Source organism: Geotrypetes seraphini, chromosome 10 (genome assembly GCF_902459505.1).
Source record: "Geotrypetes seraphini chromosome 10, aGeoSer1.1, whole genome shotgun sequence".
Taxonomy (NCBI): Eukaryota; Metazoa; Chordata; class Amphibia; order Gymnophiona; family Dermophiidae; genus Geotrypetes; species Geotrypetes seraphini.
The window spans coordinates 31,399,117-31,636,703 of NC_047093.1; the positions used below are offsets into that span (position 1 = coordinate 31,399,117).

The window sequence follows — 237,587 nt, forward strand, 5'->3', positions numbered from 1 at the left end:
GATGGATTCCAATTGCTCTGATATCTTTTTGCCATAGTGGCAATGTCCTGGTGAAACCTTTCACCATGTTCGTTGCTGACCGTACCAAGATTTGCGGGGAAGAAGTCCTAAGTGTGAAGGTAGAAAGTGCATCTTCAGTGACATGTTGCACTTCATGGGTTTGTATCCTCTAAGAAATTTGTCAACCAGTTAAATATGGTTTGGTGCTCTGTAACTGCCAAGAAAATTCTCAACAAAATCCTTGAATGCTTTCCAGGCGATTTTCTCTGGCCCGACTAACAGATCTTAAAATCTCTCATCATTGATGATGTGTGTGATCTGTGGACCGACAAAAATGCCCTCCTTAATCTTGGTGTCGGTTATTAATTATTAATTGCATTAGCCTGAAAGTATAACAAGAAATTGTAAAAATGTACTTTTTTATTAAAACAGTATCCGATACGTAATTTTAAACGTGATTTTAAGGATCAGCAGCCAAAAATCTGTAAGATACACCCAGTGGCATAGTAAGGGAAGGGCGGGGTGGAGGGGACTACCCTGGGCGTGGTCTTTCTAAGGGCACGGAACCCCTCTTTCTCTCTGCCCCCACCCCCGCTCCTCTCCTTGCCACGTACATGCGCCCCTTGCCTTCGTCCATATACCTTTTTTACTTCCCCGGCATGAGGTTGCTGCCTGCGTCGGCATCCGCACTCTCTCTGATGTCACTTCTGAGACTCATTGCTATGGTCTAAATGAAGAGTGTTATAATTTTACATATTTTCCTACTTATTCCAGAACTGTGGATTCAGATGTTCTGGAGATAATTTATTAAAACACTGACATATAAAACCATGAAAATTCAATTAAAAAAGTACAATGATAAAAAATACTCTTAGCATTTTTTTGCTACTTCAGCTTGTCTGCGGTGTTAAAGACAATAGACTGTTTTCAGTCCAATTCTTTATATGTGAGGTTGCAAACCATTGGACCCCTGAGGAAGGCGTGTTCGCCGAAACACGGACCGTGTAGGGTCCGGTTGGATTTTTATCATAGTATTTTTTTATCATTGTACTTTTTTAATTGAATTTTCATGGTTTTATATGTCAGTTTTAATAAATTATCTCCAAAACATCTGTATTCACAGTTTTTGTTTTTATCGGTGGATTGTTTTCACTGTGGATCATTGGGTCTCCCCATTTTTCTTTGTTGTCCTACTTATTCCAGACCAGCCCTACTCTAATCTGAGTAAATGTTAATTTATTGTTCTTTTTCCTCAGCCCCCCCCCCCATGCCATGGTCTAATTAAATACCAGCGGTGCTTAAACGGGAGCTGCGAAAAGCGGAAAGATAGTGGAGAAAATATAGGGATAAGGATGATAATGATGATTATATGATTAGATTGATAGAGTATGTCCCTTTGTGAAGATACTCAGAAAAAGTTCTCAGGAATAGATAAAATCTGCAGTTAATAGGCCAAAGGAATTATTTAATATGGTACGATATTTGATAGATGGTGGTGATGATCCTAAAATTAATCATGGACTTGATGTAGAAGCTTATGCAGCATTCCTGGCGAATAATAATAATTTTATTTTATATACCGCCATACCCATAAAGTTCTAGGTGGTTCACAACAATTAATTGTAATACAAACAATGCAAATCATTGAGAACCAACAAGTTATGTGCATACAATATAGGAAAATGCATACATGCCATATAAAAAGGGTATAACAATCTTAAAAAATAATGAAAAAAGTTATAATGAAAAAATATGTTTAGAACCCAGCCTGTTAAATAATTGAGTTTTTATCTGCTTTCTAAAATCAAGATAAGAGGCATCCAGCACAATTTTGGCAAGCCATGAATGGTGGATTAGTTGCTGATGTCTTGTGTTTAGAGATGACAGATCTGTTGGTCAGCCTTGGAGTGTTTTTCGACAAGAGGAGATAGAGGAAGTGGATAGTATTATTATATCGATTACACCTATATGATCTCTACTAGATCTGTGTAATACTAATATCTTGCGCTCAATATCTGGAAAAATATCTCCATCTGTGACTTTGGTTGTTAAATTGCTGTTAGAGGGAAAATTTCCTGAGGCTTGTAAGCAATCAACGGTAACTCCAATACTGAAGAAGAATAGTCTTGATTCAGAGCAGGTATCGAGCTACCAGCTGATTTTGGTGGTCCCATTTTTTGGCAAGGTACTTGAAAAAGTAGTGTTGCAACAAATAGATGAATATATACAGGATGTTAATTGTTTGGATCCTTTTCAGTTTGGCTTCAGGAAAGCTCACAGTGAGTTATTTTTGTTATCTGTTCTTGACACTCTGAGGGAAGGTATGGAGGGCAAACAGCATTTTTGCAAGGTTTCCTTAGATGTTTCCAGAGCATTCAATAATGTGAATTTATCAGTGCTGTTATCCAAACTACACTATATAGGGATTGATGAAGTGGTGTTGGCATGGTTCAATTCCTATCTAATAGGGAGATCGTTTCATGTAAAGGGTGATCAAAGATGATGCAGGTCAAAGATGATGCAGGTACAAAAGGGGTCAGCCCTTTCAGCTCTACTGTTAACATCTATATGGCGAACCTTGGAAAGATCTTTGTATAATTGAGGGTCGAATACAGGATATATGCTGATGATATTCTATTCTTCCCAATTGGAAAAAATAAACAGGATGTTGAGCAAAGATTGAACTATTGCATGGAACAAGTCAATAATCATAAATATCAACATACAGAAGATGGCAGTGTGATTCCTGATGGCATTTTGCTAGCTGCCGCAGTTTGTTACCTTATTGGAAGTTATCTGAAATACCATCTAAACACCATGGCCTTTGTTGACCTCAACTAACCCTATGTTGCAGCAATAGATTAATCAATACATTGGCAAGTCTGGATATGCAACAACATGAATTTTGAAAGAATATGAAATTGAGACTCTTTGGCCTCCATGTTTGATAGACTGGTGCATTGTCTGGAGAGAAAGGGTGGTGAATGTTGGATGATTTTTGGGGGGTATATCATCCACCATTGATCTTTTGCTTTGGCAGCTGCAGTACCTTGGAACTGATTTAGTTGTACTACAGTAGTTTTGATCCTAGCTGACAGGGCCTGAATAGCAGGTGCAAGTGGGCTCTAACACCTTCCCTTGGCATAAATTAAAGTAAGGGCTCTGCTATTTAACTGTAGTCATTGTGCGTTGTAATTTGAGCACACAATGTGTAATATTGCTTCAATATGGATGACATAATGTTGTATGTACCTTTTTTGTTGTAAAGGGTGTGCAGTCATTGGCCACAGTTGACTTGTTTCAATGCTGTACTGCAATGGTTAGCTCTTGAGGGATTATTTATTAGCTATTAAAAGACAGAACATTGTTCATCTCCTATGAGGGGTTTGGATATGTCAGCGAAGTTGGAGGTGCATTATGTTGGTGTGATAATTTAAAATATTGTATACAATTCTGGAGAGCGAACCTTCAAAAAGATATAACAAGATGAAGTCGGTCCAGAGGAAGACAAAATAGTTGATAGTCTATGTCATAAGGTATATAGGGACAGACTCAGGAGAGGGGAGATATGATAGAGAAGTTTAAATACCTGTTGTTGTTGATAGGTTCCTTCGACTTGTGTTTGAGTCCTACCGACTTGATGAATTGCGGATCTAAAAAGAAATCGGTTTTGTGTTAATCCAGAAAGGTCCTCCAGCATCATCCCCATGGTTGTTTTCAACTTGTCCAGCCATCTGATTGCAGGTTACCCTCTTCGCCTAGTTCCTTCAATCTTCCCAAACATCGATCTTCCTTCTCCAGTGATCTCTCTCTTCTGATGGTGTGACCAAAATAAGACAGTCATAACTTCATCATTTGGGCTTCGAGTAACATAGCCAGTTTGATCTCTTCCAGAATTGATTTGTTAGTTCTTCTGGCGGTCCACAGCACACCTAAAATCCTTCTCTAGCACCAAAGCTCAAATGAGTCAATCTTCTTTCTGTCTTGTTTCCGTAGTGTCCAGCTTTCACATCTGTAACTGACCACTGAGAAAATGAGCACATGGCCAAGTCTGATCTTCATTTGGAGTGTTACCTCCTTGCCTCTGAATACTTTGTCAAGAACCTTCATTGAAGAGTGACCAAGTGCTCTTCTATGGAGTATTTCCCCCCTGCTAGTTGCTTCTTTGTTTACAAAAGAGCCCAGGAGATTGAAATCCTTTACAACTTCTATTCTACCTTAGCTTTCAAGCTCAAAATCTTCATCATTTTCCATGTTCATGATCTTCATCTTGTTTGTGCTCAGTTCTAATCCCATGTTATGACTTTCATCTTTGACTTTTCTCAGTAGATACAGCATGTCTTCTTTGCTGCTGGTGATGAGTGTTGTATCATCTGCATAGCGCAGGTTGTTTATATTTCAGCCACCAACTTGGAAACCGACACTCTCTTCTTCCAAATTTGCTTTTCTGAAGATGGTTGAACAGGTAAGGTGACAAGATGCATCCTTGCCTGAAACCACATTTTATTGGAAATCAATCAGTGTTGCCATATTAGGTTCTCACTGCAGCTTCTTGATTTTCATATATGCTCTTTATCAGCTGAGTTATGTGTTTGGGTATTCTCATTTGCACTAGATTTCTCCATAGTTTATTGTGATCCACATAGTCAAAAGCTTTGCTCTAGTCCACATAGTCTAGTCTTTGCTCTTCTCCAATATCCATCTAACATTGGCAATAAAGTATTTTGTTCCTTGACCTATTCTGAAACCAGCTTGAACTTCAGGTAGTTCTTGCTCAACGTATGATTGGAGCCTTCGTTTTATTTTCTGCAATATTTTGCTGGTGTGTGAAATTAATGCAATCGTTCTGTAGTTGTTGCAGGCCTTGGCATCACCTTTCTTCAGTATAGGTATGAACAGTAATCTTCTCCAATCGGTTGGCCATGTTTTTTCCTTCCAAATCTGTTGACACAGTCGAGTGAGGGCCATGATAGCACCTTCTGAGCCTTTTATTAATTAATTTGGAATACCGTCGATACCAGGTGATTTGTTTTTTGATAAAGCTTTAATTGCTGCTATGACTTCTTCTTTTAAAATATCTGGTTCTTTGGCTTCAGTTTCCAGGTCAATTTCCCCAATGTTATCCTCATTATCTTGTTTATATAAATTTTCTGTATATTCTTTCCAACTTTTTTTAATGCTTTCTGGATCATTCAATATCCGCTGATAGTTAAATACCTATGTATCATAAATACGTATGAAGTGAGTCTCTTTCAATTGAAAGGAAACTTCAGAGTGAGAGGGCAAGGGATGAAGTTAAGAAGTGATAGGCTGCGGAGTAATTTAAGTAAATACTTTTTTACCAAAAGGGTTGTAGATACATATACTAGTTTCCCAGTAGAGGTGGTAGAGATATAGACTTTACCTAAATTCAAGAAAGTGTGGGACAGGTACATGGGATCTCTTAGGGAGAGGAGGAGATAGTGGATGCTGTGGATAAGCCATTTGGCCTTTATCTGCCATCATGTTTCTATGTAATAACTGTACAATCCACATAGCCACTGGAAGGGCCTGCTGTGACAACTGCAGACCCTAAAAACAGAGGCAATAGACCATGCTTCCCCAAAGAAACAAGAGACATCCACAAAGCACACCAGGTTGAGCCAGTTCCTGGACACAGGAGTTAAAAGTTCAAATGCTTTATTACAAATTTCAAACTACACCAACAAAACACTGGAGCCTAGACCCAACACAGGCTGTGTTTCGGCAAATTTAGCCTTCCTCAGAGGTACTGTGAAACTGACAGATGAAAAAGCTCTACGTTGGTGATGTTGAAACCGCTGTGAAAACTTCAGTGGTTAAAAAGCGAAAATGAAATTTGACCCCTTCCTGGCTGTGTTTTCAATTGTGCAGTGCTCCTCCTTGCTCTATTGGTTTCTTCTCACTGTTTCATTCTCCTCCAGGGTTGTATTGATTCTGTGGCTAAATTTGCCGAAACACAGCCTGTGTTGGGTCTAGGCTCCAGTGTTTTGTTGGTGTAGTTTGAAATTTGAAATAAAGCATTTGAACTTTTAACTCCTATGTCCTGGAACTGGCTCCACCTGGCGTGCTTTGTGGATGTCTATGTAACAACTGACCTTACAGTACATTCTTATATCAATAGGGTGATACAAAAGATTATAAATTAGGACTTATCCTTTAATATATTCCTTTTGTATAAATGTCTTCTCGTAACGGTATGTCATTGTTACACCCTTTATAAATTATTTTCTATTTTGTTAAACCCAATTTTATAGTAAATCACTTAGATGTGTGTTTTATGATTCATGGTTTATTAAGAAATAAATAAATTGTAATCTTCCTTAAGATGAAGGGCATAGAGGGATGTAACCTGCACAAACAGCAAGGACAAATCCAGCCACCTTACTGGGCAGATGGACCATATTGGCATTTATTGATCATCACATACAAAGTTACTGTATTACTGTGAAAGTTGTCTTGCTTCTGATCATCTCTAGATGATCAGGTGTTCCATACTATGTTTTGCGGGATTAATTAATCCATGCTTAGATTCCCATAATACTGAACCACAAAGAGCAGAGATGACCAATCACAGCCCAAACACTGATTGCAGGTGGCAAACAATGTTTATTAAAAGCCTTGACGTGTTAAAAAAGGACCCAACACATGCCATGTTTCAGCGCTTCTGCCTGCATCAGGCGTCCACAGTATCTTAGAATGGTAGCACCAGAAACATAGAGTAATCCGAGCATTGCAAAGCATGTAACAGGCACCAAAGATACGGTGCACCTCTGGGTGAAAAAACGTATCTATGGTGACTGTTAACACAGACACAATGGCCCCGAGAGGGGCATGGGTGGGTCGGGGTGTTCACTGAAGATGTGTGCAGTATTATAAAATTCAGGGGATTCACTGCCTAACTTATTTGTGAGGGTTTACACCAGGTTTTATTTGGTGTAAATCCGTGTGTCCAAAGTTGGGTGCGAATCCCAAAGCTACGTACGATTCTCTAAATGGCGCCCATCTAAGAGCAGAAGAAACAGAAGAACAAAATCTCTTCATCAACAAGAAACCGGCAATAGAAGAGATGGAATAGACAGGAAACCAGCAGAAACAATCACCAGTCAGGCTTTGTATGCCCACTACATTTTCTCACTCACAGGTCTTATATACATTTTTATTGAGTAGATTCTCCATAGTCCTCATTTTATTGGATACTTCCTTTGTTTTATAGCATCAATTGTTATTATATGCATTCATTAGCATGTATATATTTATGGATGGATGTAGTTTTTAAATGTTTTTATTTTGTTCGTTTTATTTAGTTTGACTCCTGATGCAGGCCTTTGGGCCGAAACACGACTCGTATCGAGTCATTTGAACTTTTATTATACCAATGAAGCCTGACTGGTGATTGTTTCCGTTGGTTTGCTGTCTCTCCATCTCTTCTGTTGCCCAACTCCGAGCACCATTTAAAGAATAATACTCGACACACATTTTTTTCAGCACTCAATTGTGAGCACCATTTAATAAATCTAATCCTTAATAGATTTGTGACTCACCTTGTCACCACAGTTCAAAGGGACACAAAGTAAACATTCGCATTGGAATCATACAAGACAAGCAACAAGGACAGCAATATACATTCCATTAACATGCATAAAATTAAGCAAACAAAAAAATAAAGTGGGACTTATCTGAGTAGGGACAGTGGCATAGCGAGGGGGGTGCCATCGTGGCAGAGGCTCCAGCACCTCTCTTCCTCCCCGCCCACCCACCTACCTCTTCAAATGATCGCCAGCCACAAGCAGCATCTCTTACCTGCTGCTTGCGCCAGCCTCAGCTCTCCCTTTGACATAACTTCCTGGTCATGGGATCAGGAAGTGATGTCAGAAGGAGAGCTGAGGCTGGCGTGAGCAGCAAGTTAGAGATGCTGCTTGCTACCGATGATCATCTGAAGAGGTATGGTGTGAGTGGCGGGGAGGGGGTGCATGGCACTTTGATGCCGGGTGCCACCGCCCCAAGTACCCTCTTCCCTTGCCATGCCACTGGGATCAGATCCTATCCAGATTAATCCCACTCTTTGGGTCCATACCTGGGTTTCCTGTGGCATAAAGTGCATAATGCCACTGAAAGCCTGGTGGTCATGGCATGGAGCCTGGGCAGGGTTTGCATTTATTCTGTTAGTGGTATATTCAGTCCACTAACCCAGTAATTGCCTGGAAAAATGAGGACAGCAAAAAGGATTTCCTAACATTATTGATTCTCTGTGCCCCACTCTGCATATCACTGGTACTTGGATAAGCAGCAGTGGCCAAGTTATACCTGGATATTTGGATATTTAAAAAACCTATGGCCACTGGCATTTAGAAGAAAACTGACCACCACAAACTGGATACTGGTGAGAACGTTAACATGTTCCTCTAAACACCCCTCTTTTAAAGTCATAGGCCTGACTGAACAGGTTTCTCTTGAGGTTCTTCTGAAATGTCCAGATGTTTCTCATGGTATGTACAGTGTCATAGGAAACATATTCCATAATCTAAGTACATAGACTGAGAATACCCTCATCTGAGTCATTTGTTCCTACTTGCAATAATCACAGAATACTATATGTGCTTTATGAACATGAGTTTATTGGGCAAACAGAGGTATATGGGAGCAATAATGAGAGCAGAAAATCTGAAGATAAGGATGCACACCTCTGACTTAGAGACTGAAGGCTCTGTTGGTCCAGCTATTGACCTTTGAGCGAGAGCAATTACCCCAGGATCACCTCCAGCCCTCTAGTAATCCACTCCTACCAACTAACTCCCTTCATTCATTTACCAATCCAATTAGTGAACAGACTGGGGAGTCAGTAGGTGGGTGGAGAAGTCTGGGGCAGAGTTTTTTTTAGAGTCAGAGGCTGTGACCTGGCTATTCCAGTGCTTAGATGGAGGTTTAGGCTTCAAAAATTTAACTCCTGGGCTAGTGTTAGTCTATAGCAGCCCTACACAACATGCGGCCCGATACGGCTCTCACTGCGGCCTGCAGGCAGCTGCCGCATCAATGAGCAAGCCTGCCCCAGAGCACTTCATTCTACTTCCAGGGCAAGCCTGCACTGCGCAGTAGCTGCCTGAAGACTCCTGCTACCATCGCGTGCCGGGACTCCTGTCTTGTTGCCATGGTGTGCCGGGACTCTGCCTACCTCCTCTTTTCTCTGCACCCCCAGACCAGCAGCGGCAGCTCTGTGTGCTTTTAACTTCGCCACAGAGCTGCCGCTAGCAATAGTTTAGATGTGGTTTTGTGAGGTAGCCTCGGGGCCTTTGCTATGCCTGCCCGCTTCGATGATGCAAGGCAGGCCAGCCTAGCAAAGGCCCCGAGGCTGCCTGATGAAACCATATCTAAACTAATGCTAGCGGCAGCTGTGTGGTGAAGTTAAAAGCACACAGAGCTGCCATTAGGCTAGACTCGAGAAAGGAGAGGTATTGCTGGACAGGGAAAGGGAAGGGAGGAGAGTTACTGCTGGACAGGGGGAAGGAGTACTGCTGGACAGGGGGGGAGGGAAAGGGAGAAGAGGTGCTGCTGGCCTGGCAGAAGGGGATGGAAATGAAAGGTGCTACACATTGGAGGGGAGGGTGAGATGGTGCATGGGGAGAGAGCCAGAAAGGAGGAAGGGAAGGGAGATGGACATCAGGGGGCGAAAAAGAGGAAGGGAGAGAGAAATGTTACACTGGGGGGGGGGGGGAGAGAGAGAGATGACTAAAGGAAGGAGAGGAGTCTGGTAATGCTATAGAAATAATAATAGTAGTGGTAGTAGAGAGAAATGCCAGATTATGGGAAGGAGAGGAAAGAAATGCCAGACGGGGAAGGGGGGGGAAAGGAAGGAGAGAGAAGTCAGACCACTGGGAGGAGGGAGGGAAGGAGAGAGACATCAGACCACTGGGAGGAGGGAGAGAAAGAGAGAGATGTCGGACTACTGGGGGGAAGGAGGGAAGGAGAGAGATGTCAGACCATGAAAAGAGAGATGGGAAAGTAAGACATGGAAAAGTAGATTTTGAGAAGAAAGCTGAAAATTGAATGTTAAGTTAATGCCGAAGATGGATGCAAGGCAGAAAGTGAAGAAGGAGAGAAAAACAGTCAATGGATAAGAAGGTCCTGGAAACATAGTTAAAAGCACAGAAAAATAAAGTCACCAGACAACAAAGGTAGGGAAAATGATTTTATTTTCAATATAGTAACTGAAATGTGTCAGTTTTGAGAATTTATATCTGCCGTGTGTATTGTGTGTATATGAAAAATGAAAGGAAAAAAATTGCATTACAATTAGTAAAGGGGCAGGATCTGGGACAGAGCTTGGGTGGGTTTAGGGCAGAACTTGGGAGGTTTGTGTTTGGGGGTGTTTAGCTTGAAGTAGTTGAGAAGCACTGCTGTAGGCAGCCGACGCCAGTGTCTCTCCTTCTCTCCTGTCCTCTTCCCTGCTAGCACCCCCTCAGGGCCCGTCTGGAAGGCCTCTGCGCTTGCACGGATGTCAACGTGATGCCACGCATGCGCATGATGTCATCACGGCAACGTCTGTGCACTTCCGGGTGCCTCGAGCCGTGGCCACTATCTGCAGCCCTCGCTACATTTTCCGACTTCGTTTCGGCCCCGGATCATTTTTGAGTTGTGCATGCCCGGTCTATAGTACTGTGCCAGTGTAATTACTGAACCTGGGAGACTCAAGTTCAGGACCCTTGAATCCAAGAATTCCAAGTCCAGGACCATGCTCCAATAAAGCTCCACTTTTGACCCTTCAGTTTGATTTCTAGCATTGAGCCATCCCTGGTATCAGCTAATCCCTTCATTTAAATGGGATTTGCATGGATGTGTGCTAATTTTAAGCTCATATTTTCACTCACCTTTTAATGCACATTTTTTGTAAGTTATAACCCTCATTAAATCATAAAGTTTAACTGACCATAGGGTACACTAAATGCGAGTGCTTTGCACCCCTACTTCCATCAGCCTATTTCTAAGCCTTTCAGCCTCGCTGTCCCTCCATCTGTCTCTCTTGTCACATATCTCTCCTTTCCCCTTTTCTTCTCTCTATCTCCATATCTGAGTCTCTCCTCAGCTTTTCTCAGTCTTAGGGTCATGTTAGGTAAAGAAGCTGTTTCTATGGTGACCACCCTGTGAACTTGCTCTTTGGTGTATGAGGCTCTGAGAACCTCCCTTGCCTCTCCTGCCCTGCATCCTCTGGTTAGAAATGCATGTGTTCAGGTAAGTGCTTCTTCTCTCAGTCACAGGAGTCAGCAAGCAAACTGAGATGCAAAGGCGGGAAGGGGTAAAACACGGACCTGACGGACCTCGCGGATCTAAACCCACACGTCCTTAAAAATCTGAGGTCCGTGTCCTTGCCACTTGTAGTTTCAGTCTGACAGACCTCGATGAGATTTTAGCGCTGACGGATCCGTCTCAGCATAGGGAGGGAAAAGTATTAGGATCCGTCAGCGCTAAAATCTCATCGAGGTCTGTCAGAGTCAGAGACTAGTGCTGGAGCAGCAGAGTAGAAGCCAAGAGAGCAGGGACATAGGTTTGGGATGTGCGTTATGGAAAAGAAGTCTCCAAACGTTGCTGGGTGCTGCCGGGGTTCATTCTGAGGATCGTAGGCATGAGGCAGAGCCTCGGCTGCTTTCCTTCTTCTGAATTGCTCAATGTACCCCTCTGCTCTGCCTTTCTTGGGGAAGGGGTAAATCGCTGGTCTCAGTCTCTGACAGACCTCTATGACATTGTAGCGCTGACAGATCCTAATACTTTTCCCTCCCTATGCTGAGACGGATCCAACAGCGCTAAAATCTCATAGAGGTTTGTCAGAGACTGAAACTACAAGTGGCACGGACACGGACCTCAGATTTTTAAGGACGTGTGGGTTTAGATCCGCAAGGTCCGTGAGGTCCGCATTTTACCCCTTCCCTGCAAAGGCAGCAAATTAGTGCATCACTCTGTTGGACTTATGCTATAAATATTTCAGCCCAAAATTCAAAAGTGCTTATCCAAGTAGCAGAACTTACGACCCAGATAAATGCCACTGACCAGGGCCGTCCATCAATTTTTATTCAGATAAAGCCACTGCAAATTATTAAAGACAGGAAATAGTCAGGCTTAACATAAGATGATCTTTGCAAAAGCACTAGAAATGCAAGAAGAAAGCGTGAACGTTATTTCAAAGTTTTTTTTTATTGTAAATAAACTTTCAATGTAAAAGTTAAATTGCACACTTTTTTTTTTTTTTTGCAGTTTTCAGCCTCGATATGACACATGAAGAAGCATTGTGCTGCCCCCCTCCCATTTCACCTTCCCTTCAAACCGAAAATAAATCACCAAATAAATTTTCCAAGATAACAGACCTACATACAAGTTGTAGATTGGCCTTTGTAGGATGGAGGGTACAAGGAACATGGTCTGTGCAACAGATGAGTCATTTCGACCATATCTGAGGCCCTTTAGGGCACCTACACTTCAACAAGAAAAAAAAAAAATACAACCCCCAACTTTGGGGGTTACTAAATGAGATCTCTCAACAGCACAGGGACTCATAAATTCTCTCCCACCACCTCCCTTAGCTGTGACACATTATAAAAGGTTCACAACCCCTCTAGGTCCTGCAGTCACTTGTTGTCTTCCAACAACTCGTGAAGAGAAGACCTGGTTCTTAGTGACAGTCATTCAAACTTCTTCCGCAAGCCACAAATAGTCTGTGCATTATAAAATCCCAAATCAACCATTTTCATCTCTTTGTTTTCCAAAGACAGTTATCAAATTACAAGGTTATATTTTCCGAGTGTAAAATACAATTCTACGGCTACAGATCGGCAAAGTTAGTCTATGTATTCCCCAAGACTAAAGGCTTCCATGATCAAATACATTTTCTAACGTAAAATTCATATTATCACTAAACCTTTCAAATGAAATCTGTATGCATATACATTACATTAATTCATTTACATGCCAGGAGCAGCGTAGGAAGATCTGAATTTGTTTTACCAAAATATTGGGGTTTTATCAACAATATTTCTCTGCTGTTGTGCAATCCTTTTCCCTAGTTATCAAAACAAACTTCTGATAAACTTTCAGAAGTGGGTCAGAATGCCTCAGCCGTGTTCCATTCCAGCCATTCCTAAGACTCCATGACATCCTGATCCAATTAAAATGAAGAATGAAGGAGATGAAGGATGCAGGGAAACAGAGGCACCATTTTTATTAGCAAGGGTACAGAGAGTCCTTCTGTTACCATCACAACTCTCAGATATGAATTCATACTCTCTGGATGCATCTTAATAGTTCAGCATATATGAACATCAGTTTCAAAATGCAGTGGTCCATGGATCATTTTTCAGCTGTTACCAGCTGCTCAGCATGTTTGTGCAATGCAAGGAACACCTTATTTTTAAGTTTTCCAGCAGAAACAAAGACATCAGTACTTTATCTGTTTTGTTTCAAAGGTAAAAGGGTTAATAGTCCAGTATTCTGGAAAATTTGGGAAACCTTCCTAAAATCCATTGCTTCAAAGCAAAGGTCTTATGTATATGTTTAATTTACACGTGTGGTCCCCTTGTAATATCATGTTTTAGACAGCAAATATCTCCACAGAAAAACATTTAAATGATTGTGCACCAATTCTAAAAATATAGGGTTTCTGTACAATGTTCTATGCACTTTGTATATACATCATCTATAAAGCCATTCTGCTGCTTGTCACAGGAGTTGGACCAGATTTCACCTTTCCTCTCCTCCGCCTGGGTCTGGAGGGAGTTATAAGCACCTTGGGGCCTGGAGGGACCTTGTTTGCTTTACTTTCTAATTATGTTAGGTTACACACTACCTGGGAAGTAGTCAAGCCATAGGAAGACAAGCGAGGGAGAAGTATAAAGAAAGAGGCATAGAGATATGGAAAAAGGCAAAAAAAAAAAAAAAGGACAGACAGATAGACAAAAAGGGAGAGAGAGAGAGAAACAAAGACAATGAAAAAAGGTGAGGAATAGATGAAAAGAGACAAAGGAAAACCTGAATGCAGTGCAGATAAGAACATGATTGAGAAAGGAGAACAAAATAAAGAGAGGATGTGAAGGAGGAAGAAAGGAAAAAAAAAAAAAAAAAAAGACAAAAAGGGAAAGAGAGAGAAACAAAGACATGGAAAAAAGTTGAGGAACAGATGAAAAGAGACAAAGGAAAACCTGAATGCAGTGCAGATAAGAACATGATTGAGAAAGGAGAACAAAATAAAGAGAGGATGTGAAGAAGGGAGAGAAAGGAAGGTTATCTGATTTGGCAATCACTGTATTTGATTTCACAGCTAAACAAATCATACCTTCTACTAAAACAACAAAAGCGACAAGATGCATAAGACTGAACAAGTATAAAATTTAAGTATGCCGTTTTTCTCTGTGTATGAAACTTTGATGCTGAGGCTTCCCCAGATACTCTGCTCTCATCCCTGTGGCATGCAGCCTAGCAGTGGTCTAAGATGTGAGCACAGTTTCATTTACATAATTTGTTTTAGCAGAGTCCTCTTTTCCGTCCTTTGTAAACTCCAGCAGCATTCAGACTCTCCATTCCACTAATGGACAAATGTCTATACCTGGGTTATTTGTTCATTTGGTCCTATCATTTTAAATAAAAGACACCACTGGGGCCCATTCATTCAAGTCTGTGGAGAACGCATCATTTAGTTCAAACAACTGGTCCAAGCTGACCGAGTTGGAGAGGCAATCATTTCTTCCCTCTTCCCATGGATGCTGGAGGAAAGAGGTGGCCAGGAATGTTTCATCAATATCCAAGTTGTTTTGGTTTGTTTCAGTTAGAACTTGATCTTGCCCAACTGGGTACCATTCTTGAGGACGATCAATGTGTTTTCCGTGCACAGTCAAATCCATTGTTCTTGTGATTGGGCTCATAGGAGGTGTCATCTCTAGGGCATCAAATGTGGACAAGCTCTCACTCAAGGTGGTGTCAAAAATAGCTTCCCAATCAAAATCGCCTTTCAAAGGCCCAAGTTCTGTCTGCTCCTCTTGAGTGAGCATTGGGGAACTGGAGAGACGAGGGGCCTTACATACTCGTTTGGGTAATGGTTGTTTGCGCTTGTGTGCAGCCTTTCCTTCTACTGGGTTCCAGTTCTGGTCATTAGTAGCTTCCTCAAACTCCCTCAGCAGTTCTTGGGACTCCATGCTGATGTTCAGGACTCCTCCATTTATCCAAGGGGACGTGCCCTGTTCCGAAGCAGCCGCATTGGTGGATGCTAACCCGATCCCATTTGTGAAAGCTGGATGGATCTGCACAGGAGGTAAACGTCGCTTCTTTATCGCTCCATTCATGAGCCTGTCGGCATACTGAGGGTCGATCTTCCAGAAGCCCCCTTTCCCAGGCTCGTCTTTCTCCCGTGGGACTTTAATAAAGCACTTGTTCAAAGATAAATTGTGTCTGATGGAATTCTAAACCCCCCACCAAAAAAAGAAGAAAAATAAAACAAATCACAAGGTGAGAAGAAACCCATGCCATAAAATTAGCGGAATATACTGGCTGCCACCACCCAAAGTACAAGAATCTGTGTTAATTGCCAAATAACTGTTCGGAAAGAGCTTTGCTCCTATTATAGAAAATCAACACCAAATAATAATAATAATAATCATTGGTAGTACATATACAACTTTGAAAATCCATTTCATTAAAATTTTGCTTGTTTCTCTTACATTTGGACTGTTATAAGATTAAGAGGTGGATTTTAGAAAATATGAACCAATCAGAATTAAGACATCCACGTATTTCAGAGCAGGATCTGCCAACTTAGAGCCAGTTCTAAAATACAGCATGGGTGTCGGAACGGGGCAGGCCACAGGGGCCATGGCCTCCTCAAGGATTGGTGGTCGCCGGTTGGTTCCCACTCACCCACCCCCTCCCGGCGCTGTACTGTAAAATCTTTGGGCAGCCGCTGCATGGCGCCCACGAGTAGGCCTGCCCCGGAACCCTTCATTCTATTTCTGGGGGCAGGCCTGCTCGTGGACGCCGTGTGGCGGCTGCCCAAAGATTTAAAAGTACAGGAGGAGGTGGGTGGGTGAGTTGGGAGCTGGTGAGAGGCTGTGTCGCAGGATTCTGCTGGCAAGGGCAAAGCCCTTGGACTTCCTCCCCCCCCCTCAAACAAAATAGTGTTCTGCTGCCTATGCATGGATGAATGGACTTTTACGTGTCGACTACATGTGGCAGGAGCATTCATTTTAAAATCATAGTCATCTATAATAGTTGTGAATCAACATGGGCCCATAAACGATTTATGTTATGAAATGGCAACACAAACATTTTACCGACTGGAATATAACACCCCCCCCCCTTTTTTTTTTTTTTACAAAACCACACAAGAGGTTTGTTAACATTGGCCGGGGTGCTGAATGCTCTGCACTGTGCCAACGGTCATAGATTTCCTTTGAGCGTCGTAGCAGCACAGGGCATTCAGCGTGCCAGCTGGCGCTAAAAACCTCTTGCCCGGTTTTGTATAAAGGGGGTGGGAATAAATGTTTATGTCGGCCATTTTGGAAACATAAGTGTTTAATTTTCTTCCTGAAGCTGTCACCGAGCCTGCTATCCCTTGTCACTTTTGCTTTGGGGGTGGGGCAGGATACAGTTACCAGATTTTCCCGAAGAAAAATCCGGATCCGTGGCCCACCCAGTTCCACCTGTGTCGTGCCCCGTAATACATCCCAGCCCCACCCCCCCAGACGGCATCCGCGCATGCATGGACACAATGCAATGATGTCACACGCGCAGGCACGTGTCATCACCACGCCAGGTTTTGAAAAGCCGCCCAGACATGTCCTCGAAAAGGAGGACATGTCTGGAGAATCTGGACGTCTGGTAACCCTAGGGGAGGACATCAGTCACTGAGGGATCAAGGGAAAGACCTTCCCTAATCTCTCCAGTGAAGCACTGCTCAGTATGAGTACTTTTTTGAAACACAGATATCCTGGGTAGTAGGTGTCAATGCCAATATTGATCTTTTTAAATATAGATTTGCATCTCCCTTTACAAATGGGAAATAAGGTGACGGGACTAAATTGCGCGAGACAATGGCGCGCAAACAACTGAGCGCAAGGTTGACGGCGCACTGAAGAAAAGCACTATTTTAAAGGGCTCCGACGGGGTGTGTGGGGGGAACCCCCCCACTTTACTTAACAGACATTGCGCTGGCGTTATGGGGGGGTTTGGGGGGTTGTAACCCCCCACATTATACTTAAAACTGAACTTTTTCCCTAAAAAACAGGCAAAAAGTTTGGTTTCAAGTATAATGAGGGGGGTTACAACCCCCAAACCCCCCACAACGCCAGCGCGATGTCTGTTAAGTAAAATGGGGGGGTTCCCCACCAACACCCCCCGTCGGAACCCTTTAAAATAGTGCTTTTCTTCGGCGCGCCATCAACCTTGCGCTCAGTTGTCGGCGCGCCGTTGTCTCGCGCGATTTTGTCTATGAACCGGGAAATAAACATGTATTTCTAAGCCTATCCTAGACCCACCTAAAACAAGCCCAAACTATACCTCCATACCTTATGCATGTTTTAGATCAGTGGTTCCCAACCCTATCCTGGAGGACCCCCCCAGGCCAATAGGGTTTTCAGGATAGTCCTAATGCATATGCATGAGAGAGATCTGCATATAATGGAGGTGCCAGGCATGCAAATCTGCTCCATGCATATTCATTAGGGCTATCCTGAAAACCCGACTGGCCTGGGGGGGTCCTCCAGGACACAGTTGGCAACCACTGTTTTAGAGCCTTAGATGTATAAAGCACTTCTAAAATAAGATCACAAGGCAATGGCGGAATAGAAATCGCTAATGTAATGTAATGTAATTATAGAGGAAAGGGACAAGAAACCTGAACTTGTCACGCTTAAAACTACTACTTGCTGAGATAGCAGTCAAAATACAACCAAGTTGATTACTAGCAGACAAAGAGGATGCCAAGGGGATTCAGAATGGAGAGATATTTTAAAGGTTGCCTAGATATTGTCCTGTCTAGTCATCCATAATCCTTGTTGTGGGAGCAGCAAAGGCAAATCCGAGTGCCTGGAACTTTGAATAAAATCTCCTCAAGGTTGCTGCTCACTGGCTGAGAGTCCTGGCATCTCTCCAAAGCACACAGCTCCTGCAGGCCTCGCTCTATCTCTTTCTATTATGGTGGTATGACCTTTAAAGATGGTCGGAGCTTACAGGAACCAGGATGGGGGTATGCTCAAAAAGGACTGTAGCTAGGGAGAGGGCAGGAGAAAGAAGGAGCGGTGGGAGAATGCACTAGCACAGCATATTAAAAAAAAAAAGGTTTTATTTTGCAAGCATTTGGGACTACAGCGGCTGAGAATTTACTGTTTAATGAAATTTAACAAGGGTCATAGAACTGCAGGCCCAGTCCTCCTACCCCCAGACCCCCTCCTTTTTCATTCAGCCAGCCTGGTCTGAAGTTGATGATTAGCCAACCGGTGAGCATATTTATCATTCTTGCCTGGTGCAATCAATCAAATACCACCTACATCTTTGGAAAGGGGGCTTGCAAAAAAGTTTTGTTTTGTTTTGTTTTTTTTAACATTTTAATTAAAACGCAGAGCTCATTCTTAGAGAGGAGTGGTCCAGAGAATGTCAGCTCTGGTACTACAGCACTTTCACAGCTATTCAAATGCTTACACATTTCTGAATCTTTACAAGCAGTGCTCTTAGCTAGTAAAAAAACTCAGAATTCTTACCCTGTCTGGCTTGGTGTTTGTAGTTCTCTGCTCTCTTAAAGATACAGCTCAACTAAGTTTTCTCCCACCCCCTCGAGATTTTCCATCTTTTCTCAGTTTTTGCTCACAGTTAAAGATCTACCTATTCAAAGTGACTATATTTACTTCAGTTTTTCCAATTTCTTAGCTGTGACTTGCCTTACTATAATCCTATAATTTGCTGTCGTCTTTACTTCACTTGCTTAATATTTTTCATATGCCTCAAGATGTCTTGGGTAGCAGCAAATAAACATTTTATTACTTACATGTTCTTAAATTTGAAGAAAAATGTCAACAAAAGCATCTTAGCGAGGGAAGAACCTCCTTTCTCCTCATATTTATGAGATTTAAGAGGGATTTAGCTATTGGTGAGCCTGAAGCCCAATGGAAATTGATGAATATTTTTGCACCAGTCTTTGGAAAAGGGACTTGACTATCTAGTTTATTTGTAGATAATTGGTAGTGTAGGGAGCTTGAGATTAAAGCTACTTGCTCTCTAACAAGCTTGTCCATCCATAACTACACAAAGAATAAGCTCTTTCACCCAAAGATTTTCCCAAAAACTAATGCTTCAGGGTTATCAAACCCCCGGACTGGTGTTTAGCCTATTGCATGCCTGGAACTCTTGTTCTAATTTCCATATGAAAGGTATAACAAGTTCAGGCTTGCAGTGGGGTAAAGTGTAGTTACTTACCTGTAACGTAGGTTCTCCGTGGACAGCAGGATAGTCAGCCACATATGGGTGTTGTCCCAACACCTCCCAATTTGCGGATAAGCTCTCCAATAGCTCAGAGAGATTTTTTTTTTTTTTTTTTTTCTGAGCACGTGCAGTGCCAGGGCCCCACTGGGCATGCCCGAGCCCTACCCATTTCCCCCTGCTTCCCCCTAATCCCCAGGATGTTCCTAGCTGTGGCCGGGTCGGCCGTATGGGGAGGCGGGTGGGTTGTGTGGCTGACTATCCTGCTGTCCACGGAGAACCTACGTTACAGGTAAGTAACTACACTTTCTCCTAGAACAAGCAGGATGAGTCAGCCACATATGGGTGACTCCCTAGCCGAGGGATGTACCGACTGGACCTGCGCCTTAGCGCTTTGTGCATCCCTCGCCTGGCTGTGGAGGCCGAGCCGGGCAGGGTAATCAGGCAAAGCAGGTAAAGTTGTGGAAACAAGGTTTTAGATAAAGTGCTGTGTTAACTGAGCAATAATACTCACAGAACAGTGAACTGGTCAATGACAATCAATGAACAGTGAGAAACCAACTGGTCAAAAGTGACAATTCGTACTTGCATGTGAGAATTCATACTTGCCTATTCCACATTCAGTCTAGACAGGAGACTTATTTAACTCACAGAACAGCGAAACTGGTCAATGACAATCAATGAACAGTGAGAAAGCCAACTGGTCAACAGTGACAATTCTTAACTGGTCAACAGTGACAATTCGTACTTGCATATGAGAATTCATACTTGCCTATTCCACATTCAGACTAGACAGGAGTGCTGGAAGACCTACTTAACTCACAGAACGGCGAAAACTGGTCAATGACAATCAATGAACAGTGAGAAAACCAACTGGTCAACGGTGACAATTCATAACTGGTCAATAGTGACAATTCGTACTTGCATATGAGAATTCATACTTGCCTATTCCACATTCAGACTAGACAGGATTGCTGGAAGACCTACTTAACTCACAGAACAGTGAAATTGGTCAATGACAATCAATGAACAGTGAGAAACCAACTGGTCAACAGTGACAAATCATACTTGCATGTGAGAATTCATACTTGCCTATTCCACATTCAGTCTAGGAAGAAGTGTTGGAAGACTTACTTAATCAATATCTATAACACCCTACTTGAACAGTGTTTGTCGATATTTATAACACCCTAATTGATCAGTGTTTGTCAAGGCTGTGCTAGTGGTTGCTGTCCCTCCCGGGAGGGAGCCTGTGCTTGGTGAAGGTGTGCATGGAGGACCAAGTGGCTGCATCGCAGATGTCCCCTATTGGTGTGTGGTGCAGATGTGCCGTTGTGTTGGCTATGGTTCTGCGCTGGTGGGCGTTGGCTCCCACCTGCGGTTGATGCTGCGCTTTTCTATAGGTAAAGGGGATGCACTCTTATATCCAGCGCGCGCCTGCATTTGGTGGCCGGAAGTCCTGGTCTGTTTTGGTCGTAGGAGACGAACAATTGAGGCTTGTCTAATCTGCTGCATAGTCAGGGCCCACACACAGTCCAGGAGGTGTTGCTGAGGTGGCAGTGTGCCTCCCTGTGGGGAGATGTAGAGTGCCGGGAGGCACGCTGAAGCCGCCTTCGGCAAGAATCGGGGGTGGGTTCTGGGTACCACCCTGTTCTCATGAGGGAGTGTGTCGGTAGACACGATGGTCAGAGTTTTCCCAGCCAGGAATACGGGATCTGCCTCCCCCAAAGGTTTGAAGGGGTCGAGGTGAGATGATGCGGCACCAAGTTGAGGTCCCATCCGGGCGGTGGTGGTCTGACTGGTGGGTGCAGATTGGACAGTCCCTTCATGAAATTTTGTGATTACTGGATGCCTCGACACTGGTTTGCTGTCTAGGCCAGCGTGGTATGCCGTGATTGCACTTAGGTCGACCTTGATGGAAGTGGGTTTTAGGTCCCCCTGAGATAAGCTCAGTATGTACTGCAGGATGTCCGGTATGGGGCAGTTGTAGGGGTCTCGCTGCGTGTCTGTGCACTGGTAGCGGAACCTTCTCCCTTTCAACCCATAGCGTTTTCTGGTAGAAGGTCTTCTGGCTGCCATAAGAGTATGCTCCACGTCTTGTGGTAGGTTCATCCTCTCATCATCCATGCGGTCAGGGCTAAGGAACGCAGGTCGTGGTGGAGGGGGTAATGAGAACTGCACTGATCTGGAGCGGGGAGAGGTGGGTGAACCGCTATCCCTTGCCGGAACGGGAACCATGGTTGCAGGAGCCCGATCAGGGCAATCATGATCACCGTTGCTCTGTCCTGAAGAATCTTCTGCAGGACTTAGGGTGTTCCAACTCACAGACAGACCGTCGGGGCTGAGATGGCGATGGGTTGATCTCTTTGCGCAGAAGGTCGAGTATTTTGAGTTCGGTTCGGTTGCAAATAGGTCGATGCTCGGTGTGCCCCAGGTGCTGAAGATCTTCTTCATCGCCGCTGGGTTGAGACACCACTCATCGGGATCCAGCTGGTGGCTGAGTCTTTCTGCCAGGTCGTTCTGCTCCCACAGGAGGTAAGTTGCCTGGATGGTGCATTGAATGGAGTTGGAGAACTCCCACATGTGGCAAGCTTCCTTGCATAGTGAGGTTGACCCTGTCCCTCCCTGTTTGCTGATATAGTGCGAAGCCACCTGGTTTTCTGTTTGGGTGAGGACTGCCCTGCCTGTTTGAAGGTTTCGAGGGCATTCCCTAAGGCCCTGAGCTCCAGTGGGTGGGTGGTCAGAGGTTGGGTACACTGGTCCCAGTGACGTCTGAGGTGCCCTTTCAGGGATCACATGAGTAGTCTGGTGTGCTGCACAACAAAGACCGGAGCGTGCTGATGATGAGCTGCTGGCAGGGATGCACTGGGCCAGGGATGTCATGGCGTCGATCTGGTAGTCCCGTAGGACGGCCTTGGTCTGCGTGGTGTCGATGACTGCCCAGATGAACGATATCCCCTGGGTGGGTATCAGGTGGGGTTTCATGTAGTTGATGAGGAACCCCAGTTCTTGGAGGAGGGTTATGGTGGTTGACGGGGCTGCCAGCTGTCGAGATAAGATAGGACGCGCACCCCTTGAAGGCGAGGATGTGCCACTGCCACGCACTTTGTGAACGCTCTTGGAGCCGTTGAGAGTCCAAGGGGAGTCCTTGTACTGGAGGCATCTGTTTTGGCTTTAGAAGCGACAATGCCTCCTGTGGGCTGGGTGCATGGGATACTAGCCAATACTCGGGCTGTAACAGGGCCAAGACTGTACCCAGAGAGTGCATCTGGACCTTGTGTATGCATCTGTTGAGCTTACAGAGATCCAGGGACGAGCGTTGTCCTTGTCCATGGTGACGCGGGGGTTCCTGGAGTAGAAACCCCTTGGTGATCTCCTCTGTTCATCACCGCCTCTATTGATTCTGCCGAAGCAGGTCCTCTCCTTGCTGCAGGAAAGTTGGGTCATCAGATGGAGGGTCCCCCGCCCACTCGGGGGGGGGGGGGCGGGAGTGGAGACGAATTCGGAATCCCTGCTTGATGATGCTGAGGGCCCACTGGTCGATGGTGATCCTGGGCCAAGCCTTCGCAGACAATCTGATCCTGTTGGGCCGGAGGGTGGTCAAGGTTCTGTTTTTGTCTTGGGGAGAGGGTTGCCCTTGGATGCCCCTGCCCCTCGGGCGGTGCTTGTTTGCATAGCAGTTATGTTACTGTTGCGAGCGCTGGGGCACAGACTGCTGCCAGTGTGGACTGGCTCAGTTGTGAGCTGGAGTCTCTATTTTATTTTATTTATTTATTTCCTCTCACTGGCCTCCTGATAAAGCCGCATCTGGAACTGGAGCGCAGCAATTCGTGCGCTCAGCATTGCGCCCTCGAAGGTCTTTTTCCCCGTGGAAACCAGGGTTTTTCAGGTCCTTCCCTGATGGGGGATGGAGGGGGGGGTCGTGCTGCCCTGTTTCTCTTAAGCTACCGCAATGTCCATGTATGGCTGCTGCGGGTTGTCGAATCCCTGGGCTGGAAAGATCTGGTACTTCAATCCCAGTCTCCTTGATGTTGGTTGCCCTGAGGAGGGAGTCAGCCAAATCTCGTCTCTGCAGTCTAGGAGGTTCTTGTGGACTGGAATCGCCACTGCCTGCGTGAAGTACTGGTACTGGTAGTTCAGGCCTTGTAATACTCTGTCTTGGGTACTTGTTGTCCACCCACGTGGATCTTGAGAAAGGCTGTGAGTTTCTGGAGGGACTTGGGGTGAGTCCTCGTTTGTGGGTTTTTTGTTTTTGTTTTTTTTTAGTAAATATTTATTTATTTTTGTGGGTGGTGATTCGGGGCGTGGCTGGAGGCTGGTGTGTAGCTTGTTCCTCCGTTGCTTGGGTGCATGGCATGCCGCTGAACCGCGCCATGTTGTTGTGCGTGGCTCCCTCTAAAGGGGGACATAGTGGGGAGTGTAGCCCGCTGAGAGAGGAGTGGGTCAGCAGGAGGATTAACTGTGGCTGCTGGTCCCACCCCTGGTGGTTCGCAGGTTCATGTGCTGCTCCACTTGACTGGTTGGGTGGCTCCATGTACCCCACCGCCCTTCCCTGTCCTTCTTGAGAGGGGGGGAGAGCCTGCAGAGAAGGGGCAGGATGCACCCCTTCATCTGTGCCAGTGCACCTGGCTGCGTTTCCCACTGTGCCTGGAGGCAGAGAAAGAGGAGTGATAATGCCTCTTGAGTGGGCTTCTGCTGCTGTACTGCCTATTGTATATTAAACTGTACAGCGCTGCATATGCCTTTCAGTGCTATAGAAATCATGAATAGTACAGAGTCCCTCATGCTAGCTGGAAAAGCACTCTGCCTAGGTTTTATGAAGAGCAAACAGCTTTTTAGACTGAGGAGTTTCAAACCCCCACCCTTGGAGAGGCATGGTCTGACATGCCGCATCTCTGAAGATATCAGCACCCTGCTGAGAAAGGCAGACTCCTCGTTCCCAACCTGAGAGGGGGAGGGGGGCGGGGTGGGAAAGGTGTGAATTGTAGACTCTGCAGGACCCCAAGAGGGAAAGAAACATCAAGTTGGTTTTTTTTTTTGTTTTTTTTTCAGCATGTCCTTTATAAGCTGAACTTTGGGGCAGCATGTCTCCTACTGGGGGGAGAGGTCTGCAGGTCCCCTCCAAGGGAAAGAAGCATGGGAGATTCTTTCTCCTTAAATTCAGATTGGGAGGAGGGTGGGGCAGAGCCCTCGGGGCTGCAACAGATTATCAGAGGTTTTCCCAAAAACAAGCAGATAGGACTTACCTTTGAACCCCGATCGGCTCCCTTCAGAGGCTGGCTGTAAGAGGCAGCATGCCGTCTGGAGGGTGAAAGCCCCGATCTGTTGCTTGCAGAGGCTGTGGATTTACGCAGCAGCATGCAAGACTCCTATCGGCTGCCCTGCAGAGGATGGCTGCATGGCAACATGCAGGGATTCCTGGAGAGATCTCTCGGTCTGGCGAGACTCCTATCGGCTGCCCTGCAGAGGCTGGTTCTAAGCGGCAACATGCAGGGACTCCGGGAGATATTTCTCTACCGGGCCAAGTGCAGGTGGGGGGATTAGCTGAGCCAGGGCATCCTGGAGGCTCCTTGCCACTGTAGCATGTGGATCCCCCGCTGCTGCATTCTGATGAGGATGGCTGCTGGAGGAAGATTCTTGGGCCTCACTTCTCTTCATGCCCTGCGGAGGCTGGCTGTAAGCAGCAACATGCAGGAACTCCTGGAGAGATCTCTCGGTCTGGTGAGACTCCTATCGGCTTCCTGCAGGGGCTGGCAGCTAGCGACAGCATGCAGGACTTCCGGGAGAGATTTCTCGACCGGGCAAGTTGCAGTCGGGGGGGTTGACTGAGCCAGGATGTCCTGGAGGCTCCTCACTGGATTCGTCTGTGGATCCCCCGCTGCTACGCTCCGATGAGGATGGCTGCTGGAGGAAGATTCTCGGGCCTCACTTCTCTTCATGAAGTCTCTCATTGCCCTCTTCCTTAGCTTGCGTGCACGTGGTGACATGTGCGCACAATGCAAGCCACACGGAAACCTCGAGCGCCGGATCCAATCAGTGGGCGCACAATTCATGAGGATCCAGTGTGTTCATCCTCCTCCTGCATCCCAGTTGTTTCTTTAGATGATTCAGGCATCTTCAAGTTGAGTAGAAAAGTTGTAATGGAGAGCTGTAGAAAAATCCGACCGATGGGAATGGGCGGAAACTAAAGACTGGGGATTAGGGGGAAGCAGGGGGAAATGGGTAGGGCTCGGGCATGCCCAGTGGGGCCCGGGCACTGCACGTGCTCAGAAAAAAAAAAAAAAAAAAATCTCTCTGAGCTATTGGAGAGCTTATCCGCAAATTGGGAGGTGTTGGGACAACACCCATATGTGGCTGACTCATCCTGCTTGTCCTAGGAGAAACCCAGGTTAGGCTGAAACTGCCCTGTAAAGGCGTCCCTTGGTAACCTTATCTTCTGTATCACTGGGTGACTCACTTTAGCACTTGTCATAGACTAAGTCCATTTTTGAGTGTCCAATTGTAAAATTATTTGGTGCCCAAAATCCACATGGCTCTTAGGCTCAGCCAAATCAATGCTAATAGCTCTTTCTTCTAGTGTTAGATTTTGTGGAAAAAATATTAATCTTAATATACCACTTATAATCTAAGTGGTTTACATTCAGGTACGTAAACATTTTTCCCTGTCCGTCCTGGGGGGCTCACAATCTATCTAATGTACCTAGGGCAATGGGGGGATTAAGTGACTTGCCCAGGGTCACAAGGAGCAGTGTGGGTTTGAACCCACAACCTCAGGGGACTGAGGCTGTAGCTCTAACCACTGCACCACACACTCCTCTTAATAGGACCATGCACTCTCCTTGTCATCCATTCTGATAAAATAAAATTGCAAATGAAGACTATATAAATTGATATAAAAAGTAGAGAATGAAAGGGTGACAGAATATGTCACCATCCCCGTTCCTGCGGATAACTGCAGGAAACCATCCCCGTGTCATTCTTTAAGGAGAGAGGGAAGAATCAGAGTATGAATGGGCCCAGCCACTGACCCTCAAGCCTTGCATTGAAGAATGCTGGTGTAGAAGGACTGAGGTTGAGAAAGACAATAAAGCATGAGATGGGATGGTTTTCCGCGGTTATCCACAGAGAAGGGGACAAAGCAAAAATAAGTTACTAACTTTCCAGGGAAGGTGAGTTGTGAGCCCACCGGGACAGACAGGGAAAAATGCTTGAGTACCTGAATAAATTAAGCAAGGCAACCCCATGACCTTTTCCTGGCACTTTTGACTTTCTTTTCTGTAGCCATACTACCTGGTTGGACCTGCCCCTGTTCAGCTTCTAAAAAATCTGGTGAAGACAAAAATGTGGAGAAGATGATGTTCAAGATACAGAACTTCTCATCCGTGCAGAGTTGTTTCTTGGTTTGTTTTTAGTCTCTAATCCATGAGCTTCTGTATCATTCAGGACCTCCAGGGACCCCTGAGGAAGACTGTATCGTTGAAACACAGACCGTGTTGGGTCCATAGTCCCCAATGCTTTGGGTTCTAGATATTTTTTTATATGGATTATTAAACTGGTTTTTGGTTTTTTTTTTAATAAAGCCTGCATCTTGAACATCACCTTCTCCACAGAGTTTTTTGTCTTCGCCAGATTTTCATTTTGTCAACCTTTTGTTTGCAGCGTCTAAAAAATACTAGTTTCAGGATCCTCCAGATCAACACTTCTGTGTAAATAGGTATAAGCTACAAACTAATTTTCATAAGGTATTGAAATCAATTCTATTATGCACTTATAAAAGAGAGGAGTAGGATAGGGAGCAAGGTGCGTGATTACCTGCCAGGTGGGATCCGCATGTCTAAAATAACAGAAATTATCAGTGATCCATTTGTAGATAGCTGAAAGAGTAATTTTGATCTTCTTGCTGGCCTGCATGGCCATGCAAATCAGAGTGGCATAAGAGTATGGAGGTTTAATGTGGGGATTCGTCTTGTAGTCTATGTCCTCCATGGGTTGGGCTTGGATGCCCATACCAAGGTGGGCAGTCCTAGATGTGGAAGAAGAAATGGGCTTGCCTGGCGTATGGGGCATGCCCATGCAAGCTGGATCAGCAGCCAAGGGAGAACACGGGGCGGCAGAGCCTGGGATCTTGCTGTAGCCATGAGGGTCTGAAGCACTGGCAGAGGACGAAGACTTGTTCACATTTGCGTTGATGATGGAGAATTCTTGCAACCACTGCAAGCTGGTTAGACTGTCATCCAGGTTCACCGAGTCCCCCATGATGGTCTCCTGTACGCCTTCCCCCTCCACCTGAAGGCTTTGCCAGCACTCAGCCATGTCTGGGGTGGCCACAATGGGCAGGTCCAACATCCAGGAAGCTTGGGAGGAAGTTTGTAGGAGAGGTGGGGCTCAGATCACTCCAGTCACCTGCAATTATGGTCATAGATCAACGTATAAGCCAAAGTAAACTTGTGCTTAAAATAATGGAAACTGCTGATACTATAAACTAAAGTAAAACAATCCCTCAGTTTCTGATTCTGAACTTCTGAAAATATCTGTACAGTCTTTACTTTGCATTTAACAGCATCGTTCTCCTACTATACTTCTGCAAAATGAAATCAAATTGGAAATACACTATGCTATATTTTTCTTTCTAATATTTGACTATCAATTTGAAGCCAGTGAGCACTTCACAAGTAGAATGCATCCTTACAGTGTCACTGAAGCTCAGAATTTTATACCTTACTTAAGGACGAAGCTTGGTGATACTCCAGCTCCCTTGGGATTATACCCCCTCCAGAGGCAACAAGAAGGTGCACAAGAGCCATCTAAAATCCCAAAGCTGACAACATGGACTTACACAACTTCGTAAGGAAATCTGTGGCTCAGATTCCAAAGTGCACAAGGAGGAAATAGGGAGAATGCTGCAACACCTGATCTAACTCGCTCCAAGGCTCTCTCTAGTTCTCCCTGCTTTCTGCAGACCCCAGACTGCACCATTATTACCAGAATGGAGGAACACCAGGGCATTCTAGAAAGGTCTGTCTCCTCCTATTTGTCTGAGTTATTGCTCTACTTATCAGGAAACTAGGTACAATTTATAGTAAGTCATTAGTATGGTGCAAGACTGGCCTTTAGAAATAGCAGCCTGCATCTATTCATGAATCACATTTTACAAACAGACCCCCCTACAATGTACAAGCACAGTAAAGAAATAAGACAAAATGATCACCCTATGTCCACTCTTGTATGTCACTCTACCCCCACAATAATGGGTCCCAAACCTGTCCTACTGACCTCACAGCCAATCAAGTTTCAGGTACATTAGAAAGAGTGGGAGCCAGCCGGGACAGATAGGGAAAAAATGCTTGAGTACCTGAATAATTTGTAATCCGCATAGAATTGTAGGATAATTGGAATATAAATTATTAAAATTAACATACATGAGAAATATGCATCCCATGCACTGGAGACCCACCCTGTACAAACATCTCTCATCCGTGTCCATGGTGGAGACCAGCTGTGGAAGTCACCAGGACACGTTTGGGAAGTCACTAATGTAGCAACATCGCAATTTTTATCTTTCCAAACTTATACTTCATTTTCCAAAGCTCTTTCTGAAATCTGACAGCCGCAGTAGAACCAAGCCCAGTTATCTGCTAATGTGATGTACCAGCCAAGGGAAAGATTTGGGGACAGGAGGCATTCTGTAGAAAATATGATGGGTCGTTCCTTTTTTTTCCCACCTTAAACTAATATTGGGTTTGTTCAAATAACAAAAGACAGCCATATTAATTTACTTTGAAAACACAAATATCGAATGGGCAATAAATGCAAAGGGTGAATTAAACATACTTAAATGCATTAATTATCATTGGCTAACCCAGCTACAGGAGTTTCGACTATATTTTTGGGGACACAGTGGGAAAAGGAGATGAGATAAACGTCAAAAAATATGATCCTCCAAACCTGAAGGCATTCCTATTTGTTTACTCTTTGATTAGTTTGTTGGGATTTTTTTTGGGGGGGGGGCAGGGAGGTGACAGAAAAAGTGAAATAAAAAATAGATTTTTTTTTTTTTAAATAGATAGCAATTGTCTCTTCCCTTGTGTCCATTTCTGGCACAGAATGCAAACCTAGCAACTTGTTACTTAAATTTTAATTCTTATAGTGTTTTTGTATTATCTGAGCAGGAGTTTTAAGTGACTTCCAACGTTTTTATATTTTAACTTTGACTGTTCCTGTTCGAAGAATACACCTGATTTATGATGCCTCTGCTGGTGATGATGTGCAGTTTGGTTGCATTATAATTTGGCTGAAAAAAAATATCTTGCAAAAATTATTATTCTTTTTAATTTTCAAACGAAACAATGTACCACTGAAGTTAATAACTCCAGGAATAACAGATTCCGGGCACATATGTTTTTGTTTTTAATGAAGGAAAGCACAGGTTACAAAGAGTATGAAAACCGAACATATTCCGACAGTTACAGGTATAGAATCCAAAATCCTAATGCTACACTAGAAGTTCTAGAAACTGTTTCGTAAACATCAATGCGAACAGAATAACTGGTTTTCGTTTCATAACTGCCAGATCTCTAGAAGTAAAACGGTGCAAGTCTAGTGCCTGGATACGGGTCTTTTCTCGTTCTCCCCCTTAAATTTAAGAAGTATCTGCGATTGCTTACCTGATTTAGAGCGAGTCTCTCTGCTTCCAACTAAGCAGGAAGGTTCTGGAAAGAGGAATATCTACTTTTCCCCCCCGTAGATAAATTATTGCATACAGAGCCTGCCAAGTCCCTTTTTTTTTTTTTTTTTGCAAGCCTCCCAGTGATTTGTAAGCAGCTCAATGACTTGTCATTAAGTAGCTGCTCCAAAAGGCTTCACGGGATACTATAGCAACGCCCCGCCCCCATAAACAGCTTCCGCCGCTGCCATTGGCCCGCCCGTCGCCATGGAGAAAGCTCTAGCCCTTCTTGCCCGTTTAGCCTTACAACTTGGCAGAACTTTTTTTTTTTTTAATTTTCTCTCGTTCGTGACTTTTAATTTATTACTCATGAAATTAAAAGTGCACAAACTTGTTGCAACGCAGAATCTTCTTTTCTTCCCTCTCTGCGAGGTTCAGCGTGTGTGTGTTTTGTTTATACTGGTGCAAAGTTATGGAAATAGGTGTTTTTTTTTCTGTTTGTTTGTTTTACTGCAGGAATGGGGCCGTTAAGACTGTGTCTGAGTTTCATTAAGACAAATTAAAGCCCTTTTCAAATAGCTCAAAGATCTCTATTATGCTACCAAAGACGTTGCTGCCACAACTCAAGCCTGGAAAGCGGACGGGGTTAAAGACCTGCTCTCCGGCTGATAGATTGTGTCTAAGGGTCATCCTCTCGTAGCAATGCGAAACCTCTGTCTTAGTCGTTCTCTGCCTCTGGCCTGGCACAGGCTTTTCGTCATTTAAGCCATAAGCAGATGGTTTTCTTCTTTGCTCCACTATATTGATGAACTGTACCTGCTCAGAAGAGCTTACAATCTAATCAGCAGACAAACATGTCAAGTAGGGGTTGGGAAGGTCATCAGGCATAAATGCCCTACTGCAAGTGGGGGGTTAGGAGTTAAAAGCAACCTGGAAAAAGTAGGCCTTGAGCCTGGTTTTGAATACAGCCAGGGTTGGAGCCTGATGTAGTGATTCAGGAAGTCTGTTCCAGGCTATGGCACAGTTAGAGAGAAGGGGCAGAGTCTGGAGTTGGCATTCCTGGAGAAGGGTGCTTATATAGGACAGACTTGTCTGATGAACAGAGTCCCGGCTATAGAGAGAGAGGAAAGTGAATGCATTTGTAAGAGGAGTTTCAATTATATGTGGCAATGGATAGGGAGCCAATGGACTGATCTGAGGAGAGGGGTAATATGAGTATAGCAACTTTGGCAGATTTTAAGCCATATTCCCAATACCCTTTCCCTCTTTCTTCCCTAACCAAAAGTTATGCTTATGGCTACAGAGAGAGTGCTGGGTGTAAGGGCTCCATTTATCCTGGCCTCACCCTTCATTGATTCTGGTATATAATTATTTTTCTTTTTAATCAGGAGGACATATTGCAAAGCTGTTCTTCAGAATAATGAAGCATTTGTCTGGTATCCTGCTCCGGAATTGCTAATGCTGGAAAACTATGTTAAATTATGAGAGGCGCTGAAAAGTTCTCAGCCCAACCAAGAAGGGAATGATGTGGAGCCATGAAACTTGCAAGTTATTCCACATATTCACCCCTGAGTTCAACACACTTGGAGCATTGCTTCTGAAGGTTCTAAAACCCTTCCAAAAATATATGTATTCTGATACCTGGTCACTGAAGTACTGTTCCACTGCCGCAATCACCTCTACACCACTCAAAAATGGTCAGATTTCCAAACTCTTTTTAAGGTTTGGAAACAGAAATTAGTCAGAGGGGAGATATGACGGAAGTCTACAAAATCCTGAGTGGAGTAGAACGGGTACAAGTGGATCGATTTTTCACTCCATCAAAAATTACAGAGACTGGGGGACACTCGATGAAGTACTTTTAAAACCAATAGGAGGGAAAAAAAATTTTTTCACTCAGACAATAGTTAAGCTCTGGAACGCTTTGCCAGAGGATGTGGTAAGAGTGGATAGCATAGCTGGTTTTAAGAAAAGTTTGGACAAGTTCTTGGAGGAAAAGTCCATAGTCTCTTATTGAGAAAGACATGGGGGGGGGAAGCATGGAATGTTGCTACTCCTTGGGATTCTAGAATCTTGCTACTCTTTGTGGATTCTGCATGGAATGTTGCTACTCCTTGAGCTTTGACCAGGTACTAGTGACCTGGATTGGCCACCTTGAGAATGGGCTATTGGGCTTGATGGACCATTGGTCTGACCCAGTAAGACGATACATGGTCTGTGCACTGAAACCTCAACTGCAAAACATCCATTGTTTTGCCAGCCTTGTGATCAGGTGCATGGTCTTGCAAAAAAAGAGCTCCTTTTGCTTCGCTCTCCTTTTCTCTTTCAATCCCTTAGCTCCTTAGAACAGTGTTTGTTCTTCAACCTTTTTACACCTAAGGACCGGCAGAAATAAAATAATTATTTTGTGGACCGGCATCGGTCTGCAGACCGGCGGTTGAAGAACGCTGGGCTAAGTCATGGGCCAGACCCTGCCCATCTCTACCCAGTCTCCACCACAGACCGGGAAGGGGTAAAACGCGGACTTCACGGACCTGACGGACCTCGCGGATCTAAACCCGTATGGCCTTAAGAATCTGAGGTCCGTGTCCCTGCCGCTTGTAGTTTCTGTCGCTGACAGACCTTGATGAGATTTTAGCACTGACGGATCCGTCTCAGCACAGGGAGGGAAAAGTGTTAGGATCCGTCAGCGCTAAAAATCTCTTCGAGGTCTGTCAGAGCCAGAGACTCGTGCTGGAGTTTGGAGACTTCTTTTCCATAACCCACGTCCAAAACCTATGTCCCCGCTCTCTTGGCTTCTGCTCTGCCGCTCCAGCAGTAGTCTCTGGCTCTGACAGACCTTGAAGAGATTTTTAGCGCTGACGGATCCTAACACTTTTCCCTCCCTGTGCTGAGACGGATCCGTCAGCGCTCAAATCTCAATCAAGGTCTGTCAGCGACAGAAACTACAAGCGGCAGGGACACGGACCGACACGGACCTCAGATTTTTAAGGCCATACGGGTTTAGATCCGCGAGGTCTGTCAGGTTTGTGAGGTCCGCGTTTTACCCCTTCCCCCCCAGACCCTGTCCCCATAGTCCTAATTGTAACACTATTTTTTCCATTCATTTTTCCTATATACACATAATATAATCTTATTAACAACGCATCGATCGCTCCGCAGACCGGCAGTTGAAGTACACAGTTTTGGGCCTGATGCACATGCCGGCCCTGTGGACCGGCAGGAAATTTCTGTGGACCAGCACCGGTCCATGGACTGGTGGTTGAAGAACACTGCCTTAGAAGATAGACAGTCATTACAACAACCTTCCTGATCCCCAAACACTATGGCTATGACCTTCCCTGCTGACTTTTGGGTCTTGAATTTCCTTGGCCTTAGAGATCCAGCGTGCCACCATTGCATGGACTGTGGTTGTCTCAGGATCATAGTAGTGCGACCATGTTTCATCAACAGTAACTAGTCGTTTCAAAAAGTTAGCATCGGTTCGCTGAAAATGCTGCAAAATCAACTTGGAAATGTCCATAAGAACATAAGAATAGCCTTACTGGGTCAGACCAATGGTCCATCAGGCCCAGTAGCCCATTCTCAAGGTGGCCAATCCAGGTCATTAGTACCTGGTCAAAGCTCAAGGAGTAGCAACATTCCATGCAGAATCCACAAAGAGTAGCAAGATTCTAGAATCCCAAGGAGTAGCAACATTCCATGCAGAATCCACAAAGAGTAGCAAGATTCTAGAATCCCAAGGAGTAGCAACATTCCATGCAGAATCCACAAAGAGTAGCAAGATTCTAGAATCCCAAGGAGTAGCAACATTCCATGCTTCCCCCCCATGTCTTTCTCAATAAGAGACTATGGACTTTTCCTCCAAGAACTTGTCCAAACTTTTCTTAAAACCAGCTATGCTATCCACTCTTACCACATCCTCTGGCAAAGCGTTCCAGAGCTTAACTATTGTCTGAGTAAAAAAAAATTTTTTTCCTCCTATTGGTTTTAAAAGTACTTCATCGAGTGTCCCCCAGTCTTTGTAATTTTTGATGGAGTGAAAAATCAATCCACTTGTACCCGTTCTACTCCACTCAGGATTTTGTAGACTTCCGTCATATCTCCCCTCAGCCGTCTCGTTTCCAAGCTGAAGAGCCCTAACCGTTTTAGTCTTTCCTCATACGAGAGGAGTTCCATCCCCTTTACCATCTTGGTCGCTCTTCTTTGATCCACTCAATGTTGTTTCTCAACAGCGTCCAAACATTGGGACACCCACTTGGCTAACAGCTTCTGCATACCCAGCTGCTCATGGATGTACTGTACCACTTATATCTTAGAACGTTCAAGACACTGTCCCCGCTAAGAAAAGCTTACAACATGTTCCCTGGATATCTGTAGTGTGTTAGTAATTGTTTTAGTCAATATTCACCGATCTGCCAAAATCAGGTCATGGACATGGTCTAGACAAATCATGGGCTATATCCGTAGAAGTTTCATCAGCCGTAAGCCCGAGGTCATAATACCGTTGTACAGATCCATGGTGAGACCCCATCTGGAATACTGTGTATAATTCTGGAGGCCGCATTATCAAAAAGATGTGCAGAGAGTTGAGTCGGTTCAGCGAATGGCCACCAGGATGGTCTCAGGACTCAAGGATCTCCTGTATGAGGAACGACTGGGTAAGTTGCAGCTGTACTCACTCGAACGCAGAGAAAGGGGAGATATGATCGAGACATTCAAATATGTCACGGGCCGTATCGAGGTGGAAGAGGATCTTTTTTTCCTTAAAGGACCCACGGCAACAAGAGGGCATCCGTTGAAAATCAGGGGTGGGAAATTTCATGGCGACACCAGAAAATATTTCTTCACCGAAAGGGTGGTTGACCGTAGGAATAATCTTCCACAACAGGTAATTGAGGCCAGCAGCGTGCCAGATTTTAAGAAAAGATAGGATTGGCATGTGAGATCTCTTCATGGAGGTAGTTAGGGGGGTGGGCCATTAGTGTGGGCAGACTAGATGGGCCGTGGCCCTTTTCTGCCATCATGTTCTATGTTTCTATGGTCAACAATTTCAGGAGCTGACACCGTTTGAGGCCTCCCACACCTTGATGCATCTTCAGCCTCAAAATCTCCACATTGAAAGTTCGAATGCCACTTCTTCACCATGGAATATAATGGGCATTTGTCACTCAGTGTTTGTATCCAGTGGCATGGTAAGGGGTGGGGGATGGTCTGCCAGCACCCCTCCTCCTCTCCACCCCTTCCCACTCCTTCCCTCACCACCCACGTACCCCCCGTTCCTCTAGTTGCTCACCACCGCAAACAACAACTTCATCGTGTTCCTCGCAACCACGTCCGCTCTGCCACTGATGTTACTTCCAGGTGCCTCGCATAGGAAGTGGCATCAGAGGGAGAGCCGCTGGAGTGGAGTGAAGTTGTTTCTTGCGGCGGTGAACAACTAGAGGCAGGGGCATCGGGGAAGGAGCAGAAGGTGGTGGAGATGATGGTGGAGGTGGGGCACCTCCGCCCCAGGCGCCTCTCACCCTCACTATGCCCAGGGCCAGATTTAGATGAAAAGAGGCCCTAGGCTATTCCACTTATGAGGCCCTTTCACCTTCCATTTTTAAGTTTGTTAATTACATGAGAGATAATAAAATACATCATTACTGTGATATATATCAATATGTTAAATGAAACATGTTGTTATTGGTACTAACCTTTATAAAAAATGTGACACGGATAATAAATAAAAAAAAGTTGAGAACACTTGTTTGGACATTTATTCTCAGCACCATATATAGTACTTGTAACAATAACTAATCAAACATAACACACAACATTGCCCCTTCCTATGTCCATAGTGCCCCCAGTGTGTCCTTCCTCACCTCACCCCCCCCCCTCTGATGCCCCCTTCCATTGAACACCCCCCATGCCATCCTGCCTGCCTTCCATTAACCCACCCCACCGCCCCCTCCGATGCCAGCCTGCCTACCTCCCATCCCCTTTCTACTGAAACCCCTCACCCCACCCCCACCCCCGATGCTAGTCTGGGCCGCCCTGTCCTGACGGATCCACGTTTTGCCTCTCTCCCCGCGAGGCTGGGCTTTGCCCAGCTGTTTCCAGACTGATGTCTTTCCCTCCCCGATCCTCCTCCCAGGGCGAGAAAAAGAAAGGGAGAAGCCGAGTCGGTGGCTGGAGCCGGTTCCGATCCCGAAGCGTAGAATTTCTCCTTATTTTCAGTTCAGTGTTTTAGTGTTCACTGTTTTTAGAATAGTGTAATTTTAATTTTGCTAACAATTTGAATGTAGGCCCCTCTTGATCTTGAGGCCCTAGGCTGAAGCCTAGTTAGCCTATAGGAAAATCCGGCCCTGACTACGCCACTGTTTGCATCATACATTCATCGATTTCCTTTGGAGTTTTCTTCTGCAGGAATAGGAACTTCAATGACCTCGGAGTTTCACGGTTGAAAATTCCACACTTTGTGTTGACATGGTTCAATCAAAGATCGGAAACAATATCAAAACATAGCCTTACACGGCTGCAAATTGGCACTTTGCAAAATAAAATAAACACTCTATTCAGCACACTGGGCCCTAGGTTTTGGACTTGCCCATGTATTACTCAGTTTTGGAATTGTTTGGTACACTACCTCCCTATGGGGTAGGCGGTGGTCGCCTACTCCCAGCGCATTTTTTGGATTTTACCAGATAGCATCTCCTAAACCCAAAGGATTGTGGGGATTTGTGGCTAGAGTGATGCTACTGGGCAAAAAGGCCATTTTGACCAATTGGCTGTCTACTGACCTATAGTCAATGGAGATTGTTGACGATCATTCAAGCCTCTTTGGAACGTAGGCACTTTGCAGACCTTGACAAGGGTCCAGGCCGCCGCTTCTGTGTGATTTGGGAACACTTCTGGATGGATCTCACTCCTCAAGCTTGGAGTCGACTTTTGAATGTGTGACATTGAGTCTTGGCTATTTAAAGTGCTCTCGAACTGGGTTTGAATTCAGGGATATGGTGGAAGGGTGGGTTGGGGGGGTGGGGAGTATAATAGAAACATAGAACATAGAAAGATGACGGCAGAAAAGGGCCACAGCCCATCAAGTCTGTCCACTCTACGGACCCACCCCATTAGGTCTGAGTGCTAATGACCTAGTACCTTAACTCGACCCTCGTAGGGACCCCACGTGGATGTCCCATTTATTCTTAAAGTCGAGAATGCTGGTGGCCTTGACCACCTGCACCGGAAGTTTGTTCCAGTGATCTACCACCCTTTCTGTGAAGAAATACTTCCTGGTGTCACCATTAAATTTCCCTCCTCTGAGTTTGAGCGGGTGCCCCCTTGTGATCGAGGGTCCCTTGGGAAAGAATATGTCGTTTCCCACCTCGACACGACCTGTGATGTACTTAAACGTCTCAATCATGTCTCCCCTTTCCCTGTGCTCCTCTAGAGTGTAGAGCTGTAATTTGCCCAGTCTTTCTTCGTATGAGAGACCCTTGAGTCCGGAGACCATCCTAGTGGCCATCCGCTGGACCGACTATAATGTGCGTATAAAAAAGAAAAATGTTCTGTTTTGTCCACTATGTTTGTGTGCACTTTGACATTTAATAAAAATATTTAAATATTTTTTTTAAACCCACTCCATTCAGCTACACTGGCAAAATAACACTCAGAATTTAGGAAGTTGGTTGGGCTTAGAACTTTTCAGCACCCCCTTCTTATATATGGGTTGTTTTGGAAAGTTCTGTGAAGAATGACATACCTTAACCTTCCACAAAATAAATAACACAAATAGATATTTTGTATATATGGAAGCACACTGTCCAGGCTTAAGAAGCAGACAGTTGCCCTATTCCAGGAATCTCAAAGTCCCTCCTTGAGGGCCGCAATCCAGTCGGGTTTTCAGGATTTCCCCAATGAATATGCATTGAAAGCAGTGCATGCACATAGATCTCATGCATATTCATTGGGGAAATCCTAAAAACCCGACTGGATTGCGGCCCTCAAGGAGGGACTTTGAGACCCCTGCGGGCCTATTCTGTTTCGGGAGGTGGGGGGGGGGGGTCTGGAGGAGGACTACTACTGTCTGAGATTATTTATGATGTTAACCATCTTCTTGCTCTGTCCAACCATACTACCTGCAGTCAACAGAGAGAACAATTAAAATTAAAATCTAAACTTTGTAATAAATATTGCAATTAAACTCTATTGACAGGAGGCGTGGGGGAGCGGGTAGCCAAGAAGAAGGTTATGATTGAATTCTCTTACCATTAGATTCAATATTCTCTGGCTAGGGTTAAAAGTAAATGTAAATTTCAGTGCGATGCATCAGGGTGTTTATTTTCAGCTCTGAAAGTTGGAGAAGCTCAAAGGTGCACCCATAGTCAACCAGTGGCAGCCAATGGGTATAAGTGAATATGAACACAGACCTCTAGGTCATTATACATAGGTAATTATAGCATGAGAGAAGCAAGGTAAAATGTAAAAAAAAATAACATAATAATTAAAAAACCCTTACTTGTCAACCCTTACACCTGTCTTTGGTTAGTAGGGCTGAGCACAGGCTAAAGTGTTAAGCACCCCCTACTGGCGGCTCAGCGGTAAGACGGCATTCCCAGGCAATTCCACCGGTTCACCGGTTCATTCTCGAGGCCTTTGCATGCACCCGAGATGAGGCCAGTCAGCCTGCAATACTGAAAATAAAACATTTATATCTGCTCATCCCCCCCTAGAAGCATTAAACGATAGATTCAGTTCATGGTAAAATCTTTTTTTTTTTTCTTCACTCAGATAATAAAGCACACAAACAAATCTGTATGCACAGGAATGAGGGGCTGGGGAGGAGGAGTTGTAAGAGGCTGGTTCCCTCTGCCCCAGAAACTCGTATGCATTATAATGGACCGTGCCCGATGTTATCTTTGCAGATTGCTCTGCTGATGGCGGGGAAAAAAATCTAATGAAATGCAAAATTCCAACAGCGCCTCTGCTCGGGAATCTCCCGCCATGCCGGGAGCCTTGTGCTGCCCAGGACTGCGGATGGATACATTGTCCCAGCCCCGCCCCTTTTCGAGCTAGTCTAGAGAAGGGGTCTGTGGCTCCCGCCAAATCTGCCGCTTTTTCTTCTCAACAAAGTTGCAGATATACGAAATCTGAGGCCTTAGGGGCTACCTTTTTTATTTCCCCTCCCCCCCCCCCCGAATTTTAATCAACTAGTTCTGGTAATGATTGATCAATAACATCACTCGGCCTGACTGGGGACTCAAACTTTTCATATACTATAATTCATATATGAAAAGTTTGAGTCCCCAGTCAGGCCGAGTGATGTTATTGATTAATCATTGCCAGAACTAGCTGATTAAACTGGAAGTTTTAGCTAGAGTTTTAATGCACATGCTCTAGCAAGGGCCCTTAGATCATCTTGTCCCCAGCTGGCAGCAGGGTATTTTCTTCCTTATACTAGGCAGGTTTCCAGTCTCAGCCAGAAGGAACCCTCCTTAGTTGGGATTCCAGCCAAAAAGAGGCCCAGAGCTTCAGTGCAGTTTAGCCGTCTGACGATAGGTTGGAAGGAGACTGAAATCCCAGGGTTTGTATCTTGGCAAGTAGCCCAGTGCCAAAAGTTAAAGTAGGGCTTATAATTTTGTACTTCCTGAGAAACTGATAGCACCAGGTTACTGAACAAGAAGATGATAAAAAGTGTCTACAGTACCTTGACATCTTCAAATCATGTACTCTAGTCTGACTGACCTCAATTTATTCCTTTACAATTATAATCTCATGCATAAATTTACCAATTAAAAAAAACCAACAACAAACAACCCAAAACCCAGAGGTCGTTCAATCCAAGTCTAGCAGTCCATAGTTCATTTTGGCAGACTTAATTTCGTTGGTTTTGTCTGCATAAAAACTTGCACAGAATATAACAAAATTGTGTTATCAAGCATGCAAGGTTTTCCCAGTACTTATAAATTCAGTTTGAACAGTTTCAGACACACATTTTTAGAAGGATAGCCTGAATAAAGACACTGACCATATAATAACAATGAACTTGCCATTTATGCTCGGGTGGAGGGAGTTTGTGTAAGGAGGAGGTCTTCATTCTGCATTTAGGGCTCCTTTTATGAAGGTGCACTAGCATTTTTAGCGCATGCACCGGATTAGCGCACGCTATTTCCCGCGTTAAGGCCCTAACGCGCCTTCGTAAAAGGAGCCCTACTGTACTTATTTTCCTATGTGAACACGATTGTTTAAAATTGGGGCTTCTGTTGGTTAAGGAACAGCATTTTCAGCCACCATTATTGATCAATTTATATAGTACTGAAAATACACAATATACAAAACAATGTGCCAGCACCAATGAGATTATGTCCCCCCACCCCCACCCCCTTCTATCAAGCTGCTTTAGGATTTATTTTATTTTAAATTTTTTAATCACAGGGCGCTGTGGTAAAGGCTCTCACGCTCATAGAAATTCCATGAGCGTCGGAACTTTTACCTCAGTGTTCTGCAATTTTTTTTTAAAAACAACCCTGCTTGATAAAAGGAGGACTATTATGTTCCTTCTCCATGGAGTTTACAATCTTGTCAAGAGAAGCAGACAAGATATATGAGTTTTGTTACCTAGAAAAATCATTAAAGACAAAAGGCTCTGATCAGGGAAAAATCTAATTCAAGGCTTTAAAGCAACCTCAAAAGGTCCAATAGAGAGATCCCCCTCAGTAGCCCCGAGGAACAGCCCTGGTCCCCCAACACTATTGAGCCCCTACCCAGAGTTTAAGCATCAGACTCCAAATTTATCTTTGCTAAACACTACAGTGCAGGTGTGCAGTATTGCTTCCAGTTTATGCCACCCTTCTCATGTAGCACAAGAAAGAGGGTTTTCCCCCCAACATTTTCTTTTTGGTCCAATTTCCTCCTGCTTCTTTGGGGTTCCAGACTCTACTACCAACATAGGACTCATACAAAATTATGCAGTTTCACCCTTGATTCATATCCCCCCTACCACGTCAACTCAGTCATTGCAGCGGTAATCCTTTGCCAGGAGCCATGGGCTGTGGCTCTTTTGGGAATCAAGATAATGTGAACAAAGTCTAGCCAAAGGGTTGCTCTGTTGAGCAGTGGTTTTGCAGACTGGCAGATGACCCCCCTGTGGTAGTAACACAAGACTACCACTAGGGGATCAAAGCCACTGTTTTGAACCTGGGATTGCTCCTGCCCAGCACATTAGACTAGGGATTACTTGGGTAAGTGACAAGGGATTGGGGAGAGAGTCAGGGTTTCATGTTTGTTTGGGGGGAGCGGTAATTGCTTTGCTCCAGGAGGGATGTCAAGGGGTTTCTCAGCAGGGAAGAACTGATCTTGGGGGAAAGCCTGATTGAGGATTTGGGATATTTTTTTTTTTTTGGGGGGGGCAGCTACCACATTACTGGACTGTTGGTAATGCAATTGCACGTAATGCTATATTTCACATCATTCTACATGGCAGCGGCAGTCATAACTCATTCTTCACGCATAGCCCACCATGATCCATGCTAACACCTGTGCTAGGTACTTAGCAGAATAGGAAGCAGATTCCATTGTGTTTTTTTGATGATTCAGGTTCTTGTCTCATTAGATTTCCTTATACTGGTCTTATTCAGAGGGTCTTTTTCTTACTTATTCTGATCTTTATTTTTAAAAATGATTTTTATTGATGACTTTTTATCTTTTTATCTAGTTTATTTTCAGTGGTTATGCCTATTGCTTGATGTTCTCCATTTCTTTTGTTGTACAGTATATTCAAATCTGAGTGGGATAGGTTCAAATAGCATTTTCCACTCAAGCACTTTGTTCTTCTTTTATAAATAATGGCAATTGAAAAAAAAATGGGAGCAGACTTAGGTATAGGCAACTGCCTAGGGCACCAGATGTAAAAAAAAAAAAAAAAATGCCAATTACAAACCCAAAAGGAGCCTTCTACTTAGGTCGGGGCTATTGAGTGCTGCCACTTCAAAAAGGCACCCTTGAGGCACTCTAAGCCAACCTCCACTTGGGCTCCTGCTGCTTTCTGGTCTTCAGGAGATCTGCTTGGCTCTCCAGCCTTCAAGGGAGGAGGTATGGGCTCAGCCTCAGGTCCTATTTATAGAAGCCACAATCTTAAATCCAGCCTCATGAGCAAAATTGAACATTTTCAAGTAAATTTAAAGTATAATTCTCTCTCTCTTTATATATATATATATACATACCTAGAATTCAGCCAGCAGCATTTCGTTGACTGCTGCCAGCAACAAATCCAGAAATTCAGTTCTGACCCATGTCCTTGCACCAGCACTGAAGGTCTGGGGATCCGGAGCAGGCTAAAACATAGCTAGGTAAGCACTTAAGCAGCTCTGGGTTACCACATAAAGATGGGACTGACTTTTCAGTACTTAAGTGCTAAATATCAGCACTTAAGCAGCCAAGTGCCAACTCTGCCACCAAAACAGATTTTTCAGTTCAGCACTAACCAGTTATTTTCAGCAGCATGTACCAGTTACAACAGTTATGTGTCACTGAAAATTAGTGGATAGCACCAAAAGTGCTTTAATCGACCAGGAACCATTTCTGGCCAATTGAATTGCTTTGAATAGCAATCCTATAAATAAATAAAGTATATCTCTCTATATATATCTATATAAGAAAATGACATGGGGACAGAATTTATCCATCCTGTGTCATTCTTTAGTGTCTATCTTAACCTCAGTCCATCTACACCAGCATTCTTCAATGCACAGCTTGAGGGTCAGTGGCTGTGAGCCAAGTATAGGATAATTAAGCTATTGTGATATCGCTGATGAGGTTGTCTTATAGGCATTGGTGGAATGAGGCATTATGACATCACAATCTTAGCTCTGTAATGTTGCTACTATTTGGGTTTCTGCCAGGTACTTGAAATCTGGGTTGGCCACAGCTGGAAACAGGGCTTGATGGACATTCAGTCTGTCCCAGTATGGCAGTGCTTATGGTCTTATGTTCCAACCATCCGGTGTCATTCTTTAGTGTCTATTTCAACCTCAGTCCTTCTACACCAGCATTCTTCAATGCAAGGCTTGAGGGTCAGTGGTTGTGCCCATACTCTGATGCTTCCCTCTCTCTTTAAAGAATAGCACGGGGATGGTTTCCCACGGTTAACCACAGGGGTGGGGACAAATTCTGATATCTGCTGTATAGCAACTTGGGAGAAACTCCTCATAAAGGTAAAATAAATCCCAATAAATAAATTATAAATCAGTCAATAGTTAGATATAGATATGTCAGCTGCTTTATTGATTGGCTCTTCCTTTAAGCAACTCCTCTTCTTCAAATAGCAACAAGACAGCTGGATTTATTCCTGGAGGTTTGGGCTTTTATTTCTCTCTTTTAGAGAATAATGAAATAAAATGTAAGTTACTATACATCATTTGAGTACACAGAGCCTGTTCAGCCATGATTCAGTTCAGTTTGGGTTTTATTTTTCATTAATGAAACCTGTGCAGCAGTAAATGCAGATAAACTTCTGGAACTTGGAGGCGAGGAGGATGGCAGTTTGAGTGCAGAGCTCCTCTCCCTGGACAATCTGCCTGCTTTTAAATATCAGCAGCAGTGGGAGATCAATTACTTTTACACCTAAGCAGCAACGGGACCAACCCACCAAAAACCCACAGTCCCGGTCCTGCAAAAATATGAGCTCCACCCTCCCTGCAGTTCGCTAGGAAAATCAACTGCTTTTACACCTAAGCAGCAGCAGGACCGATCCAGCCAGGCATGTGAGCTCCTCCCTCTGCAGTCCATTGGAGAGATCAATCTACCTGCTTTTAAATATCAGCAACAGTGGGAAATCAACTGCTTTTACACCTCAGCAGCAGCGGAACTATCCGCAACTACCAAGAGCACACAGACCCGATCCAGCCAAGAGTGTGAGCTCCACCTCCCCCTGCAGTCCACTAGGAAGATCAACTGTTTTTTACACCTAAGCAGCAACAGGACCAGCCACCACTACCGAGAGCCCTTTGCCCTGATCCAGCCAAACAAGTAAGCTCTTCCCCCAGCATTCCGTTGGAAAAATCAATATGCTTGCTTTTAAATATTATCAGAAGTAGGAGATCAACTGCTTTTACACCTAAGCAGCCTATAATAGGAGCCCTTGCCCAGATCCAACCAGGCATGTGAGCTCCTCCCCCTATATCCCGTTTAAGAGATCAATCTACCTGCTTTAAATATCAGCAGCAGTAGAAAAACAACTGCTTTTACATACAAGCAGCAGCGAGACCTACCACAACCACCAAGAGCCCACAGACCCGATCCTGCCAGGAGTGTGAACTCCTCCCCCTGCAGTCCATTGGAGAGATCAATCTGCCTGCTTTTAAATATCAGCAGCAGTGGAGATCAACTGCTTTTACACCTAAGCAGCAACGAGACCAGCCACAACCACCGAGAGCACACAGACCCGATCCTACCAAGAGTGTGAACTCTTCCCCCCATGCAATCCGCTAAGAAGATCGACTGTCGGCTCCGGGCGGCTTTCCCGCAGAGGAGAGAATCCTGCATTCACCGTGGGCCTCATCTGGGGCAGCCTCCTTGGAGCGGCTGGGGCACGGGCAGTGTGTCTGGGAGGGAATGCATGGATGGGAGAACATCGCAGGGGAGGAGACATAGGCATCCTGGGACTGTCTGCCAAGTCTCTTCCCTGAAGAAGCCCTTTCTGGAAACGTCAATCGCTCCTCCTAAACTTACTTGCTCCACTTCATCACTGACGCTGAAACCGTGGATTGAAAACAAAGTTTTATTTTATTTTTCTTTCCAGCTTATGATTTATCTTTAATCTTATCTATTGTTTTGCCTTTTGTCTTTGTTTTGTTCTATTTCTATCATTTAAATTTCTCCAGAATTCTACTGTTCAACGGCTCCCCCTTCTGCTTCTATTCCTTTCTCTCCTCTCTTCTACCTTCCAAAGTATTTAGATCAATGCTGTCTTGTTAAAATGTTTATTTTATTTTTATTTTTCCTCTAACTCTACTTTTCACTTCTCTATTACCCTCCAGGTACTTTAGTTAGATTGTGAGCCTTCGGGACAGTAAGGGAATTTTTCAAGTACCTTTCTTATTTCTAATCTTAATGTATATTTTCTGTAAACCGCTTAGAACCTAACGGATGTAGCGGTATATAAGAAATAAATTACATTACATTACATTACATTACATAAAGAAGATGCATCTGTTGTATAATAGCAGAATCAGTTTTGGCCAAGGCTGCCATCTACTGAACACTACTAATTAATGCACCCATATTCTAACTTACAGTACATGTGACCATATCCCAAACCCATTAGCGCCTTTCTAATTTTCACAAGATTTCACAAAATTCAGCAACTATCAAATTGAACAGAGTACCGCAAAAGGAAGGGAACCGAGACTGATATTCACAATTTCTAACCAGATGATAGCTTTGCACCGGCTTCCAGGAAAAATCTCAGAGGCTAATGCTCACAGGTTTGCAGGAGATGGAAACTCTACTGTAAATCTCGCATAGAAGCAGCATAATGGCATGCTCAAATAATGAGCATGAAAACTCATATCATGCTAAAAAAAGGCACAGCAAATCTGCAGCACAGCAGAGCACCAGAAGTGTAAGAGGTGAGACATAATGCAAATATATAACTTACGAGAGAGGGAATATATTAGAAGGTATAAAAACACCCACGAGGCAACATTTTTCAGCAGAGAGGAAGTTCAAGAATGCAGTATCATGCAATAAGTCTGCAAAAGTAACATAAGGAACTATTTCTTTATCGAATGGGTGATGGGAGGATAGAATTACTTCATGGCTGAGATGGCAAAGTGCTGGTCTTGAAGAAAGCATGCAAAAAGCACAGAGAATCCTTAGTTTTAAGGACTCAAGTGGAAAACTAGAGATTAAGGGCTCCTTTTACTAAGGTGTGCTAGGGCTTTAATGCACGGAATAGTGTGCGCTAGACCTTAACGCCAGCATTGAGCTGGCGTTAGTTCTAGAAGCGTAGTGCGCGGTGTAGCACGTGGTAATTTCCTGCATGTGCTAAAAACGCTAGCACACCTTAGTAAAAGGAGCCCTAAGTAGTGCAAATGGAATTACAAAAAGGGCAAAGCAGACTAGCTGTTAGAATTTGTGGAGTCCAGAAAGGTAATAGCGTCCGTAACTAAAGATATGTAGCTTGCAATAAATATCGGCTGTAGAAAAGCAGGTATTGCTGGGTTTTTTTGATTTATTATATAGATTTCTTTTATATTTTGTTATTTCTTGTTGACTTCTCTTTAGTATTGTGGTCTAAATAATTGAATGGTATTTCTTTTTTTATTATTTCCATTGGAAATTATGGATCTGTTTCAATTTGTCATTTTGTAATATACATTACTATATGGTAGATGTTGCTACAATGGACACATAAGACCTTAGTGCCATAAATAAAGCTACCAGGAGGCACAAAAAGTGAGGTATAGAACAGTATGACCTCCAGTCAGTAATAAATTTATTGACTCAAGTCTTTATTCAGGAGGACAAACTGGTAGGAGGAATCGACATGGCCGTGTTTCAGCAAGGAAGCCTGAGTCAGGAGACTTGTTCATGGCTGGTTCTAGGGGCCATTACTCGATCCTCATCCTTCTTGACCTGTCTGCTGCCTTTGATACTGTTAATCACAGCTTACTCCTTGATACACTGTCCTCCTCGCTTGGATTCTGTCCTCTCCTGGTTTGCCTCCTATCTTCCTTTAGTGTATATATTGGTGGGTCCTCTTCTGCTGCTACCCTACTAAGCGGTTGGTGTACCCCAGGGTTCTGTCTTAGGACCTCTTCTCTTCACCTCTTCCCTCAATGCCCTGATCTCCTCTCATGGCTTCCAGCATCATCTCTATGCTGATGACTCCCCAAATCTACCTCTCTACACCTGAAATTTCACCGAAAGTCCAAGAAAAATTCTCTGCCTGGATTCCTGCCATCATCTGACACTAAATACAGTAAAGCCTTGGATTGCAAGTAACTTGGTAGGCAAGTGTTTTGCAAAACATTTTATTAAATTTTGACTTGATATACAAGAAAGGTCTTACAATACGAGTACATACAGTATACACACGTCACATTGTCACAACTGAGCCGATGGGTCTTCTCTCTCTGTCGCTGCAAGAGTGTAGTGACTGTTCTAAATAAGGAAAGTCTTGCAATAAGAGTACATACAGTATACACACATCACAACTGAGCCGATAGTGCTTCTCTCTTTGACGCTGCAGGAGTGTAGTGACTGTTCTAAATGAGTGAGGTCTTGCAGTACAAGTATGTATAGTATTTTGTATTAAAGTTTTTGGGTTGTGGAACAAATCGCCTGAATTTCCATTATTTCTTATGGGGAAATTTGCTTTGATATAAGAGTGTTTTGGATTACAAGCATGTTTTCAGAATGAATTATGCTCGTAAACCATGGTTTTACTGTATGTCCAAGACTGAGCTGCTTCTCTTTCCTCCTAAACCCTCTGCTCCTCCGCCTCCTTTCTCCATCTCAGTAAATAATACTGTCATTGTTCCAGTCTCCTCTGCTCGCAACCTTGGAATCATCTTCGATTCCAAACTCTCATTTTCTACGCACATCCAACTAGCTGCTAAGACCCGTCACCTCCAATATCATCAAAATTCACCCCTCTCTGAGCCCACCACCCAGACCCTTGTCCACATTCTCGTAACCTCACAGATTCCTGCAATCACCCACAGTGTCGCCTCGCCCCCCCCCTTGCAATCTGTGCAAAAGTCTACTGCGTGACTCATCTACCAACCTCACTATGCTCATGTCACCCCTCTCCTTAAGTCACTTCACTGGCTCCCTATCTGCCTTCGCATACAGCTCAAGATCTTATTGCTGACCTACAAGTGTGTTCATTCTACTGCCCCTCAATATCTCTCCTCGCTTCTCTCTCCTTATGCACCTCCCAGAGAACTCCGTTCCTCAGATAAGGCACTCTTAGCTTTACCCTTCTCCTCCACTGCCAGTTCCAGATTTCATTCATCTAGCTGCCCCCTATGCCTGGAATAAATTTCCTGAGTTCGTCCATCAAGCCCCTTCCCTTGTTTAAATGTAGACTGAAAACCCACCTTTTTGATATAGCCTTCAGTCCTTAACCCTACTCCTCTGCCCTCCAATCCAGCCAGCTGATTAACTGTCCCCTTAACTGTATCCATGACAACTTGTTTGTCTTGGCTGTTTAGATTGTAAGCTCTTTCAAGCAGGGACTATTTTCTTTTTTGTGACTCTACAGTGCTGTGTATGTCTGGTAGCACTATAGAAATAATTAATAGTAGCAGAGTCACAAAGAACCCTAATACACAGATAAAAACAAAAAAGAACAATCTGCAGTCAACTTCAAACAATGAGAACACAGGTGGGAAGAGTAAGGTGCAGGGGTTGTGGATTTAAACCCACTTAACCCCACCCCCACCCCATTACCCCAGGTACATTAGATTGTGAACCCACAAGGATAGACAGGGAAAAACTGAGCTCTCTTAGAACAGTATAGAAAAATTGAATAATAAAAAAATAAAACAGATGATATAAAAAAAATAAAACTATAGCTAATATGAATGGAATGAGTAAAAATAAATATACAGTGGTACCTTGGATTACAAGCATAATCCGTTCCAGGAGCATGCTCGTAATCCAAAATGCTCGTTTATAATAAGAACATAAGCATTGCCTCTGCCGGGTCAGACCAGGGGTCCATCGCGCCCGGCAGTCCGCTTCCGCGGCGGCCCTCCAGGTCCATGACCTGAAAATGTTCCCTACCTAACCTAAAAAGTCCATACCCTATTTGCTCAGTGTCCTGTGAGGTAAACCTCTATCTGTACCCCGTTATTCCCTTCGCTTCCAGGAAGTCATCCAGTCCCTTTTTGAACCCCAGAATTGTACTCTGGCTTATCACCTCTCCGGGAAGCGCGTTCCAGGTGTCTACCACCCGTTGAGTGAAGAACTTTCTTGCATTCATTTTGAATCTGTCTCCTCTCAGTTTTTCTGAGTGACCTCTTGTTTTAGTTGCCCCTGCTAGTTTAAAGAATCTGTCCCTCTCCACCTTCTCTATGCTTTTCATGATTTTATAAGTCTGTATCATGTCCCCTCTCAATCTCCGCTTTTCCAGGGTAAAGAGCCCCAGCCTGTCTAACCGTTCGGCATATGAGAGGTTCTCCATACCCTTTATCATCCTCGTTGCTCTCCTCTGGACCCTCTCGAGTATTGCCATGTCCTTCATGAGGTATGGTGACCAGTATTGGACGCAGTATTCCAGATGTGGGCGCACCATTGCTCGATACAGTGGCAGGATAACTTCCTTCGTTCTGGTAGTGATACCCTTTTTGATAATGCCCAGCATTCTGCTCGCTTTTTTTGAGGCCGCTGCACATTGCGCCTCCGGCTTCATTGTGTTATTCACCAATACCCCCAGGTCTTTTTCTTGGCTGCCTTCCCCGAGTACCCTCCCTCCCATCGTATAGCTGTACCTGGAGTTCCCCTTCCCTATGTGCAAGACCTTACATTTCTCCACATTGAAGCTCATCTGCCATTTTTTTGCCCACTCACTCAGTTTGTTCAGGTCGCTCTGCAGGTCTTTGCATTCCTCAACAGTTCTGACCATTCTGGAGAGTTTTGTGTCATCCGCGAACTTGATAACTTCGCACTTTGTCCCCGTTTCTAGATCATTAATAAATATATTGAACAACAGTGGTCCCAGCACTGACCCCTGCGGAACACCACTTGTGACCCTTATCCAGTCAGAGTAGTGCCCCTTTACTCCTACCCTCTGCTTCCTGTCCGCCAGCCAATTTTTGATCCATCTGTGCACGTCCCCTTCCACCCCGTGACTCCACAGTTTCTTCAGTAGGCGTTCATGGGGCACCTTGTCGAAGGCTTTTTGGAAATCTAGATATACGATATCTACGGGGTCACCTTGGTCCAATTGTTTACTTATCCCCTCAAAGAAATGCAGTAGATTCGTCTGGCATGATCGGCCTTTACAGAAACCATGCTGGCTTGATCTCATCAGATTATTTTTTTCTATATGCTCATTGATACCTTCCCTGATCAGTGATTCGGCCATCTTCCCCGGAACAGAGGTTAAGCTCACCGGTCTGTAGTTTCCCGGGTCGCCTCTCGATCCTTTCTTGAAGATCGGTGTAACATTCGCTATCTTCCAGTCCTCCGGGATTACCCCTGTTCTCAAGGACAGGTTGCAAATATGCCGCAGTTTATCAAAGCGAGTTTCCCCATAGGAAATAATGGAAACTCGCTTTGATAGGTTCCCACCCTCCACCCACCCCCCACCCCCGAGGTCAACAACGCTGCTCCCCCCCCCCCGAGAATTGGCATTGCTCCCCCCCCCCCCGCCACCATCGGGCACCCCCCGCCGCAACCTGAGGTCCCCCCAACCTACCTGAACCCTCTTTTTACTTTGATGTAGTCTCCGCACTGGCACCAGCATGTCCTGTGCTGTGCCGGTGCCCGAAGATCTGCCTCCGGTGCTGGGCCTTGAGCATGTGCGCATGCTCAAGGCCTGAGAGTTCACGTTGGATGTTCGACGTAAACTCTCAGGCCTTGAGCATGTGCACATGCTCAAGGCCCAGCACCGGAGGCAGATCTTCGGGCACCGGCACAGCACAGCACAGGACATGCTGGTGCCGGTGCGGAGGCTACATCAAAGTAAGAAGAGGGTTCGGGTGGGTTGGGGGAACCTAAGGTCGCGGCGGGGGGGGGGGGTGCCGGATTGCTGGGGGGGGAGGGTGCCGGTTCGCAGGGGGGTCCTCGCAAATTGAGGCACGCTCGGTTTACGAGGCACCAAGTTTGCAAATGTTTTGCTCGTCTTGCAAAACACTCGCAAACCGGTGCACTCGTAAACCGAGGTACCACTGTACAAGTGTTGATTCATAAGTCATGGCAACTATTTTTTTCTCTTGAAAATGCGCCAGTGCATTTCTTGATTTGTTTATGTTTAAATTCATTGTATTGCACCATTTATATTTTAAAATTAATAAAGATTTACAAAAAAAAAATGCGCCAGTACTGGACATTTAATACATATGTTTGAAAGCGTGATATGTACTTCTTAACGTTGCCACCGGAGATGAGTTCAGCAAGCTCTGGTAGGGGAGAAGCAAAATACATAACATTTGAAATCATCACTTTATTAATAAACAAATAATAAACATTAGCTGTTTCACTGGTTCATAGACAACGGCGCGAAAGACAAAAGCGCGTGCCGACAATTGAGCGCAGCGCGCGCCACTGCGCCGCTCTAAATTCGTTTTTAGGGGCTCCGACGGGGGGTTTTGTTGGGGAACCCCCCCAGTTTACTTAATAGACATCGTGCCGGCGTTATGGGGGGGTTTGTAACCCTCCACATTTTACTGTAAACTTAACTTTTTCCCTAAAAACAGTGAAAAAGTGAAGTTTTCAGTAAAATGTGGGGGGTTATAACCCCCTACACCCCCCCCACAACGCGGCGCGATGTGTATTAAGTGGGGGGGTTCCCCCCACACCCCTGTCGGAGCGCTAAAAACAGTAATTTAGAGCAGCATGGCGGCACGCGCTGCGCTCAATTGTCTGGGCGCGCCTTTGTCCCAGCGCGCTTTTGACCTGACACCGTGTCACTGAACCAAGCACACAATCAACTTGAAAGTATGTTTAACTATTAGCATCCTTCAAAGTCGTCTTCCACCCCCCAGTGCTGTAGACTGTCTGCTGCATGAGCTGTCATGTTGTCATGTAGGCTTATGGCATTTACATTTCTGCGGAGCTTAGAAGCTATGCACAATCTTGGAGTCACAATTTCTCCTCCTATTGACCAAGGGGGGCAAAATCAAAACTTTTAAAACGTCCAAAAACCTGCCTAAGTTGGCACTTGGATGTCCTAATAGCAGGGACATCCAGTGGCATAGGTAAGGGGGGTGAGCAGGATGGTCTGTCTCAGGCGCTATGTTGGTGGAGGTGTCAACCCCCTTCCCCCATACCTCGAGTTGTTCACCGTTGCAACAACTTCAATGTGCTCCTGACTGCGTCAGCTCTCCCGCTGACATCATTTCTGGGTGCCATGCACAGGAAGTGACATCAGAGGGAGAGCCGCTGGGGTCACGAGGAGCCCATTGAAATTGTTACTCATGGCAAACTAGAGGTACGGGGGAAGGGGGAGGGCAGAGACAAGGGTTCATAGACATCAGCGCGAAAGACAAAGGCACGCCCGGACAATTGAGCGCAGTGCGGAGGTACGCGCCGCTCAAAATTACTGTTTTTAGGGGCTTCGACGGGGGGTTTTGTTGGGGAACCCCCACACTTTACTTAATAGACATCGCGCCGGCGTTATGGGGGGTTGTAACCAGTGCTCCCTCTAAGCGGGCGGGTGTTGTGGGCAAAATTTTTTTCGCTGTGCGCTACAAATATCGGGCGCCAGCGCCAACTCACCCGATTCTCCTCTCGCCGCCCTGCCATCTCCGTACGCCGTGCGCTGTGACGTAAACTTGTGCGCTGCGATGCAATATTTTGTGCGCCAGCGCACGCCAGCGCAGCTTAGAGGGAACACTGGTTGTAACCCTCCACATTTTACTGTAAACTTAACTTTTCCCCTAAAAACAGGGAAAAAGTGAAGTTTTCAGTAAAATGTGGGGGGTTACAACCCTCCAAACCCCCCACAACGCGGCGCGATGTCTATTAAGTAAACGCCCCTCCCCCGTCGGAGCCCTAAAAACAGTAATTTTGAGTGGCGTGCGCCTCCGCGCTGCGCTCAATTGTCTGGGTGCGCCTTTGTCCCAGCGCGCTTTTGACCTGACACCGAGACAAGGGCAGGGACTCGCTACAGTAGTGGGGATGTCCAAGTGTCAATAATCACAACCAACTTTCTGGATATGCAGCAGCATATATCCAAAAACACATGAGAATAGTTAAACTCTGGAATGCTTTGCCAGAGGATGCGGTAAGGGTGGTTAATGTAGCTGGTTTTTAAAAAAGGTTTGGACAAGTTCCTTGAGGAAAAGTCCTTACACTGCTGTTGAGACAGAAGCCACTGCTTGCCCTGGATCAGTGGCATGGAATGTTGCTACTCTTCAGGGTTCTGGAATCTTGCTATTCTTAGGATTCTGGAATGCTGCTACTATTTGGATATTCGCCAGGTACTTGTGACTTGGATTGGCCTCCATGAAGGCGGGACACAAGGCTAGATGGACCAATGGTCTGACCCAGTGAAACTATTCTTGTGTAGTATATACTAATTTTATGATGTTGTTTCACAACATTGTGTGCTATGTGTTTGATTGTAGTTCTTTAAAAAAAAAAAAGTTTAATAAAAACTAAAGTTAAAAAAAAAAAAATCAAGTCTTTCTCACCAGTGATTTAAATCGTGATTCAAATCCACCCTGGAAACAATCAATTCAAACCACCAACAATAAAAATACCATCATCACAATAAAACTACAGCATACACACAGACATTATCAGATTCTTCCCTTGTAAACAATTTTATTCCTTTGCAGAATCATGCAGCAACAAATACATAAAATATTGCATTTTATTTGGTTTTCTTTGTTCTGTGTATCTAGTGTTTTTGTTATTTATGTACATAAATGTTTACATATATAAATATGGGAATATGTATTATATCCCAAAATACATGTGCAGTAGTTATCCAAGGGATTACGCATCCTGGGGAAATCATGCTACTTTTGGCCTCCCCTAGTCAGGAAGAGAAGACAAGATGGGAGCCCATTTTTGGGTGGTAAAAAATTAGCTGTCCAATCACTTCCACCTCTTGGTCTCATATAAAATCAAGAGCAGAGTAAGTAAGGAGGAGGCAGTGATTTCCTTGGACATATATAAGGTAGTGAACAAAAGCTTTGAGCCCTAAAGGAAATGTTAATTCTTCTCCCCTGCACAGTTCCACTTTAGAATTTGGTTTGGCCTTGTCCAAACCTCCAGCATGTGGGTCATTGTTTTTCATATTCAGTCTCTGCTTTTCAAGCTTTCCTGCCGTGCAGGGTGCCACATTTCTTTTCTGTGTCTTCATAGGCCTTTCATGGTTTTCTTTTTAATGTATTTTTATGTTTGATTTCAGTCGTTCACACAATCCTCTAAAGAAATAGACACCAGATTTCAGCATGTCCAAAATGAATTTTCTTTCCTAGGGCAGGAAATTTTTTTTTCTGACAGCGCATGCCTGTCTTTCTTAATTTTTTTTAAAGACAAGACCCATTTCTTCTGCCAGTCTTTCACTGTGTCATTAGGTGCTGGTATACAAGGAAGAACAAACAGATCCCTGTGGGATGGAGAAAAGGAAAGCGGCTTTAATTGAACAGGGTGATAAGCACAATTAGCTGTCTCTGCAACAACTGCCCCTCCATCAAAAGATTAAAATAAGGAAAGAGCGAGACCCTGTGGTGATCCTGGAGGGGGCTTTGAGACTGCTAAAATCTCTCACTCCAGACATGCATTTTCAAGTTCAGTAGCCAACTGGAAGACTCGTATGTTTTCACGGGAATTCACCGCACTTATCCTATCAACAGGGACTCAAGCTTGGGGTAGGGTCTCTTGTTAAGACGATCAGTTGAACTTTCATGCTAAGAACTACAGGATTGATGGAAAGCAGGTCGTAGATAGATACATACATTCTCTGCTAGATAGCAATGAGAGATGTCTCTCTGCCTTGTCCATGAGATAGATGTAGCCTGGACTCTTCTGAGGGTAGCTTATTGCTTAGCGGCACAATGCTCTAGTTTTCAGTATAGAAAATGGGGAAAGTCTCACAGAAGAAGCTTATAGTGAACACATATGGAAACAAGTGAAACATTCATGGTCCAGGGCAGGTCATTACAAACATGTCCCTTACAGACAGGCTGGATAAGCATATGGGCACACTTGAAGAGTACAAATAATTCAGATTTAGAGGCTGTACTATGTTTGAGGGTTGCTGTGGATTTGCATAGCTGTAAGTTAAAGGCCATATGTATAGTGTGAGCATGTACAAGACATGGTAAATGAATGAGAAAGAGTAGCGTATGGACCTTCACTCAAAATCAAACCCTTTAGCTGGGCCCATGTATCCCTTCCCAAAAAACTAGGAACAGCATGCATATACAAATTCTTATTTTACTTTTTCCTCTCCTCCCCACCTAACATCCATGCCTTTTTAAAAATGCACCCAATACTGCAGCGAGCATCGTTCATAAAGTCACATGGCAAGTACTGAACCCACTATATGACACTTCAGCTATGTAATCCTGCAGCTGCCCTCCTGAACTCCCAACCTCAATGCAAGGCACGTCACCATCACAGCCTGTATAAAATAAACAGGGAGCTCATCCATTGGTACATATAGGATACATTATTGATGACATCACAGTCAAAATGGACCAATAGGAGCAAGCATTTGGGATGCACTTTGTAGCTCCCGGGTTTTAACAAAGGTATCCGGGAGAAGAATTTAAAAGTCTTTTTGCAATCATAAAAAAAAGACAAGATGAGTCTCAGATGCAGATCTTGATGGCATTTATCAACTTTGAAAGCCCAAGTGGAGATTTGAACATGGGGCTGGCCATACCAAACATTTCTTCATTTTTACTCTGTTGCAACTTTTATTCTTGGCCTCTTTTTTACCCCGTAGTTAAAATAGCTGAAGCAGACATGTAAGGATCTCTGTAACGCTGAGTCTTTAGCAGATTTGCCTCTTCATGGAACCTAATAGTTGGTCAGAAAAAAAGGGCAAATGGGTGCAGCAGCTGTCACTTTTTCTGCTAACCTGTGGTCATCTACTCTCCAGTATTTTCCCATTACTTCTGTAAGAATCATGTTCATATGACATTATTTTGATGCATTTTCTGCTATACTAGGGGCCAGAACAGCAGCAGCTATGACCTTGAAGTTGGGGGAAAAGGGTATATGACACACATGTACAATGTTGACAACCCACAAGCAATGCACTGTGTGGGATAAACTAGCTCCAGCTCACTTCCTGATTATCCAGCCCAGGGGATCTGTTTTCTGAGGTAACTTTAGATGAGGCTCATCCTTGGACTTCAACAATGTTTTTTTTTAAAGCAACTGCACAGTGACAGAAGAAAGAGTTACAGCCTTCCTGTGAACAATAAAGCTTACAGTTAATTTGCTGTAGCATGTACATTGAATTTTAACGATAGGAGGATATACTTCCCAGTATGTAAAAAGGAAGGGTTCCCAAGTCACAAAATTGATTCCAGTATATCCCAGATGGCGGAGGAGAAAACCTGTCCATTCACCAACTTATCAGCATGGCAGTAAGAAAAAAGCCACAGATGATGGGGGGGAAGTTGCAGTTTACAAGTCTTCAGACAGCCAGAGACCTTATTGTGCAGTGTGGCAGCTCGATTTCCTCCATGGTAATGCTGGTCACAGACAGGTGCTGGTAGTGTTGTGTGTTCCTGTGGTCTGTGGCATTGTCGTCCAATGGCTGGAATCCTGCAGGATTTTTTAAAAAACCCAACATGACAGGTTTACGGCATTACAAACAACCAATGCCTAGACTTTTATTTTTAAAAGTGAAAGCCTAAGAAAAAGTACAAAACCATAAGAAAAAGCATCCATTTGCATACAATATTTTTACACTATTCCCTTTTTTTAGCACAAAACGACAACTTGTTCCAGCAACAGGACAAGGTATAATTGCAAAAATCTATTTACTGGTGTCATCTGGCTTTTGGGAGTTGCTGAAACAACATTCCTGAAATTACTAGAACATAAAAATAATCTCCTTGCTGTTGTATCCTCTTCCCTCCCAAGAGGTGACAAGGATCTTGTCTGTTCCAGGAAGCAACTTCTGAATAGGGAAGAGTTGCATTCTTTAATAATGTTATCTACATGTTATCTAGATTTTAGGAATCTTTTGGAAACTTACTTGTTTAGGAAGGTTTTAGAATAATGATATTGATATTATTTTGACACTGTTACTAATGACTAATCTTGGCATTGTAATTCACTGTATACAGTTCTCTTTGCTATGTTACCCAGACTGAACTGAAAAGGTAATGCAGGATAGAAAAAAAGTTTTATGTTATAAGTTTAAAAATCACAGGCACTGTGTGTTTGCACTAAGGTTTAAACTGGAAAATATTGATACCCAACCCCTGCTGTTCCAAGCCACTGTCCTCACATTTTTGCCTAGGATCACGCAGTGTTCACATTTTCCTTTTAATTCTCTCTCATGTGACAAGTTGTCCAACAGATCATATCCATAATCAACAAAAATAAGCAGATATTTATTCTCCAAGTATGCACGTTGCAAAGGCATGCAAATACGGGTGAAGGCAGTCAGGTACCTGCCACAAACAGCCAAAGGTTTTCCAATAGGTTATAGCTTATTTATACTTTCTACTGGATGAGGCAAAAAAAAAAAAAAAAAGTAACCCACCTAGAGTTCTCTTGCCATTTTCTCAGCAACCGCTTGGAATTTCAACATGAATTTTTACAGCTTTATTTGTGGTTAATCTCATTCCACTTGGCACATAAACATGGTGAAGTTATAGACTTTTCAGCGTGACCACCCAGAGAGTTTTGCGCGGTCAAAAATGTTTGCACTGTAAAACTAAATCCAGAGCAAAAGCAAGGAAATAAACCCCATGGGAAACTGACCAAAAAGTACAACAGTGGGGCTGGAACAGTGCTCATCAGCCAGAGATAAAACAAATGAATATTTATTAAGAACCAATAGAACAGTCTCATATCATACATTAAATTCAATTCGTGTTGTAAACCCGACACAGTCCGTGGTTCGGCATTGGTGCCTGCCTCAGCGATACATGAGGTATCTGCAGAACAAACATTGATAAATATTGATAATGTAAATCCAGAAAAATATTATATACATATATATAGTGACATGCTATGTATGAACTAAAATATTGAATGGAATCTGTGAATACATAAACATATACATTGAAATAAACAAAAAATAAATTATACAAAAGAATATAAATCAATATTTAAATGAAAATAAAATATGAGCGTATATGTGTGTGTATTTATGAAATGAATTTGTATGAGTGCATGGAGATACCATTCAATATTTTAGTTCATATATAGCATGTCACTATATATATATAATATGTGTATAATTTATACGTATTGTAAAATGTAGTTAATAGCAGAGGCTCATTCAAACTGCATCCGACAGAAGCTTTGACGTCACTAAGAACATATAGAAAATCATAACAATAATAAGATCAGGATCAGGGGATCAGGAGCAGATAGTCTCCCTGGAATTTTTCACCTCTTCAGATGAGTGTTTTTTTCCCTTAAGTGTGGTTTTGTTACATTTTGTGCCTCTGAAAATTCTTGCACTAATGAAATTGAGCTGTAGCCTTCATTACTAATCTAGTTAAGTTTGGGGTTCTTATCAGTAAATTTTGACACTCGGACAGTTGCTTCATCTATATTGAATTTCAAAAAATAATTTGAAAAAAAGTGATTTTGAATGAATGAAAATTTTGTCTATATAATCGTAAACGGAGTTTTTTTATAAACCTGTGATGATGTGTTGAGGGCTGGGTACTTGTGTAGTCCCAACCTCTCACAATTGAGGTTTATTTTTCTCCGTATTCTTATTATTGTTATGATTTTCTATATGTTCTTAGTGACGTCAAAGCTTCTGTCGGATGCAGTTTGAATGAGCCTCTGCTATTAACTACATTTTACAATACGTATAAATTATACACATATTGATTATTACGATTGTATTCCAGAAAAATTGCTAGTTGTACAACTATATATATATATACACAGTGGTACCTCGGTTTACGAGTGCACCGTTTTGCGAGTGTTTTGCAAGACGAGCAAAACATTTGCAAAATCGTGCCTCAGAAACCGAGCATGGCTTGCACCCCCCCCCCCCGACGCGATCGGGCATCCCCCTGTCTCGAACCGGCACTCCCCCCCGCCACGATCCGACCCCCCCGACATGATTGGGCACCCCCCAACACAATCCGACATCCCCCTCAACAAATTGGGCACCCCCCCCCGCCGGATCTTACCCTCATCTGGGCACACTTGAAGATTGGCCTCCTCGTCTGCTGGGCCTTGAGCATCTGAGCATGCTCAAGGCCTGCAAGTTCACGTTCTGAACGTGAACTCGCAGGCCTTGAGCATGCTCAGATGCTCAAGGCCCAGCAGACGAGGAGGCCGATCTTGAGTGCCCAGATGAGGGTAAGAAGCGGCGGGGTGTGCCCAATCGTGGCGAGGGGGTGCCCAATCGCGTCAGGGGGTGCCGGTTCGAGGCGGGGGGATGCCCGATCGCAAGGGGGGGGCCTTCGAGGGGAGCAATGCCGGTTCCCGGGGGGGGGGGGGGAACGCATCAAAGCGAGTTTCCTTTATTTCCTATGGGGAAACTCGCTTTGATAAACGAGCATTTTGGATTACGAGAATGCTCCTGGAACGGATTATACTCGTAATCCAAGCTACTACTGTATAGTTATTTTTTATATATTTTTCTGGTTATACATTATCAATATTTATTCTTCAGATGTCTCCTGTACCCCTGAGGCAGGCACTAATCCCGAAACACAGACCATGTCGGATCTAGAACATGAATTGAATTTAATACAATGGAACCTTGGTTTACAAGCATAATTCGTTCCAGAAGCATGCTCGTAAAACAAAATACTCGTAAATCAAAGCGAGTTTCCCCGTATGAAATATTGGAAACTCGCTTGATACATTCCCCCCCCACCCCCCCCCAGGCCAGCGGTGCTGCTCTCCCCCCCCCCCCCCCCGAAGAACTTGAAACTTACCCCCGCCATCTGGCACTGGCACGCAGTCCACAGGACGTGCCGGTGCCGCTTGAAGAACTTTCTGCCTCTCGGTGAGAGGGAGAATTAGAAGGCCTTGAGCATACGTAGATGCATGCTCAAGGCCCAGTAGAGGCAGGAAGTTCTTCAAGTGGCACTGGCACGTCCTGTGGGCTGCGTGGGGAGGGGGTAAGTTTCAAGTTGTTCGGGGAAGGGGGGGTGCTCACAAATCGAGTCAACACTCGGTTTGCGAGACAAGTTTTGCGAGAATGTTTTGCTCGTTTTGCAAAACACTCGCAAACTGGGTTACTCGCAAACCGAAATTTGATTGTATATGATAGACTGTTTTATTGGTTCTTAATAAATATTTATTCATTTGTTTTATCTCTGGTTGATGTGTACTGTTCCATCCCCACTGTTGCACTTTTTTGTACTGTAAAACTACCATTATTTGAATTTTTTTTTTTTTTTTAATAAAAACCCCAGGATGTCTGGGGAGCAACGTTGGAGGCTTATCACAAGCACCACCCAAAGCCACAAACTCGCTGAACTCAAGCACTACAGATGATCTGAGACAACCTGTAACAGGGACCTATTGCAAAGAAAATGGCAAAAAAAACCTCTAGGGAACTATTGGCCTCTTTTACAAGGCTGCGCTGCGCTAACGGCCCCGAAGCTCATAGAGATTTAAAGGGCTTCGGGGGCTGTTGCCGCGCGGCTTTGTAAAAGAGGCCGTATGTTTTTTTTGCCTCATCCTGTTATGCTGCCTTCTCCGACAGGGCTTTCCATATTGGGCTAGATCAGGGGTGTCAAAGTCCCTCCTTGAGGGCCGTAATCCAGTCGGGTTTTCAGGATTTTCCCAATGAATATGCATGAGATCTATGTGCATGCACTGCTTTCAATACATATTCATTGGGGGAAATCCTGAAAACCCGACTGGATTGCGGCCCTCAAGGAGGGACTTTGAGATCCATGGGCTAGATGGACCATTGGCTTGACCCAGTAAGGCTATTCTTATGTTCTTACCAAGATGCAGAATTATGTAGAATGCAGGCCAAGTCGATGTTGCAGTGGAGATTTCATCTATATCATATACTGTACCTATTCTCTTTGCACAGTAAGCAGATATCCACATGCAGGCATACAAACACACACTCCTATGTATTTTATCTATTTGAAATTCTGTTGCTATGTGGTTCAAGCTTCATTTTCAAACCATCTCCAGGGTAATCAAGGAGAAAGTAAAACATTTTTTAAAAATCCAAATAGTCATGTTCCTTTATAGGGTTTTGCCTTTCCTACCTATTCCTCAATTTTTATTGGACAGGACTCCGGGGCTGTGGCTTTTTGGTAGAAGAGACAAAAAAAAAAAAAAAAAAAAAAAGCACAACAGTGAAAACAAGTGAGAAGACAATAGAACAGAGCATAAGCACAGCAGTTGAAAAAAAACAACAACAAAGTTCAACTCTCACATGTCTGCATATATAAACCCTTTTCTATGATGTTCTTTCCATTCTTGGATCAACATTCCTCAGGTATAGTCCCTGACACAAGGAAAGAATAAGCCCTGCCCTCCACCCCCCCCCCCCCCCAATACATCCTTTCTTTCACACGTGACCTGAAGAAAATGGGATGGGTTTCATGAACTTGTCCCCAATGCCACTATTTCTGCAACAGACATCACCTCATTCTGTGCCACTGAATCAAACCGCCTACTTGTGCGATGATGATTCATCCTGTTTGCTGATGGAAAAATTATTGATATGAACAGAAAAACACCATCAGGCTATAGTTTTGCACGTGGTCACTTTCTGGACACTTCTAGGTTCCTGTTGGGCCTTTTGTTTCACTTACAAGGCAAAGATGATTTAAAACTCATCAAAGGCACTAGTCAGCTTCTGATAATATAGTTTATATAACAATAATTTTAGCAGCAGTTACACAAGATGGTGGCTCTGGATTTTGGCATCTTGAATGTTATGGTACAGTCTAAAATCAGAAGCCCTAAATTTATAATTAAATAGGCTCCATTAGTGCTGTATGGGGGCCTACCCAGGGCTTTTGTATCTGTAAGGCGAGTACATGTTGAGCCTGTGGAAAGAGCCTTACAGAGACAGGGAAGGGAAAAGAGATTCTGGAATCAAGAAATATATCAACAATTCATTAGACACTTTAGAACAGGGTAACAGTGAGAGGAACATAAGATTTGAGCATGCAATGACTTAACAGTTTATCTGCCTGCAGGAGGAGGAGGGGAAAGCATGAAAATTCCTGAGTCCACGTGTACCTGCAGACAGACAAGATTTCCAGACCCTGCAAAGATTAAGTCCAGGAGAATCCTTTGCCACCAAATACAAGTGAGCGATACCAACATTCAAAATGGGTCAATGCACAAACAATAGTGGGACAGAGGGGATAAGATGGTCCCTTATTTCACAGAGGGAGAATGCACAAATACCACACAAGCTGCAAATAAATGAAGTTTGGGAGGGTGGGGGTGGAGACCAAAGAAGCTACCATTCCCTCTAGTCCAGGGATTCTCAACCCAGTCCTTGGATACATCCAGCCAGTCAGGTTTTCAGCATATCAACCATTGATTTAAATTTGCTTGTACTACCCTCCATGCATATTTATGGATATTCTAAAAACCTGACTGGGTTGAGAACCCCTGCTCTAGTCATATGATATAAATGCATATTGTATGGTTTAGAATGATATGCAGTATTTATTCCACCAGGGATCTAATTCCTCTTGAGATTCATTTGGCCAATATACAAATTACACCTTAGCAAATGGGATGGGGTCAGTTCGCTGATTAACCTGCAGACAGTAAAAATCTGCTGCAACCTTGCCCACAAGATATACAGGACAACATTTAATACAAGTTAGACAAGTTATAGGTTCACAGACTGCCAGTGAATAGCTATCTGTGGATTTTTAGATCAGATGGCTAGTAAATATTGAAAACCCATCTAGATGGCCATGTACCACCCATAGAAGAAGGGTAGCACAAGGGTGGCTGTGACATTATCTGGCCAAACGTGGTATTCAGCCACTGTACAGATATGTTACATGTAGCCTAAATTAAAATGTACAGTGCTGGCATGGTGACTGCATAACAAGTATATATTTAAATGCCACTGCTATAGTAATTAAAGAAGAAAAATTAAAAATCACTTTTCTTTTTAATTCATTTTTCCCCAGAGCAGTAGCGTTCCGTTTCAGTAACCTTCACCTGGGGGCATCGACAGACAATTTTTTAAAATGACTTACCACAGGAGCAGATGCAAATTTGCTTGAATACTAGGAAATCTAAGAACTTAACCAAAAGCAAGCTTCACCTCTGTATCTGTTACTGTGATTTTCCAAAAAGTCCCCCCCAAAGTTTTAATGGTACAGGAGACGGTTTATACCCCCTTTATTCTAGAGGTTGGGACCGAGAGCAAGAAAGAGCTCAAGTTTCATTAGATCTGCCCCTACAAGTCTGATAGAAAACGCAGAAGGGTGCATAGTTCATATCAATTAGCTGTCACTGAATGACAGATGCTTCTAGTGCTCCTTTAAAAAAAAAAAAAAAAAAAAAAGAAGGTGATCATATATGAGGGAGTGCTGAAAAGTTATCAGCCCAACCAACTTCCCAAACTTCTGAGCGTCATTTGCCACTGTACCTGAAAAGAACGTTATCGTATTTCATTAAACGCCAATTTTCAGAAATTACATTGATTGAACCATATCGTCATTCTCTTCTTGTTTGGGCTGAGAACTTTACAGCATCCCCTCATAGAGTGAAGAGTTTCAGTCTTTGGTAAACAAGAGCTGAGATTGTGATGTCATAATGCCTCATTCCATCAATAAGAGCCAACCTCATCAGTGATGTCACAATGAATCGATTGTCCTATACTTGACCCGCTTTTATTACATATGAGGGGGCGCTGAAACGATCTCAGCCCAACCAACTTTCCAAACTTCTGAGTGTTATTTTGCTACCGTAGCCATAAAGAGTGTTATCTTATTTCGTTAAGTGTCAATTTGTAAAAACGAAATTCTATGTTTCGGCATAGTTTCAGATCATTGCTTGAACCATATCCACGTTCTCTTCTTGGTTGGGCCGAGAATTTTTCAGCACCCCCTCGTACACACACACACACAATGGAAAACACCTGTAGCAACGGCTTATACTAGGGCTTTGTGATAGCAAAATACAGTGGTACCTTGGATTACGAGCATAATCCGTTCCAGAAGCATGCTTGTAGTCTAAAATGCTTGTTTATCAAAGTGAGTTTCCCCATAGGAAATAATGGAAACTCGCTTTGATACGTTCCCACCCCCCAACCGAGGCCAGCAGCGCTGCTCCCCCCCCCATGAAAACCAGCATTGCTCCTCCCGAAGGCCCTGCGATCCGACACCCTCCCTCCCCCCGCCACCCCCCCCCCCCCGGCTGCCATCGGGAAACCCCCCCCCCCCCCGCCGCAACCTGAAGTCCCCCAGAGCCCTCTTCTTACTTTAATGTAGCACCAGCATGTCGGCTTCCTCTTCTGTGCTGGCCTTGAGCATGTGCGCATGCTCAAGGCCTGCGAGTTCACGTTCTCTCCGAGATTCTTGGAGAGAACGTGAACTCGCAGGCCTTGAGCATGCGCACATGCTCAAGGCCAGCACAGAAGAGGAGGCCGACATGCCGGTGCTACATTAAAGTAAGAAGAGGGCTCTGGGGGACTTCAGGTTGCGGCAGGGGGTGCCCGATGGCAGCAGGGGGGGTGCCCAATGGCGGTGGGGGGGTCCAGATGGCAGCGTGGGGGGTTGCCCGATGGTGGCGAGGGGTGCCGGATCGTGGGGGTGAGGGTGCCAGTTTGCGGGGGGGGGGCTCACAAATCGAGGCGTGCTCGGTTTCCGAGGCGCTGATTTTGCGAATGTTTTGCTCGTCTTGCAAAACACTCGCAAACCGAGGTACCACTGTAAGTCTCCTCCTGCTAGTATAGTGTTTCAGGTCCCTCAGCTGGACTTTTTCCTGGGGCTGTGTGCTTGAAGGAGTTATTCTATGCACACTGATAACAGATCTGAGCCACCCGGTCTCTTCTCAACCCCTCTCCAGGTGGTGATCAGAGCACCAAATTACTAAAACGGTTTCATCCATATTGATTTAAAAAAAGAGGCCCATAATAGACTCAGCCTAAAGTGCATTTGTCCTATTGTGGTTGGATATCAACAGCTTTCAAAACTAAAATTACAGGCTCCAGTTATCTGTTGTCATAATCTGTAACCTTTTGTCACAATCACACCTTTTGCCGCTTTGCCAGTTTCCTCACCAGTGGAATAAATATTTTAACGCATGCAGTTTTGGAGCAGAATGGAGTGAGAATGACATGAGTACGACAGTGTCACACAGGTCTGCCCAACAGCCTTGACTGAGATTACAGCGCAAGCACACAAAAGGGAAAATGCAGAACACAAGCAGGGAGGACTTCAAGGGCTCTGCCGTTTTTCAACATGTGAAGGCAGAGTCCCCTTGTGGCAGGAAATGAGCACTATTTCAGACTCAGGATGGGAAAAAGTTACAGGGCTGCCGCCGTTCTGTCCATAAACCTCCTTAAGGTCCAAAGGTTCGCCTCAAACTGAGCCTAATCCAAAGAAATACAGTCAAGGACACCATCCCCCGCCTTTCTTCGAATTGTGTGCTTGTCACACCAGGATAAAAAATGGTTACTGCTCAGAATGAAAGTGAAAGGGCAGAGAATGCACCTTGTTGTTAATTAGTAAGGTTACTCGGAAGTCATTTTTTTTTTTTTTTTTTTTTTAAATAAAGATCTTTCCCTCCGTGAAACGGTTCTTAACCAGTGGCCCGCATCCCTAACTAGTACAAGAGATCAAATGGGATGCGGAGAAATTGAAGTAACTTTGGGAAACTTTCTAGACAGAGTGAAGGCAGTCTCCTACTGTAATTTTAGGGACATGTTAGCACTGTTAATGGCAAACTGGTATCGACGTACTCAGCTATTAATAGTCGCATGTGGTTTAGGAAGAGGCATGGACATTTCACTGAGAAAACCAAAAAGGTTTAAGAACCCCCGAGTTAGATTTACTTGTGCTGCTGTACAAATAGTTTTTCTATGTGAGGCTTAAATATGAAAATACTTTATAGAAGAATGTATGCACCACCGTTGGGGGTATGGTGTGATATAAACCTCCCCTGAATGTCTTCTATACCAAAGATGTTTATACAATAATTCTCCAGGCCCTCAGAGGTGCCACCAGAAGCTCAATAAACTTTCATGGCAACTGGCTTTATGCCCCCTATCGTCATCGGGTCACTGGTGTTATTTGTACAAGATGTGCTATACTTATCTTTTTTTATATATGTTTTCAATAAATAGTTATAAATAGTTGTAAATAAAGTGCTTAACTTAACTTGGGTGGTTTAGCCAAGAGGGACAGAGTACGCCAACATGTTTCACCCTGTTCAGGTTTCCTCAGGGCACAATCCCTCAGTACTATATGCTCTTCACGACGTGGCCACCCGAAATGTGATCTAAGATCACATTTGCCGTACAAATAGTAGCACTTTATACACAGATAAGATATCCATGAAAAGGTACATGTATACTGTATATTCCACAAAAGCAATTATGCTTAGTCAGCACTAGTACAGTAGAATCTGTTATCCAGTATTCACAAGGATTGGTGGATTCCAGATAACCATTTTCCCAGTTGATTGAGAATGCTGTGTTAGAACATAGATCTCAGTTCCCCCCTCCCTCCCGCTCGAAAGCGCCAGTGCGGCAGCAGTCCTGAGCCTCAAAGCCCTCCTCCCTCCCTCAAGCCCTGAAGTGGCAGACGCAGGCGGTGGTCCTACGCTGTGAACCCCCCTCCCTCCCTCCCTTTCTTACCTGAAGTGCAGCCGGTCAAGCAGGAGGCAGCCTCAAAACAGGCTGCTTGCGGCCAGCCTTGGCAGGGCCTTTCCTCTGATGCATCTCAGCTGCTTCGGGGCTTGAGAGGGAGGGATTTGCAGCTCCGAATGCTGTTGCACTGGTGCTTTGGGTCAGAAGGGAGGTGGGGTTCGCAGCTCAGGACTGCCGCCACTTCTAGTTTTTTGGGGCTTGAGAGGGAGGGGAGTGGGGGGGGGGGGCTCAGGGGACATTTTTTTTTTTCACCAGTGATTTTTTTTGCCAGTTGGGCGAGTGTGCCGGTTAACTGAGATTCTACTGTATTTGTACAACTTCATCCAGATAGCCTATCTGTATAAGGAATTTCAATAGATCTATACTGACTATTTGCATCACAGTGTCTGTTCTAAAACCACAAATCACAAGTTTTTACCATCAGAGGAGCTGTGAAACATGCCCACGCTCATGTAGAATGGTGGATGTCAAGACTGTGCAGTGTTTGAAAAGGGGAATGAGGTTTTTACCATTCTGCCGGGCACCTGGAAATATTATGAAATAACCTAATTTACTCAGGCTTAACAAAAGACAGGTCAGAGTCGAGCGCTGGTAACTAGACCCTAGCACTGTGCTCCAGCTTGCAGCACCAGCCTTGCCCTTCAGATCCACAATGCCTTTCTTTGTCAACCTAGAAACCTCTGCCGACTTAAGAGGGCAAAGTAGTTTGTGCTTCCAGCAACCTCTCGCCTTAAAAGCTATTGTGATGTCACAAAGCTAACCCTGGAGGTTATGTAAAATTTCAGGAAAGAAAGATCTTTAAAAAAAAAAAAAAAAAAAAAAAGTTGGGGGGGGAGAGCCAAATGGAATTTAATGGTCTTCCATGCCATGAAATGCATGATAAAATAACTCCAAGAAATAAGTCTCCCAGGGAAAGGCTTTCACCACATCATGCAATATGAGAATGCTCTCTATTTTTAACTTAAAAGTTTTAATGAAATTTTTATAAGTTTTAAAAGGATGACTAACATTCATACACAGGCTGGCAAACCCTGATAACCAAGAAAATAGTGTTGGCACACAGTGAACATGAACTTTTCACAGTAATGACAATCACAATAGTAACAAGAACAGAAACATAAAAAGGCAGGGGCAGATTTGGCCAATGATGAAAACCAGACGTGAAGACTTGATACGGCTGGAGGCAATTCTGAGGATTCAAGTGATAAACTTAAAACCAGCACTGGAGGCTGAGGGAACATCTGTTTCTTTCTTCACTTTTACTTCCTAGAGCTGTAGCAGTAAAGTATATTTTCGGGATCATTCTCTCTCTCTCTCTCTCCTTTTTTTTTTTTTTTACTTTTTTATTACATGTAAAAAGGGAATAGACTGTTTCAGCCTCAACTTAGTTTTGAACTTTCTTCTGCCAAATTCTGATTCCTTTAAGCTGGGCTCCCTCTTTGGTGCCATAACCAACAAGTGGGTAGAAGGATTCAAGGGGATATTCCTTTTCCTGAGAGACAATAGCCGGGTAAATAACAGGAGCTGTCATCACATCCAGAGATCCCCAAGACCTCAGCTCAATTAGGCTTTGCACCCTCTTGCAATACCTCATTTTGAAAAGACACTAGAAAGAGTTCCTAGGACATGAATGGGTAACGAGGTTTGGTAGGGGCTGGCACTGCCATGCAGAAGATCTGGCTTCAATTCCCACTTTTTGGTGGGAATCTTTATGCCATATTTTTAAAATGGAACATATGTTGGCTGTACAGCAGGGACACTATAAGAAATTTTTGAATGTATGGGAGTCATTGATAAAATATTGTAAGGAGTGATAACTGAACTGATTTTATTTTTGCCCTTTCATTATACACATCCAGGGGAGAGGGTGGGAGGGATTTATAGGGTTATTTTAAATTGGATAAAATTATTAATAGGTTTTATGTAATCTTTTCTTGATTATTACTTAAGGGGGTGGGAGGGTTGCATGATTGTTTAAGTATATCTATAAATTCAATGTGCTTTCTTGTATTATTATATGTATAATTGGTTTGCACGATGGCGGTCTGAAAATCAATAAAGAATTTACAATTCCCAAGCCCATTTTCTGACATGGAGGATCATTCATAGCTCCTCTGGGGAAGGAGACTAGTTAAATAAACGTCCTGGTCAGGATAATTTTTTTTTTTTTAACTGTAAATTTAGGTAGAAGTTTCCGGCTGAATTTATTAAGATTTATTTACCACCTTATTGAAGAAATTCAGCCAAACATACTTGTAAGCATTATAAAATATTCAAACAGTAGATTGTAAGAAGCATAATATGCCATATTATGTCAACACAATGATAGTTATATTATCTGTTGTTTGTTTAAATTTTATGTATTGAAGGGAGGGATGGGGGAGGGGTGAACTTGCACTGTTATTTTTTGGATTTGTATGCAACTTCTATTTGTATGTTCTGGTTGAAATAATAAAAATCATTTGAACATAAATTTTATGTATTAAGTGATTTTGTATTTATATTGTTCCCCACCTAGAATTTTAAAAATTTTAAATTAAAGGTGGCCTCTGAATATTGGCATAAAGGGCACTTTTTCGTGTAGTGGTTGCACTATCTGCAAAAGCTTTTGAATATCTGGCCCTGTTCATTTTGAAAAAAGGCAGGACAGTCATAACCTCCATGGTGTCACCTAATGACATCATTCAGCATTACACTTAACAGCACCTAAAAACAGCTGAAGGCTGCATAGCTCTGATCAAAGAAATCTCACTACAATGGCTGGGCTAAGCTGGAAGAACATACAACAGAGAATTTCCCAACACAGTGCAAGTCCAAAAATCTGGATGCTAGAAGTTGACCCCCCTCCCCCCAAGAAACTGGACCCTTTAAAATTGTGATATCCAGACCACCCGAGAATCAAGACTCTTCAACTCAAACCTTTGCCTGTATATGCAGACACATCTTTTTGTGTGGCTTCCTCCCCCTCCCAATCCACTGTATTATCTCCCTCTCACTTAACCTCTTTCTGATGCTGTCCTTGGTTTCCTAAACCCGGCTGCAAAGACACTCATGTGGGACCATGTTCCTACTCCCTCCGATGCAGAAAGTCTACGTCATAGAGGATGGAACCGGCAAGCTTAGCAGTGATGTGCGCAGGGACATGGTCCCCACGCCATCGTCTTTACAGCTGTGTTTAGGAAAGTCGAGGACAGCAGCAAAAAGAAGGCGAGAGGGAGGGAACAGAGATGGTTTGATGCTAGATGAGGGTGGGGAAGGAGACAGATGGGGCGAATTTTAAAAGTACTGCCTGAGAATCGGAAAAGTCCAGACTGACCCAATTCTTCAGTCCAGATTTTTGTACTGTAGGTGGATGTAAGAGAAGGTTCATGGCACCAACGAGTCAGCTAAAAGTTCAAAAGAAGCAGAAGGAAACTGCCTATTCCCTCTCCCAACTCCCCCTCCAAAAAAAAGGCACAAAACAGATTAGGGGACAAAAATACAGCTAGGAATAAGATCGTGAGCTGGCAAAATAGAGCCGTGAAATAAGAAAGCTGTTACAAAAGTTTAGTTTTGCTGCTCTAAAAAACCATATTATATGCCATTCTAGAGAGTTTTCATAGGGACTTCACTTCACAGCTGTAGGACCGAGAGAGTGAGGCCTTCACCAACCATTTTCCTGTAAGCTATGGTCGATGCCATCACCTAAACTGATCACACCCCTTCAGGTCATCTGTGTTTCACTATTCTCTAACATTTTCCATAACCAAACTGCATTTTGTTGGAGATGCCAACAATTTCAATTCTTGAGTGTATCTTGAAAAATAGGAAGCTCTCCTGTACAACAATTCTCAGTCTGGTCCTTAGTATGTATGCATTAGGTAGATTTGCATACAAAAATGGAAACAGTGCATGCATAAGAACATACTGGGTCAGACTGAAGGTCCATCAAGCCCAGTATCCTGTTTCCAACAGTGGCCAATTTAGGTCACAAGAACCTGGCAAGATCCCAGGGAGAAAAACAGATTTAATGCTGCTTATCCTAGGAATAAGAAGAATTTTCCCAAGTCTATCTTAATTATGGCTTATGGACTTTTAAAGAAATTATCCAAACCATTTTTTTTAAACCCTGCTAAGCTAACTGCTTCCACCACATTCTCTAGCAATGAATTCCAGCAAATCTAGCTCATGCATATTCACTGTGACTATCCCACAAAGCAGACTGACTGCGTTGAGAGCTATTGCAAATCTCCCAGAGCCATCATAGAGTGCATTAGTGTAAAGAATTCTTAACACCCACTCCAGCAGCCCGCAAAAGTGAGTAACCTATTCTCAGTTGCAAAGCATATGTACCTGCTCTCTTATTAAAATGCTTCCCAGTAGCTTCCTGCATCCATCTACATTACACACCTTAGTTAGAGCCAGTTTGTAACACTTTCCACTGCACTTTCCACTGCAAGTGGTTCAATCCAAACAGCAAAGGCTTTATTTTTTATAGCACAGGAGTTAAACTCTGTACACTTGGCAACAGTTTCCTTCTCTCTCCTAGTCTCACATTTTAACCTCAAGAGGGAATGTGAAGAATAAGAAGGAACAATAATCCACTCCTGCCAAGGCCCCATCACTTACAACCATCCCAGTTTGGGGAAGAGGGAGGTGTTGCATCTTGATCGTATATGAACAGAGGAAACAAAAACCAGGCAACACGCTACCATCAGTTTTTGCTTTTAGGGGATGGAGGAGAGGTAAAGATAAGATCCCTTTCCCTCTAACATTAATGATGAAAGAGAACTGCTTTTAAGAAGTGATTTCCCCTCCTTTACTTTCATGCCCTTCCCACCTCCCTTTTTAATTTTATTTTAACTTCGATGTAATTTTAACTTTTACCCTTACCCCAGCCCTTCTTGCATCAAATTTGTCTATTTCTCATCTAATACCTATGTTATTTATATACAGTCCCCTTTTGGGGTTTTTTTTTTCTTTTTTTAATCTTAATTTTTAGAATTGTAAACCGATCAGATACTAATCGATGGTCGGCATATCAAATAGTGAATAAACTTGGTAAAGAACAGCAGCTTTAATTTTGGTGTTATGCGCTTTTTGGGAGCGAGAAGGGGAGGAGCTAGGCATAACATTTTTATCGCCTCCCGTTACGCTGGAAAAAAAAAAAAAGAAAAGATTCAATTCGACCCCTTTTTCCTTACAGCACTGGCCTCTAGCTCTCAGAGAGCATAACACTGTGCCCAGTAGGTTCACCAGCCTAACTCTGGGATGGGAGTCTGGTGGCACAGTGGGAAAGCAGGAACATAGGAGAGGCGAGGTAAAGGGGTCGGGAGAGGTGAAGTTTCAAGTTCATGTTCAGCAGACTGCCACTCACCAGCTAAGCAGACCTGAGTGCTCAGTTTATTATCCAGTGCTTTGCCGGGGCCGATGTCATTGTTATTACCACACTCCATACCTAGGAATTCACCTGTCCTCTGTCCTGTAATGGAGTTAACGCAGTTAGAGAGGCTTAGCTTTGGGCTTCACTGTTACCACCAATTCTTTTGTGTTATATTACTTACAATAATAAAGACAGATAAAACAAATTAAATAAATACAGGCGCACAAAACACAGTGTGGGTAGAGAGTGTGAGCAATAAGAGAACTCTTAAGCGCATATCAAGCTGTTTGTCCAATCCATCTGTATCTGGAGTGGAGGGGGGGGGAAATGCATTTCGACACTTTGTGCATTGGAAGGTCTACGAGAACAGAAGCTATTCTGGTATTATGAAATTGAAACTACAGGTGGGGGAGGCAGGGAAAGGGTGTCCAGGAAAGAAAACTTTGCAAATACTAAGAGGGATCGTTAAAATGTCTAAATTTATAAAATAAAAATGAGAAAACACAGTCGGTCAATCATATGCTCCAGTGAACTGGGGTGGGATTCTTTCCCAAGAAAAATAAAGTTGAGGTGAAATTTAGCAGGGGGGGAAAAAAAAAGCAGCCGTACTGTATTCTAAAGGAGAACACAGATTTTACAGGAAGTGATTTGTTTTGGTTTTATTTTTCATCGCTTAATGATCCCCTGGATCATATCAACGTTTGAGTTTCAAGCACAAGTACACACGTTACAATTACAGGAAAGGAGGAGGGGGGACAAGTTGCTCCAATCTGCCCACACCTGCAGCTCTGATGCTGGTTAAGAGCTGGTCAAACTCATCACCCCTAGGACTGCTAAAGGTGCATCCAACAGCCCAACGGGTTGGAAGGCCACAAAGAGGATGAGTGAAAGGGATTTGGCTTTGGTTTCCACTCCACCTGCAAACACTGGAGTGATCAGTCCAGTATAAAAACAAAAAATAAAGAACTGCCCTTGGGGGGGGGGAGGGGGTTTACAAAACTTGATCAGAACGCTGCATACACATCCGCAATGTATATTGTTGAGACACATATGCACACAACTTGTCCCAAAATAGGTTAAATTCACAAATTTTAGTTACCCTGAAAAACTGGGATCAGGGAGGGATTTTTGAGAGCCAAACCTGGGGAATCGGCTATCCTGGACACTCCTTTTGTTTCGGAGCTGTCTGCCCAGACCTACCAACATCTAAGGAAAACTGGGGTGCACTGTGGAGAAGTGACTTCTCTCCCTGAATCCTGCTTAAGCATGTTCCAGGCATTCATCTACACAGTGCGATATCGGTAGCCACCCTGCGTGTGCAATGCAAGCACAGGAGTCGGCATTTCATGATCTAAATCACTTCCTCAGGGTTATTTAGACCAGCGTTCTCTTTCCAGCTTCCACTGCCCTTATGCCTCTTGCTCACCTCTCTAGGGGTCGATTCTTTACATAGCCTCCTCTGTTTATGCAAAAAGAGCACTTTTGCATGAACAGCCTAGAGAAAGAGGAGGATATGTACGGAATCAACCTCTAGAGAGGCACACAAGAGGCACGGGCAATGGAAGCTGGAAAGAAAATACAGTGGTACCTAGGGTTTACGAATGCACCGGTTTGCGAGTGTTTTGCAAGACGAGCAAAACATTTGCAAACTTGGTGCCTCGTAAACCGAGCTTGCCTCGCTGTATGAGCGCCCCCTCCCCTGCGATCAGGCATCCCCCCGCTCGCATCTGCCCCCCCCCGTGATCCTACATCCCCCCCCGAGCATGGCAATGACACTTCCTTTACCCCGACTTGGCACCAGTAGATCCTCCCTCCACCACCATCATCCCACCACCACAAACCACAACAAAACAACAACAAAAACCCACCAACCTAAAAACACAAAACTGATAACCACATCTAGATTAACCTGCATCATGCAGTAGGTACCAAGTCTTAAATGTGTACTCTGCTAGTTTTAAGTGTATATTTTGCGCAAGAAAGAAGACAGGATCTCACAAAGCTGGGCACCCACAGTGCTAAGCACAAGGAAACTAACATCAAAAGAAACGGGACCAGGGGGCTCAGAGAGGGTCAAATTCAACCTGCTTCTTTGATCCAGCCTGTCTAGTGGTTTTCTTAGCACATTCCAGGTGATGCAAAAAGCAGACACTTTATAGAATAGTCAACCATTAAGAACAGGGCTGTATCAAGGGCATCTATTTATAGCTCAGGAAACAATAGGACAAAAAAAAAAAAAAAAAAGGACGAAATGAAACTCTTCAAAGATGAACTCTCACTTGCTTCCCTCAATGACCTGTGGACTTATTTCTCTAGCTGTGGGGTTCTATTAGTATATGTGCCTATCTGAATTTTAAAAAAAGATGCACTCATTACAGCGCACAAATGATCAAGCATCCTTTTGGTTTTTCCTACTTTACTGAATAGTGGCTTATGACTTATTTTCAAAGGACAAAATGCCACTCGGTCTCCAAGCTTTAAAGTTTTCATTTTGGAGGCATCAGTCGTGAACAAGAGGGAAAGCGCAATAGCGTGGACTACACCGTCTCCTGGAAGCACATCTGGCCAACGAGGTTTGAAGATCACCAAAATGGATATGCATTAAAGAAATATTTCCAATATAAAGGGTCTCACGGCATGCAAATTCATTGTGGTAATCCCGGAAACCCAACTGGCTAGGTACGGCCTCTAGGAAATCAATAATTTTATGCAAATTCTCCCCTATCGATGTTTGAGTCTATTTTTAAGGGGTTGGAGGTGGGGGAGCAGAAGTTCAACAAGTTAACAGGTGAGTGAGTGAATGTCTCAATTCTGTGCGGTTTAGCTATCTGTTCCTCTGAAGCAGCCCACGATGCTCCAGATACATTTTTCATTAAATTCAGGAGCACCCAGAAATTATAGGGGCGTTTCCAGGACTGTCTCCCTAAGAGTGCTCACTGCATACAGAATAAAGGCAGCTTAGAGCACTCTTTTCTATGGTCTGGAAGTCCCTAGTACCCAGCTGCCCTCTCTGGCACAGCAGCTGCCAGGCCTTCAGGTACACGAACAAAATGAAAGGAATAAAAATCACATATCTTGTTACCATCTTCCTGGATAGGAGAGCCGTTCTCTTCCTCCACGACATCATTCCCCTGAGACACAGAAAACGTACAGTGTATTCCTGCAGCAAAGATTTCCCCATACCAGCCCCTCTCGTCCTTCCATGTTGCCCACCCATCTCTGGTTTCCCTACCATGCTTGTCCATCGCTGAGCACAGGTCTTAGCCATCTGATCTCTCCTCTTTCCCAGTTCCCAGCATTCCTGTCTCCCTTCTCTATCAGGGTAGGGAATGGGCTTCCAAATCTTGTCCCGGGGAAGCCCCAGCCTGTCATGGTTTTCAGGATATCTAACGAATATGCAAGAGCTAAATTTGCATACCAAGGAGGCATTGCATGCAACTGTCTCATGCATATTGATTGTAGATTTTGTGAAAACCTGACTGGCTAGTGCACACCCGGATCACCTGGGATAGGGTGTCTTATTTTAAGAGTGGGTTTGTATTTGTTGTTTTCTTTGCATTTGAAATATTGGAGCACCGCCATCTTTATTTCAATTTATTTCTCACCTAAGACAGCACTCTAAGTGAGTCTAAAGATACAAAAATCCCTCATACACTCCTCCTCCTCCTCCTGTGCTATCAAGGTTTTAATCATGATCGTCTTCACGCAATCACGTTTCAAATGTCCATTCCTTTGGCAAGGATGGTGCACGGCGCAGGATATCCCCTCTGCCCCGACCCAAGGTTAGCATGAACTGAAATATGCAAATTTACCTCTGCATCTAGCTCTTCCGCTGTGATGAAAGTTACATCTGGGGACTCCACAGGTGTCAACTGCAAACCGAGGAAGAGAGGTGTAAGGAAAAGCAGACATGTCACTTGTTCAAGTCTTCCCTCCAGAGAGTGGATGCTACTGGGAGCAGCTGTCATTCCAGCTAAAGCCTCGCCTATGCCACAGTCTGTTTGTATTTAGCTGTACCGAATGCAGTAACAACAGCAGGGCTGAGGAAGCCCTCTCCACAGGGATCAACTATTTCTCAGAAGGCCTCAGGGAAACTCATAACACATAACAGTTACACACTCACACACACAAAATCAAAAAGGGACACGCCACTTGTGTTTTAAGCAAAGAACAGAATGATTCACATTGCAAAGAAACAATAGGGCTTTTACTGACTGTCAGAATTGGGATGGAGAGAAAAAGTTATCAGTCACATTACTACAGTATTAATCTCGTTGCTGAGCATAGATTTTCTTTTATAATGGCCTGTCCTGATCGGTATGGCTAAACCACAAAATCTCCAAGAGGTTATCAGTGAACTGATGGGGATAAACAGGCTGTGCTGGGTTTTTTTTGTTTGTTTTCTTTTTAAACCAAGTGGGTAAAAACAAATGGAAAAAGCAAAAACCGATTCATGCTGTCAAGCACTGTGGATTCAAGGATATGGAGATATCTTGCCAGGGTTAAGTGAATTTATTGAATAAACAGGTTAATGGACTCGAGAGAACTTTCCTGAAACTGAATAGGTTGAAGACAAAAATAGTGCTTTGGAGTTTCTCTCTTCTGTTGTGGAATTTTTTTAAACTGGATATTAACAAAACTAATGTGATGCTTTTTCCATGGAAAGATAGCTCTAAACTTGTTTCTTCTATTTTTATAAAAAATGTCCCCCTGCAATCAGTTAACAGCACAAAAATCTTAGGGGTGATCTTTGATCATAAACTGACTTTCCATGACCACATTAGTAATATTGTTAAAACAACCTTTTACAGGCTGCGCCAAATTCGCTCACTCTCACAATTTTTATGCTCAAAATCTCTTAATATTCTCATTCATTCTTTGGTGATCTCTAAACTTGATTATTGTAATGCCCTTTTTAAGGGCATTTCTCTGAATGAAATAAAACGCTTACAAATTATTCAAAATGCTTCCATTAAACTTATAACTAAAACTAGGAAATTCGATCATGTAACTCCTCTTCTTAGGAAAGCGCATTGGCTTCCTATATCTCACCGGATAACATATAAATTATGCATACTTACTTTTAAATCCCTGTTTTATAAAACTCCAGCATTCATTTATAAATTATTAATCCCTTACATTCCAAATAGAACACTGAGATCCAATGAACAAAATCTATTGATGATCCCTTCTCTTAGGGTTATTAATACAAGACGGCAATTTATTTTTTCTGTTACTGCACCTCAAATTTGGAATTCGCTCCCTATTTACTTAAGGGAAGAACGTAATCTGGAGAAATTTAAGAGTAATTTAAAAACTTTTCTTTTTAAGGATGCTTTTGATAATTAGTTAACAGTCCACAGGTTAAATTTTTATTTCTATTGTTTAATATTATAACTTTTGTTTTCCCTGCCTTTTGTTTTTTACCCTGATTGTCTTACTTTTCTTTAATGATTTTGTATTTCATTCTCCTTTTTCCTTGTGTTCATGGTTTGTTAAGTATGTCTTTTAGTCCGCTCGGATGTAAAATATTGTTAAGTATTGTATTGTCCCCCAAATACTGTAATTTTTTAAAATGTTCATCGCTTAGAAATATGATTAAGCGATTAATCAAAAATTTTATTAAACTTGAAATTTGATTACAGTGGAACCTCTGTTTGCGAGTAACCCGGTTTGAGAGTGTTTTGCAAGACAAGCAAAACACTCAGCAAACTTTTGACTCGCAAACCGAGCACTGCCCCGATAAACGAGCACTTATAGTCCAGGAAACGCCGCTTTGGGGGATTCCTCTTCCGGCCAGCCTTCCACGTCAGGTGCCTTCCGCAGGTTGGAGGACCTCTGTCTGGGTCTGCGCAGCCAGGTGCCGTCCCACTTGCGCGTGATACGCACAGCGTCAATCATCGGCGTTGTGCGTGTCGTGTGCGGCGTGCGGGTGGGGTGGCGCTCAGCTGCGTGGGCTCGGGTGGGGGCTCTCCAGGATGCGAGGGGCATCCGACGTGGAGGGCTGGCCGGCGGATGGAGGAGGCATCCCTCTGAAGTGGCACTGCGGGATTCTCTGGCGGACATTAGAGGCATCCCCCCGAAGCGGACGGAGGAGACGGCACTGCAGACAGGTATAGACCCCGGGTTCTGGAACGAATCGTTGCTGTTGCCACTATTTTCTATGGGGAACTTTGCTTTGATAAACGAGCATTTTGGATTACGAGCATGCTCCTGGAATGGATTATGCTCGTAATCCAAGGTACCACTGTACTGTATTAGTTTTCCCTCATCCTTCCCTTTATCTAACCCTGGTATGTATGATAATAATTGTTTATTCGTTTTCATAGGTACTATAGTTAGATTGTGAGTCCATTGGTACAGAGAGGGAAATTACTCAAAGTACCTGATTAGACTTTTCGCCATTGTAGAAATCAAATTTTATTTGTTTTTGTAAACTTCTTTGAAGCCAGTATGATGATTTAGCGGTATATAAACACTGCACTAAATTAAAATTAAATTAACCCTTCCCCCCATTTTATAAAACCATAGCGCAGTTTTTAGCGCCGATGCAGAGGTAACAGCTCGGACACTCATAAGAATTCTATGAGCGTTGGAGCTGTTACTGCTGTGGCCGGCACTGAAAAACACACTACTGTTTTGTTTAAAAAAAAAAAAAAAAAGGGTGGAAGAGGGGGTTAAATTAGTGTTTGGTGCTTATGAATTCCTACTCAAGGAGATATTATCAGGAGAAATCTATGGTACTTTGTCTAAGTTACGGGTGTCCAACCTCAGCCCTTGCTAGGTTGGATTTTCAAGATTTCCCAAATGAATATGCATGAGATCTATTTGGATAGAGTGGAAGCAGTGCACACAATTAGATCTCGTGCAAATTAGTTACGGAAATCCAGAAAACCCGACTGGATTGCGGCCCTCGAGGACCAACGCTGGTCTAAGTGTTTTGAAAATAGGCCTTTTTAGCTGTTGAAGATTGTTCTAAAAGTACTTGGAGTACTTTTAGATTCTAAATTAATTTATTCACTGGCATCTGATGTACCGCAAATTATCCAAAAAAAAAAGGCAACTATGCAGTTTACAGTAAAAACAACATATACAGTCCCATCAATGAACACAGACAGTACATTATTTGAAACAACAAAGAGAATTATGTTACGCAGGAAAGGATTGTTGGAACAAATGGGTCTAAAGTAATTTCTTAAATTCTTGTAAAGCGGGAATGCTCCGGATGTGAAGATGTAACCATTCAAAAGCTCCGACAAAGAAATCCTTCTTTAGATTAAGACAACCAAGGGCAAAACATAGGTTCACTACTCAGTTTCCACAACTTTCGTATTATAGTGCAAGCTATTTTACATTACATTAGTGCAGGGGTAGGGAACTCCGGTCCTCGAGAGCCATATTCCAGTTGGGTTTTCAGGATTTCCCCAATGAATATGCATCAGATCTATTTGCATGCACTCCTTTCAATGCATATTCCTTGGGGAAATCCTGAAAACCCGACTGGAATACGGCTCTCGAGGACCGGAGTTCCCTACCCCTGCATTAGTGACTTTTATTTTGCCTTAACCTTTCCGTTCTAGGTGGATTACAAAAAAAAAAAAAGTAAGCTGGACATTTCCAGGAGAATTACAGGAGCAGATACTAATAACAAGATAGTGACTTATTCAGTTATTTACAAGATCAGGGATAATTAGGTACGGCATTAGTTTGTCTTGACAAAATTTCCTGAATAGCAGGGTCCTTATTTCCCTTTGGAGGGTTTTTGTATTCAGGCATTGTCAGGAAGTAGGAGAGGTGGTGGTCTAGTTTCGCTGCCTGCAAATTAAAGAGTCTTCTTTTTAAAGATGCATTCAACGATTAATTGAATCGCTTATGGCTCTGATTTTAACCTAGACCATTTTGACTTTTATTATTCCCTTCCCCATTGTTCTAAACCTTAATTGTACTACTTTATAATCAAATTGTAATTCATTCCCAAGTTTCCTTATGTTTCTACTTGTATGTGTAATTTAATTTTAAATTATGTTTTAGTCGTTTAGGTACTTGTCATTTAAGTCTGCCTTCCTTTACTCTGTAATTTTTAATAATTTGTACATCGCTTAGAATTCGGATTAAGCGATTAATCAAATGTGATAATAAACTTGAAACTTGACTATCGTACATCTTCGTGCACTATGTGCCCTTGATTGGGGGGATGAGTAAATGGAGACTGAGCTCTTCTTGGCCTGGTTCAGGTAGGAAGGGGTAGCACCATTCAGGGCTTTGAATAATAGACAGTAAAATCTGAATAGTATTCCTGCTTGCATTGGGAGACAAGTGTGTGTCTAGGTATGTGGAGGTGATATGATCATATGTGCTTAGTGAATAGATCAGTCTGAGGGACGTGTTTTGTACAGTCTGTAATTGTTTTAGCATAATTGCAGGGCATGTAGATAAAGGATGTTGCAGTAATCTAGAAGTCCCAGGACTAGGGACTGGACCAGGAGTCGGAATTGCTCCCTATTACTGCAACTCACTGTATGTAGGGATCACTAGTAATCTACTCAACAAGTTGCTTTTTTTTTTTTTTACAGAATACAGCTGATAGATATTCAGATGAGAAGATTTGAGAGGGCTCTCAGTAGATTCTAGCGTTTACGTTCAAACGAGCCTGTTTAATTTTTAAGTCACTTTATGGTGTTAATTGATGGCAACTGATTCATAGTTTAAATTTACCTTCTTCTTTCTATATAGTCCGGAAAGAGTGTCGTTTCAAATTAAATTATCCACTTAAGTGTAAATTTTTTGTGGATTCTATCATCTTATATTAGGGAGTTAAAATGTGGAATGCACTACCCTTGGGCATTAGAGGAATTCGGTCTTACATAATATTTTTTAAGTCTCTGAAGACATTTTTGTTCAATGAGAAGAAATGAGAACTTTATTTTTAATCTGCTTTTACTGTTATTCTAAAATGTAGGAGATCTTATAATGTACCGTATTTTTCGCTCCATAAGACGCTCTTTTTCCACTCTCAAAAAGGGGGTGGAAAAGTGGGTGCGACCTATGGAGCGAATACACCTCCCCCCCGGTAACTTTTTTTTAACTGGTGGTGGTCCTGGGGAGTCTCCTGCTGGATGGCAGCCTTTCTCGCCGCAGAGCGGCACATAAGGCAGGAGTGCAACCTTTGCACTTCCTGCCTGGTCCCGCACTGCTCTGTAGCGATAAAGGCAGCCGTCCATCAGGAGACCGCCCTGGACCACCGCCAGTTAAAAATGTTACTGGGGGGCTGCAGGTTTCAGGCTGCGGACTTTCCAGCACCAGACCACCTACGTGTAGAGGAGGAAAAACCAAGAAAAAAAAAATTCTGAACCACATTTTTTTTTCTTGGTTTTTCCTCCTCTATATGTAGGTGCATCTTAAGGTCAGGTGCGTCTTATAGACCTAAAAATACAGTAATCTGCTTGGAATCAAAAAGGAATTTAGTAGAACATAAGAACTGCATAGTGCAGCATAGCTTATCATGTACAGAAAAGGTAGAGTGATAGGGGGCAACTTTTACTATAAGCTCTAAGGCAACCGACTCACTCAAAGAAAATGGTGGGGGGGGTTTTAAGCTGGAATTGGAATATGAGACTTCAGTTGTTCACAGAAAAGCTTTTGCCAACTGAATCTTCCAAATTCTGAACTCAGCTCCCCCCCCCACCATGTGCATCTTCCCTTTAATTAAGAAATGCTCAGACAATGCTGGGCTTCCCTGGCCTCACCGCACCTTGTTTCCCATCTCCAATTCTGCCTCCTGGGTATGGGTACGTGCAGGTAAAAAGAAGCCAAGACTGAAGATTGACAACCCTTTCATTAGATGAGGTAACAAAAGAAAGGGTATCTGAACAGGACAAGAGACTAATTTCACAGTGCTTTCCCCCCTAGCGGGACCCTGCCGCATGACCTCTTTCTTCTGCTTTCAACTCTTGACTCAAAAACTCTCCCACACACCTACCTCCTCCCTGGTGTTTTATTTGTTGTTTTTTTTAAACTTCGGGCAGCGTCAACGAGATCAGCGTCTTGCCGTCGGCCTGCCCTGGAGGTCTTCTTTCAGCAGCGATTTCCTGTTTCTGCATAGGCGGACTGCTGCTGAAAAAATGACTTCCGGGGCAGGTCGACGGCAAGATGACTGTGCCAGGCTGCTACTGTTGCTGCTCAAAGGATCCGATGGGAAAATTGTAAACAATGCTAGCAAAACAAGTTTTACTAAAAATTTGATATTCCGCTTATCGAATTTCTAAGTGGAGTACCAGCAGCACTGCCACAGTGTTTCTGAGATATCTTTGTGTGGAATGGATTGCAGCCACAACCTTTTCATATTTTTCTGGAACACTGGACAGTACATGATGCCTGGATTATTTGCAAACTGCTCTCTAAATACAAGATAATGCAAGACTTCCCCGATGCAGTAACTAGCTCATTGAGAACAAGTTGTTCAGATTGATAGGCTATAAATAATCTTAAATGCAATCTCTGGATAAGTATGGCATGCAAAGTTAACAGCCCTGTTAAAAAAAAAAAAAAAAAACACACCCACAATATACAGGCCTTTCCCTTCCCTTATTTTCAGTATAAAAGCAAATACTGCACTGAGATCCTGAGAAGAACGCTTCCTAGTAAAGCTGTGGTTTATCTTTGTACCTCTCCCTCTTCTGAAGGTGGCCCGCTGGCAGCGGCGGCTGGCGAGGAAAGGACATCTGCCTCCTCTTCCTCCTCCTCGGTCCCCGCGGCGAGGTAAGAGCCCGACATGGAAGAGATGGTATCTGTGCTGAGCTGCGAGTGTTGGCTTTGGGATGAAGCCATGGACATGACCGACTGTGCCAGGCTGCTACTGCTGCTGCTCACAGGATCTGATGGGAAAACGGTTAACAATGCTAGAAAAAAAAAGTTTTACAAGTTTCATTAAAAATTTGATATTCTGCTTATCAAATTTTTAAGCGGAGTACAAGTAAAATTTACATTAAAAAGTAAAATCTGGGGGGACACGAACGATATGACATGGTGCGACCTCATCTGGAGTATTGTGTTCAATTCTGGCCTCCTTATCTCAAGAAAAGGCGCTAGAAAAGGTTCAAAGAACAGCCATCAAGATGGTAAAGGGGATGGAACTCCTCTTGTATGAGGAAAGATTAAATGGTTAGGGCTCTTCAGCTTGGAAAAGAGATGGCTGAGGGGAGATATAATTGAAGTCTACAAAATCCTGAGTGGAGTAGAACAGGTTCAAGTGGATCAATTTTTCACTCCATCAAAAATTACAAAGACTAGGGGACACTTGAAGTTACAGTGAAATACTTTTAAAACCAATAGGAGGAAATTTTTTTTCACTCAGAGAATAATTAAGCTCTAAAACGCGTTGCCAGAGGATGTGGTAAGAGCGGATATCGTAGCTGGTTTTAAGAAAGGTTTGGACAAGTTCCTGGAGGAAAAGTCCATAGTCTGTTATTGGAAAAGACATGGGCGAAGCCACTGCTTGCCCTGTATCGGTAGCATTGAATATTGCTACTCCTTGGGTTTTGGCCAGGTATTAGGGACCTGGATTGGCCAACGTGAGAAAGGGCTACTGGGCTTGATGGGACTATTGGTCTGACCCAGTAAGGCTATTCTTATGACATACTGGTACACTAAAGTAGGGGGGTAGAACTACATACCCTATAGAAAACAGAAACAATAAAGAGAAGAACAACTGAATGGGACCCTTCTGTAAGTGTTCATCATAAGAGAAGTGATGTATTTAGGCAGAAAAAATAAAGATCCCAAGTATAGTATGTCAGGTGTAACTCTGGGAAGCACCGAACAGGAAAAGGACCTGGGTATACTGATAATAGGACCCTGAAACCGTCGGTGCAATGTGCGGCAGCAGCGAAGAAAGCAAATAGAATGGTAGGCATGATAAAGAAGGGAATTACAAGTAGATCAGAGAAAGTTATAATACTGCTCTACAGAGCCATGGTCAGACCGCACCTGGAATGCTGTGTCCAGCATTGGTCTCCATACCTAAAAAAAGGATATAAAACAGCTAGAGAGGGTGCAGAGACGAGCAACGAAGCTAGTGAAAGGTATGGAGAACCTGGACTATGAGGAACGACTTAGGAGACTGAGGTTGTTCTCCCTTGAGAAGAGGAGACTACGAGGGGATCTGATCAAGACTTTCAAAATACTAAAAGGATTCGACAAAATGGAGCACGGAAAGCAGTTATTTACAATGTCCAATGTGACACGGACAAGAGAACATAGACTGAAGCTGTGAGGGGACAGGTCCAGGACGAATATCAGGAAGTTCTGTTTCATGCAGCGAGTGGTGGACACCTGGAATGCTCTCCCAGAGGAAGTAATTGCAGAATCCACCGTTCTAGGATTTAAGGGTAAACTAGATGCACATCTCCTTAAGAGTGGCATAGAGTGATATGGGTAAGGGTAAATTAGATGCACATCTCCCTTGAGAAGCATACAGTGATATGGAGACTAAAACTATGCCAGGGTACACCTGGAGGGGCCTCCGCGTGTGCGGATCACCGGACTTGATGGACCCAGGGTCTGATCCGGAGATGGCAATTCTTATGTTCTTATGAAATAAGTGCAAAGTGTTAAATTAAAGCTCAAAAGTGTCTTTAAATAAAAATGTTTTAAATTTTGTTTTAAATCGTTTCAAAGATGATTCTTCTCGTAGGTCTGCGGGCATGGCATTCCAGAGCATGGGAGCCGAGACGGAAAAGATTGATGATCGATGCATGCTGAACTCTCGTATTGACGGGATATGTAAGAAGTGTTGGGCATTCGATCTCAGGGTTCTAGCCTGGGTATAAGGGATCAGAAGTCTGTTTAAGAATTCTGGAAGATTTGTATTGCGTGTTTTAAATGTCAAAAGTAGAATTTTATATGTAATTCTGTGTGTTATTGGCAGCCAATGAGCCTTTATTAAGAGTGGAGTGACCTTTTTGGTGGGCCAATCTATGCTCCAGCTATAGATGTGAAAAAAATGAAAGCTGACATATTGGGGCATAGTAGTTTGTTTAAACTGGTTAGGGGGTCCGTTGACGTCTTTTGTTACTTCACTGTAGTTTTCTCTGGTTTTTGTTAGTTTCCACACAAATTCAGGGGGGAGGGGGATACTTCTATCTTAGTTGGGTCCTTTGGGTATATACATCCAGAGTGAGTAGGAGGAGGGTGGGATTAAATTATTATTACATATTTGAATCATTGAGAGGATGGGTGGGGGGGGGAAATGGTTGTTTTATGTATATTTCTAAGATGAATGTGCTTTTCTTGATATATTATATGTCGTTATATTTGTATTTTGCACTGTTAATATGTGCAAAATCAATAAAGAATTTAAAAAAAAAAAAGTGGAGTGACGTGATCGAATTTCTTTTTGCATTCTCAATGATCTTTATTAGCATTGTTCTGAATAATTTGCAAGCGCTTTAGCTCCTTTTGCATGATTCCTTTGTAAAGCGTGTTACTGTAATCAAGACTGGAAATGACAAGGAAATGAATGAGAATATTAAATGCTTGAAGGATCTAAAACTTTAGAGAGCGACTGTATCATTTATGCAATGATTTCATACAGCAAATAGATTCTTAGAAGTCCCCAGTGCCTTCCAACATATTGCAATCAAATGAGGTCGTCTGCTTTAATAATAATAATAATAATAACTTTATTTTTGTATACCGCATTACCATGGAAGTTCTATGCGGTTAACAGATGAAGAGACAGCACAGTTACTTACCGTAACAGGTGTTATCCAGGGACAGCAGGCAGATATTCTTGACTGATGGGTGACGGCACCGACGGAGCCCCGGTACGGACAATTTTAGAGTGATTGCACTCTAAGAACTTTAGAAAGTTCTAGCTAGGCCGCACCGCGCGTGCGCGAGTGCCTTCCCGCCCGACAGAGGCGCGCGGTCCCCAGTTAGGATAAGCCAGCTAAGAAGCCAACCCGGGGAGGTGGGAGGGACGCAAGAATATCTGCCTGCTGTCCCTGGATAACACCTGTTACGGTAAGTAACTGTGCTTTATCCCAGGACAAGCAGGCAGCATATTCTTGACTGATGGGTGACCTCCAAGCTAACAAAAAGAGGGATGGAGGGAAGGTTGGCCATTATGAAAATAAATTTTGCAAAACAGATTGGCCGAAGTGTCCATCCCGTCTGGAGAATGAATCCAGACAATAATGAGATGTAAAAGTATGAACTGAGGACCAAGTAGCAGCCTTGCAGATTTCCTCAATAGGAGTGGAACGGAGGAAAGCTACAGATGCTGCCATAGCTCTAATTTTGTGGCCCGTGACAGAACCCTCCAGTGTCAGGCCCGACTGAGCATAACAAAAAGAAACGCAAGCAGCAAGCCAATTGGACAGAGTGCGTTTAGAGACAGGATGACCCAGCTTGTTAGGATCAAAGGACAAAAACAGTTGAGGAGATGATCTGTGAGGTTTGGTGCGATCAAGATAGTAAGCCAGAGCACGTTTACAATCCAAGGAATGCAAAGCCTGTTCACCTGGGTTAGAATGAGGTTTTGGGAAAAAAACAGGTAGAACGATGGATTGATTAAGGTGAAAGTCAGACACAACCTTAGGAAGGAATTTTGGATGTGTACGAAGGACAACCTTATCATGGTGAAAAACAGTGAAAGGTGGATCAGCCACCAGTGCATGGAGCTCACTGATCCTCCTGGCAGAAGTGAGAGCAATCAGAAAGACCACTTTCCAAGTTAGAAATTTAAAATGCGTTGTGGCCAAAGGCTCGAAAGGAGGCTTCATTAACGCAGAAAGAACCACATTAAGATCCCATACAACAGGAGGGGCCTTAAGAGGTGGTTTTACATTGAAAAGGCCTTTCATGAACCTTGAAACTAAGGGATGAGCTGAGAGGGGTTTTCCATGGATCGGCTCATGAAAAGCTGCAATGGCACTAAGGTGGACCCTTATCGAAGAGGATTTAAGACCAGAGTCAGATAAGGACAAAAGATAGTCCAATACCAATCCCACTGCTGTAGATATGGGATTATGGTGATGTAACAGGCACCAGGAAGAAAACCGAGACCACTTCTGCTGGTAACACTGAAGAGTGGACGGTTTCCTGGAAGCATCAATAATAGAACGGACAGGCTGAGAAAGGAGAGCATGAGGTGCAGTCAGCCCGAGAGATACCAAGCTGTCAGGTGCAGAGACTGTAAGTTGGGATGAAGAAGCGTTTGCTGATGCTGTGTAAGTAGTGAAGGAAACAGAGGAAGAGGTATGGGTTCCCTGGAACTGAGTTGAAGAAGAAGGGAAAACCAATGCTGTCTGGGCCACCGTGGAGCGATGAGGATCATGGTGGCTTGTTCCCTCTTGAGTTTGAATAAGGTGCGCAGCATGAGCGGAAGAGGAGGGAATGCATAAAGGAAGAGATTGGTCCAATCCAGAAGAAATGCATCGGGTTCCAGACGGTGAGGAGAGTAAAGTCTGGAGCAAAACCTGGGCAGCTGATGGTTGTGGGGAGCTGCAAAGAGATCCACCTGAGGAGTGCCCCATTGGGAGAAAATGGACTGTAGAGTCGAGGGGTCGAGAGTCCATTCGTGAGGTTGAAGAATTCTGCTGAGATTGTCTGCTAAGCAATTCTGTTCCCCTTGTATGTATACTGCTTTCAGGAATAGGTGACGAGCAGTCGCCCATGTCCAAATCCTTTGAGCTTCCTGACATAAAGGACGGGATCCTGTCCCTCCTTGTTTGTTGAGGTAATACATTGCAACCTGGTTGTCTGTGCAAATGAGAAGAACCTGAGGAAAGAGGAGATGTTGAAAAGCTTTGAGGGCGTAAAATATCGCTCTGAGTTCCAGGAAATTGATGTGGTGCTTCTTTTCCTGGGTGGTCCAAAACCCCTGAGTTTGGAACTCGTTCAAGTGAGCTCCCCATGCATAGGGGGAGGAATCTGTGGTGATGACTAGTTGATGAGGAGGTAGATGGAACAGTAGACCTCTGGATAGATTTGATGAGTTCAACCACCAAAGAAGTGACTGTCGAAGAGACGAGGTCACAGATATGTGTTGTGAACAAGGATCCGTCGCTTGTGACCACTGAGTCGCTAGGGTCCATTGAGGAGTGCGCAGGTGGAGACGTGCAAAGGGGGTGACATGCACTGTGGATGCCATGTGCCCCAAAAGTACCATCATTTGATTTGCTGAGATGGAAGTTCTCTGGAAAACCTGCTGACAGAGATGAAGGATGGTGTGAAGGCGGTTTGGAGGAAGAAACGCCCTCATTTGAACAGTATCCAGAATGGCTCCGATGAATTGAAGTCGCTGAGTTGGAATGAGGTGTGACTTGGGTAGATTGATCTCGAACCCCAACAGTCGAAGGAAGGAAATGGTCTGATTGGTGGCTATGTGAACGGACTGAGGAGAAGGAGCCTTGATGAGCCAGTCGTCCAGATAAGGGAAGACTTGAAAATTGTGGGAGCGGAGATAAGCTGCGACCACAATCAGACATTTGGTGAATACCCTGGGAGAGGAGGCTAAGCCGAAGGGTAGAACCTTGTATTGGTAATGATGTTGGTTGACAAGAAAGCGAAGGTATTGTCTGGACATCAGATGAATTGGAATGTGAGTATACGCCTCCTTGAGATCGAGGGAACATAGCCAGTCTTCCTGAGAGAGAAGAGGGTATAGGGTGGCAAGAGATAACATCTTGAACTTCTCCTTGACCAGACATTTGTTGAGGTCTCTGAGATCTAATATTGGTCTGAGATCTCCGGTTTTTTTGGGGACAAGAAAGTACCGGGAATAAAATCCCAGGCCTTGCTGGTCTAGAGGAACTGGTTCGATGGCATTGAGAAGGAGGAGGGATTGAACCTCCTGACCGAGAAGGAGGGACTGAGCCTTGTTGGAAGCAGACTCTTTTGGTAGACTTAACGGTGGAGGAGTCTGAAAGTTCAGGGCATATCCGTGAGCGATGATAGCAAGTACCCACTGGTCGGAGGTAATTGCTTCCCATCGAGACAGAAAAACCTGGAGTCGACCTCCTATGGGCTGAGATTGAAGGCATGATGGAGGAAGACTGGCAATGTTCTCGAGAAGAGAGTCAAAAGGGCTGTGTAGACTTAGGTTGAACAGCCGGTTTTACAGCAGGCTGTTGTTGTTGACGAGCCTGTTGCTGCTGTTGACGCTGCCTGCGAGGTTGAGGAGGATGAGTCTGAGCTGGGCGAGCAGAAAACCTTCTTTGATAAGAAGGTTGTTGCCTGAATGGACGAGGAGGAGGAGGTTTCTTCTTGTTTTTCAACAAGGAGTCCCACCTAGTCTCATGCGCGGAGAGCTTTTGTGTGGCGGTATCCATGGACTCCCCAAACAGCTCATCCCCAAGACAGTGTGCATTGGCTAGTCGGTCTTGATGGTTAACATCCAGTTCCGAGACCCGTAGCCATGCCAACCTTCTCATTGCAACAGAAATAGCAGTGGCCCGTGACGTCAGTTCAAAAGTATCATAAATGGAACGGACCATAAACTTCCTTAGTTGCAAAAGACTAGAAGTACATTGCTGGAAAGCAGGAAGTTTACGGTCCGGAATGTACTTTTGAAAAGAGGTCACCTGCTGAATGAGATGCTTCAGGTAAAACGAGAAGTGGAATGCGTAATTACCTGAACGGTTGGCCAGCATGGCGTTTTGGTAAAGGCGCTTTCCAAATTTATCCATGGCCTTTCCTTCTCTGCCAGGAGGAACAGAGGCGTAAACACTGGCACCTACAGACTTCTTCAGGGTTGATTCCACCAACAAGGATTCATGGGGAAGTTGTTGCTTATCGAACCCTGGAATTGGAATGACTTTATAAAGAGATTCCAATTTTCTTGGGGCTCCCGGGATGGTTAAGGGAGTTTCCAAGTTCTTATAGAAAGTTTCCCTCAAGATATCATGGAGGGGCAACTTTAAGAACTCCTTAGGAGGATGATCAAAGTCCAAGGCATCTAAGAATGCCTTGGACTTTTTAGAATCAGACTCCAAAGGAATTGAAAGGGTGTCTGACATTTCCCTTAAAAATTTGGTAAATGAGGAGTGCTCTGGCTTAGAAGCAGGGTCTTGTACCGATACATCCTCCTCTTCAGATGAATAATCTTCCTCGGTACCGAGGTGATCATCCGAGTCATCCCACAAGTCAGGGTCCCGTACCGATTGGAGACGGCCCTGAGAAAGTGGAGTCGAGGTGCCAACATGTTTAGTCTTGCGTACCGATTTCCCCGAACGGTTGGAGACGGTACCAGGAGAGTGTAGAACGGTACGGGGCTCAGAGAACGGTACCGGTTCAGAAGTGTCCGGAGCAGAACGTCGTTTCGGCTCCGCTGAAAGAATAGGCATGGACATGGATTTGTGCGGTGCCGACAAAGTCGATGTCAATAAAAGTGGTTGATCGACGGTCGGCACCGAAGGCTCACTGGGTACCGACACTGGAGGATTCGGTGTCAACAGAGCCGGGAGCAACTGTTGAAGTTGCTGTTTAAGCTGGACCTGGAGGATAGAGGCAATGCGCTCATCCAACGTAGGTCCCGATTGCACCGGTACCGGTCTTTTCTTGCTCGGTACCTTCGGTGCCGCTCGACGCTCGGGTGAAGTCGATGCCGATGACGAGGCAGTGACTTCAATGGGAGCGGAGCGTTTACGGGGCCGGCGCTCAGTCTGCAGGACTTGGCTCACTGCATGCTCGACTGGTGGCCCTAGGACAGTAGGGGAAGGCTTCTTAGCCGGCTTACCTACAGGTACCGACGTCGGCGATGTATCTGTCGGTGCCGAGACAGTCGGTGTCGATTTGGAGGAAGTTGCCGATGTCGATACTGGTGCAACTTCCATGTCGGTGCCGAACAAAATTCGTTGTTGAATTTGCCGGTTTTTTAAAGTTCTTTTTTGTAAAGAACTACAGCGGGTGCAGGTGTCAGCCCTATGGTCCGGACCCAGACACTGAAGGCACCACTTGTGCGGGTCGGAGAGAGATATAGGGCGCGCACACCGCTGACACTTTTTGAAACCCGGTGACGGGGGCATGAAGGGAAAAACCGCTGTAGCAAAATCGAAGCCGGAGGCTTCGATGGTGCCAACAGGCCCCGCCGGGGTAGTCAATAAAAAGTGAAAAAATAAAACAATTTTTTTTTTTTTTTTTTACAAACGGTAAAAAAAACAAGAAAAAAATAAAATGAAGAGAAAAATACGCGCGAGCGGGAAGGCAAGTGAACTTAAGGAAAAAACTTCCAACAGCCGTTGGAAACACGCGTCTTCTTAGCTCCGCGGAATTAAGAAAACTGGGGACCGCGCGCCTCTGTCGGGCGGGAAGGCACTCGCGCACGCGCGGTGCGGCCTAGCTAGAACTTTCTAAAGTTCTTAGAGTGCAATCACTCTAAAATTGTCCGTACCGGGGCTCCGTCGGTGCCGTCACCCATCAGTCAAGAATATGCTGCCTGCTTGTCCTGGGATAATGTACATTACAGCGAAGTTACACATTTTTTTTTTTGGCATAGCTACATTTACATTTTCGGCGACGCAACATTTACAGTGAAGTTATTTTTCAGGTCGGTTACTATTGCAGAGAAGTTACATTTGTTGTAAGTTGCATATATAAAGCGGAGTTCATACAGTAGTGTTACATACGGCGGTGCTATATACTGCGGAGTTCAATAAAGCAGAGCAGAGGCATTTAGTAAGGGAGGTAACGAAGAAGGGGTGATAAGTTGGATAGGGTGATCCATTTTGTTGAGCCATTTGGTGGCTGACAGGAAAGGAGGAGTCGAGAGTCTGAGGTAAGTCAAGGTCCGAGGAGGAGGCAAGGAAGAGGGGGGGGGGGAGAAGTTAGAGGAATTTATCAAAAAGGTAGGTTTTGATTGACTTCCTGAACATTTAGATTCAGTGTAACAGGAAACAAGTTATGCTTTTGGCTGCACACAGTAATTGCTACACAAAGGGGAAGATTAGAGCTACCTTTGGACCTGGGGCTGAAGCAGGGATTCTGAACCCAGTCCTCAGGACACATCTAGCCAGTCAAGCTTTCAAAATATCCACAATGAATACGCATGAGAGAGATTTGCATCCAGTGAAGGTAGTACATGGAAATGTATTTCATGCATATTAATTTTGGGCATCCTTAATGCGACTGGCTAGGATGGCCCAAAGCAGAGGTTGAGAACCTCTGGACTGAAGAGATGAGGGATATCAAGAGGGAAAGAACCACAAGGAGTCCAGCAGAAAGCAAAGGCAAGAACGAGGAAGTGGTTCGGGGCAATGGACCTTCCACTCATGCACTACAGCCAAAGGAATTCTCTCTCACTCATCTGCTTATAAACGCTCGCATATGTTTGTTGCAGGTTTCTGAGTCTCGCTGCAGAAACCCTGAGAGAACGTTCATGTATGTGTTGGAGGGGTGGGGTGCATGTACATGTTTGTATACTTGCATAGTGTTTGCTTTTAGTGCATCTGATCACTAGAGGGGGGCAGGTTTGGCGGTTTGGAAAGTGCAATTAATTAATCACTGTGGATCAGTGTATTTACACTACTTCTCCCACTGAAATGCTATTAGGGCATTTTTTTTATTTTATTTGGAGGAGAGGTTCTCCAACACACACACAATCACTCCCCACCACAAAACTCCACTTCTACAACACAGAAATTTCCTCTAGATCATCCACTCGCTTCTTGTGCCTAAAGCTGCTTTCCAGCCTTTGCCCCCCCCCCCACTGCCACTTTACACATGTAAAAAGCTCTACCGTAATTACTCCTCTCCAGAACTCCAATGTTACTCAACCTCCTCAGAAAACCACGATCTTGGTCACAGTAAGCATTCTGAAATGAAAATCAATTTGATTCACCCTGAGAACATGCACGCTTCCCTTACCATCGGGTGATGTGATAGTAGATGACAAAGGCGTTCCTGTACAAGATGACTGGTCGATGGCCCCTGAGGACGACAAGGTGAGGTTCTCGCTTTCTGGTGTGATACCACATTCCTTGGATGGAGAACAAAGAAAACTCAGGAAAAGAAATCTGCACTTCCACACAGAGGGGAAAAATAAAAGGACTTCTCGGATAAAGGAGAGTAAAGATAAATGTTTTTATTTATTTAGTCATTCAATTTTCTATACCGTTCTCCCAGGAGAGTCAGAACGGTTTACATGAATTTATTCAGATACTCAAGCATTTTTCCCTGCCTGTCCTGGTGGGCTCACAATCTATCTAATGTACTTGGGGCAATGGGGGGTATTAAGTGACTTGCCCAGGGTCACAAGGAGCAGCGTGGGTTTGAACCCACAACCTCAGAGCGCTGAGGCTGTAGCTTTAACCACTGCGCCACTCTAGAAATCAAAATGCAGCAAAAGTAGCCAAGTGTAGGACAATCAACCCATTGTGACATCACTGATGAGATTGGCTCTTAGGCATTGGTGGAATGAGGCATTATGACATCACAATACCAGCTCTGGTTATCAGAGGCTGAAACCTTTCACACTATTTATTCAATTTTCTATACCATTATAGGGGAGCTCAAAATGGTTTACATGAATTTATTCAGGTACTAAAGCATTTTTCCCTTTCTGTCCTGGTGGGCTCACAATCTATCTAATGTGCCTGGGGCAATGGGAGGGGGGATTAAGTGACTTGCCAAGGGTCACAAAGAGCAGCATGGGTTTGAACCCACAACCCCAGGGTGCGGAGGCTGTAGCTTAACCACTGCGCCACACTCAGATAATTTCTAAGACCTAATAATCTGCAACTATCAGATAAAAAGACTGTATATCTAGATTTCCTAATTTGTATTTTGTTCTTATATTCTCTGCCCCATTAATGTGGGCTAGATTATTTTCTTTATTTCATGTTTATGCATGTAAACTAATTAAAATAAAACACAAATCCTGCCTCTATTTTCTAATCTTCTTTGGACACAATGAATGGAGAGGCAGAGAGGCAGGGAGGTGTTAACACTTCACCATCTTCTTGAAGCAAGAGTTATATTCAAATTTGGATGTATCTGTTATGCAGGGGTAGGGAACTCCGGTCCTCGAGAGCCGTATTCCAGTCAGGTTTTCAGGATTTCCCCAATGAATATGCATGAGATCTATTTGCATGCACTGCTTTCAATGCATATTCATTGGGGAAATCCTGAAAACCTGACTGGAATACGGCTCTCGAGGACCGGAGTTCCCTTCCCCTGTGTTATAGGGTGACACATGGTCTAGGCTCCAGATTATCTTGTTGACCATTTCATGTTTGTAGACGCTAGACGTTTACTATGAAATTTTTCTTTGTTTTCTTTTCCATCTGTAAAAGGTTGTTCGCATAAAAGATATTTCATAGATTATTGTCTTTTCAGGTTGCGACATGGGATAAGGAATTTGATATTTTGACAGTCAACTCTTATTTCATACCAACATTATGGGAAATTGCTTAATACTTTTCTTTTTAAAAAAAATTTTGTCAGCTTACGTTTGTATATCACTGTTTGCACAGTTTTTCTTTTGTTGGTTAGACACATTGAACACCAAGGTTCTGTGGTATATAAATTAACTTTTATGCTATGCTATGTTTACTAGAGGTGCAGAGATTCCTTACAGACTTGTGATGTCTTGCACTAATCCAGTACTGACCCCACACATAAACATTACCAACGTATTTCATCTTGTTTCAGCCCTGGGCACTACAGAACGCTGAAAATCCCTACATCTCTAGGGAATAGAGAATGACACGGGGATAAATTTTTCCCCGTCCCCGCGGGAACTAATTTTCCCATCCCGACAAGTTCTTTTCCTGTTCCTGCCTCATCCCTGCAAGCTCCGTCCTCATCTGCACAAGCCTCAAGCACTTTAAAATCATAAATAGCAACATTCTAGAGCTCAGATTGTGATGTCATGCCTCATTCCACCAATGCCTAAGCTCCCCCATCATCTGCACAAGCCTCAAACACTTTAAAATCATAAATAGCAACATTCTAGAGCTCAGATTGTGATGTCATAATGCCTCATTCCACCAATGCCTAAGCTCTGCCTTAACCACACAAGCCTCAAACACTTTAAAACCATAAGATGTTCCCTAGTAAAGAATGAAACGGGGACAAATTTTTCCCCATCCCTGCAAGTTTTGTCGCTGTCCCTGTCCCGTTTCATTCTTTACTAGGGAACATCTGTTACACAATGCTGCAGTCCCCTGTGTAGCAAGCCCCCATAACTGGAAACACCACTAGGTACCGACTGGCATTATTTTCTGTTGTAGACACATGAAAGGCCACTTTACAATTAAAGCATTACTAATGGACTCAAATAAAGGAGCAAAAAGCAGAGAATGCAAATAGTAGTCTGCTATTGAGACAGACATAGGGGGAAGCCACTGCTTTGCCCTGGGATTAAACAACATGGAATGTTGCTACTCTTTGGGATTCTGCCAGGTACTTGTGTCCTGGTTTGGACCACTGTTGGAAGCAGGATACTGAGCTATTCCAATTTCTTATAGACCACAATATCAGCTAAGATTCTGTGTGGAACACAGACAACCAAATATCCCACTCTCTGAGAATTACAGTCATAAAAAAAATAACTAATTAATTAAAAAGCCTCATCGGTATGGCTATTCTAACATAGAAGATGATGGCTGAAAAAGACCTGCATGGTCCATCCAGTCTGCCCTACAGCCATTCATTATCAAATTGTTACCGAATAGTCCAAAGGTATTACAACATTTTACTTGTTAAATTCCACTTTCCTATGTCTTCCCCTCCCCCTCAATGAGAAATACAACACACAATCTGAATGTGGTATAAAATATTCATCCTTAACCATAAAAATCTGCACGGTACTGGCCGAACTACTGGAGTTGCCATCGAAACCCACTTCGGCCTATCCTTATCTGTCTTGCTATATATAGGACACAGTCCATAGAAGTCTGTCCGGCATTGGCTTTACTTCCCCACTGCTGGAACTGCCCACTAAGAACCACTCCTTCCCATTGAAAATGAACTTATAGCTCTTAATGTGTTGTTTTCTTACTCTGATTTTTCATATTTAGGGATCTTGTGTGTCTATCCCATGCATTTTTGAATTTCATCACCGTTTTTTGTCTCCACCACCTCCACTGGGAGAGCATTCCAGGCTTTTACATTTTCAGCTCCGTTTACGGTTCTCTCTCTGCCTGTGCTAGTCGGATCACTATGGATTCCTCCACAGCCACAGCATTACAAATCAGACCTCCTTGAGCAGCCAGTAGCACTGGTCACACAGCTCAGGCCAGTCCGTAATTCATAGCAGGCGCCATTCTTATCCTTACCTCTCCCTGCTGAAAAGACTTCCTCCTAGGAAGTCCAGCTTCTGATCTGCTGCAAGATCTCTCGTACTCTTCTTCATGTAGCACTGAGGAATTCTGCGAGATGGATCTGATTAGCAAACAGAAGGAAAAGGATGTGAAAAGGAAAAAAAAATGCTAAAGAGAAAAGAGACAGCCAGTGTGGTACAAATCACTAGGAAAGGAGTCCCAACTGAGCATTCTGTAGATAACATTCCACAGTCTACTAAACAGTGGCATAGTAAGGCGCCAACACTTTTCCTTCTCTCCACCCCCCCACTCATTCCCATTTCTCCCTCCCCCCCCCATGAGCACCTTCACTTCCTCCTCACCTGACCTCTGGCACTTCGCCAGAGCAAGCAGCAGCTCCAACCCGCTGCTCACTCTGGCCTTGGCGCTCCCCTCCGACGTTACTTCCGGGTCCCACGACTAGGGAGAGCCGCCGACGATGTGGGCAACAAGTTGGAGATATTGCTCGCGCCAGGGAAGCTAAATAGGTACGGAGGAAGGGAAGCGCGCAGCAGGGGTTGGGGCAGGGAAGGAGCAGGAGGTCGGAGAAGAGGACAAGGGGAGACACACCGCCCTCCCAGGCGCCTCCCCCACCCTCGCTACGCCAGTGCTACCAAGACCTCCATTGTCATTTCGAAGATGTGACATTCTTTAGTCATGTTCAAAGTTTATTTTAGTCCTTCTTTATTTTCTACTTTACTTCCCTATTGTTCTTTCCATTTATGTCTTCTCCTATATTCTAATATAAACAATTGTAGCTCTGCCCTTCTTACCTCATGTATCTGTTAGTATGTAAGTCTGTCAGTTAAACCCATTATATTTAAAGATTAAATTGGTATATGCTTATACCTTTTAAATTTGCAAATTGCTTAGTAATGTAAATAAGTGATTCATCAAGTCAAATAAAATCTATTCATGCTTCAGCTTCTCATCCCTGGAAACCTCGCTGAAACTTGGTTGATATTTTACGTGTAATGGGTTTCATGGCCTCATCCCAGCTCCCACTGGTCATTTATCCATTTTACAAAACTATAAAGCAGTGTGGGACACTTGACCCAAAAACTAACTTGGAAGATGCCTAGGGCTAAATTAGTTAGTTAAAAAACATTTAGGAAACACACTGGCAGGACAAGAATGTACAAGCGACGCACAAGGGAGAGGAAAATATGAACCCAAGCACTGACAGAGAAGCAAGCGGAACCTGTCTGCATTACACTGGAAATATCAAAAATCCACAGTTTGAAGGGGAGGAGGGGGAGATTAAAAAAAGCAGGCATCTCAGACAATTCCGTCTCAATAAAATTTTTTTGGAAAAAAAAAAAATGTCCTACCTGCTCAGATCCTAATCTCCTAAATGCAAACTCTCCAAGAGGATAGGTGACATGCTATTCTCTTGGTTTTGATTCAGTGTTCTCTTGCCACATGGAGAGTTTGGCTTGGCCAAGAAGCCACTAATCAACTTCTAAAGGGCCATGGATTTGAAATATCGCCTCTCTGTGGTACAATCATAGTGGCTGGCATACGTTGTATGCAGGTACTTTCTCTGCAGACACAATGGCAAGTGACTTCAAGATCTGAGACCCCAGTGAAGCAAAAGTAAAAAGAACATCTTTTGGGGGAGTAAACTGAGAAAGGCCAACTGTCGATCAGTATACCAACCATGGAAATAGATATAAAGTTCATTAAAATGGTTCACACGTACATTTAGGGCATGATTTTATAAAAAGAAAGTCTATGGAAGAAGTTTTATGGTTTATTACTGTTACTAATGATTGGGTAGTCAATTCAGTGCAGTTTACATGAGCTTCTATAATGGTGTTATGGTACATGAGGTACAATTTATGAGCTTCTGTAATGATGTTACAATACATAAGCTTCAGTGATGGTGTTACTATACATGACTCAATCCATAAAAGTAGAGATGAAATAGATGTTCAACTGGGACTTTATTGCATTAAACATCAGACTCAACACAGCTTGTGTTTCAGCACCTTAGTGCTTTCCTCATGAGTCAAATTGTTGATATATTCTGTTTGGAGTAGAGAATGACACGGGGACACATTTTTCCCTGTCCCCGCGGGAACTCATTTTCCTGTCGCAGTGAGTTATTTTCCTGTCCCTGCCCCATTCCTGTAGCTCCATCCTCATCTGCACAAGCCTCAAGCACTTTAAAATTATAAGTAGCAACATTCTAGAGCTCAGATTGTGATATCATAATGCCTCATTCCACCAATGCCTAAGCTCTGTCCTCATCTGCACAAGCCTCAAGCACTTTAAAATTATAAGTAGCAACATTCTAGAGCTCAGATTGTGATGTCATAATGCCTCATTCCACCAATGCCTAAGCTCTGTCCTCATCTGCACAAGCCTCAGACACTTTAGAATCATAAGTACTGTAGCAACATTCTAGAGCTCAGACTGTGATATCATAATTCCTCATTCCACCAATGCCTAAGCTTCGTCCTCATCTGCACAAGCCTCAAACACTTTAAAATCATAAGTGTTTGAGGTTTATGCGGTTAAGGCAGAGTTTACAGGAATGGGGCAAGGACAGGAACAGGGACAAAACTCATAGGGATGCGAGGGGGAAATTGAGTTCCTGCGGGGACAGGGACAAATTTGTCCCCCTGTCATTCTGTAGTTTGGAGAATCACACAATGAGTATTATGCTTCCTGTTAGCTTGATTTGTTTAGACATAAGAGACTGATATTATGGCGTTTGGGATGTTTGTGTACCATTATATGACGTGGCATTCTCCAAACAACAGAATATATCATCAGTTTGACTCCTGAAAAAAGGCACTAAGGTGCCAAAACACAAGCTCTGTTGAGTCTGATGTTTGTTTTAGTGCAATGAAGTCTCAGTTGAAGCATCTCTTTCATCTCTACTTTTGTGGATCGAGTGTGATATTTTGTAGCTATGATATATGAGCTTTAGTACAGAGTTAGAATGTTTCTGTGGTTATCCATACATGAGCTTCAGAAGTGTTCTATTGTTTGTTTTGGTGCTTTTGACATCCTGGTGGGGTGCCTTTACATATTTAGTATTTGCACACTCTCTTCAACCTATCTATGTGCATATTGGATTACTATATTTATCCTACATATTTATACCATAATACATTTAATTTTATGTAATACATTATAATTCTATTATTTGTGTTTTATTTATCATATAATTTACTAAGTGGGGGTTAGGCCGTTAGTTCCTCCTCATTGCTACTCCCCAAAAAGGTATCTATTGTAAGCCTATGTTATAAGGTACATAGCTGTCTACGTCGTGTTATAAAACAGGCTGCTAGAATTGGTAGCTGTGAGGAATACTACTGCTCTTCTTGGAGAGCTTACACAGTTTTTTTGGTTTAAGGGCGGCAATTTGGCTTCTGGAGAAACCTGTGCCTAGATTCCTCTTTAGCTCTACCCCTGACGCAGCCCTGGTAAGGCAAATTGTTGTCACGTCGGGTTGTCTGTTTTAAATAAATTGTACTTCGCTATTTGACGGTCTGCTTCTTCTCGTTGTAATGTAAAATATTGACACAAATTTACATCTGCTCCAAAATGCACAGCTACACACTCCAACTTCAACAAGCATATATTGTATTGAGGCAATTTCATGAAAGGTTTTTGTTTCCAAAAACATTTATAAAAAAAATGTACCCCTTTTTCAATTAGCTCTCCCTTCCTTAGGTTAAAAAAGAATCGAGTAGCACTACTCGAGAATAAGCAAATCATGAAAAGTGGATTAACACAGCAACCGCACTACTGTACCCTAACCAGGGGCTAAAAGGATGAGAGCCTGGCACTTACTTGCTCACGGTTTTGAGTCTGAGACCTTGGCTGCTGCTGCTGTTGGACAGGCGATCTGGAGGTGAAAGTGTCCTGACGGGGGGCAGGTGACTGTCACTTCCATAGGAAGGCAGCATCCCTGACATTTGACTGTCCCTGAGAACATGTAGCGGTGGGGCAGATGGGGAAGGTGTGAGGGGTCCATTCAGCGCTTCCAGCAACGAAACAACCTCGTATCCGGGTGGCACGTGATCAGAGGACTGCGGGGGGACCAAACCAAGCGTTAGAAAACTAGCCAAGTATGACCAACTTTCATTTTATTGCATGCCAATGACTTCAAAAGGCCCAGAAAAGAACAGAAATATTTCAGTAAAAAAATGATTCCCTGCCCTCAGATTAGAAAACTGGAATTTTTCTGTGTCCTGGGACTTCACATCTTTTCCTTAAAAAGCAATTTGCCCGACTGTGGTCAATACAGGTCACAAGTACCCAGCAGGATTCCAAAAGTAGATCCAATCCTCCTTGCTCACACCCAGCAATAAGCAGGAGATTTCCTAGGTCTACTTGGCTAATAACGATTTATGGACGTTCCTTCAGGAACTTGTTTAAAATCCTTTTTAAACGTAGCCATGCTAATTGCCTCGATCAACTCTTCTAATAAATGCCAAAGCCGCCTTGTACACTGCATAAAAATAAGCTCTCCCCAATTTGTTTTAAAACAGGGATCTCAAAGCCCCTCCTCGAGGGCCGCAATCCAGTCGGGTTTTCAGGATTTCCCCAATGAATATGCATGAGATCTATGTGCATGCACTGCTTTCAATGCATATTCATTGGGGAAATCCTGAAAACCCGACTGGATTGCGGCCCTCAAGGAAGGACTTTGAGATCCCTGGACTAGACGCAGGGGGTGAGCAACTCCGGTCCGCGAGGGCCAGAATCCAGTCGGGTTTTCAGGATTTCCCCAATGAATATGCATGAGATCTATGTGCATGCACTGCTTTCAATGCATATTCATTGGGGAAATCCTGAAAACCCGAATGGATTGCGGCTCTCAAGGAGGGACTTTGAGATCCCTGGACTAGACGCAGGGGGTGAGCAACTCCGGTCCGCGAGGGCCAGAATCCAGTCGGGTTTTCAGGATTTCCCCAATGAATATTCATGAGATCTATGTGCATGCACTGCTTTCAATGCATATTCATTGGGGAAATCCTGAAAACCCGACTGGATTACAGCTCTCAAGGAGGGACTTTGAGATCCCTGGACTAGACGCAGGGGGTGAGCAACTCCGGTCCGCGAGGGCCAGAATCCAGTCGGGTTTTCAGGATTTCCCCAACTAATATGCATGAGATCTATGTGCATGCACTGCTTTCAATGCATATTCATTGGGGAAATCCTGAAAACCCGACTGGATTGCAGCCCTCAAGGAGGGACTTTGAGACCCCTGTTTTAAAATGTACTACCTATTAGTTTCAGAGTGTCCCCCCCCCCCCTTTTGCTTAACCTTTCAAACAATAAGACATCATTCTAACTTACCTGTTCCACTCAGTCTTGATTTTATAGACTCTTAATCATAACTCCTCTCCAAAACTGAAGAGCCCTAACCTGTTTAGCCTTTCTTTATAAGAAAGGTGCTCATCCCCTCTCTCATTTTGACCATCTTCCTCTGAACCTTTTAGAATTGGGTTGTATCTTTGAGATGGAGGCAACCAGTACTACTCAAGGCTTGGTTTCACCAGGCCACAGATTCCATAGCTCTCAGTTTTGCTGGATTATCCCTGAACATCCTAAAGTATAATTTTAGCCAACTGATAAATACTCTTAAAATTTAGTTAACACACAATACCCAACTCCTAAAAGGTAAAAAATATGAATAGAAAACTTTTTAAAAATAACTTCAGCAATTTAATGGAAAACTTGACAGAAAGTTTCTGGGGAAAAAAGTTGTAGAACCTTGGAAAATCTTGTCACGCTGAACCAATATAAACCTCAACAATTCAACCACTGATTCAGTTATTAGTGGTCCCCTGGTGGTCGGGAAGTATTAATTGTTTCATTTGCAAGCTTAAAACATAAAAAGTGACTTTTTGATATCCATATTGCCTCAACAGACTGGATCTGGTAATTGAATAGTTATGGCTTATGCTTGCTCAGCACAGTCACAATAGAAATACTGATGCTCCAAATTTATTTTTTCCATAAAAATTCATCTGTTGGATTGTTTGCTTGAATGAACTGTTAAAACATAGTGCTAACACCTTTTCTAAGTCTAAGTTCAGCATATATAGAGTTAATCAATTTTTTTTTTTTTTTTAACAAGGACATGGTAATCCAGTTCTTGCTTCACTCTTTTGTATGCATGGACTTGAAATACCTGTTTTCTTACAGAAATCAGGCTAAAGGTCCACACTTGTAACATGATAAAATCAAAAATGATACTCAGCTGGTAACTCCATGAACTGAGGGAATAGGAAGAGAAGTTGGTCAATGCATTTCAGTTCTTAATATAAAAAACATTTCTGACAAGCATATGTGCATAGCCACTAAGATTCAGAAAAAAAAAAAACCAACAAAAAATCAAAATGGAGAAATTCACTGGTACAGAAAGAAAACTCATTCTGACCTAAGATAAAATTTGGTAATTTATTGGAGAAAAATGAATATTTCTGCAGCCACAAGGGTATGCTTCAGTGGATTTTAGAATGTCAAGGTAACAACGCACCAAATGTTCCTCTGAATCGGATGTCTGTGAGGCAACGACTGGACTGAAGCTAGATGGAGATCGGGGACCTGGTTTCTTCCTCATCGCCCGGATCTGAAGCAAGGCTCGGAATGCTGCACCAGGGGAATAGGGGGGAGAGAGACGGATGCATCAACATTCTTTTTCAATGGACACAGAACAAGAAAAAGACAGATTATACACATCTTACATGGATTGCAAAATTCTTTGCAAATATGTGCTTGAGAAAAACATTCACACTGTCACTTAAGGCTAATCGGCAATGATGCATGATCCAAGAAGATAAGAAAGAAGAAAGAACAGTGTTATTACCTTCCTGGGTAAACCGAGGTATTAAGTGACTTGCCTGAGGTCATACCGTTAGTGGAAGAGTAAAAGGGCCACAGACGCTCCCAAATCACTGCTTGTCTCCCTCTGCCACCAAGCATGCTCCTAATTCCATTGACCACCAACACCCTCTTCACCTTCCTATCCCCAGGATAGGATGCTTGAATTTGGACATCAGAAACATACTGCTCAGTACTATGGCTGAGTAACAGGAGTGCTAGTCCAAAAGCAAAGTAGCATTTAGTAATCTTCTGATTTCATTATTTAAATTGATTCAGTATTTTAAAATGCTACAATGCTGGAGGGAATGGGAGCTCACACTTGATTGTTCAGTGCTGGGCTTTTTAATTTGTCATTCATATAATGTGAGACTGGAACACCCTTTAAACTCATTTAGTGCAAAAATACATTCCTTCTCTGTTTAGTGCTTATTTATTTTTGAACCAGAGATAAATTCTTGAGCAAATGCATGAACCTCTTTAGTCTTTCCTCATACGAGAGGAGGTCCATCTCCTTTGCCATCTTGGTCGCTCTTCTTTGAATCTTTTCTAGTTCCGCTATATCTTTCTTGAGATAAGGCGACCAGAACTGAACACAATACTCCAGGTGAGGTCGCACCATGGAGTGATACAGAGGCATTATAACACTCTTAGTCTTGTTAACCATCCCTTTTTTTTTAAATAATTCCTAGCATCATTCAAAGAAATGATGGACTCAGAAACAGTTCATGTTTGTCTATATCTTGCTGCTGGACACGTGGCCTTTAGCCTCTTTACTATCTTCTCTTACTGATGAAATCTTATGTCTGTGCTATGGTTTTCTTAACATCTCTGTATCCTATAGAATTACAGTGGAACCTTGGTTTACGAGCATAATTTGTTACAGAAGCATGCTTGTAAACCAAATTGCTCATATATCAAAGCGAATTTCCCCATAGGAGTAAGGGAAACTCTCTTGATTGGTTCCACCTCCCTCCTCCCTCCCGAGGCCACCGGCGCTGCTCCACCCCCCACCCCCGCTCGAACCTGCATTATTCCCCCTCCAAACGCCCCCTCAAGAACCGGCATTGCACATACCCCCCCGCCCAAACAAGCCCCTTACCCCATCTGGCACCAGCACGCAGCACCAACCCACAGGACATGCCGGTGCCAGTGACCGAAGATCACGCCTCTTGCCTGGGCTGGGCCTTGAGCATCTGCGTATGCTCAAGGTCTTCTGGCTCTTGTTCTCTCTGTGATTCTTGGAGAGAACAAGAGCCAGAAAGCCTTGAACATGCACAGATGCTCAAGGCCCAGCCCAGGCAAGAGGCAGGATCTTTGGTCACTGGCACCACCATGTCCTGTGGGTTGGTGCTGCGTGCTGGTGCCAGACGGGGTAAGGGGCTTGTTTGGATGAGCGGGGGATGCCGCTTCCAGAGGTAGGTGCGATGCCGGTTCTCGGGGGGGGGGGGCAGTTCGTGGGCGGGGGGAGCAATGCCAGTTCGAGCAGGGGGGTGCTCGCAAATCAAGTCAATGCTCGGTTTGCGAGTCACGATTTGCGAGAATGTTTTTCTCATCTTGCAAAACACTCGCAAACTGCGTTACTCGCAAACCGAGGTTTGATTGTATTGGCATTCCTTCCTGCTTCTCCAGGAGATTTGTTATCTAAACTGCTTTGCTGTAATTGCAACAAAAGTTCTAGTAAGCATAAACCCTTATGGTCTTACGCAGTCTGCAAATGGGGCAGTTGTTGGCCTGGTAGCGCAGAGTGTCGGCACAGGTGTTGCAGAGGCAGAGGTGACGGCATGGTAAAATCAGTGTGTCCCGGACGTCCGAGAGACACACCACACACTCCGCACTGTTATCACTCACTTCGTCCTCAGCCACCTAACCCCCCGAAGGAGAAACAAAAACAAATGAGAGAGAGAGAAAAAAAAAAGCAAGCACAGCATGAAAGGTTCAGCTTCATTACTTCCTGCGGATATTGCAATGTGCCAGCTAGAAATCATTACCAGCAGAAAATATGCAAGATGCCCCAACTCTATCTTAGTAATAATTTTTATTTGTCCATCACCTTCTTCGTGCTTTTTTAGGCTTCTAGTCTCCTAGGGTTATGTTCCATGCACTATTCTTAAATACCAATTTTTTTTTTTTTTTTTGCCTGCTGTTCTGAAAAATTGTCATGGCAGCTTATGACATTATTAGCACTCAAAAGCTTATATCTGAGCTCACCTTAATACTACAGCTGGCCTGACTGCCACTGCTCACTTCCTCAGCAGCTTCCCCACCTAGTGCTGCCCGAATTGCTGATTCATGTCGGAGAATCGATTCACTGACCAAGATAATCGGACTCACCAATTCAGCGACCCCCCCACCCTGATGAGACCAGACATACCTCCGAGGCCTTCTAAAGTAGCGGCAGCGCTCTGAACGGGCTGTTTTGCGGCCTTCCCCGCTGGGGCCTTCCCTCTGCCGCATCACTGAAGCAGCCCGTTCAGAGTGCATGCACTGCCGCTGCTTTAGGAGGCCTCGGAGATATGACAAGTTTCACGGTAGGAGGATCAGTGTGGTGCTGCTGTACAGAGGGATGGGTGGGAGAGGAGGAAAGCTGTTGCTCAGGAGGATAGGAGTGGAGGAAAGATGCTGCACATGGAGGGGAGGGGAGAAAGGAGAGAGGAAGAATTGTTGGGGTGGAGGAGAGGAAAGGAAAGATGAAATAGAGGTAGTAAGGAGTGAGGGAGAAATCCTTCATATGGTGGAGGGGAGGGAGACATGCATGGAGAAGAGAGAGGGAGAAATGTTGGCAAAGGGTGGTGGGCAGAAAGAGATGGTGCGTGGAGAGAGAGAAAGATATGTTGCATATGATAATGGAGGGGAGGAAAGGAGAGATGCTGCATGGAGGGGAATAGAGAGGTTTGACCCAGGGCATAAGACAGGGAGAGAGAGAGATGGTAGACAGTGGGAAAGAAACATATGTTGGATATGACAGTGGAAGGTAGAAAAAGGTAATTTTATTTTCTATATTTTCTTATTTTTTTGTGATTACAATATGTCAGATTTGAAATGCGTATCTCGCCAGAGCTGGTGTTAGACAGCGGGCGTGAGCTAGGACTTAACAGAGAGAAAAAAAAGTATTTTTTGTTTATACCACAGTGCTGGCGTGGGGGTGGAGAGGGAAAAGAGGGATGGGTGGAAAGACTACAAAATAAATCTGCCAGGGTGCTTGAAAAAAAACGCTCAATTGGGCAGGAAAAGTTAATCAAATTGAAAAATCGATTCAATAGTCTGAATCGAATTGAAAATTTTTCCCCCCACCAATTCTACATCCTCCAGTGCTGAACAAGATACATATTCACACATGCAGTCTGCTGCATTAACCCCAAACAAGAGGCACCCAAGCAAGTGCCTTTAATATTCATCAGATTTACGACTTACAAACCACCTAGATTCTTGTACAGCTTGTCCTATTCTGCATTTAATAATCTCATAAGCAGCATAGTGCTGGAAACATGGCCTCCCCTTATTGCATTAATTCTCCATTGTAAGGCTATTTGCCTGTATTTCTTTTACAGAGAAGATACTGTCACCACTTTCTCTTTGTGCTTCTGGTTTTCCTCACAAAAGGAAACTCTGGAATGAGATGGCATAGGATGAAGTTAAGAGGTGATAGGCTCCGAATTAATCTAAGGAAATACTTTTTTTTTTTTTAAACAGAAAGGGTGGTAGATGCGTGGAACAGTCTCCCAGAAGAGGTGGTGGAGACAGAGACTGTGTCTGAATTCAAAAGGGCCTGGGATAGGCACGTGGAATCTCTCAGAGAGAGAAAGAGATAACGGTTACTCTTTACCTGCCATCATGTTTCTCTGTTTCTACTAGATGCTAGGATGGGGTGAGAGTGTCACTAAAATACCAATGGATTTTTGTTTAGGATCAGGAGCATGGAAGGCTAGGGGAGGGGGAAGGTTGGAGGGGTACTGCTCAACACTTCCTTTTGTCAACCAAACCCTCTCTACACTGCTTCTGACGCTGCAAAAAAAAAACAACAAAAAACCCACAACTCAAAACAACAACTTCATACATTCTGCATGCCTTTGTGTCTGCATTGCTGCAGAATTGGTAATGACCACATTTGCATTCACTTTAAATGCAGTATGTGGGCATGTTTACCTTGCAAGTTAACACTCTTTTTTACATTGTTCAGCCATTAAAACTTTCATGCTTAACGGTAACTTTCTGCTTCAGTGATTTGGTTCCTCCACCATCCCATATTACATCCACCCTGGTGGACCACACTCTTACCTTGGATTCCTGTGTATTCCACTTGTTTTCTATCCCATAGATTTCCTGTAGTAGGTAGCTTACCCCGTCTACCTAAAGGCAGACAAAGAGAGGCAAAGTTCAATGAATAGTATTGGGTACAAACTTTAGAAGTCTCATGGAAATATACTTTGCTAAGAGTCTCTGCTTAGACAGATGCCTATATAAAACTCCATTTCTAGCAAGATGCTGTGTGTGAGGCATCTCTAACTCACAAAACTCAATCCTATACTAGAGAAGTGATTCTAAGCAAGCTATCCTTATCCTGATAATGTTTTACAAGCCTAGCATTTCTCTTAATGAGGATTTTCCAGGTCAGTCTGAGCACAAATTCTGATTACAGCTTCTTGATACAGGGCTGATGGTAAATGCAGTACACTTATCACATGTAAAGGTTCCAGGTTTGATTCCTAAATTGAAATTTCTGCTCTCCATGTCCTCATTGGTAGAGGATGCTATAAATTTAATGCTCGCAGACCCAAAGGTGGAAGAATTACAACCATTGCATGGAGTGACAGATGGTAAAATTAGGGGCTCATAACTGTCACATTCCAAAAGGAACAACAAAAAAAAGACCTGTTTTCCACACTCAGGCAGAGAAATCCAAAACAAACAGGGTGGAGCAATTGTCTCTGGATGATGCAGGAAAAGTTTATTAAAAAAAAACCCAAAACATGTACCACAACCAATTGCTCACAAAAATGCTCCTGGCCTAGAACATTCACGAAATTGGCTTAACTAAAATATGCACTGATGAGGTCAGGTTAGGTAAGGTGTAGATATAATACAGGAGGAGAATAACTAGCAACATTCTAGAGCTCAGATTGTGATGTCATAATGCATCATTCCACCAATACCTAAGCTCTGTCCTCATCTGCACAAGCCTCAAACACTTAAAATCATAAGTGTTCGAGGCTTGTGTGGTAGAGCTTACAGAAATGTGGCAGGACACGGACAGCGACAAAACTTGCGGGGACGGGATCATATTTGTTCCTGTGTCATTATCTAACTGCTAGATTAAAAGAGAATCCATAAAAACCTAGACTGAATATGTCTTCCTGGAGACAGTTTCCATAAAAAAGACTTACTCCTCTAGCGATGCTTGGGTGAACTGTGTTTTCCCCAGGAATAGCTAGAGGTTCTGCATATACTTCTAGTGGCAGAAAAAGAGAATTATTTTTGGTCAGAAGTACGGGCTGGTGTTTAGGATAGAGGAAAAGAACAAGCTACATACATTTGATTTTTGCCTCTAATCTATCACTGAAACAGGTACAAAGTATAGGGGACCTGGTCAGCAATTTTCAAAAGAATTTGCTCAAGTAGAAACTAATTACCATATTTTTCGCTTCATAAGATGCACCTGAACATAAGACGCACCCTAGATTTAGAGGAGGAAAGCAAGAAAAAAAAACCTCATTCTGAACCAAATTCTCCTTGCCAGGCTCTGCACTTTGTCCCCCCTCCCTGCCAGGCTCTGCACCCTGCTCCCCCCTCTGGTGGTATAGTGGTAGGCTGGGACAGGGCACAGAGCAGGCAGGCCTAGTGAAAGGCAGGCAGGCAAGCCCCATACCCCCAGTATCTTAAATCATCCCCCCATACAACCATGTGCCCCCAAATATCTTAAATCATCCCCCCATGTACCCCCGTAACTTTTTTAATCATCCCCTCGGTACCTTTTTAAATTCCTCCTTCCTTAGATGGATCTCATCTTTCCCAGCCAGCAGCGCATAGGCCAGAAGCGCAGAGATCTGGAGCAAGCCCTCCGTGCTCCCGCTGATCTCCGAATGGCTGCAGTCAGTTCTCGCGAGTCCACCCTTTTTGGGGGTGGAAAAAGTGCGTCTTATGGAGCGAAAAATACGGTATTTAGGTTTTTAGAAAGCTTTTAAAAATAGTTTTATTCAAGACATTTTTGATCTGATTGTTTTTATGATTTTTTCAATATTGTCTGTTTAACTGGGCTTGGTTTTATTGTAATCTGACTGGAACTCATAAGGGCTCTGGCGTAATATAAAAAGCTTTGTAATGTAATGTAGTGTCTCTTTGAAAATTAGGTACAAGATCCATAGACAGAAGAAAGTGTTGGCAGATCTTGCACCTCCATATGCAGCCAAATACTGCTTCTCATGAGCCTATCAGTCTCTGGGCAATCAAAGGGCATTGTGCTTTCTGGGGTTTTAAGTTCTAGTATTGCTTATGTATGTTTTTCGTATTCTGCACAGAACTTTGGATATTGCAGCTGATTAAAATAAAAATTACTACTGGACTTCTATTTCACAAGCTAAACCTGATAACTATCATTGTAGTCTAACAGGAAAGCTCACCACTTGCTTCTGTTTGAGAGGCTTCACACAGAAACTCCCATCTGCGTGCTAAGGAGAAATAAAGAAAGGATGAATATCATTTTCACAGATATCAGGTGCTGTTTAACAAAATAGTGATATATATCTATTACTTTAAAGGGGGGAGGGGAAATTTGCAAAAAAAAAAACCAAAAAAACCCCAACCCTGAAAATTCTGCATTTTTTATTTGCAATTTTCTTATGCAGAATTTCCCCCATTGTGAGGGATGGCATCTCCCCCTAGGATGAAATACCCTCCCCTCCATCACCATCACAGCAGTTTTTCATGCGCCTTCCTAGAGACCTACACCCCAATCCCATGGCACACACACACAGACACCTCATCCACCTGTTCCAGCCCCCCTCTATTCCATCCACCTTTTCCAGTCTCCTCCCTGCAAACACACACCAGCCGCCTTTTTCCAGAACCCTACCAAATGCTTCATCCACATTATTTTTCTTAACACAGCACCCCCCCCCCAAAGGAAGCATATCAAGCTACTTCCTGTTCCTCTGCAGTCCCAGGCACAACTGTTCCTTTGAGCCACGTGGGCCTCCATATGGCTGTGTGATAGGAGTCGCAAGGGATCAAGGTGGCAGAGGAATAGGAAGCAGCTTAATGGGCTGCTGGAGAGCAAATCTTTGTGCCACATTGAAGCCAGTGAGTGTGCAGAGGGGCAGCTGAAAGAAGGCTTCACAGAATTATGTGCAGTCTGCGGAGGCGGGGAATTCTGCACCCTAGTAAATTTTGCACTGCACTGCAGCACAGAATCCCTCCAGGAGTAATTTCGCCTTGTTGCATCTCCAAAATACTTGCTGAACCTCTTATTTACTTCCGGTTATACCTAACCACTCTTGGCTCACTAATGTAATTGAAAGCATTTTCTGTAACATCACTGTCTGTGCACAGTCTCTTCCTCTGTAAACCACTCTGAACTGCTTGTGGTATTGCGGTATACAAAAATAAAGTTATTATTATTATTAATTTATACCTGTAGAGAAGTACAAGTGCACATGCAGTCGTGCAATTTTATCTAAGTCCTTTTCCATGTGCAAAGCAGGTTTTACACGTGAGAAAAGCTTGTGGATATAGGTGACTGAGTAAGGTCTTGGTAATGGAAAGGACATGCCTTTTCCCAGTGAAGATTTCATAACACGGGCAACATCCAATAAATTAGCTTTATCAATCCAAAATACCTAGACCTTTTCAATGCTTCAACCTCCCTGTGAAAGTCCACTGCTTTTCAGTCAGCTACACTTTCAAAATTGTGTGAGCAGATAACATATCTTTTTTGATCATTAGTGTGAAGGGGAAGGGGGGCACCTGCACAGATTTCAGCCCACTTCCTGTCAGTTCTCTTTCCAGACCAGTCTAAACTAAACTAAACCTTAAGCTTATACACCGCATCTTCTCTATAAAGATAGAGCTCGGCACGGTTTACAAAAAATTTGAAGAAAGGAAAATATAATAAGAATTAGTGATTATATAGAGAGCAGCGGAATTTACATTTTTTGAAATAATTGGAAAGAGCCCAAGTTAGGCAGCTGGACAGGAAAATTATTCCAAAGCTCAGTAATTTTAAAGTAAAGAGATTTCCCTAATTTTCCAATATAGATAACGCCTTTTAACGAGGGAAAAGATAATTTAAGCTTTTGGAGAGATCTGGTAATATCAGGTCTCACAGAATTCCAAGATGGAGGAATTAAAGGAGGAAAATGCCATGCAAGATCTTAAATGTTAGGCAGGCACATTTAAAGTAGGATCCACTTAGTCCATTTCAGCGGCACGAGCAGCAGCGCGATTTGGCTGCTTCTCGGCGGGAGCCAGTTAAGGAAGCCGCTCAGCGCCAAGAAGCAGCCAAATCGTGCTGCTGCTCGTGCCGTTGATTTGGACTAGGTGGATCCGCGCAGCCAGTTAGCATTGGGGCAGGAGTTCAGAAAGCTTGCTCCTGCCCGCTGCTCCTCCACCAGATCGGCAGAGGTAGGAAGATAGGGCAGGGATGGAGAACAGAGGGCAGAGCCTGGAGGGAGAGTGCAGAGCCTGACAGGGGAGGGGAGGATGGAAGGGTGCTGGGTGCAGAGCCTGATAGGGGAGGGGAGGATGGAAGGGTGCTGGGTGCAGAGCCTGATAGGGGAGGGGAGGATGGAAGGATGCTGAGTGCAGAGCCTGACAAGGGAGGGGAGGATGGAAGGATGCTGGGTGCAGAGCCTGACAAGGGAGGGGAGGATGGAAGGATGTAAGGGTGCTGGGCGCAGAGCCTGACAGGGGAGGGGGAGGATGGAAGGGTGCTGGGCGCAGAGCCTGACAGGGGAGGGGGAGGATGGAAGGGTGCTGGGCGCAGAGCCTGACAGAGGAGGGGAGGACGGAAGGGGGATGGGGTGCAGAGCCTGACGGGGCAGGACACTTGAATATTAAGCTGCCCGACATATTCGAGTCAACCATTTTTCCTCCTTTTGGGGGGGAAAGGGGGTCTCAACATATTTGGATCGACTTATATTCGAGTATATAAGGTAAACAGATCGACTTTTTTAAAGATGGAACTACATCTCACCCCAGGAATGTGGGTACAAAACTTGCAGTGGAGTTGCAGCTAACAGGCTACTGAAAAACTGTTCACCCCCATATTGTGTGTGTTTTGGGGAGTTCTTTAGCTACACAGATGCCACTAAATAAGATAGAGAGAACTGGACGAACGATCACGACTTACTTTCTCAAAGGTAGCCAGTAGCACATGGGAGTGACCAGTGTGTTCTGTGAGACACAAAGAAAAAAAAAAAGCACCAATGTGTTAATATGCTTGAACATTAAAACATGGCTGTATATCCTATACATGCTAAAAAAAAACAAAAACAAATCACCACTTCCAGTTCATCAGAGAACAGTTATCAAAGGACACCTGCATAAGCCCAAAAAAACCTTTACTGATACTAGAAGGGAAGAGAATTAGGGAAATAATTTTTGGATAAGAACATAAGTGTTACTATACCGTATAGACTGAAGGTCCATCAAGCTCAGAATCCTATCTCTAACAGCGGCCAAGTACTTGGCAAGAGTAATACAGATTTTATGCTGCTTATGTTAGGAATAAGCAGTGGATTTCTCCAAATCCATCTTAATAATGGCTTATGGACTTTTCTTGTAGGAAAACTGTCCCAAAATATTTGAAACCTTGCTAAGCTAACAGCTTTCACCACATTCTTTGGCAACATTGCACATTGAGTGAAGAAATATTTTTGCTGGTTTGTTTTAAATCTACTACTTAGTAGCTTCATTGCATGCCCCCTAGTCCTAGTATTTTTGGAAAGGTTAAACAAGCCATTCACATCTAGCTTGGATCTAGCTCAGGGGTGCACAGTTCGGGTTTTCAGGATTTCCCCAGTGAATTTGCATGAGATCTATTTGCCTGCACTGTTTCCATTGTATGCATAATGATCTCGCACATATTCATTTGGGAAATCCTGAAAACCTGGCCTGGCGAGGACCAAAGTTGGACACCCCCTGAGCTAGCTCATACCTTTATTTCCCCACTAGTAACTCAAGGTGAGTCACATTCAGGTACTGTAGTTATTTCACTGTGTAAATCAAGACAAAGGGGGGGTTAAGTGACCTAACCAAGATTACAGGGAGTTGTAATGGGATTTGAAACCTGGCTTCTCTGGTTCTCAGCCTGCTGCTGTATTAGGCTGCTCCTCAATTAACAAAAGCTATATTTCCATGTCCTATCGACCTCCAAATTACTAGGCACAAACATGGAAATAAACTTATGAAAACAAGCCAACATGGCTTCTGCAAGGGAAGATCATGCCTGACGAACTTATTGCACTTCTTTGAAGGAATTAATAAACGGATTGACAAAGGGGACCCCATAGACAATGTATACTTAGACTTCCAAAAAGCCTTTGACAAGGTACGCCATGAACGCCTACTTCGGAATAGAGAGCTGCACGGGAACGGGAACGACGGGGATCCCACGGGTTCCCCTTTCGGGTCACGGAGATCCCATGGGGACGCCCCCTAGGGTTGCAGGGATCCTGTGGGGACGCCCCCTAGGTTTGCGGAGATCCGGTGGGGAACGCCCCCTAGGGTCACGGGGATCCGGTGGGGACACCCCTCATGCTCTCGGGGATCCTGTGGGGTTCAATGCGAGGCTCATCTGATTTTCCTACCTGCCCTACTGCGAGGCTCGTCTTCCATTTCATGCCTGCCCTGCTGCAGCACACATAGCCAATCGGAAGTCTTCCCCAATGTCTGCACTGACGTCAGAGGGAGGGCTCAAGCAAAGCCCTCCCTTCCTCCGACGTCAGCGCTGACATCGGGAAGACTTCCGGTTGGCTGTGTACGGCAGGGCAGGTAGGGAAAAGGCAGTGGCATACCAAAGGGGGGGGGCGGTCCACCCCGGGTGCAGCCATGGGGTGGGGTGCACAGCCGGCCAGGTCCCCTTACCTTTGTGGCGCTTCCCCCGACCAACTGACAACAGTCCCGGCCGACAAACCTCCCTGCCCTGTAGTCACAAATCTAAATTACCTTCTTACAGCAGCTTCAATACTCCAGCTGCTGTAAGAAGGTAATTTAGATTCGCGGCTACAGGGCAGGGAGGTTTGTCGGACCGGGCCTGTTCTGTTGTCGGTCGGGTGGGGAAGCACCACAAAGGTAAGGGGCAGGGAGGGAGAAAGGGAGGAAAGGTGGAGTGGAGAAGGAAAGACGCTTAAGGGAAATGGGTAAAACTGAGGGGAGAGAAGGACGCTGAAAGCACTGGGGAAGACAAAGGGGTGGAGAAGGACGCTGAAAGGACATAGGGAAGATGGAACAGGGGGAGAAGGACGCTGAAAGCACATGGGGAAGACAAAGGGGTAGAGAAGGACGCCGAAAGGACATGGGGAAGATGGAGGGGGAGAAGGACGCTGAAAAGACATGGGGAAGACGGAGGGGGGAAGAAGGACACTGAAAGGACAGGGGGAAGACGGGGGGAGAAGAAGGACGCTGTAAGGACATGGGGAAGACAGAGGGGGGAGAAGGACACTGAAAGGACATGGGGAAGACGGAGGGGGAGAAGGACGCTGAAAGGACATGGGGAAGACAGAGGGGGGAGAAGGTCACTGAAAGCACAAGGGGAAGACAGAGGGGGAGAAGGACACTGATAGCACATGGGGAAGACAGAGGGGGAGAAGGACACTGAAAGCACATGGGGAAGACGGGGGGAGAAGGACACTGAAAGCACATGGGGAAGATGGGGGGAGAAGGAAGCTGAAAGGAAATGGGGAAGAGAGAGTGGGAGAAGACGCTGGCAGGGAAGAAGACAGAGATGCCAGACTATGGGGGGAGCGGAGGGAAGAAGATGGGTGCCAGACCAATTTGGAAGGGGGGGGGAGAAAGGAAGAGGCACAGTAACAGAGCAAATGGAAGACGCAGAGAGAAGAGAGACAGTGGATGGAAGGAATTGAATGAAAACATGAGGAAAGCAGAAACCAGGCAACAAAGGTAGGAAAAAAATTTTTTTTTTTGTTTTGCTTCAGGATAAAGTAGTATATTAGTTGTGTTGATAAAAATTTATAAACATTAGACTAGAGGATCTGGTAGAAACCTGTTTACAAAGTATGTATTCTTCCCAATTAATATTTCCAAATTAATAAAGTCTTTTTGCTTATTTTTAAATGGGTTTCTACCAGAGCCTTTAATTCAGTACCATAATTAACTGAAATAACTATTTCTGAAGTTTATAGGGATGGGCGGGGACGTAGGGGATTCCTCGCGGGGACAGAGGGGATTCCTCGCGGGAACGGGTGGGGACGGAGGGATTTCTCGCAGGGACGGGTGGGAATCCTCACGGGGACGGGTAGGGACGGGTGGGACTTTGGCGGGGACGGGTGGGATTTCTCTCCCCGCGCAACTCTCTACTTCGGAAACTAAACAACCATGGGGTGGAAGGAGACATACACAGATGGATAAGGAATTGGTTGGCAGGCAGAAAACAGAGGGTAGGAGTGAAGGGCCACTACTCGGACTGGAGGAAGGTCACGAGTGGTGTTTCGCAGGGGTCGGTGCTCGGACCGCTGCTATTCAATGTATTTATAAATGATCTAGATACGGGGACGAAGAGCGAAGTAATAAAATTCGCAGATGACACCAAGCTATTCAATGGGGCTAGGACTAAAGAGGACTGCGAAGATTTACAAAGGGACCTAAACAAACTAGGGGAGTGGGCGACGAGATAGCAGATGAAGTTCAATGTAGAGAAATGCAAAGTGTTACACGTAGGAAACAGAAACCCGAGGTACAGCTACACAATGGGAAGGCTATTATTGAGTGAGAGTTCCCAAGAAAGGATCTTGGGGGTAATAGTGGACATGACAATGAAGCCATCGGCACAATGCGCAGGGGCTGCTAAGAAAGTAAATAGAATGCTAGGAATAATCAAGAAGGGTATTACAAGCAGAACGAAAGAAGTTATCCTGCCGTTGTATCGGGCGATGGTGCGCCCGCATCTGGAGTACTGCGTCCAATATTGGTCGCCGTACCTAAAGAAGGATATGGCGATACTCGAGAGGGTTCAGAAGACAACGATGTGTTTGATAAAAGGTATGGAAAACCTTTCATACGCTGAAAGATTAGAGACTGGGGCTTTTTTCGCTGGAGAAGCGGAGACTTAGAGGGGATATGATAGAGACTTATAAGATCACAAAGGGCATAGAGAAAGTGGAGAGGGACAGATTCTTCAAACTTTCGACAACTACAAGAACGAGAGGGCATTCCGAAAAATTAAAAGGAGACAGATTCAGAACCAATGCTAGGAAGTTCTTCTTCACCCAATGGGTGGTGGACACATGGAACGTGCTTCCAGAGGGAATGATAGGACAGGGTATGGTATTGGAGTTCAAGAAGGGATTGGACAATTTTCTGAAGGAAAAGGGGATAGAAGGGTATAGATAGAGGGATAGTATACAGGTCCTGGACCTGATGGGCTGCCGCGTGAGCGGACTACTGGGCATGATGGACCTAAGGTCTGACACAGCAGAGGCACGGCTTATGTTCTTAATACAAGAAGAAGCAGTTTTGGAGTCCTGTACACCACCTTCCTTTCCAAAGTAAGATGGATTTCAGGCTACTGCATGGCCACTCAACCAGTATAAGCTAGCAAACAACACCTGGAACTGGAGGTAGGTAAGAGTCAAGTTAACATGGGACAAACCGAAGGTCCATCAAGTTTCCAACAGTGGCCAACCTAGGTCCCAAGTACCTAGCTAGATCCCAAATAGTAAAACAGATTTTATGCTGCTTATCCTAGGAATAAGCAGTGGATTTCCTCAAGTTCATCTCAATAATGGCCTATGGACTTCTCTTTTAGGAAATTATCTAAGCCTTTTTTAAACCCTGCTAAGCTGATTTCACCACATTCTCTGGCAATGAATTCCAGAGTTTAATTACACGTTGTGTGAAGAAATATTTTCTCCGGTTTGTTTTAAATCTACTATTTAGTAGCTTCATCGCATGCCCCCTAATCCTAGTATTTTTGGAAAGAGTTTTAAAAAATATGAATGCAGGACTGAACCACTGTGGCGATACTTCCAAAACCTGCTCTGGGACAGTGTGCACATTCTCTTAGGAAACAGCCCTCCTCCCAACCCTGATATGCAGTTTCTCCATGAAAATGAAGGCAGGTGGAGGAATAGGACCTCTTTCAGGTACGTGCAAACATACTGTAGTGGCAAAAAAAAAAAAAAAAAAAGGTGTGTGTAGGGATATGAAAATACAATCCTTACATAAGTTCTCCCTTTCCTGACCTAATCCTGCCCCTTTTTGCCATGGGTAAAATACCTATATTGAAAATCGCTCTGCAGTGGGGGTATAATCTTCAAACTCTCTAACTGCACAAGTCAAAACGCTATTTTACCACAGAAAATGACTGAATGGCCCTCCCTGCAATTCAGTACTCCAATAACCTTACGTGCTACCAGAGAAGCATGAAAATTTACGCTGCATGAAGAAAATATGCTTTGTATATTGACTTACAGTTGGGTAAACCGAGGCACAGAAGAGAATAAATGATGATTATAGGATTTGTAGAAATCCTAAACCAACACACTGTTACAGCAAATTATATTTATATAACTGCTTCAGTTGCATAACGGAAAGATAGAATATCAAGAATGTTAAAAAGAGATGCAATAAGACCTTGCTCCAGAGAGTTTTTAAAATCAAGTAGGCTCCTTCAACACTGAGAGAGGCTAATAGATTTTCAATCCATTTGACCTTCTCATGACCTGGCCAGAGTCACATAGAGATTCCATGGTCAAGGGCATTTGAACATGGATCCCAGGAGCTCTCTTAAAACCACAGCTTCATACTTTAACCACCTCAGGGCTTTTTTTTGAAACTCAACAGTTCTGAATTGCAATAGAACCAAAGTCGGCAAATTAAAAATGCATTTTATCCTAAATAGAAGCAATGCATCTCATGAACACTTACTGTGTACGTGTTAAAAACTAGACCTAGCAGAGTGTCCTGAAGATCGAATTTGGAAAACATTGTACAAGGACCATGCCTCCTTCCCACTGGACAGGAAGAAAGGGACAATGTTTGCTCACCTGGAGAGAAAATATTTTAAACCAGAAATTTTGCTGCTCTTACCATCTCCCTCCTCTACTACAGCGTGGACCACCATGGGGTAAACTTCCCTGTCCAGGTCAAAGGTCATCTATAAGAAGAGCAAAAATGCAAGTGAAGGCAATGGAAGTCAAGGTAAAAATGTCAGTTATTTAAGAGATAATATTTACAGCCTTTCCTTTACACTTGGTGAGTGGATCGTGTTTACTTTGGATTTTTCATAAAAAGTAGAAAACAGTCCAGTGCACCAAGGCCCAGATGCACTAAAGCCAGAGATTGTCGCTAAACCTGCTTTGACAGCTTTAGCGATGATCATATTTGCTGACCCGATGCCCAAAACGGCTCATAGCATGTTTCCACACACACCACCTGTGGACCAAAATACTATTATAGAATATTACAATAAGCTGAAACTGATGCACTTAAATTTAAGTGTGAAACAGGTATGTCAAGTAACTGTCAGGCATACATAACCATTCACACCTACACTTCTCCCTCCAAATTCGTGGGTTTAGAACTCGCGATTTCAGTTATTTGCGAGTTTCTAAACCCTGACCCAACCCCACCTCCCGGGCCTCTCCATTGTACCTGGTGGCCTAGTGGTGAAGTGGGGCAGGAGCGATCTTCCTATGCTCCTGCCCCATGTGGAGCTGTCAACAAAAATGGCTGCTGCGAGTTCCCATGGTCTTGCGAGACTACAGCGGGAACTCATGGCAGTTATTCTTGTTGACGACTCTGTAAGGGGCAAGAGCTTAGGAAGATCGATCCTGCCTCACTTCACTGCTAGACTACCAGGTAAGGTGTGGAGAGGTCTGGGAAGCAAGAGGGTGGCAGGGGTGGATCAGAGTTGGCTCTAAAAGTCGTAATTTTTCCATATTTGCATGCCAGCTCCGCCACTAACCCCTGTGAATATTGATGGAGAAGTGTAATATGACTTTAGTGAGCAGCTCACAGTAAATTCTAGAACAGCGCTTTAGATTTTTTGAGCTTTAATATATGCAAAATGATGCCTAACTTTGCGTGCCCTGTTACAGAATTAGGGGGTGTATGGTTTACATAAAACTAATCAAATGTAAACCTGGGGGAAAATGGAGGTGAAGCTGGGGAGAGAAGCTTGAGTCCTCCCAACAAAAAAGGTGTTTCACTCAGTAGCATAGTAAGGGAAGGGGGAGGGGAGGGGCAGGGGATGCAAACCACCCCAGGTGCTGGCTTGACAGGGTGCCAGCGCCTCTCCTCTTCTTCCCCCCCCACTTGACCCTCATCGCCGTTCTGTCTCTCCCCCCCCTGCTTTACAACTTCACCGGCAACAAGCAGGCTGTCCTATGTGCTGCTCACAATGGCCTTGGTCTTCCTTTGACGTCACTTCCTGTGTGCAGGGCCAGGAAGTGATGTCAGAACGAAGCCTCAGGCTATTCTAGCCCTCTTGCTGCTGGCAAAGGTGGGAAAGAAGTACAAGGGGAAGGTACGATGTGGTAATTTTGGGGCAGTGAGGAAGAGAACATGGGGGCATACGGAGTGGTGATGCCGGGAGCCTCCATCCCAGGTGCCAACTTTCTTCACTATGTCAGTGGTTCCACTGCCCCTGAGAAGGGGAGGTTAGATAGGAGGGGTTGAGAGGAGGGAAGAGAGAAGACATGCTGCTGGGCAGGGAGGAGGGAAGAGGGTGCCAAAAACCCTACCACTATTCCTGTGATAATAGGCCACTTAAAACAGTCATGGGGACAAAATTTAAGTATTGGCAAAAGTCCCACGAGTGCAAATTATTTTGCTCAGTGTCAAGTTTGGCATGTTTTTGCAAAAAAGGTTTAACATTTGAAAACTTTGCAAAGAAACACATGTATGTGATTTTTAAAAATATCATTTCTATTCAAACAGCAGTAGAAATTGTGTCCTATTTACATATGAAATATTACAGTTTGGGGGAAAAGTAGAATGAATCCCATTGCAAAAGGGGCTTATAATAATTTTGAGAAGAATAGGTAGATAAAAATCTTCCATTATATCCCCCCTTTTACAAAATCGTAGCAACAGTTTTGTAAAGGGGGGGGGAGAAAGTTAGTATCATGGATTTTACAATGGAAGCTTGTCATTGCTTAAAGTGTTACAGCTGAAATAGAGAATGACACGGGGACAAATTTGTCCTAGCAGGAATTGCCCTGTCCCATCTCCGTGAGTTTTGTCCCTGTCCCATTCCTGTAAACCAGGGATCTCAAAGTCCCTCCTTGAGGGCCGCAATCCAGTCGGGTTTTCAGGATTTCCCCAATGAATATGCATTGAAAGCAGTGCATGCACATGGATCTCATGCATATTCATTGGGGAAATCTTGAAAACTCGACTGGATTGCGGCCCTCGAGGAGGGACTTTGAGACCCCTGCTGTAAACTATGCCTTAACCGCACAAGCCTCGGACACTTATGATTTTAAAGTGTTTGAGGCTTGTGCAGATGAGAACAGAGCTTAGGCATTGGTGGAATGAGGCATTATGACATCACAATCTGAGCTCTAGAATGTTGCTACTTAGGATTTTAAAGTGTTTGAGGCTTGTGCAGATGAGGACAGAGCTTAGGCATTGGTGGAATGAGGCATTATGACATCACAATCTGAGCTCTAGAATGTTGCTACTTAGGATTTTAAAGTGTTTGAGGCTTGTGCAGATGAGGACAGAGCTTAGGCATTGGTGGAATGAGGCATTATGACATCACAATCTGAGCTCTAGAATGTTGCTACTTATGATTTTAAAGTGTCTGAGGCTTGTGTAGATGAGGACAGAGCTTGCAAGAATGGGGCAGGGACAGGAAAAGAATTTGCGGGGATGGGAAAATGAGTTCTCACAGGGACAGGGAAAAATTTGTCCCCGTGTCATTCTCTAAGCTGAAATAGTGAAGAAAATAGATAGACAAGTCATTCATCATGAAAATGGCCACAAGCTCCCACAACAGTGACATCACCAGATAGAATGCTGATGTTTCACCGAGGCAATCACAGCTGCAGCATGTTTTTTGTGCTTTCCCAGAATAAACTTAATGTATGTCCTCTCACAAACAAATGGAGGAAAAGTCCATAGTCCAAAGTCCATAGTCTGTTATTGAGAAAGACATGGAACAAGCCATTGCTTGCTCTGGATCAGTAGCATGGATTGTTACTACTCTTTGGGTTTTGGCCAGGTACTAGTGACCTGGATTGGCCACCGTGAGAACAGGCTACTGGGCTTGATGGACCGTTGGCCTGACCCAGTAAGACTATTCTTCCCTGCAGAAATAAGGCATGCTATCGGTATTAGCACATGTTAAACGTGTCCGTAAACAACCCCTTAATTGATTTCAGAGGTGTTCTCATTTACCTCATCCTCCAGCCATTCCGAGGGGTCTACAACATGGGACGGGAGGCAAAACTGCTGGCAGACTCCTTGCTTGTAGTGAACAGTTTCAGACCGGAGGCTGCGGTCTTTCGGGACGTAACTGCCAATCATGCAGAACAGGGTCAGTCCTTTGGCATATCATTTCGAATGCATGCATATTTGAGTTTTCTTCTATTTCCAATTGTTTTTCCACACATAACCCAATTTGGTTTTTGCACACACACACATACATTTCATTTTTGACAGAATCTGTTAAACTGTTTACTGTGCAACAAAACAAAGGAGAAAGTCCAACTTTGTCTGCAGAAAAAACCAAGCAGGAGAAACAAACAAAACTGCAGACTGTGTACAAGATGCAGGCAAAAATTTATTGTACCAAAATTAAAATGCAAATAAGTAAAATGATCCTCCCAAACTCTTAAACTATCTTTCCCTTCCACAAAAGGCATCTCGCATGCAGGCAAACTAGGGTCATCCCTCCCCTTTAGAATCACTGAGCTCTGGAATAACCTTACCTCCCCGCTCCGAACCTCAAGCTCCCTCCAACTCTTCCGTAAACACCTAAAAACCTGGCTATTCTCAAAACTGTAACACTTCCCTCTCTTTGGCCTCTCCCACCCATCCCCACTCTCTTACACCTAATCCTTAAACCCTCCACTGGAGTTCCTTTCTCATCCTAAATCCTGTAAACCGTGCCGAGCTCTGTGTCTACGGAGATGGTGCGGTATATAAACCTAAGGTTTAGTTTAGTTTAGTAAAATAAAACCTTTTTACCAATCAAGGGACCCGACATGGTCCGTGTTTCTGACAAACCTTCGTCAGGGGTCCATGGTGAAAAAGGTTGGGACATACCATAAAAAAATGAAGATAAGTAACAAAGTGCCTGTATATTGTGTTCGCCGAGGATCGCTGCAAAAAGTAAAGCGTCTCAAGGAAGCAGTAAAAAGAGGCGATCCTCGGCGAACACAATATACAGGCACTTTGTTACTTATCTTCATTTTTTTATGGTATGTCCCAACCTTTTTCACCATGGACCCCTGACGAAGGTTTGTCCCAAACACGGACCGTGTCGGGCCCCTTGATTGATAAAAGGGTTTTATTTTACTTATTTGCATTTTAATTTTGGTACAATAAATTTTTGCCTACATCTTGTACACAGTCTGCAGTTTTGTCTGTTTGAACTGTTTACTGTAACATTCAATTATGAATGTACCACATCTGTTACAACGCAAACTGGTCTTGTCTTGTTTATGTACGAGTCAAAAGGTTAACTTCGCTCAGTCATTAAAGAAAAGATGAAAACAAGATTCCCACGGGTAAGACAAGAGGAACACAGTGGTGCTAGTATGATACTCCCAGTTTGAACATTCACTTTACATGCCCCTCACTCGAGGACAAATGGAACATAGGTGGGATAACAAGCATCGGATGTGAAAGCAGGGGATTCACGTACTTTTTTTTTTTTTTTAAAGTTCTAACATGCAAAAACCAGCAATAACCTCCTGAATAATTAAAAAATGCTCACTTGTTTACATTTTATTTTTTTATAATAAATTACTTCCATGCTGTGCAATTTGGAAGTTTTTTTGTGTGCTGGATGTAAAGTATTTCAGATAAAGACTATATCGTGCCCTGGGCTCAAGGAAAACTCCGTGCATGCCAAGTGAGCAAATCATTTTTTTCCCCAGAAATAAAATCTGGGATGATTATATATTTTGGGTGTAACGTGCTTCTCATCTTCAGCTCCCTAAAGACCTTTTTCCCTTACCTTGCTACCCCATTCTGGAAGTCCTCAGAGGCTTGATAATAAATAGTAATCGCCACACGAGCATCGGTGTCGAACGTGAACTCCACATTGTAAGACACCTTTGCCTTACTGACCTCTTGCCCAGGGCTCTTCACTTCCTCGGCACATCTGACAAGTGAAAAATAAATTACACACACTGCTCAGAAGCTCAGCTACTCGGTCGCAAAACTCAAGAAACCACATCTTCCCTGATTGTAGGCAACTCGTATTGGTCACAGTCTCCAATATTATAAAGCTCCATCCCTAGCTTTAAAAGTTTGGCAAGGATTTGACCCACAATTTTTGGAGTTTGGACGTTATCACTTTATGCACCTGATCAGCGGGTAGTAAGGAAGGGGGGAGGAAAGCTGTCTTAGCAGTGGTAAACCCAGAAGCAGCACAGCATATTTCTCTCCCCCACCCTGGTGATGGGGGAAGGGTTTCTTAAATGCCTCCACCCCCGGTTACCTCTTAAAATCTTCTGTTCTTAGCTGGGAGCGAGCAGGGACTCCTATCCACTACTTATGTTAGTCCCAAGCCTTCCCTCTAATGTAACTTCCTGTTCACAGAACCAGGAAGTTACATCAGAGAGCAGGCTTAAGTCAGCGAAAGCAATGGGTAGGAGACCTTGCTTGTTGCCAGTAAAGAACAGAAGACTAAGAGGTACTGGGAGGGAGTGCATTTAAAAGACCCCTCTCATTTCCATGGTGGCGGGGAGGGGAAAAGATACCAGGCATCACCTTCCTTGCACCTTATGTCATATACTCCAGTTGCAAGGTGAAAAATTTTTGAATGTTCTGTACAAGAAACTCTATTAAGCTGTCACAACCCTATCCCAAAACCAATCTTTTTCATTCTTCAGAGACACAGGGACGTTAGAACTAGAGGACATGAATAGAGGTTGCAGACAGGAAGACTCGGGGGTCATGTCAGAAAAAGCATAGTTACTTACCATAACAGGTGTTATCCAGGGACAAAATATGCTGCCTGCTTGTCCTGGGATAATACTGTTTTCACAGAGGGTGGTAGATGCATTAATGCCTTTCTGGGAGAGGAAGGTAGACCCCAAAACTGAATGATTTCAAAAATGCGTGGGACAGACACAGGGGATGCTTAAATAGAGGAAAGATGGAAATGCAACATGGTTGTTGAGGTCTTAACCTTGGGGGAAGGACAGTGGGGGGGCCGAGGCCAATGCCGGACAGACTTTTGGGTCTGTGTCCCACATGTGGCGAGATACATAGAAGAGCTGTCAAATCCAGCATGGGGGTGGGGGGAAGGACCCGATGCTGGACAGACTTGTGTACCCCACATGACAAGGGATAGGTGAAGGTTCGACAATCCAGTGTGTTGATCATTTTATTTGACGTTTACAGGGTGCCCACAAAAACGCTCCTTGATTTTAAATGGTTACAAAATCAAGACTTATTGGAAATGACACCTAGAATTTTAATTTTAATCAACCTCTTGAAGTGGAATATCTTAGGCAGAATGGAAGGACTGCGTGTCTTTTTCTACCATCATTTACTGCAGGGCTGCCCAAGTCCGGTCCTCGAGATCTACTGGCAGGCCAGGTTTTCAGGATATCCACAATAAATATGCATGAGAGAGAGATTTGCATACCAAGAGGCAGTGCAGGCAAATCTCTCTCATGCATATTCATTGTGGATATTCTGAAAACCTGGCCTGCCAGTAGCTCTCGAGGACCGGACTTGGGCAGCCCTGATTTACTGTGTTACACAAGTTGTTTTATCCCTGTTCCAGTGCCCACATAAGACAGCAGGTGCAAAACATGCTGGCACTTCTGCCTATGGCCCCGCGTGGTAAATTTCCAAACAGGAAAAATGTCCGGGTGGCAGAGCAAAAGGCCCACATAACTAGCATCAAGGCAAGACTTTCCAAACTGCGCCTTTAGTGGCTAAGAGGGTGGCGCTGCCTGTTTTAGTACGAGAAGAAAACTCTTATTTGGTGAGAAAAGGGTGAAACATGCAAATCCACTCTATAAAATCTTGAACATTCATGCTTCCGGATTCACGAATCATCCCACCATTAAGCAATCACAGAAAGAAAAACAGTGAAGGTGACCAAATAGTGCTGGGATGCTTTTATTCTTCAAATAAAAGACCCAACACAAACATGTTTCGGCCCTATGGCCTGCATCAGGAGCCTTCGTTCTTTCTAGAAGCTGGTTCAAAAGCACGTACCAGCTCGTTCTTCCTACTAAGCTCTGTCAAATCGTGCATTCCGTTGCCCCTACCATTCAGAAAGCCAGGGATAGTGGTGTTATGTTATTGCAGAGAATGCCCCTGCTTGCAAATACATCTAAACCTGTGAAACTGGAGATAAAATGAAGTCGTGCTATTTCATTCAGAAGCGATTTTGCTAATGCATGCTCTTAAAACTGCAGGCAGCACGCTCTTAAATGTCTCTACTCGCTGCTTCCACAGCCAGCAGCAGTGCGCCATGCTGGTGCCTTAAAATGGAAGCAAAGTCATTTTGTGGCAGATGGGAGAGGCTGTTCTGTTGTCAGGTTTGAGTTACTCGGAAAGGGAAGGGCAGGTTTTTTTTTTTATTTTAAAATAAATCAACAAGGGTCAGTATACTTTACTTCAAAAACACTACTAATCCATCCTGAAAAAGAAAACCATGGAGACAGTGCAGGCAAATCTATTTGTGTCATGATGATTTCTATATCTAGACCAGCCTTCTTATATCAAGCAGTTTATGAGGAAAAACAATCATAGATCCAATTCATCATTATTCTCAACCTCAAAAACAGTTAACACATAAAGATAACAGTTATGGATATCCTGGGTGCTCTGCATTCAGTTTCCACATTTTATTCCCATTTAAGATAAAGTGGGGCCAAGAACGCTACACGGGAGAGCATCTGAATGCATTGCAGACCCTAAAAAGCAGACTCCCTAAGTCGACTCCCTGCTGGGCAAAATGTAGAGAGTGAAACAGTATCCGGAGACTCACTTGACTAGCCGCAGCGTATCTTTGCGGATGTTAACAAGGCTTCTCAAAGTCTTCACTGGCTCTTGTGGTGGTGGGGCTGCATATGGAAACTGAAGTGAAATTAAAAAAAACAAAAAACGACGACTGGTTAACATGATCATGTAAGCACTACCAGCACAAACATTTTTGAGCTGAACAACAATTCTAAATCATTTGCAAACTGCTTTTCATACAAATAAAACTAATGTGCTTTATTATCCTGAAGCTGCAAAGATGCAGGGGCAGTCACCACAAAGATGCAGGATTAAAAGAAAAATTAAAAAAAAAAAGAGAAAGAAAATCTGACATCTGCCTTGTATCTCAATCTCCAAGGTGGGAGAAAAAAAAAGAATACTTGCAACTGGATAAATTAAGCTTTGAGTACCTTCCTTCATTTTAATCAGGAAGGGTTGTGGAGGGGATTTGGGGTTTGTTTGGGGTTTTTTGGCCCAACAACCACTTCATGTTCTTTCAGACTTCCATCCGAGTCAGAACCATAGCAAGGGGCTAGCACCAATGACAACTACCCTGGAGATTAATCCCACTACTTGATATCCCCTCCAAATTTATCTCAGACCATGGACTGCAGCGTCAGTTTTGCTTTCCTGCCACTAGGTGTCACTTCATCAATACCAGTATCTACGTACTGTATAATTCCTTCCCCAATGAGGGTGGTGAACCATGCCAGATTTAGACTTGGTGAGGCCTTAAGCTATATAAAGCTTGGAAGTCCCTTGTTAATATATTACACCATATCATATACCCTAGAAACAATACGTAAAAGGAATTTTAAAAAATAAGTTTAGTATACATTGATATATCGATATCATAGATAGATAGGTAGATAGAAAATGCTGACATAATGAACTTGTTTGCAAAATCAGAAAACTGGTAAGCCTGAAAAAAGAAAATTTATGCTTAAAATATTATCTAAATTCATTAATATGAAGGCATTTTAAAAAGTACAGATGAAACTAATTCCACCTCTTATACATTTAAATAAATTTGATAAAACATAAAATTTTCAGAGCCCCTAAAAAATTCTAAACTTTAGTGAGGCCTAAGCTGTAGCTTATATAGTTTGTTGCTAAATCCAGCATTGACAATGAATATAGCGCCAATCTGACCAACAGAGCCCAATCTGGTATCATTCTGGGGACTTTCCACGTGGTAACGGGCAGCACTGTCACCGACATACCAGACAAGTTAATCTGATCAAAAGAGCCCAATCTGGTATCAGACTGGGGAAACGGGCAGCACTGCCACCAAGATACCAGACAAATTAATCTGATCAAAAGAGCCCAATCTGGTATCAGACTGGGGAAACGGACAGCACTGCCACCGAGATACCAGGCAAGTTAACAAGGAAGGTTTCAGAGATGCCCACTTCTTAGGTGTTTGAGCTATCCCAGCTCTTATCATCAGTTTCATTAGCTACGCCTGTTGTAGGTAAACTCAGGAGTGACCAAATCAAAAGTGGAGCTTGGAAATGCTTAAAAAGTGGAAGCCAAATACAGCTGTGATAAACCTATTCCAGTCAAATCACATTTAAACGATGGAAACTTTAGCTCCAGGTTTCAGGCCCAAAGCATTCTGGGAAAGGTTGGCCATTCCTTCTCAGAAAGGAGCATCACAAATATGAAGACTATCAAAATACAACCCCCCCCCAAAAAAAAACAAAAAAACCCCAAACAAACCCCAACCAAACACACCACCAGCAAAATAGACCACACAAGTTTGCTCTTAAATATCTGGAGCTACCTAGCTCCCATTACTCCAAGTGTGTTGCTTTTCATTCCTTGCTCTTGCATAATTCCCCTTCGTCACCCATAGTGTCACATTCCCAGCTTGCAACCTGGGTTATTTTTAGATTGCTGATACCGCAAAACATGTCCTTAGCTCAGTATCATAGGGAAAGCAAGGTTTATTCTCTGCTGAGGGCAGCTGCAGGATGAACCAAAATGCACCCGATTAAATCCAGCCACTGGTTTAAGATTGACGGGATGTGCTCATTATCTGTACCGTTTTATACTGCTTATAAAAATAGAAACATTAGGCAGAGAGAAATACACCAAGATAAACAGACTTATAGCACAGATCTTCTTGTCGCAGGCAATCAAAGTTAGGGCAAGAGGAGGATGTAGACTGCATTGAAGGTGACCCCGAGTAAAGTGGTACATTCTTAGGCCACATACTAGCGAGTGAGCTGGTAACCGATTCATAAAGGTGCAGCAAGCTTCATATCAATGATAGGCCCAGGCTCAAAAGATTCGTGGTGGTGGTCAAGAAACTACTGCAAATCCAACGCAGAAAAATCAGTATGGCATGTTCATAATAATGAGCATTCAAAATTCTTGCTGCGTTAATGAGCAGCAAATTACTGCTGTGATTTTATCTTGTGCTATTTGCCTGTCGGTGTCTGAGCACCAATTTGGTCAGGCACTGACAGGAAAGCTGACAAAAAAAACCCAAAACAACCCCACCCACAAACTCATCATGAACCCCTCCTGCCCTGTAAAAAACTATCGCTGGTGTTCCCCACCCCACTGAAGGCAGGTCTGACCCTGGCCCACCCCACTCCCAGGCAGGCACAGAGACATCGCACTTCTCCCCCCACCCTGGAGGCCCAGTAGACGATCCCCACCACAGGCAGGCCCGGAGGCGACCCTGGTGGCCTAGGGGCAACCTTGCTGACCCAACATACCTTGAACAAACTGGATGAAGGCAGGGAGGAAAGAGTAGGCATCCTTTCCTCCTCCCTCTGGGGCATCATCATAAAAAAAGCAGTACCTTGCCCATTCTGGGTTCCTGAGCCAATTGGGATGCACTGGTCAGGGCCTAATTACCAAATAAGGAAGCTTCTCTCTTATTTCGTAGTTAGGCTCCACCCAGTGCATCACCATTTTTATGGCACCCTGGAGGGAAAAGAGAAGGATGCCCATTCCCTCTTCCCTGCCTGCCTCCAAGGTATTTCGGGGCCTGAGGGGTCAGTGTCGAGGCCAAGGTTTTCCAGGGCGGTGTGGTTGGGCTGGATGGCAAGAACCACCCTTCTCACAAGCAACCCATCCAATGTCTCTTGGACCCGGCGTTATTTTTGCCAGCACTAAATGCACCCGACGGCGTTTTTATTTTTTGAGCATGCAGCGGGACATTTAATGCATTTAAATAAGGTCTGCACTGAAACAATTAGAGCACCAGTATTGCCGGCGGAAATTGCCTTTATCACAGGCATTAGATTTTGAGTAGTTGTGTTCCTTCATTATGTATGAATATGTATTTCTGTATTGTACTACAGTTCATTCTAGGGGTTGCACCTGGAAGGAGGACCGGGGGTGGGGGTTGGGAGGGTAGGGGGGATTGTTTGGGGGGTTGGGCGGTTGGAAAGGGGGGGGGTGCTGTTGTGGATCCTTTTGTTATAACTTGAGCTTGTTTTTGATTCACCTTGTGCCTTTGCTTGTTTTCAATGTTGAGCTCAATAATATATATTTGTTATAAATAAGGCATGAGGGACTATTAATGAGTAGGCAAGTGATAGTACACAAAATCTTCACTGATCAAGGAGGGTAAGAAATACAGAATAAAATAAGCATGCAACGCACGGCTCATGCAATTCTTTTATTTCTTGACCGACTCGGAAGAGAGCGGTTGGATGATATGAACGGAGAGGTATTCAAACATTTCATTGGCTTCAAAAACATCACTACGCACTTTTGTTTCATTTACCTAACCAAGTGTCTCTCAAACTTCTCGAGCCGGGGCACACTAAAGGTAGTGGCCACGGCTTGAGGCACCCAGAAGTGCGCGGATGTCACCGTGATGACATCGCGCATGTGCGTCAACAAACAAACAATAGGACTACATGTAATGTCATCAATATAGATCTGGATGGTTTATTTACTTGGGTTGAAATGTGATAATACATAATGCTATAAGTAGTAGGATTGATTGGTTATTTCACAGACATAGTTCAAATGTTGAGTATATTTGATATTCGTAGCTCATGATGCAAAGTTGTTATTGTATCTTTTCTACTACTTGTAAAATATAAAAGTTTTTCAATAAAAATTTAAATACAAAAAAAAAATATAGATCTGGATGACCTCTTAAGCTCTCGACGCCTAGGTTGTTACCCCATGGTTTCTACAAATGCGGGCATTGCAGCATTTGTCAATTTACTATATCTCAAAAAACATTTATTAACCCCGGAGACGGCAAGCAATATGACATCAGGCATTTTTTAACCTGTGACTCAGACCATATTGTGTAGACGATCAAGTGCCCATGCAATAAGCTATATGTTGGCATGTCAACTCGTTCCTTTAGAACTAGAATGGTCGAGCCTCAAATGCAGCAGACAAAATGCCCCTCTAGTAGAACACTGCACTGAGATGCAACATAGCTTTTCAGATTTAAAATTTTTCTGTACTGATAAAGAAATAAATCACACGAGAGGGAGTGACAGAAAACGCAGATTACAACAGAGGGAATCCTGCTGGATTTTTAGACTAGGCACTGTGAAACCTAGGGGACTTAATACAGCAGCGGAGTGGCACTTGTTTCTTTGAGTTCATTGTTTCTCCAAGTACATCGTTCTTGAGTCCATCATTATTTTGAGTCCATCAGTTCTTTGATTATATTAGTATGCATGTTTTTATATTCATTAGTCATTTAAAGATTCGTCAGTGGAGACGTCTATAAGCATGCGTAATGAATTACAGAATCAGCTGTGGATAAGCTTTAAGGCGCATGCGTAGCATTAGGCGATTGCCAGCGCCATTTTCAACCTTCAGCATTAGGCTTTAGCAGTACTCGTGGGCACTGTTTAATTATTTTCGATATAGATTAGAGGGACAAAAGATGATTCACATTTTTATATTACAAATTCATTTTCTGACCCCTGAGGAAGCCCATAAATGGACGAAACGGGGCCCGTTGGGTTGTGAATTGCAACAGACGGAGTACCAGCGGTTACAACGCATCACTAAAAGATAAGTGCTGGTCTCTTGAATCTTTGGTTGCATTTTAGCACGACGTATTTATTCTAACACTGCACAATGTATGAGAAAATTGCTAAAACACGTTTATAACTCCACTCTTTAGCTCGATGAAAGATACCTTACTCCTGCATGAGTTGCTTTAAAAACTTTGAGAGACCAACGCAGGCGTCTGAGAGCTTAAGAGGTCATCCAGATCTATATTGATGACATTACATGTAGTCCTATTGTTTGTTGATTTAGAGAAAGGACTTCATCCATTACGTTTTATATAGTGTGTATCACGCATATGCGTGACATCATCGCGTTGACATCCACGTATGTGCAGAGGCCCTCCAGATGGGCCCCGAGACGCCAGTAGGGGATGCCAGCAGGGAAGAGAGGAGAGGCACTGGTGCCAGCTGATTGCCTACAGCAGTGTTTCTCAACTACAAGCTAAGTACCCCCTTAGTCTAACAAATATCAACCGAGAACCCCAACCGCAGACCTCCCTAGACCCACACAAGCTCTGCCCCAAATCCCATCCCCTTTACTAATCGTAATGCAATTTTTTCCATTCATTTTTCATACACACACAATATACACAGCAGATATAAATTCTGAAAACTGAAACATTTCAATCACTTTCTATAATAATAAAATGCTAGCCGTGCATGCGCACTCTCGCCGCGTGTTCCCTGAGATCTGATCTGTCGCGCTGTGCCGGCGAGAGTGCGCATGCGTGCTTAATACATCACCACACAACAGGCGGGACATGGTGAAAGAGACAGCCACCGAAGGAGCCAACGACAGAAATCTCAGCTCAGGGAGCCGCAGCTCAGCCTCTTCAGACACCGCCTCTCCTCCTCTTCGGGCAGCAGGCTCCTCTCACAAGCCCAGTGCCGCCGCTCGGAGGCCACCGGGACAGAGCTGCGGTGCCGATCGCCTCCACAAGCCGCTCCGCTCCTCCAGTCTGCCCGGGCCCTTTTTCCCGGCCGCGGCAGAAGTTCGCCACTAGCCAGGTCAGATTTTCAGCCCTCCTGCCTCTGCCCAGAATTCGTTTGCCTGCGGCGCTGACACCGGTTGTGAGTCCCGCGGACCGACCGGCCAATAGAAGAGCCGTAAAATGCTGAGAGAGCCAATCAAAAATAAAGACGGAGGTCAAGAGCCGTTCGCGGACCCGCCAATCGGAACGCAGAAATGGCGACTGCGGCGAGGTTCGGGGGTTTTTCTCAGTTTGGGCAGGGCCGAGCGCGGGAGGCCGGTAGGTGGACGGTAGACCCATAGCGACCATCTGTCTATCTGCTTCCCCAATATTTCTACAAATTATGCAGTGGGTCACAGCAGAGGAAAGACTGATGGATAGAGCAGCTTTCAGCTCTGCCTCTACTGAGATCCACCACAACAAATACTGGACCCAGGCACAGGGAGGGGGAGGGTGGAGAGATACACTGGACCCAGGAATGGGGGAGAAATGCTAGGCCTAGGGTTGGGGGAGCTGAGGGAAGGGAAAGAGAGAGAAACCTGGAGCAGAAGGGGAGAGTGAAGAGAGGGGGCAGATGCTTTATTGAGGGGGGGGAGTGGAGTTGCAGAAGGGAGAAATGCTGATCCAGTGGAGGGGAGGAGAGATAGATGTGTAGACTACAAAAGATGGGTGGGGGTCAGGTGGAGGCAGGAGGAAGGGGAGGAACAAGGCAATAATGGAGCAGGCCAGACCACGGGAAGAGAAGGGGGGGGCCGAAGGCCAGACCACGGGAAGAGAAGGGGTGGGGTGGGGGGAAATGCTGCTGCTGCTGCACAGGGGGCAGGGAAAGACACAGAAAGACAGACAAAGAAAGGGGGTCAGGGAGAGAGAAAGACAGAGACAGAGAGACAGAAAGAAAGAAAGACAGACATATATTCTAGCACCCGTTAATGTAACGGGCTAAAAGACTAGTATTGAAAATAAAATCATTTTACCTACCGGCGATCCTATGCAGGCTGCTGTAATTAGCTTTAAAGATGAGACCCGGGAGGCCAGGGGGATAGCCAGAGGCCACTAGAGAGAAGGGAGAAACATGCAGACCTTCGGCGAATTGGGCAGTGCTGGTGCTGTACTGTATAGGGAAGTCAGCTAGCAGGCGCCTCTCTTCCTCCTCAGTGTGCCGCGGCACACTTGGAATCTCAGGAGGCACACAGTTTGAGATACACCAATCTAACCATTAAATTTAACTTCTAAATTTCACCACTAGGTGGCTGTAGAGATACCAAAACAGCAGCAAACTATATGATTCAATCACTAGGTGTCACTGTGCATAACAACCATTAAGAAAGCTACATGACTCAGTCACTAGGTTTCACATTAAAATTTATAACAAAGAAAATGAAAACCACATCTGAGTCACTAAGTGCCAATCCTGAATGTAGCAGTGTTGGGGGTGGGGGGGTTGGGAAAAGTGCGCTTTGTGAGGAAAGCAAACAAGACAGTCTCATGAAACTATTTCCAGTCTGCATGCATGTGTCTATTATGCTTGTGCATGTGTTTGTGTGCAAGTCTGTGCCTGTGTTTTGTTTTTGTGTCTGGGTAGGTGGGTGTGCCTGAGCTGGCTCTGTGTGCATCCACCAGCAAAAGCAAGGGAAGAGGATAAGCACTGTAAAAACGCTAGAGTAAGCATGGTCCCATTTTAAGGACACAGCCACCGAGGCACAAAATCTATATATACCGCGCATCAACAAGGGATCCAAGAGGACAAAGAACAAGGAACCAGCGTGGTTCACTGTAGCAGTGAAGGAAGCGATCAGAAAGCACAGTTACTTACCGTAACAGGTGTTATCCAGGGACAGCAGGCAGATATTCTTAACGTATGGGTGACGTCACCGACGGAGCCCCATTACGGACACTTTTAACTAGAAAGTTCTAGTTGGCCGCACCGCGCATGCGCGAGTGCCTTCCCGCCCGACAGAGGAGTGTGTGGTCCCCAGTTAAGATAAGCCAGCTAAGAAGCCAACCCGGGGAGGTGGGTGGGTCTGCCTGCTGTCCCTGGATAACACCTGTTACGGTAAGTAACTGTGTTTTATCCCAGGACAAGCAGGCAGCATATTCTTAACGTATGGGTGACCTCCAAGCTAACAGAGAGGGAGGAGGAATGGTTGGCCATTAGGAAAATAAATTTTGTAACACAGATTGGCCGAAGTACCCATCCCGTCTGGAGAAGGCATCCAGACAGTAGTGAGTAGTGAATGTGTGAACTGAGGACCAAGTGGCAGCTTTGCAGATCTCCTCGATGGGCGTGGAGCGGAGGAAAGCCACAGAAGCAGCCATAGCTCTGACCCTGTGGGCCGTGACAGCACCTTCCAGTGAGAGACAGGCCCGAGCATAACAGAACGCAATGCAGGCAGCAAGCCAGTTGGAAAGCGTTCGTTTAGAGACAGGACGACCTAAACGGTTAGGATCAAAGGATAGAAAGAGCTGAGGTGACGTGCGGTGAGCTCTGGTACGGTCAAGGTAGTATGCCAGGGCACGCTTACAGTCCAGCGTGTGTAACGCCTGTTCCCCAGGATGAGAGTGGGGTTTAGGGAAAAAGACAGGCAATACAATGGACTGGTTGAGGTGGAAGTCCGAGACCACCTTGGGAAGAAATTTAGGATGGGTACGCAGAACCACCTTGTCATGGTGAAAAACCGTGAAAGGTGGGTCAGCAACCAGTGCATGCAGCTCACTAACCCTCCTGGCAGAGGTGATGGCAATGAGGAAAAGCACCTTCCATGTCAGAAATTTGAGTGAAGTTGTGGCAAGAGGCTCAAATGGAGGTTTCATGAGGGCTGAGAGAACCACATTCAGGTCCCAGACGACTGGAGGAGGCTTCAGCGGTGGTTTGACATTGAAGAGGCCTCTCATGAACCGGGAAACCAGGGGATGAGCCGTGAGAGGTTTTCCGAGGACAGGCTCATGAAACGCAGTGATGGCACTGAGGTGGACTCTGATTGAGGTAGACTTGAGGCCAGCGTCGGAGAGAGAAAGCAAATAGTCCAGTACAGTTTCCACCGCCAATGAGGTGGGATCGTGATGATGAAGTAGACACCAAGAGGAGAACCTGGTCCACTTCTGATGGTAACATTGGAGGGTGGCCGGTTTCCTGGAGGCATCCAAAATACGACGGACAGGCTGAGACAGATTCTCTGGAGAGGTCAGCCCGAGAGAAACCAAGCTGTCAAGTGGAGTGAGGACAGATTGGGATGTAGTAGAGACTGATGCTGCTGTGTAAGTAGAGTAGGAAATACAGGAAGAGGAATGGGCTCCCTGGAGCTGAGCTGGAGCAGGAGGGAGAACCAGTGTTGGCGAGGCCACCGAGGAGCGATGAGAATCATGGTGGCTCTGTCCCTGCGGAGTTTGGATAATGTCCGCAACATCAGAGGTAGTGGAGGAAAGGCATAGAGGAACCGATCCGTCCAGTCGAGCAGGAATGCATCCGGGGCCAGACGGTGAGGAGAGAAGAGTCTGGAACAGAACTGGGGCAGCTGATGGTTGTGAGGAGCTGCAAAGAGGTCCACCTGCGGAGTGCCCCAGCGCGCAAAGATGGAGCGGAGCGTGGGAGGATCCAGAGTCCACTCGTGAGGTTGAAGGATGCGGCTGAGATTGTCGGCCAGGGAGTTCTGTTCGCCCTGGATATAGACAGCCTTGAGGAAGAGACTGTGGGCCGTGGCCCAGGTCCAGATGCGGATGGCCTCCTGACAGAGGAGGGGAGATCCGGTGCCGCCTTGCTTGTTTATGTAGTACATGGCGACCTGGTTATCTCTGCACAGGAGAAGGACCTGAGGGTAGAGAAGGTGCTGGAAGGCTTTGAGAGCATAGAACATGGCTCTGAGTTCCAGGAAATTGATGTGATGTTGACGCTCCTGAGGGGTCCAGAGTCCCTGGGTGCGAAGATCTCCTAGGTGAGCTCCCCACGCATAAGGGGAGGCATCTGTGGTTATGATCATGGAGTGAGGGGGCAGATGAAAGAGTAGACCCCTGGAAAGATTGGAGGAGTTCAACCACCAGTGAAGAGATTGCTGAAGAGACGATGACACATAGATGGGATGAGAAAGAGGATCCGTGGTCTGTGACCATTGGTTGGCCAGCGTCCATTGAGGTGTCCTGAGGTGGAGTCATGCCAGGGGAAGCACATGGACCGTCGAGGCCATGTGGCCCAGGAGGACCATCATTTGCCGAGCTGGAATGGAGCGATGAAGGAGCACCTGGTGGCAGAGGTGAAGCAGGGTCCGTTGGCGGTCTGAGGGGAGAAATGCCCTCATCAGAGTGGTGTCGAGGACGGCTCCAATAAACTGAAGTCGCTGTGTGGGAAGCAGATGCGACTTGAGGTAGTTGATCTCGAACCCCAGAAGGTGGAGGAAGGAGATGGTGTGCTGAGTGGCTTGTAGCACAAGAGGAGACGTAGGTGCTTTCACTAACCAATCGTCCAAGTAGGGGAACACCTGAAGGTCGTGAGACCTGAGGAAGGCCGCCACCACAATAAGGCATTTGGTGAACACTCTGGGTGATGAGGCGAGGCCAAAGGGTAGCACTTTGTACCGATAGTGATGGTGCTGTATCTGAAACCATAGATAGCGACGTGAAGTCAGATGGATTGGGATGTGAGTGTAGGCCTCCTTGAGGTCTAGGGAGCATAGCCAGTCGTGGTGAGAGAGAAGAGGGTAAAGCGTGGCCAGGGAGAGCATTCTGAACTTCTCTTTGACCAGACACTTGTTGAGGTCCCTGAGATCGAGGATGGGACGAAGGTCTCCTGTTTTTTTGGGAACCAGGAAGTAGCGGGAGTAGAATCCCTGACCCCTTTGGTCCGGAGGTACCTCTTCGATGGCATTGAGGAGAAGGAGGGATTGGACCTCCCTCAGGAGGAGGGGGGTTTGGGAGGAGTGAGAAGCAGACTCTACGGGAGGATGGTCTGGTGGAAGAGTCTGGAAGTTGAGAGAGTAGCCATGGCAAATGATGTTGAGGACCCATTGGTCTGATGTGATGACCTCCCAACGGCTGATGAAGAGTTGAAGGCGTCCTCCGATCGGCTGAGGAAGAGGCGATGAAGGTGGGAGACTGGCTATGGCTGGAGAAAGGAGTCAAAAGGGTTGAGACGGTTTTGATGAAGGAAGAGGCTTGGCAGGTTGAGTCTGTGGGCGAGCCTGAGGCTGATGCTGGTGGCGAGGACGGCGAGACTGTTGTGGAGGCGGGTTGAGAGGTCTGGCCGAGAACCTGCGTTGGTAAGAAGACTGTTGCCTGTAGGGGCGAGCAGGTGGAGTCTTCTTTTTAGGTTTGATCAGAGTGTCCCACCTGGTCTCGTGTGCTGAGAGCTTCTGGGTGGTCGAGTCCAGGGATTCTCCGAAGAGTTCATCACCCAGACAAGGTGCGTTAGTCAGGCGGTCCTGGTGGTTAATGTCTAGGTCAGAGACTCTCAGCCATGCCAAACGGCGCATAGCCACCGCCATGGCAGATGCGCGGGAGGTCAGCTTAAATGAGTCGTAGATGGAGCGAACCATGAATTTCCTGAGTTGGAGGAGGCTGGAAATTTGTTGCTGGAAGAGAGGGACCTTACGTTCAGGAAGATACTTCTGTAAGGAGGAGAGCTGTTGCACCAGATGCTTCATATAGAAGGAGAAGTGGAAGGTGTAGTTGTTGGCTCTATTGGCTAGCATGGCATTTTGGAAAAGGCGCTTACCAAATTTATCCATAGTTTTTCCCTCTCTGCCAGGAGGGGTGGAGGCATATACACTGGAACCCTGAGATTTTTTCAAAGTAGATTCCACCAGGAGGGATTCGTGGGGCAAATGAGATTTGTCAAACCCTGGGATTGGAATAACCCGGTACAAGCTATCCAATTTGTGAGGGGCCCCGGGAACAGTGAGGGGAGTCTCCCAGTTTTTATAGAAAGTTTCCCTTAAGATGTCATGGACGGGCAACTTTAGAAATTCCTTGGGAGGTTGCTCAAAGTCTAGGGCATCGAGGAAAGCCTGAGACTTTTTAGAGTCGGACTCTAAGGGGATGGAAAGAGCTGCTGCCATCTCCCTAAGGAATTTAGAAAAAAGAGGATTGTTCTGGTTTTGAGGCGGTATCGGTCATGGAGGGTTCTTCGTCGGTTGACGAAGCGTCCTCTTCGGTACCGTGCGGAGAGTCTTCCCACAAGTCTGGGTCTCTAACGTCAGGGTGTGCACGTTTGGACATCGGTGTGGAAGGCTCGGCATGGTGGGTCTTTGGGAGAGATTTGCCTGAGCGCACCGAGGCGGTACCGGGAGAGGAAGACCGATGTCGTTCCTGGGACCGGGAAGGGTCGGCAGCAGTACGGGTATGCACTGTAGGTGTTTCAGCCAAGAGCACCGGCATGGAGGTTTTAATCGGTACCGAGGGGGTCGACACCGATGGGACAGTGCGAGGCTCGGACCGGTCCCGTCCGGAAGGTGCGATGCCAGCAACGCCGGCAACAGTTGTTGGAGTTGGTGCTGGAGCTGCTCCTGTAACTGGTTTCGGAGTATGGCCGCGATGCGGTCATCCAGGGGGGGCACCGGTACCGCTTTTTTCTTCTTCGGTACCATAGGTGCCGCTCTACGCTCCGGCGATGAGGAGGCCGATGATGAGGCACTCACCGATATCGGAGCGGAGCGTTTGCGGGGAGGTGCCGGGAGGGCCGGTGTCGCAACCGTGGCAGGAGGGCGCTCAAGGGAAGTGGAAGGCTTCTAAGCCGGCTTTCCTGGGCCCAACGACCCCGAAGAAGGGTCTGGTGGTGTCGACGTCTTGGGTGCCGATTTTTGTGGTGCCGTCGACGTCGCAGCAGGTTCCATGGCAGATCCGGTACCGAATAAAAGATTTTGCTGGATCCTGTTTTTTAATGTGCGCTTTTTAAGCGTAGCACAGCGGGTGCAAGTGTCAGCCCGATGCTCTGGACCCAGGCACTGAAGGCACCAATTGTGCGGGTCGGTGAGAGAGATCGGGCGTGCACACCGCTGGCACTTCTTAAAGCCCGGTTGAGGGGACATGAAGGGAAACACGGCCTCCGCAAAATCGAATCCGGAGGCCTGTATGGTGGCAACAGGCCCCGCCGGGGCCGGCCTGAAAAAATAAAGAAAACTGGACGAGTTTTTTTTTTTTTTTGTAAGTCAAAATAGGGAATCCGAAAGGAAAAATTAGAAGAAAAATGAAAAATTACGCGAGCGGGAAGGCAGAAACTAGCTTTTCAACGGCCGTTGAAAGCACATGCGTCTTCTTCGCTCCGCGGAAACGAAGAAACTGGGGACCACGCACTCCTCCGTCGGGCGGGAAGGCACTCGCGCATGCGCGGTGCGGCCAACTAGAACTTTCTAGTTAAAAGTGTCCGTACCGGGGCTCCGTCGGTGATGTCACCCATACGTTAAAAATATGCTGCCTGCTTGTCCTGGGATAAACAAGACTTCGTTGAAGGAATGGAAAAGGTCAAAAACAGACGAAAACTGGAAAAAGCAGTAACAATATCAAAGCAGGTGCCATAAGGCGGTAAGAAGGGCCAAAAGAGACTAAGAGGAAAAAAATAGCCAAGGAGGCAAAAAACTCCAAGCCGTTCTTTCGATATATTAAGGGGAAATGATCCGCGAAGGAAGCAGTGGGGCCATTGGATGACCATGGAATAAAGGGAGTGCTAAAAGAGGACAAAGCCATTGCCAACAAACTGAACACATTTTTTGCGTCTGTATTTACCGAAGAGGATATACACAACAACCCGGAAGCTCACAGGCTATACTCAGGAAACGAAGACGGGAAACTGACAGGGTTATCGGTCAGTCTAGAAGAGGTATGCAGGCAGACTAATAGGCTTAAAAACGATAAATCCCCAGGACCGGATGGCATCCATCCGAGGGTAATCAAGGAACTGAAAGGGGCTATAGCTGAACTGCTTTAACTAATAGCCAATCTGTCGATCAAATCAGGAAGGATTCTGGAAGACTGGAAAGTGGTGAATGATATGCCGATCTTCAAGAAAAGTTCGAGGGGATATCCGGGAAACTACAGACCGGCGTGTATGACCTCAGTACCGGGAAAAATGGTAGAGATGCTGATAAAGGACTGCATCATTGACCACATTGATGGACACAATCTGATGAAGACCAGCAAGCACGGCTTCAGCAAAGGAAGATCTTGCTTGACGAACTTGCTGCACTTCTTCGAGGGAGTAAACAGGCAGACAGACAAGGATGACCCAATCGACACTGTATATTTGGATTTTCAGAAGGCATTCGACAAGGTTCCGCATGAACAATTACTTCGAAAAATTGCGAGCCATGGAATCGAGCGTGAAATACTCATGTGGATTAAAAACTGGCTAGCTGATAGGAAACAGAGGGGGGTAAATGGACAATACTCGGACTAGAAAAGCTGCAGAGTAGAGTGCCGCAGGGTTCAGTGCTTGGAGCCATGCTCTTCAACATATTTATAAACGACTTGGAAATTGGTATGACGAGTGAGGTGATTAAATTTGTAGACGATACAAATTTATTCAGAGTAGTGAAGACGCAGGAGGATTGCGAAGACCTGCAATGTAACAAACGCGCTCGAGAAATGGGCCACGACATGGCAAATGAGGTTTAGCGTGGATAAGTGTAAGGTGATGCATGTCGGTAACAAAAATCTTATACATGAATATAGGATGTCTGGTGCAGTACTTGGAAAGAGTACTTAGGAGTACTGGTCGACAAGTCAATGAAGCCGTTCGCGCAATGCACGGCGATGGCGAAAAGGGCGAACAGAATGCTAGGAATGATTAAGAAGGGGGATCACAAACAGATCGGAGAAGGTTATCATGCCGTTGTACCAAGCCATGGTACGCCCTCACCTGGAATACTGCATCCAGCACTGGTCGCCGTACATGAAGAAGGACGCAGTACTACTCGAAAGGGTCCAGAGAAGAGCGACTAAAATGGTTAAGGGGCTGGACGAGTTGCCGTACAGCGAGAGATTAGAGAAACTGGACCTCTTCTCCCTTGAAAAGAGGAGACTGAGAGGGGACATGATCGAAACGTTCAAGATAATGAAGGGAATAGACTTAGTAGATAAGGACAGATTGTTCACCCTCTCCAAGGTAGAGAGAATGAGAGGGCACTCTCTAAAGTTAAAAGGGATAGATTCCGTACAAATGTAAGGAAGTTCTTCTTCACCCAGAGAGTGGTGGAAAACTGGAACTCTCTTCCGGAGGCTGTTATAGGGGAAAATACCCTCCAGGGATTCAAGACGAAGTTAGACAAGTTCCTGCTGAACTGGAGTGTATGTAGGTAGGGCTGGTCTCAGGGCACTGGTCTTTGACCTAAGGGCCGCCGCGGGAGTGGACTGCTGGGCACGATGGACCACTGGTCTGACCCAGCAGCAGTAATTCTTATGTTCTAATAAAGAGGCAGTTTGAAAACTGGCAGGTACTTAGCTACAATGTTTCACTTTATCAATATTTCTATGCTGCAGAAGAAGGAATCATTTCCCCCATATAAATGCTCTGCACCATTTTTAGGGGCTTTATTTCTCTGCAGCCTCCAATCTGATCTGGCCCATTTTCAAACTTGATATGAACAGTATTTTGCTAGTTTTTCTTTCAATAAATCTGGTCCCAATCTGTTAATTTTGCCACCAGATATGGATCACAGTGAAGGCAGACACAAGTGCCTAGATTATTTAACTGGCACCGAAGTCGGGGGCCGCCAATCACGTTTCAATCACGTGACGGTGCCCGTTAGAGAATCACTCTTCGAAAATCTAAATAGTCCAGGGCTTATCATTTGCTGATTGAAGCTGGACTTCCTGGATAGCTGAAATCACCATCCAAACCAGAATTACAGGAGCAAAGCAATGGGGATACAACAAATAATGTGTATAAAAATGTGGAAATCCCCCGCTCCCTTTAAATCCAGTTTTAGCTGCCAAGACTAAAATGGAGAACATAAAGGATGAGAATTTTAATTGAAAGCAATCCAACATAACCATACTTCAGCTACGCACCTGCATCTAGGGTTATACAAAAAATTAAAAAAATTGAAAGGCCTCATGACTATCTTACATATAGAGCAAATTCAAAATTGTTTGTTGTTAGACAACAAATATACCTTTATAATTGCTTTTTTTTTTTTTTTAATATATATATAATATTTCTTTATTGAGCAAACCAGTACACACATAACATAACAGAGTAATTATACTTTTATACTTATACTTTTATAATTACTTTTTAACTTTCTTACCCTCCATTTGTATTTTCCTTGTATGTATTCTTTACTATACTTATTGTAGTTCTCCCTACTTTACATATATATTGGTACGTCAGGTCCGTTTGTGTTGGTTGTAGTTAATAATTAAGACCTTCTTTTTAATTGTAAATGGCTTTGAATTAATGATATTGCGATACATCAAAATTTTAATAAAACTTGAAACTTGAAAACAGAATTGCTCTTTAATTGCTATAATCTATAAAACCTTGTTATGTTGCACAAAACATTATATTTTACCTTTGCACAATCAAAGATAATGGAAAGAAAATTCAAGCGTTACGGAATAGAGACTGACATGGTGACAAAACTCATTCCCATGGATAAGCGTGGGAAACCATCTCTATGTCATTCTTTAAGGAGAGAGGGAAGAATCAGCCTCAAACCTTGCACTGAAGAAGGCTGGTGTAGAAGGACTGAGGTTGAGAGAGACACTAAAGAATGTCGCCGGGTGGCTAGAACATAAGACCATAAGCGTTGCTATACTGAGACAGACTGAAGATCCATCAAGCCCGGTATCCTGTTTCCAGCAGTGGCCAACCCAGGTCCCAAGTACCTGGCAGAAACCCAAAGAGCAGCAACATTCCAGAGCTGAGATTGTGATGTCATAATGCCTCATTCCACCAATGCCTAAGAGCCAAACTCATCAGTAATGTCACAATGGCTTCATTAGCCTATATTAGCTCACATAAGAACCAGAGTATGAATGAGCACAGCCACTGACCCTCAAGTCTTGCATTGAAGAATGCTGGTGTAAAAGGACTGAGGTTGAGATAGACACTATAGAATGGCAGTCTCTGGTATCCAGAGCAGATAATGTGATGTCATAATGCCTCATTCCACCAATGCCTAAGAGTCAACCTCATCAGTGATGTCACAATGGGTTCATTATCTTATACCTTGCTCACATAAGAATCAGAGTATGAATGAGCAGCCACTGACCCTCAAGCCTTGCACTGAAGAACGCTGGTGTAGAAGGACTGAGTTTGAGAGAGACACTAAAGAATGACACCGGGTGATTAGAACATATGACCATAAGCTTTGCTATACTGGGACAGGCTGAAGGTCCATCAAACCCAGCATTCTGTTTCCTGCAGTGGCCAACCCAGGTCATAGGCATCTGGACCTAAGTAGGTACGAAGGAGGGAAGGTGCGCGTGTGGCAGCGGGTCGTCGTCAGAGGTGTGCCGGTGCTCCCACCAAGATGGCATCCGGGTTGACCGCCCCTCCCCCCTTTACTGCGCCACTGTCCAGTCCGATAGGAAACAATATTTGACTCAAAACACTGTTGTACAAATCTGCAGCCTGCCTCCCTGAGACCTGCAAAAACTCGAGCCATAGAGCAAGAGAACAGATGTCCAAGTGCCTCATTACTTTTACTGCAGAAGAGCTATAGTATATTCCAGGCACCCTGAGACCTACCACTGTATATACACCAATGACCTTCACGCCAGGAACACCAATCAGCCTTTTAGCTCCATTCGTACAAATATTTATCACTAAGAGTCAAAATGAAAATCGCCCATTCCACACGGTTACGGGTTAGAGGTCACAACTCATTAAAAAATGCTTTCATTAGACTTAAGCTAATGATTGAAACTTTTAGCTCTCGGGAGAAGTTTAGAGAGAAAGCTTACTGTGTCTGAGAAAATGAGAGGCAAAAATGCTTACCAGGCAATAAAGAGCACACGTCCAGAATTACTTTCACTGGCTTGGAGCTCCAAGAGAGCAGAACCTTATCTAAAGGCAGCAGGACCAACAAAATGTGCTTTTTAGGGAAAAAAAAACCCCAAACACGCACGGTAATGTACTACATGACGACAAATTCAGACCAAATAGCCCATCCAGGGGCCAAAGCACACTCCAGCTTTAGCATGTTTTCAGGGTACACAATGCAGAAAAGGGTTTTGCACATAAGTAAAACATATTTTAAACAATGGAAATAAGGCTAAATCACCATTCGGCACAGAATGCTGCAGCTTTAAAGGAAGTGTAGAGAACCTGCAAATTTTTTTTTTTTTAAACCGCCGATTCAAGGGTTCTGAGGTGAAGAGAAGCACTTTGACCTTGGATCCTCACTGAAGGCTCCTAGACACCATACTCCTGCAAAAATGCCTGACCCCACAAATATTCCTCCTTCCTGACCGTCCATCCCATAACACAAAAAAACATGGTGGAATAGTGGATCCCAATCCCCTAAATTCTACCCCCATCCCCACCCAAAGCTGGGAGGCAAAAGTGACTCCCCCACTTGCTCCTCATGTCATAGGGCACAATTTTAGCTGTCCTTCACTTGACTACTCAAGAATATCAGAGTTGCCATACTGGGACAGACCGAAGGTCCCTCAAGTCCAGTATCCTGTTTCCAACAGTGGCCAACCCAGGTCACAAGTACCTGGCAAGATCCCAAGGAGTAAAACAGATTTTATGCTGCTTATCCTAGGAATAAGCAATGGATTTCCCCATGCCATTTTAATAATGACTTAGGGACTTTTGTTTTAGGAAATGAGCCATACCTTTTTTAAACCCTGCTAAGCTAACTGCTTTCACATTCTCTGACAACAAATTCCAGAGTTTTAATTACATGCTAAGTAAAGAAATATTTTCTAAAGTTTGTTTTAAATTATATGAGGGCATCACAAATAAACTTCAGAATCAAATTCAGCTCCTGCAAATTACAGACTGATTAGTAGGCTAAAAAGATTTGACAGAATAACTCCTACATTACGTGCTCTGCATTGGCTGTCGGTTCAATATAGGATCAGATTCAGATTTGCTTGCATTATTTTCAAGGCACTGGCTGGTCAATGTCCATCAACAATAAGTGAGAACTGTTATCTACCTCACAGTACAGGCTCCATGAGATTCAATAAGAGTATTTATTTATTTGTTCAATTATTTAGCCCATCCTCCCAAAGGAGCCCAGAATGGGTTACAAAGTACATCCACAATATAATCGAGACAGGACAGAGATAACATAATTTACAATATAGATATGATAACAAGCATATACACTAAGCAGCATCTGGTGAGAGCAGGTGGCGTAGGTGCGTTGACTCTGAATGGCATTTCTGGGTGCATGTCAAATATAAAAGACCATCATGAGTGCACCTTTGATTATCTGGGAGCTAAAATCTGGAATGATCTACCGGCTGAAATTAGATTTATACCTACTTACTGCTCTTTCCATAAATCACTAAAATCTGCTTCTTTGAGAAAAGGGCCTTGCTCAACCAATGATGCCTTTATACAGTAGAGCAGGGGTCTCAAAGTCCCTCCTTGAGGGCCACAATCCAGTCAGGTTTTCAGGATTTCCCCAATGAATATGCATGAGATCTATGTGCATGCACTGCTTTCAATGCATATTCATTGGGGAAATCCTGAAAACCCGACTGGATTGCGGCCCTCAAGGAGGGACTTTGAGATCACTGCAGTAGAGTCTCAGTTAACCAGGATTCTCACCCAACCAGCAAAATAAATTGCTGATTCTAAGCTGTAAAATCCCCTCCCTCAAGCCTCAAAGAACTACAAGCGGTGGCAGTCATGAGCCGCGAACCCCACTTCCCTCCCTGAGGCAAGCCACAAGGCCCTCCTCCCTCAAGCCCCTTAGTGGCAGAAGCAGGCGGTGGGTCCTGAGCCACAAACTCCCTCGCTCCCATGCTTCCTTACCCGAAACGCAGCAGTCAGCAGGAGGCAGCCTCACCAACAGGCTGGTTTCGGCCAGCCCCAGCAGGGCCTTTCCTTGGACGCGTCATTTCCGGCGTATCAGAGGAAAAGCCCTGCCAGGGCTGGCTGCGAGCAGCCTGTTTTGAGGCTGCCTTCTGCTGTGCTTGGGTAAGGCAGAGAGGGAGGGAGGGAGTGAGGGGGTTTACAGCTTCTGCCACTTCGGGGCTTGAAGGAGGGAGGGAGGGCTTTGTGGCTCAGGGCTGCTGCCGCGCTGGTGCTTTTTTGGGAGGAAAGTGGGGGGAGGGAATTGAGACTGTGTTAGACAAGGTTTCAAACACACTCGCAAATAACCAGAAAAACAGTTATCCAGTATCCCCCAATCCCAGTGGGTGTCAGATTACTGAAATTCTACTGTAAATGCTATCTTTAAATTTCTATTTTTTATTTTTTTTGTCCTTACATTACATTTATTGACTTCGATTCCACCTTATCCTTTCAGTTCTAGGCAGATTACAACCTGGATAATAATAAGAGGCAGATTACAATAATAAGAGGTATCAGTTCTAGGCAGATAACAATAATAGGAAGTATCTGGACATTTTCAGGGAATTGCATTTCAAAGCTTAACATTGTATTTTCTAAATACGTAGCATTGCTTCACTGATTGATTCACTCTTTGTTCTTAATTTACTCTTTTGTATGCTTTTTGTAAACCACTTTTAATTCAGTTGGAGATTTAGCGGTATATAGGACACCATGAGAATTAGCATTAAATTTACTACCAAGTAGTTTCATCGAAGGCCCCTTAGTCCTGGTATTTTTTTGAAAGAGTAAACAAGCGGTTCACATCTCCTCTTCCCTACGCAGTCTTCTCCAGGCTGAAGAGCCCTAGCCACTTTAGCCATTCCTCATAGGAAGTAGAAAATGACACGGTGACCGTTACCCGCGGGTAGCCGCAGGTAATCTGCCAAAATAGGGATTTAAAAAAAAAAGAAAAAAGGTCACCGCAGGTCATTCACCGCCCCTGATATTGAGGCTTTTTTGTAATGTTTTTCTCCTGAGGTTAACCCCACTGCTGGCTAGCAGAAAAATGTGAGCAGGGGAGGGGGGGAGGTTGAAGTCATTTTTTCATGCTATTTGGAGCTGTTCGGTGGTGCGCTGTTTCTGGAGATGAATGATCCGTTAACTGGAGGGTCTTTTAGGGTTACCTTTGGTGTTTTCTCCAGCTGGATTTCTGTTGACAAGTACGAAGCCTTTCGTCTACCTAATCGTTTTCACAGGCTTTTGGTTCATAAGGCAGGGATGTTGGCTAAGATGGTGATCCTGCAGATTTGGACTTCTGCTGAAACCCCTCCCCCACCCTCCTTTTGGGCTTGGCGGAATCTGGTCTCTTTTCATATTGCTGGAGAGAGACCAAAAGGCGTACTTCCTTTAAACAGAAAAATATTTTTCTGAAAATTTGAGAGCCCTATTTATCGTCTTTGCCATATAGAGCAATCGGTTTAGTACTCAATTCCTTTTGATATTTGACGGCCTGCTGAGCGATTTATGCCATCTTTGAACCGGAGATGAAAGACTGAGATATTGACCTGCAACAAACATAAGAAATCAACTGCCTGAATATAGGTCTCTGAGGCCCATCTCCTTCGTTAAGATAGCACTCTTTGTGTGCTAATTATTTGGGTGTTTTTTGATTTTGTTGATATATTTTCAACACCATATTTTGTATTTGTGTGAATGCTACAACCAAAAAACACCTAGTAGCGGTTCCAATTTATCGTAGCGTCTTTCAGTTATCGCGTTTGTTTACCCATATTGTGCCAGGTGACAGGAACCTCGTAAGACTCGCTGCAAGTTACCTCAGTTTTGCTTGATTTTATGTCAATTGGCACCATCTACTGGGCTACTTTTTACACCCCTGATGAAGGCCTCTGTGGCCGAAACACGGACCGTGTTGGGGTCCAGTGTATGTTTTATTAAAAAGTGCTTTACATGCCTGCCATATTTTGTTTTATCTATGTGTATACTTATGCAAATTTCAACTGAAATTTAACATTTTAAATAAACGTATTTGTCTATACTGCGGTTTGACCAGTGTCCCTTCCCCACTTCCTTTTTCGTTCTTATAGTTCGCCCGTGAGGTTGTGTTTTTTCCTTTGTATTGTACGGTACAATGAAAAACATACATAATGATGAAACATCATTAGTGAGACACAGAATAAAATAGAAAATGTGGCCAGTAGCTTAACATCCATGTTCATCAATGAGAGGAGTCGATTTGAGCTACAGGCCCCTTCCATCTCAGGAGGGCAGAAAAAAGGATTTTAGGCTGGTTTTTGGCACTGAAAGTGAAATTCAGTCAACCTCTAAGAGAAGAAGAAATAGTAGTACTACCACTTAGGATAAGAACAAGTGAAGGAGCCAGTGGTGGGGGGAGGTTGGAGAAGAGAAAGGATTGTTCCTTTGTAGTTTGCAGCTACGCCATATGATATTCAGCAGTGGTCTCCAACTCAAACCCTTTGCAGGGCCACATTTTGGTTTTGTAGGTACTTGGGAGGGCCTCAGAAAAAATAGTTAATGTCTTATTAAAGAAATAACAATTTTGCATGAGGTAAAACTCTTTATAGTTTATAAATCTTTCCTTTTGGCTAAGTTTTAATAATAATATTATCATTTATAGCTGAAGAGACATTATCGTCAAGAAACTGTTTTAGTTTACTTTTGTGATTATGATAAACATACCAAAGGCCTCAAAATAGTACCTGGCGGGCCGCATGTGGCCCCCTGGGCCGCGAGTTTGAGACCACTGATGTACAGTATACCCCCTGAAGCTCGCGGGGGTTGAGTTCTAGGAGCACCCGCAAACTTCGAAAAACCGTGATAATTGGATACGGTTTAGGAGTGGGGGATTGGAGGTGGGAGAGGGCTGCAGGGGCGGCGGCTGCTGCAAGTGCCGATGCGGGCGGTGGCGCTTGTGGCTCCGACCCAGGCCGGGATCACTGGTCAGACAGAACTGATCAGGGGGAGCCAGAGGATGCGCATGACGGGGTCAGACAGAGCAGATTGGGGGAGGCGGACAGAAAAAAACCCCACGAATGACTGGGGGTGCGAAATGTGAACCACAACTTTCCGGGGGTACACTGTAGTTATTTATTTGCACATTTGATCTACTGCTGTATGATCTAGAGATTTAAAGTGATTTTACAAAAAAAGAAAAATTATGGAAAACAAAATGACAGAACAGCAATGCAGGGAGGGAAAGAAATGGCAAAACAGAGGGTAGGAAAGGAAGAAATCAGGGGTAAACTTCAAAGTTAAACGACTAGGGGCTAGATTCACTAACCTGCCTCTCCATGCCTGATCCGTGGGCGATTGCAAACAGGCCGACAAATTCTCTAAAGGCCTGCATGCAAATGGGGATGATTGTTGGCACGCCCCACCCCCTCCCCTCCCACCAACCAAACGGATCGCTCGAGAGTAATCCCTGAGCATGCACAGACCATCTTCCTTGACTATAGATGGTCTGCGCATACGCTGGCCCTTCGTGCCCGGCAGAGCTTTTTTACTTTTTTTACTAGCTGTTTTTTCACTATTTTTTTTCTACTTTGAGAGCCTGTGGTTTTAACCTGCTTTAAGCCCGTGGGTTAAAACCACAGGCTCGCACTGCTGGGAAGGGCAGGCGAGTCAGGGCTGAATAGGGCAGGAGATTGGGGCTGAACAGGGCGGCAAGACAGAGCTGGGAAGTCGGGGGCTGAGAGCAGGAGATCGGGGCCGTGAGCGGGTTTATTTCAGGGCTGCAGGGCTGGCAGGACAGTCGGAAAGGAGGTAAGCAACTGGTCCCCAGCAGTCGCTTCTTGTTGATCGGCCAGACTAGTCAGCGTTCAAGATTTTGGCTTAGTGAATCACGTCCCTGCCTACTTTGCATGCCTTTTCCCTCACTTGCATGCACGAATCGGATCGGTACACAGGTTAGTGAATCGGGTCGGAAGGGAAATCGGGTCGCAAAGGGCACGCAAACCAATCAGTTTGCTTAGCGAATCTAGCCCTACATGTGTTGCAAATATCCTAGTTTCTTCCTTTATCTGCTGGTTGTGATCACTGTATGGGGATAATGCAAGTGGAAATGGTGGTACACTGTGGACGTTGTAACCTATGAATTGCTGTATAAAATAAAGATGTACATGCAAGAAACATTAAATAAGTCTAAAACAAGATTTATAAAAGCACATCCAAGAATGTCTGGGAGCAATGGAAGAAAACAAAGCAAGGGAACTCTGCAGCACTGCTAAACGACCAACATCTTGGAAATGAATCATGACAGCTATGTTTCCATGCGGCACTGTCAGCACTTGAGCTCATTTGAGGATCCGAGACAAAACACGATCCTGCCTGCGCTCAGTGACAGAGAGCCAGATTCCCTAGATATGTGCTAGCATTCCCGGGGCTGGCGGAAGCATTATGGGGCGCCCTAGACACACCTTCAACCTTGTGCTGCCTTCAGTTAACCTTTATACCCTTAGGCCTCTAATCCTGCAGGATCGGCTTAATCATCAGGCAGTCTAGGCCAGGGGTAGGCAATTCTGGTCCTCGATAGCCGGTCAGGTTTTCAGGATGTCTACAACGAATATGTACGAGATTGATTTGCATGCACTGCCTCCTTGAGATGCAAATCTATCTCATGCATATTTATTGTGGAGATCCTGAAAACCTGACCTGGCTCCGGCTCTCAAGGACCAGAATTGCCTACCCCTGGTCTAGGCAGTTACCTAAGGTGGCAACTTCCTAGAGGCAGTAGAGAATAGCTGCAATCTAGGAAAAAAAAACCCAACCAACTGGTCCTGACAGCAGCACAAAATATCAAAGAACCATCAACATATAACTTTCATCTATGGCAGTGGTTCCCAAACCTGTCCTGGAGGACCCCCAGGCCAGTCGGGTTTTCAAGATAGCCCTAATGAATATGCATGACAGAGATTTGCATATAATGGAGATGCCAGGAATGCAGATCTGCTTCATGCATATTCATTAGGGCTATCTTGAAAACCCGACTGGCCTGGGGGTCCTCCAGGACAGGTTTGGGAACCACTGATCTAAGGGGAGGGGAGGCTATTGTAAAATATCTGCTGTCCCTGAATGTAACGGACCTTGCGCTACAATTAAAAAAGGCATGAGATGGATAGGACTCTTGCAAAATTGCCTTCGTTATCTATAAAACCCAAGTTTAATATTTTAAAAAAGTGCTATGGGCCAATATGCATTCTTACAAATTCTTTGGCAAAAAGTGGTATTGGGGGTTATGATTATTACATTACATTAGGGATTTCTATTCTGCCATTACCTTGCAGTGCAAGGCGGATTACAAAAGAATTATCAAGGAAGTATTACAAAAAGATCTTACCAAAAAGAGATTTGGCTATTTTCAAAGAGAGTAAGAAATGAGTATGGTTATTTGTTTAGGGTAGTTGGCTTTAGTGAGAGGCGATGTTTGATACTTACGGTGTTATTTCCTTTTCAGGGATTTCTTGAATAGTATGGTTTTTATTTCTTTTCTATAAGTTTTGTAGTCTAGGGATGCTATCAGTAGATTGGCGATTTGGTGGTCTAGTTTGGCTGCTTGAGTGGCTAGTAGGCCATCATATAGTTTTTTCCATTTGATCTTCTTAATTGGGGGGTATGAGAATGGGGTGTGAGTTTTCCTATGTCTGGTTAAGGTGTTGTGGATGAGGCGGTTGATCAGGTAGTTTGGACTGTCTCCGTAAGTCTTAAATAGTAGACAGTAGAATTTGAATTGTATTCTTGCTGGGATTGGAAGCCAGTGCGATTTGAGATATGCTTCTGTAATGTGGTCATGTTTCTTCAATGAGTAGATGAGTCTTAGTGCTGTGTTTTGGATTGTTTGTAGTTGTTTTGTTATTGTTGCAGGGCAGGGGAGATAGAGGATATTACAGTAGTCTAGTAGGCCTAGTATTAGGGACTGTACTATAAGCTGGAATTGTGATTTTTCGAAGAATTTCCAAACTTGTCTTAAGTTCTCATGATTGAGAATGATTTTTGTATTGTTTTATTGATTTGCGGTTGCCTGGTGCAGTATCTGTTGATTGTTATTCCTAGTAATTTTGATTATGGCTTATGATTATGCTATTTAATTCTCAAAATCTCAGGGGTCGGGGGAGTGAATGCAAGCCCTGAAGGTTAACCAAGGGGGCACAAAGTTGCCTAATACCCATGAACCAGACCTACTCTGGGCAGAGGGTGGCAGAAACAGATTTTTAGGGGACAAAGCTAGTCAATCAGGACACATGGGACTGCCCTAATCCTGCAAGATCCAAAGTGGACCCCATGTAAATAGTGAAAGAGATATCAGCTTATTCCCCATCTACAGACTAGGCTGATCAACCTATTTTAAATCCTTCACTTCCTATCCTATGAGTCCGCTACTCTGTCCTATATTATAATGGACTTCCTTTCCTATTCTGTAAATAGTTTTAGTTGTGAATTGTCCATTGTTTTGACTTGCCTGAACAAATGAAGCAGTATAGTAAATCTTCAATAAAACAATATTTGTTCAAGAATGTTATCTAGAACTTCCCCCTACCCAACCTTCGAATAAGTATCATCTTGAAATCCATTTAACATCAAGGAAAAAAAGTAGGCCATATATCAAACCTCTTGATATCCTCCTCCCCCCGCCATGCACACCTCATCTGAGAAGAGTTCTGTATACAACATTTCTGGACTGTTTTAATGCAAGTCTAATAAATCAGTATCACCCCACGCAAATCTAGTTAACTATTGCTTTTTTCTTTTTTTTTAATATAGCACTGTTTCTCAGTCCTGACCTATGCATATGAGGCTTCACAATATGTGCACCCAGAGCTCTGCATCCTCCACATCCCCTTCGGCTGACCTTGCAAGACAGTCACTGAAATTGAGTGCTACAAATGATATAACAGAAAAATCTGATCACCTTATTGGTTGATTTCTCATGCCTAGAAATTCAAAGGACCAAATTAGTACCATTTAATAATTTGAGGGAGGTACTGCAAACTTCATGCAACAATATTAACACGTTCTCTGTAGGTCAAAGTTCACTTGCCATCCCCAACCTCTATCGGATCCCCAAGCTGGTTCGGAAATAAAACCAAACGACTGATGAGTTTATCGGGTTGGTTTGCACTTTCATTCCCTGTGTGGAACACTGGAACGAAAGGGCATAGTAGGAGAGGTATAGGTGTTGGATCTGCTGGGAAACAGTGATCATGACATGATCAAATTTGAGCTAATATCTGGACTGAAATCACAAAGGAAATCTACTGTAGCAGCATTTAATTTTCAAAAGGGCGACTATGATAAAATGAAGAAAATGGTTAAAAAGAAGCTAAAAAGGATCAGCCAGACAGGTTAGGACGTTAAATCAGGCATGGATGTTGTTTAAAAACACCATCTTGGAAGCCCAGACAGATAAACAAAGGTGGAAAGAACAACAAAATGCTGCCATGATTAAAAGGCGAAGTGAAGGAGGCTATTAGAGCCAAAAAATGGAAAAAGGATTCAAATGAAGAAAATAAGAAGCAACATAAGCACTCGTAAGTTAAACGCAAAGCATTGATCAATGTGGCTAAAAGAGTATGAAAAGAATCTTGCCACAGCCCTGCCTTATCTGTTTAAATTTATTCTCACTTGTCTCCTATCTATTTCAAGATCACTAGCTAATATCTTATAAAGAAGGAGTAAAGCTCTACTCCTATAACTTTTGAGCAAAATGTACCACAAATAAATCAATGGCTCTTTTCTCGTTAGAGGATTTATCTTCTGCGTTCACTTTGTATTCCATTCCACTAGCAGGCACATTACTTTGACCCATTGAGAAACAAGCTTATACATCTTGGAGCTTGGCAACAGTATTTCTTGCTGGGTGTTTTAGGGTTTTGTTACATGACATCATGGAGGGAGAAAGAATGAACGAATGAAAGAAAAACACCTCACACATGCACATATATGTACATATACTCCTATGAATGCATATACATACAACTTAAATGTCTCATCATATCTACTGCTCTACAGCACAAGACAAGCTGATGAGGCCTGCTTCAAATAACCAGAAAATCATCTCTTATACTTTGCGAGAGAGAAGAAACCAAGGTTTCTTCAAGTGCACTGAGCGTGAGGCCTTGTTGCAAGGAGTTGAGCAGCATTGCAGGCTTAATCCTATCTCAAGACATTGAATGCTTGAGTGTTTGGAATGCCGTTGGTAGAAGACCATGCCAAAGTGTACACGTTTAGCTATTAGCGAAGTATGTTAATTTTCCCACAATAGAGTACAGATATTTTGCATAAAATGCCTTTTTATCATTATTTGATGACAGGAGAATGTTTTCCTATTCTTTTGTGGTTGAAGCACTATATTATTGGGATTCTAAGGAATCCGATACCACTTGTTATAATAAGCATATTATATAACATAACTTTATTCTTCTATACCGCCAACAATCAAACGACTTCTAGGCGCTTTACACAGAAGAGAAACTGGACAATCAGCGAAGTACAAAGTATTGAGAATAAAAGAACAACATGTTATCTAAAGTATAGACAGTATAAAATTATTGTTAAAAATAAAATTTCAGTTAAGAAATGAATTTATCAAATAGCACAGTCAATCTCTTTTCAAAACGTGCTGTAAGATTGCATGGATCTGCTAAAATAATTGCCCAACCAGGACTGTTGTTTACTTGCTTGGAATACTAGTAGCATCCTATCCAAAAAAGACCTGTATCTACAGCCTAGGATAGGTAAATAAATTGCAATTCCTGGTTATCCTGGTATGGTTGAATACACGAAATGAGGTAAAAGGTAGGTAGGGGCCAGTCCCCAAACCAACTTAAAACAAATACAAGAGACTCTAGTGTTATTTCTGTACTGAGTTATTGTTCTTTTTCAATAAAACAAATTTGACATAAAATGTCTTTTTATTAATTTATCGTTGCTAAGTGTGAAAACATAAAAGTTATAGCTATAATACGAAGAAATTTGCGCAGTTATGCAAACACAATAGCAAATTTTAAGAAAAATGGAGCTATATGTAATCAGTGACTTTGAGGGACCCCAGGAGGAGCTTTAAAAAATTTTTTAAGATTATTTTCTGATCAATCACAATTGAATTCATGGGAAAAGTTCCAATTCACAGTTTTTCCAACTTTAGGTTTTTCTGGACAACCTTACCAGAGGCAGGGAAATACTTAAAGTACCTGAAGGTAACCCATATTGACCTACTGAAAAAAAGGTGTAAGCTGAATCCAAATAAAATTTTAAAAATCCATTAAGAGAAATAATTCATCTATCAAAATTCACAAAAATACACAGGTAATTAATTCACTGTGCAGCTAAACAAGTGATTAGGGAAACGGAAGGAGAGGACAGAGATGAAAGATGGATGGTTGACAAATGGGCAGGAGACCCTGGCAAGTGAGTTATCAGAAGACAACCAGAGCCTGGGACCAACGTGATTTGAATAATGACCAGACAACAAAAGGTAGAAAAAAACAATTTTATGATTTGTTTTTGTGATTACAGTATGTCAGATTTGAAATGTGTATCCTGCCAGAGCTGGTGTTAGACAGCAAGCATGAACTAAGAGAGACAGAGCAGGCGTGGGGTTAGAGAGGCTGTAACCCCATACTTCTACTAAGACTAAGGGATCCTTTTATTAAGGTGCACATTTAGCATGTGCTAATCTTTAGCGCACGCTAAATCGGCTAGCGTATCTTAATAAAAAATTCACCCGCGACTTAGCCTATGTTTTAGATTTTGGCCCCTTATGGGATTGAGTTTGACACCCCTGCTCTAAGCCATGCACATTAGTCAGTGCAAAGATCAGGTACAATGGAGGCTGTGGTGGCGGGAAAGGGGACAGGTGAAGAGGGGACAAAGTCCAATTGCTTAAATCATTGCAGAGCACTGGACTGTAGATAGAACAAGTTAAAGGTAAAGGGGATGGGACTTGATATACCGCTTTTGCTGTATGGTTACAATCAAGGCGGTTTGCATATTTTAGACAGGTACTTATTTTGTACGTGGGGCAATGAAGTGTTAAGTCCGCTGCAGTGGGAATCAATCTCACAACCTCAGGGTTCTGAGGCAGCTGCTCTAACTACTAGGTCACTCCTCCCCCTCCAGGACTCTAAGAAAAAAAAAAACAACAAAAAAACAACAAACTTGCACAGATTTTCTCCTTTGCTTTCTAGATATATTTTTTTAAATTGATGCACATGAAAAACGACTTTGCTCTTACCTCTGAGCTAGTACATGATATGTGTCTCCCAAAATGCTCAAATACGAGTTTCCTCCCTCTTTTCTGACATCTGATTAGGACTGTAGTGTCCTTTATGCCCAGCCCGAGTAAGACGCTGGGATGGATAGGAGAAGTCCCAGTAGATTGCTGATGAGACAGCCGCCTTGCTAAACGTCTTTATTGATCTGTGATTTTAAGTATGTTTTTATGAGACCTAATTAAATTGCACAATCAAATTTTTTCAATTATAAATTTCCCACCTCTGTTCTGTAGGTCTCTCAGCAGGCATGGTATACCAGGTAGCTACTTCTCTGCTTTAGCCAGCTTGGGTGGGGGGAGGGGAGACTGGATAAAGCAGCAGGCCAATTTCCTGACCGGCTGTATAGGCTAGAAGCCTTATCCCCTTCACCCTTTCCCTGTCATCAGGTAGCATGCGGGAAGAAACAAAACAGAGAGGGGCTGGAGCAGAAATAGCTTGCAGCGCTCTCCAACGCCATGCCCTGGGACTTCATTTAGGGTTAGAGTGTGGGGGGGAGGGAGGGGGAGGATAGAAAAACAGCAAAAGAAGTCCAACAAGGTCTGCCGTGCAAAAGCGGCAAGTGAGATGCAAAAAGAAAACTGCAGACTAATATGTACAAGATGCAGGCTAAATATTTAATGCAGTTAAATGTTACCACCTTACTACAAACCAAGAGACCCGACACAGTCTGTGTTTTGGAGAACACGCCTTCTTCAGGGGTCCGTGGTTGACAAGGTTTGTTTAAAAAAAACTGCAATAAAATATTAAACAATTGCCTGTTTAAAAGAAGGTCACCGGCCAGCAAGCAGCGCAGCGCTAAATAGTCTGTTTTTGGGTAATACCACAGAAAGTTGGTATACAATAATTATATATTTCTTCTAAACGTACTTAAAATATTTAAAATAAAATGTGACGTGCTCAGACCCTCAACCAAAATGCTTAGTGATAAAACACAGCACTGGTTTGCCAATAAGACCATCGTGGCCTTCACTGTCTTGTATTGGCAACCGGTGCTGTGTTTTATCACTACAAAAAAAAGGCAAAGCCGAAGTCACAATACAAGGGATTTTATTGAAAGTTCCTATTGGAAGTCCCAACTAGGATCCTGGTTTCGGCAGAACACTGCCTTCCGTAGGGGACATACCAAACAGAGTTCCTTGACAAGTTTCTTTAGAAGTTTGGCTGTCAATACTTCTTTCAGTACGTTCCTAAAGGTCTTTTTCAAGACTACCTGAAAATTTGGTATGTCCCCTGAAGAAGGCAGTGTTCTGCCGAAACCTGGATCCTAGTTGGGATGTCCCTTAGGAACTTTCAATAAAATCCCTTGTGTTGTAGTCAGTGTTCCCGCTAAGCTGCGCTGGCGTGCGCTGGCGCACAAAATATTACATCGCAGCGCACAAGTTTCTCGTCACAGCGCACACACGTGCTTGCAGGCAGGCGAGCTGGCAGTCCATGTAACGCGTCGCAAAGGTAAGGGGAGGCTGGGGGAGGAATCGGACGTCGGGGTGGGGGTGCGAGCAGGGAGGGGGCGATCGGAAGAGGCGTACGGCAGATGGCAGGGCGGCGAGAGGAGAGTCGGGTGGGGGGGGGGAGTAACACCGGAAGAGAGCGGCAAATCCGGGCAAGGCAAGACTTGCAGAGGCGTACCTAGGGGGTGCGGGGGGTCGATCCCGACGGTCCGCTCAGCTCGCCAACAAGGAGAGGCAGCCGGACTCGCGTACGCTCCGACCGCCTCTTCTTGGGGATGATGATGAAGATATTGATGATATCTAACTTGAGTGAAGAATTGATTCCATTCCAGTTTCACAACAATTATTCTACAACATATTGAGTGAACTCTTCTCACTGAAGGCAAACTTTGTGCCCAATAAAATGGTTTTCAATATTTTGTTTTAATGTATTTATACTTTTGTGTAGAAGCTGGAATTGATAGATTGTCTAGAAATTGAAAGCATCAAACGTATTGTCTTCTGGACTGTTTTTAATTTACAGTTTACACATATGGATGTAACAGACATAACTACATTTGTTGTAAAACATTTATTAAGATATCATTTCATCCCTACAATTTCTGTAGACTGTTTTAAAATAAATTTGAGTTTTTCTGGTTAAAAAAAAAAAAAATAAAGAATTTTGTACTTTCAAGAATTAATGCGTTGTTTTGTGTTCTTAAAAATATTATTTAACGTTATTTAATTTAGCGTGTAGGCCTAAAATTCCTTTGAATACCTCGTCCTCATGTATCAGCAACTTTGACAACATATTTATTTGGCTCATAACTTGCTGGCGCCCGATATTTTTAGCTCACAGTGAAAAAAGTTTGCTCACAACACCCGCCCGCTTAGAGGGAACACTGGTTGTAGTGTGACAACGGCTTTGCCTTTCTTTTGTTTTGCTTCTCGCTGTGCTGGGCAAAGGAAGACTCCTCTTTTTCTGTTGTGTTTTATCACTAAGCAATTTGGTTGAGGGTCTGAGCGCATCACATCTTTATTTTAAATATTTTAAGTACGTTTAGAAGAATAGTTTAATATATGTAATGATGACAATGATAAATAGTTGATATATAACCTAATTTGAGAAGTAATTCCCTTTCGTAATTAGTTGAATACAATACATAAACAGAGCAAAAGTCGGGAATATAGGGCTAGATTCACTAAGCCCACCGATCAACTTCCGGCCACTTAAGCGACTCATTTATGACCCGATTTCCCTCCGACCTGATTCACTAACCTCTGTCTCGATCATCCTCCGATCTGCGCATTTAAATGAGGGGGAACGGCATTCAAATGCAGGCAGGAAGTGATTCATTAAAATAAAAAAGCAACACCGACTGGGCTGGCCGATCCAAAAATAAGCAACTGCTGAGGACCAGTCGCTGAGGTCCTGTCCGACTGCCCTGCCTTCTGCCGTCCAGCTCTCTGCCCTGCTTCTCTGCTCTCAGCCCCGATCTACTGCCTGCTCCGAATCTCCTGCTCTCTCCTGCCTGCCCCAAATCACCTCTTCGCTTCTGCTCTCCTGCCTGCCCCGAATCACCTCTTCTCTCCTGCTGCTCTGACTTGCCGCCCTGCTCTCACCCCGACCCTCCTGCCCTTCCCCCGTACTACGAGCCCAGTGGTTTTAACCCGCAGGTTTAAAGCAGGTTAAAACCACGAGCTCGCAAAGAAAAAGTAAAAAAAGGTTGCTGCTCTTAAGCATGCGCAGACCATCTACAAATGGTCTGTGCATGCGTCGGGATCGCTAGAGTGTGATCCCGACAGTCGGATGGGGGCATAATTCCGATCGCCCTCATTTGCATGAGGGCGATTCGTGGAATCAGCTCCCCGGACACGGATCGGATCCTATCCATGCCCTTTGTGAATCTAGCCCATAGAATGGTGAATGACTGAAGGGGAGGGGACTCTGGGAGTGAGAAAACGTGTGCATAGGCGTCGGAACGGGGGAGACCACAGGGGCCATAGCCTCCCCAAAAATTGGCAATCGGAAGTATGGCTTTCCCAACTCCCCCACCAACTACCTCCCTGCCGCTGTAATTTAAAGTCTTCGGGCAGCCATCAGCACAACGAAGCGAGACTCCCGCTGTCTGCTTACCCCGAAGTGTTCTTCCCGCGGCACTTCGTCTTCCTGCATAGGCAGGACATCATCACATCTGCACATGTGCAGATACACTCCAGCCCCAGCCTGAAGAGTCGAAGTTTGGGGAGGGTGGGTTTGGAGGGGGAGCGGACCTGGGGCAGAACAGGGCGGGGTCATGAGTCTTCTTTTACCAGATAGAAAATCTTGTAACCCTACATAAGGATAACTTGCTGCAGTTCCCTTTAACGTGTATTGAATACTTTTTAGGTCTGTATGTTTGGCTTTAGACTGATCCTTATCTTTGGTGTACCTCTATTACCACTTATGTCACAAACTCACAGGTTTTTCTCCTCTGTGGCATGCATGTTTTATATATGTTTTCATATATATATGGCTTATATTTTCATATTTTTCACATTTCAAGTTTCAAGTTTATTAAATCCTCCCACCCAAACCAATATCTGTTGCACATTTGGTTTTGTCTTTTTCCTCTTCTTAAGCCCCTCCCTTAGTCTATGCCAGTGGTTCCCAAACCTGTCCTGGGGGACCCCCAGCCAGTCAGGTTTTCAAGATATCCCTAATGAATATGCATGAGAGAGATTTGCATATAATGGAAGTGACAGGTATGCAAATCTCTCTCATGCATATTCATTAAGGATATCTTGAAAACCTGACTGGCTGGGGGTCCCCCAGGACAGGTTTGGGAACCACTGGTCTATGCATTGCCCACTCCTTTTCCCAGATGTCAAGTCCGATACTTATTAACCCCAAGGCTGGGTTGGAGGGTCATTATCTCTGGCTAGCTGGTAGGGAATCGCCACTGAAAAATGTCTCTCCTTCCCCAAACCACCTCTACAGCACGACCAGGGCCAGCTTGTGCTGACAAGGCATCTTTAACATACCGTAAAGGACTATTTCACCTAAGTATACGCAAAGTTTTTCAGGAAAACCCATTATTCATTCATGTTCAAGATGCTCTCTCCTCAGCTTTCTTAGGAAAGGCTTTAAATTGCAGCTAGTTGGATCCAATACTACAATACGAATCGATTGTTATTTCCGTAGAAGTTTCGTCAGCCGTAAGCCTGAGGTCATAATGCCGTTGTACAGATCCATGGTGAGACCCCCATCTGGAATACTGTGTACAATTCTGGAGGCCGCATTATCAAAAAGATGTGCGGAGAGTTGAGTCGGTTCAGCGAATGGCCAGCAGGATGGTCTCAGGACTCAAGGATCTCCCGTATGAGGAACGACTCGGTAAGTTGCAGCTGTACTCACTCGAGAGAGGGGAGACATGATCGAGACACGTTCAAATATGTCACGGGCCGTATCGAGGTGGAAGAGGATCTCTTTTTCCTTAAAGGACCCACGGCAACAAGAGGGCATCCGTTGAAAATCAGGGGTGGGAAATTTCATGGCGACACCAGAAAATATTTCTCCACCGAAAGGGTGGTTGATCACTGGAATAATCTTCCACAACAGGTAATTGAGGCCAGCAGCATGCCAGATTTTAAGAAAAGATGGGATTGGCATATGGGAACTCTTCATGGAGGTAGTTAGGGGGTGGGCCATTAGTGTGGGCAGACTAGATGGGCCGTGGCCCTTTTCTGCCGTCATGTTCTATGTTTCTATGTTTGTTTCATATTGATTGAAAGTTGCACTTTATCAGCTTTGAATTTATTTCCCCGTTGCAGAAGTCTTGGTACGGCAAAACGCTGGCAGCGTCAAGGGTTAACTTTCAGACGAAAATCTAGACTTGGCTTAAGTTTTGATTTGCCTACTTTCTTTCCTGGATTAAATTAACTGTTATAATGAGAAATAAAAATAGTAAGAATGAAAACCTAAACGTTTGTTTTTGGTTTTTTTAATGCTAAAAATAGGAAGGGTTTTTTTAGCCATTGACTGAGCACTGTTTAACACAGGGACGTCTGGATATTTTACATATGAGGTTTTTTTCCTACCCCAAAACCTAATTTATTGATGCAAGGTTTTGTAGTGGAATGATGTTTATAAATGTTTAAAATAGCGAGTAAAAAAAAAAAAAAAAAAAGTATAATACATGTATCTTGATGTTGGTTAAGTCCTTCCAATATAGATTTATTTACTTTCATACTTCTAGTATTTTAACCAGTTTACAATGTTTTTTTCTACATTCTGAAAGTAAGTCTAATACTACAAAACCCTTTCAGCAGAGGTAAGTTAGAAATAGCCTACCGCCACAGGCCGGTTGCCCAGGAAGTTAAGGTCAGTGTTCTCTCCAAAGAGGTAGCCCTCCGGGTGAGTTGAGTCAAACTTCTCCCCTCCCATGATGAAATGACTTGCGAAGTAGCTCCCTGAATTGGGTGAAGAGAAAGAGAGAGAGAGAGAAAAAAAATCAAACTAATTTACTAATTTAACACCATCAAACCTGCACACAGTAAATGCTACAACTATGCCACCTGTTATACAGCCTATTTCTGGGTAAATACTGGCACGTGTAGTCAAGAAATGCAAAACACATCAACAGCATATTTGCCCTAACTGTGATTCTTAATGTCCCGTTGGACTGCATTAACTTCTTTACAAAGAACTTTTGGACCCAGGCAATTGCCCTGTGTGCTTTTCTTATCTAGGACTGTAACAGAATAGAGCCGTATTGAAAAGAACTGGGAAGGAAAAGTGAGCGAAAGCACAGCAATGATGATTATTTTTGGAAACATTTATGTGGGAGTGTACTGCGTAACGCCTACTTTATACACAGAAAAGGCCATTTATATATAAAAAAGGGTGCAGCAGTGTATGGACACAAACAAGGTGGAATGTACTTTTATGAATGCCATGCGTAGTCTCTGACAGGGGAGTAGTTTGGGCAGAGCAAGGAAAGGATTGCAATACATCCACATAAATTTTATAAATTATGCAAGAGCAGGGCATTGCAGGTGGTCCAGAATGCCGCGGCCAGATTGTTAACTGGAACATCAGGATATGAGCATATTACTCCATATCTTCGACAATTGCAATGGCTGCCAGTTGTGTTTCAAATTCAATACAAAGCAATTACGTTATGTCATCAATTTCTAAATAGTACGATACCTGAAATTTTTAAGAATATGATAACCACAAAGATCCCTGTGTTCCGAAAGTGCTGCATTGCTGAAAACAAAGGCTACCCCTAAACATGTGGAAACAAATGCCATGACTTTCACATGTGCAGGAGTCAAGCTGTGGAATGGCCTTGTTGGCCAGATTCGAAAATGTAGAGAGAGGAATTCATTTAGGAAAATGTTGAAGACTCAACTATTTCTTGATGCATTTTTCTGAGCAATTGATTTTATGTAAGGCTGAACTTGTCTGTTTTATTTTTTATTTTGTATAGACTTAATATTTTATGTATGTAACTCCTTGTAAACCATTTTGGAAAAAACGGTACAGAAATTTTAAAAACAAAATAAATAAATATAATACAGTACATACAATTTACACCTGCTCTAGGACAATGTAAATTGTGTCCGAATGTGGGCATTACTTGGACTGAATTGGGGAGACTATTTAATAAAAAGGCACATGTTATCTATGTCACCTTTATAAAACAAATGCTTCCAGACACATATAAACTTCAGGAAGGGCTATGTACAGTAATAACCTTGGTAGCATAAAAATGTTCCTTCCCTGTTTACTAATAACAATGGTGTCACTCAGGAAGGTTCAACCTTTGAACGACACTGCTGAGCTCTATTATTAGTACAAAGAGGAAAGGAGCATTTCTATGGTACTATTACTATCCTACTCTGTAGGCCAGTCCCCGTTTTCTGCGGCTTCTTTCAATTGCCCGATGTTCATTCCCATGTCATTTTTGATGGTATCCTGCCAATGGGCCTTTGGTCTCCCCCGCTTCCTTTTACCGCTGACCATACCGAGTAGCACCTCCTTTTCTAGTGAATTCACTCTCACCATGTCCAAAATACTGTAGGTCAGTTTCTGTCTGGTAATTTTGCCTTCCAGGGGACAATTCTAGGTTTATATGATCATGCAAACACAAAGAAAGGGAACTACAAATACACAAAAAAAGCCAATTACACCATAAAAAAAGTGTACAAGCCTGCAGAACTGGGACTTAATATTTTTTATTCATCGATGACCCATTGATGAATAAAGAATATCAAGTCCCAGTTCTGCAGGCTTGTACACTTTTTTTATGGTTTATATGATCATGAACATCTTTGTTGGTGATCCTAGCTATCCATGGGATTCGTAGAAGTCTTCTTCAGCACCACAGCTCGATGGCATCAATTTTTCTTCTATCTGCTTTTATGAGTGTCCTTGTCTGGCAGCCATATGTCATGATTGGGAACACAATGGCAGTGATCAGCCTTTGTTTGATGGTGACTGAGACACCCTTACATGTCCATATTTGGTCCATGATCACCATGGATGCACACACCCCAGTGCTAATCGGCGTTTGATCTCTGCCATCAAACCGCCACTGTGATCATTGAAGGACCCAAGGAAAACAAAGCTGTCAACCCTTTCTATTTCTTCATTGTTGATCTTTAAGTGGATTTTCTTATTGGCTGTAGTCATGATTTTGGTCTTCTTGATATCCAGATAAAGTCCCATCTTCTCGGATCAACTTCTTGAGGTCCTTCTCACTCTCTGCCAGCAGGGTAGTATCATCTGCATAATCTCAGCTGGTTCTTCTGCCTATTTTCACCCAAACACTTGAATCATCTAAGTCCAGCTTCCTCTTCATTACTTCTGCATAGAAGCTGAAAAGAAAACGAGAGCGGATGCATCCTTCGCTTGTACCCTTTCTGATCTTGAACCATTCTGTATCTCCATACCTGGTTCACACTGTAGCTTCATGATAATAGGAGAGCGATCTGATTAACCTGATCAGGAGCGCTGGAACTCAAACCACACTCAGTGCTTCCCAAAGCTTGTCATGCTCAACACAGTCAAAAGCCTTGGTATAATCAATGAAGCACAGATAGAGCTTCTTCTAGTACTCCCTCACCTTTTACTATGATCCACCTCAAGTTTGTGATATGATTAGGGGTCCCTCTGCCCTTATGGAATCTAACACGAGCATCAGGAAGATGTCATAAGAGACATGATGGCAGATAAAGGCCTAAATTCCCATCCAGTCTGCCCATCCGCAGTAACCATTATCTCTTCCCACTATCCCAGGTTTTCTTGAAATCACACAGTCTCTGTCTCCACCACCTCTATCGGGAGACTGTTCCATGCATCTATCACCCTTTCTGTAAAAAAGTATTTCCTTAGATTTCTCCTGAGTCTATCACCTCTTTATTTCATCCTATGCCCTCTCAATCCAGAGCCTCTGAATGATTTTTAGAAGCACCATGCTGGCATGGGGGATCAGGGTGTTCTATAGTTGGTAAAATCCCCGACATCAAGCGGTGGATAAAAACTTATCTTTTCCTGTCCTTTGGCCATGTGCAGGTCCTCCAGATCTTCTGGCATAGTGCTGTCAGTGTGGCTCTTGGGACTGGTTCGAGCAGCTCTGCAGGAATTCCATCAATGCCAGGTGCTTTGTGGCTTGGCAGCTGCCTCAGCACCCAATCCACTTTATTTTCCAATAGGTCTGGTTCTTCTTCCTCTTGACCCCCATGCTCTTCAGGGTAGTCAGTGCTGGTGCTGATGTCTAATTCCTCTGTGTATTCTTTCCATCTCTGCTTGATGTCCTGCTGGTTGCTAATTTCATTCCCATCACAGTCTTTGATGGTTGACTGGTGTGCTGAGAAAGGCTTTTTCACTTGTTTCACCATGGCGAATAATTCCCTAGCGTGGTATGGTACCAAGGCCTTTATAAACAGGTATCTTTAACTTCTTACATAGGTGTCACAAAATAAGTGTATGACATTACTACTAATTTATCAAGTTATTACTCTGTTTAATGTGATTGTTCTCTTGCTTAGAGCATGAAATGGAAGAAGCAGGCTATAAAGTATTTAGAACCCATTCTCAGCAACCTCCCCCCCCCCAAAGTCAGGTTTTCACAATATCCATAACGAGTATGCATGAGATGCATTCACACACAAAGTAGCTCAGGATATCCTTAGAGATTATACAAGAAAAACTGATTGGGTTGCAAGGGGAGGGAGTCCCAAGGACCAGTCTGCTTACCACTGAGCTAGAGCAATGGAGAGCAATGGTCAGTCAACTCAGCAGAGGGGTGGTCCCTGCTATAGCCACAAGATTGCAGGCTGAGTTCTTAAGGTCCCATCAGTCTAGAAGCTTAATAGGCTCGTTACTGAGCAAATGGAGTGCCACGGCAAGGGTAAAAACTTCAGCGTGCATTTAATATAATATAATAGATATGTGGCAATGAAGATACATGTACACTGTCATTTGCCCTACATCTTTACAGCTTGTTTGAAGCATGTAGAAAATGACAAGGAGACTGAATTTGTTACCGTCCCCACGGGAAACCATCCCGTGTCATTCTTTGGTGTCTATCTCAACCTCAGTCCTTCTACTCCAGCATTCTTCAATGCAGGGCTTGAGGGTCAGTGGCTGTGCCCATTCATGCTCCAATTCTTCCCTTTCTCCTTAAAGAACGACATGGGGATGGTTTCCCGGGGTTATCCCCGGGGACAGGGACAGCGACAAATTCTGTCACCATGTCATTTGCAGGCACTAAGTAACCCGGCTCCTTCAAATTCTGTCCCGTAAAGTCCATCAAGGATGTGCGGTGAGAAAGCTCATTCCTCGAGCAACTCCACGGGAAATCTAGTCAAATTTTCTATTTACAAGGATGTATTTCTCTAGAGCTACGTAAGCATAAATAGCATTTCAACCATACTGTGCCTGGGCAAAAGTTACTTCTCTCTTTTCCAGGCGTTATCTCTCACCTAGTGAGGGTCTGCAGCAAGTATACTAGGTCCGAAGGCCTGGATTCTTTAAACGGCGCTGTTCTTGGCAGCTGCCGATCGCTTGTCAATCACTTCACCGTTTATAGAATCATGCCTTCGGGAAAGGTAGGCGCCGGAAATGCGTTTTCAAGTCCTACGTTTCCAGCGCCTACGGAGGCACTTTACAAAGCATAACAACACTTCCAGTAGCATTAGGCATCGTAAAACGCCTCCACAGACATAATCCCAGCACCTATTTTTTTTTAGACACCGGTAGACACATAAATTTTCTTTTTAAAGTTTTTTTTTTTCTTTTTTTAATGCTTTAAACGGCTTTTCAACTTGAGTTAGGTGCCCACCAGCGAAGGTGTCGTTTACAGAATCCAGGCTAAAATGTATAAGTTTGTTTATAAGATATTGCGGCTTTCTGGCAAACAAGGGAAAAATGTATTTTCCTCAGCTTTGCTCTGCTGACACGCTGTCTCTCTGCTGTTTAACCACAACAAACTTCCTTGTCGACGGCATTATCACAAACACCAGTTCAAAGCTAGAGACGCAGCATCTTTCAAGTTGTACAATTAACCAGCTGAGTTTCTGTTTAGGAGAGTTCCTTGACCCAGGGGTTAATTATTGTTTAAAGAAAACAAGCCCTTTCTGAAACGACATGAAAACCCCGATTCAACATGCACTGTCCTGCTCTGCTGCCGCATGTTTTCCATCACCTTTGAGAGTGGCAAAACGTAGGTTGCTTTTAGTTCACTTTGGAGAAGTAAAATCTAGCCCATAACCAGAAGAGAAGTTAACAGCTTAGGTCCTTGAGAGCTGTAACCCGATCGCTTTCACAATGAATACTCAGCCTGGCCTGCAAAACATGACACTAGGATTCAAATCCTGCATCTCCCATTTATGATTTGAGACCTCAGACTAGGGTTACCAGATTTTCTGGATATACCACTCTAATTGGCTCTAATGCTGGTTTTAGGTTCTAGGGTCCTGGACTATTACCTTTTTGGAGGCAGAAAGTTACCAGATTTTTTTTTTTTTTTTTTAACTTGAGCTTAAATTGGAAAGGGAGTCTAAAAATATGCAGATTAATCTAGATAAAAACACAGAAATGAAAAAAAAATGACAGCAGATAAAGACTAAGGCCCGGATTCTATAAGTGGCGCCAGCAGTGGACGCCGTCTAAAAAAAATAACCCAAAAAAACAGCCATCGATTGCATATCAATCGCAGAAATCGCAGCTTCATGAAAGGTAGGCGCCAGAAACGCAAGCCAGGGTTTTCAAAGGCTACATTTACCGGCACCTACCTTTCACGTGAATTGCAGTTACAGAGGCACTTTAGGAAGCCAATCGCCACTTCCGGCATTTGTCTTGCCTATAATGGTGTTACACTTTGTAAAGCGCCTTCATAGCTGCAATGCAGGTGCCTCTTTTCTTTTTTTTTTAAGACGCCTACATTTTTTTGTAAAACGCTTCTATTTTTTTTAAACGGCATTTTGCACTTAGGTTTATAGAGGGACTTTGTAAAAAGCTTTCTGAAAATCTAAATCAGTGGTTCTTAAACCTGTCCTGGGGGACCTCAGCCAGTTAGGTTTTCAAGATATTCCTAATTGCATGAGGCGAATATGCATATAACGGAAGCAACAGGCAAATCTGTCTTGTGCATATTCATTAGGGATATATTGAGAACCCAACTGGCTGGGAGGGTCCCCCAGGTCAAGTTTAAGAACCACTGATCTACCGTATTTTTCACTCTATAAAACGCACTTTTTTCCCCCAAAAAAGTGGGTGGAAATAAGGGTGTGTCTTATGGAACGAATACTAACTAACCCCCCCCTACCTTCATTTCTCCGGCGGCACAGACGGTCCAGCGCTCTAGGGCAGGAGCTTTCAGCCTCCCGCCCTTCTCTCCTGCTTTCTCTCCCTGAGCGGCAGCAGCAGAACGGCAAGCAGACAGGTGCAAGTTTCTCACTTCCTGCCTTGTCCCGCGCCGCTCTGTGAATGGGCTCTCCCGCGCCACTCTGTGAATATACTCCTTTTCTTAATGATGTAGGCCAGTGGTCCACAACCCCGTCCTGGAGGACCACCAGCCAGTCGGGTTTTTGGGATGACCATAATGAATATGCATGAGAGAGATTTGCATATAACACATCATCTCATTTAACTTAATATCTATAAAGAAAAATGAATCTGTTCCGCCTCCTAAAAAAATAGTTTATCGTGATTTCAACAAACTTGATCATTCAACTATTTCCTCTTTCATGAGTTCTAGACCCCCAATATCAGAGTCAGACTCCTTAGAAGATCAACTTTCCACTTGGAAACTCTCAATGCAACTTCTATTAGACAAAGAGATCCCCTGGATCAATAAAATTATTTATAACCGTAAAGCTCATAACCCATGGTTCTCTCCAGAACTTTCACTGATCAAAAGACAACTTAGATCCTGTGAGAGAAAATGGCGTAAAAATAAATCAATGGAAAATTTGGCATTATTCAAAGAGCAATCCATATTCTATAAAGGTAAAATCAACGATGCAAAAAGAACCTACTACAGCAAAAAAATCAAAACGGCAAAAAATCCATCAATTCTATTCTCTATTGTAAAATCTTTCAATTCAAACACACACAAACAAGCTCATTCCTCAACACTCTCAGCTCAAAACTTAGCAGACTCTTTTTGCACTAAAATCGAAAATATACGAAAGAAATTTGCTACTATCAGAGATAATAAGTCCCCTACAAACCAAACTTCTAATGACTATAAACTTCCTTGCGCAAAATGCTCTAACTTCAACATTCCTTCCCTATCACAAATTAAATTAATATTACAAAATTTAAACTTAAAAAGTTCTCCCTCTGAGATCATGCCTCCTGTCATTTTAAAGAAATTCTTCTCCTGTTTTGGACCACACATACTGTCCTTTGTAAAAAAAAGCCTCAGCTCCGGTATTGTACCTAAATCATGGAAAACAGCGACTATAATTCCCATAATAAAAGACCATAAAATAAGTACAGAAGATCCTCTGAATTACCGGCCTATCGCAAATATTCCTTTCCTAGCAAAAATCACAGAAAAAGTAATTTTTAATCAAATATCAGAATTTGTCGAATCCACAAATGTTCTACACCCCAACCAAACTGGTTTTAGGAAAAATCATAGCACAGAATACTCATTAATAGGTCTCACTACCAACATTATACATAACCTAGATCACCACAAATCCGTTATCTTGTTTTCTCTTGATCTTTCCGCTGCATTTGACACCATTGACCACTCTCTTTTACTAGACAGACTTCAATCAATTGGTATCAATGACATAGCCCTACAATGGTTCAATTCTTTCTTATCAGAACGGTCTTCCAGTGTCCAATTCAATGAAACCAAATCTACTCCATACTCACCTATTTTCGGAATTCCTCAGGGTTCAATTCTTTCCCCCTTACTCTTCAACATCTTTCTCTCACCTTTACTTAGTCTTAGCCAGTCTATAGGCTTCTCCGCATATGCTTATGCGGATGACATACAATTATTACATCCATGCAACTTAGAAAACCCTATTGAAATAGGTCAAGTCAACAAAAAATTAGTCAAAATTAAAGAATGGCTCACCCACAACAAACTCGTGCTTAACATACCAAAAACAAAGGTCCTCCTTTTTCCTTCAAAACAGGGAATACAATTATCTTCTCCTTTCATGATAGATGATTTAATAATTGAAACAGTCACTTCACTCAAAATTTTAGGTGTAATCATAGATGACAAGTTTACTTATCAAGAACACGTCAGCAACATCGTTAAATGTTGTTTTTATCGCCTTCGTTTAATCCGTTCAATGACAAAATATTTAGAACCACAATCCTTAAATATTTTAATGCACTCTCTTGTTATAACAAAACTAGATTACTGCAACTCTCTGCTACAAAATATTACTCAAAAAGAAAAAAAACGTTTACAAATCATACAGAACATAGCAATCAAAATAATTCACAATGGTAAAAAATATGACCACGTAACACCTCTGCTAATCAAATCACATTGGCTGCCCATAAATAACCGAATAACTTATAAAATAGCTCTACTGATTTTCAAAACACTAAATACTAATGAACCACAATTCATAGATCGTTTATTAATACCCCATTCTTCAAATCGCTCTTTACGTTCCGAATCCCAAGAATTATTAATGGTTCCCTCTCTAAAAATAGTAGGGACAAAACGCCACGATATTTTCTCTGTAGTGGCTCCTCTTACTTGGAATTCTCTTCCTTTATATATCAGGAAAAATAAGAATTTAAACCAATTCAAAATTAATTTAAAAACATTTCTTTTTAAAATTTCTTTTGACCTCTAAACTCCCTTCATTGCCAATTTCTATCAGAGAACTTTCAATCCCTCCCCATTGTTTTTTCCCTCCCATTTCAGACCTCTCTTTCTCCCTTTTTAGGGAAAATATTTTTGTAACTTTAAATCCTTATGTTCATTCCATATGTGTCATAGTCTGTCAATATTGTTTTGTGTGTCAAATTCCCCTTAGTTAAAGAAATATTATAATACTGTCATTTTACCCCTTTAGTGTTCAATATTATATAATTTAACGATGATTGTTATACTTTGTTAATCGCTTAGTTTGTAATAAGCGATACATCAAATAAAATTAAACTTGAACTTGAAACTTGAAAGGCATACAAACCTGCCCCATGCATATTCATTAGGGCTATCCTGAAAACCTGACTCACTGGTGGTCCTCCAGGACAGGGTTGGGGATCACTGATGTAGGCAACACCCTGTGACACTTATTCTAATACTGTTTCACATTCTAACATCAAAAAGGGCATTGTCCAAAGTTCATACTGCGTGGAAACGTGTCATTGTTCAAACAACTTAGCAGAGAACTAAATAAGAGTGGATAGCGTAGCTGGTTTTAAGAAAGGTTTGGACAAATCCCTGGAGGAAAGTCCATAGTCTGTTATTGAGAAAGACATGGCGGAAGCCACTGCTTGCCCTGGATCAGTAGCATGGAATGTTGCTACTCTTTGGGATTCTAGAATCTTGTTACTCTTTGGGATTCCGGAATCTTGCTATTCTTTGGATTTTGGCCAGGTACTAGTGACCTGGATTGGCCACTGTGAGAATGGGCTACTGGGCTTGATGGACCATTGGTCTGACCCAGTAAGGCTATTCTTATGTTCTTTATCTGTTGCCACTTTTCTCAATAAGATTTACATTTCCTAATTCAATGACTCTTTAACCTAGTCCTCGGGATACACCCAGTTTGATTTTCAAGATATACATAATGAAAAATTCCCAAGATAGCCCATGCCAATCTGCCTCTACTATATTTAAATCTTTCACAAGCATGTTTGTGGCAGATACCTTGAAAACCAGATCAGCTAGGTATAAACCATGGTCATTAAACACCCCCCCCCCAAAAAAAAAACCCCAAAACAACCTACACATTAAACATAATTTCAAGCATTAATGTTTAGCGTGTTAACACTGAACTTGAACACCATAGCCGCAGGGCCAGCTTAACCATTAATCAGACTAGGCAGTCACCTTGGGCAGTACATAGCAGCTGCAGTTGAAGCAAAATCATAAGTTCTCCTGACAACCACCCAACTCAAAAAAGCTATCCATGTATACCCTAAACTTTTTTTTTTTTTTTTAATAGTAGCATGTTTTTGTACTGGTGGTATTGAGACAATTATAATTGTTGTTGGATTGTCAAAGCTTTATGGGGAGGAAGGAGCCTGCAGGTCTAAACGTTAATAGAAGAGGTACAAGGCTCTGAAAAAAAAAAAATGTTAACATAACATAAAATGCTTGTACACCGCAGCTTCCTGTCAGTTCTGGACAGTCACACTGAATTACAATCCATTAGTTAAAAAATGCACTAAACAAGTACGTTTTTAACAATTTTCTAAATGCCTGATAGGTGTTGGAACTTAATATAAAATTACCAAGATGTTCAGCCCATGTACTGGCCTGATAAGGTAGAATTCTGCCAAAGAATCGTTTGTAAATGCATCCCTAAATAGATGAAAAGCCAAATATCCGCAAACCCCGCCCGCCCTTCCTTTGATGTAAGGGACCGCGGCAGAGGAAACGTGCTGCGGAGGTCGACAGCAGCCTGCTAGGATCGCTACAGCCAACCGGCGATCCTCCGCAGGCTGCTTAGAAGGCGAGACCGGGAAAGAGATGGTGGACAATGGTATGGAGGGAGGGAAGGAACAGAAAGGGTATTTTCTCAAGGGCCAAATCTAATTACACTGCGGGTCTGATTTTGACACCCCTGCTCTAAGAGCTCCCACATGCCTATCCCAGGCTTTCTTGAATTCAGACACAGTCTCCGTCTCCACCACCTCTTTCATTGGTGTTTCAAGGAACCTGAAGCCAGTTCACCCAAACTTAACTGTACTTTTCAATCCAATTCACCCATATCATACAATCATAAAATCATCCATCCTGTCGTCCAACACAACTGTCATATTAATCTCCAAACAATTCAGCTAATTATACAGTCTCTTCACCCAGGCATCCAGATTACCATTCAAAACAATACCAGTAAACCAGAATCTTCCACAAGACTCTGCATACCTATCTATCTACAAGGTTCACCTCACTGCAACATACTAAACAGTCATAATATGTGTACCATCTCCTTATTAAAACAAGGCCCACAGTATGTCTGTGCATCACTCTGTTCATGATGAAAGCGCCAAGTCCATAAAGTACACTGCACTTTTTTTTTTTTTTTTTTAACGCGCTGAATCGTACCTCCAGAGGCACTTTATGATGCCTTTTTTACCATGGTATATATTTTACTCTCTTTTATTGCTATTGTATTTCTCACACATCCCTTTTTCTCTCTCTTCCTTTTTTTCTCATGGGTCACGCTTTTCATGTGTTTATGTCTGTTCCCATTCTTTTTTTACAGTCATTAATGCATCCATAGTAATATCCATGTTCTGTATCTCACTAAGATTTACCCATTCTTTTCTGCATGCAGTCCATCTATATTGCATGCCATTTTTATTTTATTATTTTCTTAACATATACAGTGGTGCCTCACACAACGAACTTAATTCGTTCCAGGAGCAAGTTTGTTATGCGAAAAGTTCGTTATGTGAAACGCGTTTTCCCATACAATACATGTTAAAAAAAATAATTCGTTCTGTAGCATAAAATATGCTAAGATGACATAAAAAAAGATAAATTTATCTTGTTAGAGCTGGTGTTAGACACAACTGGGGACTGCAAAGTCCAGGCAGAGGCTTACGGCTCTCTTTGACCAGGGGGGACAGTTGCCCTAGTTGCACTACCCTAACCCTATTCCTGCTATGTGTGACTGTGGTATTCTGTTAGCATGATATAGAGGGGATATATGTGAAGGGGAGGGGAGACAGGGGTTTTGTTGATCCTTGCTGTGTATTATAATCACCCCCCACATACTCCCCAGTACCTTTTTTAATTCCTCCCATCTTTCCCAGCCAGTGGCGTACAGGCCAAAAGCGCAGAGATCAGGAGCAATTCCTCTGCACACCTGTGTGGGCCCATGCCGATCTCCGAATGGCTGCAGTTAGTTCTTGTGAGTCCCACGAGAGCTGGCTGCAGTTAGTTCTTGTGAGTCCCGCGAGAGCTGACTGCAGCCATTCAGAGATCAGCGCAGGCCCAGGCAGTAGCACAGAAGGCTTGCTCTTGATCTCTGTCTGCGCTTCTGGCTGGGAAATTTGCTAGACCACCAGTTCGAGTGAGCGGGTGAGATTAAAGTTGCAGCAGTGGTGGCTTTTTTAAAAAAATATGTGGCGGCGGGGGGAGGTTTAAAAATATGTGGTGGCGACAGAGGCTTAAAAATATGCAGCAGCGGCGGCAGGGGGGTTTAAAATATGTAGCGCCACTGCACAGGGAGCCAGGCGGAGAGAGGGCAGTTAAGCGATGCAGCTCGGGCGACTTCATTGTGAGAAACGAAGTTCGTTGTGGGAAGCAAGACCTGAAGTTCGTTGTGCGCAGCGTTCGCTGTGCGAGGCGTCCGTTATGCGAGGCACCACTGTACACTTATCTTCATGTTGAATCTATCACAGTTTTAATATCATCATGTCTACCATTTATATTTTTTTAATTAATTTTTATTATGCATATATTTGTTGTTTTATAATTTTAATAATAAATGTTATATTGTATTTGTACCTAATAGGACCCCTGACGAAGGTTTGTCCGAAACACGGACCGTGTCGGGTCCCTTGATTGGTAAAAGGGTTTACAAATATTTATTTTGTCACAATAAATTTTGCCTACGTCTTGTACAGATCTGCAGTTTTGTTTTGTTTGATCTCGATTGGTTTTTTACTGCAGTTTAGGTTGGGACCTCCCTTTTCTTTTTGTTTTGTTACTTTATGATGCCTACCACCACTGTACGCGTGGCTAACACCTGAAATGGCGTTAGGTGCAATTCACATCAAAGATAGGCGCTGGAACCGTAGGCCTTGAAAACCCTGGCCTACATTTATGGTGCCTATCTTTGCAGGAGGCACGATGCTCTAAATGGTGTCATTGCGCGATTGACACGAGGTCGGTGGTTGCCGACAATGGCACCATGTAGAGAATCCGGACCTAACGGCTTATCAATTTCTGACCATGGTGTAGTTTCCAAAGTCAGTTTATCCCAGTGGAGGAATGTCTATCGATTACAGACAGCAAAGTGCTGAAAACACTAAACCACAAAGGTTTTGCTTCTTTAACACTTTTGGGTGTATCTTACGGATTTTTGGCTGCTTATCATGAATCACATTTAAAATTATGTATCACGTACTGTTTTAACAAAAAAGTATAATTTTTACAATTTCTTGTTATATTTTCAGGCTAATGCAATTAATTCTTAGCCTAATTCTTAATATAGGCCTATTGCTCATGTTATACCTTGCCAAATATAGTGTGGGCATGTCCAGGTGTACATTCAGGGAAGGTTGCATAACATCCATGGAAATGATGCAGTCTGGAAATGCTTGTACATGGGCTTGATGGATGCTGCCTGAAAAGGCTATATTAAAGCAGTTCACATACAGGGATAATCTTCATTACGTGCCTGTCAGTTCAGGTGTATTTTGATGTAAGTAACTTAATTAGTAAGCCAGTTAATTATTAATTGCTATAGGATGATTTGTGATAGCAGAAATGTCTCACCGATGTATATATTTATAACAGCTGTGATACATTCTGCTACATTTGTGGCAAGTACACGCCTAAGCCTCAAAGATGCACCATGACTCAACTTGTTAAGAAAGTATATGAGCTATACTTCAGTTACAAGATTGGTGATCAAGACAAACCATGGGCTCCTCACATTTGTTGTGCAAGATGTGCCATCGATCGTAGAGCTTGGCTCCGAGGTACTCGGCAGTCAATGCTATTTGCTATCCCAATGATATGGCGAGAACAGGAGGATCACTTGATAGACTGTTACTTCTGTCTGACAAATGTATCTGGTTTTTCTGATAAAAATAAGAAATTAATTGAATACCCCAATCTTCCTTCAGCCCATAAGACCAGTGCCTTTTGATGACAGTCTTCCGGTACCAAAGCCAACAGAGAAATGGAGCTTAAACAAAACCGACGAAGAATCTGCAATGCACCAGGCAAAGCACTGACAGTGACATTGATCCTGATTTTGAACCATGTACGTCTGGCGAGCCTCATCTTTATAGAAACAAAAGAAGAGATCCAACAGAAACTGCAGTGAAAATATGTCAACAAACCAAAAAACAAAAAGAACTGCAGGCGAAATGTACAAGATGTAGGCAATGTTTATTATATCAAATGTAAATATGGTTAATGTTACCACCCTTCAAACAAACCTAAGGACCCAACACGGTCCGTGTTTCGATAAACATGCCTTCTTCAGGGGTCCAGGGTTGATAAGGTTGAATTAAACCGCAATAAAAATGATAGTTAACAAAAGCCTGTGAGAACACTTGCAAAATGTGCACCAACACGCTTGGCGAAAACAACTTCTGCCAAAGTGAAAACATTTACATTTGAGCCTCATCTTAATAACACAGTCAGTATCAAATGACCTGGTCTTAGGTTTGTCAAAAGCAAAAGCAGAAATTATTGGGTTCAAGACTGCAGGGATGGTGTTTGCTCTCGCCAGGTACGAAAATTTATATCTTTCGAAGTCGCCAACACGATTTAACAAATTTCTTTGCGTAGGTTGAAAACCTCTGTATCTGCACTGACATTGAAGGGTTGTTCACAGCTTTGGATTGTAGGCATGACCCATAGGCATGGCGTCTTTTTTATTGATTCGTCAGTGTTAAGCCTCAAGGCTGTTTTGTTAAACAATGGCAATGTCTACCCATTGATACCTATTGGCCATGCTGCACACGTGAAAGAAACATGAAAACATGGAACTTCTGCTAAAGCATATCCAGTACAAAAAATACAACTGGAACATCTGCAGTGATTTTAAGTAATAGTTCTGCTACTTGGAATGCAGCTTGGATATACCAAGTACTGTTGTTTGATTTGTGAATGGGACAACTGTGCTAAAGAGTTGCATCACATTCAAAAGAACTGGCCACTCCCGTAAAGAAGGGGATCACAAACAGATTGGAGAAGGTTATCATGTCGCTGTTCCGGGCCATGATGCGCCCTCACCAGCACTGGTCGCGATACATGAAGGAGACGGTACTACTCGAAAGGGTCCAGAGAAGAGCGACTAAAATGGTTAAGGGGCTGGAGGAGTTGCCTTACAGTGAGAGATTGGAAAAACTGGGCCTCTTCTCCCTTGGAGACTGAAAGGGGACATGATCGAAACATTCAAAATAATGAAGGGAAAAGACTTAGTAGATAAAGACAGGTTGTTCACCCTCTCCAAGGTAGAGAGAACGAGAGGGCACTCTCTAAAGTTAAAAGGAGATAGATTCCGTAAAAATGTAAGGAAGTTCTTCTTCACCCAGAGAGTGGTGGAGAGCTGGAATGCTCTTCCGGAGGCTGTTATAGGGGAAAACACCCTTCAGGGATTCAAGACATAGTTGGACAAGTTCCTGCTAAACTGAAACGTACGCAGTTGAGGCTGGACTCATTTTGAGCACTGGTCTTTGACCTGGGGACCGCCGCGTGAGAGGACTGCTGGGCACGATGGACCAGGACAGAAAAAATGTGGTACATGAACCACTTGACCCGACAAAGATATTTTTGCCTCCTGTTCACATAAAACTTGGACTGTTGAAAAATTTCATAAAAGCAATGAAGATGGCAGGCAAAGTTTTTTAAATCTAAGAGATATTTCCAAGAATAACTGACACCAAGATTAAGGAAGGCATTTTTATCAGTCCACAGATCAGACACGTCATCAATGACAAGAGATTTGAAGATCTGTTAGTTGGGCCAGAGAAAATCGCCTGGAAAGCATTCAAGGATGTCATTGAGAATTTTCTTGGCAGTTAACAGAGCACCAAACTATATTCAACTGGTTGACAAACGTCTTAGAGAGTACAAAACCATGAAATGCAACGTATCAATGAAGATGCACCTTCTACACTCACACTTCGTCCCCCACAAATCTTGGTGCGGTCAGCGATGAACATGGCGAAAGGTTTCACCAGGACATTGCCACTATGGGGATAAAAAAAAAAGAAGATATCGGGGCAACTGGAATTCGTCAATGCTGGCTGACTATTGTTGGACACTGCAACGAGATGCACTGGACACAGTACAAATGAAAATCAGCAGGAAAACACTTTTAGCCACGGCGAACTATCAGAAACGCTGTGCATTAAAACATGTTATATAGTCAATTAAAGATACCATCATGTTTCTCAAAATTCCTATGTGATACAGACAATTGGAAATTATATTTGTGTTTATTTTGAAGGGGATGTATCATAGTCACCAGTTTGTTTTAAGGAAACAAATCTGTTGTCCTGTGAAATCAGGGAAACTGTATTGAAATTCCACTATGGATCCTTATGAACTTGGGCAACTCACTTAACCCTCAAAATTGCCTCAGAAACAGATTGTGATCCCTCCAGGGACTAGAAACTAAACAAACAGAGAAGGCATCTCCAAAAAAAGACATCAAGTTACTAATTTTTGAAGCACACGGACATCTCAAAATGGTCGAAAGAAAAAATCCATTTGCTGAAAATGTCCAAACTGCTAAGTTTAAAGGCAGAATTGGACATTTTACACTGCAGGTCATCCAAAACAGCAAGGGGGCATGTTGGTGGTGTGTTTTGGCGGGACTAGGGCAGGGCCAACATTAAGATTTTTTTTTTTCCCAGCAATAACGGAACATGAAGAAATGTTCAAGGCAATAAAGGACGATGTTTTTCTCTAGTCCAGGATACAAAAGGGGGTTCATAGACAACGGCGCGAAAGACAAAAGCGCGCGCCGACAATTAAGCGCAGCGCGCGCCGCCATGCCACTCTAAATTACAGTTTTTAGGTGCCCCGACGGGGGGTTTTGTTGGGGAACCCCCCCCAGTTTACTTAATAGACATCGCGCCGGCGTTATGGGGGGTTTGGGGTGTTGTAACCCTCCACATTTTACTGTAAACTGAACTTTTTCCCTAAAAACAGGGAAAAAGTGAAGTTTTCAGTAAAATGTGGGGGGTTACAACGCCCCCCACCCCCCACAACGCGGCACGATGTCTATTAAGTAAAGTGGGGGGTTCCCTCCCCCATGCCCCCCCCGTCGGAGCACTAAAAACAGTCATTTAGAGCGGTGCGGCGGCGCGCGCTGCGCTCAATTGTCTGGGCGCGCCTTTGTCCCGGCGCGCTTTTGACCTGACACCCAAAAGGGTGCCTGATTGAGCAGCTAACCACTGGAGGGGTGAAGGCATGACCCTCCTCCCTCCCCAGAAGTTAAAATGACAGTGGATACCAGGTTTTAACACAGCTTCAGGTATTATGGCCATTCCTAATAGAGCAGCAAGCAACTGTAAGGAGTAGCCTAGCGGCTCATCTTTGAGACTTATGAAAAGAGGAAGGGTGATTTTTGCAACAGCACATATAGAAAGGGCTGCACGATAACAGGTCAAGTTGTCTTTACCTAAACCACTTTCTCATGGTGGATGAGAATGTTTTGAAGGTACGCCAAACTGTACAAGTCAGGGCCTGAGCTCGACAAACAAAACTTTGCATAGAATACTAAACAAGCACTCACCATGCAAGTATATATTAGGTCAACAAATACTCTTTAAACTGAAAAAAAAAACCCGCAACCTATATAAAGCAACAATCACTTTAACAAGAGGTATACTGCTTTCTAAACAAGTTACTAGCCTGAGTCACGCTCCAAATATGCTAGCCGCACAAATTCTAAATGTGAATTTATTAAGTACCAGATGTCAAGTAGGATTGCAAAATGACATCTGGTAAACAAATTGGGCACTTTGAATTTCAAAGGGAAAAAGGAAATGGAGTCGGTTTTATATACCTTATCAAACACAAACTGAATATGGATAAAGTAAAAATAGTTTGTGCAAGCCCCTACAATGTGTCATTTCCTGTATCAATGGTCTCCAGCCTTTATCACCTATGGTCTCATTTGCAGGTCAAGGATTATAGTCTTAAGCAGTGGTTCCCAACCCTGTCCTGGGGAAGCCCCGGCTAGTCGGGTTTTCAATATATCCCTAATGAATATGCATGAGAGAGATTTGCATACCTGTCAATTCCATTATATGCAGATCTCTCATGCATATTCATTATACAAACAACTACGGGATTTATAATATCTGTTCAATAGCTCTCATACATTAGACGATAACTCCATAACAAAAAGAGGTATACTGTTGCCCATTAATTATATAAATCATTGGTGTCCAACCTTTGGGCTTCCCTGGGGCTGCACAAATGCGTAAACGTTGCAGCAAGACAGAGGAGGGAGCCGGCAAGACGGTAAACACCCGGGAGCAGCAGAGGAAAACACTGCATCGCCCTCGACCGGGGCCGCACAAAATACTTCACGGGGCCGCATGCAGCCCTCGGGCCACAGGTTGGACATCCCCGATATAAATACTCATTTACTCATAAGTCCATCATACTTTTTTTTTAAAACCTATGAAGACAATTCATACATATATATTAACTAAATTTGAAAAAATATCATGTATTGTAGAAAATGTGAACAAACTGAATCCGAGAACAATCTAAAGCCCCCGACGCCGCCGAAAGGTGAAACACAGAGCTGTGTTGGGCGTAGCTGCTCAGTTTATTGCAGGAGAGTGATATATGAAGAAGAACTAACTCTGGAAGAGCAAGACCAACAAAGTGAAAGTTGGCACAGTATTGAAGACCTTGTATGAAATTTATATGAACATTATTTCACTTAGTGAATGAACTTTTAGTTGGAACTTCTAGGGTAGATTGGGAAGGTTTCAGATGTTAATATGTATTTATGTATGAATTGCCTTTATGGGTTTAAAAAAAAAGTATGATGGAATAAACTTATGAGTAAATTATTTGCATAATAAATGAGTATTTATATCATTAATGGGTAAAAATATAGCTCTTTTTGTTTATGAAGTTATGCATATTCATTAGGGATATCGTGAAAACCCGACTGGCCGGGGGTGCCCCAGGACAGGGTTGTGAACCACTGGTCTTACGTCACATAAACGGAAACAAAATTTAGTCAAAAATAAGTTGCTCAAAATTCATGTCCATTGCCATCATATCTGTCTGCCACAGCTCATCTTGCTTTTTAAAAAGGGATTTTTAAACTAAATACAAAAGTAAAGTGTTCCATCCCTATACAAGCTTCAGATGATGTAGAAATACTACATGCAGCTTCCAGGGCTGATGAGCATCACTCTACAATCAATTATTCATGTCTGCCAATTTCGGGCCCCATATCTAACATGCATAATTCATAGACAAGGTTGTAGTCCTGGGAATACAATGAAGCCATCTCCATGAAACCAACAGGGAACTCCCTAGCATTCCTGTACATGTCCCTCCTCTTCACCACCAGCCTGCACTTTCCACATTAACCAACAAGTGGTTTAACTTATGCATACTGAATTATGTATCACAACTAGAATGAAGAGAAAACAAAAGACAAGCGGCAGGCGAACCCGTTTCCTTAGATTTAAACTATGTATATGTTTATTATTCTATTTCAGGGTTGCCCCAGTGTCAGTCCTCGAGGGTCGTAATCCAGTCGGGTTTTCACGATTTCCCTAATGAATTGGTATAAGATCTATCTGCATGCACTGCTTCCATTGTATGCAAATAGATCTCATGCATATTCATTTGGGAAATCCTAAAAAAACCAACTTGCTAGCTTTTAAGGGGCAATACTCTAGCCAATGCATCTAACTTAGTAGCTTAGTGTAACACGAAGAGTCACAACTGTGCGCTTGCATCAAGATACGAACCTGTTACTGCAAGCATAAGCACCAGTGCCTCACCTCCTCTCTGCCCCCAACTCCCCCGGCGATGGAGAGATTTCCAAAACCCAGCAGTCTGTCTGGGATTTGGAAGGTCCCAGAGCTCAGGGTTGCTTCTGGAGGGCCTCTGAGCATGCAAGGACGTCAACGTGATGACATCACACACATAGGAAGTTCTTCTTTACCCAACGTGTGGTAGACACTTGGAATGTGCTTCCAGAGAGCGTAATAGGGCAGAGTACTGTACTGGGGTTCAAGAAAGGATTGGACAATTACCTGCTGGAAAAGGGGATAGAGGGGTATAGATAGAGGATTACTGCACAGGTCCTGGACCTGTTGGGCCGCCGTGTGAGCGGACTGCTGGGCACGATGGACCTCAGGTTTGACCCAGCCGAGGCATTGCTTATGTTCTTATGCGTGCGACATCACTAGCTGATGTCCGCGCACATTCAGAGGGCCTGTAGACATGGCTCCAAGTTTAGTATTAACACGCAAAAATATAGTTGGAGTATAAATATAAAAATATGGATCTTCTGTATATAAATACTTATTCTTCAGAAAAAGAAAATTCCTAATTATAAAAATATAATAAATAAATATATAAATAAGTAATTAATAGTGCTCAGTGATAGACAATACGAACTCCAAGAGCACGGGACTCTGCCAGTTCAAGCTTATATACATCATAGCACTCCTCCTCCTCTACTTCTAAAACAGCTCGAGTTCAAAAGACTAAAGCTTTAAGTAAACATCAAAAAAAGAGAGAGAGGGTACTTATCTCTGCTGGAGTTGTGAAAGTTGTAAAGAGTTCCGGCTTCTGTTGCTACTAATCCTTAAAGTGCTAGGTGCTCCAAATCCAAAAAAGTGTTATAAAAAATCCAAATCCAAGTTACTGAAGAGTAAGCAGGAGATTTCAGATGAACTTTTGGAAACTAGATTGTTTATGTGTTTTAGAATGGGCAGCAGTTCTTGCAAGTTAAAACGGGATGGAAAATCTGAACACGCGCTAGATTAAGAGCCTCTTCTATCAAACTGCGCTGGCAGTTTGTAGCACGGTGAGCCTCACTGAATGGCCCGCGCTGCTCCCGACGCTCATAGGAACTCTATGAGCGGTGGGAGCAGCAAGGGCCATTCAGCGCGGCTCTCTGCGTTAAAAAACCGCTAACGCAGTTTGATAGAAGAGGCCCTAAGTGTACAGGCCGCAATGGAGATTATGTTGAGAAACAAATATTTAATAAAAAGAAAAGTTTTGTTTACCGAACTTTTCAAACCACCCTCGTATATACCGCCTATCAGAGGAGGTTGTCTAAGCAGTTTAGACTGAGGCTCTGAATGTAATTCACATTTGATTACAATTGAAAAAAAGGCCCGAGCTAAAGCCAAAATCTCTTGTCCTCGTCTCCCCTCTCCCATTTATGTTCTTCCATGATGCTTTTTAAGATGGTCACTTCTACTCATATATTCCAAGAAACAAAGCCCAACAAGTACAGATTTCTCCTACATCAAGCAAAATCATCTGTTTGAAGCCTTTTTATAACTACCTGATCAACTATCTTGTTAAAGAAAAAAATTGTGATGAAACAAATGTCAGCATGCTCCAACTGGGCCAGTTAAAAGGAAACATAAATGCTTAAATATTCCAAACTTCTTACTACCCAAATCAAGTAAAACATTAGACTGACCCCCCACACCCCAACCCCCCAAAAATGCCATCATTAAATCCCCCCAAAACTTTACTGATACATCGTGTCTACACAGTCATTAAGCTCAGAATTCGATGTTCCCTCTGTAGGCACTGGCAGATTCGTTTCAAGAACAAAATGTCTGGCCATATTGCTGTCCACAAATGATTTACAGTCATTTCCTGGTGGTCAGCATATAAACAAGCCAATAGGCGCAGTAGGATGAAAGCACTTCAATCTCCACCCTGCATTATGGAAGAGATCCATTTGGTTTTCCATTAGCAAACTCTTAGGAACTGAAAAGCTTAGCTCCAAACCACGTGCAGCCTCCGAGCCCAGAGAAGGAAGATTCACTCAGCTCTACTTTCAGCAGCATACACAGGGCTGAATTTAGGAACGAACCCATGTAGGTGCTTAGAATGCCAAATTCTGATGGTACACAAACCTAGAGCTCAGGACTAGAGAGTTGCACGGAGACAGAAATCCCACCCATCCCTGCCCGTCCCCGCCAGGATTCTCTCCGTCCTCACTCGTCCCCGTCAGGATCCTCTCCGTCCTCGCAAGGAATTACCTCCATCCCCACCCGTCCCCATTAAAAGCAGCAATTACTTCTGACAGGATCATCAATTCCACAGTTTCTTTTGTGTTTGCGCTGCTGTTTTCCTTGTGGAATCTCTTTGGTGGAACCCTTTTTTTGTTTTCTGTTCAGGTAATTAACTTATAAACCTCCTCTTTTACTAAGGCTGACGTGTCCATTATACTATATGGACGAACCCTGCTTCCAAAGCCTTCCATCCCTGTGGGAGTCCCATTGGCTAGAGGGGGGTCCCCGTGGGAGTCCCATGGGCCAGAGGGGGGGTCCCTGTGGGAGTCCCATGGGTTAGGGGGAGGGATTCCTGTGGGACCCGTGGGATTCCCGTAATCCCCGTTCAGACCTCTACTCAGGACCCCCCCCCACACACACACTTTTCTATCAAAGTGAGACTCCCATCCCCACTGGTGCTCTAAGTTAAATCTAGCCCTGGCTATCCATCTTAGGGAGACATCAGTCTCCATGCCAGTAGCGGTGGCAACAACCATCAACAGGAAATCATGGAGCAAAAGGATCCAAAGACCCCATACAGTGAGCATCCTCATTTAATCAATACTCCCTAAAAAGCTTTAGCAAACATTTGGTGGGGTTTGGGGATAATATTGGCAGATAATCCCTCATTGCCTACTGTTACAGACCCTGGACTATTTTCTTCAGCATTGGTGGAAGCTGTTTTTGACACCAGCTGGTTATATGCCCCCGACGCAGCCTTGTACACGAAACGCGGCCATGTCAGGCACTATTCCTAGAAAAGTTTTGATTAAATACAAGTTCTTTCTACATATGGCCTGCCTGTTGTTTTCCGTTTCACATTCGATATAGTAAGAACATAAGAACATAAGAAGTTGCCTCCGCTGAGGCAGACCAGAGGTCCATCTCGCCCAGCGGTCCGCTCCCGCGGCGGCCCATCAGGCCCATTGCCTGAGCAATGGTCCCAGACTATCCCTATAACCTACCGCTACTCTTATCTGTACCCTTCAATTCCTTTATCCTCTAGGAACCTATCCAAACCTTCTTTGAAGCCTTGTAACGTGCTCCGGCCTATCACAGCCTCCGGGAGCGCGTTCCATGTGTCCACCACCCTCTGGGTGAAAAAGAACTTTCTGGCATTTGTTTTAAACCTGTCTCCCTTTAATTTTTCCGAGTGCCCCCTTGTACTTGTGGTTCCCCGTAATCTGAAAAATCTGTCCCTGTCTACTTTTTCTATACCCTTCAGGATCTTGAAGGTTTCTATCATGTCTCCTCTAAGTCTCCGCTTTTCCAGGGAGAACAGCCCCAGCTTTTTCAGTCTGTCAGTATATGAGAGGTTTTCCATACCTCTTATCAGTTTAGTTGCTCTTCTCTGGACTCCCTCAAGTACCGCCATGTCCTTTTTGAGGTACGGCGACCAATATTGGACACAGTACTCCAGATGCGGTCGCACCATTGCACGATACAGTGGCAGGATGACCTCCTTTGTCCTGGTCGTGATACCCTTCTTAATGATACCCAACATTTTGTTTGCTTTTCTTGAGGCTGTGGCGCACTGTGCCGACGCCTTTAAAGACGTGTCCACCATCACTCCCAGGTCTCTTTCAAGGTTACTTACCCCTAGCAGTGATCCTCCCATTTTGTAGCTGAACATCGGGTTCTTTTTCCCTACATGCATGACCTTGCATTTCCCTACATTAAAGTTCATTTGCCATTTTTTGGCCCATTCTTCTAGCGTCGTTAGGTCCCTTTGCAGATCTTCGCAGTCTTCCATGGTTTCAACCCTGCGGTAGAGTTTGGTGTCATCCGCAAATTTAATAACTTCGCAATTTGTTCCCGCCTCCAGGTCATTAATAAATATATTGAACAGGAGCGGTCCCAGCACCGACCCCTGCGGAACTCCGCTCGTGACCCCATGCCAGTCTGAGTAATGGCCCTTCACTCCAACCCTCTGTTTCCTGTCTGCCAGCCAGTTTTTGATCCATCGGTGGACCTCCCCTTGCACCCCGTGTCTCCACAGTTTTTTAAGCAATCTTTCGTGCGGTACCTTGTCAAAGGCTTTTTGAAAGTCAAGGTAAATGATGTCAATGGATTCTCCTTTATCCACCTGTCTATTTACTCCCTCAAAGAAGTACAATAAGTTTGTGAGGCATGACCTACCCTTGCAGAAGCCGTGCTGGCTCGTCTTTAGCTGTCCATTGTTTTCTATGTGTTCACAGATACTGTCCTTAATCAGTGCTTCCATCATTTTTCCCGGGACCGAGGTCAAGCTCACCGGCCTGTAGTTCCCTGGGTCCCCCCTTGAACCCTTCTTGAAGATGGGCGTGACATTTGCAATTTTCCAATCCTCCGGGATCTCTCCAGTCTTTAAGGATAGGTTACATATTTGGCGAAGTGGCTCTGCTATTACGTTCCTTAGTTCCTTTAGTACCCTTGGGTGAATGCCGTCCGGACCTGGCGATTTGTCGCTCTTTAGTCTGTCTATCTGCCTGAGGACATCCTCTTGGCTTACCTCTAGTTGGACCAGCTTTTCATCCCGATCCCCATTTACGATGTCCTCCGGTTCCGGAATATTGGATGTATCCTCCCTCGTGAAGACTGACGTGAAGAACTTATTTAACCTGTCTGCTATCTCTTTTTCCTCTTTTACCACTCCTTTTTTGTCTCCATCATCCAATGGCCCCACTTCTTCCCTTGCCGGTTGCTTCCCCTTCACATATCTGAAGAACGATTTGAAGTTTGTTGCTTCCCCCGCCAGTCTCTCCTCATATTCCCTTTTAGCTTTTTTAACCACACGGTGACACTTCCTTTGGTGTTCTTTGTGTTCCATTTGGTTGTCCTTTGTTTGGTCCTTTTTCCATTTTTTGAACGATGTTTTCTTGTCACTTATCGCCTTTTTCACTGCAGTTGTTATCCACGCTGGGTTTTTTGTTCGGTTTTTTTTGCACCCCTTCCTGAATCTGGGGATGTACAGGTTCTGTGCCTCTTGCACCGTGCCCTTGAGTAGGGACCAGGCTTTTTCTACAGACTCCATCTTCCTTTCGCTACCATTGAGTTTCTTTCCCACCAGTTTCCTCATGCCATCATAATTCCCTTTTTTGAAGTTGAGTGCTGTCGCTGTGGATCTTTTCACCTTTGATGGTCCAATTTCCAGCTTGCACTGGATCATGTTGTGATCGCTGTTTCCTAGGGGTTCTAGCACCGCCACCTCCTTTGCAGGTCCCCCTAGCCCATTGAGGATTAGGTCGAGAGTTGCATCCCCCCGTGTTGGTTCCGTGACCAGCTGTTCCATGAAACAGTCCCTCGTGGTTTCCAGGAATTTGGTCTCCCTTGTGCAGTTTGAGTGTCCAATACTCCAGTCTATCCCAGGGTAGTTGAAGTCTCCCATCACCATCACGCTTCCGCTTTTGCATATCTGCCTCAGCTCAGCCTCCAGGTCCTGGTCGAGTGCTTCCGTTTGTCCAGGTGGGCGATAGTACAGGCCCAATTTTATGTCTGCTCCAGCTCCTCCAGGTAGCTTAATCCATAGTGATTCCAAGTCGTCCGCCCTTACTGTTGTTTCTATCCTGGTTGAAGGTATGGAGTCCTTTATATAAAGCGCTATTCCTCCACCCTTCTTGTGTGTCCTGTCCCTCCTGTAGAGTTTGTACCCTGGTATGGCCACATCCCATTTGTTGTCGTCAGTCCACCACGTTTCTGTGACTCCTATTATGTCCAGGTCCTTTGTATTGGCTATGACTTCTAGTTCTCCCATTTTGGCTCTTAGGCTCCTAGCATTAGTGTATAGGCAATTTAAGTCCTGGTTGTTTGCCTTTTCCGCTGGTTTTCCTCGTGGTTTGGCGCCCCTGCCAACCTCCTCATGGGTTGCCAGCCCCGGAGCTTTGTTGTGTTCATCCCCATCTTGCGGTGTGTATATGTTGTCCTCAGCCTGCTCCCCCATGTTTGGATGACCCTCTGGCTCCTGTTGCTCTCTCTTAATTCTGCTTGCTAGGTTCGTTTGTGCATTGGCTCCCTGCATTGCATCCATGTTCGTTTGTGCATTGGCTCCCTGCATTGCATCCATGTATCCTTTTCCCAAAAGTTCCCTCTCAGTCCCGAGCCCTCTTTTACAAATTTCTGGTTCAGTATCCTTGTTTGATACTTTGGTCCGATGTGTCGAGGTCAGGTCGACTGTCGGCTTTCCCCTTCTCCTCAGTTTAAAGCCAAGTCTATGCTGCTCTGGACGTTGCGTGCCAGCAACCTCGTCCCAACCGTGCTCAGGTGCAGTCCGTCCCTCCTGTAGAGCTTGTTCTTCCCCCAGAAAGTTGTCCAGTTCCGTACAAATTGGAAACCCTCCTCTTCGCACCATCTCCTCAGCCAACCGTTTACTGCTTGCAGCTCGGTCTGTCTCTTAGCATCTGCCCTCGGTACTGGCAGGATCTCCGAGAAGGCTATCCTCCTTGTCCTCAGCTTCAGTTTCCTCCCCAGGATCCTGAACTGCTCAGTTAGTGTAGTCCTGTTGTAGCTCCTCCTGCTGATGTCGTTGGTTCCAACGTGGATTATCACCGCTGTCTCCTCTGTTTCAGCTCCGTCCAGGATTCTCTCTATTCTGTCAATGATGTCCTTCGTTCTCGCCCCCGGGAGACATGTCACTAGTCGGTCCTCTCTCCCTCCTGCTATGTGACTGTCCACTTCTCTCAGGATTGAGTCTCCCACTACAATTGCAGACTTCCCCTTCCTTGGTTGTCTCTCTGGTCTCAGGTCCGTGTCGCGATCCGTTAGAATTTCCTCTGGGTTCGGTTGGGTCACTATCTCCTCTGTCTGTCCAGCTCCTCCGCAAGGTCCTACTCTCATGGCGTCTGGTGGATTCTGTCCAATTGCCTTGCTGTTTCGTTATACCTTCATAGTACAGTATATTTAATTTAATTTAATTCTTATATACCACTAATAACTATGAGGTTTCTAAGCGGTTTACAAAAATGATGCATTACAAAGATACAATAGATAAAAATAAATAAATAAGATAGGTACTTGGAAATTTCCCTAACTGTCCCAAAGGCTCACAATCTAACTAAAGTACCTGAAGAAACAATTTATGAAAAATAAAGATAAAAAGATAGAGATAAATATGAATATTCCAACAAGTAATATATAAATAACTATTTTACATCTTACAATTGAAAATATTCTATCATCGGCAAATATCAGGATACAATTATGGAGAGGGAATTTTTTAGCAGACAGGGAATGTGGATACCTAGCGTGAGGAAGAAATTCAGGATAAGGTGTTGAAGTTATGTTCGCGGGAGAGTATCTGGCTAGGACAAGAATTTCTTAAACAAAGTGGTCTTTAGTTCTTTCCGGAAGATGCTGTAGGTCAACCTAGCGGTATCGATGAGATAGCCTAGCCCTGATTGCTGTCTACCAGCTTGAAACATATACAGAACTGTACACTTAAGATTCAAGTTAATAAACACACTTTAAGACAGGTGAAGCGGCATCTGTTAGATAACCGTAGGGTTGCATTAGCAAGCATACGAGGGCTGTTCAAAAAGTATCAGACCTTAATTTTCTTGCGTAAACAAATAAAACTAGGGAGGTGTGGTTTGGTGCATGGATGTAGGCGACCCTAATGCGCATGCTTGAATTTTTTACCGCCTACAGAAGCTGTCAAGTTGCCGGCAGACCGTCAATGAGTGAGGAAGTAAGTGAGCGCCGTCCAATTTTCATTTTTGACAAAATGACAAGAAAAAGTTGAACGACGCTACTGCATTAAATTTTGTGCAAAGCTCAGCGATTCCCAAGTGGAAACGATCTTCAAGATTCAACAGGCCTTTGGGGACGAAGCAATGGGCACCCCACAGATAAAGGAGTGGTACAACCGCTTTAGAGATGGCAACACATCAGTGGAGAGTGAAGCACGTTCTGGTAGGCCCTTAACATCCAGAAATGAGATCGTCATTGACCAAGTGAGGACCCTGGTGATGCGAGCAACCTCAAAAGAGGTGTTCCAGCGCTGCTTCTGACAGTGGCAGAACCGTTGGAAGAAGTATGTGGCAGCCCAAGGGGACTACTTTGAAGAAGATTAGTATAAGATTGTTGTATCTGAATACGAGTATTTTTTATGAATAAAGGTCTGATACTTTTTGAACAGCCCTCGTATACACCTCACTGCGAGGCTCCAACAGTGCCAAAGTGCCACTGTCTGAATGCATGTGACAGCAGTCTGCATGGTCTGGCAGACTAAATAAGCACTCAAGATGTTTCATTGGCCCATATAGTTCTTTTTTTCTTTTCTTTTTTAGAATTTTAATAATTTTTATTGTCAGAATATCATAATGCAATACAAAAAGACTGATCACCAATATGAAAAAAAAACAGTACTCGTCAAATACAGAGCCATGGGGGGGGGTTCTCCAAAAAATACACTGTCACTCTTCGGCATATGACAAAAATACACAAAATGACCCAGTCCCTCACTCATAAACACCCCCACTCCACCCATCTGAAGTACCTCCCTCCCTCTCCCCATACACAAGCTTGGGACTAAGTGAGAACATCAAGACGACACCCCCAAACAGATAGAAGAGGAGAAGAGAATTCACATGAGAACCGTCTCAGATTTCCTCAGGTGTTACCATTTCCTTCCATGAGATATATTGGCCCATGTAGTTCTAAGCGGGAAAAGGGCCACAACTCTCAAGTCACACAAAAGAGGGATGGGCAAATAGAAGATGGGTAGGCAAGACTGGTGGAGAAGGAAAGAAAAGATGAAGGAAAAATCAATGGGGCCTGGCATCAGTGGGACGACTGTTACCCATTTACCAGTGAATTTGAATATGTTTATCAGCTACTATATAAAAAGTGGCCTCTTTATGTGCGATTAAATGTGCAAGTCAAATAAATTTAGGTCACAATCTCGGGGCCAAGTTTAAGACCTCCTTAGAGTCAGCTTTCAGTGCTAAATCCGTCTACTCAGATTTTGAGTGGCAAGTTTAGCCAGATACGGAATAGCCCAATTAGGAAAGTTAAGAGCTGCTGAAATTCTATTCAGGAGGTAACTGTGTGTTTAAATCCAGGGTAACACATATAGGGAAATAAGTTTTAAAACTGAACTAATTCAGCCTCTTTTTTTTTTTTTTTTTTTGGCTTTACCAAATGAGGAAACTAGGCAATCTAACAACATTAATGAATTTCATTTTAATTATAAAATTTCCTGGACTTACAAATTACCAATAAAAGTTGCTAAGCTGTTTTCAGATGAGGGGGATTTACAAGAGTCTCAAAAGCTCAAAAAAAAAAAAAAAAAGAAGATATTATAGTACATAAGCCTTTAAAGTATGAAATCCTATTAGAATGCACCAAAAAAAAAAAGGAAATTATGCTCAAATTCAAAGTAATTTAAATTCTAATTCACAACAAGCTGAAATGCTGGCCTAACCAATACAACTAACTTTTAGAAAAAGAGAATGGATTATGAACTTTGGCAATTTATGTTCATTTTGAAAAAGAACATCTGTTTCACCGCATTTTTTTCCCCCAAAATAAATGCATGTTCCTACTTGCACTTATAGACCCTGAGGCTCATAACTCTGGCGCTAAAGCAAACAGCATCCACCCCATACCGTGGGCACAGCACAAAATCTTAGCTCCCCAATGCTAATGATATGCAAGTCCTAGGCATTCCCTGAGGCTGAAAGTAAGCGGGAGGGGCCTGCCTGGCGCGTACGCACGAGTTTCACAGTAAGTGCAGCCCTTGTGCGCATGCCCAAACCCGGATGTGAAGCGCAAACTGGCGATGTTCAAGGTAAGCTTTTCAAATTTATTTTCACTTGAAAGGCTTGTAGTATTTAAAACACAGAAAACAGGTACTACTGTGCGTTTTCCACTTTTGGGTTTGCTCGGACTCGCGCACACCCGTTTCTCAGTCCCAGTGCTTAGAGTCTTGCATGGACCTCCTTCCACTTACAAAACAAATCAAAACCAGCAGATTTTAAAAAGAAAATATAAGAAATACCCTTTTCAACCCCCCCCCCCCCATCGCCCAACAGTGCCAGCTCCAAGAGGACCTTAGATTTCCAGCAGTAAGAGCAGGGTTTGTGCGCTGTTCACAGAGCATCAGGAGAGCATAGCAAATGGCCTCTTTAACATCCATTTGACTACATTTAAATACAATTTTCAGCCCTCTTTGGTGCACAGGTTATTCCCTGCACTAAAGCTCTCTGATCATTCTGTGTAGGTTAACACCGGTGCTAGTCCAACACTAAACAGCTCTAACACCAACATTAGGTAAAGTGCAATTTTCAGCCAAAGTCACTTAAGGGATCATTTATGACAGTACATACTAACACAGTTAATGTACAATGTTTACTGCCAGGAACTGCAGTAAATAATAAGCTTTGAAAGCCTTAGCGTGTTCAGTCAGTAAATGATCCACTTAATGTGACTGCAATATTAACCCGACAAATTCAAGGCCAGAAATCACACTGTATTGACACCCCAGCCCATTTATTTTAACTCAAGAATCTTGTAGAGCAGTGTTTCTCAAACTTTTCTAGCCCCGGCACACTATATGGAGCAAATATTTTTCATGGCACACTAAATGGAGCAAATGTTTTTCCACAGCTCGATAATTGAAATGATAAGATTGCAAACCAACAAAAAAATTATATCTGAGGGTTATTTATTTAAAGTCCTTTAAGATATGTGTGAGTAATTGTAACAATGGTGAAACTAAAGTAGGAGAGAATAGAATTGCTAATCAATGCGATAGATGTGCTTGTTTTTGGGTGCAAAAGAACTCAAAACGCAGCTCAATAGTTGACAAGTAGACACACATTTCTTCATCCACCATCTGCAGTCGCTCTCATTTTTTTATTTAATTTCTGTCAAAGCTGAAAATCCAAGTTTGCAAAGATCCAAACGGTAAAGCCTTGATTGCTTTACTTGTTTGTTGCTCAAGTTAGGACAGGGGTGTCAAAGTCCCTCCTCGAGGGCCGCAATCCAGTCAGGTTTTCCCCAATGAATATGCACGAGTTCTATTAGCATACTACGAAAGCAGTGCATGCAAATAGATCTCACGCATATTCATTGGGGAAATCCTGAAAACCCGACTGGATTGCGGCCGAGAAGGGACTTGAGTTAGGATAACTACTGCATAAAAAAAAAAAAAAACTACAATTACTTGCCAGTCGCGTCAAAGAATGATGCTTGTCTGGGCAGTTGAATCCAGCAACACACAGATGCTCATATCATTGACAGACTCTTGCATATGCAACGTACATGTCATCTATTCTAGTGTATACTTATGAAGGGAATTTTTAAAATAAAGTAAAATTCTGGAATCTCTCGTGGCACACCCGGAATCTCTTTGTGGCATACCACTGTGCCATGGCACACAGTTTGAAAGACATTGTTGTAGAGGAATACATTTTTAGAAATGGAAAAGTTTCCACTAAAAAAATAAAGCACAGAAAAAATTGGAACATTTTTCATTCCATGTATCCAAATGCACACTTAAAGGCTGAATAATGAATTCCAGTGGAGAAATATAGCAATTCAGTCTTAAAAATATCTTCATAATTTTGTAGTTCAAGTAAGATGTGATTGGTGTGACTTCTTTATCATGTAAATTGCAAACACTTTGGATATCCTTGAACTGAGCATGGGCAAGGGACCTGAATCAGCAGCTAGAAGCATGTCGCAGATCTCCCCTCTGCTCAGACAGCACAGGCGGGGCTCAGGCAATCCTGGCACAATCTTCAAGTGGCGCGACTTGGGCATCCCGACCAGCAAACTAACCATAGGTGCCACAAGTTACTGATTAGAGAATGACACGGTGGCGGTTTACCCGCGGCCACCGCATTTTAGCCGCGGGTCACCCGCCGAAAACGGGGAAGAAAACTAGCAGTCGCTGCGGCGACGGGGACAAGGCCATTCACCGCCCGCGGGGCGGTGAATGGTCTTGTTTCCGCAGTGAGGTATCAAGGATCGCGCGGTCCCCGCAGCCACCGCCCGCCCGCCCGTAGCATTTAGCCAGCTCCCTCCCTCCACCTCACCTTAAATTTCGAGTTTTCCGGCTTCCTTTTTTCCGAGCCGCACGTGTTCAAAAATCAGTGCACGCGCGGCTGCGCGAGTCAATCAATCTTCTCCTCTGACGCAACCGGAAACAGGAAGTTGCAGGAGAGGAGAAGTTTGATTGACTCGCGCAGCCGCGCGTGCACGGATTTTTGAACACGTGCGGCTCGGAAAAAAGGAAGCCGGAAAACTCGAAATTTAAGGTGAGGTGGAGGGAGGGAGCTGGCTAAATGCACGGCTTTTTGAACGCGTGCGGCTAGGGAAAAAGGAAGCCGGCAAACTCGGAACGAATATAAGGTGAGGTGGAGGGAGGGTAGGGGCTGCTGGACCATTCTTCATTACTTTGCCATACTAATTCCATTCTATGTTAGGTGCCATGGACTCAGATTCGAGTCCTAGCGATGATGAGTTAAAGATCCCAAAAGATGCTGCGGGGACGGTGACGGGGCGGTGAATGGGATGGCAGTGGCGGTGACGGGGCGGTGAAAGGGATGGCAGTGACGGTGACGGGGCGGTGAATGGAATGGCGGTGACGGGGCGGTGCAGAGGATGGTGGGCCGGTGACGGGGACAGATTTTTTCCCCGTGTCATTCTCTATTACCGATCCCCACGCTAGCATCCTGAAGAGTTTACACAGAGGCCTTACAATAGCCACTTTCCTCACTCCTCCTCCATTTACACCAAATACCTCAGTCCAGTCCATTCTATCATGATGGGGTAGACCGTGAGGAGCGGTGCTGCCAGTACTCCCATTATCACCTGTTTTTTGTACCCTATCAAAACATTTTCCTGGTCCCCAACACCTCAAAGTCTCTCTAGCACACTGCTGTTTATCGTCTTTCTCCTTGCAGCAGTAAAACAGAAAGAGTTAAAACTATTGAACATTATCAATGTTAGTTCAAGAAGAAGAAGAAAAAAAAAAGAAGTCTCCCTTGGTAACGGCTCTCTTCCAAACAGTGTGAGCTTCACCTTTTTCCTTGCAAGAATTTTTCCTAGAAGCATGGCCAAATAGAATGAGCAATTATTCGTAAGCCAAAAACAAAAGAGGTACTTTCCTTTGAAATGAAGGCCGGAAGAGTGTCCTGAGCCATATCAATGAACCCAGTTCTGTACCACAAGCACCATTAAGGCTGGAAAGCTGACAGAATATTAGCTCTAAGTAGTGACCACAAATTGCACAATACCCATTTCTAGGTTTTATATAGAAATTTTAAAATGGGGGAAGCTGCTCATATTGGCAATAGTCAAAGAAATTGCTAATGAACCACACTGATTCTCCTCTATTTGGATGGCTACTCTATGACCTAATGATAATGAGCAACTCCTGCAGAGTTGGGGAACCAACAACTCTGTTGTAATGACACCCCACCCCAACCATAAAGCACAGTTACTTACCGTAACAGGTGTTATCCAGGGACAGCAGGCAGATATTCTTAACACATGGGTGACGTCACCGACGGAGCCCTCGGTACGGACCTTTTAACTAGAAGTTTCTAGTTGGCCGCACCGCGCGTGCGCGAGTGCCTTCCCGCCCGACGGAGGAGTGCGTGGTCCCCAGTTAGGATAAGCCAGCTAAGAAGCCAACCCGGGGAGGTGGGTGGGACTTAAGAATATCTGCCTGCTGTCCCTGGATAACACCTGTTACGGTAAGTAACTGTGCTTTATCCCAGGACAAGCAGGCAGCATATTCTTAACACATGGGTGACCTCCAAGCTAACAAAGAGGGAGGAGGGATGGTTGGCCATTAGGAAAATAAATTTTGTAACACAGATTGGCCGAAGTGTCCATCCCGTCTGGAGAATGCATCCAGACAGTAGTGAGTAGTGAACGTGTGAACTGAGGACCAAGTGGCCGCCTTGCAGATTTCCTCGATGGGCGTGGAACGGAGGAAAGCCACAGAAGCAGCCATAGCTCGGACTCTGTGGGCCGTGACAGATCCTTCCAGTGAGAGACCGGCCCGAGCATAACAGAAGGCAATACAGGCAGCAAGCCAATTTGAAAGTGTCCGTTTGGAGACAGGACGGCCCAAACGGTTGGGATCGAAAGACAAAAAGAGCTGGGGGGATGTTCGGTGAGCTCTGGTACGATCAAGGTAGTAAGCAAGGGCACGCTTACAATCCAGCGTGTGCAACGCCTGTTCTCCAGGATGCGAGTGAGGCTTAGGAAAGAAGACGGGAAGCACAATGGACTGGTTGAGGTGAAAAGCTGAGACCACCTTGGGAAGGAATTTAGGGTGGGTACGCAGAACAACCTTGTCATGGTGAAAAACAGTGAACGGTGGGTCGGCAACCAGTGCATGCAGTTCGCTAACCCTCCTGGCAGAGGTGATGGCAATTAGGAAAAGCACCTTCCAGGTAAGAAGCCTGAATGAAGTTGTGGCAAGAGGCTCAAACGGAGGTTTCATAAGGGCAGAGAGAACCACATTCAGGTCCCAGACGACGGGAGGAGGCTTGAGAGGCGGTTTGATGTTGAAGAGCCCTCTCATAAATCTTGAAACCAGCGGATGAGCCGTGAGGGGTTTTCCGAGAATAGGCTCGTGAAACGCAGTGATGGCACTGAGGTGGACTCTGATGGAAGTGGTTTTGAGGCCAGCGTTGGACAGCGAGAGCAAATAGTCCAAGACAGTTTCCACCGCCAAAGAGGTGGGTTCTTGATGATGCCGGAGACACCACGAGGAGAATCTGGTCCACTTCTGATGGTAACATTGAAGAGTGGCCGGTTTCCTGGAGGCGTCCAAAATGAGGCGGACCGGTTGAGATAGATTCTCCGGAGAGGTCAGCCCGAGAGAAACCAAGCTGTCAGGTGGAGGGAAGACAGGTTGGGATGTAGTAGAGACTGATTCTGCTGTGTAAGTAGAGTAGGAAACACAGGAAGAGGAATGGGCTCCCTGGAGCTGAGTTGAAGCAGAAGGGAGAACCAGTGTTGACGAGGCCACCGAGGGGCGATGAGGATCATGGTGGCATTGTCCTTGCGGAGTTTGGACAAGGTCCGCAACATCAAAGGAAGTGGAGGGAAGGCATAGAGGAACCGATCCCTCCAGTCGAGCAGGAATGCATCCGGGGCCAGACGGTGAGGAGAGAAGAGTCTGGAACAGAATTGGGGCAGCTGATGGTTGTGAGGTGCTGCAAAGAGGTCCACCTGCGGAGTGCCCCATCGAGCAAAGATGGAGAGTAGAGTCGGAGGGTCCAACGTCCACTCGTGAGGTTGAAGGATGCGGCTGAGATTGTCGGCCAGAGAGTTCTGTTCGCCCTGGATGTAGACCGCTCTGAGAAAGAGATTGCGGTCCGTGGCCCAGGTCCAGATGCGCAGAGCCTCCAGACAAAGGGGGCGAGATCCGGTGCCGCCTTGCTTGTTTATGTAGTACATGGCGACTTGATTGTCTGTGCATAGGAGGAGGACTTGAGGACAGAGAAGATGCTGGAAAGCCTTGAGGGCGTAGAAAATGGCTCTGAGTTCCAGGAAATTGATGTGATGACGACGCTCCTGTGGGGTCCAAAGTCCCTGGGTGCGTAGATCTCCCAGGTGAGCTCCCCACGCGTAGGGGGACGCATCTGTGGTGATGATCATAGAGTGGGGGGGCAGATGGAAAAGTAGACCCCTGGAAAGATTTGAGGAGTTCAACCACCATTGGAGAGATTGCTGAAGAGATGATGTCACAGAGATGGGATGAGAAAGAAGATCCGTAGTCTGTGACCACTGGTTGGCGAGCGTCCACTGAGGTGTACGAAGGTGGAGACGAGCCAGAGGAAGGACATGCACTGTCGAGGCCATGTGACCCAGGAGGACCATCATCTGTCGAGCAGGAATGGAGGGATGCAAGAGTACCTGACGGCAGAGATGGAGCAGGGTCTGCTTGCGATCGGAGGGGAGAAAAGCCCTCATTAGCGTGGTGTCCAGAACTGCTCCAATGAATTGAAGTCGCTGGGTGGGAAGCAGATGCGACTTGGGGTAGTTGATCTCGAACCCCAGGAGGTGGAGGAGAGAGATGGTGTGATGAGTAGCCTGTAGCACAAGTGGAGACGTGGGTGCTTTCACCAACCAATCGTCCAAATAGGGGAACACCTGGAGGTTGTGAGACCTGAGGAAGGCCGCTACCACTATGAGGCACTTGGTGAAGACCCTGGGTGAGGAGGCGAGGCCGAACGGTAGCACCTTGTACTGATAGTGGTGGTGCAGTACCTGGAATCGCAGGTAGCGGCGAGAATGTGGATTGATGGAGATGTGAGTGTAGGCCTCTTTGAGGTCCAGGGAACATAGCCAGTCGTGTTGAGAAAGAAGAGGATAGAGTGTGGCAAGGGAGAGCATTCTGAACTTCTCCTTGACCAGACACTTGTTGAGGTCCCTTAGATCGAGAATGGGACGGAGGTCTCCCGTCTTTTTGGGTACCAGGAAGTAGCGGGAGTAGAATCCCTGCCCCCTTTGATCTGGAGGTACTTCTTCGATGGCATTGAGAAGGAGGAGGGATTGAACCTCCCTCAGGAGGAGGGGGGTTTGAGATGAGTTTGAAGCAGACTCTACGGGAAGGTTGTCCGGAGGCAGAGTCTGGAAGTTGAGAGAGTAGCCGTGGCGGATGATGTTGAGGACCCACTGGTCCGACGTGATGACTTCCCAACGGCTTGAGAAAATGGTGAGACGACCCCCGATAGGCTGTGGAAGAGGTAGCGAGGGTGGATGACTGGCTATGCCCTGGAGAGAAGAGTCAAAAGGGCTGAGATTGTTTAGCAGGCTGAGGAGGCTTGGAGGGTTGGGTGGCCTGAGACCGAGCCTGGGCATGGTGCTGCTGTTGACGGGGTCGCCGAGATTGTTGGGGAGGCGGATTGAGTGGCCTGGCTGAGAACCTCCGCTGGTAGGATGATTGAGGCCGATAGGGTCGAGCAGGTGGAGCCTTCTTTTTCGGCTTGATTAGGGTGTCCCACCTAGTCTCATGGGCGGAGAGTTTCTGGGTGGTGGAATCCAGTGACTCTCCAAAAAGCTCATCCCCGAGACAGGGGGCGTTGGCCAGGCGGTCCTGGTGGTTGATGTCCAGGTCGGAGACTCTGAGCCAGGCCAAGCGACGCATGGCTACAGCCATGGCAGAGGCCCGAGAGGTGAGCTCGAAGGAGTCGTAGATCGAGCGGACCATATACTTGCGCATTTGGAGAAGGCCAGATATGTGCTGCTGGAATAGCGGGACCTTGCGCTCAGGAAGGTACTTCTGGAGGGCAGACAGCTGTTGGACCAAGTGTTTGAGATAAAAGGAAAAATGGAAGGAATAGTTGTTTGCCCTGTTGGCAAGCATGGCATTTTGGTAAAGTCTCTTGCCAAACTTGTCCATGGTCTTACCTTCTCTGCCAGGAGGGGTAGAGGCATAGACACTGGAGCCCTGAGTCTTTTTTAAGGTGGATTCCACCAGAAGGGACTCATGGGGCAATTGAGATTTGTCGAATCCTGGAATAGGGATGACACGGTAAAGGTTGTCCAGTTTACGGGGAGCTCCCGGTACCGTGAGGGGATTTTCCAAATTTTTGTAGAATGTCTCCCGTAAGATGTCATGTACGGGAAGTTTGAGGAACTCTTTAGGAGGTTGCTCAAAGTCTAAGGCTTCTAAAAAGGCTTGGGACTTTTTGGAGTCAGATTCAAGGGGAAGTGACAGAGCAGCAGACATTTCCCTCAGAAATTTAGAAAAAGAGGACTGCTCAGGTTTAGAGGAGGCATCAGGCGCCGATGGTTCCTCATCAGATGAGGAGGGATCCTCCTCGGTACCGAGAGGAGTCTCCTCCCATAAATCCGGATCCCTGACCTCTGGTGCGTGTCGGGACACCGGGGTGGAGGGTGCGGTGTGGTGAGTTTTGGACAAAGATTTACCAGAGCGCACCGAAACGGCACCAGGGGAGGACGATCGGCGTCGTTCTCGGTCCCGAGAAGAGTGCCGTACCGCCTGGTGCCGAGCAGGATCCACTGTGGTTCGAGAATGAACCACAGGATCATCAGGAAGTTGTTGTGCCGAAAGGATCGGCATCGAGGTGTTTACCGGTACCGAAGGAGTGGACACCGGGGGCTCGGTGCGGGGCTCGGGCCGGTCTGGTACCGGAAGGAGCGGTGCCAGGATAGAGGGTAGCAGTTGTTCAAGCTGTTTCTTCAACTGCTCCTGAAGCTGAGTTTGTAGGATGGCCGAGATACGGTCATCCAGGGGTGGCATCGGAACCGCTTTCTTTTTCTTCGGTTCCTTGGATGCCGCTCCACGCCCCGGCGATGAGGAGGCCGATGACGAGGCACTCACCGTTATCGGGGCGGAGCGTTTACGGGACCGGTGCGATGCCGGTATGGACGGTGTCGTCACCGTAGCTGGAGGGCGCTCGAGGGAAGAGGAAGGCTTCTTAGCCGGCTTACCTGGCGCCAGTGGCGCCGATGCGGGATCGGTCGGTGTCGAGCTGGACGGTGCCGATTTCTGCGGTACCGCCGCTGAGGGTGATGAATCCATCGCCGACTCGGAGCCGAAGAGCAGGGTTTGCTGGATTCTTCGGTTTTTAAGAGTACGTTTTTGTAAAGTGGCACAGCGGGTGCAGGAATCTGCCCGATGCTCCGGACCCAGGCACTGCAGACACCAATTGTGTGGGTCAGAAACGGAGATCGGGCGTGCACACCGCTGGCACTTCTTAAAACCGACCTGCGGGGGCATGAAGGGGAAGATAGCCTCCGCAAAATCGAAGTCCGAGGCCTGTATAATGGCAACAGGCCCCGCCGGGGCAAAAACGAAAGAAACAATAAAAATCAAAGTTTTTTTTTTTTTTTTTTTTGCAATTGAAAGAAAAAGGAAACCCGAAGGTAGAGGAAGAAAAAAATATAACAAAAGCGCGAGCGGGAAGGCAAAAAGTGATTTCAACGGCCGTTGAAAAAATACACGCGTCTTCTTCGCTCCGCGGAAACGAAGAAACTGGGGACCACGCACTCCTCCGTCGGGCGGGAAGGCACTCGCGCACGCGCGGTGCGGCCAACTAGAAACTTCTAGTTAAAAGGTCCGTACCGAGGGCTCCGTCGGTGACGTCACCCATGTGTTAAGAATATGCTGCCTGCTTGTCCTGGGATAAAGGTCAGCATCGGTCGTCAGTATCTCCCAGGAGAGTATACAGAGTAGCACATGCCCTTTGAGAGGGAAGATGTCTGCAGCCACCACCGCAAGCTCTTCCTCACTGTTGGTGTTCATATAAGCGGTTGCGGCGGCAGGCAATAAAGCAAACAAGATGCCAGGAATTATTAAAAAAGGGATGGTTAACAAAACTAAGAATGTTATAATGCCTTTGTATCGCTCCATGGTGCAACCTCACCTGGAGTATTGCGTTCAATTCTGATCTCCTTATCTCAAGAAAGATTTAGCGGCGCTACAAAAGGTCCAAAGAAGAGCGACCAAGATGATAAAGGGGATGGAACTCCTCTTGTATGAGGAAAGACTAAAAAGGTTAGGGATCTTCAGCTTGGAAAAGAGACAACTAAGGGGGAGATGTAATTGAAGTCTACAAAATCCTAAGTGGAGTAGAATGGGCACAAGTGGATCAATTTTTTCACTCCATCATCTGCCTCTGAAACCAAGCCCCGAGCTAGCCAAGTGTGGCAAGCACATGCCGGAAAGGTAGCCATGGCTGCCACTTTAATTCCTAAGGCTAAAGCTTCAAATTGCACCTTGAGATCAGATCTACCTTGCGGTCCTGAGTATCTTTCAACATTACACCTCCTTCACTGGGCAGGGAAGTCTGCTTGGTGGCCTATGCTACCAGCGAATCCAGCTATGGTTGAACAAACAACTGTTGAAAATCTGGGGTCATGGAGTAAAGCTTGGCCATAGTCCTGGCAACCCACAGGGACCCCTCTGAAGACTCCCAGTGGTCAGAAAGTAGCTTCATGATGCCATGAGGCAAGGGAAAGAACAAGGTCAGAATGGAGCGCTGTGATGTAGAAGTTCGCGTAAATTCCAACGCTAATTCTCTATTATGTCCAGGATCGCCGATACCTTGGAACAGCCACCGCACCATGGAGTCTTCCCTCTAGTTCAGGGCCCCAACTGACTGTCTGCTGGTCTCATGCAGAAAACCAGTCTCTACCAGGGAACTGCATCCTAGGACAATAAGAGCATGGAAACAGACCTTCCATCCTCCAAGTCGATGTCAGACTGGACACCCTGGTCCAGCTCTGGATCCTCATCTGCACATGGCACAGGCTGAGGACTAATCCTCGGTGCTGCCACCACTTTTGCGCCTTCAGCAGATGCTTTGGAACCCTGGCAGTTTAAATAAGCATTCCACATCATGCTCACAAAATCCAGGGCAAAGCCTTGCTCAGGGGGTCTTCCTGGGCTCCACAGCATTCAAGCTTCTGCGCTTCACCAAATCTCCTTCAGAGGGCTCTGGAAAGAGTCTCTTTCCCTGGGATTGAACCTCCTGCTGATTTCCAGTCCTGGAGAACTCAGAGGAGTCTGAGCGGAAGGTTTCTGTCCTTCCCCCACATGCTCTGTGGCATGCGACACAAAGACCCTCCTTGGCTGACCAGCCAGCACAATCCTGGCATGATAAAAGAGTAGAAAGACCCGAGAGGTTCATCCCTATCAATTTTAAGCAAAATTGAGTGGTTTTGAGGCAGATGGGAGGATTTAGATAAAAAAACTGTTTAAAACCCAAGATGGCTACTGCCAGTGAAAGTGAGTCAAAAACAGCCTAGGGGAGCTTCCCTGAAGTTAAAAAAAACTATAAGGAAAGGGGTTCTGAAGGAGGGGGGACCTTAGCTCTGGCCCTAGAAATCCTTAAATTTTACTTTTCCAGTCCCCCCCCCATAGGCTATAATAGCCTCCTTACTCACTGTGCCATGTGGTGCCTGCTTGCCTCAGCTCAGAAGTGCAGCTGGAACAAACGAAGAAAAACTCTGCCTCACCAGTTCGCTCTAAGAACTTGGTCTTTGGGTTGTCAGTCAGACTGAGCCTCATCCCCCGGAAACTCTCTCACCACGACTGAGGGAGGACTATGCAGCCGGCCCACTATTAATCCCAGGCAAGCCAGGAGGAGCCAAACACCTGCACTCAAGCTCCTGATAAATCAGGTATGCAAGCAGCTACTCAGGGAAGGTCCCCAAGCTCCAAAAGTATTACACTGGGCTGACTAGACAGGTGTCCCTGAGGGCTGATCCTGCTAGCAGCAGACTTTCGCCGCACATAGTAACATAGTAGATGACGGCAGATAAAGACCCGAATGGTCCATCCAGTCTGCCCATCCAGTCTGCACAAGTCTCCATCTTCTCCCAGGCAGATGTCCTACAGAGTCTCTTACTTAAAATGACAGAAAACACCCCCCCCCCAAAAAAAAAAAAAGTGTTAAAACCACACAGCAGATCAGAAACATATCTGAGCAACTTACTTGCAGAAGAAAAACCGACGGGGCAGGAGCAAGCCTACTGGGATGGAGGCAGAGTAGAAAGACGAGCGATGTCATTCTGCAAGCAACTTGCAGCTTCAGATGCATAACCCTAGCGTTCAGGTCTGCTAGACACTTTGCACTAGTCAAAAAATATATTTTTTTAAAAATGGAAGGGTCTCCAGCTCCAAACTGTCTGGGTCTTCTTTAACTATGTATGCTCGTAGCAATGTTCTGAATCTCTGAGTGTTCCTATTTTGCCTTTCAGCCTAGATGCCCCTCTCTCTCTCCTCCTTGTTTAGGTTGTTTGTTTGGGGGGGGGGTTGGGGGGGAGGTTGGGGGTTAATATATATCTTGTTCAAATGCATTGTTTTACTGTTTTTGCTGGTGTAACTTGTACTGATTCATTTGATCAATAAAAGAGATTTAAAATTAAAAAAAAAAAGGAAGAAAACAACAAAAAGAAAACCCCAGCATAAGAACCCCAGCATAAGTTAGATGCAAAGCATTGATAAGGAAGGTGAAAAGATTTTGAAAGGAAACTTGCTGGAGGGAGAAAAACTCACGGTAATAACTTTCAGGTATATTAGAACCTGAAAGCCTGTGATGAAGTCAGTTGGACAATTAAATGAAAGAGTGAAAGGGAGAACAAGGCCATAGTGGAGAAACCGAATTAATTCTTTACATGGAAACATGATAATAATAATAACTTTATTTTTCTATACCGCCATAATCAAACGACTTCTAGGCAGTTCACATTGAAAGAAGGCTTAAAGCAGACTAGAGAAGGTTACAGAGAAGGGCAACAAAAAAAAAAAAATGAAACGGGAGATGGAACAGCTCTCTTACAAATAAAGGGCAGACAGGTTAGGTCTCTTCAGTCTGGAAAAGATGGTGATGACAATAATAGAAATCTATAAAATAGTGAAGCAAAACAAATTAATAGGAAACAGTTATTTACCCTTTCAACTAGTACTGGAGGACACACTATAAACTGAAAGCAGATTTAAAATGCATCTAAGAGATTGTCGTTATAAGCACTTTTTGGATAGGACACTGGAATATCAGGCGGGTAAGATGAATTCTTGGATGAGTCCGTTAAATGGTCCATCCAGTATGCCCATCTGCAGCATCCACTATTCTCCCCCTTTCCCTAAGAGGTCCCACGTGTCTGACCCACGCTTTCTTGAACTCAGATTAGAGAGCTGCACGGGAACGGGGCCGACAGGAATCCCACGGGTTCCCCCTTCGGATCGCGGGGATCCCGTGGGGACGCCCCCTAGGGTCGCGGGGTTCCTGCGGGGTTGTATGCGAGGCTCGTCTTCTCCCTACCTGCCCTGCCGCAGCACACAGCCGATCGGAACGGAAGTCTTCCACGATGTCAGCGCTGAGGTCGGAGGGAGAGCTTAAGCGCAACTCTCTAATTCGGATACAATTTTTGTCTCCACCACCTTTACCGAGACCATTCTTCTACACATCTACCACACTTTCTGCAGACAACGTATTGCCTTAAATTACTCCTGAGCTTATCACCTCTTAACTTCATCCTATGCCCTCTTATTCCGAAGTTTCCTTTCAAATGAAAGAGACTCGCCTCATGCACATTTATGCCATGTAGATATTTAAATGTCTCTATCCTATCTCCCCTCTCCTAGCCTTTCCTCCAAAGTATACATATTGAGATCTTTAAGTCTGTCCCCATACACCTTATGACGAAGACCACCGACCATTTTAGTAGCCTTCCTCTGGACAGACTCCATCCACGACAGAAAGCTTTAGCGGAGGGAAAGCTTCCGGGGACACCAAAGGCAGTGAGTTTACTTCATTTAGACTGCCCGTAGACCAAAGAGTGCAGGATTGCAGCGCCATCAAAAAGTTCCAGGTCCCAACCAGGTAGGAAAGGCAAAGAAGATGCTGCCAGACCTCTGTGGGAAGAAAAGATTGGGCAGAAAGAGGGAGAAGATAGTGGACATGGATGGAGAGGAGGGGAAGACATGGAAAAGTAGACAGACTGAGAAAGAAGAAGGAAAAAAAAAGTGAAAGTTGAATGTTAAAAGGTAACGCCAAAGATAGGGCAGAAAGTGAAGGAGAGAAAAACAGCAAACGGATAAGAAGGTCCTGGAAACAGTTAAGAGCCTAGGCAGAAGAAAGTGCAGCCAGAGCCTGGGAAAAGATGATTAGAAAAATAAAAATCACCAGACAGCAAAAGTAGGAAAAATGATTTCATTTTCAATTCAGTGATTGAATACGTCAGTTTTGAGAATTTACATTAGCTGTCTACATTTTGCACTGTTCATGAAGAAATGCATTTCTCTCTATTTCTCTGGTGTTGTAATGCATGCAGAGTCTGACAGCATAAGTTACGTTTGTGTATATTAGGACTTTTAGTTTGTGGTCCTGTTATCTGCATAGGGTTCATCTGTGTGGCCAAGGCCAGGTATTCTGGTAGGAATGAATGTTGAGAAGCGCTATTGGCATCAGGGTCCCAAGTAGGAAGATATTTATCGGCTCTACTTAAGTCCTTTTGGGCTCATAACAGCCCACGCTTACAAATTAGCAAAGACCACTGCTCTAAGGAGTTGTAAATATTGTAAAAACCAGCCAGATCAGAGAAACCAATAAGGAAATTGATAAAAGTATTCAGTATAACATAGCCCTACTATGTCACAACTGTTTGTGACTGGATACAAAGGTATATAGGATACCTGTGACCAGGGCTGTGGAGTCGGTAGATAAATGTTCCGACTCCGACTCCTCAGTTTTTTGTACTTCAGACTCCGACTCCAGTACCCGAAATTTCCTCCGACTCCTACTCCTCGACTCCGACTCCACAGCACTGGTTAATTTTCAGATCGTTAAAATGGAATGTCAAGTTGAGAGAAATGAGCATTTTCGACACCACCTTCTTTTTGCTTTTAATCAAGGTTCTAAGGCCGCAGAAGCTGCTCGCAACATTTGTGCTGTGTATATAGTGGGTGCTATAGCTGAAAGAATCGCTCGTGATTGGTATGCCAAGTTCAAAAATGGAGTCGGTAGATAAATGTTCCGACTCCGACTCCTCAGTTTTTTGTACTTCTGACTCCGACTCCAGGTACCCAAAATTTCCTCCGACTCCTCGACTCCGACTCCACAGCCCTGCCTGTGACAATTCATTGTTCCCTACTTAAGTACAAGGCAGATAACCAGATCTACTCATACAAAATTAATGTTTTCAAACCTGGCCTTGGTAGATGAGTGAAGACAAACAAACCACAGTGGAGATGTTCAATGATGTTGGTGTGCAATTTTATTTCAGAATTGAGAAAAATCTGCGCGATGGCTGGACACGCACGTGTTTCGACCAATATGGCCTGCCTCAGGAGCCCTATTACCCTTGTATGATGTAGAATATAAAAATCGATGAAAAACTCTGAGTTCTTTGTGTGTGCAGAGGTCTATAAGGATCTTCTAAAATGTCCTGTCTAAATTAGATTGTAAGCTCTTCTGAGCAGGGACTGTCTATTGTATATTAAAATGTACAGCGCTGCGCACGCCTTTCAGCGCTATAGAAATAATAAATAGTAGCAGTAAAAGCACCCATAGTACTCTGCAGAGTTTTTCATCGATTATATGTCACATCATACAAGGGATATTGCATTAGTAATAAGGCTCCTGAGGAAGGCCATTTTGGCCGAAACACGTGCATGTCGACCCATCACACAGATTTTTCTCAATTGTGAATAAAATTGCACACCAACAATCGCTGGACATCTCCACTGTGGTTTGTTTGTCTTTGTTCAAACTATGGCGATTTTCTCCTGGTTTTTCTGACCTTGGTAGATGAGTCACATTATTAAAACCAATTAAAAAAAAACAAACAAACATTAACCAGTACCTGAAGCCTGAATGACACAAAGTTCTTCTGCTAGTAATGGCACAGTTCAAAGATACTGATCAGGCTATGAGAGCTAGATTCTCAAAACTTACCGTGCCTTTAACGATGGTCGCTAAACCGACTCCAGACAGTTTAGCATGGCAGTATTTTAACAGAACAGCTCACCGTGGTCTTTGCCAAGCTTCCTTTCAGCCTCCGACTCTGCCATGCAAATGTATTACAATGAGGTCATAAATATTAAAGTGGTAGTAAAATGGACTCATTAATATTTAAGCGTGCACTCTGGGCAATTCTCCACCATTGCCGGGTGCGGTGCTGGTTTTTGATAACCAATAATTTTACCTGCTGCTCCGGAGGGGCAGGTACTGAGAAAAGCACATCTCAGGCAGGTGTTTTAGAAAACAAACCATAATTCCCATAAATAGTATTATAGTTGTATAATAATTTTTTAGAGGAAAAAAAAATCTCAAAGCATTTCAGGTGCATGTACTAAAGCCGTGTTTTATGCAAGCTTGTTGAATGCCAACGCTTGCATCTCCTCTCCCTTCCATCAAACAGCGCCTACGACATGTGCATATAATGGACTCCAATAAGGGACGGCCACAAGATGCATGTCTACGGCGTAGCTATTTCCCAGCACGAGCAATTTACGTCTCTTTATGTGGACTATTTTGCACGTGTCAGTCACTATCACCAGCATCTAATGTAAATTTGGCGAACCTCCACAAACCTCATTTGCATGAACGGGTCTTTGAGAATGATTTATCTTTTTGAAAATTGGTACATTTGCAGCCCGTCAGATTTTACCAGCGATATTAAGAGAATCTGGCCCTGTCACCTGGGCTCTAGTTAGCTGCAGAATAAATGTCAAAAGGTTCTCTTCCCAGTTCAATGCCAACACTGAAAACTTCCTGGGGGGGAGGAGTTATCAACGTTTGGTTACTACTGTATTAAGACAGGTTATTTTACCACTAAGGGCTAAATTCACTAAGGACACCAATCGTGTCCCGACCACTTTGCGACCAGATTGTTTCCAGACCCGATTCACTAACCTTGGTGCTGATCAACCTCCGATCCGATCCACACCTGCAAATAAGGCGGAACGTCATGCAAAGTAGGCAGGCAGCAATTCGCTAAACAAAATCTGGAACACCGACTGGGCTGGCCGATCAACAAAGAAACGACTGCTGGGGACCAGTTGCTCGCATCCTTTCTGACTGCCCTCTCCTGCTCTCTGCCGCCCTGCTCAGTAAACTCCTGCTCTCTGCTCCGACCGCCCTTCCCCACAGTGCAAGCCCGTGGTTTTAACCCCGCGGGTTTAAAGCAGGTTAAAACCACGGGCTCTCGAAATAATAGTAAATGTAAAAAGTAGTTAAAAGTTTTTTAAAAAAAAAAAAGGTTTGCAGCTCTGTAAGCATGCACAGACCATCTACAGGCAAAGAAGATGGTCTGTGCATGCGTCGGGATCGCTATTCAGCGATTCGTGCGGTCGGTTGGGGGAGTGATTCCAATCGCCCTCATTTGCATGCGAGCGCTTCATGAATCAGCTCCCCGGCCACGGATCGGATCTGATCGCTCATGGATCAGATCCGTGGGCTTAGTGAATCTAGCCCTAACTCATGCAATGTTATCACAGGTCCATTTTATGCAACAAGACCTAATTACTAATTTTCCATATCCCTGATCCCTTTTCATTTGATATTCTCCTCCTCGGCTCTATGGCCATCACAACACCTTTAGACATGTATCAAGACCGCCTACTGACAATCCTGATGTTTCTCGCTATCCAGATTATACTTCAACATTGGAAAGATTCCACGAAACTTGATTTTAATCAATGGTGGAATTCTGTATGTCTACATATTAAATGTGAACGCCATATTGCTGATCGTCATAATTCGCTATCCTCATATACTAAAACATGGTCCTTGTTGTTGGATTACTGTAAATCTGACCTTTGATTGCAAGATTGATTGATTGATTGTTTTTGTTCTTATCTTGCAATGCTTTATATTATGACATATCTTCTCTAATATGTTTTGACCCTTTTTCTACATGGTATACTTGCTCTCTCTCACTTATACCTTTCTGCCCCTACAGATGCTGTTTCACCTATCCGAAAATCTTCTTAACTCCTCCTCTTTTATATACTTGAATTGCTGTATTGTATATTCCCTTCCCTTTTATATGCATAACTTTTTCTTTTGCGATTTGATATAGTTGATGAGTGTTATTACTAGTTTGTTTTATGCTTCTTGGAAGCATGTATTACATTGTATTGCTGTTTTTATGCATGCTTTTTTTGATTTCATGAAGTGCATACAGCGGTGTTCGCTTATGAATACTATTTCGATCTTTTCTTTGTTTTTATTGTAATTTCTTTTAGCCATTTCATGCGTTTTTATGATTGTGTTGGTTCATTTGGAACCCACTTAGGTTTGTAGGCAGGATATAAATCTTAAATAAATAAATATATAACTAAATAAGTCTTAAGCGTAGCTTTGATAACATGCCCCTATAAACTGACACTGTGCGAGCTACCACTAAAATTGGGGCACTATCAACAGAACGATGTCATAAAGGACAAATCGTCGTAGTCGCATAGGATCCAGTCAATTACTAACAATTCATCCTTGTATCACCATTCTTGCTGCAATGAAAATTCTTGGCATCATCACAAATTAGCACAGAGAGAGTGCTATTAGGTCTTAAGCTTACAGAGGGGAGTAAGAAAATGTTTTATGATGCGAGAGGGCATTAGAAAGAGAATCCTGTACATATTCCACAACTTGTTCTTGTAAATGTTACGCTCTCAGCACACTTTACGATGAAAGGACCTACATGAAACACATTTTGAGAAATGCATCAGTTACAACTTGCATCATATCAATGCAATTTACACACGTGTAAAAGGCAGAAGATTAAATTTTGACTACAAATGATTTAGCCAGGGGTGGTTGCTTATGTACCTCTTAATTGCTATTTGTTAAAAGTAAACTAGAATTCTGCACATACACAAAAACAGATATATTGTAGATCTAAAACAATATGCAGCATTGCCCAGTGGTTTCATTTTTGTCAAATTAAGATCATTGATCCCCCAAATAAAATATCAGAGTGTTAAAAATGCACAAAATTCCACCCGGTGTATGTTTTATTTTCATGGCAGTCAAGGTCATTTTTCTGGCACCAGTATTATTTTAATTGGGTGGGGGGGGGAGGAGGGTCTCTTTACAGCAACATTTTTAATAACTGGGCATTTAAATAAAATTATGTTGGATTTTTACCACTATATTTTTATCATTGTATTTTCATGTTTTTATATGTCAGTGTATAATAAATTATCTCCAGAACATCTGTATCCACAGTTTTTTGTTTTCATCAATGAAAACACACACACACACGTTAACTAGAAAGCATATTTGGAAGATACCCTTTTTAAATAATTGGCAGTATCTACAAACTTACTAAGAAAAAGGTTATGCCACTGCTCTTCTACTTTCAAATTATCCTTCCTGCAAATGCAAGCTAGTCTACTGCAGTGATAACAATGGATTTAAGTGGAATTAATTTATACAATGACAAGATTTAATGGGGGTGGGGGCAAGCTGTTCATCCAATATAATCAAGCTAAGTGCATCCCTTGGCTCACCTTCGCCTAGTCTACCAGGTCTGGGTGCAGGCAGTGGCGGGGCCAGGATTGCTTCCCACGTGCTCCCGACCAGCTGCAGCTTACTTACCGGATTTGGGAGGATATCTGTAGACGGAATTGGAAGGGATGTCCACCTCCTCCACGCCGGCATTCTGCCTGCTGGTCAGCGCTCCCATCTTTCAGCCCCAGGCAAATCAGAGGGGGGAGGGGGGAACCTCCGTGGCCGCGCGCGCGCGCGGAATAGTTCAGAGGGAGAGAAGGAAAGCCCGGACAGCGCGTGCAAGGAGAGCGCTCTTCCGTCAGTCGAGCAGCGCGAGCCGCCGAGGCTATTGTTAGCAAGTCCCTTTCCCACTGCGGCTTTCTAGTGGACGTCAGAGGTGGCGGGACTCGCAGGTGGGCTCAACCTTAGCAAAGGCTGACTCGAAGTTGCAGCACGACGCACAGCCATTATCGCCGCTCCCCCGGCTCAGGTGGCACTGGTCGGCGACCGAGAGCGCGCCGGGGATTGGACGCGTGAGACGCCGCAGCCGCCGGGCTAAGCGGCCGGGCGGAGGCACCCATGCGACGTCAGCAGCAGCTCGTCGAACGGACGACCTTCGCCCAATAGGGGACAAGAGGCGGGCGGGTAGGCGTTCCTGTTGCCAGAACAACCCGAACCCAGCGCGAGCGCCGAAGTAGAGAGAGTAAGAGTAGGCAGGGCGTGCAACTTTCAGAGGCAGCTCGATTGCAGTTGTTTCGGATTTGGATTTTACAATTATTTATTCCCTTTTTCAGCTTTCTTGCACCCATGCGTTTCATTTTGGATTTTATTTTTTCTTTACTTGGTTCACACTTTTTCATTAAAATAATTCAAAGCGAGTTACATTCAATAGTGTATTTTTTCCTGTTCCCAGAGGTGTTACAATGTTAAAATTGTATCTGAGGAATAGAGGGTCAGATTTATGTATAAGCAAAACAAGCTACAGCAAAGGAACTCTTATTTCAAGAGGCCTCATTATTATTATGTGTTATTTTAACAATAATTAACAAATGTTTGTATGTATTGTAGCATTCTATGCATACTCTTCTTTCACTAGCATGGGAATTTGTTAAATCTAAAATTTACTGTACTTCCTACTTAATGGGGGAGGGGTATTCTTAAATGTTATAGGGGCCACAATGTGCATAAATCTAGCCTTGGTCCTGACTTACTCAAATGCACCAGTTGCATAGTTAGATAGACAACTTTGGGTTCTCTCTGCCCCTCAAAATATAAATACAGACAGGGATCCCCCAAGCTTCGCTAGCTGAAATCCATCTTCCTCTTTAGCTGTGAAAGTTCTTCAAAGTGGCAATCCACAACAATGTTCCCAAACCACATGTGCTGCATTTGCATATGCGCAAAAATTGAGTATTCATGGGGGAGGGAGGGAAGGAGTAGCAGTCTGGGGACATGCCAAAGGGAGAGGGAGGTCTTCAGCAGGCAAGACTTAGGGATCCTTCCTAGCCACAGCAAGACTGCCACAATTTTGGGTGGTTCTTGGCCACCTGTGGTTCCACCACTACAAATGCACATTTAGGACCCCTTTTACAAAGCCACAGTAGCGATGCTGCTGTGGAAAATGTACTGAAGCCCATAGAATAGATTTTTGTTCATTTACCACGACAGCATCGCTATCACGGCTTTGTAAAAGGGGCCCTTACGGGTGATTCAGAAAAGATATAAAAGTCAAGGGAGAAATGTTTTGAAATATACTTGTATTCTTCTTAAATGGAAAGTACAAGCAGTGGTGAAGGTAGGAAGCATCTGAGGCAGTGGCACCCCCCACGCCCTCCTCACTGCTTCCCTGCCCCTCACTCCACATTCGTGCCCTTCTCCCCTCCCCATCCCCTGTACCTTTTTTAATCTTCACCAGCGCACAGAGCTTCGGCCTACTGCTCATGCTGTCATTGGCTTTCCCTCTGATGTCACTTCCTGGCCCCGTGACCAGGAAACGATTTCAGAGGAGAGCCAAGCCCTGCAGTGCCAACTATAACCTGACCTCCAAAATAACCTGACACCCTAGATTACCAATGACCCTGTCTGGTTATGTGGAATCACCTCGACCTGATCCAACTGTCTGGCCATGCCTGACCTAACCAGGCCCGACCCCCTAGTTAGCACTGTCCCCGGTAGTCTAGTGGAATTATCACTTGGCCCGATTCCCCCCCCCCCCCCCGGGCCATACTGGGGTCGAGCCTAACCCACTAGTTACCACTAGCCCTGGTGGTTTAGTGGAATCTCTACCCATCCACATACCTTACTCTACCACAAATATTTTGAGCATTCCTCCCTGTAGCCTGCGACTTCCGCTTTCTCAGAATGATCAGAGGATAGTAATGCAAATTCTAAACCTTTCACCCATTCCAAGACTATTCACTCTCTTAAGTCTATCACCCTTCTTAATGAATGAAAAGTAATTAGTTTTTTCAACCTTTTTATCTGATTTTCTTCTTTTTATGATTATTTGGAAACACATACCCCTGCTGGTTTTCAAGCATAAGTTATGACTTTAACTTCCAGTTGTGAACTTGAAATCTCTTAAAATTCCTCTTTGGCTCATGACATTTTGGGCCAGATGTACCAAAGTGGGTTGTTTGGGGGGGGGGGTTTCCTATGTAGTGCATCTGGCTCATTGTATCATACCATACAATATCATCACAGTAGGAAGGCTAATGTCTGTGATTATGTGCTGTCATTCTCAGCCCACACTTCAAGTATAATTACTACCAAAAAGGATCCTCATAGTCTTACTGGAGATACCCATGAGCATTTTTTATTTTATCTAGCTGTATTTAGGACATGCTCTGACTGGTTGAAGATTGTACTGTCCTGTGGGCACAACTCATCTAAATAATAGGTTAAAGACTATGGAGTCGATATTCAAGGCAAATTAACTGGCCAAAAATGGCTCCTGGCTGATTAAAATCACTTGTTTGAGGCTATTTGCTGATATCCAATGGCACTTAACATAAGAATATAACGTAAGAATAGCCTTACTGGGTCAGACCAATGGTCCATCAAGCCTTTTCTCACAGTGGCCAATCCAGGTCCCTAATACCCAAAGAGTAGCAACATTCCATACAGAATCTCAAAGAATAGCAAAATTCCAGAATCCCAGAGAGTAGCAACATTCCATGCAACCAGTCCAAGGCAAGCAGAGGCTTCCCCACTTGTCTTTCTCAATAGCAGGCTATGGACATTTCCTCCAGGAAATTATCCATACCTTTCTTAAAACCAGCTATGCCATCCGCGCTTACCACAACCTCTGGCAACACCTTCCAGAGCTTAACTATTCTCTGAGTGAAAAAATATTTCCTCCTATTGGTTTTAAAAAGTATTTCCCTGTAACTTCATGGAGTGTCCCCTAGTCTGTGTAATTTTTGACAGCGTTAGTGCCACTGAATATCACCACAGACCACTAAACTGAAAGCTGGTTATTCTGAGGACAGTCCGTGGGCGGAATCAGCACTTATGGTTACATGGCGATATTCAGCACTTAGGTTTAGCAGTTATATCAGACTACATAAAAGTCAGTCCTATCTTTATGTGGTGTCACTTATGTGATTAAGTGCTGAACATCACTCTTAACTGCTTAAGAGAGAGACGGCCGCAAAAACCCAGATATTTAGACATGGCCCAGCATTCAATGTCTGAGAATAATGCAACTGACAGCTCATCAAATGCTCGTCGCTGCCAACTAAGTATTGACCCCCTATTCCCTTAGCCAAAAAGAACAGAGAGGCAGAAGGTGTGATAACAGGTTTATTCAGGTCTTACAGCTTGCACATGTTGTTTGCAAAGACATGGCTGAAAAACATACAGCATAACATAACATCATACTTATAAACCGCATAACTGCAAGTTCAATGCGGTAAACAAAAGATTAAAAATAATATAACCGAAAGATGGTTTGAATTAATTCGCCAAATATTTTTAAAAAAGATATGTTTTCAATTGAATTCTAAAGTGCTTGTAAGAGCAAGCACTAAGCAACAGTGGTCTAAATTCCCTGTCATAGAAAGCAGCCTGAAATGTTAGTGTATGTTCCAAGGATTTCTTGCTCTTACAACCTTGAGCAGATGGAAAATTAAACAATGCAATGTGATGCTCTCCTATGTTTATGGAATGCTATGGAATTCTCTCCTATGTTTATGGAATGCTAAGGAATCTATTGGTCATATAGATTGGAGCAATACCATACGCAACTTTGTAACAGAGACAGCCCAACTTAAACAAAATGCACGCCTCCACTGGAAGCCAATGCAACTCGTGGTAGAATGGAGTCACATGGTCATATTTCTTTAAACATTAGATTAGTTTGACCCCCGTATTCTGAATCAGTCTAAGCCTAGCCATTTCTTTCTTGGTACATGTCAAGTAGAGAATAGTACAGTAGTCAAGAAGACTTAGAACGACCGAACTAAATGTTTAAAGGCCGAGACCTGCAAAGGGACTTGAACAAACTAGGGGAATGGGCGACGAGATGGCAGATGAAGTTCAATGTTGAGAAATGTAAAGTATACATGTGGGAAGCAGAAACCCGAGGCACAACTACACGATGGGAGGGATCTTATTGACTGAGAGTACCCAAGAAAGGGACTTGGGGGTAATGGTGGATATGACAATGAAGCCGACGGCACAGTGCGCAGCGGCCGCTAAGAGAGCAAATAGAATGCTAGGTATAATCAAGAAGGGTATTATAACCAGAACGAAATAAGTTATCCTGTCGTTGTATCGGGCGATGGTGCACCCGCATCTGGAGAACTGCGTCCAGTACTGGTCGCCGTACCTTAAGAAGGATATGACGCTACTCGCGAGGGTTCAGAGGAGAGCGACATGTCTGATAAAAGGGATGGAAAACCTTTCATACGCTGAGAGATTGGAGAAACTGGGTCTCTTTTCCCTGGAGAAGAGGAGACTTAGAGGGGATATGATAGAGACTTACAAGATCATGAAGGGCATAGAGAGAGTAGAGAAGGACAGATTCTTCAAACTTTAAAAAAATAAAAGAACAAGAGGGCATTCGGAAAAGTTGAAAGGGGACAGTTTCAAAACGAAGTTCTTCTTTACCCAACGTGTGGTGGACACCTGGAATGCGCTTCCAGAGGACGTAATAGGGCAGAGTACGATACTAGGGTTTAAGAAAGGATTGGACAATTTCTAGCTGGAAAAGGGGATAGAGGGGTATAGATAGAAGATTACTGCACAGGTCCTGAACCTGTTGGGCCACCGCGTGAGTGGACTGCTGGGCACGATGGACCTCAGGTCTGACCCAGCGGAGGCATTGCTTATGTTCTTAACTCAAACTATGATTTTATGGTATGCAACTTCCACAGTGTGGACTAGCAGACAAAGAGCAATCCAGCATATTCCAATGTAGCATGCACCTGCGTGTCACTTTAGTAAACAGCCAACATCCATATGCGAGGCTGAATTTTTTTTTTTTTTGCTTCCATAACCTCCAATATTTTAATCAGACAACATATAAAAACCTCCTTTGTCTTCAACTACAAACTACAAACAGAGTCCTAAACACACCTTGTCATTCTGTGATGTAACACTTCATTCCTGCCTGAAACACACCTTGACTCATTATTTAACCTCTTTAAGTAAATGAAAGCTGCCATCATTCATAAGCATAATTTTTGACCTATTAGAAAGCTTTTATTTTATGCTGCTGCTGCCCCTTTTCCATTCCCAAGAGCTCTTGTAAGAAGCTACCCTGAGGTAATAAACTGCCAACAATAAGTCTCATTGCTACCCATTTCCAGTACTACCCCCAGGCTCTGAATAAATGGAGAAAGTCAGGTATTAGTATGGGCTGGGGAGGGCTTTGACGGCTGGGATGGTTTAGATCAGCAGTCTCAACTCAAACCCTTTGCAAGGCCATATTTTGGATTTGTAGATATGTGGAGGGCCGCAGAAAAAATAGTTAATGTCTTATTAAAGAAATTACAACTTTGCATGAGGTAAAACTCGTTATAGTTTATAAATCTTTCCTTAATTGCTTCTGATAATTTCAGCTATACACAGCAGAAAGTGAAGTTTAGATAGCTTTTTTACTTTCTGCATGTTGCACTGTTTACTGCTGTGTATAGCTGAAATTATCAGAAGCAATTAAGGAAAGATTTATAAACTATAAAGAGTTTTACCTCCTGCAAAATTGTGATTTAGATTCTAAAGTATCAACTGCAAGAGACAAGATTTTGGTGTAGTCCTCTAGGCTTTTTTGTAGAGGGGAGAATCAATATCCGACTTGTGCCTGGAAAACTTGTGCCTTAAGTGTTCGGTGGTTGCGTCCACAACCGCCTTCAGCTCTCACCTCCTCCAGCACCGGACACAACCGCCATCTTACATCAAGCAGTCACCGCCAGGAGAGGTGCCAAATTTCACGAGAGTTCACGAGATTACGTACACACGCAGAAGCTGCTCTGCCTCCAGTGGTTACCTTACGTTCTGGAACGTTGCCCACCTCACTGCTATAACGTCACGCAAGCGCTTTCCTGTATCTGTACACAATTGACATCGCCACTCCACCTTACAATCGCGTACAGATGCAGGAAAGCGCTTGCGTGTGGTTACAGCAGTGAGGCGGGCAATGTTCAAGAACAATAGTAACATACCGCAGGCCTCAAAATAGTACCTGGCAGGCCGCGAGTTTGAGACCACTGGTTTAGATGGACTGGAGTGAGCTTTGACGGAGACTTCAGTAGATGGAACCTAAACACCGGGCAGAGCTTTGGGTTCTGGCCCAACAATAGCTATGAAGAAGGAAAATTTAAATGAAATCAGTAATATAAGGAGTGGGTAAGGTTGGGCAGATTGGATGGACCATTCGGGTCTTTATCTGCCTTCATCTACTTTGTTACTATGTATATCAAACAATGACTCAAGACACTCTTCCAGTAACAGTATACGGACAGGGATTGCATTCAAAGGGATTTTGTCAGATGTATCTGGAAAAGGGAGAGCACACAGTAACACAATAAATGACAGTGGCTAAAGACCCTTATGGTTCATCCAGCCTACCCAATAAGGGCAAAGCTGTGCCCACCACTTTATCAAGTTGTCGTCATTCGTGCTTAAACACTGCTTGGCAATTTGTCATCACGCCAACCACATATGGTAGGTAGTTAAATATGATGCAATCTTGGGGCAACATAACCAAAAGTATTGCTAACAGTATTTAATTTGCTGATCTAAACATTAAGATGTTTTAATCTCTCCCCATGAGATGCACGACACCCTCACTTGTAGCATATGATAATAAAGTGATATACAATACACACACTTGATCATCATTGATCTTTGCCATTTGCAGGACACAGCCCATAGAAGTCCATCCGGCACTGGCCTTAGTTCCCTAATTCATATTTGTCTTTTCCCATTTGTGGAACTCAGACCGTATACACTGTAGAGTAGACTTATATATATGTTTTGGCAGATAGAATGCTAAAAACCTGCCAAGGAGGAAGCTATACCTAATCAGGAAGGATGATTGGGGAAGAGAAAACTGCATATTTCACCACAAAGGTAGGAAAGTAGGAGGGCCATGATGCCCTGTTTCTGAAATGAAGAAGGGGAGTTTTCTGGTGACACTGCAGGATATTATAAATTATGAAATGCAGAATTGTCAAGTCAAGGTAGCTCCTCCTTTTTCCTCCTGGAGAAGTGGGTGGTGACCACTTGTCACTGGGCAATTGGGCCAAGTGGAAGTTCAAGGGTGGATCTAAGGAGGTGGGCTGCAGGTAAGAAATAAAAGAGGTTGTGCCAGGGAGCTTCACCTCTCCTACCCACCTACTCTCGGCATAGCACAACTTTGGCAAAACATGGAATGGAAGATCAATACCACCAAGAGAGGTCAGATAGATGCACAACCTGAAGGAGGTTGGACAACAATGCTATCCACGGCATCGGCCTCACTGGTGGGTTGACATGGTAAAGTGTACCTGGTTCAAAAACTGATGTTGGTTTATGAATATCCACATAAAGTTATAACCGTGTATGCCAGAACAGTGTTGGTGTGGTAATAAGGTCCTGGGAGTAGGGACAATGCATACAGCTACTTGGGTTATTTTACCCAGCAATAATGGATTCATCGGACTATGAGGGGCAAATCTGCATTTGCCCTGAGAGAAGACACCTAAAGGGATCTTCGGAAAATTTTCGAACAGGGTTGGGAAGGAGCTTCCTACCATGCGAAGCCCTGTAATTCTAATATTCTTAATTTTAATCAAAATTAATTCCCCAGAGAAGCATATACAGTAGACTCTCAGTTAACCGGGGATTGATAGATGCTGGGAATATGTAGTTTCTGGTTGCTCAAATGCAGAAGGCATGGTGGATTCCATCCCTTAACGCAGCGGTTGAATCCGCAAAACGGGAACCCCATTGGGAGATTGTTATACCGCTGGGAGTAACGCTACAGATTTGGATAAGTACTATCCTTACTGTTTATTGGTGAGGTTGCACTGGAAGATTATATGAAAACTCTCCCAGCTGGTGGTTTTAAATATGGGTCCTGATGCTTTCACCCAAACTATTTTGATAATAAGAACTGGAGCACTACCTCTATTAGCATTGACCCTATCGAAGAAAAGCTGTTGTATTTTAGGCTCTTTATTGTTAAAGTGTTCATGATTATTAACAAAATGTTCTGTGATTAGACTGCTTACTGTTAGAAGACTAAGATAGTGACAGGTTGTGGGTTTTTTTTTTTTGCCTGTGATTGAAGGTGAACTGCCCTGTTTGAAGCACCCTTTGGGAGCAGCAGGTTTTAACTCTTTAGACCTGAGGCTTTTTCTCCACCTTGTTGGATAAATGAGTGTGTCTGGCTCTTTGTAGTTAGATTTTGTGTGTGATTGTATACTCAACCCCCTCTACCTTTTGAGTGTGTTTCTACACTGTTAGCACAGGAACACCCTTGACACCTCCTTAAAACAAAAATATATTACAGTTTACGATTATTTGAGCTTCGCTAATCTGACCATCCAGCATATCTGACAGACTCCCCCAGTGACATCATATTGCCATGATGAATTGCACAATTTCTCTTCCTGTTGTCCTGCTTCACGCGCTGCAAGAAAGCCACGGTTGATCGGAGACCATACTTTTCCAGAATGTGCAGCTATTTTTGGACCTGGATCCCCACTTTTGCAGCCAGGGAACCATTTTTTGATTTGAGATCAAGCTTATCTACAAAGGAACCAATGCTTTGCAGCTGATACTCCTTCATGCACCCTTCACTGACATTAAGAAGCGCACCTCTTTGTCAGCATTACATTACTGTGTGCTGTGTCCAGAGTGCAAGCAAAGGATTCTGGGATATTATATTAAACAAATCTGACCTTGGGAATGTTAGTGCAGATAGACTGAATGGCTCCTGCTCATTCAGACTAACAAAAGGCCTTACATTGCCACTAAATGACTTCTAAAAGTCCAGTACTTGAGACTGACAAAGAACCGTTTGCAAAACCTAGACTTTCAAAACAGATGTGCTTAAGGTACTCAGACACAGAATGGCTCCAGCTACAGGTGCTTTTTGTCAATACAGAGCTATTGTTTCAGATACCAAATTATGATACTATGAAGATACTATTTTAGAACAAACTCAAGTCTATGAAGACAGGCTGCAGCACCTTGATCTTGCTCTTGCTCATTCTTCTTTCTTGCTCCTTCCTCTCTACCTCTTCACACCTATACACCTACCATTCAGAAACACACACACACCATTCATTCAGGCAGGTTACAGGCTTTCTCTGCTCTACTCTCATTCATTTATGCAGGTCATAGACATACACACACATAAGCAGCTCTGAATCTAATTTATACTCTATATTTATAAAAGTCTGTTCCTATAAAATATACTTTTTATGTATCACATATCTCTTGTCTAATCTTTATATATTTAAAACATTTATAGAACGCTTAATATCTAAGTGGTTTCCAGCAACAAACATACATAAAATTTCTAATAAAACATATTAACAAAAAAAAAACCCCAAAACAATCTTCCCTCTGCCTCTGAGGCCTGAACCCGGGACCCACAATAGACTAGCAATATAAAAACACAAGAGATTATAATCTTCTCTTCCAGATTTCCAATACTGTATGCGCTGTAATTTTTTGAATTGGGATCTTATTTTTTCAAACATACGCAGCTCATTTCTGTATTTCTGTTCACATTGCTTGCTGTAGAAGACAACTCAAGTGAGGATGAACATGCAATACTGTGGATAAATGGGAATTCGATACCCCCGTGTCGATGGGCGGAATGTAACACGGTCCTCGAGAGCCGTATTCCAGTCGGGTTTTCAGGATTTCCCCAATGAATATGCATTGAAAACAGTGCATACAAATAGATCTCATGCATATTCATTGGGGAAATCCTGAAAACCCGACTGGAACACGGCTCTCGAGGACCAGAGTTCCCTACCCCTGCTTTAGACGTATCTTTCGAGAATGGACATTTGTGCCCTGCCGGACTTAGACGTATGTTTTGATTATGCCCCTCCACGGAAACAAGACAGAAAGAAGATTGACTCATTTGAGCTTTGGTGCTGAAGAAGGATTTTATGCATGTCGTGGACCGCCAGAACTAACAAATTGATTCTGGAAGAGATTAAACAGGGTATGTCACTCGAAGCCCAAATTATGAAGTTCCAACTGTATTATTTTGGTCACACCATCAGAAGAGAAAACCCATTGGAGAAGGACATCATGTTTGAGAAGATTGAAGGAACCATGCAAGGAGGGTGACCTGCAATCAGTTGGCACATTGAAAACAATCATTGGGATGATGCAGGAGGACCTTACCGGATTAGCACAAAACTGATTTCTTTTTAGTCTCTAGGACTTAAATACAAGTCGATGACACCTAACAACCATTATTTTCCACATACCCAACTTTTCACTTATCCAACAATGGGCAGGCTGGATGGACCATTCAGGTCTTTATCTGCTGTCATTTACTGTGACACATCTTAGTAAAAGGGCCCTGTAGATAGAGACCTATAAATATCACATTTTGATTTCATATAAATCTGCCATATCTGATACCCAGAACATAAGATAAATAAAAGAGCAGTATTCTGATTTACACTCAGTCCCGTCATTGCTCACTTGGCTATACTATTATGGCACAGTTATTAAATCCTTCTTCTTGTGACACTGACAAAATGCATATCCAAAACCCCTGCAAGGAGAAAAACAAATTAATCAGTTGAGCAGTCTTCTACTTCAGTGATATTTTGTGACTCTAACCACTTATGACTCTTGCAGCTCTGTTATGCTACAACATTTTCTAATACAACTTAAAATGAAATGGAGGCAACAGGTAAAGCTCAGAAAGGAGGTAGTATTTTAATCTAAAGTGACTCATAGGGACTTTATTTAATAAAGACTAATTTGCAAACACAGTTGGGGAGAAGGTTCTTTTTCAATATGGCCTACTGAGTGACAGCTGCTCTACTCCTTCTCAATGGTCTAGGCAGGGGTGTCAAATTCAAATCACATAAGAGGCCGAAATCTAAAACACAGGCTAAGTTGCAGGCCAAATTTTATATTAAGATACTTAGAGCTCCTTTTACTTAGGTGCGCTACGCATTTTAGCGCGCACGCTAAATGCTAATGCGCCCATTATACATCTATGGACGCGTTAGCATTTAGAGCGTGTTAATATTTAGCGTGCCCTAAAAAGGCTAACGCGCCTTTGTAAAAGAGGGGGTTAGCCTTAGTAGAAGTATAGGGATACAACCTCTCCAACCCCACGCTGGCTCTGTACTATAAACAAAATAAATAAAAAAAGACTTTTCCTCTCTTTTAGGTCCTAGTTTATGTCTGATGTCTAACACCAACTCTGACAGGATACACATTTCAAATCTGACTTTTTTTTCTATCTTCTACTAATTTTCTTTCCAGTGTCCTCTTCTCTCTTGTTCCATTCCCTCCTTATGCCTGTCTCCTTATGTCTTCCCTCCTGTGCCAGACCCTCTCTCCTCTCTCCAGCATGTCTTCTCTCCCGTGCCAGTCCGATGTTGCCGTCAAGCTGAAAAATCTGCCAGCCTCTGCAGCGATTCAGCAACGCTGTCCACGGCTTCCCTTCCTGCTTTCCATCTGCCTTGGTCTGTCTCCAATGACACGCAACTTCCTGTTTCCACCCAGGTGGACCAAGGCAGTCAGAAAGCAGGAAGTGGAGCCGCGGACAACACTGCTGAATCGCTGCTGAAGCTGGCAGATTTTTCAGCGTGACGGAAACATCGGACCAGCATGGGAGGGAAGACATGCTGGGCTGTGAGAAAGGGAAGTTCAGGAAAACTGCCGCGGGCCACATAAAACGGCCAGGCGGGCCAGATTCGGCCCGTGGGCCTTGTGTTTGACACATGTGGTCTATGGTATCCATTCAGAACATGTGGAGTGACATTGTCAATAGTGTATCTAAGTCTGATTTGGACGTCTTGAGAAAAGCATCCAAAAATTGGGAAGCAAAAACATAAATTTTTGAAAGCACTAGGGGGACTCATAGTCGAAACTTAAATACGTCTATAAACCCACCCAAGTCGGCACTTGGTCGTCCTAAAAGACAGGTCATTGAAGTGCCGATAATTCAAATGGCTTTTTTGGATATATCCAGGGAGTTTTTAGGCTTCTGAATCCCGCTGTGCGCCCAGAGCTGAAAGGGGCATTTTTGGAAGAGTGCTTAGTGCAGGATGTGGGCCAACCTAGACTTAGTCGTCCTGCAGCGATAATCGAATGTTTGACGAGACTGCCTAGACAAAACTTATACGTTGTGAGTTAGACGATGTAAAGTGCCCAAAAGGTATCCAAAAGGACCAGATAACCACTGGAGGGACAAAATAAGACCCACAAGAACTTCACCCGTTGTTCACTGACCCTGTCACACCCACAAAAAGTTCTTAATAAAAACATAGATACCTGCCTCCGGAACATCAGCAACTGGCATAGGAAAGCCTAGTAGACCTGCACAGAGGTGGCTTAAGTAGTCAGACTGCTTTTTCCCTGGGTCTATTCTCTGCCATGTCCCACCTCCTCTTATGCAATTTCCTGTGGGTGGGACGCTGTAGAGCAGGGGTGTCAAAGTCCCTCCTCGAGGGCCGCAATCCAGTGGGGTTTTCAGGATTTCCCCAATGAATGTGCTTGAGATCTATTAGCATGCACTGCCTCCTTGAAATGCAAATCTATCTCATGCATATTTATTGTGGATATCCTGAAAACCTGACCGGAATTGCCTACCCCTGCCCTGGGAGATACTCCTGCACTATGTCTATGTTTTCTTTTTCATTACCTCTTTTCCTTTTGTGTCTTACGCTTTTTTTCTCAATCCCATTAGTAACCCTTATCTCTGTTATATTGTGTGATTTATTATAGTTTGGGCCTCCCATGATGCACTCATCAGCCAGGGGTGGGCAATTCCGGTCCTCAAGGGCCGGAATCCAGGATTTCCCCAATGAATATGCATTGAAAGCAATGCATGCAAATAGATCTCGTGCATATTTATTGAGAAAACCTTGAAAACCCGACTGGATTCCAGCCCTCGAAGACCAGAGTTGCCCATCCCTGACTCATCCCATTTCCTTCTGCTCATCCCCCTTCAGGGGTGTCAAAGTCCCTCCTCGAGGGCCGTAATCCAGTCGGGTTTTCAGGATTTCCCCAATGAATATGCATTGAAAGCAGTACATGCACATAGATCTCATGCATATTCATTGGGGAAATCCTGAAAACCCGACTGGATTCCGGCCCTCGAGGACCGACTTTGACACCTGTGCCCTATTTTATTGGAAACCACTTAGATAATATAGATAATATTTAATTGGCAGTATATCAAATAAATTTTAACCTTCAACTTTTCAAAAGGCAGCCACTCCACCACTGAAATTATGCCACGTCTGTTCCGGATTCCAAGGTGTCCAATCCATTCCCGCAATCCAGGACTTGCAGAATCCACACACTTTTTTCACCATGTGCTCCTCCTACTACTGAGGGAAATACAGAGTCCCCCGTAGTTTCAGTTTCTGCAAGCGATCTGTGCCCTCCCTGGACAATGCCATTGTTTTGGTACGTCACCTTGTGTATAGAATCCAGAAGGGACATACCAGAACGGAAGATTGGGCTCTTACCTTCAATAATCTTATTTCTGGTAGCCCCTGGAGGATTCTAATTGACCCGCCCTCTCAGTATAGGCAGTTTTTCTGAATCGCCTGCCTTCTTCTGCCTCGTTTTTTTCTCCTTAAAAGGGCAAAGTATCTTTCAGCCAGCAGACGGGCCCTGTGGGGGGATTTCACTCATGTGAGTACACTTGTTACTGATGGCAGGTTTCCAGTGGATGCTTGTTGCACACTGCAGGTTAGTTCTGCATTGCTCCTAATTGTTCTCCGTGTTGCCTGTCGGCTGTTTATGAATTCTGTTATTAGTTCTTGCAGACATAGTCAGAACAAAACAAAAACCGGGACAAAAAGACTCTAGTTTTGCATGTAAGGATCAAAAATGACCCCTATCCAAAATACTAAGATATTGATTACAAGCATTCAATATCTTAGGGCTCCTTTTTCTAAGGTGTGCTAGTGGTTTTAGCGCGCGGGCTAAACGCTAACGCCTCAATAGAGCTTGCGATAGTATTTTTCATTTAGCGCGTGGTTAGCACTCTAAAAACGCTAGTGCACCTTAGTAAAAGGAGCCCTTAGTCTTTTGGATGGGGTCGTATTATATATTCACTAGTCTTTAAGCCTGTTACATTAACGGGTGCTAGAATATGTATGTGTGCGTGTATTTCTTTCTTTCTCTCTCTCTCTCCTTAGCCTGTTTCTGTATTTCTTTCTTTCTGTCTTTCTTTTTCCTCGGCAGTCCACCACCACCCCTTGCCTGCTCCCCCTGTCCATTCTCCCTTCCTTTTTCTTCCCCTATGTCCACCACCACCCCTTCACTGGTCCCCTTATCCAGCAGCAGCCCTTCTCCCTTTGTTTTAACTCCCCCCCTGTCCAGCAGCACCTCTTTCTTGCTCCCCCTGTCCAGCAGTAGGCCTCCCTTCCTTTCCCCCCGTCCATCAGCACCTCTTCCCATGTCCAGCAGCAACCCTTACCTCCACCGACATCTGCCTAAAGCCGCCGCGGCCTGCAGGCACCGACAGCCTCTGCAGCCTGCTCCCATTCCTTCCTCACCGTCCGTCCGTCCCCCCCCCCCGGGAAGCTTCGTTTCTGGCTTCGGCAGCCTCCTGTCTGCGGGCCGGCCGCCCGCGCCGCAGCTCCTCTCTTGATCCCCGCCTGGTGTGGGTGAGGAGAGTGAGAAGATCCTGGCAGGTGCGCCTGTGCCCCCCCTCCCCCTCCGACTGCAAACCGCCAAATGCGCCGAAGACGACCGCTGAGAAAGCTCCACAGTCGCGCGCCTTAGCCCCTGCATGCGCCCTGAGGTTTAGAATGTTGCCACAGAAGCACACCTCAGGGCGCCAGCGCTCACGAATTTTCAAGAACGCATGCGCCTCTAGCATTTTATTATTATTGATTAATTCTTACAGAAAAGACATTACTTATTCTCCCAGGGAGATTCCCCTTTGTCGTCCCCTTCGCTGTTCCCTTGTTTAATTGTGGTTGCTTAGCTTTTTGACGTAACTGCAGGGGGCTCTGTCTCTCTCTCAGTAGTGGAAGGAGCACAAGGTGAGAAAAGTGTTGGATTTCTGCAAGTCCTGGATCAGGGTTATCATATGTCCAGATATCCCTGGACAAGTCCTCCTTTTCGAGGACATGTCCGGGGGTCCGGACGGCTTTTCAAAACCTTGCACTTTGTCCGGGTTTTGAAAAGCCTCCTCTAAATCGCGTCAGGCAGGAGGAAATCCGCACATGCGTGGAGGCCACGCAATGATGTCACAAGCACATCATGACGATGAGAGAAGGCAGTGGGGGGGGGGCGAGGCTAGGGCAGGATTGGGAGCGGGACTGGAGCGTAACAGGGCGGGGATGGGTGGAACTGGGGGCGGATCTGGGGGGAAGGGTCGTCTGGATTTTACTATAGTAAAATCTGGCAACCCTATTCTGGATGGATTGGACACCTTGCAAATAGAATTCTCCAGGGACTACCAGAAAGAAGATTATTGAATATAAGAACCTAATCTTCCAGTGCTAACCCTGCGTAGCCTCATCCTTGTTTTATGCCACCTAGTGTAACATCAAGGGGGAAGCTTCTGGGCTCACCACCATCCACAGTTTGGGACAGGATTCCCCCTCCCCCACCTGGAGACGTCAGATGGCTGCCCTGATGCCTTGGGAAAAACAATTAAGGGGAAATAGTCATTAACGCAAACTTTTTGCAGATAATTTAAGAGCGGGACATCGTGGCACTGGAATTACTTCCAATATCACTAAATTTTTAGGTTAATTATGGAATTGTCAATTAGTTCATTATGGAATTGTCAATTGGTGGAATCTCCAAGGGGTGTGTTATTTGGTAAAGCTGCGGCTTGTGGGGTTTTCGGACAAGGAAGAAATATTCTATTCCAAAAGGCACGTATGATTGGTCATAAATACATCTTGCAAATTGATTACAGAAAGATCGTCCTAGTTATTGGCATTGGAGGAACCAATTTCATCGTTTAATTTTATTTGAGGTTTGGGAGGTTTGCAAATTTCCAAGATGAACTCGGGTTTTTTTTTAAATTTGGGACTCTTATATACAAAATTTATCCTCTAGATCAAGAAACATGATTCTTAATGCTTTACAATGAAGCTTTGCAAACATTCTTTGCATTCTAATATCTGCTACTTGGTGTCACCTTTCATTCTGGGATAGGGGTGGGAATAGGGGGGATGATAGTAATACATGTGGAATTACTTTAATTGTATTTTTGTTTCTTTCATTCATTACAATGTTATAATAATAATAATTAAAACAATGGGGGTGAAGGGAGGGAGGGGTGAAAGGGAAGGGGGTAGGCAATACGGGGAGGATATAGAGGTATGTAATGGGTATTATGGAAATTTATTTTGAAGGAATGATAGACATATGTTTGAAAAGTAATATTGTGAATATAAATGTAATGATTATTGTATTATATTATTGTATATTTATTGAATTCCTTCAATAAAATGTTATAAATTAAGATTTTTAATATTAAAATATCTTAAAAGGTATCAGAAATCATTACATCAGAGAATTTCTAAGGTTATGAGATCTACTGAAGCTCTCTTTTCAAATGGTCTAGACCAGGCTCATCCAACCTTTTTTCTATCAAGGGCCATGGTTTATATTTTATAATATTTAGAGGGCCAGAACACAAATGCACATGTGCACACAAACTCACACTCCTTTTGTGAATCACACATCCTTTGAACTTTCTCTCTCTCATGAACTCCTCCCATCCAGTCTCTCTCTGTATCTCATATACCTTCCCAGCCTTCACCAAGTCTCTCTCTCTCTTTATCATTTAGCCCCTCCCAACCTTCATCCAGTCCAGTGGGATTCCTACTTTCTCCTGTGATGCTGGAAAATCAGGTTGGTCTCACAATTTGAAGTCTGGAAAGAGTTGAAACCATGAGACCAACCCACATTTCTGGCACCAAGGAGCTATGGCAGGGCAAGCAGGAATCCTGCTGAGCTTCAAAGGGCCAAGTAAAATTTCTTGGAGAGCCAGGTTTTGGCCCACAGGCCACAGGTTGGTCATACCTGATCTAGACCAAGGGTTCTCAAACCAGTCGTCACTGTTCCCTTTGTGTTGAGTGGGTGTCCTCCAACTGCATTGCTGCCAGTAGGGGATGGTGCTTCAATATTGTGTTTTCAATCACTAGGGACATGCATGTTCCCTGGAGTTCTGCAGAACTTGCCTGTCCCTTACTATTGAAAATGTGATAGTGAAATAGCACCCCCTCCCTCCACCCCTGGCAGGACTGTAGATGGAGGACTCCGCTCAGCTTAGAGCAGTGTTTCTCAAATGTGGTATGTGTACTTCAGGGGGTATGTGGGCTGCCTGTTGGGAATATGCAGGCTGGCCACTTCGTGGGATCTCTCCCTGCCTGCCCACACACCGCTGAAGCCTCTACCGCTGAAGCTGCCGCTTATTCCTCCCTGCCCCACTCCCGAAGCTGACCCTGCCACCTAACATGCTCCATTCCCACCCCCTCGCCACAACAACAGGGACAGGCCAGGTGCATGCAGTGACTGCACGCGGCCAGCCAACAGGCCTTCCCCTGACGTCAATTCTGATGTCAGAGAGAAGGTTCCGGGCCAGCCAATCACTGCCTTGCTAGCTCAGAACCTTCTCTTCGATGTCAGAATTGACCGGGGGAATGCCTGTGGGCTGGTTGCTTGCAGTCGCTGCATGCACCTGGCCCATCTCTGTTGTTGCGTCAGTGGCGCAGGGGTGGGAATAGAGTGTGTCAGGTGTTAGGGTCAGCTTCGGAGGTGGGACAGGGAGGAATCTGCCGTGGCTTCAGCGGAGGAGGGGGGCAGGGAGAGAGGAAGAAAAAGTTGGACTCATGGAGGGACAAGAGAGATGTTGGTTGGGGAATGGAATAAGATCTGGAGGAGAGGCAGCATGCAGGAGGCAGAAAGAAAGGAAGAAATATTGATTGTACAGTCAGAAGGAAGTGCAACCAGAGACTCATGAAATCACCAAACAACAAAGGTAGGAAAAATTATTTTATTTTTAATTCAGTGATCAAAATGTGTCAGTTTTGAGAATTTATATCTCCTGTCTATATTTTGCACTATATTTGTCTATTTTTCTATAGTTACTGAGGTGTCATTGCATATTTTAAAGTCTTCTGTCTTTGAAAACCCCCTGAATATAAATGATAATTAACATTTTATCTGTGTACAGTGTGCTTTGTGTTTTTTTTTAAATTTGGTGGTTACCATTATGTATTAATAAGATTATGCTACTCTGCTCTCCGCTCCTCTGTCTCACTCTCTCTGCCTCCTCCGATCGTGCTGCTCTGCTCTCCGCTCCTCTGTCTCTCTCGCCTGTAGCTTCCTCCGCTCCTCTGAGCTACCACGTGCTTGGGATCGCTAGGCTCAGCTCTGCCTAACTCCTGCCGCTGGCCCGAATGCTGTTCCCAACCAGCGTACCAGATTTTAAAAGTAAATGGGATACACATGTGGGATCTCTAGAGGGGTAAAGTCGAGGGGGTGGGTGATTAGATTGGGCAGACTTGATGGGCTATGGCCCTTTTCTGCCGTCATTTTTCTATGTTTCTATATGAAAAATGGATAGAAGAAATTGCATTACAATTAGTAGTATTATTATGGGGGTGGAGTCAGGGCAGAATTTGGGCGGGTCAGGGGAGGAGTTTGGGCAGGTCTGGGGCGGAGCTTGGGTGGGGGTACTCGGTTGGTATTTGTTAGGCTTAGGGGGTACTTGGCTTGAAAAGGTTAAGAAACACTGGCTTAGAGGGTAGAGTACAGTCATTGGGATACACCTAACCAGTCAAGTTTTCAGAATGCCCACAATGAATGTGCATTAGATAAATTTGCATGTCCTACCTTCACTTTATGTAAATCTGTCTCATATACTATATATTGATTATCTTGAAAATTTGACTGGCTAGATGTGGATTGGGAACCCAGATCAACCATATTCTTCTTAAAGACCAATGTCTTGGTACAGCTGTAGAGTTAAATGTGCCACTGCATGTGGGCCCTCCTGTTCCACATGCTGACAGAAGGAAACTGCATTAGATATAGCATTTGTATTTGTGCTCAGTGCAGAACTGGAAGCCAAGGCATTAATCCTCTTCAGCCAGCTTAAAAACTTCTCCTATCTAGAGGATTTATCAAATCTGGAAAATAAAACTCAAATGAGAAACCACAGCTTGTCAAGAGCTGGAATGAGTGTACATATGATTACATTTGGCCTGCAACATGACTTTAATATCTGAAAGTAAACCCCACTTGCACTGCAGACATTGGCATCTAGGGCAGGGGTAGTGTAGGTAGATTTATGGATATAACAAAGTTACGTGCATATCTCGTTGCTAGGATACACCATAGACACCTTTCATGATTCAGCAATCTTTGCCTACTTATACGAAACAGAGACCAAGGCTATATGAAATATTTTATTATAGAAATAGAAAAATATAATTCATAAGCCAGCAGCAAATAATAACTAATTATTGTTTACAAAATATACGAATACAGTACATAATTATCACACAACACTTGCTAGATAAATGAATAACTAATTCTTACACACTAGATAATTCCTTATAATAATAATTCCTGATTAGCAGTAATCTAAAAATAGCTTATCACCCCAGGAACTTCACTTTCCTTGTCCCATAAACAATAGAATTCTCTTATGTAACCCCAGCTGAAAATATAGATAATTTCCTTTTTTTCTCACCATCAGATTAGGCCTTAGCAAACTCAGGGAGATGGAAGTCGTCTTCTTCTCAGCGCAGAGGATATGAATTCTCTTGATTAGGAATTAAAGTCCGTCGGTCACTGGAACAGCTGTAAATTAGGTTGTCAGCAACAGTTTCCTTATGTGATGAAAACCCCTCAAATCTGTCTCAAAAGTAGTCCTTTATTTTTCATTCTCCTCAGAGAGCTAAGTCACAAGAGGTACTTTTCAGGTCTTAATTATTATGGAAGATGTGCAGAGAATCAAATGTTAAGATGCAAGCTTCCTCACACCTCAGCATAGAATAAAATAATTAGGCACCTTCTCCTAAGGTTTCATCAGATGACTTCTCAGGACCAATCCAGAAACAGAACTTGGATCAATAGCCTTTCTGTGTAAAGTCTGGTACAGGCTGTGAAACAGAGGCGCCTTCTTCGTTAGATAAGAACAGCACAGGAGCAATGCCTCCCCCAAGATTCACACAGGCTAAGCATGTAGGCATAGTTGGATGTCCTTGACTAGAATACAGTTCTGGTACATACCCAGAATGCATCAGGCAGGCATAAACAGCAAAGATGATTTTCTTCTTTCTCTTCTTGCAGACAATGTTTCATGCTAGAAATATAGTTCAGGCTTAGTGACATCATAACCTTCAGGTGTAAAGAAGGAAACACCCCTACAGTCCCCCCCCCTTGAAGGAGAAATAACTGCAATGGAGTCTATTTCACCTTCAACCTAACTAATAGGAAAGGATCATCAAGACCCAAGGTGATACTATGAATGCATGAACAGCAAAACATAAGCGATACCATAAAAATCAGCAATAAATCAAAGACATCAATAATAAATGTAAAATAATCATAAAGGCTAGGGCAAAAGTGTAAGAAAACCCAAGCCAAATAAATGAGAACAAAATCACTGATAAAAGGCAAAACATGGTAAAATCAAAAATCATAACTAAAAGCAAGGCACAAAGGTATGTCAACGCAAAAGTTAAGACAGAAAAATCAAAATAAAAAATCTGGCTAGCAAAATTACTCATTCATAGCCGCAATGTAATCATGCATTCTTAAGTCCAGAGGAGATGGTTGACGACGAATAAGACGTCGAATCTGGATGGTCTCATAAATTGCAAAAACAGAGGTCCAAAACAGGATAACCCACAGGATGGTAAAAAGTGATAAGGAGGTCTACACTGTAGGTACCAACAACTTCATGTACATTGGAGGAACCAACATAATAGTCCACAACATGAAGGTTATCATAATCAACTTTCAGCGAATGGCAAAAAACCGCGAATATCCAGCTCTGACCCACCTCCGCCTCCCTCCCGCCTTTCCCTGGCATCTCGGCCTTACCTGGTGGTCTAGCGGGCTTTTGGGGCAGGAGCGATCTTCCTACGCTCCTGCCCTGTGCAGATTGCCAATAGGAAATGGCTGTGGGGAGTTCCCGTTGTAGTTTCTTGGGTTGCACACTATGGGATTTGGGTGGCCTGCGTTACAGAATAGTGCGCCAAGAGTTGTGTGTGCAAATCTCAATTGATGCTAATTACCACCAATAATTGTTTGTTAGCATTGAATTATTGCCTGTTAACTGCTTATTAACCAATTGTGTTCAGTTTAGGGCATAAACCTTTGGAGATCTGGTGACCTTTATAGGATCTGGGGCTATGTGTATAAGCAGTGGTTTGAGAAAAGGAATGTAAGCCTGGGGAACTGTGACTTCTGAACTGGACAAGTCATTTAACCCTCTTTTACACAGGTCCAAAAACAGTTTATGAGCCCACTAGGAACAGATAAAGTACTTGCATATAATATACATAACTGCTTTGGTTGTACCATAGAAAGGCGGCATGTCAAATTCATGACCCTTTAACCTTTGCACATACTTTACCTTCCTAAAATCACTCATCCAGTTGCATAGCCACAGGTGAGCAAAGCCCAACCCCTTTGAACTCAGGCCCAACCAGCAGTGGCACAGTAACAATGTGGCTGGCGGGAATCCCCAAGCCCTGCCAGAGGAAGGCTTCCAGCATCTCTCCATCCACAGGATAGGGTAATGTCACTTCACTCCACTCCCCCAATTCTCCCCTGGTACCTTTAAATCATTTAGTTTTTCATCAGCAGTGGACAGCAACATATTCCCCCAGCTCATGCTAGCCCAAGCCGTCCCTCCGATACAACTTCTTGTTTGTGGGTCCAGGAATTTGTGTCAGAGGGAAGGCCCGGAGCTGGAACAAGCAAGGAGAATGAGTTGATACTTGCTGCCAGTGAAGACTTTGAGGATTTAAAGGTATTTTTTTTGGGGGGGGAGGTAGGCATTAAAGTGGTTTCAGGATTCATTTGCTTATCAGCTCAGGGCCATAACATCAACACAAGCAGTTACAACATAAATAGAAAAGAATGCCATAAAAATAATAGGGAAGCAGTGTCTCACTTCCGGCTCACCACACAATTGTTTCCCATGTACTCACCTTTATAGGACTCCCAGGGACCCCTGAAGATTACTTTTTGTCGAAACGCGGACCGTGTTGGGTCCTGTATCCCTAGCGGATAAGGCTCTTATGTGGATGATTTATTTTTATGTGGATGGAATTATTTTATGTGGATGATTTCAGTGTACCTTTGGAACTTTGATACTTTCAAATAAAGTCCATTTAGGAACATCATCACTCCACAGAGTTTTTTTGGGTTTCTCTGGATTTTCTTCTTTGTGGATATTTTGGGGTCAATTCCTTTTGTTTTTTGAGTACAAGTGCTCCCAGACCACCAGATCAATGGCTTCTGACAGAACCTATAACTGAACGACTACTAATTCCAGGAAAGCTTCACGAAATAAATGTTTACTGGAAGCTTCTATACCGCTACTAATGACTGGGGAGTTAATTCAGAGCAGCTTTAAGCTGTCATTTATACATAGTCAAAGTCAGTATTAGCGTGCAGACCTTCAGACAATTGATTCCAGACTGTGGGACCTACCACCAACTGCAATGTACCCTGAAAAATGCAGTAGGAACCCAGTGGGCTGAAGGCACCTGTAAGAAAGAGGTCTGTGATGAGCGCAAAGCTCTTGATGGTATATACAACAGTATAGAAATGAGATAAAAATGATAGAAATGTACCTAAGTCAGCTTGAAATACCAATATTAATCTTATACTTAACCCAAAACATAACTGGCAAACAGTGCTCCAGCTGAAACTTACGGCCACCTAATAACAACTTCACAGCAGTATTCTGTACCAGTTGGAGCCTTCGGTTTGGACCTCCTTATCAACCCCCCCCTCCCCCCGAAGTACCAAATTACAATAGTCCAGTGACCCTTCCCCCTGCTCAACTGGATGGGGGGCAGCAGAGGGCAGGGCGGTCCATGTCCACCCACACATGTTTAGGAAGTACCAAATTACAATAGTCCAGTGACCCTTCCCCCTGCTCAACTGGATGGGGGGCAGCAGAGGGCAGGGTGGTCCATGTCCACCCACACATGTTTAGGAAGAGCCCTGACTTAATGGCTCCTAAGGCAGATTTTTGCCCTGTGAATGCTGGTTTTTACTAACTGCGCTAGAGGTTTTTAGCACGGGCTGGTGAAGTAAATGCTCCGACGCTCATAGGAATTCCATGAGTGTCGGAGCATTTACCTCGTTGGCCCGCACTAAAAATGTCTAGAGCCGTTTAGTAAAAGGAGCCCTAAGTAGAGGGGGTGGGGGGGGAGAACCAGTCACATTGACTGCTAATACTAAGATCTATTCTCCCTGATCTTGTGCATTGTCCTCCTACTGACAGGAGGAACGGGTGAGAAAAGCCTCTTGCCTGTTGCTTCCTCATCTGTCGATTTCCTTCCACAGTCATAACAAGGTGGGGGCCCTTTTGATGAAAATCAGGGGTGTCCAACCTGCGGCCCGAGGGCCGCATGTGGCCCCGTGAAGTATTTTGCCCTGGTCAAGGGCCATGCAGTGTTTTCCTCTGCTGTCCCCGGGTGTTTACCATCTTGCCGGCTCCCTCCTCTGTCTTGCTGCAGCTTTTGAAACTTTGTGCGGCCCCAGAAACATTTTTTCGGCCAATGCGGCCCAGTGAAGCCAAAAGGTTGGACACCACTGCTTTAAATGATGCTTAGATTACAACAGAGAGACCTAATTGCGCTGTTTGCCTAGGTCTCTCTAAAGTGGTGGCCCACAAACTTTCTCAAGCTGTGGCACACTAAAGGTGGTGGCCGTGGCTCAAGGCACCTGGAAGTGCGCAGATATCACCTTGATGACATCACACACATGCGTGACATCATCATGTCAATGTCTGCGTGTGTGTGTGTGTGAAGGCCCTTCAGGCGAACCCTGAGACGCCAGTGGGGGGTGCCAGAAGGGAAGAGGGCCAGAGAGAAGGATAGGTGCTGGCGCCCACTGATTGCCTACAGGACATGCCTCTCGCCATGAGAGGCACATCCTGTAGGCAGTCAGCTGGTGCCGGCGCCTCTCCTCCCCAGTGTACCAAGGCACACCTGAAATCTCAGGAGGCACACAGTTTGGGATACACTGCGCTAAAAGTTATTCTTGTCCTGAGTGTCATAGTGAAGGGGGGGGGACAGGGAAGGTTTCCTTAGGGCAGGGGTGTCAAAGTCCCTCCTCGAGGGCCGCAATCCAGTCGGGTTTTCAGGATTTCCCCCAATGAATATGCATGATCTATTTGCATGTACTGCTTTCATTGTATGCTAATAGTTCTCATGCATATTCGTTGGTGAAATCCTGAAAACCCGATTGGATTGTGGCCCTCAAGGAGGGACTTTGACACCCCTGAGTTACTGCAGTTCATAAAGGAAAATCAACGCTGAATGAAAATCGTAACAATCTAAAGAATCCAGTTTGTCCAGGACTGATAAGGGAACTCTGTTCTATAAAATACACTCGGGTCTACTGGATATGATAAGATAGCTGTAAACAAGGTCATAATATTTATCTCAGGGACAAAAATTTAGATAGTAGACCAACCTTTGATCTCATGACTTATGATTTTGTAACCTACTACTAATCCTACATATAATTGTTCTGAATAAGTCTAAAGTTATGACTAAAATAGTCTCACAGTTGAGAAGTGCCTTCCCAAGCTTATAGCTTTTCTCTCTCTTGTCCTCATTTGTCATTATGGCTTTTTTTTTCTGCTGTGCTCCGACTCTCTACCCAAGCTCATGACAGAAAGGGGGGGGGAGTAGATGACAGGAAGAACCACGTGCATGAAGGACAAGACATTTCTCAACAGATGAAGAGAATGTACAGTGGTACCTTGGTTTGCGAGCATAATTCATTCCAGAAGCATGCTCGTAAACCAAAGTGCTCGTATATCAAAGT

At 44.1% G+C, this 237,587-nt stretch overlaps 2 protein-coding genes across 11 annotated transcripts; both read right to left on the reverse strand.

Annotated features, from left to right (window-relative positions):
- Positions 1-14,102: 14,102 nt before the first annotated feature.
- On the reverse strand, positions 14,103-30,252 carry FOXJ1 (forkhead box J1). 2 transcript variants are annotated; one of them, XM_033962169.1, is made up of 3 exons: positions 30,123-30,252; positions 27,271-27,861; positions 14,103-15,452 (listed from the first exon to the last, which is right to left on the reverse strand). In XM_033962169.1, the coding sequence occupies exons 2-3, from the start codon at positions 27,802-27,804 to the stop codon at positions 14,634-14,636; spliced, it is 1,353 nt and encodes a 450-aa protein (XP_033818060.1). In that variant the 5' UTR covers positions 27,805-27,861; positions 30,123-30,252; the 3' UTR covers positions 14,103-14,633. The 2 variants fall into 2 exon arrangements, with proteins under 2 accessions (XP_033818060.1, XP_033818061.1); XM_033962170.1 differs by lacking the exon at positions 30,123-30,252 and adding an exon at positions 28,176-28,269.
- Positions 30,253-54,142: 23,890 nt separating this feature from the next.
- Positions 54,143-212,501, reverse strand: RNF157 (ring finger protein 157). Of its 9 annotated transcripts, XM_033960241.1 has the most exons (20): positions 211,977-212,501; positions 162,649-162,767; positions 126,661-126,749; positions 123,661-123,807; positions 121,875-121,992; positions 118,560-118,626; positions 112,642-112,685; positions 109,916-109,963; positions 107,577-107,648; positions 105,005-105,164; positions 102,955-103,067; positions 100,257-100,495; positions 96,426-96,531; positions 93,013-93,124; positions 82,813-83,021; positions 75,960-76,019; positions 75,230-75,278; positions 72,142-72,246; positions 61,195-61,235; positions 56,455-56,572 (listed from the first exon to the last, which is right to left on the reverse strand). In XM_033960241.1, the coding sequence occupies exons 1-19, from the start codon at positions 212,062-212,064 to the stop codon at positions 61,195-61,197; spliced, it is 1,986 nt and encodes a 661-aa protein (XP_033816132.1). In that variant the 5' UTR covers positions 212,065-212,501; the 3' UTR covers positions 56,455-56,572. The 9 variants fall into 9 exon arrangements, 7 of the variants coding, with proteins under 7 accessions (XP_033816131.1, XP_033816133.1, XP_033816135.1 ...); XM_033960240.1 differs by lacking the exon at positions 61,195-61,235 and having other exon boundaries at positions 54,143-56,572; positions 211,977-212,500; XM_033960243.1 differs by lacking the exon at positions 72,142-72,246 and having other exon boundaries at positions 56,460-56,572; positions 211,977-212,498.
- Positions 212,502-237,587: the final 25,086 nt, after the last annotated feature.

Coding starts and splice junctions, on each gene's coding strand:
- RNF157 (XM_033960240.1), bottom strand. CDS start 212,064: ATGGGAGCGCTGACCAGCAGGCAGAATGCCGGCGTGGAGGAGGTGGAC. Junction 126,750..162,648: donor TGGGCAACCGGCCTGTGGCG/GTAGGCTATTTC, acceptor ATTTCACTTCAG/TTTCCATATGCAGCCCCACC. Junction 123,808..126,660: donor GATACGCTGCGGCTAGTCAA/GTGAGTCTCCGG, acceptor TTCACTTGTCAG/ATGTGCCGAGGAAGTGAAGA.
- FOXJ1 (XM_033962169.1), bottom strand. CDS start 27,804: ATGTTGGACCTGCCCATTGTGGCCACCCCAGACATGGCTGAGTGCTGG. Junction 15,453..27,270: donor ATGCGGATCCCACCTGGCAG/GTAATCACGCAC, acceptor TGGGGGGTTTAG/AATTCCATCAGACACAATTT.